This window comes from Vitis vinifera, chromosome 15 (genome assembly GCF_030704535.1).
Source record: "Vitis vinifera cultivar Pinot Noir 40024 chromosome 15, ASM3070453v1".
Classification (NCBI taxonomy): Eukaryota; Viridiplantae; Streptophyta; class Magnoliopsida; order Vitales; family Vitaceae; genus Vitis; species Vitis vinifera.
The window spans coordinates 22,732,652-22,992,441 of NC_081819.1; the positions used below are offsets into that span (position 1 = coordinate 22,732,652).

The 259,790-nt window shown below is 33.8% G+C and overlaps 31 protein-coding genes, 2 long non-coding RNA genes, 2 other non-coding genes and 2 pseudogenes across 46 annotated transcripts; 16 read left to right on the top strand and 21 right to left on the bottom strand.

Moving 5' to 3' along the window:
* The first annotated feature begins 13,470 nt into the window (after positions 1–13,470).
* LOC100267106 (probable disease resistance protein At1g58390) lies at positions 13,471–16,535 on the top strand. The gene is made up of 2 exons (XM_010663479.3): positions 13,471–15,163; positions 15,548–16,535. Exons 1-2 carry the CDS (start codon positions 13,595–13,597, stop codon positions 16,403–16,405), a joined length of 2,427 nt encoding a protein of 808 aa, XP_010661781.1. The 5' UTR covers positions 13,471–13,594; the 3' UTR covers positions 16,406–16,535.
* A 1,273-nt stretch (positions 16,536–17,808) lies between these two features.
* Positions 17,809–20,592, bottom strand: LOC104881947 (putative disease resistance protein At1g50180). The gene has a single exon (XM_010663690.2). It carries the CDS (start codon positions 20,590–20,592, stop codon positions 17,809–17,811), a length of 2,784 nt encoding a protein of 927 aa, XP_010661992.2.
* A 15,035-nt stretch (positions 20,593–35,627) lies between these two features.
* LOC100260161 (F-box/kelch-repeat protein SKIP4-like) lies at positions 35,628–37,207 on the top strand (annotated as a pseudogene).
* A 3,266-nt stretch (positions 37,208–40,473) lies between these two features.
* LOC100855277 (putative disease resistance protein At1g50180) lies at positions 40,474–44,446 on the top strand. Its single transcript, XM_019225695.2, has one exon. It carries the CDS (start codon positions 41,365–41,367, stop codon positions 43,423–43,425), a length of 2,061 nt encoding a protein of 686 aa, XP_019081240.1. The 5' UTR covers positions 40,474–41,364; the 3' UTR covers positions 43,426–44,446.
* A 4,429-nt stretch (positions 44,447–48,875) lies between these two features.
* LOC100265369 (putative disease resistance protein At1g50180) lies at positions 48,876–51,884 on the top strand. The gene has a single exon (XM_010663477.3). It carries the CDS (start codon positions 48,914–48,916, stop codon positions 51,725–51,727), a length of 2,814 nt encoding a protein of 937 aa, XP_010661779.3. The 5' UTR covers positions 48,876–48,913; the 3' UTR covers positions 51,728–51,884.
* A 3,572-nt stretch (positions 51,885–55,456) lies between these two features.
* Positions 55,457–58,579, top strand: LOC132255213 (putative disease resistance protein At1g50180). Its single transcript, XM_059743199.1, has 2 exons — positions 55,457–57,185; positions 57,570–58,579. Exons 1-2 carry the CDS (start codon positions 55,599–55,601, stop codon positions 58,431–58,433), a joined length of 2,451 nt encoding a protein of 816 aa, XP_059599182.1. The 5' UTR covers positions 55,457–55,598; the 3' UTR covers positions 58,434–58,579.
* Positions 58,580–69,978: 11,399 nt separating this feature from the next.
* Positions 69,979–70,811, bottom strand: LOC109124085 (uncharacterized). Its single transcript, XR_002031988.2, has 2 exons — positions 70,738–70,811; positions 69,979–70,447 (listed from the first exon to the last, which is right to left on the bottom strand). It is a non-coding gene; the product is annotated as an uncharacterized LOC109124085 (long non-coding RNA).
* A 2,261-nt stretch (positions 70,812–73,072) lies between these two features.
* LOC100258459 (disease resistance protein RPP13) lies at positions 73,073–75,835 on the top strand. The gene has a single exon (XM_002273940.3). The coding sequence runs from the start codon at positions 73,073–73,075 to the stop codon at positions 75,833–75,835; it is 2,763 nt and encodes a 920-aa protein (XP_002273976.1).
* Positions 75,836–78,612: 2,777 nt separating this feature from the next.
* LOC100261854 (uncharacterized) lies at positions 78,613–81,465 on the bottom strand. Of its 2 annotated transcripts, XM_010663475.3 has the most exons (3): positions 81,120–81,465; positions 80,471–80,542; positions 78,613–79,092 (listed from the first exon to the last, which is right to left on the bottom strand). In XM_010663475.3, the coding sequence occupies exons 1-3, from the start codon at positions 81,358–81,360 to the stop codon at positions 78,893–78,895; spliced, it is 513 nt and encodes a 170-aa protein (XP_010661777.1). In that variant the 5' UTR covers positions 81,361–81,465; the 3' UTR covers positions 78,613–78,892. The 2 variants fall into 2 exon arrangements, with proteins under 2 accessions (XP_010661777.1, XP_002272897.1); XM_002272861.5 differs by lacking the exon at positions 80,471–80,542 and having other exon boundaries at positions 81,120–81,462.
* A 1,964-nt stretch (positions 81,466–83,429) lies between these two features.
* Positions 83,430–91,273, top strand: LOC104881913 (serine/threonine-protein kinase VIK). 2 transcript variants are annotated; one of them, XM_010663471.3, is made up of 12 exons: positions 83,430–83,919; positions 85,339–85,575; positions 86,168–86,242; positions 87,381–87,461; positions 87,651–87,745; positions 88,177–88,297; positions 88,379–88,458; positions 89,262–89,324; positions 89,459–89,571; positions 89,652–89,737; positions 90,310–90,428; positions 90,930–91,273. In XM_010663471.3, exons 1-12 carry the CDS (start codon positions 83,884–83,886, stop codon positions 91,060–91,062), a joined length of 1,239 nt encoding a protein of 412 aa, XP_010661773.1. In that variant the 5' UTR covers positions 83,430–83,883; the 3' UTR covers positions 91,063–91,273. The 2 variants fall into 2 exon arrangements, with proteins under 2 accessions (XP_010661773.1, XP_010661775.1); XM_010663473.3 differs by lacking the exon at positions 85,339–85,575.
* Positions 91,274–95,944: 4,671 nt separating this feature from the next.
* On the top strand, positions 95,945–101,730 carry LOC104881914 (serine/threonine-protein kinase VIK). Its single transcript, XM_059743061.1, has 12 exons — positions 95,945–96,163; positions 96,307–96,342; positions 96,744–96,818; positions 97,803–97,883; positions 98,077–98,171; positions 98,541–98,661; positions 98,747–98,826; positions 99,615–99,677; positions 99,852–99,964; positions 100,045–100,130; positions 100,331–100,449; positions 101,401–101,730. The coding sequence occupies exons 1-12, from the start codon at positions 95,945–95,947 to the stop codon at positions 101,531–101,533; spliced, it is 1,221 nt and encodes a 406-aa protein (XP_059599044.1). The 3' UTR covers positions 101,534–101,730.
* A 744-nt stretch (positions 101,731–102,474) lies between these two features.
* On the top strand, positions 102,475–102,548 carry TRNAV-CAC (transfer RNA valine (anticodon CAC)). The gene has a single exon. It is a non-coding gene; the product is annotated as a tRNA-Val (tRNA).
* Positions 102,537–105,174, top strand: LOC100246468 (riboflavin biosynthesis protein PYRD, chloroplastic). The gene is made up of 3 exons (XM_002273843.4): positions 102,537–103,132; positions 103,762–104,060; positions 104,327–105,174. The coding sequence occupies exons 1-3, from the start codon at positions 102,743–102,745 to the stop codon at positions 104,934–104,936; spliced, it is 1,299 nt and encodes a 432-aa protein (XP_002273879.2). The 5' UTR covers positions 102,537–102,742; the 3' UTR covers positions 104,937–105,174.
* A 683-nt stretch (positions 105,175–105,857) lies between these two features.
* Positions 105,858–108,436, bottom strand: LOC100251611 (voltage-dependent chloride channel 1, chloroplastic). Its single transcript, XM_002273808.5, has 4 exons — positions 107,611–108,436; positions 107,003–107,170; positions 106,329–106,535; positions 105,858–106,240 (listed from the first exon to the last, which is right to left on the bottom strand). The coding sequence occupies exons 1-4, from the start codon at positions 108,295–108,297 to the stop codon at positions 106,043–106,045; spliced, it is 1,260 nt and encodes a 419-aa protein (XP_002273844.1). The 5' UTR covers positions 108,298–108,436; the 3' UTR covers positions 105,858–106,042.
* A 1,135-nt stretch (positions 108,437–109,571) lies between these two features.
* On the bottom strand, positions 109,572–111,747 carry LOC100267043 (uncharacterized). Its single transcript, XM_002272679.3, has 2 exons — positions 111,571–111,747; positions 109,572–109,905 (listed from the first exon to the last, which is right to left on the bottom strand). The coding sequence occupies exons 1-2, from the start codon at positions 111,730–111,732 to the stop codon at positions 109,825–109,827; spliced, it is 243 nt and encodes an 80-aa protein (XP_002272715.1). The 5' UTR covers positions 111,733–111,747; the 3' UTR covers positions 109,572–109,824.
* Positions 111,748–113,042: 1,295 nt separating this feature from the next.
* Positions 113,043–117,204, top strand: LOC100244723 (uncharacterized). Its single transcript, XM_002272600.4, has 3 exons — positions 113,043–113,391; positions 114,514–114,568; positions 116,542–117,204. The coding sequence occupies exons 1-3, from the start codon at positions 113,188–113,190 to the stop codon at positions 116,910–116,912; spliced, it is 630 nt and encodes a 209-aa protein (XP_002272636.1). The 5' UTR covers positions 113,043–113,187; the 3' UTR covers positions 116,913–117,204.
* A 381-nt stretch (positions 117,205–117,585) lies between these two features.
* On the top strand, positions 117,586–117,657 carry TRNAC-GCA (transfer RNA cysteine (anticodon GCA)). The gene has a single exon. It is a non-coding gene; the product is annotated as a tRNA-Cys (tRNA).
* Positions 117,658–118,265: 608 nt separating this feature from the next.
* On the bottom strand, positions 118,266–125,815 carry LOC100249852 (serine/threonine-protein kinase BSK3). Of its 4 annotated transcripts, none has more exons than XM_010663470.3 (11): positions 124,811–125,815; positions 124,201–124,326; positions 123,893–124,113; positions 123,147–123,282; positions 122,372–122,505; positions 122,175–122,280; positions 121,420–121,505; positions 120,580–120,768; positions 120,209–120,361; positions 119,520–119,633; positions 118,266–119,074 (listed from the first exon to the last, which is right to left on the bottom strand). In XM_010663470.3, exons 2-11 carry the CDS (start codon positions 124,280–124,282, stop codon positions 118,820–118,822), a joined length of 1,476 nt encoding a protein of 491 aa, XP_010661772.1. In that variant the 5' UTR covers positions 124,283–124,326; positions 124,811–125,815; the 3' UTR covers positions 118,266–118,819. The 4 variants fall into 4 exon arrangements, with proteins under 4 accessions (XP_010661772.1, XP_059598983.1, XP_010661771.1 ...); XM_059743000.1 differs by having other exon boundaries at positions 123,893–124,119; positions 124,201–124,372; positions 124,811–125,773; XM_010663469.3 differs by having other exon boundaries at positions 123,893–124,119; positions 124,811–125,772.
* Positions 125,816–127,174: 1,359 nt separating this feature from the next.
* Positions 127,175–133,311, top strand: LOC100255002 (large ribosomal subunit protein bL21c). Its single transcript, XM_002272259.3, has 5 exons — positions 127,175–127,555; positions 127,888–127,968; positions 132,465–132,566; positions 132,657–132,731; positions 132,949–133,311. The coding sequence occupies exons 1-5, from the start codon at positions 127,256–127,258 to the stop codon at positions 133,018–133,020; spliced, it is 630 nt and encodes a 209-aa protein (XP_002272295.1). The 5' UTR covers positions 127,175–127,255; the 3' UTR covers positions 133,021–133,311.
* Positions 133,312–141,434: 8,123 nt separating this feature from the next.
* Positions 141,435–143,089, top strand: LOC100260277 (uncharacterized). Its single transcript, XR_787800.2, has 3 exons — positions 141,435–141,646; positions 141,822–141,883; positions 142,763–143,089. It is a non-coding gene; the product is annotated as an uncharacterized LOC100260277 (long non-coding RNA).
* Positions 143,090–149,999: 6,910 nt separating this feature from the next.
* On the top strand, positions 150,000–156,671 carry LOC100265498 (AT-hook motif nuclear-localized protein 9). 5 transcript variants are annotated; one of them, XM_002272106.5, is made up of 6 exons: positions 150,016–150,452; positions 151,112–151,713; positions 153,371–153,438; positions 154,126–154,257; positions 155,267–155,428; positions 156,142–156,671. In XM_002272106.5, exons 2-6 carry the CDS (start codon positions 151,272–151,274, stop codon positions 156,373–156,375), a joined length of 1,038 nt encoding a protein of 345 aa, XP_002272142.1. In that variant the 5' UTR covers positions 150,016–150,452; positions 151,112–151,271; the 3' UTR covers positions 156,376–156,671. The 5 variants fall into 5 exon arrangements, with proteins under 5 accessions (XP_059598958.1, XP_002272142.1, XP_010661769.1 ...); XM_010663467.3 differs by having other exon boundaries at positions 150,017–150,452; positions 150,873–151,713; XM_010663466.3 differs by having other exon boundaries at positions 150,038–150,524; positions 150,873–151,713.
* A 1,074-nt stretch (positions 156,672–157,745) lies between these two features.
* Positions 157,746–161,438, bottom strand: LOC100260254 (uncharacterized). The gene is made up of 2 exons (XM_002271916.4): positions 160,633–161,438; positions 157,746–158,341 (listed from the first exon to the last, which is right to left on the bottom strand). The coding sequence occupies exons 1-2, from the start codon at positions 161,191–161,193 to the stop codon at positions 157,856–157,858; spliced, it is 1,047 nt and encodes a 348-aa protein (XP_002271952.2). The 5' UTR covers positions 161,194–161,438; the 3' UTR covers positions 157,746–157,855.
* Positions 161,439–162,639: 1,201 nt separating this feature from the next.
* Positions 162,640–172,024, bottom strand: LOC100243164 (putative ripening-related protein 1). Its single transcript, XM_003633929.4, has 2 exons — positions 170,519–172,024; positions 162,640–163,135 (listed from the first exon to the last, which is right to left on the bottom strand). The coding sequence occupies exons 1-2, from the start codon at positions 171,077–171,079 to the stop codon at positions 162,650–162,652; spliced, it is 1,047 nt and encodes a 348-aa protein (XP_003633977.2). The 5' UTR covers positions 171,080–172,024; the 3' UTR covers positions 162,640–162,649.
* An 856-nt stretch (positions 172,025–172,880) lies between these two features.
* On the bottom strand, positions 172,881–173,421 carry LOC100248286 (putative ripening-related protein 2; the record flags this gene model as incomplete). The annotated part of the gene is made up of 1 exon (XM_002273509.3): positions 172,881–173,421. A coding segment is annotated over one exon (450 nt), but the record flags the coding sequence as incomplete, so codon positions are not given.
* Positions 173,422–174,818: 1,397 nt separating this feature from the next.
* Positions 174,819–177,571, bottom strand: LOC100253410 (uncharacterized). The gene is made up of 2 exons (XM_002273472.4): positions 176,803–177,571; positions 174,819–175,436 (listed from the first exon to the last, which is right to left on the bottom strand). Exons 1-2 carry the CDS (start codon positions 177,361–177,363, stop codon positions 174,951–174,953), a joined length of 1,047 nt encoding a protein of 348 aa, XP_002273508.2. The 5' UTR covers positions 177,364–177,571; the 3' UTR covers positions 174,819–174,950.
* Positions 177,572–184,124: 6,553 nt separating this feature from the next.
* LOC100248312 (pentatricopeptide repeat-containing protein At5g16860) lies at positions 184,125–188,303 on the bottom strand. Of its 3 annotated transcripts, none has more exons than XM_010663463.3 (2): positions 185,427–188,303; positions 184,125–185,343 (listed from the first exon to the last, which is right to left on the bottom strand). In XM_010663463.3, exon 1 carries the CDS (start codon positions 188,280–188,282, stop codon positions 185,667–185,669), a length of 2,616 nt encoding a protein of 871 aa, XP_010661765.2. In that variant the 5' UTR covers positions 188,283–188,303; the 3' UTR covers positions 184,125–185,343; positions 185,427–185,666. The 3 variants fall into 3 exon arrangements, with proteins under 3 accessions (XP_010661765.2, XP_010661762.2, XP_010661763.2); XM_010663460.3 differs by having other exon boundaries at positions 184,175–184,929; positions 185,024–188,303; XM_010663461.3 differs by having other exon boundaries at positions 184,175–184,540; positions 184,658–188,303.
* Positions 188,304–189,254: 951 nt separating this feature from the next.
* Positions 189,255–194,077, bottom strand: LOC100253432 (multiple C2 domain and transmembrane region protein 5). Its single transcript, XM_002271554.5, has 2 exons — positions 193,758–194,077; positions 189,255–192,517 (listed from the first exon to the last, which is right to left on the bottom strand). Exon 2 carries the CDS (start codon positions 192,461–192,463, stop codon positions 189,407–189,409), a length of 3,057 nt encoding a protein of 1,018 aa, XP_002271590.1. The 5' UTR covers positions 192,464–192,517; positions 193,758–194,077; the 3' UTR covers positions 189,255–189,406.
* A 6,430-nt stretch (positions 194,078–200,507) lies between these two features.
* On the top strand, positions 200,508–201,917 carry LOC100258572 (actin-depolymerizing factor 10-like). The gene is made up of 3 exons (XM_002271459.3): positions 200,508–200,798; positions 201,078–201,343; positions 201,433–201,917. Exons 1-3 carry the CDS (start codon positions 200,796–200,798, stop codon positions 201,581–201,583), a joined length of 420 nt encoding a protein of 139 aa, XP_002271495.1. The 5' UTR covers positions 200,508–200,795; the 3' UTR covers positions 201,584–201,917.
* Positions 201,918–202,160: 243 nt separating this feature from the next.
* Positions 202,161–204,595, bottom strand: LOC100258547 (uncharacterized). The gene is made up of 6 exons (XM_019225634.2): positions 204,219–204,595; positions 203,506–204,056; positions 203,245–203,437; positions 203,098–203,162; positions 202,791–203,001; positions 202,161–202,714 (listed from the first exon to the last, which is right to left on the bottom strand). Exons 1-6 carry the CDS (start codon positions 204,390–204,392, stop codon positions 202,358–202,360), a joined length of 1,551 nt encoding a protein of 516 aa, XP_019081179.1. The 5' UTR covers positions 204,393–204,595; the 3' UTR covers positions 202,161–202,357.
* A 1,513-nt stretch (positions 204,596–206,108) lies between these two features.
* LOC100241442 (uncharacterized) lies at positions 206,109–208,804 on the bottom strand. Its single transcript, XM_002273375.5, has 6 exons — positions 208,169–208,804; positions 207,453–208,003; positions 207,191–207,383; positions 207,047–207,111; positions 206,753–206,963; positions 206,109–206,677 (listed from the first exon to the last, which is right to left on the bottom strand). Exons 1-6 carry the CDS (start codon positions 208,343–208,345, stop codon positions 206,297–206,299), a joined length of 1,578 nt encoding a protein of 525 aa, XP_002273411.2. The 5' UTR covers positions 208,346–208,804; the 3' UTR covers positions 206,109–206,296.
* A 1,487-nt stretch (positions 208,805–210,291) lies between these two features.
* On the bottom strand, positions 210,292–212,876 carry LOC100251698 (uncharacterized). The gene is made up of 6 exons (XM_010663458.3): positions 212,355–212,876; positions 211,709–212,256; positions 211,445–211,637; positions 211,296–211,360; positions 210,898–211,108; positions 210,292–210,823 (listed from the first exon to the last, which is right to left on the bottom strand). Exons 1-6 carry the CDS (start codon positions 212,523–212,525, stop codon positions 210,464–210,466), a joined length of 1,548 nt encoding a protein of 515 aa, XP_010661760.1. The 5' UTR covers positions 212,526–212,876; the 3' UTR covers positions 210,292–210,463.
* Positions 212,877–214,957: 2,081 nt separating this feature from the next.
* On the bottom strand, positions 214,958–221,601 carry LOC100263719 (uncharacterized). Its single transcript, XM_010663455.3, has 6 exons — positions 221,062–221,601; positions 219,769–220,271; positions 217,822–218,014; positions 217,189–217,253; positions 216,880–217,090; positions 214,958–215,520 (listed from the first exon to the last, which is right to left on the bottom strand). The coding sequence occupies exons 1-6, from the start codon at positions 221,338–221,340 to the stop codon at positions 215,158–215,160; spliced, it is 1,614 nt and encodes a 537-aa protein (XP_010661757.1). The 5' UTR covers positions 221,341–221,601; the 3' UTR covers positions 214,958–215,157.
* A 2,343-nt stretch (positions 221,602–223,944) lies between these two features.
* On the bottom strand, positions 223,945–224,948 carry LOC132255192 (uncharacterized; annotated as a pseudogene).
* Positions 224,949–242,832: 17,884 nt separating this feature from the next.
* Positions 242,833–244,847, bottom strand: LOC100249927 (uncharacterized). The gene is made up of 5 exons (XM_019225639.2): positions 244,350–244,847; positions 243,841–244,033; positions 243,691–243,755; positions 243,384–243,594; positions 242,833–243,303 (listed from the first exon to the last, which is right to left on the bottom strand). Exons 1-5 carry the CDS (start codon positions 244,646–244,648, stop codon positions 242,941–242,943), a joined length of 1,131 nt encoding a protein of 376 aa, XP_019081184.1. The 5' UTR covers positions 244,649–244,847; the 3' UTR covers positions 242,833–242,940.
* A 2,972-nt stretch (positions 244,848–247,819) lies between these two features.
* LOC100255071 (uncharacterized) lies at positions 247,820–250,065 on the bottom strand. The gene is made up of 6 exons (XM_002273158.5): positions 249,821–250,065; positions 249,115–249,653; positions 248,853–249,045; positions 248,709–248,773; positions 248,416–248,626; positions 247,820–248,343 (listed from the first exon to the last, which is right to left on the bottom strand). The coding sequence occupies exons 1-6, from the start codon at positions 249,995–249,997 to the stop codon at positions 247,963–247,965; spliced, it is 1,566 nt and encodes a 521-aa protein (XP_002273194.2). The 5' UTR covers positions 249,998–250,065; the 3' UTR covers positions 247,820–247,962.
* A 1,941-nt stretch (positions 250,066–252,006) lies between these two features.
* LOC100260165 (uncharacterized) lies at positions 252,007–255,505 on the bottom strand. Its single transcript, XM_059743062.1, has 5 exons — positions 255,260–255,505; positions 254,988–255,022; positions 252,880–252,963; positions 252,586–252,796; positions 252,007–252,412 (listed from the first exon to the last, which is right to left on the bottom strand). The coding sequence occupies exons 1-5, from the start codon at positions 255,503–255,505 to the stop codon at positions 252,050–252,052; spliced, it is 939 nt and encodes a 312-aa protein (XP_059599045.1). The 3' UTR covers positions 252,007–252,049.
* A 1,721-nt stretch (positions 255,506–257,226) lies between these two features.
* Positions 257,227–258,246, bottom strand: LOC109121505 (uncharacterized). Its single transcript, XM_019225573.1, has 4 exons — positions 258,041–258,246; positions 257,883–257,969; positions 257,589–257,799; positions 257,227–257,415 (listed from the first exon to the last, which is right to left on the bottom strand). Exons 1-4 carry the CDS (start codon positions 258,244–258,246, stop codon positions 257,227–257,229), a joined length of 693 nt encoding a protein of 230 aa, XP_019081118.1.
* Between the last annotated feature and the right edge of the window lie 1,544 nt (positions 258,247–259,790).

The window sequence follows — 259,790 nt, forward strand, 5'->3', positions numbered from 1 at the left end:
CCACGAAGACGCAGCCTCTCGTGGCACGATCTGCTACCTTCCACCAAGCACCGCACCAAAGATGAGGATTGTAGACTCCAGCAATGGTGGATTTCTTCAACCGAGCCTCTTTTTAAAGGCTTTTGAAAAATTGAAAGGGTCACGGACTCACAGGTTTGTCAAATCTTCACGGGTTTTTTTTTTTATTTTCATAGGTTTCGTAGGTTTTCTTTTGCAGAGGAATCTCTGATTTCTCTGAAAAATCAAGATTTGTTGTGGGGCTTTTTGCAGAGAATCCATTGAATTTTTTCCCCGAGTTGCCCGAGTTAACTCGGAATATCGGTCGACTCGCCCGAGTCCAACCTATTCAGGCCGAGTCTAGGTATCTGGTATCGGACTCGTCGCGGTCCACTTCGAGGCGGATACGACTCGGCCGAGTCGTCCCGGACTCGGCCGATTTTTTGAACGCTGGTTTCGCTCTTCATGGAACTTCTTGGTGGGCATAGGCTCATAAGGTTCCATCCTCTTTAAAGTTCCAGATTTTCCGGATCTCATAAGAGGACAACAATAACCTCTTTCAGCAGAGGAACGCAACATTCAAACCCATAAGCTTTGCCCCATTAAGGTTCCTTGCCCAAGCAACGAACTCATGCAAGCAACTTCACAGAAATGAGTTATTGTAAGGACCCACGCGACAGCAAGTACAAACGAACCACTCGCATATATTACCAAGTCTCCCCTGAAATTCTTCAACATCCTATGCACTTCGCATTCGGAGCATACCCAGTGGAGTTGAACGAAGTGAGCTCACAGTTCCTCATCAAAACCAGGTTCAAAAGCCTCATTGTTAACGCGGAACCTCATTGTATACCTTCAGCTTCTGGCGCTTTTCCAAACAGCCATGCGTGTTTACTTCGATCACGCTGATGCTTAGAAAGAGTCATCCCCTTGTAGACGTACTAAAAAAAAACTCCATTGGTGCGCACTGTCAAATGCTTCGAGCATTGAGATATATGTATACAAATCCGACATGAGGAAAATACCGCCACCATCCATGCATATACTAGAAGCAAACAACAGCATCATCGGTGGTCATACATTGACACTTGGCTGTCGAATCTGAAGGAAAGTCTGAATATGAAGCATGTTTTCCCCAAATGAGCTTTTCAAGCTCCTCATACCGTGAAGAAGAATTTTTGGAAGGTGGTGAGGGAGTGTCCATGTGCATGAGACTAGGAGGACTGGTTGGCTGGGCGTGATGGATGGCTATGCATGCGTCGTGGGTATAGGGATTGTGATGGATGGTGGTGAAGTCCAGTAGATAAGAATAATGAAGGGATGGCATGGGGGAGGCGCAGACTGCCGACAGTGAGTGCTATGACATAAGATAGGTTGACTGTGGAGACCAAAGCACTATGGTAAGCAAACTTACAGAGAGGGAAGTGGGTTTATGGGTATGGTTAGGTTTAGAGAGAGAAAATGGATATGAAGGTTGATGAGAGAAAACGAATATGTGAAGGTGGTGATGAAGGATAATGAGATGACAGTGGCTATATGTGGGGTCCCTTGTACTTAGGAAAGGGATGAAATGAATCGAAGATGAGTTATATGGGGTGATGGGTATGGAGAATAGGTCCTGTGAAGGTAATGGAATGGTTTGGCTTGTTGCAGAGCTTGGTTATGGCCTTGAGGATTATCACCAGCTAACTTCAGGTCATCGACATCAGTTACAGGTTGAGAGGGAAAACAGTCAACTGACAATGGCTAATGGGTCCCCTCTGGTACCTGAAAATTCTCATTATCTAGAACATGAGTGGCAACCTTTGCAGGTCCTTCTTGAACTTCTTGCATTTCCAATACCTGAGCAGTTGCGTCTCCACAACTCCCAAATGAGTGTCTCCATTTGTAGCAAGAACCTCAAAAACACCATTGTCAATAGTTAAGACGCTAACATCGCAGATTCCACCACCAAGGTAAAAAACAAGGATGTTCTTCTCACCACCCTTCTTGTCCAAACCGTATGCAATAGCTGCAGACGAGAACATAATCACCACTTTCTGTTCACTTTTGTAGCTGATGGAGAACATTAGACGCCACGCATTCATGCATAGATAGCTTGACGAGTTCTTCCCACTGCACTAGCAAAGAAAACAAAGCTCCATGGCCAAAGACAAAATCACTACATCTGGGGGGAATCACTACCAATATATCTTAGGGTCCACACGGCCTGCTCGCGAACATCATCACTTGGAGAACCAGGAAGTTTCGCAAACATCGAAACTGCCCCATGATCGATTGCCATTTTGAAATGCATAATAGAAAACAGAAATCTTTGCTCGCATCTCGCTCCAAACAGTCTAAAACAAACTAACCCCTTCCACTGAGGGTTCTTTGCCTCAAGTCACCTTCTTCATCTTTACACCCACATGGCGTACACGTGACTTTCCTCAATCCTGTTCATACTCTCTTCTTTTCTTTAGTAAGCTTATTCTTCAAACTTTTAGAGTCTTCTCAAAAACACCCAGTCCGGACAGTCAGACTTAAACAAAATACCCGCACTAAAAGAAATAGAAAACAGAGGATAGAGAATGAAGAAGGAAAATAGAGCAAGAATGGATGGATTAAGGAATTACTAAGCAACATCTCGTTTCATGAATGATGAACGAGTGGCTAGCTGGTGAGATGAGTTAAAAATCCACAATATAATCATCAGAACATCCAAACCAAACTCAATGAGGATCCAATCATTTTCAGAAGAAAAGAAAATCAAGCACAGGAGAGAGATGAAGCAGAGCATCAAACATGAATAAGCATATTCAATCAAAACAAACCCCGTGGCCCTTGACGTCCACGGCAAACAATAAACAGCATTCAGAGATCAACAAAGGGTGAAGCAAAACATTAAGAAACAGGAACATACCAAGCTCAAAATGGCCTTACCTGGAAGTCCACAGCACGGCTTTCCTCTGCTTTTCTTTCAAAAATGACAGTGAATCCTTCCCCTCTCAATCTCTCCCCTCTCCAGAAAAACCACCTTCTCCCCTATGCAGCTGGCAGCCTCCCAAAATCAACCAAACAAAAGCTTCCCCACCTCCTCTCTACTCTCTCTAAAAAAATCTCCATTTTCCTCCCTCACAGCCCCCTGTGAACAGCTTGCCCTCCAAGCTTTACTTTCTGCCCCCCTCTCTGAAAAGCACCTTCCCCCCTCAGATACGCTCCTCCTCCAACAGAAAAAGGCACCTCTCTCTCTTGCAGCTCCCCCCTCTATTACCCTAAAATCCCAACAAAAGCTCTCACCGTCCTCTCCTCCAAAAATCCTCTCTAACCAACCTCGCAAAAGCAACCTCCGACCCCTCACCCTCTCTGGCTGGCCTGCTACTCCTCAACAGAAACGTACCCCTCCTTCTGCAGCTCCCTTCCAGGTGTCAATCCTTGATTGCTCCTCCAACTCCACTATTGTGATTCTCTAGCAGCTAGTCAAAATGTGACACGTGGCTGTCCCCAGATGGTGACACCTGGCTAAAAGCAAGCTGCAGAAAATGAGCCCCAAATGGGGGTCTACAATATGTTATAAAATTAATTAATTTTATTTACTAAATTTAATTTATAAATAATATATTAAATTTAATATAAGATAAATAATATTTATATATTGTTTTTTTTCTTTCACTTTGGAATTAAAAAATAAAAAACTATTATCAATTTTATATGAAAATTGAGTTTAAAAAAATTGTTATTAATTTATTAAATAAAAAAAAAAAACAAAAACGTCAAAAACGATTTAGAAAAAAAACACTTTAAAAATCTATTTTTCTATTTCATATTATACTTATACAATAATACAATTATTAAAAATATATAATATAAAATTAATTAATTTTATTTACTAAATTTAATTTATAAATAGCATACTAAATTTAATATAAGATAAATAATATTTATCTATTTTTTTCACTTTGAAATAAAAAAAATAAAAAATTACTATCAATTTTATAATGAGTTTAAAAAACAAATATGTTATTAATTTATTAAATAATTATTTACAAAATAAATAATTTTATTTTGTTTAATTTTTAAATTAATTTTATTATATAAATTTTAATATTAAAAATATTAATCTTTAAGTTAAAATTTTATAGTAAAATGAATAAAATATAAAAAAATAAGTTAAATAATTTTATAATATATATTTTTAATAATTGTATTATTGTATAAGTATAATATGGAATAGAAAAATGGATTTTTTAAGTTTTTTTTTAAAAATTGTTAATGATGTTTTTTTTTTTTTACTTAATAAATTAATAACAATTTTTTTAAACTCAATTTTCACATAAAATTGATAATAGCTTTTTTTAATTCCAAAGTAAAAGAAAAAACAATATATAAATATTATTTATCTTATATTAAATTCATTATATTATTTATAAATTAAAATTAGTAAATAAATTTAATTAATTTTATAATATATATTTATAATAATTATATTATTATATAAATAGAATAAAGAATGAAAAAAAAAAAAGTTAAAGGTTCTGTTTTTTGTTTTTTTTTTTTTAAGTGGGAATTTCTCACTTTTGGTTTTTTGTGGTGGGGGGAGGGTGACTTTTATGTGGAAATAATTTTTTTTTTTGGGAGAATTATGTTTGGGGGTAGATGGACCCCAAATTAACAAAAGGTTCATGTAATTTTTCAAATTGAGCCCAAGACCCAATGAAAGTATGGAAATTGAATTGAAGGATATTATCCTTCAATATTTCCAAAAATACTATTTGTTGATTTTGAAAAAAAAAAAATATTTTTGAAAAATAGTTTTATTTAATTTAATATTTTTTTATTTAATTTAATATTTTAAAAAAATACTTTTATGTAATTTAATATTTTTTTAAATAAATTTATTTAATTTAATATTTAAAAATTTTTTAATTTAATATTTTTGAAAAAAAAATAATTTAATATTTTTGAAAAAAAATTAATTTAATATTTTTGAAAAAAAATTATTTAATTTAATATTTTTGAAAACTACTTTTATTTAATTTAGTATTTTTGAAAAAAAAAATTATTAAAAAAAAATTATTTAACTTAATTTTTTAAAATATTTTATATGTGTTCTTAAATGGTATATTTCTCCGTTATTATTTCATATCCTTCAACTCAATTTGAAGAGTTATATGGACCTTTTGTTAATTTGGGGCTCATCTACTTCAAAAAGATAATTCTCTTTTTTTTTATATAAAAATAAGAATTAATTTTTTTTTTTTTTTTTTGGTGAAAATCGTCTTTTAAGAGATAATTTTTCATTTAGATATTTTTTTAAAAAAAAAATTTAAAGTGAGAATTTATTTTTTGTATTTTTTTTTTAAAATCGTCTCTGACGATTTCTTACTTAATTATCATATTGCTTTATATTTTTTGAAATCGAAGAGATGATTTCTCACTTTTTACCACGGTAATTTAGGAATTATTTTAAAAAGCTGTCTTAGTATTATCAAAAATCCTTTGGACAGGTGAATGGAAATACAGTAGATATCTGGCCCGATAGGCAGCCGTACTCTCCCATTATCACATCAGCCCACTGCCACTGAGAACGACACCCCCCTATCACCATAGATGCCATTGATTTTTCTTGTCTTCATTCTCTAAATGTTTTATTATTCACACAAGTTGGAGGATCTCTAGTTTCTTTCATGAAATTTAAGTAGTCTCTGTATGGGTGGATGGATATAGAGTAGATATCTGCCCCTATAGGCAGCCGTACTCTCCCATTATCACATCAGCCCACTGCCACTGAGAACGACACCCCACCCACCACCATAGATGCCATTGATTTTTGCTGTCTTCATTCTCTAAATGTTTTATTATTCACAAAAGTTGGAGGATCTCTAGTTTCTTTCATGAAATTTATGCCATTGATTTTTGCTGTCTTCATTCTCTAAATGTTTTATTATTCACACAAGTTGGAGGATCTCTAGTTTCTTTCATAAAATTTAAGTAGTCTCTGTATGGGTGGATGGAAATAGAGTAGATATCTGCCCCTATAGGCAGCCGTACTCTCCCATTATCACATCAGCCCACTGCCACTAAGTACAAGTACGAAAAATAATTAATAAAAAATCATTTCGAGATGATTTCTAAAAATAGACAATATATATATATATGAAATTCTCACTTAAAAATAATAAAATAAATTAAGTAGAAAATAGTCTGACAAAAAAAACAACAACAACAAAAATAAGAAATTCTTACTAAAATTAAATAAAAAATAATTAAGAAATAGTCTCTTTAAGATATGACAACAAAAATGAGAAATTCTCACCTCAAAAAAAAAAAAAACCATTTAAAATCCATTTTTTAATTCTTTATTCTATTTATCCAATAATAAAATTATTATAAATATATATTATAAAATTAATTAATTTTATTTACTAAATTTAATATATAAATAATATACTAAATTTAATATAAGATAAATAATCTATTATTTCTTTCTCTTGAACTAAAAAAAAAACTATTATTAATTTATGTGAAAATGAGTTAAACAAAATTGTTATTAATTTATTAAACAATTATTTAGTATATTATTTATATATTAAATTTAGTAAATAAGATTAATTAATTAATTTTATAATATATATTTATAATAATTATATTATTCTATAAATAGAATAAAGAGTGAAAAAAGTGGATTTTTTAATGTTTTAATTTTGTTTTTGTTTTTTTTTTTTTAAGTGAGAATTTCTCACTTTTGTGCTGCCCACTTGGATATTTTTATAATTTCTCATTTTTGTATGGAAATCTCTCTCAGACGATTTCTTACTTGGGTTTTTATTATTTTTTAAAGTGAGAATTCTCATATATATATTTTGTGGAAATCGTCTCTTTAAGAGATGATTTCTCACTTGATTTTATTTTATTATTATTATTTTAAAAATCGTCTCTTCAATAAATGATTTCTCACTTCTTAAATTTTTTATTTTTTATTTTTTAAAAAATCGTCTCTTGAAGAGATGATTTATTTCATATGTGAAAATCGTCTATTTTAAGGACGATTTCTCATTTCTTAAATTTTTTTGAAATTGTCTCTTTAAGAAAAATAGAACTTTAGAAATCATGTATTGGAAAGATAATTTTTTTATAATTTTTAAAAAAGTTTATAAAACGTATTTTAAAAAGATTATTTTTCACTTACAATTTATTTTCTCTTTTCTACTTGAACAAAACTACGAATAGATTTGAGAATTGTTTTTTAAAACTGTCGTACTCATGTCAAAAATCCCTGACACCCCACCCACCACCATAGATGCCATTGATTTTTCCTGTCTTCGTTCTATCTGTGAATGGGACTTCTTATCTTCAAGGGAGAATTATTGGATGGGGTTCTGTCTTCATTCTCTCTTTGAATGGGGCTTCATATCTTCAAGGGAGAATTATTGGATAGGGTTGGCTAGTGATCATTGCTGGGAAGGATAATTCTTGAGTTTAAATACTAAAATTATCCTTCAATTTAATTTTTTTTAAATTCGAAGTATTTAAAGAATTTCACTTAATTTGTCAATACATTTATAATATATGAACTCCATATTTATAATAATAATTTAAATTTAAATTTTAAATCAAAATTTTGGGTTTAACCCTTATAATTATTATATATGATGATAGTATAATTTATTATTTTAAAAAATATTTTCAAAATATCATTTATTGGGTGTGTGTGCGCTTTTTAATTTTTTTATTTGTATTCTAATTTTTAATTTTATTAAGAAAAAAAAAAGTGTCATAATTATACAATAAAAATGATGATTTTTTCATATATATATAAATAATTTTAAATTGATAAATTATGTTTTTTTATTAAATTTGAGAAAGATAAAATATTTAATTTTTTATTTGGATTATCTAAAAAGAATAAGAAAATGATGGAGAATGTTTAATATTATTTTTTATTTTTTATAATAAAATACTTTTAAAAAATTAAATTATTATTATTATTTTTCATATTGTTTTTTTTTTCCTTAATTTTCATATATAATTTTTTTTTCTCAATGCATCAAATGGATGATGTTAATACATTTGATATGTTAAATATTAATGAGGTAGAAAAAGTGATCTTCAAGATTATTACTTCTATTATAAAATATAGATATAACAAAAATATGTTATAATTACAATATAAATACATTTATAGTACAAGAAAACCTAATTGAGAAAATTTTGAAATTTTTTATAAAAGTGATCATACCATATTTCATAACATACATATATTATAAATCATTTATAAAACCAAATGAAATACTAATTTGAATTCATGAGACTTGTAATTTTATTTTTATATATAAAAATTAGTAAATAATTTCAACACATCAAATGAATATTGTTAATATACTGATACGATGTGTTAATACCGATATGATATGAATAAGTATTTTTAGAATTATTATTTTTATAATGAAATATAAGTATGACATAAATACATTATACTTACAATACAAATACATTATCATTACAATATATTACAACATAATTTAATTTTTTTTTTTAATTTTTAGGTGCTATATTATCAAATGAATATTTATATATTATTTAATTAATGAGTGCTCGTAAAAAATAATTATTCATTCTCTTATGATAACAAAGTTTTTAATTGTATGTTCTATAGATAAAATAATATAATAATTTTAGAATATGGTTTTTATTTACGAGATATTGGAAATTATTTTTTTTTACTAAGTTCTTTAAAAAAAATCAAATTTTATTTTAAAAAAAGAGAAAAAATAGTAATTTTTTACACGGTCTCTTCATTATTCAAAAGTGAATGATTTTGTGCCCAATATGGGTATGATACTCTTATCCCTCTTTCTTTTAGACATGAAAATTTTCATAAGTCAAAAAAAAGAGATTCAAATAAGAAATATTCAAAACAGAAAGAAGAACCATATTATAAGAAATCTAAACATAAGAAACATTCAAATAAAAAATATCAAAAACATCCCTCTAAAAATAAAGATAAAAGATGATATCAAATGTTTCAAATGTAGCAAAAAGAGGCATATAGCTCCCAATTGCAAAGTCAAAGAAATCACTTTTTAGTGTGTAATATATAACAAATAAAACAAAATGTATTTAATTCTAAAAAAATTTATAATATTAAATAAAAATAATATAATATTTTTAAAAATTATAAAATAATTTAAATTAAATAATTGAATTTTCTTTTATTTTCAATATATTCACATTTAAATATTATATATATTTTATTTAATAAGATTTAAAATATTAATACTTTTATGCTTATGATTTAATTTGATAATATTAAAAATATAAAATAATATTATTGATTTTTAATTTATTTATATATATTTTAAATTTCTTATAATTAATTTTAATTTTAATAATATATAAATTATATATTTATAATATTATCAATTCAATTAATTCAAAAACATATCTCATCACTAAACCATAAATCAATAATTTTTTCCATTCATGATCGTTTTAATAATGAAAACATTCATTTTTCCTTCTAGATTTCCATTGTTTCTTTCTCTTTTAATAATCGCATTGACTAGACCCTCATTTACTTTTTATATTATATTATATATCTATGAAACGTTTTTTTCTACCATCCTTCACTTTCTAATTTTCTATTATTACTATTTATTTATTTTGCTTTCTCTTCATCCAAGAAAACTCCATCCGTCCACATGAAATTGTTGGGAAAAAAAAGAACAAGGAGACCCATCCTTACTTTTTAGTTTTATTAACTTCTTCTGATTTTTCTTTCATTCGTTCACTTGCCGTGAGAAGGAAGGTAACTTTAAAGGACAATAATTTTCTTCAAAGGACAATAATTCATTAGGTGAACCCACATCACACAAAAAAAAATGAATGTCACATATAGGGTAGGCATCATTTATTTGCGTCTTCACCTAGGTCTTATTTTTTTATTTTTTTTATTATTCCTTTGAAGGACAATAATTCATTTGGTGAGCCCACATCTCACAGAGAAAACGAATGCCACAAGTAGGGTTGCTATCATTTATTTGTGTCTTCACTTAGGTCTTTTTTTTATTTTTTTATTTTTTTTTATACATGCCTAATTTTATTTTATTTTTCACTTTATGATTTTTTTCTCATTAATTTGTATTTTTATTTAAAAATTTACATTCAACTATATAAATGAAAATCAATGTCTCTATGTAGCATTTTCTTTAATAAAATAATACAAATGAAATACTAATTTGAATTCATGAAACTTGTAATTTTATTTTTATATATAAAAATTAGTAAATAATTTCAACACATCAAATGAATATTGTTAATATACTGATACGATGTGTTAATACCGATAGGGTATGAATAAGTATTTTCAGAATTATTACTTTTGTAATGAAATATAAGTACGACATAAATACATTATACTTACAATACAAATACACTATCGTTATAATATATTACAACATAATTTAATTTTTTTTTAATTTTTTACGTGTTATATTATCCAATGAATAGTTGTGTGTAATTCAATTGAATAGTTATATATTATTTAATTAATGAGTGCTCGTAAAAAATAATTATTCATTCTATTATGATAACAAAGTTTTTAATTGTATGTTCTATATATAAAATGATATAATAATTTTAGAATATGATTTTTATTTATGAGATATTAGAAATTACCTTTTTTTTACAAAGTTCTTTAAAAAAAATCAATTTTTATTTTAAAAAAAGAGAAAAAATAGTAATTTTTTAAACACTCTCTTCATTATTCAAAAGTGAATAGCAATTTTTTGGGCCTTGAGAAATGTACTGTTAATTACTTGTACTTATCATATGTGGATCCTACATCACTGACAATCTCAAATTTTTTAATAGATAATATAAAAAACATATTTAAGGATAAAATTATCCTCCAAAAATTCTTGCAATGAGTGACCCTTTAATTATCACATCCAACCCACCCTATCCCGTAATTCTCCCTATCTTCAGATACATTTTCCAGCAATCGGAAACCACTATGTTAAGATTGCATTAACAAGTTTTCTTTCCGAAGAGTAGCTCAAAAATGGCAGAAAGCACTGTTACCTTCTTTTTAGTTAGAGAAGTTGAGCAACTTGGTTTTACAGGAAGCTTCCATATTTGGGCAAGTAGAAGGCCATATAAAATTGCCTCGCAACGAGTTGGAGTGGATGCGCCTCTTCTTGGGCAAATAAACTTTAAATCAACCGCGACTTATTTTTAATTAATCTAAAAATTTTTAAAAATAATTTAAAATTAAAATAATAAAAAGTTTAATATAAAAATTTTTATGGATAAATATTGATCATAATGACTGTTATTTTTTTTTATAGATCCTTTTTTTTTTTTTTTTTTTTGGTTTTCTTATTAAACAAAAAGACTCCAAAATCAACAAGATTTAATGTTTAGATTAATAGTTCACAAATCTATTAATTTTAAAAGATACTCTTAAGAAATAATACAATTACTAGTAGAAATTTATAGAGTAAAATTGGTGCAAAGTAACTCTAAAAATTTATTTCTAACTAAAACTAATTTTTATTTTTAATAACAAGTGAATTAAATTAAATTAATATGCTATAAATTAAATTTTAAATTTTTTACAAAATCAAAATTAAGAAACAACTCATCTAAAGTTTTTATTTTTCTATTTTTTAAAAGGCATTTCTAAAACAACTTCCCAATACTCTTATTTTAAAAATATTAAAAAATATTTTTTATTTTTTAACTTAAAACCAAATTTTAAAACTAAGAATTAGAAAATCGAACGGACACAAAGCTTCAGCAGCATCAAATGATCAAATAGATGCTTAATACTTTCAAAAAATAAAATAAAATTTGTTGGGAATGGTTGAAGAGCGAGCTAAAGGCTTCTTTGGTAGCTCTTTTTAAGAATAACTTTATATTTGATAATTTTTTTTATTGAAAATAATATTTTTTTTATCATTTATTTTAAAAATAAGTTATTTTTATAACAAAGTTAAAGAGGTGAGTTTTAGAACAAAATTTGAACTATTTTTTAGATTTTTTTGTAAAGCATTCTAAAAACTAATTTAAATTATATAGTATTTTCACGAAAAACAAATAAAAAAATTATTGTTTATTTAAAATTTTAAGTAAAATTTATTCTTAAAATAATTAAAAACTATTCCTAAGAATAGTTTTTAATAAGTGTTTTCAAAATGTTGTTGACTTTGGTTGATTCAATTGATAAGTTTCGGTGTGGGTGTCACGTGATAAGGCTGATGCCAAGGGCCGATAGCAAGATGGCGCACGTGTTGATGGGCATCTGACACGTGGCTACAGCATCCTTCGTGCATGGCACACTTTGATTATATATATATATACAAAAAATTTTAAAGTAATTATAATACTTCATTGCAACTACAAATTAAATATTTCATCAGAACCATTACCCAATGTATTTATTGATTAAAGGCACATGATCAAAATTAATACCTAAATGAATTAATAAATTTTCTTCTTATAATAATAATAATAATAATAATAATAATAATAATAAAAGGGATGCAATTTTGATCAATCCATTGCTAGGCTTACTCTTCATGTTGAAGTCTTCTCCATAAAAAAAGAATTTAATAAGATCTAAAATTTTTAAAAATATTTAAATATTTAATTCTTCTTATTTAATATAAAAATATACTAAATTTTAAATAATGTTTATTAAACTTGAATTTCCTTTATATTTTCCATTCTTCTATGATTAAAGGTACATAAACTCTCTTGCACTTGTATTTTTCTTCATAACCAATATGGAGAAAAAAAAAGAATTATTTTATTGATAAAAGAGCTTTCTTTTCGGACTTTATTTTTTTTATCTTTTCTATTGATATTCATTCCCTAAGAGTTTGAACTGACCATTACTTGAAATAGGTTAAACATACTACCATATGCAAGATTTTGTTATACCGTTCAAGATTATTTTTTATTATCTACATCAATTATCTTCTCTCAAAATATTTCTTATTCTAATTCTTAATTTATATTTTAAGTAATGTTTTGCCTCTGATTTGTCATACTTTAATTTTTCATACAACTATATCATAAAACAATATTATTCCCTGATTTTTTTTAAAATTTTATTTAAGGTTTTTTTTTTTCTATATTTTTCCTTAGCATCAAATGATTGAATAATTCAAATTGAGTTGATTAGTTAATTTAGAATAACGATGAAAACATGCTATTTTATTTTCAATCATAGAATAGGATAGGGACCTATGCATCTTTACTTTCCATTGCCAGTTGGATCTTGGTCAAAAGCAAATCTTACCATGGGAAATTGTCCAAGGAAAGGCTAAAGGTTGAAACCCACCTTTACTTTTTATCTTTGAATTTTCTTGGCTCCCATTCATCCCTAAGGGAATCTTATCCTCAGACATGACATGACCCCACTAAAAGAACAAATAGAGTCTAATGGGCAATAATCTTCCCTCCTTTAGCTTTTGAATAAAAATCGTTTCTGGAAGACTATATTTGTGGGGTTGGATGAAATATTTAAAGGAATTGTTGGAACCCAATCACACACCCGGAACCGGAAGGAAGAAACCAGTCTCATTGTCACTGAGGAGAAATTGTGAAGAAAATGGCAGATACGGTTTCCATCTTTGTGGAGAAGTTGAGCAACTTGGTTTTACAAGAAGCCTTTCTGTTTGGACAAGTAGAAGAGCAGGTGAAGTTGCTGCGGGACGAGCTGAAATGGATGCGCCTCTTCTTGAAAGATGCGGATTCACAATCCTTGTGCAACGAAAAAATCAAGCTGTGGGTGGAGCAGATTAGGAACGTGACCCATGATGCTGAAGATGTCATCGATGAGTTTATCCTTGACATGGATCGCCGGCAGCTGAGACTCAACACCCTCAAGTTCCTCAAGTGCCTACCTACTTGCGTAGGATTTGCCGACAAGTTACCTTTCATCCACGAGCTCGACGGTCGTGTGAAAGAGATCAATATCAGGATTGAGAGGATTATGGCTAATAGATCCAAGTATGGCCTTGAAGCTCTAATGGCTTCCAACTCATCCAGTACTACTGATCAGGTTGTGGCGTACAAGGAGAAGTGGGCCCAAGTTGTCGAAGGGAGCGATGTAGTGGGGATTGAAGATGGCACCGAGGTGGTGACGCAGATGCTGACGAAGGGAGAGATGCGGAGAGCGGTAGTGTCCATCGTGGGGATGGGCGGCCTAGGCAAGACAACTCTTGCCAAGAAAGTTTATAATCATAGTGGTGTTAAGCGGCACTTTGATTGTATAGCTTGGGTTTGTGTCTCTCAAGAATTCAAGCCAAGGGAGCTTCTACTCAGCATCATCAGTTCTGTCATGTCCCTCAGCAATGAAGAAAAGAAAGAAATGAGAGAGGTCGAGCTAGGTGGGAAGCTTCGTGAATGCCTCAACGACAAGAAGTACCTGGTAGTCATGGATGATGTATGGAGTATTGAAGCTTGGAGTAGCTTGTGCTCCTATCTTCCTGAGTCTAGGAATGGCAGCAAAGTGCTGATGACCACCCGAAATAAAGAAATTGCTGCACAAGCCAATGGGCATGAAGTTGTTGGGCACACCGATTCGCAGGCTCTGGTCTATGAACTCCCGATTATGGATGATGATGAGAGTTGGGAGCTCTTTCTCAAGAAGACTTTTGGAGCGAGAGATAATACACATGTTCCTTCATCTAAAACATTGGAGGAATTGGGAAGGAAAATTGTGGCAAAATGTAATGGTTTGCCCCTTGCGATTGTGGTGTTAGGAGGCTTATTGTCGACGAAAGAGAGGACAGAACCATCATGGGAGAGAGTGCTTGAAAGTATAGATTGGCATCTGAATCGAGGCCCGGAGTCATGTTTTGGAATTCTGGCCTTAAGTTACAATGACTTGCCTTATTACTTGAAGTCATGTTTTCTTTACTGTGGTATTTTCCCAGAAGACTCTGAAATCAAGGCTAGTAAGTTGATTCACTTATGGATTGCTGAAGGTTTTGTTCAAAGAAGAGGCATAGAAAAGTTGGAAGACATTGCTGAAGATTATTTGTATGAACTGATCCACAGAAGCATGGTTCAGGTGGCTCGAAAGAAGGCAAATGGAAGAGTGATGTCTTGTCGCATACATGATCTCCTTCGGGACCTTGCTATTTCAGAGGCCAGAGATGCAAAACTTTTTGAGGTACATGAAAACATTGATTTCACCTTTCCTAATAGCATTCGTCGGTTAAGCATTCATCAACATCTCATCAAGAACAACATTTCTCAGCATTTGCATAATTCACTCAGATCTTTAATTTTCTTTACTGACCCTATTGAGAGAAAGGATTGGAGATCTATACAAAAGCACGTTAAATTGCTTGGTGTGTTGGATCTAGGGAGGATAGAGGAGGATTATATCCTCCCAAAGGAGATAGGAGAACTCATCCACTTGAAATTCTTATGCATAAAGGGATATTTTAATAGAGTAACGCTTCCATCATCCATTAAGAGACTTGTTAATCTGCAAAATCTCAATTTAGGATACAATGATTCCTACATACCTTGTACAATTTGGAAATTGCAGGAATTGAGACATCTAAATTGTTGTTATGGCGAGATGTCAAGTCAATTCAAATTAAATAAGTGCATGAATGGTTATTTGGGTGTGGAGCAACTCACCAATCTTCAAACATTAGCATTACCGGTAGGAAGTTGGTTGGAGGGGGATGGTTTAGGAAAACTTACCCAACTTAGGAAACTACGTTTAGTTGGACCGTTGGCTCCGTATTTGAAGAAGGGGTTTTTTGATTCTATTGCTGAATTGACAACTCTTCGGACCTTGTTTTTGGGGAATTGGCAGGTTGATAAGAAAAAGACATTATTAAATCGGGTTGGATTGAAGTGGCAGGAGAATGTTGTTGAAGAGAAAACATTGTTACCAGGACTCATGTCTTTCTCACGCCACACCTATCTCTATAAAGTGCACCTATATGGAAAGGTGGACAAGTTACCAGAGCAAACTGAATTCTACCCTCCCAACCTCCTCAAACTCACTTTGAGCAAATGTGAGCTAGAGGATGACCCAATGTTGATTCTAGAGAAGCTCCCAACCTTGAGAATTCTTGGATTATTGCGTGGCTCATATGTTGGAAAGAAAATGGTTTGTTCCTGTGGAGGATTTCTTCAACTCGAAAGCCTAGAACTGAATGGTTTAAATGAATTAGAAGAATTGACAGTTGAGGAAGGAGCAATGTGTAATCTGAGGACCCTACAGATTTTGTCTTGTGATAAAATGAAAAAATTTCCTCATGGATTGTTGCAGATGAAAAAACTTGAGAAATTGGGGCTGATCAGAACCAGCGGCAAATTAATTGAAGAGGTCCAGCAAACAGAGGGAGAGGAGTGGGATAGAATTCGTCTCATCACCTTCATAGACAAGTGAGATTAAGTTTTTTTTTGCTATGTATTCCAGCTTGTTTCTTTTTCTCATGTTCATTTCATTAGTTTGTTATGGAATAATCTTATGAATATTGAAAAGTAGCTTCTCAGGAAGTTAATCATTTTTATTTGTACATGTATTATTTGTTTTCTTTGTTAATCATCATTCACTCTTTATTTCAGTTGTCGAACAGCTAGGATCATTTTATTCCATTGACAAATCTAACATCAGATACTTCCAAAGGCCCCATGCCTAACCACAACATGATGGGAGGCCAAGAAGTTGTTTAATTAATCCCTCTATTTTCCCTATAATTGACAAGCAATTAACCTTGAAATTGGAAAATGAAACATAATTGCATGGAGAAAATGAAATATAATTTTAGTGGGAAATCCTTTTCCACTCAAAAGTTGAAGGCTGAATTGAATGGAGAAACTGGAACATAACTTTTTTGAAATATATCATAAGCTGTTAAGCTAGTTAAGAAGCTTTTACCCTTTTCATGTATAGTAAAATCTAGATGAATGAATCTAACTTGGAAGTTGGATCTGTGTACTACACTAATAATCTCACTAAATGTATAAGATAATAATGTTTTTAGATATCCTTAAGGGTTAAGAAAAATAAATTAATAATTGATAATAAAAACATAATACTCTATAAGTTGATAAATATTTATTTATCAATAAATTAATAAATTATTCATTAATAACTCCACTACCATAATAATTTTTCTTAGTCCCACGAATATTATTTTTTATGGGAGTTTTATTATAATAAACGAAAATTCTATAGTCCCACATGATAGAAAATAGTTTCATTGTATTTTAGCTAGCAATGAAATGAATCCCTTTCATTTTTTTCATGCAAAAATTTGTTAATTACTTATAAAATTATTAGTTTTAGCTTCTCTAGTGGAGGGATTAGTTATTTATATATTATACAATATTGAAGCATAGTTGTGATAGATATTTGGAATGAAAAAAACAAAAAAAGATAATTGGACTTTAATAGGCAATAAGCATTCTTGCCATTAATTAGAGGATGAGTGATTGTGATGAATGCTAAAATCATGGATATTTCGCATTATTTTTATTTTTTAGGATAAAGCATATAAGAGATCAATACCTATAAATTAAATATATGTTAGATAAACTTTATATAAAAAAAAAATCATACAAATTAAAAAGGAAAGCCAATATCAAAATACTGGGATGAGATATTAGTCTATATAAGTTGTTGTGCTCCTATATTTATTTGGAGGGGATCGTATTTATTTCACATGTTTACCTCAATTTAATGTTACATGTAAAACCCCTGCAGATCGGCATTTTCATAAAAATTTCAGGGAAAAAAAAAATCAGATACATACAAATATTATCATGAACTTGTACACGAGGAGAGAATCAGTGAAAGCCAATGTCATCAAGGAGGATGATGCTGGTGTTATCCGAAATTGGGTGTGTCTGGGAGGTGATAAGACGGATCCTATTCCAATCTTCTCCTTGTGTCTGGAAAACCTCTTTCAACAATTCATTGGAGCAATGGAGGAGGTTCAGTTCCTGCAGGTTTCTTAGCCCTAACAGCCCATCAGGAAACTTCTTCATTTTCCAGAACCACTCCATCTGTAAAGTCCTCAGCTTAGGCATTGCCCCTTCCTCTACAGTGAGGTCCTCCAGATTGGACAGATGCTCCATATGCAGGAACTCAAGTTGGTGGAATCTTCCCTCCGAGCAATTCATTTTCTTTCCTACATACGAGTTCCAGAGTAATTTGAGAATCCTCAAGTTTGGGAGCTCCCCTAGAATCGACATTGGATCTTGTTCCAACTCAGTCTCCCACAGCTTGAGTTGCAGGAGGTTTGGAGGGTAGAACCCAGTATCTACTGGTAATTTCTCGAGCCTTCCTCCTAAAACCAATTTTTGGAGACGGGTGTGGTGTGAGAAAGACATGAAACCAGAGACTATTGTTTTCCTTTTAGAAGAAAAGTTTATGAGCTTCAGGTTTTCTAGTGCTGTCAATTGGGCTATAGATTTGAAAAACCCCTCCTTCAAATAAGGAGTCAAGCCTCCCATTATCTTGAGCTGCCTGAGCTGGGTCAGTTGCCCTAAGCCATCACCCTCCAACCATTCGCCCCCTTGTAAAGCTAATGTTTGAAGGTTAGTCAATTGATGGACACCCAAATCACCATTAATGAAGAACCTCTCTGTAAATGACTTCCTTGAAACTATCCCACCAGGACAATTTAAATGTCTCAATTGATGTAGTTTCCAGATTTTGCAAGGAAGACATAGAAGATTGCCGTCTAAGTCGAGAGTCTGCAAATTAACGAGCCTAACAATGGGTGTTGGAAGCCTTATTCTATTCCCAGCCCCCCTTAAACACATATATTTCAAGTTTATGAGTTCTCCTACTTTTCTTGGGAGCGTGTAAATATTCTGATACTGGCACACTCCTAAATCCAACACCTGAAGTAATTTGATGTGTTCTTGCAAATATGTCCAACTGTTTTCTTGCAAGGGTTCAGACAAAAAAATCAATGACCGGAGGCGTGAGTTATGCAAATGCTGAGATATATTTTTCTTAATAAGACTCTGTTGAATGCTAAGCCGATGAGAGCTAATAGGATATCTAACATCAATGTTTTCATGTACCTCAAAAAGTTTGGCGTCTTTGGCCTCTGAAATGGCGAGGTCTCGAAGGAAATCATGCATGCGGCAAGATTTCACTCTTCCATCTAGCCTGTCCCTCTTATCCACTTGAATCATGTTTCTTTGGATGAGCTCGTATAAGTAGTTCTCGGCCAGGTCTTCCAGTGTTTCTGCTCCCCTAGTTTGTACGAATCCTTCAGCAATCCACAGCCGGATCAATTCACTTGATTTGACTATTGAGTTTTCTGGGAAAATACCGCAATACAGAAAGCACGACTTTAAGTAATTGGGCAAGTCATTATAACTTAAAGCGAGAATTCCCAAACATGAGTTGGGACCTTGACTCAAATGCCAATCTTTGCTATGAAGTACCTTTTGCCATGAGAATTGGGTCTTCTCTTTCATTGATAGAAGGCCTCCCAACATCACAGTAGCAAGGGGTAGGCCTTTGCATTTTGCTACAATCTCCTTCCCTAATTTCTCCAACCCTTGAGGCCAAACCAAGGTGCTGCTTCCCATCTTCCTGAGAAAAAGCTCCTCACTCTCCATTTCATTCAAAGGATGGAGTTCATGGAGATGTGAATTGGCATGCAAAGCAACTTCTTTGTTTCGTGCTGTAATTAGCACTCTACTTCCATATCCCTCTATTGGGAGATAAACATTTAAACCCTTCCAAACTTGTGTGCACCAAATATCATCCATGACTATCAAATACTTTTTGGTGCTCAGGAAATTACGAAGTTCGATCCCCACCGCGGCTTCACTATCTAATTCTGTCATGATTCTTTTATCATTCGTCACACAATTCAGAATTTCGAATAAAAGATCTCGGGTTCTATACTCTTGAGAAACATAAACCCAAGCATCACAATCAAAATGCTGTTTCACATCATTGTAGACTTTCTTAGCTAGAGTCGTCTTGCCAAGGCCACCCATGCCCACTATAGACACCACTACTCTCCGCGTTTCTGTTGTCTCTCCAGCCTCAACAAGCAATTCCTTTACAGATTTCACATCTGTTTCGAACCCCACCACATCAATTTCTTCAACAACGGGGAGCGTTTTCTCCTTACATGGCACTTCATTGGAGGAGCTCCAAGCTTTAGAAGTGCTGGGATTTTCAATGCCGTACCTTTTTTTATTGGCCAAGATCTTCTCGATGGTGATATTGATCTCGGTTATACGATCGTTGAGCTCGTGGATAAATGGTAGCTTGTCAGCGACGCTAACACATGAAGGTAAGAATCTGAGGAACTTGAGTCTATGGAGTCTCTGCTGGCGCTTGTGTTCCACCTTGAACATGAATTCATCGAGGACATCTTCGGCATCATGAGCTGCATCTCTGATCTGATTCACCCAGAGCTTGAGCCGTTTATCGTATCTGCGTCTTGCATCAGTATATTCCAGGAAGAGGCGCATCCACTCCAGCTCGTTACGCAGCAGCCTCACCTGCCCTTCTACCTCTCCAAATAGAGAAGCTTCTTGTGAAGCCAAGTTGCGCAACTTCTCTAGAAAAGAGGCCACACTGCTTTCTGCCATTTTCTTTTGTTTCAACACAATGAGGCTGGGTTTGTTTCAACTTTCAAAACATCTCATCATAAGTCTTTTTTTTTTTTTAATTAAGTGTTGAGATATTATGATATATTCTAGGAAAATAGTTGCTATTGTTTAGGATTGTTTCCTAAATGTTGAGATATTATGATATATTCTAGGAGCTATTGTTTAGGATTGTTTCCTAAACTCACGACATTGTTTAGGAATGTTTTCTAAACTCACGGTTTTCCCTTCATTAGGTTTGCTTGATGTACTATATATTTACATGGATGAATATCAATTAGGGTTAAGCTTTGACCCTTTAATCACACTTTACATGGTATCAGAGCACTGACATACACACACAATAAAACAATGGCCGGCGACGATGAACAACCACCATTGCCGCCACCTAAAAGGGAGATGAATTCACCTTTTTTTCTCGACACAGGAGACCGACCAGGCGACTTCATCACTCCCACTCGCTTACGCGGTGACAATTACGATGATTGGGCTTCCGATATTCAGTTGGCATTGGAGGCACGCCGCAAGTTCGAATTTTTGGAAGGCACTATCACCGGACCACAACCTCCATATACCCAATTTGATTGGAACACCGTCAATGCAATGTTGGTCTCTTGGATTACAAACACAATCGATCCCGAGGTAAAGAGTACCCTATCTAAATTTCGTGATGCAAAACGCTTATGGGAGCATCTTAAGCAACGATATGCTATGGTTAATGGCCCAAGAATTCAACAGTTAAAGACTTCAGTTGCTAAGTGTGAGCAATCGAAATCTATGTCTGTTACAACTTACTATGGCAAATTGAATGTATTATGGGAGGAATTATTTAAGCATGAACCGCTAATTTCTTGCACTTGTTGTTCGTCTTGTACTGCCGCATCATTGCACCAAGCAAGACGTGAACAAGGAAAATTACATGACTTCTTGATGGGACTCAACACTGATCTGTACGCTCAATTACGAACCAATATCCTTTCTCAAGATCCCTTGCCTTCGCTTGATCGAGCGTACCAACTAGTGATACAAGATGAGCATGTGCGGCTCGCCAAGGCAGTCACAGAAGACAAGCCAATAGAGGTCCTTGGCTTTGCTGTCCGTACAGGTGCTGGAAGAGGACGAGGAAAAATGGAGAGGCCTGTGTGTAGCCACTACAAGAAGACGGGGCATGAAACTTCAACTTGCTGGTCCCTCGTTGCTTGTCCTCACTGTCACAAGCATGGCCATGACAAAAATAATTGTTATGAAATAGTGGGTTATCTTGAGGGGTGGTTGGATCAAAACAAGGCTGATGGGGGTGCTGGACGTAGTCGTCAGCAGGCTGGTCGTGGGCGTGGTTCAGCTCGTGCTAACGCGGCAAGTAGCACAATTGGAGCATCCTCTACTAAAAGTTCTACCGATCTACTCTTCACACCCGAACAATGGAAAGCTCTTGCGGGCTTAATTGGTAATGCTCAAGTTCCGGATGACAGGTTGAATGGTAAGTTTGACACGAAGTCATGGATCATTGACACCGGGGCAACTCATCACGTGACCGGTGATTTATCTTGGTTATTTGATACTATAGCGTTGTTTGAGTGTCCGGTTGGCCTTCCTAATGGTGAATCTGTTGTTGCGACCCAATCCGGTTCCGTTCGTTTGTCGAATAACATCACTCTTAAAAACGTTCTTTATGTGTCGAAACTCAATTGCAATTTACTTTCGGTTTCACAATTGACTGATGACTTACATTGTATTGTCCAATTTAACTCTTATATGTGTGCTATACAGGACCACACCAGGGAGCTGATTGGAACGGGAGTTAGGTGAGATGGACTTTACTACTTCGGTGGAGCTGAAGGTGATTCGGTACAACATGTTTCTGTCCACAACGTAGCCTCCACTTTGGAGTTGTGGCACAAAAGGATGGGACATCCTTCAGAGAAAGTAGTGAAGTTACTTCCTCCAGTTAGCAATCTTAAGGGTAGTTTAAACAAAGCGTGTGAAATATGTTTTCGTGCTAAGCATCCTAGAGACAAATTTCCTTTAAGTGACAATAAGGCAACTAGAATTTTTGAGAAAATACATTGTGATTTGTGGGGCTCTTATAAACATGTCTCTTCTTGTGGAGCTCGTTATTTTTTAACTATTGTTGATGATTTCTCAAGAGCTGTGTGGATTTATTTGTTGGTCGATAAAACAGAAGTTTTTCGGATGTTTATGTCTTTTATTGCAATGGTAGATCGACAATTTTTTCAAACAGTGAAAGTTGTTCAAAGTGATAATGGTATGGAATTTAAATGCCTACTTGACTATTTTTCTGCAACTGGCATTTTATTCCAAACTTCTTGTGTGGGAACTCCGCAACAAAATGGGAGGGTTGAGAGAAAACACAAGCATATTTTAAATGTGGGGAGGGCATTACGCTTTCAAGCAAATTTGCCTATTTATTTTTGGGGCGAAAGTGTTCTTGCCGCTGCTCATTTAATAAACCACACTCCCTCTCCTTTGTTACACAATAAAACACCATTTGAAATCCTATTTGGTACCCCTCCTTCATATGCGGCAATTCACACCTTTGGTTGTCTTAGTTTTGCTCATGATCAAAAATCCAAAGGTGACAAATTTGCAAGTAGAAGTAGAAAATGTGTGTTTTTGGGTTACCCGTTTGGAAAGAAGGGGTGGAAGTTGTTTGATTTGGACACCAAGGAATTATTTGTTTCTCGTGATGTCAAGTTTTTTGAGGATGTTTTTTTGTTTGGTAACCCGAGTGCTGTGAATATTATTCCGGACAACATTGTGCCTATGGTAAATGTTGAAATTGATAGTGATTTTGCTGATTTTGTCGATGATGATGCTGATTTACCTAACCCACAAGCCCAAACACAAAATCCCAACCTCATCCAACCTGAACCCCAAGCCCACCAAGATCTTTCACCTGGGCCGGAAGTTGTTCCCACTGTTGGGCTTGATTCACTTGGGCTTGACAATACAAGCAATGGGCAGTCTGCTCCTATGGGAAAGGGAATGAGGGATAAATTTCCTTCGGTTCTATTACGAGATTTTGTTACTCATACGGTGGTTGCTGAAAGTCCATCTCCCGCCACTCCGTCTCCACAGCATCCTTCAGGTACTCCTTATCCCATAGCACATTATATAAATTGTGACAATTTTTCTGTACATTATCGAAAGTTTCTTGCAGCTATTATTTCGAGCAATGATCCTAAGTCATTTAAAGAGGCTATGAAAGATGTCGGTTGGCAAAAGTCAATGCATGAGGAGATTCGGGCTTTGGAGGAAAATGGTACGTGGACTCTTGAACCTCTTCCAAAGGGTAAGCGTGCTTTGGGAAGTCAGTGGGTTTACAGAACCAAGTACTTCTCAAACGGTGATATTGAAAGGCTAAAATCCAGATTAGTAGTTTTGGGGAATCATCAAGAAGCCGGTATTGATTATCATGAGACTTTTTCTCCAGTTGCCAAAATGACTACCGTGCGTGCTTTCTTGGCTATTGCGACTTCGAAAAATTGGGAACTTCATCAGATGGATGTTCACAATGCCTTTTTGCATGGAGATCTTGAGGAGGAAGTGTATATGAAGCTACCCCCAGGATTTGAGAGTTCCGATCCGAACTTGGTTTGCAGGTTACGGAAATCACTTTATGGGTTGAAACAGGCTCCGAGATATTGGTTTGCCAAGTTGGTCACGGCTCTTAAAGGATATGGTTTCTTACAATCCTACTCTGATTATTCTCTTTTTACTTACACTAAGGGCAATGTTCAAATAAATGTGCTAGTGTATGTCGACGATCTTATTATCTTTGGGAATGATTCCGCTGCACTTAAGACCTTTAAAGCCTATCTCAGTGATTGTTTTAAGATGAAAGATCTTGGTGTTTTGAAGTATTTCCTCGGAATCGAGGTGGCCAGGAGTTCGGCTGGTTTGTTCTTGTGTCAACGCAAGTACACACTTGACATTGTATCGGAGGCCGGATTATTGGGAGCCAAGCCGTGTGGCTTCCCGATCGAGCAAAATCACAGATTAGGACTCGCAAATGGGGAGCTCTTGTCGAACCCTGAGTCCTATCGCAGATTAGTAGGTCGACTCATTTATCTGGCAGTGACCCGTCTAGATTTGGCCTACTCAGTTCATATATTATCTAAATTTATGCAGGAGCCTAGAATTGAGCATTGGAAGGCGGCTTTGAGAGTCGTTCGTTATTTGAAAGGTACTCCGGGTCAGGGTATCTTGTTACGTGCAGATAGTGATCTGTCCCTGCAGGGTTGGTGTGATTCTGATTGGGCAGCATGTCCAGTCACTAGGCTCTTTGTCCGGATGGCTTGTGTTTCTTGGGCAATCTCCTATTTCTTGGAAGACAAAGAAGCAACACACAGTTTCCCACTCGTCTGCAGAAGTGGAATACCGAGCTATGGCAGCAATTACTTGTGAGCTCAAATGGTTGAAGGGGTTGCTTCTGAGCTTGGGTGTGCACCACCCAAAGGCAATCAAGCTCTTTTGTGATAGTCAGTCAGCCCTTCATATGGCCAAAAATCCAGTATTTCATGAACGCACCAAACACATTGAGGTTGATTGTCACTTTGTTCGGGATGCGATAACAGATGGTTTGATTGCTCTGTCATATGTTCCTACTGTTACACAATTGGCGGATATTTTTACAAAGGCTCTTGGAAAGAAACAATTTGATTATCTTCTTGCCAAGTTGGGCATTTTTGAACCTCATGCTCCAACTTGAGGGAGGGTGTTGAGATATTATGATATATTCTAGGAAAGTAGTTGCTATTGTTTAGGATTGTTTCCTAAATGTTGAGATATTATGATATATTCTAGGAGCTATTGTTTAGGATTGTTTCCTAAACTCACGGCATTGTTTAGGAATGTTTCCTAAACTCACGGTTTTCCCTTCATTAGGTTTGCTTGATGTACTATATATTTACATGGATGAATATCAGTTAGGGTTAAGCTTTGACCCTTTAATCACACTTTACATTAAGTATTTAAAAAGTTTCTTAGTTTTCAATCCTTTTAAAGCTTAGGATCCCAAAGTGGAAGATAAAAGGGAAAAACCAGAAAAGAATCTCTTTTCTAGGGTTTATACCTCAATGACAAAGAAGTATGTGGCCCAAAGTCGAGTCACAGAGGTTCATGCACATGAAGAGCAAAAGCAGGATGATCACTTTTCAAGGGTTTATAACTTGAGTGACAAAGATAAATATATTTACAAAAGAATAAAAAAATAAAATCAAGTTCATAATTTAGCTTAATAAAAGTTGGTGAAGTCTAATATGGTACGAAATTGAAAAACTTTATGTGATCTCTTTTGATTTAAAGTGTTGGTGCACCTACCATGTGACAATACCAGCTCATACAAAAGAGGATGGAAAACATATTATATTAATCCCTCCAAAATTAAACTGTCTGCAAATTTCGTAGTGTGAGTGTGAGATACTAGATGTGAACCAGGGCCTTTTTATTTTTTAACCAGAAAGTCAAACACATTGTATTGGAAACTTTGATTTTTTTTTATTATTATTAACATTTCCCAATAACCAATTAAAAAGAGGCCAAAATAACACAAACAAATAGAATAAGAATTCCTAGATAGAGGTGCTGAATAATCCAGAGATGATATGGGCTGTAAGTAGAGAGACCTTAAATGAAAAAAAAAATTATGGATGAATTTAATATTATTATTACTAATAAGAAAAAAAAAAGTATATGGACAGGTTGTCACATTAAAAATAAAATACAATCAAAAGAATGAAAATAATAATGATGCAATCAAATTGAATCAAATATGTCTAAGGGCCAAGGCCGTAGCCATAAAAATGGGGAGTTGACAACTCAGAGCCCCAACAAGCTCCTTAATTTGTCTGTTTTCCATGCAATCTGAGAAGAAACTCATCAAAAGTTTGTTACTCCTACACCAAATGCAAGCAAAAATCTTGAGAGCTTCAACACATGATGGTGATTTCGCTTGTTTGCTACCCATATACATGCAGTAACTAATGCAGAGCAAACATGATCTGGTTTTTTGGGAGCCACTATTATTTGAAATAATGATCCAAATGGAGAATTTACATTCAAGCTGTTAAGACTGTAAACAAAAAGAACTTAAATTCTTTTTCAAACTATTAAATTGATAAATTTACCTTTACTGATGTTAAATAACAAGGCTATGGAATCAAAATTTAGAAAAATTGGCGATTAAGACAAAGAATATTAATTTTGGATTGAAAAATTTGTTATTTATTTTAATTTATTCCTTTTAGTCATTTTTCTATGTATCTTTATGAGTTGGCAATTCCAAGTCAAAATTTTCATTATAGTTATTTAATTCAATTACTTCAAATCTTTTCTTGGACTCTGGTCATTTTTAAATTGATCGTGATTGAAGATGGTTAGAGAAAATAGCATATGGTTTTAAGGTGATGACCGAAGATTTCCCATGATAATTTTGAACAAAATTGGATTTGATGTGCATATTTATAATTGATGCCATTTTAACTCTAATTTCTTCTATTTGTTTTTATCAATCATGGACCCTTAATTTCTATGTTTCTCAACAAGCAATCTAATAGTTTCATCCTCTTGATTAAGTATAACAAGCAATCTAATTGTTAATTATTTAATACATGCATCCATCTAGTCAACACTCTGGGTAAAATAGTGTGATATGCTGATGACCCAGTGGAATCGGATGGTTCTAAATGAAGCCCATTCCTTTAACTCATATTTATAAAGAAGCCCACCCCACACAACCAATGAGTCTTGAGCTCACAAGATGTGGATGGTGTTTTTCCTTTCAATGAGTGTTGTTTATAGGTATTTATTCTTTTTAGAATCGATATGAGATTGTCAATATTAATCAATGAAAAATAATTAATAAATCCACCTAAAAGGGTTTGAAACCTTGTACCTGAGTTGGGTAAATGACCTAGGACACCCTTGGGTAGTGACTTTTTAATGTGTAATATAACAAGCAAAACAAAATATATTCAATTCTAAAAAAAATTTATAATATTAAATAAAAAATTATATAATATTTTTTAAAATTATAAAATTAATTTAAATTAAATAATTGAATTTTCTCTCATTGTTAATATATTCACATTTAAGTATTATACATATTTCATTTAATAAAATTTAAAATATTAATACTTTTATATTTATATACGATTTATTTTGATAATATCAAAAATATAAAATAATATTATTGATTTTTAATTTATTTATATATATTTTAAAAAATTTATAATTATTTTAAATTTTAATAATATATAAACTGTATATTTATAATGCTTTCAATTATAGTTTAATCATTAGTTCAATTATAATTCAATCAGTGATGTGTCCAATGGACTGCAAACCAAATAACCATTAGGATCATAAAAACATTGCTTTTAGCTTCTTGATTTTGATTAGATTCTTTTTCTTTTAATAATCACATTGGCTTAGACCCTCATTTACTTTTGTATTTTATCATATATACATATAACGTTTTTTCTACCATTCTTCGCTTTCTATTATTATTTTATAATGAAAAATATAAATAAAAATCAAATATAACTAAATTTAAATGAAACCATTATTTTATTTTAAATGAAAAAAAAAATAATTTTTTCCTCAAATTTTATTTTCCCCACTATGTAAGGTTGAGACCCCACCTTTACTTTTTATTTCCACTTTTCTTGGTTCCTTGTATTCATTTGAAAGAGAATCTTCTTTTTTACCTTTTTGGGAGAATTGTGCTTCACGCCCGACTTGAAAATTGGCTCAAGATCCTTATATCCCTTATATTTGAGCCCAATACCTCATAGATATATTTGAGCTCAAGACCTAATGGATGAGTGAAAATTGAATTGAAAGACATTACCTTTCAAAATTTATTGAAATGCCTTCGGCTGCCAAAAAGCAAAAAGAAAAAAAAAACACAACAAACTTCCCACTTCTCTCTCATTCTTTCTCTTTTTATTCATCTTACTTTTCTTTTACATATTAATTGGTGGGACCATATAATATAAATTAATTCATAGCTAGGGAGGTGTTATTATTTCCATCAATTATTTTTTTTCCTAAAAACCATACCTAATAAATTGAATATTGGAAACCAATGGTTAAAAATAATTATTACTACATTTTTTAAATAAGTATTTTTTAAATACCTTAAAAAATATTATTATTCTTTTTTTATCATATATATATATATATAAGCTATTTTTTATATAAATATCTTTAAAGTTATAGACAATTATTTGAATATTTTCTTTATTTTATAGACAATACATAGACATTGTCTTAATATATTATTTTGTAACATGACCATCTTTTAACTAATGGTGATAATTAATTTTTAATTGAATAATGTATTATAATTTAATAATTTTAAAAAAATATTAAAATACCATTTTAAATTTGAAATAGATGTGGACTTGACATGGTTTAAATTATTAAAACACCATGTCATCAAGTCAAGCAAATGTATTATATTAAGAGATATGCATGTAATTATATCATAATTTTTCCTTCTTTTTTTTCCTCATACATGATATCTTTTGTATAAAGTTTTGTAGATGAAAAATGACAAAATATTTTATTATGTAAAAAGGTATAAAAACACATTAAAATTGAAAAAAAAATATAATGGAACATAACTTAGATGAAAATCACCTTAAATAGGGATATAATAGAAAACATGAAAATATGAGAAAAACCAAGTTTAGAAGAAATTTAAGATAAAGAATCAAAGAAAATAAATTAAAAGTAATAATATAAAAATCATAGAATCTTCAAAACTATAATTACAAAAAAAATATATTTTAAATTAACTCAATAATTTAAATTAATGATTTTTGTTTAAATTACAAATGTTAGAAAGATAATTTTTAATTCTATTTAAATATGATTTTTTTAATCTTTGCTGACATTATGTTTATAAGGATAAAATAGTATAAATATATATTTCATTCGGTTTAGTTGTAATAAACACTTTAAATATGATTAATTTTAATTTTATTTACTACATTTTAATATTGATAATTTTTCCTAAACAATTATTATATGTTGTTTATATTATCTTAAGCCATTTGAAACAATGATACTAATGTGTTATTGTGGACCCCGCATTTCGGCTCATGCGTTTCCCACTCGAATGGCGAGCTCGATTTTATTTCGAAAAATTGATTTTTATTTGATTAAGAAAATTGACTTGGAGTCGCCACTTATTTTTGTTTTATTTTTAAAAGGGTAAACAAAATAAGAAAGAAAAACCCTAAGTGTGACTCCTTACTTTGGAAAAGGTGGTCTGTGAAAAACTGGATCGGGTTCGGGGGTCAGGTTACTCATCGGGAAGGTACGGTAAAGACCGTAGCACCCCTCTAAGTCCCTAAAGTCGGGTCTCTACTAATACAATGAAACTGACGTGGCAATCAACGAGAAAGTCAATGGATATTCACCTAAATCATGCACAATATGAGAACCAAAGCACGCAATAGAGATTGACTAGAAAGAGAGTGGATGCGTACCTCGGCCACGAGCCACAATGCACTATCAAGAAAAGGGATTAGCACACAATTGATGAATACAAAATATAGCTCATACATATCGAAGTGCAAAATGAAGATCAGACAAAATACATCAAGTGCAACAGTTGACAATCAATAGGGATCAAATATAGGGCCCTCACCAAAGCCCAATTTATTGTTCATGGACTAGTCTCACAAATTCCGTGTTTCGGGATCATGAAGAATTCATCATTGCTTATGTAAAATCAAGAAAATCATAAGATTATTTAGGAGCTGAAATGAAATTAAAACTATTTGAGTGAAAACTGGATTCTTGGAATTTGTTTGAAAATCGGGGGTCTTGGGAATTAAATTTAAGAGTTGGAATTTTGGGGATTAAATTAGAAAGGAATTAGAATTTCGGAAATTGAAAATTAAGTTTGGAAATTGGAATTTTAAAGAAATGTTTAAAATAGAATTTTAGAATGAATAAATAAACTATTAGTAATAATTAATGTGAATATGAGAATTTTTCGGGATTAGGAATTTAATTTGGAAATCATAAGTTTTAAAGAATTGATTTTAAATGGAGTTTTAAAATAAATGAATAAAATTCTAATGATTAAATAAATTAATGGGAGTACGAGAATTTTCGGGATTAAGAATTTAATTCGGAAATCAGAAGTTTTAAAGAATTGATTTAAAATGGAATTTTGAAATAAATGAATGAAATATTAGTGATTAAATAAATTAATGTGAGTATGGGAAATTTTGGAATTAGAAATTAAAACCGGAAGTCGGAAATTTAGATGAATTGTTTAAAATTGAATTTTAGAATAAACAAATGAAATAATAATAATAATGAAAATAATAAGGATTAAATAAATAAATGTGGAAATTAGAATTCCGGAAATTAGAAATTGAATTTAGAAATCGGGATTTTGAAGAATTACTTAATGATGGAATTTTAAATAAATAAATAAAATAATGATGATTTAAATAAATTGATGTGAGAATTAAAATTTCGGAAATTGGAATTTAAATTTAGAAATCGGAATTTTGAAAGATTATTTAAAGGTTGAATTTTAAAGATAAGCAAATAAATAAATAAATAAGATAATGATGATTAAATAAATTGATGTGAGGATTAAAATTTCAAAAATTGGAATTAAAATTTATTGAGGAATTAATGTTTTTAGGGAGATAAATCATGCAAATTGGAAACAAAAGGGCTAATTTGAGGTGGGTATGGGCTTGGCATGGGCATGGACTAACTTAAAATGAGAGAGCAAAGCAAAGGGCCTTTCATCAACACATACGGGCCTGGGCTCCAACTTAAGCCCACATCTCCAACTGGGCCAACTTAAGATGGGTGAGCAAAACAACTTGGAGCTTTTTATCTTCACATACGGGCTGGGCTCCAACTTAAGCCCACATCTCCAACTGGGCCAATTTAAGATGGGTGAGAAAATCAACTTGGAGCTTTTTATCTTCACATACGGGTTGGGCTCCAACTTAAGCCCACAACCTTGAAGGCATAGTCTTTGCTTCTCTTCAATATAAGGCCATGTTTGGGTGATGAGCGGGTGGATGATGAGTAGGGGGAAACTTAGAGAGAGGAAAGTGGGTAGATAATGGAGGTTAGTGAGGAGTTGGTATGCATGAAGAGCATGTGGTGTAGAGAGAGAAAAAGTGGTGGGATGAAGTGGGTATGCATGGGATAAATGAAGTATGGTGGGCATGAGCATGAAAGATGAGAGGATGAGGGCTTGAAAGTGGGTACACACATGGAACCTTAGGCACGTAGGAATCAAGCAAAAAACGAAAAATGGATAAGTAGGCATAAGGGGTGGTGGTGATATGCATTGAGTGGTGGCATTAAGGAAAATGGGTACCCGGTGTAGCTTAGGGAGAGAAAGGTGGTAGGGAAAGAATATGAAGGTATAGAGAGAGAAGTGGGTAGGGAGGTTAGGTGGTTCGGTTTGCATGGTTCCCATGCATGTGAGTGGATGATTTGGAAAAGCTTTTGATAGCCACGTATGGTGCAAGAGATGGGCTATGGGTTGGTAGGTGTGATCATGGGTGTGGTGGTGGTGTAGAGAGGGAAGCTATAGTAATGAGATGGAAATATGAGAAAATGGATATGAAGAGGTAGGCATGCAGAGATGGGAAATAGGTATGAAAGAAAGGTATGGGTTATGGAGAGAGAAAAGGTGGTGAATCATGAAATGGGTTTTATGAGTGTATGGGATGAGAAAATGGGTATATATAGTTGCTGCATCATCCTCATCCTGAAGCAATAGATCCAACTCAAGCCACAGTGACTCACGCCATACAGTGAAGTCATCCTCAATGCATTGATCATCATCCCCAAGACCCATTGAGATAATGCGCTTTTCACCCTCAGAGACTGCTGAAATGTTTGTCTCAGAATCAACAACTGGATAATCATCATGTTGTTCCCATGCATCCATCACAACATTCAAGTCCATCTGATAGCCATTACCCAAAAGCAGAACGTGAAACATTGGGAGATCACAACATTACAAGTCCATTGGTGAGAATGTATTATCTATGACTCCTTGCTCCCATGAACAGAGATGAGAAAATAATATGCTCCAGAAACAGATACGGGAACAGGGGAAGATGGAGAAACAGAGCACAAAAGAAAATAAATAAATAAAGTAAAACTCAGAGACTTTACTTCATGGGTTTTTAGTAAGTCCCCTGTTTAGGTGAGAAAAACCACCCCAAATGCAGCTACGGGCATCATCATAATATAAGCAAACCATACCTAAATCAACAATGGCAAATAGGAATGCAAGACTTCACCTCAAACAAGCTACTAGTGGCCTTTAATATCCACCCCAAACAACATGGTGCTTAGAAGTATAATAACAATCTAAAGAAAAACAATGAATCACAAGGAATGAGAGGAAAACAGTATACATACCTGGACTCCTTAAACCAAAAGAACCGAGCTTCGACCCTCTCAATGAATTTTTCTCCCTCTCTGTAACCGCTGGCCTCCCCCCCTCTTTTTCCTCTTCTTTTCTCCTGTTTGCGTCTTCCTCAACAAGTCACTACTTGCTTCCTACCACACGTCCCATCTAGTCGCTACCCACCATCCCCTCCAGCCGCCTGAGAGCAGCCCACTTGAAAGCCGTCCGAAAAACAGCAAAGAAATAATAAAAGAAAAGCCCCCCAGCTCCTCGGGGGGGTCTACAGTTATCCATTTTATATTAATTTGATTTCACACAAAATGTACTACCTAAATATTGTGGTTAATTTTCCTTTATATGAGATAAAACTACTCAAACGAAATATGCAATTACAAATTTTGGATGATGAAATTTAAGATTTCAAATTAAAACAATTTTTAAGTGAAAGAATGTGTAGGGAAAAGTGTCCAATCCTTAGGTGACAAGGAAAAAAATGGTTCAGAATTGATTGAAATCTTACATAAAGGGTAGTCTTGTATACCTCTTGTACAATTAGTATATTTGTCTTATACATTTAGGACATTTGCTTTGTACAGTGAGTGTAACACCTTTTTACAGTAGTGCAAATTTCATATACAATTCGTAAATGACAAGGAAAATAAAGCAGTGATTCAAAATTGATTAAAATCTTTCATAAATGGTAGTCTTGTACATTTTTGTACACTTAGTACATTTCTCTTGTACAATTAGTATAACACCATCATACAATGATGTTATATATTCCTCTTAAGTTATGTGTTAATGTAGGTATATTAACTATATTTCTAATGGTTTGGATGAGAAAATGGTGGATGAATTAAGGTTAAAATTTTTTTCCCAAACATTATTATTGGGAAAGTATCAAAATTTCTATATAAGAGTTAAATAAAGTGCATGATATGAATATGCAATTCATGGGTGACAAAGAGAATGAAGAAGTGATTCAAAATTGATTAAAATCTTTCACAAATGATAGTCTTGTACATTTTTGTATACTTAATACATTTCCCTTGTACAATTAGTATAATGTCATTGTATAATGACACAATATATCCCTCCTAAGGAATGTGTCCATGTACGTGAATGGATTAGGGTTAAATTTTTTTCCTTAAACATCATTATTGGGGAAAGTATTAAAATTTATATGCAGGAGTTAAATAAAGTACATGATATGGATATGTAATCTATGGGTGACAAAGAAAATAAAGGAGTAGTTCGATTGAAATTTTTTACAAATGGTAATCTTTTACACTTCTTGTATACTTAGTATATTTCCCTTGTATAAATTCACTAATTGTACAATGGTACAATTTTCAGATCCTGGTAGTGAATGTGTGCCTATATGTGTATTACACATGATTCCAATAGTTTGATTAAGAAAAGGGCGGAAAACTTAAATTTGATTTTTTTTGTGAACATACTATACTTTTGTGAAAAAAATATATAATTGACCGGTTCCTTTTATTTAATTGTTAATATATTATATTTTATATTTTATTATTAAATAGGTTCTGAGTTTTCAGCGGAGATCTGGCTACCGGAATTCAAATTTTTTTTTCTTTGGTGTTTTTTTAGGGAAAATCTCAAGAACATCTTCGGTGTTAATGTTTTTAATGGTTGGTTTCTGGGAAAATTTTACAAATGCTGATGATAAAAAATTGGTTATTCCAACTTATTATAATCAGTTTCTGGGGAAAATTTTGAAAATGCTGATGAGATGGAGACTCAGATATTTCAGCTTCTAGTGTTGGTTCTGGAAAAATGTCAATGCAGTAGCTTGCATTTTTTTGTTCAATATTGCCTGCAGAAGCCAGTTGCTATGTAATCTTTGTTGAAATTAAATCATTTCATTGGAAAGCCCTTTCATTGTCATGTCTGGTTAATAGGAAGCTATTTTCAGATCTGAATAAGAAACATGGAAGAAGCAGTTATTTCCTTATGTGCCTATGACTATTGACAAATGGCATTTCCCGGTACATAATTTTTGGGTATTGTTGAGGGGGTTGTTATAATCTTGCTTGTTTTCCTCTGTTTTAAAAGCACAAGATTCACAATGCCAGAAAATAAATAAATGAATAAAAGAAAGAAGAAACTTCATGCTTCTTCGGACATGTATTTCAAGTCAGTTTTCTGTCCTTGGAGTCAGTCCCCCAAACTAAATAGAAAAACAGTGAATGTGCAGAAAATCCTTTGTAAACAAGTTTGGCTACTGTTTGCTGGGAATTTTTACTTAAAGGCCCTGCCTTCCAGAAGGATAAAAATGTATCTTGTTTTATGTTTAAGAAAATGAAACCACCAAAAACAGCAAATTTTCCCAAATATTCATGCTGTTCCATAACTTTTCCGGAAATGGATCCAGGAATGTGTTTTAAAAGCATTATTTCCTGAGTACAGTTTCAAACATGCTATTAAATTCTTGGTATCCACATTTTAATTAGTCATTGTAAGCTGTCACCAAAAATTAACCTGTAAGGGGAGAGATATGGTATGAAATTGTCTGCTTCTACTAGAATAAAGAACATGATGTTCTGTTTTTCTTGAATCAAGAAAAGAAAATGTTCCTGGGATGAAATTATTTGATAATTCCTGCAGTTCTGCAAATTGTTGAATTCTTTTGTGTATTTTGTAGGAAAATCAATGCAATGGAACTTCTGGAAAGTGGGTTAGAGGGTATCAGTCGAATAGAACTAGCTCAATCACCACTGATATGTGGGCTTCCAGATGACATTGCTCTTATTTGCTTGGCAAGGGTTCCTCGGAAGTACCATACACTCCTCAAATGTGTTTCGAGGAGATGGAGAGACTTGGTGAGCAGTGAAGAGTGGCATGCTTATCGTCAAAAGCATAAACTGGATGAACCCTGGATTTATGCCTTGTGCAGAGACAAGTTCAAGCGGGTTTGCTGTTATGTGTTGGATCCCTACTCAACAAGAAGGTCTTGGAAGCTCATTGAAGGCTTTCCACCTCGCAGCTTGAAGAGAAAAGGAATGTCGTTTGAAGTGCTGGGAAAGAAGGTTTACCTGTTGGGTGGCTGTGGTTGGCTTGAAGATGCTACTGATGAAGTTTACTCCTATGATGCTTCCACAAACCGGTGGAGTGAAGCAGCTCCACTGTCAACTGCAAGGTAACCCCGTTCACAAATATTCTGTTCTGTGATATCTTCACTGTTAACATTGACAATTCATAATTCAAATCTTTTCTAAGATGAAACTTCACTTGCCAACAGTAAGCTTTAATATAACAGAATACAGTTATACTTTCTTATAAAAGGAAAGATGTTTTCCTTCTCGTGGATATGCAATTTTAAGAAATTGATTACTTGTTAGAAGTTCCTTGTAGTGATTTGGTAGTCATCTGATTGACTCAATGCATTCAGATGCTATTTTGCTTGTGAAGTTCTAAATGGAAAGATCTACGCCATTGGAGGGTTAGGCTCAAAATCAAATGATCCACATTCTTGGGATACTTATAACCCACATACAAACAGTTGGAAATCTCACTCGGACCCTAACATTGTGCCTGACATTGAAGATACCATAGTTCTGGATGAGAAGATTTATATCCGCTGCGGCACTTCTGCTTTGACTTCTCATGTGTATGTAGTTGTTTACAATCCATCCCATGGCACATGGCAGCATGCTGATGCTGACATGGTGTTAGGATGGCAGGGTCCAGCTGTTGTTGTAGATGGGATTCTTTGTGTTGGACCAGAGGTTGGGAACTAGGCTGATGATGTGGCAGAAAGAGAGTACGAAGTGGGTGGCAGTCGGCAGGCTGTCACCTCTTCTTACATGTCCACCTTGTCGGCTTGTTGCAATCGGGAAGAGCATTTTTGTCATAGGGAAGGGGCTTAGCACTGTGGTTTTCGACATTGGCAATGCGGGGAATATGGGAGGGGTAATGGTGAGTTCTTCTATTCCCAAATTAACTTCTGATGATGATGTAATTAGCTGTAAGATTTTAGCTATTTGAATTGTGTTCTAATCTTAGGCAGCTCAAGTGATTTCCAATTGATTTAATCTGTTGAAATGTATGTAATTTTGTAAAAACTCATATTGCTATGCACTTGATGCAAATTATGCAATGATGTCAAATTCCATATCATTTTACATACTACCCAAAATAAGCCTGTTTTGTTTTTTCTTTTCATGTCTTCTTTCACAGTGAACTTGGGTTTCAATTTTGTATTAAACATTATTGTTTTGTGGTGCCACATAAGTATATAGGTACTTATACGTGTGCTTACAATTTTCTATATGTGTATATGCTGCATATGTATTATTTGTCTAGGTTTGTACGTGTGCGTGACAATGAGAAATTATCCAGAGTATAATAGTGGGGAAAAAAACTGAGAAAAAAACATTTAAAAATGAAAACAAAAACAATCATAAAAAAACCTACATGAAACCTATCTTGGTGAACCATGGATGGACAAGTTTTGTTTAGGTTTACAAGAGTGTTGAGAGAACTTAAAGAAGTGGAAGATGAGGTGTACTTAACATTTGAGTGAAGTTACGATATTTAGGTTTAAATGGGGTATATACTTGTATTTTTTTAGTTTTATTTATGATCTTGTAATAATTTTTTGAAGGGTGAATTTGTTGTTAAAATGAAATGGAACCAGTAATTTTTGGATTTTAGTAACATATTCCTTACATAGCTTTGTTTGATTCTTGGAAAATTTGGAAAAAAATATGAAGGAAACAAAATAAAGAGGAATAATAAAAGGAAAGAGAAATGGAAGGAAAATAAAAAAATATAGTTGAAGTTAATAAATTATTTTTATATATTACTTTAAACTCATTTAATTTGGTTTTTTTTCTTTTATGTGAAGATTAAATATTCTAAAAATATATCAATTTTTAATTAATTTGTTGTTTTTTTTATTTTTGTAAAGATTAAATATTCTAAAAATATATCAATTTTTAATTAATTTGAATTATATTTGATTTTCTTTTATCTTTTATATATTGAAATCAAATATGAGAAAAATCATTTTCCTTTTAACTCTTTTTGTTCCTCAGTACTTTTGGGAACTAAACATAGCATAAATGATAACACTCTAGTTGTCAAATAGAAATCTCTTTTTGCATTCTTGTTAATGTGTATTAAAGAAAAATCTTCAACAGAAATTGAGTAACTGAAATAGATATTAATTCCACCCACTTGAAGATGGTCACTACACTGGTAGTAATCTTCTGGGGGTCAAGTCTTTGAAGGAGAACGAGCACCTTTACTTTCAAGTTTAGCACAAATTTCGAGAACATACAATTTAAAAAGGCGTATCTTCAATTAAGTTTGTTTTAAAATGGGAAAATTTCAATTTTGACTCAAATTTCCTGAAAATTTATTGGATTGGTAGTGAGAGATCTTCAATCAGTTTGTTTTCAGAGAAAATGTTGAAAGAGCATTCCTCCAGTTTTTTCAGAGGGAAAGCTGAAGCGTGAGAAGAAAAAAAGAATCAAGAACTCAGTAGAGTTAAAACGGTTATTCTGATTCTTCAACTTAGGCACTTTTGTCTTTCTAAAAATCCATTCAATATTCCGCCCTTTCCACCAACTCAATTACCTTACAGATGCTTCTGATATAATTTGTCCAAGGCAAATTAACTGGGTAAAGAAATGAACTGGGAAAAGAATTAGGGAAATCCATTGCTTGGCATGAAAGAACAGAAAAAGGAAAATGCCAACATGGATAGGATAGGGCATGTTGGGAAACATGCATATTTTAGACCAAGGGATCATTTCATTCATTGATTCTATTCATTCACATTGACTCAATTACTTCAAATATTTCCAACCTATATGAATAAATACATTTCTTGATTTACCCAACCTGGAAAAAGTTAGGCTATATAAGAATTTTTTGGCTGATGATTTGGTATGATTAGACCTGTATCTGATTCTGTTGAATACGGTATTGAGAATGGAATTAGTATGAAGCTGGGAATGAAGTTTGGTGTTAGAATAAAGAAATGGACAGGAACTTGTGCCTCGTCTCAAAAGAAAGGGATCTCCATTGTTGGTCATCAAAGGAAAGAATTGGGAAAGGAAGAAGGCTTCCCACTCCTTCATTCTTAAGGAGGAGAATCCTGGGCTGTGGAGTCCAAACAAATCATCTTCCTTCTCTTTGGAGCACAAGGGCTTCCTTTGCCTCTTGTTTGCACCCAGAGAGAGAAGGGTTGTGAAAAAAGAAATGGCAGAAAGCAGTGTTACGTTCTTCCTGGAGAAATTGAGCAAGTTGGTTGTATAAGAAGCTTCTCTATTGGGAGAAGTAGAAGGCCAGGTGAAGCTGCTGCAAAATGAGCTGAAATGGATGCGCCTCTTCCTGAAGGGTGCGGATTCAAAATGCATGTACGATGAAAGAATCAAGCTGTGGGTGGAGCCGATCAGAGAGGTAGCCCATGATGCTGAAGATCTCATCGATGAGTTCATCTTCAACATGGAATATTATTTGTGTCATGTCTCCCAGTGAAAAAGAAAAAAAAAAGAAATGAAAGAGATTGGAGAGGCTAAGCTTGGTAGGAAGCTTTGTGAATTCCTGAAGCACAAGAAGTGCTTGGTAGTTATGGATGATACATGGAGCAGCTTGCTCAATGATGAAATTGCTCTGCATGCCACCAATTCACAAGCATTTATCCATAACCTTGGTTTTATGGATAAGGATGAGAGTTGGCAGCTCTTTCTCAAGAAAACATTTGGAGGGAGAAGTACAACTTCGACAACTTCGACTTTTTGAGGTACATGAAAACATTGATTTCACATTTCGTCTTTCTTTGGCTTATCATTCATCAACATCTTACTATTCACAACTTCGATCTTTGGTTTTATGTTGAGAACTTTTACCAAAAACAAAAAAAAAGTTAGGAATCTTTGCAAGAGCATATTAAATTACTTATGTTTTGGACCTAAGTGAAACATATAATTGTTATATGCTCCCAGGGGGAATAGGAGAACTCATCCACCGAGATTCTTGTGCATGAAGGGATGTCACAAAGTAGTGCTTTCATCATCCACATATAAAGATTGGTTAGGGCATGTTTGGAAATGGTATTAAAAATAGTTTTTGTTCGTTAGAATATAAAATAAAAAAATATGTTAAACAATCAAAAATTATTTTTTGTTTTCTGTTTTTAAAAATAAAAAAATAGTATTTTCAAAAAACATCTTTTAATTATTGTTATTTTTTTGTTTGTATTTGTTTTTTGAAGATTATTTTAAAAAATAGGTATATAAATATGTAAAATAATTAAAAATAAAACATTAAATATACAAATTATTTTTAAAAATATTAAAAATATTTTAGGTATCAAATAATAATTTTCAAAAACTATTCTAAAAAATTATTTTTTAGAATCATTTTTGAAAATAGTTACTAGGCTCTTAGCCTGCAAAGTCCTAGAGGTGTGTTCCTAATCTAGTTTATTCAATTTGCAAATTGAAGCAATTGTGATATCTAAATTGTCATTATGGCAAGGTTTGAAGCCAATCCAAAATAAGTAACTCGCCATAGATGCCTTTTTTTCTTCCCTATATTTATTCCCACTATATGAATTTTTAAACCTTTTTGCTTTTGCTTTTTTCGTAAAGGAATGAAATCATTATTTTATTCATAAAATGATAAAAGTAAACAGTTCACACTAATCTAAAAATGACCAGTATATCCCATTACTCACCTTTATATCTTCTTTTAAGAAGATTTATTCATCCCTAGGAGGGTCCTCCTTTATATTATTTTACTTTTATATATACTTTTTTTTTATAATCTTTATTTACCAATCTTGGACCAACGGTTCAGATCCACTTTTATCATCATCATTTTTTAATTATTAAAAAAACATTTAAACGTGACAACATTTATTTTCTATTTCTTTGGAAATCACGAGAGTATAAGTTTATATTACTTTGATAAGGAGGAATCCATGTCACTTTGTCAAAGAAAACTTTGTCTGTCCACATGAGAGCAATTATCGGAAAAGGGTCTAATAAATTTTAAAATTAATTTTAAAAATAATTTTAAACTCAAACACTTATCCTATTAATATAAAAAATTCATGATTAAAAATGGATTACCATTTTTGTATTCTAAGATTATGTTTTTCGAAATTTATTATTAAGTAAATACATTTGAATTCAAACAAGACTTGAAAAGCCCGCTGTCTCCATTCTCTCTTTGAATGGGACTTCTTAACTTCAAATACATTTTCCAGCAATCGGGAACCCGCCGTGTTAAGATTGCATTAACAAGTTTTCTTTCTGAAGAGTAGCTCAAAAATGGCAGAAGGCACTGTTACCTTCTTTGCGGAGAAGTTGAGCAACTTGATTTTACAGGAAGCTTCTGTATTTGGGCAAGTAGAAGGTCAGATAAAGCTGCTGCGCAACGAGCTCGAGTGGATGCGCCTCTTCCTGAAGGATGCGGATTCAAAGCGCATATACGACGAAAGAATCAAGCTGTGGGTGAATCAGATTAGAAACGCAACCCATGATGCTGAAGATGTCATCGACGAATTCATCCTCAACATGGATCATCGCCAGCGAAGACTCAACACCCTCAAGTTCCTCAAGTGCCTACCTGCTTGCGTAGGATTCGCCGACAAGTTACCCTTCATCCACGAGCTTGACAGTCGTGTGAAAGATATAAATGTGATGATTGGAGCGATTATGGCTAATAGATCCAAGTATGGTCTTGGAGATCTAGTGGCTTCCAGCTCATCCACGACTGATCAGGTTGCGGCGCACAAGGAGAAGCGGCCCCCAGTTGTTGAAGAGAGCGATGTAGTGGGGATCGAAGATGGCATCGAAGAGGTGAAGCAGATGCTGATGAAGGAAGAGACGCGGAGATCAGTGGTGTCCATCGTGGGGATGGGCGGCCTAGGCAAGACAACTTTCGCCAAGAAAGTTTATAATCAAAGGGATGTCCAACAACACTTTGATTGTAAAGCTTGGGTTTATGTGTCTCAAGAGTTCAGAGCAAGAGAAATTTTGCTCGATATTGCCAATCATTTTATGTCTCTCAGTGAAAAAGAAAAAGAGATGAGAGAGAGTGAGCTTGGCGAGAAGCTTTGTGAATACCTGAAGGAGAAGAAGTACTTGATAGTCATGGATGATGTATGGAGCAGTGAAGTTTGGAGTCGCTTGCGCTCACATCTTCCTGAGGCCAAGGATGGGAGCAAAGTTTTGATCACTACTCGTAATAAAGAAATCGCTCTGCAGGCCACTTCACAAGCATTTATCTATGAACTTCGTCTCATGAATGATGATGAGAGTTGGCAGCTTTTTCTCAAAAAAACTTTTCAAGGAACAAGCACACCTCATACTCTAAGTAGGGAGTTAGAGGAACCGGGAAAGAAAATTGTGGCAAAATGCAAAGGTTTGCCTCTTGCGGTTGTGGTCTTAGGAGGCTTACTGTCCACAAAAGAGAAGACAAAACCATCATGGGAGAAAGTGCTTGCAAGTATTGAGTGGTATCTGGATCAAGGCCCTGAATCGTGCATGGGAATTCTTGCTTTAAGTTACAATGACTTGCCCTATTACTTGAAGTCTTGTTTTCTTTATTGTGGGATTTTTCCAGAGGATTCTGAGATTAAGGCAAGTAAGTTGATCCGTTTGTGGCTGGCTGAAGGCTTTATACAGAGAAGGGGAAAAGAAACACTGGAAGACATAGCCGAAGACTACATGCACGAGTTGATCCATAGAAGTTTGATTCAAGTGGCTAAACGAAGGGTAGATGGAGAAGTGGAGTCTTGTCGCATGCATGATCTCCTTCGAGACCTTGCTGTTTTAGAGGCCAAGGATGCAAATTTTTTTGAGGTACATGAAAACATTGATTTCACATTCCCTATTAGTGTTCGTCGGCTTGTCATTCATCAAAATCTCATGAAGAAGAACATTTCTCAATGCTTGCATAATTCACAACTCAGATCTTTGGTTTCATTTAGTGAAACTAAAGGAAAAAAAAGTTGGAGATATTTACAAGAGCATATTAAATTACTTACTGTTTTGGAGCTAGGAAATACAAATATGCTTCCAAGGGATATAGGAGAATTCATTCACTTGAAATGCTTGTGCATAAATGGATATGGTAGAGTAACGCTTCCATCGTCCATTTGTAGACTGGTTAATCTGCAGAGTCTTGACTTAGGAGATCAGTATGGCAGTATACCATATTCAATTTGGAAATTGCAGCAATTGAGACATCTAAATTGTTGGAATTGCAAGATTTCTGGCCAATCCAAAACAAGCAAGTGTGTGAATGGTTATTTGGGTGTGGAACAACTCACTAACCTTCAAACATTAGCCTTAACGGGGGGAGTTGGTTGGAGGGAGATGGCCTAGGAAAATTAACCCAACTTAGGAAATTGCGATTAGGTGGGTTGTTTACTCCCTATCTGAAGAAGGGGTTTTTTGAGTCCATTACTAAATTAACTGCTCTTCAAACCTTGGCTTTGAGCATTGAAAAGTATTCAAAGAAAAGATTGTTAAATCATCTTGGATTAGAGTGGCAGAAGAATGTCATTGAGGAGAAAACATTATTCCCAGGACTTGAGCCTTTCTCATGCCACGCCTATCTTTATGAACTATGTTTGGTAGGGAAGTTGGAAAAATTACCGGAGCAATTTGAATTTTACCCTCCAAACCTCCTTCAACTCGATTTGTGGAAATGTGAGTTAAGAGATGATCCAATGATGATTCTAGAGAAGTTGCCATCATTGAGAATGCTTGGATTATATTTTGATGCTTATGTTGGAATAAAAATGATATGTTCTTCTGGAGGGTTCCTTCAACTTGAAAGATTATCATTGGTCGAATTAAAGAAATTGGAGGAACTGACAGTAGGGGAAGGAGCAATGAGTAGTCTGAAAACCCTACAAATTTTGAATTGTAATGAAATGAAAAAGCTTCCTCATGGATTGTTACAATTGACAAATCTTGAGAAACTATCATTGCTAGGGTCATGCCACGAATCAATTGAAGAGATTGAAAAGGCCGGGGGAGAAGATTGGAATAAGCTTCGTAAAATCATGTGCTAAAGCTTATTTTAAGCTTAAAGAAGCTTAGACATGTCAATTACCATATTCCTAAAAGGCCGGGGGGCAACTTCAGCTGTGTCTACAAAGAAGGCCTTCCTTGGTTTCATGTTTTGGAATTTGCCACCCACATTCTCACAAGTACCGGAGAGATGAAGGCCATGTGTCGTGGTTGCTCGTTCTCAAGTATGTTTGTTTTTAATTTCTTTTTTGTTCCTACTTTGCAGTAGTTTTCAAATTTGTATATTTTTCTTGTTTTTAATTTTTGAAGTGATGAAATTTCATAAGTTTGTCTTGAAATGAAATGATTTATGGATATTGAATCTCAATTTCCTTTTTATTTGTTTTCATTTAATCATGCATTATTTTTGTCTTTGGCCAGAATTCTCTTTTAATGTATAGGAGGATAAGTCGTACAACAAATTTCTAAACCTATGGATTATAAAAGCGCCACACCTATTCTTTTTGTTTTTTTCAAAATTTTTATTTTTTATTTATAATTCAACCAAGGAATAAAAAATTAAATACTATAATAACAATAAATATTATTTTTATACTAAATTCAATAAGAATTAAAAAGAAAAAAAAATTATTTATATTTCTTTATTGTTGGGTTTATTTTTGTATTCGTGTTTTCAAGAACCCATTGAAATGAGTTATTCCTAAGCACGAGTTGGGCCCATGTGCGGATTGAAATATGGTTATGCTTTTGCTTGGACCTGGGCCACTAATTTTAAGCCCAATTGTGTTCAGCCCAACACAGTTAACCACAATTCTTGTTTGGGTTGAGTGGTTTCAGCGGATGTGATGTTATGTAATGCAAATTGCCATATTATATAAAATAAAAAATATTTATTTGACGTATTATTTAATAACAATACGTTCTAAAATTTTTTGGTTTTGCTTCATAGACATTCTAATAAAGTAATGTTCATTTTTTTTTCCTTTATTTCCTATGATATATAGCTTTTAGAAAATTTAATTTCCTTGCCATGAATCTCTCTACATTGATATACATATATATACACACAATTTTTTTATATTATAATTTGTAAATAAATTCAATTTTTTTAAATATTATGCTAGAATTATTATATAAATTTTCATTATTTTGTAAGCAATCCTAATCAAACAATTAAATACGATAAAAAAAAAATCAAAATATTAAACTTTCATCAAATGGTAGAAGAAGAATCTTATATAAATTCCACTTAGGCAATCCATTTAATTAAATATAACTAAAGAAAAAAAATTTTAATTGGAATTTAAATTTGGTAATTTCCACTAGGGTATGGTCACTTCCTTTCATCGTTTTGTACAAAATCGGAATTGATGTGGTTGCATATAATTTTCCTGATATTTTTGCATTAATTTCTTGGGTTTGTTTCTACAAATTAATCATCGATCCTTGATTTATATACTTCTAAATAAATAATCTAATAATGTTATTCTTATCAAATTAATAATTCAATAAATCCATTAATCTCTAACTTACGTGGACATCAATTGTAGGTTTTATTTATTCATTTTCTTCATTTTTTTTCTGAGAATGATCTAGTCTTTATTTTATTAATTTTCAAAAAAGATCAAAGTAATTCCGGTAAAAGAATTTTTAGTCTTTAGCAATCTTATGAATAACAAAAATGTTGTATTAGTAAACACCAACTTCCTCGAACAAATCAAAAAGAAAAATTGTGAGGTAGGTGACACTAGAAGTAACATGGAATGCTATCTTGAGCTCCATATAAATATTCTTATCTTACGCACATTTAATATATTAATTATACATGAAAAAAATAAAAAAAATAAAAAAAAACTTGAAAAAAAAGAAAGAAATAAAAATTGTATTCATTGACATGTTGGTGCTGGCCTTTAGGGAGAAACCAAAAGAACAAATTTGATGTGGATGGCATTGTGACAATTGACGTGGTCTATCATTTTTTCAAGAGGTCATATGTAAAACTTATTTAGGTTAAAAACAAAAACTACAAATTATTTTAGTTTTCAAGTCAAATCTTTTCTTTTTATTACAATAAATTAAAATTATAAATTATGAAAAATTAATACATCATTGAAATTTTTTTCAGCAAGGTCATAATCTAGTTCACAGCTAAATTTGAATTAAGATTTTTAAAATAAAGAGGTCACAAATGAATTCCATGTAAATAATCCAAACATGCATATACTAATTATATGAAAATAGAATAATAAAAATGTTGAGGTAGGTGACACGAAGAAGTGTGCAATCTATATCGTGAACTCCATGTAAATAATTGCATACATACATATCTAATATATATTAGTAATTGAATGTTAAAATAAATAAAATTAATGAATAAAATAAAACTTAATTTTTTTTAAAAAAAACCTTTAAAAGTTGTATTCATTGACAAGTTGTGGATGGTGATCATCTTATAGGATAAATAAAAAAGATAAGGACAAATTTGAGGTAGGTGACATAGTGACAATTGGCCTGATTTATCATTTCTAGGTTAAAAAATGACCTCAATTTCTACTTAGACAAGGAGAACATGACTCAGATTTATTTAAGTCAAGCTCACTTGATTACAAAAACACAAAAATGATAAAAAATAAATAAATAAATAAAATAAACAAAGAAAAAGATGTCTTAACAAATTTGTATGTACATTAAATTACATGCGTTTTAGTCTACTGTCTACATACAACCATACCATAACCTTTGTTTAACTTATATGTACATTAAATAAATATTGCAATACAATAACTAGAAATAAATTCGTGCATTTTGGTCTACCGTTTACCTATCACCATACTTGAACCTAATTGTGGGAGGCTTACGTTCGTCCAAGGATACGGACAATGAGCCATCTAGCTTAAAGACCAAACATTTCTCAATGAGCCATCTCATTAACCAGAACATTTCTCAATGCCTACACAATTCACAACTCAGATCTTTGGTTTTAGGTAGTCAAACTTTGAAAAAAATAAAATGGGGATCTTTACGAGTGCATATTAAATCACTTTGTTTTTCAAACTAAAAGACTATTCCCAAGGATAGTTGTGCTTTTCAAAATTTTGTTGACTTTGATTGATTCAATTGATAAGTTTCGGTGTGGGTGTCACGTGATAAAACACATGGCTACAACAACCTTTGTGCAACACAGTTTGATTATATATATATATATATAACAAATTATAAAGTAATTATAATACTTTGTTGGTACGTGTTTTTCAAAATGTTGTTGACTTTGATTGTGTGGGTGTCGCGTGATAAGGTTGATACCAAAGGTAGATAGGGAGATGGCTCACATGCTTATGAGCATCTGGCACATGGCTTCAGCAACTTTCGTGCATCGTGTGGCACACTTTGATTATATATATATACAACAAATTATAAATTATAAATTATAATACTTTGTTGCAACTACAAATTAAATATTTCACCAAAAACATTACCCAATGTATTTGTCGGGTAAATGCACGTGATCAAAAGTAATATCTAAATGGATAAATAAATTTTCCTTCTGTAATAATAATAATAATAATAATAACAATAACAATAACAATAACAACAATAATAATAATAAGGGGATGCAGTTTTGATTAATCAATTATTAGATTTACTCTTCATGTTGAAGTCTTCTTCTTAAAAAAGTTTAATCAAGTCTAAAATTTTTAAAAATATTTAAATATTTAATCCTTCTTATTTAATATAAAAATAAAATTTTTATATAAAATTTTAAATAATATTTATTACATTTGAATTTTCTTTATGTTTTCCATTCTTCTTCTTCTATCTCTTTATAAAGATACATAAACTCTCTTGCTTTTATATTTTTCTTGATAACCAATCCAGAGAAAATAAAATAAAAAAATATTTTATTGATAGAAGAGCTTTCTTTTTCAGATTTTATTTTCTTTATCTTTTCTATTGATATTCATTACCAAGACTTCGAACTCACCATTACTAGGTTAAACACACTACCATATGCAAGATTTTGTTATACTGATAAAGATTATTTTTTATTATCTACATCAATTATCTTCTCTTAAAATATTTCTTATTCTAATTGTTAATTTACATTTTATGCAATATTTTGACTCTGATTTGTCATACTTTAATTTTTCATTCAACTATACTCTTTCATGTACATAAGACAATATTATTCCTTGATTTTTTTTTCTATTTTAAGAATTTTTTTTTCTATTTTTTTCCTTAACATCAAATGATTGAATAATTCAAATTGAGTTGATTAGTAATTTAGAATAAAGATGAAAACATGCTATTTTATTTTCAATCATAGAATAGGATATGGACCTATGCATCTTTACTTTCATTCGTTAGTTGAATCTTGGGCAAAAGCAAATCTTATTACGTGAAATTGACCAAGGAAAGACTAAAGGTTGAAACCCACCTTTACTTTTTTTTATCTTTGAATTTCCTTGGCTCCCATTCACGAAACTTATCCTCAGACATGAAATGACCCTAGTGTTTGTTTTTTTGATTTTTTATGGAAAATAATTTATTTTCAGATTTTAAGTAATTTATTTTTTTATTTTATTTTATTTAAAATTAAGTAAAAAAACAAACATAACTTAGAGAAAAAATAGAGTCTAATGGGAAATAATTTTCCCTCCTCCTTTACTTATTTTTGAATTGACATATGATGTGATACAGCTTTAGAAAAATCATTTCTGGGAAGACTATATTTGTGGGGTTGGATGAAATATTTAAAGGAATTGTTCGAACCCAATCACACACCCGGAAGGAAGAAACCAAGTCTCATCGTCACTGTGGAGAAATTGTGAAGAAAATGGCAGATACGGTTTCCATCTTTGTGGAGAAGTTGAGCAACTTGGTTTTACAAGAAGCCTTTCTGTTTGGACAAGTAGAAGAGCAGGTGAAGTTGCTGCGGGACGAGCTGAAATGGATGCGCCTCTTCTTGAAAGACGCGGATTCACAATCCTTGTACAACGAAAAAATCAAGCTGTGGGTGGAGCAGATTAGGAACGTGACCCATGATGCTGAAGATGTCATCGACGAGTTTATCCTCGACATGGATCACCGGCAGCTGAGACTCAACACCCTCAAGTTCCTCAAGTGCCTACCTACTTGCGTAGGATTTGCCGACAAGTTACCTTTCATCCACGAGCTCGACGGTCGTGTGAAAGAGATCAATATCAGGATTGAGAGGATTATGGCTAATAGATCCAAGTATGGCCTTGAAGCTCTAATGGCTTCCAGCTCATCCAGTACTACTGATCAGGTTGTGGCGCACAAGGAGAAGTGGGCCCAAGTTGTCGAAGGGAGCGATGTAGTGGGGATTGAAGATGGCACCGAGGTGGTGACGCAGATGCTGATGAAGGGAGAGATGCGGAGAGCGGTAGTGTCCATCGTGGGGATGGGCGGCCTAGGCAAGACAACTCTTGCCAAGAAAGTTTATAATCATAGTGATGTTAAGCAACACTTCGATTGTCATGCCTGGGTCTATGTATCTCAAGAGTTCAAAGCAAGAGAAATCTTGCTTGGGGTTGCCTATTGTGTTATGTCTCTCAGTGATGAAAAGAAGAAAGAAGTAAAAGAGATGGGAGAGGCTGAGCTTGGCAGGAATGTTCGTGAGTATCTGAAAGAGAAGAAGTACTTGGTAGCTATGGATGATGTATGGAGCAGGGAAGTTTGGAGTAGCTTGCGCTCATATCTTCCTGAGGCTAAGGATGGGAGCAAAGTATTGATCACCACCCGCAATGAAGAAATTGCTCTGCATGCCACTTCACAGGAGGAAATTGCCTGGACATCTTTCAATTCAGAAGAAGAAATTGCTCAACATGCCAATTCACAAGCACTTATATATAGACTTCGTATTATGAACGATGATGAGAGTTGGCAGCTCCTTCTCAAGAAAACTTTTGGGAGCAGAAGTACATCAGGTATTCTAACTCCAGAGTTAGAAGTATTGGGAAAAAATATTGTGGCAAAATGCAAAGGTTTGCCCCTTGCCATTGTGGTGGTAGGAGGCCTGCTATCCACAAAAGAGAAGACAAAATCATCGTGGGAGAAAGTGCTTGCAAGTATAGATTGGCATCTAATTCAAGGTCCTGAATCGTGTATGGGAATTCTTGCTTTAAGTTACAATGACTTGCCCTATTACTTGAAGTCTTGTTTTCTTTATTGTGGAATCTTCCCAGAAGACTCAGAAATCAAAACAAGCAAGTTGATTCAGTTATGGTTGGTTGAAGGCTTTATACAAAGGAGGGGAAAAGAACCATTAGAAGACATTGCAGAAGACTATTTATATGAATTGATCCATAGAAGCATGATTCAAGTGGCCGCCAGAAAGATAGATGGAAGAGTGACCTCTTGCCGCATACATGATCTTCTTCGAGACCTTGCCATTTCAGAAGCACGAGATGCAAGACTTTTTGAGGTACATGAAAACATTGATGTTGCATTTCCTATCGGCGTTCGTCGGCTCAGCATTCATCAACATCTCATCAACAACAACATTTCTCAACATTTGCATAATTCACGTCTCAGATCTTTAATTTTCTTTACTGAGCCATTTGAAAGAAAAAGTTGGAAATCTTTAAAAGAGCATATTAAATTACTTACTGTTTTGGACTTAGGAAGTACGGATGATAATTATATAGTCCCGGAGGAAATAGGAGAACTTGTCCATCTGAAATTCCTACACATTAGGGGATTCCAAAGAGTAACACTTCCTTCTTCCATTGATAGACTTGTTAATCTCCGAAGTTTTGACTTAGGCAACAATGATTGCTACATCCCTCATACAATTTGGAAGTTGCAACAATTGAGATATCTAAATTGTTGTTTGGGTGAGATTTCAAGTCAATTCAAATTAAGTAAGTGTGTGAATGGTTATTTGGGTGTGGAGAAACTCACTAACCTTCAAACACTAGATCTGCTTCCAGGAAGTTGGTTAGAAGGAGATGGATTAGGAAAATTGACCCAGCTTAAAGAATTAGATTTAGGGGGATTGTTGAATCCACACCTAAAGAAGGGGTTTTTTGAGTGTATTGCTAACTTAACTGCTCTTCGAACCTTGAATTTGTCGCATTTGAGGGGTTTTGAAAAGAAAACATTGCTGAGCCATATCAGATTAAAGCGGTGGAAGAAAGTTATTGAAGAGAAAACATTGATTCCAGGACTCATGCCTTTCTCACATCACACCTATCTCTACAAGGTGATCTTAGGTGGAAAGTTGGAGTTGTCAGAGGAAATTGGATTCTATCCTCCAAATCTCCTCGAACTCTGTTTATGCTTCTGCGAGCTAAAGAATGATCCAATGTTTATTTTGGAGAAGCTTCCAAAGTTGAAGGTTCTTAGATTATCTGACGGGTCATATGTTGGAAAGAAATTGGTCTGCTCTTCTGGAGGATTCCTTCAACTCCAAAGCTTAGAACTTTATGCTTTATTTCCATTAGAGGAATTAATAGTGGAGGAAGGAGCATTGCCTCATTTGAAGACTCTACAAATTGAGCATTGTTATGGAATGAAAAAGCTTCCTCGTGGATTGTTACAATTGAAAAATCTTGAAAAAGTGGAGCCAAAATTCATGTTTGACAGATTAATTGAAGAATTTGAAGAGACCAAGGGAGAAGATTAGGACAGAATCCACCTCATCACCTCCAAAAGGAAGAGAGATTATGTTTTCCTTTTCCTATTAAGTTTGTTTATTTTTACTTTTGTTTTTGTAATTTATGTCCTTTCATAAGCTTAATTTTTCTTTTTTCCGTTAAGTTTGTTTCTTTTTTATTTTCTTTTGTAATTTATGTGCTCTCATAAGCTTCTCATGAAATCCTTTTTTTTCCTTCTCCTATCAATTATTTTTCCCTCTTTATGAAATTCTAATCAATAAAATGGGATGTTCTACACATGCCTCATTTTTTTTAATCCTAAACTCATTTCTTTTTACTTTTATTGAATGGTCACATATCAAAAGTTCACACAATAATTATAACACTTTTCGTGCCATTGGGTTTTTTCTCTTTTCATCTCTTCCACTTTCCATTAAAAAAAGAATTTTTTTTTGAATTATTTTTTATTTATTTTTTATGTGGGTTCATAGAGCTAGACGCCAGGCGAGGGTCAGCTCTGAAAGTTATGGATTGGGCCTCATTTTTGCAGTGTTTTAAATAGATATAATTTGTATTGAAACATAAATTTAGCTGCCAGCAAGCCATGATGTAGAATTAATTTGAAGCTTTGACGTTTGGGAGTTGGAAGAAAGCAAACGATATGAACTTGTGCTTTGTTTCATTTTGAGGAAAAGGAAGCAACTTCCGATGTCTCCCTAACTGTGGAGACAATCCATCTTCCTTTTCTTTGGTAGACAAAGGCTTTCTTTGCCTCTTGTTCGAGATGCAAAGGTCCCGATTCATGCATAGGAATTCTAGTTTTAAGTTATAATGATTTTACCCTATTATTTGCAATCTTGTTTCCTCTACTGTAGTCTTTTCCCAGAAGACACCAAAATCAGTGCCAAGAAGTTGATCTACTTATGGATTGCAAAGGGTTTCATACAGACGAGGGGAGAAGAAACTTTGGAAGACATTACCTAAGATGACTCGAATGGATTGATTCACAGAAGTACGATTCATGTGGCTAGAAGGAGGTTAGATGGAGTGAGGTCTTGTCACATTCATGATCTTCTTCGAGATCTTGTCATTTCAAAAGTAAAAAATTCAAAGTGATCTAAGGTACACAAATCATTTATCCTATTTTAATTAACACAATCATGGAGGAAATAAGATAAAGATAAGAGATTAACACGTCGATCAACAACGTGATTCTTATGTCACAGAACATACTAACATTAAGAACCTACTAATCCAATGAAGATAAAATGGTTATAATGATGAAACCTCTTAATTTTGATCATATTATAACAAAACCATAAATCATAAGAGACCAATTAAAATAAAAAGGGACAACCTTATCATTCAACAAATAGAAAACATCTCGTTTCAACTTCAACAAGTCTCAATGGTGAGCTTAGCTCTAGACATCCATCGTATGATGCAATAAAATTGATTCATGTTTCATAATCCAAAAATTTATATTTATCGTCTTTAGTTCATGGCCAACTTTCCAAAACATTACTTCTCAATCTCTAAATAATTTATACGTTCAATCTTTGATTAATTTTACCTGTGGTTTTGTAGAAACAATTTTATCATCTTTGTTAAAAAAAAACTTCAAATTACTCACTGTTTTGGACCTAGATGAAGTAAAAAATATTCATACTCTGCCACATGAAATTGGAGAGCGTACCCACTAAAATACTTGTTAATCTACAAACTTTGGACTTGAATCGTTGTAATATTCGATGCCTCCCCTCTACAATATGGAAATTGCACCAATTGAGACATGTACATGGGAGTTGGAGTCGCTTGAGATTAAGCCAATCTATGATGGATTTGTGTGGGTGGCTGACCAACCTCCAAATATTAGCATTTGGGTTGATGATAGTGGTAGGTTGGAGGATATTGCTTAGAAAGATTGGCCCAGCTTACAACACTGAGCATAAGAGGAAGATCCACCTTTTATCTTTTTCTTTTCATTGTAAAAAAAAAAAAAAAAAAATTCTGCATCTTATTTTCTCTGGAAAGTATTCCAATCTTCTGAGAAAAATTCTCAAATCAGAGACTCCTTTATTTTATTAAATACCTAATGATCTTAATCATATAATTACTTCATTGTTTCTTTAATGATATATCTAATTCTAATTCTCAACCTATTGTCTTAAACAAAATTTTAACCCATTTACAAGGTTCTTAATTTCCCATGAAATAATATTAGCTTATACATCATATTCTTGACTTTTCATGTAACAAAATCCTCCCCTGTAAATGTAATAATCAACTTTCAGTTGCCTTTAGTACTAATTAACATTTCTATTTTCTATAACCTTTTTTTTTCCATCCCTAGTCTTCCCTCCGTCTTGAACTTAGATTTTAACATAATGCAATAATTCTCATGGAATAAACTATTAAAGAGACTATTTTTGACAATACCCACTACAGTGTTTCGTTTTCAAAATTTTTAATTCTCTAAAAAAAAAAAAATATATCATAATTGAATAATGGGGTCTACTTTCACTTTTATTAACTTTCCTTGTTTTTGCACTTCTTCATCTAAAGTCATCCTTGACCCCATATTGTAAATAGTTTTTGTTTTTCAAAACATAAAACAATTTTCAAGTGTTTAATAGATTAGTAATAAAAATATTTTTTTTTCAAGATTTATTTAAAATATATTAATTTTTAAAATAAGTTTTAGATATTTTTAGTTATTATTTTTTCATAAAATGTTTAAAATAACAATTGAAAACATGAAAATTATTTTTAAAAACTTTTATATTATATATATAAATATATAGTAACATCATAATAAATAAAGAAAATTGATTTGCATATTTTAGTCCTTTAATAAAATCTGTTTCTAAAAATAATTGAATATTATATGTACAAATGAGAATCGTTTTTTAAATTATTATCAAATAAATCCTATTTTTTCTCTATAATCTTTCTACATTAAATTGTCCAAAAAGACCAAAGGTAAAGACTTTCATTCAAGTTTTACTCTTAGGAAAATTCTAAGATATTGAAGCTATATTTACAAAAGATGTGATTTAAATAATTAAAAGTGTATAATAAAATTTATATGAGATGAAAATATAGACAAATAAATAAGACCATGATATAAAAAAATGAAATCAAAGTACAAATTAATAAAATCGAAAGTGTAAATTATATAATGTTATTTAATTTTTATTTTAATTATTTTATTTAGTTATACATGAAGTTGTTGGGAAAAGACAATCATCAATTTATACATAAAAACACAACTACGTTTAGTATACATGAAGTTGTTGGAAAAGACAACTATGGGCCTGATTGGTATCACGTGGGTTCTACGTGTGCGGGCCATGCACAGCCTTTATTGCACTGCCCATGAGTCTCGAGCTCCGAGCCTCCTGTGCCGAGTGGCCTATTTCATATCACGGGGGTTGTCTTCTATTTCATATCATGGCCTATTTAATAATACCCAAAAACTTTAAGTCTTTGCAGGATCAATAATTGAATAATGGGGGGTCTACCTTATCTTTCCTCCATTATCTTTCTATGTGAAATTGTTCCAAAAAGACAAAAGTTGAGACCCACCTTTACTTTTTAGTTTTTTTACTTACATAAAAACACAACTAAATAAGACCCACGTTTGAAATTTCCTCTTCAAAATAGTTTTTTTAAAACATAAAATAATTTTTCAGTCAAAACGATATGTTTAACAAAAAAAAAATAATTTTAAAATAAATTTATTCTCTTTCACCATCACAGCAGCCCACTACCACTGTGAACCACACCATACATACTTTATCCTTTTCCTTTCTTTATTCTCTCTCAGAATCCGGGAACCAACTGTGTTGAAACGTTATAGCTTTTCTTTCTCATTGGAAGAAGAGGAGTAGCCCAAAAATGGCAGAAAGCAGTGTTACGTTTTTCCTGGAGAAGTTGAGCAACTTGGTTATACAAGAAGCTTCTCTATTTGGAGAAGTAGAAGGCCAGGTGAAGCTGCTGCGCAATGAGCTCAAATGGATGCGCCTCTTCCTGAAAGACGCGGATTCAAATTGCATATACGATGAAAGAATCAAGCTGTGGGTGGAGCAGATCAGAGAGGTAGCCCATGATGCTGAAGATGTCATCGATGAGTTCATCTTCAACATGGATCACCAGAGGCAGAAAAGGCTCAAAAATCTCAAGTTCCTTAAGCGCTTACCTACATGCGTAGGATTCGCGGACAAGTTACCTTTCATCCACGAGCTCGACAGTCGGGTGAAGGAGATCAATGTCATGATAGAGAAGATCATGGTCAATAGATCCAAGTATGGTCTTGAAGCCCTAGTGACTCCCAGCTCGACCAGTACTGATCATGGAGTTTCTCAGCAGGAGCGGCGGACCCCAACTGTTGAAGAGACTGACGTGGTGGAGATCAAAGATGGTATGGAGGTGGTGAAGCAGATGCTGATTAAGGAAGATCGGATGCGGCCGAGAGCAGTGATGTCCATTGTGGGAATGGGCGGCCTAGGCAAGACAACTCTTGCTAAGAAAGTCTACAATCATAATGATGTTAAGCAGCACTTTCATTGCCAAGCTTGGGTTTATGTCTCTCAAGAATTCAAGCCAAGGGAGCTTCTACTCAGCATCATCAGTTCTGTCATGTCCCTCAGCAATGAAGAAAAGAAAGAAATGAGAGAGATGGGAGAGGACGAGCTAGGTGGGAAGCTTCGTGAATGCCTCAACGACAAGAAGTACCTGGTAGCCATGGATGATGTATGGAGTATTGAAGCTTGGAGTAGCTTGCGCTCCTATCTTCCTGAGTCTAGGAATGGTAGCAAAGTGCTGATGACCACCCGAAATAAAGAAATTGCTGCACAAGCCAATCCGCATGAAGTTGTTGGGCACACTGATTCACAGGCTCTTGTCTATGAACTCCGCATTATGGATGGTAATGAGAGTTGGGAGCTCTTTCTCAAGAAGACTTTTGGAGCGAGAGATAGTACACCTGTTTCTTTATCTAAAGCGTTGGAGGAATTGGGAAGGAAAATTGTGGCAAAATGTAAAGGTTTGCCCCTTGCGATTGTGGTGTTAGGAGGCTTATTGTCGACGAAAGAGAAGACAGAACCATCATGGGAGAGAGTGCTTGCAAGTATAGATTGGCATCTAAATCGAGGCCCGGAGTCATGTTTTGGAATTCTGGCCTTAAGTTACAATGACTTGCCTTATTACTTGAAGTCATGTTTTCTTTATTGTGGTATTTTCCCAGAAGACTCTGAAATCAAGGCTAGTAAGTTGATTCACTTATGGATTGCTGAAGGTTTTGTTCAAAGAAGAGGCAAAGAAAAGTTGGAAGACATTGCTGAAGATTTTTTGTATGAACTGATCCACAGAAGCATGGTTCAGGTGGCTCGAAAGAAGGCAAATGGAAGAGTGATGTCTTGTCGCATACATGATCTCCTTCGGGACCTTGCTATTTCAGAGGCCAGAGATGCAAAACTTTTTGAGGTACATGAAAACATTGATTTCACCTTTCCTAATAGCGTTCGTCGGTTAAGCATTCATCAACATCTCGTCAAGAACAACATTTCTCAGCATTTGCATAATTCACTCCTTAGATCTTTAATTTTCTTTACTGACCCTATTGAGAGAAAGGATTGGAGATCTATACAAGAGCACGTTAAATTGCTTAGTGTATTGGATCTAGGGAGTATAGAGGAGAATTATATCCTCCCAAAGGAGATAGGAGAACTTATCCACTTGAAATTCTTATGCATAGAGGGATTTGATAGAGTAACGCTTCCATCATCCATTAAGAGACTTGTTAATCTGCAAAATCTCAATTTAGGATACAATGATTCCTACATACCTTGTACAATTTGGAAATTGCAGGAATTGAGACATCTAAATTGTCGTTATGGCGAAATCTCAAGTCAATTCAAATTAAATGAGTGCATGAGTGGTTATTTGGGTGTGGAGCAACTCACCAATCTTCAAACATTAGCATTACGGGCAGGAAGTTGGTTGGAGGGGGGTGGCTTAGGAAAACTTACCCAACTTAGGCAACTAGATTTAAGGGGATGGTTGACTCCGTATTTGAAGAAAGGGTTTTATGATTCTATTGCTGAATTGACAACTCTTCGGACCTTGGTTTTGAGGGATATGGAGTTTTATAAGACAAAGACATTATTAAATCGAGTTGGATTGAAGTGGCAGGAGAATATTGTTGAAGAGAAAACATTGATACCGGGACTCATGTCTTTCTCACGCCACACCTATCTCTATAAAGTGTTCCTACAAGGAAAGGTGGACAGGTTACCAGAGCAAACTGAATTCTACCCTCCCAACCTCGTCAAACTGACTTTGAGCAGTTGCGAGCTAAAGGATGACCCGATGTTGATTTTAGAGAAGCTCCCAACCTTGAGAATTCTTGAATTAGTTGGGAACTCATATGTTGGAAAGAATATGGTTTGTTCCTTTGGAGGATTTCTTCAACTCGAAAGCCTAGAACTGGATAGTTTAAATGAATTAGAAGAATTGACAGTTGAAGAAGGAGCAATGTGTAATCTGAGGACCCTACAGATTTTGTATTGTCATAAAATGAAAAAACTTCCTCGTGGATTGTTGCAGATGAAAAAGCTTGAGAAATTGGGGCTGAGAACAAGAGGCGAAGAATTAATTGAAGAGGTCCAGCAAACAGAGGGAGAAGAGTGGGATAGAATTCGTCTCATCACCTCCATAAACAAGTGGGATTAAGTTTTTGTTTGCTAGGTATTCCAGCTTGTTTCTTTTTCTCATGTTCATTTCTTTTTGGAATTTATGTACTTTCATTAGTTTGTTATGGAATAATCTTATGAATATTGAAAAGTAGCTTCTTAGGAAGTTAATCATTTTTATTTGTACATGTATTATTTGTTTTCTTTGTTAATCATCATTCACTCTCTATTCCGGTTGTCGAACAGCTAGGATCACTTTATTCCATTGACAAATCTAACATCAGATACTTCCAAAGGCCCCATGCCTAACCACAACATGATGGGAGGCCAAGAAGTTGTTTAATTAATCCCTCTATTTTCCCTACAATTAACAAGCAATTAGCCTTGAAATTGGAAAATGAAACATAATTGTATGGAGAGAATGAAATATAGTTTTAGTGGGAAATCCTTTTCCTCTCAAAAGTTGAAGATTGAATTGAATGGAGAAACTGGAACATAACTTTGTTGAAATATATCATAAGCTCTTAAGTTAGTTAAGAAGCTTTTACCCTTCTCGTAAAATCTTGATGAATGAATGTAATACCCTCATTTAAATAATAAAATCTTTTAAACCTAACTTGGAAGTTGGATCCGTGTACTACACTAATAACCTCACTAAATGTATAAAATAATAATATTTTTAGATATTCTTTTAAGGGTTCAAGAAAACTAAATTAATAATTAATAATAAAAACATAATACTCTATAAATTAAATAAATATTTATTTATCAATAAATTAATAAACTATTCATTAATAACCCACTACCATAATAATTTTTCTTAGTCCCACAAATATTATTTTTTTTATAGGAGTTTTATTATAATAAACTAAAATTCTATAGTCCCATGTGATAGAAAATAGTTTCATTGTATTTTAGCTAGCATAGTATTTTCGGTAGACTTACTCCTTTCTCCTTCAATTTTTCTTTTGAAACTTTCCTTTGTCCCAACAAGGCATAACCCTATTTTTATTTTGACTTAATTTTTCTTTGCTCTCAATTTTTCCATACAAGACTCCTTTAAATCTCAAGAAATTACTAAAAAGAGGAAGACAAATAAGAAAAAAATAGAATTGGAACTGAAAATGATTAAAACTTATAATTGTATGTATTTTTTCATATTATTAGGTAAAAATAATAATTTTCTATATGAAATTTGGAAGCCAATTAATTTGATTTTTTTTAGAAGGAAATTAATTTTTTTTTTAAATGTGAATAAGATATTGTAACATCTTATGGTTCCATGTGAGAACATCTTTGCAAGGATCAGGTATCCATTTCTATGCCAATGTCAAGTTGATTTGAGAGCTTTCATACCTAAAAAAACCTTATCCTACAATTAATATTTCATCAAGTGTATGAATAATCTATAGCCCCATCGAGAGACTTAAACCTTCCGGTGTCAACCCACAAGAACATGGGATTTTTTTTAAAAATATTATTAATATTTTTAAACAAATATTATTAATTTTTTTTTAAAAATATATTGTTAAAAAATAGTTGTTTGAAAAATAAATCCAAAATTAAAGCACTTTTTATCATTTATTTTATTTTTACATTAAACTTATTTTTATAAAGGCAAATTCATTTTTTATAATTTTTTTTTCTTGAATTTGCCTTTTAAAAAAAATAATACACTTTTTGTCTTAAAATTTTTTATATTGAACTTTTCTTTTCTAAAAGCGAATTCCTCTAGAAATCTAAAAGTGTAATAATTTTAAAATTATTTTGATGGTCAATTTAAAAAAAATGATTTTATATATAACGTCATGATTATGATTAATTTGATTTAAAAAAAAATACTATTTAGAATATAAGAACCCGCTTGAAAATGGAAAAAAAAATATGTTTTTTTTTTTTTCAAAAATACGATATTTTGAGAATTTATTTTTAAAAAAAATTATGTTTTAGAATAAATTTGAAATATTTTTAATTATTTTTGCAAAGTGTTTTAAAAAAAGAAACGGGACAAAACATGGCGTCCATGATCAAGATTCATGCACGATGTCAAAATAAATTTATATATGTATATGGCGCAAATGCTGACGGGCATGTGGTAGCCGGCTACAGCAAGTTTCGTGCATCGTGCGCACTCGGGCAGCTGGCAGCTGCAGGATGCGGTGGTGCCCTCATTTCATGACCCAGTCAAATACAAATTAAAAATTACACCATGAACATGAAGTCAAATTCATAACCCTGCACATTCGCACGATGTACAATGATTTTTCTCTTTAAAAAAAACTAATCAAAATATATTATATGTAATTTCTTTGATTGTGTAAAAATATATTATGCAATTTCCTCATGCTCATTGGAGGTAGATGATTAGATTTTATCCAGCTTTTTTAAACACTTTGGTGAGTTTTTTTTTTTTTTTTTTCTAAAATTTGAATCAACCTGGATTTAACGAAAATATGAATATAACATTTTGAATTTAACTAAAATATCAATAGAACCAAATGTTATTAAGTATTTAAATGAGTTTTTATTTATTTAATTATTATTATTTGAATGTTGTTAAATATTAAGTTTTTATTTTTATTAAGTCTTAATGTTTTTAAGTGTTAAATTATTTATTTTTATATATTAACACTATTTATAAAATTAATTGTAATATTTAGTTTTATTTTTATTTAAAAAAAGAAATAACAATTTAACATATTTTCTAACATCCCAAAATATCATAATTTCTTTTAGAAAATTAATAATTAAATAATAATTAAGATTTTTACTTATATTTGATTGCAAAGAAAATGTTATAAAATTTTGAATTTCATAACTATTTTCATGTAGTGTACCTTTGGATTTGTAATTGAAATGTGTTATATAATTGAGATTAGTTTATTGATTATTTTTATTTTTAATTTGGGAAGGAGTACCAAACTCTAGCATTTTTTAAAATTAATTGAAATTATTGATTCCATTATATATTTAGATAATTGTAAATTATATTTTGGAGTTGTAATTAAAAGGAAATTCATTGATATTGATGTAGATAATTTATTTTACCTTTGTCATTCTTAAAAAGTTGAATTTTGAAAAGTTTTAATAAATTTGTTTCTAATCTAAAATTTATTATTTTAACATTTTTTTATTTTTTATTTTTGAATAATGAATCTATAATAATTTAAGAAATTTAATTTTATGGATAATTAAATGAATTATAAGGTAAAAATAGTAATTGCATGTAGTGTGATTTTGGTTTTGGTTTTGGAATTTTATAGATTTATTTTAAATTAATTTCATTGAAATTAAATCATTTTTATATTATTGGTTTCATTTTGAATAACAAATCATGAGAAAATTTTATAAAAAGTTGAAAAAAAAAAAGAAATATAAGATTTTCAATTACAATTAAGTTTTAGGGGAGATTCAAGCTCGATCGAAATAAGCAATCGTCCCCCACATCAAAAACAAAAATGCATTAAATTCAAAACAATTTAAAATCGGATCTCTTGTTGATATGAAGTGTTGGTGCAACTACCCATGTGACAAGGCCACATACCAAGGAGGATGGAAAACATGGTATGATATTTTATGTGTTGGTGACCTGTAAGTCAACCAATTTTGATCTCCCACATGGAAACAAGAAGTATATGAACAGGTTGTCAATTAATGAGTGTGATCATACTTAAAAATAAAATGCAATCAAATAAATAAATTATTTTTATATGTTTTCTAGCACTCATTTCATTTTTTTTTCTCTATCATGTAAGATTAAATTATTTAAAAATGTACAAGTTTGTAATAAATTATTTTTATATTTTTTAAAATTAATTTAAAAAAAGACACATGATAAATATATATATATATATATATATATATGATGGTACACATATCAATACATTGATGCCCGATCATTGAAATATAAATTAAAATACGATCGGTGTTCCATTTCATATATATATATATATAAACGTCAACGCATTAGTATGTGTACCATCATATATATATATAAGACCCAAATTAAAAATTGAATCATTAACATGTCCCAACGAATTTGTTGGGTGAAGGCACATCATAAAAATTGATACCTAAATTATTATATCCACCGAAAACATGACTAGCTAAAAAACAATTCAAATTCATCAAATATATAATTTTTCTTTAATTTGCCATTCATCTTCATGTATAAATTAATCAACTATCATTTAAATTAATGAAGAGGCCACAAATATGGAACCCCTATCTAGGTCACCTAACACATGCACATGACGTGCATTATTAAATGTATATGCTACATTTATTTACAATACTAGTTGGCATTAAAGGAATATGCATTGCACATGGCAACACCATTCAAATAATCCTATTATATTTAATAAGAAAAATACTAACTTGTCCTTTGGAGCATTTATTATTATTATTGTTATTATTATTATTGTTTTTCTTTTCCATGTTTTCTTTCATAGTCAACTTGTGGTTTTTCTATTTTGCAGCCGAGGTTTGGATTTTGGTAAAAATGTTTTGAGTGTATACTGTTTGGATATAAAGAAAAAAAAGCGTTTTTGACACTTTTTTTTTTTTTTTACCTATTACAATGATCTTTGGAAGAATTACGTGTCAAATTATTGTTATTTTAAGTAATTTTCTATTTTTAAATTTATATTTTAAATTTTTATCGAACACTTGCATTATGTTTGATTTTAAGAAAGTAAGGAAATAAATAAACAAAGAAAAAACTTATCAATGAAAATGACTTTTTTACATTTAGTTATTATGAAAAATAAGAAAAAAAATTATATATGATAAAAATCATTTAAATATTTTTACATATTTAATCTTTATATATAATAATTAAGGTAAGTAAAATGAGTCTAAAGCTGTATATAAAAATAATTTTTTGTTTTCACTATTTTATTTTTTCATTTTCTTCTAATTTTCCTTTATTTTCTTTAATTGTATTTTAGCTTTAGAACCATTTTAGAAGTAATTTTGAAAGAGCTTAAAATATTTTCTAATGCATGAAAAATTAGGGATTTGGTAAACTTTTAAAAATTTTTAAAATTACTTAAAATAATTTATAGACAATCCCTTGATGGACAATTTTATTTCACAAGTTATTTTTTACTATATAACACATTACTAAAAGCATTATCAAAATATATTGTTTTAATTTATATCCAAACACTAAGTTATTCTCTTCAAAGACACTTCTAGCACTTTAACAATGCTTTATATTTCACTAAAAGCACTTTAAAAAAGATCATTCAGTATTTAAATATAATTAAAAAAATTCTTTGATAGTGTTTTATGTTTTAATGAATTATGTGCTAAGCTATTTAAAAAAAAAAAAAAATCATAAAAGCCAAACAAAATATTAAAAAATAATTAAATGCAATCGAAATATAATTTGATATATTTTTTTCTTTCATTCTCTCTCCAAAAATTAATGTTAAAAATCTTCAAATATGATCACTTTGTTTTTCTAAATTTCTCTAAATTTTTTCATTAATCAAATAGATTTAAAATCAAATGATACTTTATACATACAGTTTATTAATTTTTTAAAATAATTTGAAACTCAAAAACTAATCTAATTAGTACTAGAAAGTCATTAAATTGATCCAATTAATATCATAAATTTATAAATCAAAATTCATTATGAATGACTTTCTTAGTTTATTCTTTATAGATAATCATATTTTATAATTTTTTTTACTAGACAAATAAACTTTAAATCAATTAAGACTAATGCAAAATATTTTTCATAATTCTAATAATTTTTAAAAATAATTTAAGGCTCAAATAATGAAACAATTAATACTAGAAATTTATGGATAAATATTGATCCATAATGACTCTTATCATTTCTTTTATAGAACCATTTTTGTTTAATTTTTTCATTAAACAAATAGACTCCAAAATCAACAAGATTTAATACTTTGATTTTGTTAACAAATCTATTAATTTTAAAAGATACTTTTAAGAAATAATACAATTACTAATATAGATTCATAGATGGGTTGTTTTTTAAAATAATTTTTTTATTTTGATTTTGGAAAAAATTTAAAATTTCATTTATATTTTAAATTATTTTTTTAAAAAAAATTATTGTTTATTTATATTTTTAAATAAAATTTATTCATTTAAATTTTTAAATAAAAAATATTCTTAAAATAATTAAAAACTATTCAATAGTTTTTAATAAGTCTTTTTTTAAATGTTGTTGACTTTAATTGAATAAGTTTATGTGTGGGTGTCACGTGATAAGGTTGATGTCTAGATCTTAAATAAGGTTTTATATATTAAAAACAAAGGGTAGATAGCGAGATGGCGCACATGCTGATGGGCATGTGGCACGTGACACGTGGCTACTGCAAACTCCATGCATCGTGTAGCACACCTTGATTATATATGTATATATATAATCATATAAAAAATGATTATATACATAAACCCTTCTGTTTTTTGTATTTTTCTTCATAACCAATACAAAAAAAAAATAAAAAAAAATTGTTGATAAAAGAGCTTTCTTTTCCAAACTTTATTTTCTTTATCTTTTCCATTGATATTCATTCTCCTAGAATTTGAACTCATAGTTACGTTGAAATAAGTTAAACACGCTAACATATACAAGATTTTGTTATACCATCAAAGATAATTTCTTATTATCTTCATCAATTATCTTCTTTGAAGATATTTCTTATTTTAATTATTAATTTACATTTTCTAAGCAATGTTTTGACTCTAATTTATCATACTTTAATTTTTTATACAACTATAATTTTCATGCTCATACAACAATATTCTCCCTTGATAAACAACTAATATATAACTTTTTCTTATCTTTGTATATGAGTTATGACATTGTCCCCCTAAAAAGACAACTAAGTCTAATGGGCAATGATTTTCCCTCCTTTGCTTAGCTTGTGAAAGAAAAATCATTTATGGAAGGTAGGTATCCAACATAAATAAATCAGGAAGGTTAGTTGTGGGGTTCGATGAAATCTATAAAGGGAACTGTTGGGTGCCCAATTGCTTCCGAAAAGAAGAAACCAAGTCTTATCGTCATCGCGGAGAAGTTGTGAAGAAAATGGCAAATAAAGTTTCGATCTTTGTGGAGAAGTTGAGCAACTTGGTTTTACCATAAGCTTCTCTGTTTGGACAAGTACAAGGGCAGGTGAAACTACTAATTCTTATCTTACTTTCTTAAACAGTTATTAAAACTCATTTATTGTATCCTTAATTTTTCATGGAACAATATAGACAGGTTCATGAAATTGAGGAATGTGAATAGTTGTTATATTCTTACTCAAACAATTCTCTTATTTGTAAAGCTTTTTCACTTGGGAATCATCCCTGGTTAGAAACTTTAACCCACAAATTGTGGGTTTTGAAAAGTCAACAAAGCAGGTGGGTTTTCAAAAAATATTTCAATTATATGTTTTGTGATAAATCAAATTTTCATGTGTACCCTTTGTTTATATTTTTTGAAAAAATTTTTATGACAAGTAATTCTTATATGAATTTTATAAACTATCAAAGAAGGCTTATTTTTGCATAAAAAGTAAAAGGTTGGTATTGAAAAATCTGCAACAAGGAGTATAATCAATCTTAAAATCAGGTTAGATCTATAATTTAATTTACTTTTGATATTTTTTATATATGATTTCTTTTTCAAAATTTTTCACAAATTTTTTCTATTTAGTTGTAAGATATATTTTAAAAATTGAACTCTTATAAGCTTTTTCTATTGTCATATTATATAAATTTGATTAATATGATTATCAAATGTTAATTGTACTTGGAATAAATATATTGTTATCTTTTTGGTCATGTTATATTACATTATTGTGTTGTTGCATCTTGCATTCTATTAATACGATTATTGAATTCTTATTTTATTTCATTAGAGCTTATTTTAGTTTTGATAATTTAATTTGATTTTGTCTTCAATTTTATTGATAGTTGTGTTGTTATTGGAAGTTCATAAAAAATGGAAACTGAATAATACTTTTAATTATTATAGCATTATTTTTCTATTTATATCAATCACAAGAAAATATATAAATAAAAACAAAATATTAGGGTAGAATTTTTTTTATTTAAGGATACTTTTTAGTAACAATTTCCTATTCCAGTTGCTAACAATTTCAAACACTAGACCAATAATAATTAATTATTTAACTATACATTCCTAACTAATGGCGGAGCTAGGAATTTTTCTTGGGGGCAGGCATTATAATAACCCTAAATGAAGTTTAGAAGAGTTTGGTAACCTTGTTCTTATTTTATATATCCTGTAACTTTAGACTCTAATCATAAATAAATACAATATATTAAATTTTAAAACTTAAAAATCAAAATAAATTTTAGATTTCTTAAAAAAATATTGAGAACATTCAAAGGAATTTTTGAAAGGAGTTAAAAAATAGTAAGAAAATAAAAAATCTCACTAATTAATTTTCAATTGTTTTAATAATATTTTAAGTCATAAGAATCTTAAAATAATTCATTTCTTTCAAATAACTAAATATAAATTTGTTGAAAGTGTTGACATTTTTTGAAAAGTTATATTTATGTTTTTTGTTTTATTCCAAATTTTCTTCCAAAAACCAACTAGAGCAACCTTAAATTCCCTGTGAAATCCATTCCTATTCCTTCTATTTTGAGAACCAAACGAGGCACAATAATCAACCTTGGGAGTGTTTTAACATCATTGTTTTTATTTTCTATAGTTTTGCTCACATCAAATCTTCTCTAAATTTTTGTAAAGTGTGATTAAAGGGTCAAAGCTTAACCTTAATTGATATTCATCCGCGTAAATATATAGTACATCAAGCAAACCTAATTAAGGGAAAACCGTGAGTTTAGGAAACAATCCTAAACAATGCCGTGAGTTTAGGAAACAATCCTAAACAATAGCAACTACTTTCCTAGAATATATCCCTAGAATATATCATAATATCTCAACATAGGAAACAATCCTAAACAATAGCAACTACTTTCCTAGAATATATCCCTAGAATATATCATAATATCTCAACACCCTCCCTCAAGTTGGAGCATGAGGTTCAAAAATGCCCAACTTGGCAAGAAGATAATCAAATTGTTTCTTTCTAAGAGCCTTTGTAAAAATATCCGCCAATTGTGTAACAGTAGGAACATATGACGGAGCAATCAAACCATCTGTTATCGCATCCCGAACAAAGTGACAATCAACCTCAATGTGTTTGGTGCGTTCATGAAATACTGGATTTTTGGCCATATGAAGGGCTGACTAACTATCACAAAAGAGCTTGATTGCCTTTGGGTGGTGCACACCCAAGCTCAGAAGCAACCCCTTCAACCATTTGAGCTCACAAGTAACTGCTGCCATAGCTCGGTATTCCGCTTCTGTAGATGAGCGGGAAACTGTGTGTTGCTTCTTTGTCTTCCAAGAAATAGGAGATTGCCCAAGAAACACAAGCCATCCGGACAAAGAGCGTCTAGTGACTGGACATGCTGCCCAATCAGAATCACACCAACCCTGCAGGGACAGATCACTATCTGCACGTAACAAGATACCCTGACCCGTAGTACCTTTCAAATAACGAACGACTCTCAAAGCCGCCTCCCAATGCTCAATTCTAGGCTCTTGCATAAATTGAGATAATATATGAACCGAGTAGGCCAAATCTAAACGGGTCACTGCCAGATAAATGAGTCGACCTACTAATCTGCGATAGGACTCAGGGTTCGACAAGAGCTCCCCATTTACGAGTCCTAATCTGTGATTTTGCTCGATCGGGAAGCCACACGGCTTGGCTCCCAGTAATCCGGCCTCCAATACAATGTCAAGTGTGTACTTGAGTTGACACAAGAACAAACCAACCGAACTCCTGGCCACCTCGATTCCGAGGAAATACTTCAAAACACCAAGATCTTTCATCTTAAAACAATCACTGAGATAGGCTTTAAAGGTCTTAAGTGCAACGGAATCATTCCCAGAGATAATAAGATCGTCGACATACACTAGCACATTTATTTGAACATTGCCCTTAGTGTAAGTAAAAAGAGAATAATCAGAGTAGGATTGTAAGAAACCATATCCTTTAAGAGCTGTGACCAACTTGGCAAACCAACATCTCGGAGCCTGTTTCAACCCATAAAGTGATTTCCGTAACCTGCAAACCAAGTTCGGATCGGAACGCTCAAATCCTGGGGGTAGCTTCATATACACTTCCTCCTCAAGATCTCCATGCAAAAAGACATTGTGAACATCCATCTAATGAAGTTCCCAATTTTTCGAAGCCGCAATAGCCAAGAAAGCACGCACCGTAGTCATTTTGGCAACTGGAGAAAATGTCTCATGATAATCAATACCGGCTTCTTGATGATTCCCCAAAACTACTAATCTGGATTTGAGCCTTTCAATATCACCGTTTGAGAAGTACTTGGTTCTGTAAACCCACTGACTTCCCAAAGCACGCTTACCCTTTGGAAGAGGTTCAAGAGTCCACGTACCATTTTCCTCCAAAGCCCGAATCTCCTCATGCATTGACTTTTGCCAACTGACATCTTTCATAGCCTCTTTAAATGACTTAGGATCATTGCTCAAAATAATAGCTGCAAGAAACTTTCGATAATGTACATAAAAATTGTCACAATTTATATAATGTGCTATGGGATAAGGAGTACCTGAGGGATGCTGTGGAGACGGAGTGGCGGGAGATGGACTTTCAACAACCACCGTATGAGTAACAAAATCTCGTAATAGAACCGAAGGAAATTTATCCCTCATTCCCTTTCCCATAGGAGCAGACTGCCCATTGCTTGTATTATCAAGCCCAAGTGAATCAAGCCCAACAGTGGGAACAACTTCCGGCCCAGGTGAAAGAGGTGCTGAAGAAGCCTCGGTGTGGGCCGGCCCACCCTCCCTCAAGCCCAGATCTAGATCGGCATCAAAATGGGGCACTTGATCTTGGTGGGCTTGGGGTTCAGGTTGGATGAGGTTGGGATTTTGTGTTTGGGCTTGTGGGTTAGGCAAATCAGCATCATCATCGACAAAATCAGCAAAATCACTATGTTTTCCGGAATAATATTCACAGCACCCGGGTTACCAAACGGAAAAACATCCTAAAAAAACTTGACATCACGAGAAACAAATAATTCCTTAGTGTCCAAATCAAACAACTTCCACCCCTTCTTTCCAAACGGGTAACCCAAAAACACACATTTTCTACTTCTACTTGCAAATTTGTCACCTTTGGATTTTTTATCATGAGCAAAACTAAGACAACCAAAGGTGTGAATTGCCGCATATGAAGGAGGGGTGCCAAATAGGATTTCAAATGGTGTTTTATTGTGTAACAAAGGAGAGGGAGTGCGGTTTATTAAGTGAGCAGCAGCAAGAACACTTTCGCCCCAAAAATAAATAGGCAAATTTGCTTGAAAGCGTAATGCCCTCCCCACATTTAAAATATGTTTGTGTTTTCTCTCAACCCTCCCATTTTGTTGCGGAGTTCCCACACAAGAAGTTTGGAATAAAATGCCAGTTGCAGAAAAATAGTCAAGTAGGCATTTAAATTCCGTACCATTATCACTTTGAACAACTTTCACTATTTGAGAAAATTGTCGATCTACCATTGCAATAAAAGACATAAACATCCGAAAAACTTCTGTTTTATCGACCAACAAATAAATCCACACAGCTCTTGAGAAATCATCAACAATAGTTAAAAAATAACGAGCTCCACAAGAAGAGACATGTTTATAAGAGCCCCACAAATCACAATGTATTTTCTCAAAAATTCTAGTTGCCTTATTGTCACTTAAAGGAAATTTGTCTCTAGGATGCTTAGCACGAAAACATATTTCACAAGCTTTATTTAAACTACCCTTAAGATTGCTAACTGGAGGAAGTAACTTCACTACTTTCTCTGAAGGATGTCCCATCCTGTTGTGCCACAACTCCAAAGTGGATGCTGCGTTGTGGACAGAAACATGTTGTACCGAATCACCTTCAGCTCCACCGAAGTAGTAAAGTCCATCTCGCCTAACTCCCGTTCCAATCAGCTCCCTGGTGTGGTCCTGTATAGCACACATATAAGAGTTAAATTGGACAATACAATGTAAGTCATCAGTCAATTGTGAAACCGAAAGTAAATTGCAATTGAGTTTCGGCACATAAAGAACGTTTTTAAGAGTGATGTTATTCGACAAACGAACGGAACCGGATTGGGTCGCAACAACAGATTCACCATTAGGAAGGCCAACCGGACACTCAAACAACGCTATAATATCAAATAACCAAGATAAATCACCGGTCACGTGATGAGTTGCCCCGGTGTCAATGATCCATGACTTCGTGTCAAACTTACCATTCAACTTGTCATCCGGAACTTGAGCATTACCAATTAAGCCCGCAAGAGCTTTCCATTGTTCGGGTGCCTCCAATGCCAACTGAATATCGGAAGCCCAATCATCGTAATTGTCGCCGCGTAAGCGAGTGGGAGTGATGAAGTCGCCTGGTCGGTCTCCTGTGCCGAGAAAAAAAGGTGAATTCATCTCCCTTTTAGGTGGCGACAATGGTGGTTGTTCATCGCCGCTGGCCATTGTTTTATTGTGTGTGCATGTCAGTGCTCTGATACCATGTAAAGTGTGATTAAAGGGTCAAAGCTTAACCCTAATTGATATTCATCCGCGTAAATATATAGTACATCAAGCAAACCTAATTAAGGGAAAACCGTGAGTTTAGGAAACAATCCTAAACAATAGCAACTACTTTCCTAGAATATATCCCTAGAATATATCATAATATCTCAACATAGGAAACAATCCTAAACAATAGCAACTACTTTCCTAGAATATATCCCTAGAATATATCATAATATCTCAACAATTTTAGAATTCAAAAATATATCAACAACTTCATTTAATACCCTTTTAGGTTGTTAACTATTCCCAATTCTTCTTATTTAATATAAAAATAAAATATGTAAAAATATATACAATTTCAAATCATTTTTAAAAAGTTGATAATTCAATATCTCCAGTGTTCATTTATTTTCTTATTAATAAAAATAAGGTAAAATCATTATTTTATTAATAATTTTTTATACTAAAAACGACTCTTGGATGATATATATGTTCAACTAAAAGTTACTTATTGATATCAATCAATATAATAATTAAAGTGTCACTTTAATTATTATATTGGATTGATATCAATATATTATTTTTAATTTAATAAAAAAATTAAATATTTTAATTTTTTTTATTCAATTAAAAAACAAATACTACCTTAGTCTTTGTTATCTCCATCTATTATCTTCTCTTGAAATGTCTTATTTTAATTCTTAATTTACATTTTAATATTTGGACACTAATTTATTACACTTCAATTTTTTTTATTAAACCACACTCTTTCATATTTCATATTCTTAATTTTTCATGAAAGAGTGTTCTCTCTTCACAGACACTTCACATTCAACTTTTTTTTATATCCTAACAATTTTTTTATATATATTCCACCTTTACTTCTTTTTTTTCTTTTTTCTTTTTTAATTTTTCTTGGTTTTCCCTCGTCATCCCAAAGCAAATCCTTGTCTTCAAACATGACAGTCCTAAAAAGACATCCAAAAGCTAGTGGGCGATCATCTTTTCTCCTTCACTTAATTAGTTTATTTTCTTTTTAAATTTCTTTTGAATTATCACAATGTAATTTTGATTAATATAATACCCAATATTATATTGGTTTGTTTTTTAAAAAAAGATTTTTAAATACTTCAGAGTTTACTTTTATTCAATTTCAAAACTAGAGTATGAGGGTATTTCATGAATCAATTTAATTTAAAATTTAAAATAATTTAAACTAATAAATTTAAAATAAATCAATTTAATAGTTTGAAACAAATATAAATTAATCTTAATGAATAACCTTAATATTTATAATTAAAAATAAATAAATAGATTTAAGCAAATAATTTAAGGTTAATTTATTAAGTCATTAAATATTAAATTTTATCAAATTGCCACTAAGGATCACCTTTATTTTTATTTCTAACTTTTTTCTACTTTTATCTTTTAGCTTTCTCTCCTTCGTCCAAAGCAAACCTTGGAATATCCAAATTGCAATTATCTTTATTTTTTAACAATTTTTTTCTTATTCATCTAAAGTAAACTTTGCCTTTATACAAAAAAATTGTGGTGAAATGATAACTCACTTTTTTGAAAAATATTATCTTCCTCCATGTAATTTAACAATAATTTAGCAGTATTGAAATATTTTTATTACTTTGAAAACTTTAATCATTCTCAATCTTTCTTATTTAGTGAAAGCCTAAGATATTTAAAAATATATAAAATTTTAAATATTTTCTTCTATTTTTTACTAAATATTTTTTATAAACATGTCAACTTTTTTTATTTTGTATTTTTCCTAATAAAAGTGGGATGAAATCATTATTTTATTGATAAAAAACGCCTTATTAATATTAATTTCATCAAAAGTTCAAGCTCACCATTACCTTTTATTTTATTTTTTAAAGTAATAATCATTTAAACACATTACCATGTACAGGATTTTTAACTTGGAGCAAATCTCAAGTTGATCCCTGTCTGAGGAGAGATTTTATTTTCTTCTAGGCACACAGTGCTGCTCCCTTGGCCTGTTGAAACCACCAAAGAAGAGGAGGAAGAAGAAGCGCATCAAAAATGGCGGAGAGCAGTATCTCGTTTTTCGTAGAGAAGCTGTATGACTCGGTTTCACAACAAGCCTCACTCTATGGGGCAGTAGAAGGGCAGGTCAGGCTGCTCCGAAACGAGCTGGAGTGGATCCGCCAGTTCCTAGAATGTGCGGATGCAGAGCGTAGATACGACAAAATGTTCAAGCTGTGGGTGAATCAGATCAGGGATGCAGCCTATGATGCCGAAGATGCCATTGATGAATTCATATTCAAAGTGGAACGCAAACGACTGCAGAGATTCAATAATCTCAAGTTCCTCAACTTGTTACCCGCATGCGTGGTCTTGCCTGACAAGTTACGGCTTGTGAATGAGCTCAATGGGCGTATCAGTGAGACCAATATCACACTTGAGAAGATTTTGATTAATAAACGGAGGTACGGCATGGAAGATCTGAGAGCTTATGAACCTGGGAGCTCTTCCGGTATTGCAACTACTTCTGAACGGTACTCCAATCAAATGGTGGCCAGGAAAGAGAAGAGGATTCCCACTGTTGAAGAAACCAACGTTGTGGGGATGAAAAATGATGTGGAAGCTGTAAAGGGAAAGCTGTTAGAGGGAGCAATGGAAAGAGTAGTGGTGGCCATCTGGGGGATGGGTGGCCTTGGCAAAACTACTCTTGCCAAGAAAGTTTACAACCACAGCGATGTTCAGCACCACTTTAGTTGCCGTGCTTGGGTTTATGTATCTCAAGAGTACAATATTCGGGAGCTTTTGCTCGGGATCGCCAATTGCGTCACGACTCTCGAGGATGAACAAAAACGTAAAAATGAAAATGAGTTGGGAGAAGTGGTTAAAAAATGTCTCCAGGGAAAAAGGTACTTGATAGTACTTGATGATGTATGGAACACCGATGTTTGGCGCGGGTTGAGCTCATATTTTCCCGCAGAATCAAATAAGAGCAGAGTGTTGATCACTACTCGCAGAGAAGATATTGCTGTAGATGCTCATTCAGAGTGCTATAAACTTCAACTTCTGGGTGAAAAAGAAAGCTGGGAGCTGTTTCTCAACAAAGTAGGGAGTGAAGCAGTACTGACATGGCCAGGGTTGGAGGAATTCAAAAAGGAGATTGTAGCAAAATGCAAAGGTTTACCTCTTGCAATTGTGGTTCTTGGAGGACTTCTATCACTGAAAGATCTGACACCAGAATCATGGCGGAAAGTGCTTAAAACCATGGATTGGCATCTAAGTCAAGGTCCCGACTCCTGTTTGGGAATTCTTGCACTGAGCTATAACGACTTACCCACTTACTTGAAGCCCTGCTTTCTTTACTGTGGGGTTTTTCCGGAGGACTCAGAAATCAAAGCAAGTAAGTTGATTCGCTTGTGGGTTGCTGAAGGATTTGTACAAAAAAGGGGAAAAGAAACCCTGGAAGACATTGCAGAAGACTACCTATACGAGTTGATCCAGAGAAGCATGATTCAGGTGGCTGATACGAGAGACGATGGAAGGGTGAAGTCTTGCCGTATACACGACCTGCTTCGAGACCTTGCCATTTCAGAAGCTAAAGAAGAAAAACTTTTTGAGGTAGATGAAAACATTGATGTGGACGTGCCTCCTACTAGTGTTCGTCGACTGATCGGTAATATTGATCAGACCAACTCTCCACATTTGAAAAATTCTAATATCCGATCTTTGATCCTCAATAGATCCATTGATGGAGGAGATGAGGTATGTTTACATAAATGCCCCAAATTGCTTCGGGTCCTGCACGTGGACTCGCTTTACAAACTACCAGGAAAAATAGGAGAACTCATCCACCTAAAATATTTATGCTTAAGCGGAATTAAGTGGGGAATATTCCTTCCACCATCAATCGGTGGGCTTGTTAATTTACAAACCCTTGATTCAGGAGCGGAGTTCATCTGCATACCCCATACAATTTGGAAATTGAAGCAAATGAGACATCTAAATTGTTGGGGAGGTAGGATCTCATCAAGGCAGTCAATGAGAGAGAGGTGGGTGGAAGGCCATTTGGGTGTCCATCAAATGACCAACCTTCAGACATTATATTTAGAGGGTGGCGATTGGTTGAAGGATAACAACTTGGGAAAACTGGCCCACCACCTAAAGCAATTGAAGCTAGACCTTTATTCTCACCCAAAGTTGAAGGAGGGGTCGTTCCGATCAATAGCCCAATTAACTGGGCTTCAAAAGCTGAAGTTGCTTACTGATAAATTTATAGAAAGCGAGGGATTGTCAACATCAACACCAATTCTATTCCCAGGTCTGGAGTCTTTCTCACACCACAAGTGCCTCTACAAACTGCGTCTAGTGGGACCCATCCGAAAACTACGCGTGGAAACAACACTCTATCCTCCGAATCTCATGCAACTCAAACTGTTTCGTACTAGAATGGAGGAAGATCCAATGCCAATACTAGGGAGGCTGCCAAACTTGAGGATTCTCACATTATTACGAGATTCTTATAAGGGTACGGGAATGAATTGTCCTCATGGAGGGTTCCTTCGACTTGAATTCCTACAAATGCGCTTGTTGGACAATCTAGAAGACTTGTCAGTGGAGGAAGGAGCAATGCCTAATCTGAAGACATTGAAAATTGAGTATTGTGACCAAATGAGGAAGTTCCCAGATGGATTATTGCAGCTGAAAAAGCTCCAAAGACTAAACCTCTATCCGGTATCCCAAGAATTGATGAGTGGGGTTTTAGAGACACAAGGAGAAGATTGGAAAAGGATCCGTCGTATAATCACCTCCCAGGTACCTCCCTGATAGCCTTCTATAAGATATTAATTTGGTTTTAGATGCAATTATGGTTAATTTAGAGCTTCAAATTCTATATAATCAGGTGAAAGTCGTTTTATGTTGTATATTTCAATATGCTCGATTGATTCACCATGTGAAAATGACCAAATTAGTCCTTTTATTTTATTTTATTTTTATCATTTCACCTTTAATATTTGCGTTTTCTCTTCTTTTTCTACTTTCATGTTATTATTATTATTATTATTAATGAAATAATATTACTAATACATTAATATCAAAATTAATTTATTATTGTTATTGCATATGTCACACTATTGCTTGATAAATATAATTTAATTGTTTTGCCCTGAGTTTGCATGAAAGGTGTATTAGACTTGTAATTAAGGTATTAACAAGACACGTTAAAAGTGATTGTATGCATCATAAAGTACCAAAGACAAATTAAAGGTTTCATAGATATATATATATATATATATATATATGATTTTGACCAAAAAAATAAAAGCCAAAAATTGGCACCCTAAAATATCAACACATTGGAATTCAATATCATCAAAATTTTCAAATAATCTATGATATGGCTAATTAAATTATAAATTTTTTGCTATTTTTCAGAAAAATGGCTGATAATTTCTTTTTATTTTTTTATTGTATTATCAATTTAACTTTTAATTTTAAAAATTTACAAAAAGAAAGTTTCAAATAATTATAACTTTATTTTAAAATTGTTATTATAATGACCACTTTAAATTTTTGTAAAATATTTTGAAAAGATATAATTGTCATGAAATTGCTCACAACTAAAATATCTAAAACAAACTAATAAAATAAAATAAAATAAAATATTTTTAATATTTTATAAAATATAAATTTTAAATAAAAATTAATTTCATAAAAGAAATTATAAATGCAACTTTTAGCAATTTATATAATTTGAATAAACTAATAAGAAAAAAAAATTAAACAAATTTTTTAAAAAAGAATTTTAAAATAAAAAAGATTTGATATCAAATTTTATTTTAAAAGTTTGAAGGATTTAATTTTATATTTAAAATATTTTTTTTAAAAAAAATTGTTTCCAAAAGATTAATAATTTCATTAGGAGGTTTTAATTGTTTTCAAATAAAAAATATAAATTACCGGAAAGAAATTGAAGATAATTTTAATAGAAAGTTTAGTAAATATAGACTAATTAACAAGAACTTTCTTAATTTTAATTTAAAGTTATATATATATATATTATAATATTTCTAAGATATTTTTTAATATAGATATTGTTTTGTAAAACTAAAAATATTTTATAAATATGATGTGATTTAAATATTGAAATATAGTATGTTTTTAAATAATAAAATTTTATCCTTACATTAGTATTCATTATTCATTATTTGAAGGAAGGTTATATTTTTTTGAATGATAATACAATAATAATAATAATATATTAAATAACAAAAATAATCATGAAATAATAATATTATTACTGTTATTAAAAATAGCAGTATTAATGTGTTACAATAATATTAGATATGACAATATTAAAATAAATATTTATATTTAATAATATAATATTAGTGATTAGAATAATAATTATAATAAGAAAATAATAAAATGAGTAAGCTGAAGGAAGAAAAAAGAGAGAGACGGAAATAAAATGACTTCCCATTGATTCTAAAAATTTTAAATCCTTTACCACATTTTTAAGGTATAATTCTTATTCTTCCTTTCTTGAAATTTTGTGAGTTGTTGGAGGATTTTACTATGTATACAATTTGTTAGAAAGAGAAACTAGATTATCTATGAAATTTTGTGAGTTGTTGGAGGATTTTACTATGTATCATATTTGATCAATTAAGAGTTTAAGATTATGTTTAGTTATTAGAAAATACCAAAAAAGAATAATAATAATAATAATAATCCCATATGTGATTCTTAGAAAATTCGAGGAAAAATATAAATTAAAGAAAAAAAATGACAAATAAAAATAGAAGTAAAGAAAACGAGAGATTAGATTTAAAATTAAAAATTATTTTTATATATTTTTTAAAACTCATTTCACTTTTTTTTTTCTCTTTCATATAAGATTAAATTATTTAAAAAAAATACAAGTTTTTAATATATTTTAATTTTCTTTTCTATTTTTCATGATAAACCAAATACAAGAAAATCATTATCCTTAGCATTCTTTTTTTTTCCTTTATTTACTAATTTCCTAGAACCAAACATAGTATAAGGAAAATGATATTATATTTGAATGTCATAAAAAAAAATGGGCAGAAAATACTAAGAAAAAAAGGAGGAAAAAAAGTTTAAGAAAATTGCATTCTTCCACAATTTAATTTTTTTCCCACAATTTTTCTATGGACAGCTATATTAGTTGTTACAAAGAGCACATGATTCAAATTTGTGGCTGAATTAAGATCATTTAAATAAAAAGATGTAAAATAAGCTAATTTAAACAAAAATTATGCACTTAAATATAACATTAAATAAAAAGATTTGTGCATTAAACAATAAGAATTGGATTAAACTAAAAAGAAACCGGAGGATGCAAGAAATAGATATAGTATAAGAATTGATTGACTCTGCTTTCTATAATTGGATAAAAGTAGGAGATCGATGGAGCATGAGACTTTAATTAAGTGTAGGGAGGAGGATCAAAGGGAGTCATCACTGGGTGGCACTTCCAAGCTTGGAAGTGGTGTAAACTATACAAGGCTTTGGTTTACCTATCAAACAATATGAGTAGCAGCAACAAGCAATAACAGATGTAGAAAGAAAAATCAGAACACACAAGCAATAGACCATCTTTCTCTACTCATTATATTCAATGCATCAACAAATACTTCTAAAAAATATCAACACATTTTCACGTTACGTTACACAATATTATGCCACAACAAAGGCTTCCAGTTCTAGGACAGGAGACATAATTTTGGTTCAAAATTTCGTTGGAGACCTAGATTCATGGTACAAATTGAAGTAGTCAATCATGCAATACACTATGGGGGTCTTCTTCGAGTGAACCAAATAACAAAATTAATGCAAATGTGAAACTAAACTAGGTCAGCTAGTCCTTCTCCTTTTGAAGGCAGGATGCATAATTCCATTGTACGAATCAAGTTTGTCAACCATTGACATACATTCATTCAATCTTTTCAAGAGGACTAGAATGGTAGAGACGTTACTCGAAATATTTTGTTTGAGCAACTGTATTTTCTCTGAAGTCTCATGATCTCCTTGAGCTAGCAAAACCCTGCTCTGTCCTGCATTTGCAAAGCACAAAAAGGATCAATCCTTCACCAACAAGTGAAATAAATAATAAACACAGAATAACTTAGAGCTGAGAGGAGCCTTGAGTGTGAACTTCACAAGGTTTTTTGTTTAATCAGATTAAACATTAAAGAAGAAATGAAATACCATACAGATAAAGAGCTGTTCAACAGTATTTTGAGAGTATTTCTCTTGCTTCATGAAAAGAAAAAGGCTAAAAGATCATGCTGTGTCAAGTTAAATCGTTGGGAGCAAAAAAATCACATGTGAGGGAAGAAAACAAGCATTCATTTTTCCCTGCTAGGTGGGAAAAACTTTTCAGCCATAACAAAGTGATTGCTCCCGCCTGATTAAATGTTGCCAAATAAACAAGCCCTGATGGATCAAAATCACAAAGTTTGCTTGCTCTTCGTTCTACCACCATAGTCCTCACCACCACCCCACTACTACCATATGATCAAACCACCAACACTATCACACAAACCACCTCAACCACTAACTGCAGAAGCATCGCCACCAACACCAACAATCATAAGCAATATCCCACAACCATAAATATCAGATTATTCACTAAAGTTATGTTTGGTTCCTAGAAAATATGAGGGAAAATACAAGGGAAAGAAAATAAATAGAAAAAGTGAAAAAAAAAGAAAAAAAAATTCAAAATCAATAAATTATTTTATATGCTACTTCAAACTCATTTCACTTATTTTTTTTATGAATAAAAAGCAATATATTAAAAGAAAAAAGGCAACATGCCCCAAAGTATACAAGTAGTATACAAGAGAGAGAAAAAAATAAATAAATAAATAAAATAAAATTAAAATAAAAAATAAAAATTTTAACTTTTCTATATAAAGATTAAATAATTTTAAAATGGATAAGTGTTTAATTAATTAAAAATTTTACTTATATTTTATTCTTATTTGATATTGTCCATAGTACAACCAAGCATGAGAAAACTATTTTTCTTAACATTTTTTTCTTTCTTTAAGGTTATGTTTCATTCCCAAAAAATACTAGGAAAAGAAAAAAAAATGTTAAGAAAAATAATCTTCTCATGTTTGATTTCACTATAAAAAATATATATAAAAAATCAAATATAATTATAATTAATTTAAAATTTATATATTTTTAAATTATTTAATTTTACTATGATAAAGAGAAATAAGTAAAATGAGTATGAAAAAATGTATAAAAATAATTTATTAAATTTAAACTTATTTTTTATTTTTCTTAAATTTTTCTTTCCTTTTAATTTTTTCTCTCTATTTTTTCCCTTCTATTTTTCCTCTCTATTTTCTTTTCTTTGCATTTTCCCTCAAATTTACGGAACCAAACATATCATAAAAGAGCACCACTACCACTCACCATCACCACCACATCCACTATTGTCCCCATTTCCTCTACCCCTGCAGGCTCCACAAATGCACCCACCGGAAACTGCAATTGCCACTCCATCACCAATACATTATTGCCATGGTACAATTAATCATGAGAAATTTTTCTTTAACATTTTTTTATTTCCACAGTACTCTCTGGAACCAAGCATAGGCTAAGTTTTAAAATTCAATATCAATAACAAAGCAATTTAAAGCTCTATTGGACAGCAAAGAAAAATTAGAAATATTATTCTGAAAATTATGTTTCTTTTTTATTTCCTGGAAGCGGAAACTCACTTTACCTAAACCAATTTGTTTTTCTCAGGACCCAAGTAACAACAAATCTAATTCCAAGACATTCCGATAGCACAACAAGAAAGTGAAATGAAATAAAATAGAGCCAAAGAAAAGAAAGATCTTTTGCTCTCCAAACCCACCTCAACTAACCCAAACGCTTGTATTAGCCTCAATTAAACGTATATTTCTGTTTTCCTGATCTCTCAAACAGTGAAAATCTCGGGTTCAAGCATTCACTTTTTATTTTTCTTTTTACCATATTTTCTCAGCAACCAAACAGGAAAAGAAAAACAGAGAAAAAAAGAAAAAGGGGTGGGGGAACCAAAAACCTCGAAACTGACCTGGGTTAGGTTCTCCGGAGGCTTCGGGTTCGGATCCGGACACGAATTCGAGAAACGGAGGTCGCTGAGAAGATAAAATCGAAGTGAATGTGGCCTTGAGCTGATCTGGGAGAGTTGTACGGTAATGGCGGACCTTCTGAGCCATTTCCTTCACATCAGCCTCCAACTCCTCTAGTTCTTCCGCGTCGGATCCTTCCATTGGGTCCCCGGAGCTCCGGAATTGAGGATCTTTCAGAGCCATCCGTGGATCCTACTGGTCTATGCGAGAATCGGTGTAGTGTGGTGTTTCTAGGGTTTTGAAATTTGAAAAGGGTGGGGGCAATTGTGTACTTCGCACCGTGCTCATATACAGTTGCCTCCTCCACTATGGGTATTTTGATATTTTTACCTTTTTGCACTTTTTTTTTTCTTTTAATTTATTGGAGAGAGCATGATTTAAAAAAAAAAATTTATTATTTTCCTTACAAATTATACAATGGGTGTATAAATATAGTTTATAAATTTAATTTTTAGAATAATTAGGCGATATGCCATATTTTTTAAATAATATTATTAATGTTTTTAAATGTATCCCTCCACTCTCTTTATTTTTTAGTTGTTTTATTTTTTTCAATTTTATTTTACTTTTCATAATATAGGGTAAATTGCATGTTTCATTGTAATTTTGAAAAATACTGTTCATTCTAAAAGTGTTTTTTAAATAAATTAGACATTTGATAAAATTTTAAAAATGTTTTTAAAAATTACTTTTGATAATAATTCTTTAAAAAAACAAAAAAAAACCATTTTTACTAAAAATACTTTGAAAAAATAAATACTACAAATCAAGCATATTCTATATATATATATATATACTTATCACCTTTTTTAAATTGAAAATATTATAATATTTTTTTTATATCAATTTTCAGTTTTTTTTTTATTTTTAAATTATGCTCTTATATATTTCATTTTTTAACATTTTCTAATATTGTTTTAAGTTTATTTTTAAATTCATTTATCATTTTGATTTTTGCTTTAAAATAATTGTTTTTCAATTTTTTTTGTAATATCTTGAGAATCATACTATTATGTATTGTTTAAGCATTTTGATAAATTACTTAATTTGTTCATAATTTGTTTTTAGAATATTTTTCTTTTATTTTTAAAAATTTGTATATTTCACTTGATATAATTTTTAAGTTTTTATCTGTTGACTCTAAATTTTAAAATCTGGAAGATAGAATAACAGATGAAAAATGGTTTGGGTAATTAAGCACTACATTTTCGATATTTCCTCAACTTAATTTTAATTATTATAAAATAATAATATATAATAAAAAAATTAATTTAAAGAACAAATTTAAAGATCACATAAGATTTTTTATATTCATACTAAATAAAATATTTTTATTTATTTTATAAATCTTAGATAAAATAAAAATATGTCTCTTGTATTATTTTAAAATTTTCAATTTTCATTAGAAAACAAAAGTGATTTGAGCCTTTTATTTGATAAAAAAAATTAACTTTTTATTTATATAAAATAAAAACTTTGATAAAAAATTTAAATTTCCATTTATATAATATATATATATATATATATATATATATCTTATAATAACAAAATAGTACATTTGCTTAGGTGGGCACTTTAAATTATATATGTTTATATATCATTATTATTATTATTATCGTCACCATTATATATGAAATTATAGTAACATAATTTTATGGATTGAAAGAATGAGTTTACCTTATATTCTTGAAAATTATTTTTTTTAAATATGAAATTTTCATATATTAAAAAAATTTTAATACCTAAATTTTTTTAAAATTATTATTTTTTAGGCAAGTTTTTAAGAATTATTGTATTTTGCATACAAACTATTTTTTTTTTTTCAAAAAATAGAGACTAGGAATTAAATTTTGTTTGAAAACCCAAATATCAAAAACAGTTTTCTCAATAAATGCACTCAAGTATTTCTTAGCATACTATATGAAAAAAAAAAAAAAAACTTAAAAACACCTTAAGATTATTTTAAAAAGCAACCCGTTTTCACAACCAATTTTTAATATAAAAAATTACTAAGTATATTCTCTAAATATAAAAATTGTGTGATAAACTTATTAAATTGAGTAATTAATAATGAATGTTTAAAATTATAATTTCATATTTACTTTTTTAAAATTTCATTATCCCTATAAAATAATTTCAATTAAAAGATTTTTTTTATTATTATTACAAGTTTATATGATAGGATAATAACAAAAAAAATTCAGAATTCTTAAATTGAAAGTAAATAATAAAACCTAAATTGCAAATACAATATACCTAAAACGACTTCGTATCACTGTCCTCATGGCACGACCTTCCTTCTCGACAAATCTGAATCCCGCCAATAGAAAAAAGGGCCCTAACCTTCCGTTTGGTTGCTGAGAAAACCTTGAGGCAAATAAACGAAAGTTTCTATTCAGCAAAGCCTTGAACGATCAAAAACGGAGAAAAACCCAGGAAATGGAAAATCCCAATTCCCTTTTCCTGTCGCTTTCCACAGTTTTCCCGACAAGCAATCAGCACTTTGATCAATTCAGGCGACAAAAACTAAGTTGTTATCATATTCAATCCAAGAAAAAGACACTCCATATTCTAGATTTCTCCATCACATTTGAATTATTCCTCCTTAACCATCACTTGCATCGATTATAAGCTTCAATTCCACAGAGTGCAGTTTCAATTCTCTGATATCAGTACTATTGGCTTTGTGAAAGTTCTCACTCTTCCATGGATGATTGCAGATGTTCTTCACCGCCTTCCAAGGTAATCACTTACTTCCCTTTTTTTTCTCGCAATTCTATAATCTGAAGTTTGAATTATTGTGTCAATTTGGCTGTTTGTTTCCATTGAAACAGGAAATGCTTTTGATGCTACTAATTTTTATTAACAAATTTTGCCAAGTATGGACATGGCAGTTATGAAGATTGTAAGATTAGTTTGGAAGAAGAATATAGTTATTAGTTCAAATAGAAATATAGTCTCAAAGTGAGGATGCAAGCACAAGGAATTACCTCATGTTTGGTTCCACGGAAATAAGATCAGGAAAAGAGAGAAAATGTTTATCTTAGTAATAGTATTTAGTAGCAAATTTTACCACCAATCTTCACTTGTTTGTCTGTGTTTTTTAAAATTAGAGGATAAAAATTGTTAATTTGTTAGTGAATATAGATATAGAGTTGTTCAAAATAGAAATTAATTTGGATGCAATCAAAATCACCATTTGTTTTCATACCAAGCAAAATGGGAGAAGGGAGAACTCCAAAACAAAGAAGTAACTAAAGGCTAATTGCATTCTTTATAATAGAAAACTAGGTGACAAGGGGCCTGAAATTGAGACTCCAACTATGTGAAAATAAATAACAATATATTAGAAAATAAAAAGTGAGGAAGGAATTGTCTTTTAAGTTCTCTCCCTATCCGAAGTAGGATATCACGATCACCCTCCTCCCCTATGCAAACAAGACTTCTTCGTTGTGTCTCATGAGATTACAAGTCACTGGACTAGACAAACACACAATCACCCTCCTCTCCTATGCAAACACAATGTCCTCGTCGTGTCTTATGGGAATGTGGATTGTAGGATTGGATAAACACCCTTTGTTGTCTAGGTCCCGAGACAAACACGACATCCATGTTGTGTCCCATGGGTTTACGGGTCAAAAGACTAGGTAGACACTCCTTGAGGAATCAGACAGAGTTAGGGATTGGCTCTGATACAGTTTTGTAGTCACTTTAAAATATATTTATACAATTAAGAGGAACTCATTACATATATTAATTTCACTTTTCAACAGAGGATGCAAGCATGAGGGATTAACACTACATGTTTGTTTCTATTCAAAACAAATTGGCAAATTTTACCATAAAACTTCACTTAATGGTACTGTATTTCTTAAGATTTCATAATTGTTGACTTATTAGTGAATACAGATGTGGTGTTATTCAAAATAGAAATAAGATCTCATCTTTCACAGAGAACCTGAGAAATTGACTTGTTCCATTTGTTTTGATGGAATGTAAAGCCAGAAAAGAGATCGAATGCTTCCTTACTAACAGTTTTTTGTAGAAAATTTTATGAACATATGTGAGAATGATTATTCTGTTATTTTTAAGATGAATTTATAAAAATTTGAGTGAATATGGTGTTATTCAAAGTAGAAACGAAGTTCCACTTTTCAACAGATGAAGCAACCGCAAACCATGGACTCAGAAGGACCGTATCGGCTTCTCCACTGCTCTAGTAAGTGTGATAAGGCAGGTGTGATACAAGAGTTGGAGAAAGGAGTAGAAGCCAACCTGGCTGACTATGATAAAAGAACAGCACTCCATTTAGCAGCCTGTGAAGGCTGTGAAGAAATTGTTGTCTTACTTCTTGAGAAAGGAGCTGATGCAAACCCCATTGATCGTTGGGGTCGCACTGTAAGTTTTGTTTATACGATTTTATCCTTGATATTTATTCCATTGGCATTCTGAGGTGTTGAACAAGTATTTTGTAGCAGAAACTTCTGCCACCAGTCTGACATGATGTTGGATCTGCATATATTTGTCAATAATTGCATCAGGGTTGTGCTAAAATTGCTGGTGGTGGCAATCACATGGCAAGGCAATCCAGAAATCTCCGAGGAACTTTACTACTTTAATTTTGTTTTGCTTTGTTTTTTTTCTGCTCACAATTAATCATTGTGCTGAGTTGGTCCCTTCCATGCATCACTAGCTACTATATCCTAATCACTGACGATATCATATTATACATAGCGTCAGCACTTCCTTGTCCACTTCCTTGTCACTTGAGGTGCTATTCAAATAATTTCATAAGGGCCAAGTATCTCCCAATTATTTTTGCAATGTTATCTTTCACTCCAATATGCCTATGCAGATTGTTGCAGATTATTCCTGTTAGCCTTGCTGTTATGCAATCACCTTAAATGATGTTCTTGTTGGAATTATTATGTTCTTTTCCCTGTAGAACATAATTGAATGTAACCCACATATTGATATGATTGTTTTGCAGCCACTTTCAGATGCTCATAGCTTTGGTCATGAGAAGATATGTGAGATACTGGAGGCTCAGGGTGGAATAGATCCGGTATATACATTTTTAACGTGTAATAATGTGAAGTTTTTACTAACGCTAAGTAAGGAAACAGTTGCTTTCTTTTATATACATGATTTGCTTTGGTCTTGATACTTTCAAATAACTAATGTGTGCTTGTACATGACACTTATCAATCATATTTGTTGCTAATCATGAATAATTGGTTATGAAACCATGTAAATATAAATTATTCCTAAATGATAAATAAAAAAATTCACAGAGTCGTCAACTACACAAATACTACTGCTGCCAAGTTAAAAGTCTTTATCTTACTAAAAAAAGAATTTGATGACAGATGGATGTGGGGAGGGCTTTTGTATTTGTGTTGGATATTCCTTTTTGCTTCTTTGACGGATTGAATTGACCTTTACATCGAAAATGTGGGTGGCTAAACCACAACCTTCATATCCCTTAGTTTTTAAGAAGTTAAAGGTCATAGATAAGAAACATAAGCATATTTACTGTTATCGGTTTCATGTCACAGTGTCAATGAATACAATATTCTACTAGGTTGCTGATTTGGATGCTTTTTTAGTCAGCCCCTCTTAAATAATTCTTCCAAAGTAAAATTTCAGTAAGTTTAAGGTTTTCATGTCCTATGTACCATATAAAACACTCATGTGTCTGGGGCCTCCTTTTACTATATGCAACGAGTTAGCTTTTTAATTATTTAAGTTGTCTACTGATCTGTGCCTTTTGGCTTCAGATAACATTTACAAAGAAGTAATGAAAAACTAATTGCTTGGTAGCAGCTCAAATTCCTTAAACTAGAAAATCAAGGAAAGAGGGTGTGAAAAGTATTGGAGAACTCCAACTACGTGAAAATAGATCATAATATTTTGAAAATTAAAAGGTGATGAAGGAATTGTCAATTAGGTTATCATTTTGTGCATATCACACATTCACTCCTTGAGCCTCTAAAGCTTCCAGACATTTTTCTTCAGGGTTCTTTTATGCAAGCCCCTATGTTTAAGTTTCGCAATTTCTCTGCATCTGAGTGATGTCACACACTGATTCTGACACTGTTCTTGTTTATATGCTTTGTTATGGTGTGTCTTGCATATTATCTGATTAGTTATTTTAAATTCATCTAAATTAACTCTGTACTTTTTGTCCTCCTCCTGTTCAGGTGGGGCTTGACTCTAAGATTCCATGCTATGAAATTGATTATGCTGAGGTGGACATGGATGAAGCAACTCTTATTGGAGAAGTAATTTCTCTTTATTTCATTTTCTTCAGACAAATATTTACAGTCAGGACAGCTTACACCCATTTTAGACTACTAATTTTAGGCAAAACAAGCTCCTTTGAAATATTTAACCCTTTCTACCTTTAACCTCTCTATTTATTCTATTATTATATACTTGGTCTGCACTAAAAATATGTAGCATGGAAGCAGGGAGCATATGGTGAAGTTTATTTAGTGAGGTGGCGTGAAACAGAAGTTGCTGCAAATATAATTTATTCCTCCATTTCATCAGATCCAAGGGTGAAGTGAGTTTCTCCATCTTATGATGTGACTTGCTATTGATTTATGAAGCCCGTTGACACTTGCTTCTCATATTAAAGAGCGGGTTGGTGTTACTAACTTTGTAGTCTTCGTAGTGTCAACAGATGGAAAGACAATCTAATACTAGGAAAATGACATGCATGCATTCAACTAGAAAAACTACAATACAATTAGTTTTGATGTTAACTCTGTTGTTTTACATGGCAATTTGTATACAAATAAAGTATCATATAGACTTCTAGTTGTAATACTGCATAGCATTCATCTATTCCAAGATCATCAAGCAAGACTGACAATGCTAGCTACTTTCACCTTTTCATTTACCATGTTTTGAAATCATCACCAGATTCAAGCCTATGGAAAACCTTTCTTAATTATGTTATATTTTGTACCCCTAACTTTGATTGTTTTACAGGAATACCTTTTTGAGGGAACTAGGTTTATGGCAGAAGCTGTGCCACCCTAATATAGTGCAGTTCCTTGGTTTTACAAAGCACTCTGATCGCCTTATTTTCGTCACTGAGTATCTTCGAAATGTGAGATTTTCATAATTGGTTTTGAGTTTTTCTTTTTTTGTATTTCCACTCTCTGAGCTTTCCATTGACTTAAATGGTTAGGGAAGTTTGTATGATATTTTGAGCAAGAAAGGAAGACTTGATCCACCTGTAGTTGTGGCCTATGCTTTAGATATTGCAAGGTACATTTTCTGGGTTTTCTTTCCTGAAGGTTGTGTGTACCAATTCTAGTTTTGATACAGGCTGTAGTTTCTTCTGGAAGCATTCTAATGAGACATGCTCTTTCCCTATGAAGTAGTGTCATTCAATTTAACATTGCTTGTTTTCCTTTATAATAAACATAAATCTAGGTGTGCTTTGGGTTTTCCATGCTGTTCTCTCATCTTCGATTGATCTGTCATCTGAATAAGCATAATCTTAAACGGGATTTACATACGAGGCATTTGAATGTAGATCCCCATGCATTGTGACTCATTCACAACACAGACTGAGGTGCTTGTCTCATTTTGTGCTCTCTGGAATACTATCCTGGCTTCTCATGACACGGATATTAATTTGGATTGTTTTAACTTACTGTTGATGGGATCCTTGATAGTATTTTCTTTTAATATTTGTTTGCTTTTTATTTTATTTTAGTTTAATTTTAACAGATACATATTAGATCTTGAATTTCCTATTTTGAAATAAATATGGATTGTTAGTGAATATGATTAAACATCTCCTACATTGATTCTGAACTATGCATTTGTTCAGATAATATCGTGAGCATCTTCCACTAATGCTGGCTTCTTTAACTTTTCCTTTCCTTGTTTCCCCTTGCAAAAAAACCTTTAATTTGCTACTGAACTTACAAGCAACTATAATAATTTTACTTCAGAGCTATTTATTGTATTTGAAGTTATTCCTACTCAATTAACATGTATCCCTCTAGTGCCTCATTCACTTGTAACTCCTCTGATGAACTTATTCTTTGCAAACTCTGCAGAGGGATGAATCATCTTCACCAGCTTAAACCACATTCTATAATTCACCGGGATTTGACTCCAAGGTATTGCAACTTGAATTTTGTGTTAAAAGTCTATTTTGAGGGCATTAAAATGGTGGGTTTGGTCAGAAATCCAACTATCTTCCAATACAATACCAGAGAAAGAATGTCTCACAGTCCTTTCATCTCTCTCACAGAAATGTGTTACAAGATGAAGCAGGGCACCTTAAGGTTACAGTCTCCAGTCTATGCAAAATTGCTCAGGAAAAAGATGCAGTTGGTTACAAAATGACTGGAGGAACAGGTTCATGTAAGATTTTCCATCTTACTGAAAGTCAAACATTTTTTTGAATTTGAAAAAATTCTCAGACAATTTTATGACATTTTCAGATCGTTACATGGCACCTGAGGTTTATCGCCGAGAATCATATGGGAAGAGTATTGATGTCTTCTCCTTTGCTGTAATAGTACATGAGGTAAAACTAAATGAAAAAAATAAGGGGTTGTAGTAACTGTTATTTAAAACAGTTTTCTTATTCAAAAAACATATTTGGTAAAATTTTGATTGAAAATAATTTTTTGATAATTTGTTTTAACCTTTTTTGAAACAAATTTAAAAAATTTTCAAGTGTTTTTTTTATTATAAGAAACAATTGAAAAATGGAGAATACTTTAAAGGTTTTTGTATTTTATATAAATACATGCATGGTACTTTCACAAAAAATGACTCGAGAAAACTACTTTTCATATTTAAATTTCCAAATAGAATTTTGTTCCTGAAAATAATTAAAAAATATTTTTAAGAACTATTATCAAAAAATGTTTTCTTTAAGAATTGTTTAGAAAACGTTATCAAACAAAACCCTAATTTTCTTTTTGGGTTTAGAATTGAACTGAAACTTTTGAGATTTGCAGATAAATTTTTTCACCAACTCATCATGAAATGCGCATTTTCTGTAGTGACCATCTTGAATTGTTTAGAAAGTTTTCATTGTGAGATAAGTTTGATTATCAGTATCTCAAAAATGGTTATGGGTGTTGCCTACAGATGTTCCATGGGAAAACATCAAAGAGAGCAGAAAACCCAGAGTATGTTGCAGACAAGCAAGCATATGAAGATTCCCGGCCTCCTCTCTCCTCATATGTATACCCTAGACCCATCAAGACGTAAGTAACTGAATTTTCATTAGCTACTTTCCTCAACTATGATAGGTTAAAAATGCACAAAAATTAGCCACAATGTTGTATAGGTGAGTAACCCATGTACTGGAATATAGGACTGTTTGGAAATTGTTCTTGAAAATAGTTTTCTATTCTAAAGAATAGAAAACGGTTTTTTAACTTAGAAAATGGGTTTGTCAAAAAACAATTTTGTGTGAATTTGTTAAGAAAATAAGTCATTTTTTAGAACAAATTTAAATTGTTTTCAGTTGTTTTTTATAAAACATTTTAAACAATTGGGAGAATACTTGGGAACTTTTTTATTGTAAAGGTGTTCAGTACCTTAAATGGATAAAAAGGTGAAAAATTTTGTTTTTGAAAATAATTATGAACTGTTTTTGAAAACAGTAGTCAAAAACTGTTTTCTTAGAACTGTCTTCCAAAGTATTGTCAAACATGCCCTGATTCTTCTTTCATGTAAGAGTAACCGTGATTTATGTGATTTAGGCTTCTCAGAAACTGCTGGCACAAGAATCCAGAAGTGCGGCCTACATTTGAAGCCATAATTTTGGAGCTAGAGGAAATACAAGTGAGTATGCTAGATAAGAAAGCAGCTTGCCATGATTGTGATATCTTATGAGAAAGATTCAGCTTGCTCTGGCTTTAGTACGAATCGTTTCCTTTCAGTTGAGTTTGTTTTCCCTTTATGGAATGTATTTTCCTTTTTCATTCTGGTTTGTTAAAAATGGATTTCCCCTACTCTTATATGTATATATACTTAAAGATCAATCACATGAATACCATGTAAATGGTTATGTATTCTTCATAATGGTTACACTATTATATCTCTACGAGCCTGCTTGGCGTCTCTTGAAACCGAACATAGCACAAATGAAGATGTATGACATCAAATTAGTAGTTATGCTAGCTAAGACAGAAACCTTGGGTGCCAGCTATAAACTTCATGTGCTAGGTATGAAAGTTGTATTGTAACTTCAAAGGTCAGATGACTCCTCTCAACTTGGTACGAGTCATAGGACTAAGTAGTGGTGCTACACTTGGATGAGCTAGTGATGATTTTGTCATTGTCCCTATGCAAATATGTAGCTTAAGCCTTTGTGTGTGCAAAAAATAATGATATTTCAAAAAAAATAATTACAATCTTCTATGATATTCTTTAAACTACATACTATAAAGTGTTGGAAAATCACAAATCATACAGAATGATAATAGAATCTGATCAACTGAATAATATATATGTCAGAATCTCATATTAAATCTATAGGATAATAATATCAGAAGACATACCTGAATCTATTGAAAACATGTTCTTGGGTTTTGTCTTTCACATCTGAAACGAGCATTGCAACCTTAAAATCACTAACTGATGGAATATGAATAATTAACAATTTTTCTATCTCTTCTCATTTAGACTAGAATCATAACCCTATTATACCTCTTATTATTTTTTATTTTATTTATTGACCCATCATTAATAAATAAAATAAAATTGGTCTCTACACATTGCAAAGCCCATACAGTCCATATATATAGAGATACTTTGAAGGTCCATTATTAACTTAATTGATCATATTTAATTATGCCCAAAAATAAGATCGTTTAATGTACAATGTGTTAATATGTAGGCCGATAATTACCAAAATATCCAACATATAATTCTCTAATAGGGGTAGGGGTATAGTTTGGTTTTAATTCAAAGCTAGCAATGATGTGTTCTTAAATCAAGATGCAATCAAGACTTGATATTGACTCTGTTATGTAGAGTTTGATTTGCAACTTGAGATAAGGAAGGTAGGGTGAAAATGGTGAAGTGTTGTATAAGGTAGATGGTTGATGTTATGTATGTTGAAGTGAAAAATATTGAAAATTTACTTAATTTGAACATGACTCTTTTAATAATCGCTTAAGAATAACTTGACATGAACACAATACATTCATTATAAATAACATAATACAAACATGTTTAGTAAATAGATTTTAATTATGTATAAATTAATATGAATAACCCATTAACAAAATTTTAACTCTTTAGGCTTGCTAATTAACCTCATTAACACAAGTATAACTTTCTCTTTTAATGTGAAAGTTCATTTGTGATTGATTCCAATAATTCCATAGAAACTCAATCATCAAATAATGATATTGGATGAATGTGGAAAAAACAACATACACAATCTCCTAGAAAACTCTATAATTATATATATAAAAAAATCATAAGTCACATATTGTAAATCAAATTCATTATATATGAAAATAAACTATATTTTTTCATTTGATATAGATGCACTTACTTTTAAGGGTCTTATACCTATCAATACCTATACTGTTTTTTCACATCCTTATTGTGATACCTAGTTCTCCTTAATGGGTCACCTTAACATCATTTGAGACAAGTAGATTGATGCACTATCATGACTTTTTGACAAAAAAGACTCAAAAAGTCTCTCTAGTAGTAATCTTGAAAGGTTTTGAGAGATTAAAAGACAAGGGTAGAACAATGACTATTTCATAAAATTTGGATAATTTTATTCACATCCTTTAAGATTTAATGTAAATACATTAAGTCATTTTCAGGTAGCACCTTTACAAATGTATTTCCTACATAAATTTATTTTTTTTAAACTAATTTTTTTTTTTAGAGAATTGTTAAATAAATTTACTTAAAATCTTTTAACCTAAAATTTGTTTAAAAACAAATTTTATAAATGGAATAAATTTTTAGGGGTGTTAATAGACAAAATTTGAAACCAAAACTGATTAGGTGTATTTATGTCAAACTTTATGAGATTTAAGTGAAATTAATCCTTAAAAAATTGTGTATTCCGTTACCTAAGTCTTAAATCTAGGTACTTATAGAAAAACCCTAGGAGACTTAGTTGGTGCACATATGGGAAGGAATTTTTCATAAAAAGGTAAATTTAGATTTTAAAAACTCGGTTTTATATATATATATAAGAAAAAAAATAAAGTAAATCAATTCTCGAACCATGTCAAGGCATTAATTGTGCTTGTAGGAGCGTTCATGCACTAAAGGGATATTTGAACATTTCATGGTGGACATTTGAAAGTTTTATTCGATGTTTGAACTCTCTTGCAAGATGTTTGAGTAGTCTTTCATAACATTTATAATTTTCATATTTTTGCTTTGTTTTTCAATTTTTTTATTATTATTTTCACTTCTAAATCACTATTGTTTTGTCTTACCTATACACATACCTATCTTATCCATAATTGATATTTGAGTAACTTTAATTAAATCATGATTAGTAAGATCCAAGAAAGTAAGGCCGTCAACCCAATTCATAATTGTAACAAAATTATTAACCTATTCTAAACCACCAACATTTAAATTTATAAAATATTATTTCTAATTTTTTTTTTAAATTTTAGTTTTTTTTCTATATTTCAATTCAATTATTTAATTTTTAATTAATATGTTATATACGATAGAATATGAAGTAAACTTTTAATTCTACACTTGTTCATAGTTTTATTTAATTTTCAATCATAAACTATTTTCTAATTTTTATGATTTTTGTAATACATAAATAATTTATAACTACAAAAATAACATTCATGATTAAAAATAAAAGTTCTAAACTTTTACAATTCTTAAATTTGTAAAATTAACAAATTTATAAAGTTAAAACCATAAATGCATGTGCCATGGAAAAATATTCCTAAAACCAACATTCTCTATTTGTGTTTATTATATCAAGTACCAAATGAAAGTCTGAAATTCCGTTGTCCAAATATATGATGAAATTAAGCTACAAGCATATGGGATAAGGTAAAAATTAATATCATCAAATATTAAAAAATGATACCATATGATAAAATAATAATAGATTGGTATAAGATATAAAAGGACACGTAACAGAAAATAATGAAAACAGAGGAGTCGGATGAACATGTAACATTTCCTAGCACCTAAGGCCAACAAAAATACTGATGTTATTTGTGAAGTATTTTGACATTTTCAAAAATGGTTATACAAAAAGAGTTTTTTAAAACATTTTTAAAAATTTGTTAGCTGATGTATTTTAAAATAAAAGTTGATGTAGAAACCTAAAATATTTTTAATATATTTTTTATGTTGTTAAATATATTTTAAAAACAACTTTTATATATTATATATTATTTTTAATTATTTTTTATATTTATATAATTATTTTTTAAAATATCTTTTATTCTTAAAAATTAAGTAAAAACAATGTAAGATAACTAAAACTATCTTATTTTTTTATTTTTAAGAACAAAAAATTATTTCCACGTAACGCGTACACTATCTGTACCTTTCAATTATTTTGGAAAAAGAACATTTTTATTTTGAAACGACGTCGTACCATTTATGTTGGCAAATTCCGTTATTGTCCCTGGCCTACAGTCTTCAATCGACAAATCAGAAATCCCGCCAAAAATAAATAAAAAGAACCCCTAACCGTCCGTTTCGTTGCTCAGAAAACCGAGGAAAACAGAAGAAAAATTCGATTCAGCTAGGGATGAAAAAAACACAGAAAGTGGAAAATTACAGCTCTCCTTTCCTTTCACTATCCACAGTTTTCTCGACAGCCAATCAGACCTTTGACAATTTAGGCGAACAAAACAAAGTTCCAGTTTATCATATTCAATCGCGAAAAAGACATATAACATCGTAGATATCTCCTCCGCATTTGGATTGTTCCACATTAACTGTCACCGTGCATCGGTTATAAGCTTCAATGTCTCATCTACGCTGTTTTTTCCCTCCAAACAACAGAGGGCGGTTTCAATTCTCTGATCTCAGCATTGTTGACTTTACGATAGTTCTCACCCTTCCATGGATGATTGCAGATCTTCTTCACCGCCTCCCAAGGTAATCTCTCATTTTTTTGGCAATGGTATAACCTGGAAGTTTGAATTATTGTGTTAGTTTCGCTGTTTGTTTCTATGGAAAACAAAATAAAAAAGAGTGCAAATGCTCCTGATGCTACTAGTGTTTAGTAACAAATTTTACCAAGTGTCGAAATGACAGTTATGTGGATTTAAGATTTGTTGGAAAGAGCCGATATGGAATGTAGTGGTTAGTCAAAAGAAAATATAATTTCATTTTTCAACAGAGAAAGCAAGAGGGATTAGCTCTGCATGTTTGTTTCTATGGAAAGCAAATCATCAAATTTTACCATAAAATTTCACTTGATAGGACTTTATTTCTGAAGATATCATTGTAAAAATTGTTAATTTTTTAGTGAATACAGATACAGTGTTGTCCAAGATAGATATAAGAACTCACCTTTCTCAGAGGACCTGCAATTGACTTGGTCCATTTGTTTTGATGGAATGCAAAGCCAGAAAACTGATAAAATGCTTCCTTACTAACAGTTCTTTGTTGCAAATTCTATGAACATCTGTCAGCATGATAGTTCTGTAGTTTTTAAGATGAATTTAAAAAAAATTGGGTATGGTGTTGTTCAAAGTAGAAATGAAGTTCCACTTTTCAACAGAGGATGCAACCACAAACCATGGATTCAGAAGGACCATATCAGCTTCTCCACTGCTCTAGTAAGGGTGACAAAGAAGGTGTAATACAAGAATTGGAGAAAGGAGTTGATGCCAATCTAGCTGACTATGATAAAAGAACAGCACTCCATTTAGCAGCCTGTGAAGGCTGCGAAGAAATTGTTGTTCTCCTTCTTGAGAAAGGAGCTGATGTGAACTCCATCGATCGCTGGGGACGCACTGTAAGTTTTGTTTATAGTATTTGATCTTTGTGATTCATTCAATTGGCATTCTGGAGTGTTGAACAAGTATTTTGTGGCAGAAACTTCTGCCACATGTCTGACATAATGTTGGATTTGCATATAACTGTCCACAATTGCATCAGGGTTCTGCTAAAATTGCTGGTGATGGCAATAACATGGCAAGGCAATCTAGAAAATCTCCTAGGAACTAAACTACTTTGATTTTGTTTTGCTTCATTTTTTTCTTCTTGCAATTAATCACTGTGCTGATTTGGTCTCTTCCATGTCTCACAAGCTACTACATCCTAATCACTGACAATATCATATTATTTATAGTCTCAGCACTTCCTTTGTCACTTGAGGGGCTGTTTGAATAATTTCAAAAGCGCCGAGTATCTCCCATTTATTTCCACAGCTTTAGGTTTCACTCCATTATGCCTACGTAGATTGTTGCAGATTATTCCTGTTAGCCTGGCTGTTGTGCAATCAACTTAAAGGATATTCTTGTTGGAAGCATTATGTTCTTCTCCCTGTAGAATATAACTGATGTGAGCCACCTGTGATATGATTATTTTGGCAGCCACTTTCAGATGCTCGCAGCTTTGGTCATGAGAAGATATGCAAGATACTGGAGGCGCAGGGTGGAACAGATCCGGTATATACCCTTTTAATGTGTAAATAATTGGAAGCTTTTACTTAAGCTATGTAAGGAAACATGTTTTTTCTTTTATATAAGTAATTTGCTTTGATCTTGATACTTTCAAATGACAAATGTGTGCTTGTTCATGACACTTACCCATCATGTTTGTGCAGATTCCTCAACCACACAAATACTACTGTTGCTTTAAAAATCTTTATCCAACCAAAAATAAGAATTAGATGACAGATGTGATGTGGGGGAGGTTTTTGTTTCTGTACTGGGTTTTCTTTTTTCCTTCTTTAATGGATCAAATTGTCCTTTACAACAAAGATGCAGGTGGCTACATAATAACCTTCATATCCTTTAGTTTTTAAGAAGTGAAAGATCACAGATAAGATTCACAAGTGTATTTACTGTTATCAGTTTCATGTCAGAGTGTTAACAAATACAATATTCTACTAGGTTGTTTATTTGGATGCTCCCTTTTCTGGTCAGCCCCTCTTAATAATGCTTGAAAAGTTAAAAATTTAGTAAGGTAGTTTAAGGTTTTCATGTCTTACAAACATACAAAACACACATATCTGAGGCCTCTTTTCACTATATGCAACGGGTTAGTTTTTTGCATTCTTTAAAATGTTTATGGATCTGTGCCTTTTGGTTTCAGATAACAGTTACAAAGAAGTAACGAAAAACTAAATGCATGGTAGCAGCTCATATTCCTTAAATAGAAAATCATAGAAAGAGGGTGTGACAAGTATTTGAGAACTCTGACTACGTGAAAATAGATAATAGTTTAAACTTGAAAAGTGAAGAAATAATTGTCAATTAGTTAAATCATTTTATGTGCATATCACACACTGATTCCTTAAGCGTCTAAAGCTTCCAGACATTTTTCTTAAGGGTTCTTTTATGGAAGCCCCTGCATTAAGTTTCACAATTTCTCTGCATAGATATTCCATCTTGAGATTAGCTTTGTTCTTCTATCCTCTTGTTGTTCAGGTGGGGCTTGATTCCCAGACTCCATGCTACGAAATTGATCACACCGAGGTGGACATGGATGAAGCAACTCTTATCGGAGAAGTACTTTCTCTTTATTTCAATTTCTTCAGACAAATATTTACAGTGTGGACACCTTACACCCATTTTAGATTGCCACCTTTAGGCAAAGGGAGTTCCTTTAAAATATTTAACCCTTTCTACATTTAACCTCTCTACTTATTTTATTATTATATATATTCTTGTACTGCACTAAAAATATGTAGCATGGCAGCAGGGAGCATATGGTGAAGTTTATTTAGTGAAGTGGCGTGGAACAGAAGTTGCTGCAAAGACAATCCGTTCCTCCATTGCATCGGATCCAAGGGTGAAGTGAGTTTCTTCATCTTAAGATGGTTAATGGGAATTGTTTTATTGACTTGCTATTGATTTATTAAGCTCATTGATGCTTGCTTCTCCCATTAAAGAGGGGGTTGATATTACTAACTTTGTAGTCTTCCTAGTATCAACAAATGGAAAAACAATCCAATACTAGGAAAATGACATACATGTATTCAACTAGAAAAACTACAATATAATTAGTTTTGATGTTAACTGTTGTTTTACATGGCAAGTTGTAATAATGCTATCTACTTTCAGCTTTTATCTACAATGTTCTGAAATCATCACCAAATTCAAGCCTATGAAAAATCTTTCTTAATTATGTTATATTTTGTCCCCCTAACTTTGATTGTTTTACAGGAATACCTTTTTGAGGGAACTAGGTTTATGGCAGAAACTGCGCCACCCTAATATAGTACAGTTCCTTGGTGTTCTAAAGCACTCTGAGCGCCTTATTTTCCTCACTGAGTATCTTCGAAATGTGAGATTTTCATAATAGGTTTTCATTTTTCTTTTTTTTTTTTGGATTTCCACTCTCTGATCTTTCCATTGATTGAAATGGTTAGGGAAGTTTGTATGATATTTTGAGAAAGAAAGGAAGACTTGATCCACCAGTAGCTGTTGCCTATGCTTTAGATATTGCAAGGTAAATTTTCTTGGTTTTTTTTTTTTTTTTCCTGTAGGTTTTAAGTAGCAATTCTAATTTTAGTAGAACGTGACTTTGGTTTCTCTTGTGATTATTCTAATGAGACGTGCTTTTTCTCTGTAAAGCAGTACAATGTCATTCAATTTAATATTGTTCTTTGGCCCTTGTAACAAATATAATGATCTAAGTGTTATTTAGGGTTTGTCTTGCTGTTCTGTATCTTCAAATGATATGCCATCTAAATAAGGATAGATCAAAATGGAATTTACATATAGGTCCCCCTCATATAGACTCGCACACAGCACAACAAACTAAGGTGCTTATCCTATCATGTGCTTTCTGGAGTACTGTTTTGGCTTCTCATGACAAGGATGTACATTTGGATTGTTTTAACTTACTATCAGTGGGATCCTTCGTGATTTTTTGTTCATTTTTTCTTTTAAATTTTACCAGATCAGTAGCTGCTCTTGAATTTCATGTCTTTAAATAAATACAAGTTTACTTAGTAAATATAACTAAACATTTTCTACATTGGATCATAATTATGTCAAATTATTATGCAATTATTCTGGCAATACTGTAAGCATTTGCCACTAATACAAACTTCTGTAACTTTCCTTTTCTTGTTCCCCTTCCCAAAAAACTTTGATTGGTCACTGAACTTACAAGCAACTATGGTAATTTAACTTTGCAGCCCTTTATTGCATTTGTATTCAATTATGTAACCCACTTTTGCCTCACTCACTTCTAACTCCTTTGATGAACTCATTCTTTGCAAAACTCTGCAGAGGGATGAATTATCTTCACCAGCATAAACCACATGCTATAATTCACCGGGATTTAACTCCAAGGTATTGCAACTTGAACTTTTCTGTTGAAGTTCATTTTGAGAGTATTAGACTGTTGGGTGTGGTCATAAGTCAAAAACCATATGATTTCCAGTCGACTCTTCATCTGTAGTCTGCTCCCCACCTCCCAATGGCAAAGAAAGAATGTCTCACAGTCGTTTCGTTTGGTTCTCACAGAAATGTGTTACAAGATGAAGCAGGACGCCTTAAGGTTACAGACTTCGGTTTAAGCAAAATTGCTCAGGAAAAAGATGCAGTTGGTTACAAAATGACTGGAGGAACAGGTTCATGTAAGATTTTCCATCTTACTGAAAGTCAAACATTTTTTAGTATTTGAAAAAATTCTCAGACAATTTTGTGACATTTTCAGATCGTTACATGGCACCTGAGGTTTATCGCCGAGAATCATATGGGAAGAGTATTGATGTCTTCTCCTTTGCACTAATAGTACATGAGGTACAATTAAATGATTTTTTTTTCATTTTTTAAATTTGGGTTTCAGACCCAATTTTTTTGAGATCCATAAATAGTTTTGGCATTGACTCATCATGGAATGCTCATTTATTACAGTAACCATCTGAATTTCTTAGAAAGTTTTCATGGTAGAACAAGTCTAATTATTAATGTCTCAAAAATGGCTGTGGTTTTTCTTATAGATGTTCCAAGGGGGGCCATCAAATAGAGCAGAGAACGCAGAATATGTTGCAGATAAGCGAGCATATGAAGACTCACGGCCACCTCTCTCCTCATTTGTATACCCCGAACCTATCAAGACGTGAGTAACTGAATTTTCATCAGCTATATTCCTCAACTAGGATGGGCTAAACAATTCACAAAAATAAAAACAAGTGTTGTAGATGGTAACGTCCTATTTTCAGTGATCTTTTCTTTATTTCAAGGACAAAAATCCGCTGGGTAGGACTATCAATGAAGGGTTCTTGTAACTAATCCAAAGTAGTTAACACTTCAAAAATTGTGACTTCCAACATAACGGCACTTAGACACCATATCCGCAACCTTTTTCATAGTTCTCATTAGAAGCCACACCCAAATCAATACATTCATATATGGTGATTGTCACTAAGGAGGAATTTCCCCATGTCACCACAATCATTCACTCAATGACCTTAAGCTGAAAGAAACCCTTATTAGGTCTCTTATGGAATTGTCTAGAATCCTGTTGGGAGAAAATATACTTCTCTGCTGGATTTTATTGATAATTTGAACTGTGGTTTTTAGTTGTTCTTATCTTTGGCATCGTTTTGTTTGTCTAGGTGGCTCCTCTTGTACTCTCTGTGTAGGTGCATCCCTTTTTTTGATAGACCCTTTTTAGTATATCTTTTTGATTTCCCACTTAAAAAAAAAAAAAAACATAAAATACATTTCGGAGTTAGTTGTTTCCAAAACAGGTTTTTGAAAATTATTATAAAATTAGGATGTTTCTCATAACATATTTTAATTATTTTCAGTTGTTTTCTTGGACGGTTTCAAAAAATAATTATTCAAAGAGAATAATTAAAAATAAAATATAGAAGTTATTTTAAAAAAAATTTAAAAACACAAAAATAAATTGAAAACATTTCAAGTTACTAAACAGATTATTGTTCTAGAAAGCATCAAAAAACTCTTTTTGGAAACTGTTTTAAAAAACGTTCAAGACAAACCCCTTTGGTTCTTTTGTTGACGCTTTTCATGTAAGAGTAATTCCCCATTTTTCCTGATTTAGGCTTCTCAGAAACTGCTGGCACAAGAATCCAGAATCGCGACCTACATTTGAAGCCATAATTCTGGAGCTAGAGAAGATCCAAGAGAGTATGATAAGTAAGAAAACAGCCTGCTGTGATTGTGCTATCTTATGAGATGAGCTTCAACATGTTGTTGTGGCTTTAATAACAACTTTTTCCTTTTACTCATAGATTGTTTTCCCCTCTATGGATTGTATCTTTCTTTCCCCATTTTGGTTTGTTAGAATGGATTCCCCTACCCTTAATATATACATACTGAAAGAAGATCAATCACATTGATCTTGTATACATAAACCTCATGCTGAAATTGTAAACGGACTTATATTCTTCTTCATAGTAGTTATCTTTCATCATTGCCTGTACAACCTTGTAAGTAACTCATAGCTGGTATCAATCTTCAGGTACTAAATGAATGTTTTAAGTTTTAACCCATGATGGAAATATCGATGATGATGATGATGAAATTTTTTATTAAGGTAAAAATATATTGATGTTGACATCACAGAATGGATCTGAATAATTAGACATCAATATTTTTATTTCTTTTCACAACTTATCATGAATAAGAAGTTATTTCAGTTTCTCCCTATCAGATTGGAAATTCTATATGATATTTGTAAAGAAAGTTAAATATTGATGAAAAGTTCACTCACTCTTTCAAAGTGGGCACCCTAATTGTAGATACCTTAAATAGAAAGATCAGAACATGTCATGAATATTTTCATTGTTCTCACATCTTGAGCCATATATGATGCATAACCATCACCTTCAAGGGGGATTATATTGTAATTTACAAACTCCAAAAAATAATAATTGGGGCTGCATGAAAACTCTTCTTTAAAAACAGGTTTGGATAATGTGTTTTGATAAACTTTTGACAGAGAATATTTTTTAAAAAATTAATAGTTTTTAAAAAATAAACTTGGTATGTTTTTAGAGTGTTATAAGGAGATAAAAATTAAAATTGTATTTCATATTTAAGTTTTTAAAAATTCTGAACCGGTGAAGAAATTATTTTATGATAGATAAAAAATAAGAAATCAATCGAACAATATGTCTGGGTGGTGTAGTTGGTTATCACGCTAGTCTCACACACTAGAGGTCCCCGGTTCGAACCCGGGCTCAGACATTTGCATTTTTATTTTATTATTGCCACAGTCTTCCATTTCTGTTGGGAGTCTCCCAGGGTCAGAGTATCAACGACACTCAGTGCCACAATCTCATTTCCATTTCTGCTAGGAGTCTCCCAGATTCTCAATATCAACAACACTCACCCAGATTTTTAACATTTTCTCATCTGGATGTTCATCAATTAGTCAAACAATGCAGATTCAGCCACACCCACTTCCAAACTATAGTCTTAGGTCACCAATTTTCTCACCTTCGACCCATTTTCTCATACCTTTCTCATCATCATTCCAACCTACTAAACTTGTCTCTATTCCAAATTTCCCATCTGGGTCTTGCGGCTCACTCAAAAGGATGTCTAAGTCACAAACTGGTTTGAGAAGCTATGGTGGTTTGGTTAGTGTCAGATGTGAGGCTTTACAGGGAAAAGAGGATGATGGGTTCTATATGAGGAGGTGTGTGGAGCTGGCAAGGAAGGCTATTGGCTGTACAAGTCCTAATCCCATGGTTGGGTGTGTCATTGTGAAAGATGGAAAGGTTGTTGGCGAAGGGTTTCACCCAAAAGCTGGGCAGCCTCATGGTGAGGTAAACCCCAAAATCTCTCTCTTTTTTCCTTAAGCTCTGATTGGTTGTTGAGAATATGCAGGAAAATGAAAAAGATAGAATTTTGAATGTTCGATTTTTCACTTTTTGGGACCTGAAGTAATCTGATATAATATTTCTGGGTTAAATTTCAATTGTCTTTAAATGATTATAAGCATTTTGTTTGCGTCTCATTTAAAATAGTACTATTGCTCAGAAAATTAAACCTGTTTCTGGTTCTTTTATGTTCGATTTTTCACTTTTTGGGACCTGAAGTAATCTGATATAATATTTCTGGGTTAAATTTCAATCGTCTTTAAATGATTATAAACATTTTGTTTGCATCTCACTTGAAATAGTACTATTGCTGAGAAAATTAAACCTGTTTCTGGTTCTTAAAAGATGTAACTTCAGTATTCTAACCAATAATGTGTTAGCCTCATTGTGACTTTGGATTGCAAGCGTATGTATTGATGTAGTTTTTTATCATATTGATGTTGGATGTGGATTTTGAACTATTGGGTTTTTTTTTAAGAAACATGGTTAGAGGAAAATACAGATTTGATTGAAGGTTTCTGTTATGAATGTACAACAGCTGATGAGTTATTTAAGTCAGGGGGTTCAATTTGCAGGTTTTTGCTTTGAGGGATGCCGGGGATTTGGCCGAGAATGCAACTGCATATGTGAGCTTGGAACCATGCAATCATTATGGGCGAACACCACCCTGCACTGAAGCACTAATTAAAGCCAAGGTGAAAAAGGTTGTAATTGGGATGGTCGATCCAAATCCTATTGTGGCTTCAAAGGGGGTGGATAGATTGAGAGATGCAGGAATTGAAGTCACTGTGGCTGTGGAGGAAGAACTATGCAAGAAGCTTAATGAAGCCTATATACATCAAATGCTGACAGGGAAGCCCTTTGTCACGCTGAGGTAAACTTATGCTTGTAATTTGAAGAAGAAAGTAAGCCATATATAGTGAGTTGGATAGAGTTCTTTCCATTGACACTATTTTGGTTTTCTCGATTTTTTTGATTGATTTGCTCAAACAATTCATTCCTGGATGTTGCCTTCAATGTTATTTTAAAATGTGGATTTGGATCTTGGCTCTTTTCCGAATACCTGCACATTATCAATCTGTGCTCAAGTAAATATGAATATGAAACAATTCTTCTTAGCATCCTCTCATTGTTCTGCAGATATTCTCTCTCAATCAATGGCCACATTTTGGATCAGCTTGGAGAAGGAGTTGAGGAGGCCGGTGGATACTACTCGCAATTGGTACAGGAATATGATGCAATAATTCTTTCTCCAACAACTGTAACTGAGAAGTTTTCTTTTCCTGCCTCCCAAGAACCTGGAGCCAATCAACCTCTTCATATTTTGATAGCAAAAAGTCCCATCTCACCGAACCAAATCCCCATTCCCCACACAGAAGCAACTTCTAAGGTGATAATCTTTGCTGACAATGAGACTGCTGTAGAGCCAGAAATGGTTCAAAAGGGAATTGAAACAGTGGTTTTGGATCAGATAAATTTGAATGCAGTCCTAGAATATTGTAAACGTCAAGGATTATGCAGCATTTTGCTGGATTTAAGGGGAAATTTTGGCTATTTTGAAGACCTTCTCAAACAGTCTCTTGAAGAGAATTTGCTGCAAAAGGTTGTGGTGGAAGTATTGCCATTTTGGAGCACAAATGAAGAAGAGGGACTACCCTTGGCTTTGAAGAATCTGAGGAAAGGAATTAGATTAAAGAATATAACTTCTAGGAACTCAAATGACAGTGTTGTGCTGGAGGGATATCCCTGAGGCAAATTAGACACATGGTGAGCAAGTGCCAAACTATTGCAATCTTCTCTGGAAACCCAGTTGCTGCACTGCACATGGAGAACACTGAGTTGATTGAATGGTCGTGAGTTTTTCCTTCCTTCCTCTGCTTGGGAAGAAATGGAAGTGTTAACATTTTCTCTGTTTTCCCCTCTTGTAGATGTATTATCATGAATCGAATTTTTCTTAATAAAAAAATTCTAAGAAGCATCCTCCCAAACACCTCATGGCAGAATTAAGTATTGGCATTATAATTTATGCATTGAAAACCATGAAGAATGACTTAAAATCATACATTGCCCACTTGTTGCTTGGCATGTTAAATATTTTAAGGTTGAAGGTTTGAAGGTAGCCTTGATCTGGTTGAGTATTGAGTAGTTCTGATGGAGAAAAATGATTCATTTAGCTGTTTGGGTTGTGTTGAGTTGAATACGGTGCCGGTGGGAATTGACATATAGAAAGTACTTGACATATAGAAAGTACATTTTTTGATACCTATTAAAAAAACATCATCAATTAGATGGTGCTATACACATGTTTTCAAATCTCATTCTTTGTACTCTAGTTTCATTTGTGTGTACCTTTGTATCTTGGTTTCAGTGCTATACACATGTTTTCAAATCTCATTCTTTGTACTCTAGTTTCATTTGTGTGTACCTTTGTATCTTGGTTTCGTTTGTTTTTACCCTCGATCTATGACCTATATCTTACTATACATATTCAATAGTCTGAATTTTTTGTTCTGTAGGGTACCGTTATAGCATCTTTACATTTGCCTGCAATTTGGTGATTTTCTCATTGATGGGCAAAGCATCAACTCAACAAATTTACATGCTCTGTGATTCTCATTGATGGATCTGCATTAACTCAAATGGTTTAATAAAGTTTCAAGATGAATTCTAGTTTCTGTAAAGGTGTAATCTTGTATTATATTGAGCAACAAAATTTTAGCATATATACACATACATGCACCACAAAATGGGTTCCACAAGAGTGAACCAGTTGAGCTTTACAAATCTGTGTGAGGTGGTTTTGATAACAGGAGGCGTAGATGACTCCCAGCTCTTAAAGACTGGGAGAGAATTTCTTCAACCCAGTTTTCTGTCCACTTCAGAACTGGGCCTGCCATTAGGTGAGTGCTCATCTGCGTGGTTCTTTCTTTTTGCAATGAGTTGTGCTTGAATCAACTTCTCACTGGCAATTGCTTCTTGAATGTTGTTATGAACTAGTTTGCAGAGCTCGTCCAGTGCAAGCATTGGAAATGGTTCTTCAATGAGAACACCCACCTGCAAAAGCTCTAGGGAGATTAGAGGAAGCTAGAAAGTATGAATGAGTGAATAGCAGAGAGTCCACAGGGGAGAGAAAGAAAGAGACTTCTTCAATGCAGAAGAGAGAAGCAGCACTGATGAAAGTAGCAGGAACCACAATCCAGTTGCAGTCCTCCCAGAGGATGATGGGGAGAGTGAGATGCCAGAGGACCAGAAACCTTGAGGTCAGGCGGGTATATGAGAGAGGGATAGGAATGCCCATGAGCTGCTCACAAACACCAATACCCTCATGGAAACAAGATAACTTTGACTCCTGCATCATAATGTAGAAGTTATGTTAACATTAGTGATCTTTTTATTCCATGTAGTCCCTATATTTGGTGTGTATTTATGTAGTGAAAGACTCAATCATGTGTAATGTAATGACCACTCCCTATATTTAGGGTTTGGGTTATTACATGTGTAATGCAATAACCTGGTTTCCCTTGTGGTGTCTCCCCCTAATCGATGTAGAAATCACACACAACACATGGCTTTAAAACACTTCATACGACACTGTCGTCATCTATCTCATGAGATTGTAGGGCAAACAATACAATGCCCCTGTTACAAATATTGTCATTGACCCTCAAGGTCCAGACTCATCTTTATATATAGTGTTAGGAACTTCTCTTCTTACTGGGATGTTACATATAAGTGTACAATGTGAGAATGCTCTCTGGCACTTTGATGCATTAACAGAAAATTGAGTGAAGTTGACTAATCCAAGAGGGAAGTTACCAACACATGTCGCTTGGCATCGTCCAGGTTTAGCAGCTGGAGGCTTTGAGAAATGAACTCAATGATGCAGCGGGGTCGATGCTTTGAACTCAGAACTACTGCTAGATCATCCACCTCAAGCAAATTCTGAAGGTCTTGTCTTATATCTGAGCCATAGATTACATGACACTGCATTTGAGAAAGTTTATAGCACTATCATTTTATCTCACATTTGAGCTCAATCCAACCAAATCATAGTAGATGATAAGAAAATGGGTGTGTCTGTAGCATGACTGATTCCAAAGAGGAATATTTCCAACCTTCAAGCCAAAGGGTCATCAATTTTTAGTGGAGAATGAAGGTCACTTTGATAATATACTTTTGAAAATAATTATCAAAAAATGATTTTGAAGAATAATTTTTGAAAACCATTCTCAAGTGTTTTCAAAAGCAAAATCCTTTTCGATTTATACCTAATGTGCACTTCTTGGTATTTCTATTCAAATGCTGATTCGCTCAATTCAATCTAGATTCTAGGGTCTTCACTTACTTCCCAACAAAAAACCACACTATATGGATTGCTATAAAATTTGCACAACACGTGTTTGATAAAATGAAGCATCACCAACCTTGAGAGCAACAGGAAATGCCATGATATACTGCAAGAGCGCCTTCTTCAGCAATGCATCGCCCGAGCTCTCAACCCCCGCTACCACTTGCCTGGCAAAGTCATTAGTCCCTGCAATGATCTTAGTCCAAGCCTTCCTGCCTTCTTCAAACCTCGAATAGGACGCCTCGGTCCTGAAAACCAGCAAAAGAGCCAAGGCAGGCGCTGTCAACTGGTAGGGCAGTGATGAGGCCCTCAATAAGGGGAAGAACTCCGGTAACCAGTGAAAGGTAACTGCTGAATTGTAACTAGCAACGATCACTGCCACTGAAGTGAAGGCGATCACCGGAGGAATCAATGATAGAATTACCCGCGAAGAAAAGCTGGATAACAGGTGCCTGACATGGCGCCTAGAACTTCTATGCTCCACCCAAGTTTCATGGTTGTATAAAGACCTTTTCTGCTGCATTCCACGTTCTTTTATGGCATCAGCCCAGTCGGGAACTGTCCGGAGAATTGAGATTAGGGTTAGGTTTTGGGTGGAGGAGGGAGGGGGTGGTGAGTCCGCTGAGCGTGAAGAGAAGACTCTGAAGGAGAGTTTGGTAGGTTTGGAGGGCAAGGGTAGGAAGTGAAAATTCGGGATTGTTTTGAGAGAAGAATAGGGTGCTAAGTTTGTGGGTAGTTGAATTGAGTGGGTGGGTTTTCTCATTTGTGGGAATTAGGGTTAGGGTTTTCAGAGGAAGAAGAGAATCAAGAGATGGAGAGGACATGTTAGGGTTCGAAAGGAGTGAGACTGAAGTTAAAGAGAAGTGGATTAGCAGTTAGAAACGGTTGTTTGTGAATGAGGTTTTTACACATATTCATATGCATTTGGATAAAATATTAGTCGGCACTATTTTCACATCTGCTGTTACCATTTGTTGTCACAGCCCCCCATCTCTGCCATTGATCTTATAGACAAACTGATTAAATGGGTCCCATCTACTGTTGGTCAAGGTGCTGTGACCATCACATGCAACACTCAACATATATACTGAGAGGTAGTTGAGAGAAGTTACTCTTCCTCCACAAGAAATACCCTATCAATTCTTACTGAAATCTCCACCATAAAATTTAAGCCGTCTGATGAGGATACAAACATAAGACCCGAAAAACGTCAAAACATACATATATGATATATAACCTAAATAACGATATATTTTGGGCACCTGCCAAGCACCTTGTGACACTATACTGATCAAGTAAATATAAAGAAAACAACTCCCTCAAAACATTTAAAATCCTAAGAGGAGGACAAACGGGAGACTATTTGATGAAACCCACCTTCTTGATTAAATCTAACATGAATAGGTTAAAAAAAAAGAAGGAAAAATCGCAAAAGAAGGTGCCATTCCCTGTATTTTCGCAGGAAAATTTGTAGTATTTTTCTTCGAGACAATACTTAGAAGAAGCTTCCTTTGATGAGATTTGTCCTTGCTTTTTCCATTTGAGTAAATCCTGCGCAAGGGTTCTAGAGAACTTGAAATCTCATGGCTAAAAGTCATCTCTTCTGTACTTGATATCAATGTGCAGAGCCATCAACTAATGGATTTGAAAACCCTTTTCTTGATTCAGAAATGGGCTAATGAGAATAAAAAGTCAGCTTCTTTAGAGAGGCAACCAACAGAACCTGTCATTTCCCTCACAATGGCCACTGAGACCAAAAAAACAACCAAAGAAATTATATGCAGACTCAATTGATGACCTCCAAGCCAGTAGTAGCTATAGTGTAATCAGAGAGCATGCTTCCTTCATGGATTCACAAAGAGCATTCCGGCAGAGCACAATGCTTTGCATATACATGCTTTCTACCCTGAGCACATTGAGGGTTTTAAATACCGGAGCCAACCCAAGAAGTTACATCTTATGCAAAATAACCAGCAAAACACATTTGCCTCATAAAAAGAAGTCCTAAATGCTTTGTTATGAAGGGATAAAGAACCATAATGCAAAATATATATATACATTTCACAAGTAGTAAGTACATCATTCATTTAACTTCTAATGTTCTCATCAAAGTGAGAAACTGAGCAAGAAGTCAACAAAGTAATCCCCTGAAAAGAACATAGTTTCACACTGCAAATATCCGAACTCAGCCAGATTATAAAAACCTTAATTGAAAGCACTCTGCCTATACAAAGGCTGTTCGTTCAAAAGATATGGATATTACTTCGCACTGTTGGAGCCCAGCTTCCTGTCACTTTCCTGGGGAGTCCTTTTCTGACCCAAAGATGAACTCTTTTACAGAACGCTCTGCTGAATGAATAGCATTCTTAATCTGTGATTGCAAGTCAATGCCATCAGAACTCAATAAGGCATATCAAAATAATTGGTAATCATTAATGGTAAAACAACAAATATTTACAACAACCAATAACTAAAAAGTGCAGTGGTGCAAGTTGTATACTAAAATGTAGATCTCCATAGGTTTTCAAGAAGCTTCTACATGTTAGCAAGTCTGCTATATAACATGAAACTGCTCATACAGATGTTTCACAAAGCTGACTCCTTGCTCATACTCTTCCTGAAAAATGAGCACATATGTAACAGGAGAGAACTTCATGGGAGTTGACATTCCAATATTACTAAGCTTATAAGCTGGATTTCTAGATCATCCAATTAATACTCATGTGACTGCTAGAAGAACACACAAGATATGATTCCTGAGAGGAGATAAAAGGCTATTTCTCAAGGTCCAAATCAGTGTTATGTAAGAATATCATGTCTTATACTATGTCATCATTTTCAAATTTTCTCATTCAAGAAAACCGGATACTGCTTTTTATTAAAAATAACTTAGGTTGACATTACAAGTCATTCTTCCTGGAAGCTAAAATCTAACACTATCATTTTCTGGGGGTTCCAGAAAATCTTGTGCTTGTGAATTGAACTCTATATAAGATTGGGTCCTAAAAAGCCCTAGCAAACACTGCACAATGATCTGAAAAGGTCTCATAAGTTATAAGTTTTGCTTCCAGGTGAGTAGGCTTGTAAATGAAAACTTGCAGACCATATTATTCTGGGAATAAATAGATTGAACTTGAGCTAAGATTTCAATCAAATTAAGGTTGGGTAAAAATTATAAGCTTTGGTTATTACCATATTCTTAAAATAGGACTTTATTTTTGTGCATCAGGGAAGAGTGCAAGATGGTCAATTTTGTAGTGGAAGGGGGCCATGGTGATTTTTTCCCCCAAAAAATAACAGTATGATTTCAGGAGAGAATTCGAAAACAATATCCCAGAATCCCAACAAACCATGTAAAATATGATATCTGTCATTTGTTCATAATTTTCATAATTTTCAATGATCCATCAAACCTGAGAATCACATCTTCCCATAGTAAAAGAAACCAATAGCACTTCATTCACAACTCCTACTAATCCAATACTCTCAGAGAAATCTTGACAAAGATTGAGAAGTGTAAGTCACCAGCAGAAACGGGGAAAAAGAAGAAAAAAGAATAAGAAGAGGATCAACATGGCTTAAAGGAGAGAGATGGAGAGAAGATCCAATTGGGAAAACAATCATATCAAGTAAACCCGGAAACTAGAAAGTGCATATCAATCGAAATCGAAGAAGAACAAATTCAAACTCATCTTCCCAAACAATGAAAACCTAGCAACTCATCCACACAATACAAAAGCAATCAAACAACTAATTAGCAATATTCCACAAACCCAACATAAAAAAGCCCCCATATTTGCAAAGAATTATCAGATATTGGAGCAACCCCATCAAAAAATAATATCAGCAAAGAATCTGTACATCACAGAAGTAAATCAGTGGCTTTCAAACGTAAAGAGACACGACAAATCAGGGAAAGCCCATATCAGAAACTTCAAACAAATTGCGAAATGCCCCATTTCTACCCCAATTCCACCTAATAATCCCCAGAAAAAATAGGAAAATTTTGAAAATACATAAAAATATGTAAACTTACAGGGTCAAGAGCATTGGGTTCGGCACCGTAATCAGCAGTAAGGAGAAAATATGAAGCAGTGGCAGTAGCCACCATTGTTGTTCTCCTCACAAGCTTGTCCGTTCTTGGATTCATCAGGATACTCTTCTGCTTACTGCTCTCTGGGAGATGGGAGTAGAACATTTTGGGAAGCTGTTAGCATCCTCGTACGGCGCGTATCAAAACGCTGCGTTTTGGTAAATATTGAAACGGTGGAACCTTTTCAGGGATGCTTCGGAAACGGAGAAAGTTATAACGTTTTAAAATTAAAAATTGTCTAAAAATAGTTTTAATTTTTATTTTAAAAACAAAAATACAAAATAGAAATTGATGTAAAATTGTCACCTCATTTCTTGCTTTATTTTACATGAAGATTAAAAATAAAATAATTTTAAAAAAGTTTCACAAGATATCTTATTATATTAATTTGAGAAGTATCAAATAAATTAATCAAATTTTCATTTTTAAAATGGCTCTCAATTTTTGTCATGTTTTATACTTTACTTCACATATTCAAAACTCAACACTTTATTCTTCTGATTTATTAAAATGCAACACTTTACCTATAAACTTATTAAAAAGTTAATAAATAATTTATTAAGTAAAAAAATAATGTTAAAATGTAAAGAAAAATAATTGAAATGCATAAAAAACATTTATTACCCAAGTTCAAAGTCATTATATTTTACAATTTCATATGAAAATCACGAATAATCATATAAATATTTCTCTAAAATAAAAATATAAAAATCAAAAATGACAACTATTATATTTAAAGGCATTTAAAAATTTTCATTTTAAGATTATTAATTCAAAGTTGATTTTCCCCCATTTTATGCTAGTGTTTCAACTAAAGTGATCAATCTCTTTTGTAATTTTATCGAAGGGTTTGTAATTGAGGGCAAAATATTTGATATTTAAAAGGTAAAATATCGGGTTTTGAATATAAGGTAGCAAAATGTAAATATGTTAAAGGGGGGTAAAATGTATTTACCCTTTTTTAAAATTTGAGGAAGAAAAAAAATTAACAATTTATTTGAATATGCTTCAGAAAAACATGATTAATAATGGTTTAAAACAATTTTTAACAACTTATTTTAAAATAGGTCGTGTTTTTAAATAATTTTGAAATATATATTTTTAAAATAGTTAAAGGAATAATTAAAAAAATAAAAATAGTTTGAGAACTTTTACATAAATCTAGTTTTACATTTGAATTCTATTCCTAAAAGTAATTCAAAATTGCTTTTAAAAACTATTTTCAAAAATTGTTTTTAAAAATGGTTTTTGAAAACGGTAATAAGATTTAATTATCTTTTAAATATTTTCTGAATTTTTGTATTTATTTGAGAAGATGTAATCCTAATTATAAAATAAGTAAATATTTTATTTCCCCTTTTTTTTTTTTAACTTCCAAGGTGTCAATTTATTACTTGAAAATAATTAACCAAACAGAGGATTAGCTTCCTTCTATATAATATGTTTTCCATATCAACCTCCGACTTGTAACCAAACACCTCCTTTCCCTGTCTTCCTCCTCTGTACCCGCAAGCCACAACTGTAACTCCCCAAACCCACTTCCACAGTCCAGACCCAGGAATGGAAGAACCAAACCCAGCTCAAACCAACCCAACCCCACCTCCAAACGCTCCCCAAAACCTCCCTCCTCCACCTCCTCAGCCTCCTACTTCTCTCCCTCAAAAGACCAAGAAGAGGTCACTCGACAGTAATGTCAGCATCCAAAACTCTAAGTACTTCAAGACGAGAGCTGTTGTTAAAGATCTTCGTCCTCATTTCATTGAGGTATACTGTTCAAACGCCATTTAACTTTAGCTATAATTCATTCAAAGCTTGTGCTAGTTTTGAGGTTTTCTAGGTTTCATGTATGGGGATGTAGGGTTCAGACCCATTAATAAACAAGCATTACTGTTCATGATTTGTACTGGTTTTGAAGAATTTGTTGATTTCATTTCTGGGTTTGTGTATGGTGGGCATTTTTAGAAAATTAACTAGGTTTTGAGATCAAATTAATCATTTTTCAGTATTGTTTTTGTAAAGGTGTTGGAGTTAGGTGACATGGGTTTGGAAGTATTAGGGTTTATATGGAGTTTAAGATCTTGTTGACTGGATCCTAAAAGGGGGAAAATTTGTGAGGCTTGTAGTGCTTGACATAATCTTCCTTGATAGAATTAATTATCTCAGAATTTACTTTACAATGTTCAACATTGAGTAGTGTTTTTGCAGTTCTCATTTCGTTCCAGTCAATTGCTTTATCAGTTTTAAGGGACTGAGTTCTGATGGAAATGACAATTGCGAATATTACTGCCTATTGCCTTGGTGGAAAATGGAAATGAAATTGGTAAAGAAATGTAACAATGCTGTTGTGCAAGATTGAATTTCATTTTTATATGGCAAACTTTGTTATTGAAGAATTTGCATCAAAGCTCAAAAGCTGATCTCTGGTCAATTGCTGCAAAGCGGCATATCTAAAAAAAAATAAAGAAGTCATGTTCCTTGCTTTGAGAGAAGATTTAAATTGTTATCAACAGAGTGTCTGTAGCCTTGTGCTGCAACCATGATGATCAAGGAATTTTTCTATGACCATTTACAGATGTACTCTCTCCAGACATCAAAAGGACTTTAAATCTTGAGCAAAGCCTAGAATCTTAAAGGTCATCATCTCTGTTTCGGCTGAAGGTTCTCTATGTTGAGATCGGTTTTAGTCTCATGGCATCATTTTCAAGATTGTCATATTGTAATGACCAATAAAAAAACAAAATCAATGGTGCATTTTGTTCATGTTTACTAATAACAGATGTGTTTTTTACATTCTCACTATATTAGTGCATTGAATTTTTTCATTGCTTGATATATTATGTAGTTTATGTTGTTGCATGAAGGTTCTAAAATTTGCTTGTTGTGAAGGTTCTCCGTTCCCCTGACTTTCGGAATTGCAAGGCAGCCAATGAAATTCGAGAACGTAAGCTCTCTGAGATGCATCTTTTGTCTTTCACATGTTTAAATGAGTAAATATACCATATATCCTCATTGCAAATATTCTTTCTATGTTGGTATGCTTCAGTGTTCATCTTACTCAAATGTCAATTCTTTGTGGAAACTCTGAAGCGGGTGTTGTACAGTTCTCTTTATGACTTTAGATTAAGGTTATTATCTTTCTAAAAGTGGCACTCCTATTGTATTGTGTTTTTGCCATTTGGGAACAATGAGATGTATCTAGCCCTGGCATCATTTTGGGCCAAACCTACTAAAATTCATTGTGGTGCCGCCATGTTGGGCATCTCATCTTGTAACACTGATTGGCATGTCAAATCACTTTGTGTATAGATTATGAGTAGAAATTCTCAGTTCATATGAAAAATTAGAGGCACCTCAGAGCCTTATCTTTTAACTTTTCCAGAAAAAAAACCCTGCAAGGTTAGATATCGTGTGTCTCTTCTTGTTTTTTTTTCTTTCCATTTTGGCTTGCTTGGGGGGTTATGTAGGATGATGGGGTTGGTTTGGTTTTTTTTTAACATGTCAGATTCTTACTAATCTCATAATTTCTGCAATGCAACCTCATTTATCTTGCTCAAATTTACTTTCTTACTGCTAAAGGTATGAACAAACCCATTCTCAATCTTTTTTTTTAGCTGATTCATGTAACTAAACAAAAGTAGATGGGATCTCTGATACTCGGACTCTTCAACTTCACCCAATGTACCTGTGTCAGCATAACATGAGAAGGGTATGGGTGTGGGGTCCTTGTTAGATACTTCTATTTTGCTTTGGATATTCACTATTTTGATTTTTTTTTATTTTTTAAAAATAAAGAGAAAAGAAAATGAATTTTTGTCATCAAGGATTTGTTATTTTTTGAGTCTAATTGACTTCTAATTGATTTGTTCCTTTATAATATCATATCCAAGTATCATTCTAGATAATTTTTCAGCAGAATCCTTGTATCCTAAACTTTGAGTTGTGAAGGATCATACACTTAGACTTGCACTGAAAATCAACACCCATACTTGAATCCATGTGACATAGGATGGGATTAGCCTCATTGAGCTGAATATGAATGTTCTGTAGTGAAGTTTTTCTCTTGCAGAATTTCACAACATTTGCTTCTCGGGAACTTAAATATGTTTTGATGTTTATTTCATTTGCTAGATTCAGCTCACGTAGTTTCTTTTTCTTTTTCTTTTTTTCATCTTCTTTTTTTGATAAAGTTTATTTTCAATTCAAATGGTTTTCTTGATTACTTGGTTTCTTGTCTTTCACAGACCATGTGAAGCCTATTCTTCAAGATCTCAATTCATAATGGTGTATAAAAATGAAGATTTATTCATTTTGGCTTGCTTGATGATCCTAGATTCAAATTTGACTTGGCTGACCAATTTGTTCAAGAACCTTTACAAGCTTGGGACCTGGCTTGCCCAAAAGCTGTGAACCTAATCCTTCTCCTCTGTGAAGCTAGAGTGCAAAAAGCAATCATGAGCTTCACAGAGTAGAAGGATTAGGTTCACAGCTTTTGGGCAAGCCAGGTCCCAAGCTTGTAAAGGTTCTTGAACAAATTGGTCAGCCAAGTCAAATTTGAATCTAGGATCATCAGGATCTTGATTACCTCATTTACAAACAGTTACAGTTTTCCTACAACTGCTCTTTGCATGATAATTATACTGAAAGTCATGTCAAAAGGAGCCATTAATCTAATACATGGCTTCAGGCCATCCAAAAGGGTATGAAAGCTCTTATCAAGAGCTTCTTGACTTCTCTGATACTAATCCAAACAGGACCATAAAACAACAATATCCAGCTCCATGCTTATTGGCCTTTGTTGTTGTGCCAATGACTTGGAGCCAGATCAAAGAATTGATAGAACCTAGTCTGTGATATCACTGCTCTTTTCCTTTGGTTGCTGAAGCCATATATGCCCATTCAACTTTCAATTTGCAGAGCTGAAGGTTCTGATGGATCTATACAAACAGATGACAGCAGAAACAGTCTCCATAGGGAAGTGTAAAAATGTGCCAGAAGCTCAGCCAACATTAAGTGAAAACAAGGATGGACAAAAGCCCCATGAGCGACACCAAGATGTTAAGCAGGCAGAGCAGTCAGTACCAGACTGCGCATTTGCAAAACCATCTGAAGATATGCCTTTTCCAACAGCAAATCTCTCTGAGAAGCAACGACCTGAAGATGGCTGGGCTCAGGGAACATATGTTGTAGGAGGATCGGCTTTCGGCTGGAATTTCATCACATTCCCTGGCAGCAAACCTGCTTACTATGGTGTTACAAAAGAGACTTTTCGAGCTGCTGCAAAGTAACTCCTCTTTCTTCCCTCAGCACTGTGGCCTGACCAAAAGTGAATTCACATTCTGCTAATTCTCCCTCTCCGTCCCTCCCCACCAGCCTGATTGAAGATGATGATAATGCAGCTGGCTTTCATAGAGACCATTTACTTTAGACTCATTTCTATTAGTCTGATATTTATCTTGCTTGAAAAAAGAGTTGAACGAAATGGGGGATTGAAATGTGTACATGCCTTTGGATGACAATACATGGTATTCCTGTTGTAGTATTTTAAGAGTGTTGAAAAATGGATCTTGCTTTTTGTTTTATGCTTCTGTAAAAGCTATAAAATCCTGTACTCTGTTATATGGTAATAGGAAGTTGAAGCACTCTCGAACCATATCAGATGGCAGGATACATTATGAAAACTGAATCATCATCAGGTTTGAAGAAAAGGGTTACTGGGAATGTTCTTGAATAACACCAAAGAGGAAAAAAAAGGACAGGAAAGGATTTGGTTTAGTTAAGAATCAATGGGTTGTTTTTGAATGTCTCATTTGTTTTACCATGATTAAACGTATATGATCATTAGATCACCTTGATCTCTTGAAGTTGGAAGGTAATTGGCAGCATCTTTGCCAATCTTCATATCACATAGTTTAGAAACAAGAGGTAATATTTTAAATCTTCACTTGTTTAAACCATCAAGGGTCCATAGCTCAGTGGTAGAGCATTTGACTGCAGATCAAGAGGTCACCGGTTCGAACCCGGTTGGGCCCTTTCTTATTTGTGACGTCTTCTATATTTTTGGGTCATTTTTGTTTTTTGAAAAAGAGTGCTCACTAGTTTTTTTGTTTCCCTACATGGCTTATGTGATTCTATATGAATTTCAATGAAAAGGATTTGACATAATTTTTCTCTTTCCCTGGTTTTAGGTTTGAATTTCATGGAAAAATGGACCTAGGGTAAAATATCCATGATATTTTTATCAAAATATCTCTAATTTAGAGGTAATATTGAAAGAGAAGATATCCTTCCTAACAAATGTCACATAAATTTTTTTATTTATAATAAACTGAGAAAAAAAAAATCAAAGTATTTATAGCGTCTTGTAAGTTGTAACTTCATTTTGAGGCATTAATGTCAAGTGTCAACATACAATCTTTTATTTTTTTCAAAATTCCTATATCATACTTTCTTTTTAAATTTTCATCATTATCAATATTTCCCCTAAATATCATCATTGCTTGTCCATGACAATGTATAAACATGTCTCACAACCAATATGATAATGCATGACCATTGATCACATCCCATTTCTGTTTTTGTTGAAATATAACCTCTTAAGAGACAGAAGTTGAACGAGAGTCCTGAATGATCTGCTAAAATTTCTGGAAATCACCAACTATTATAACAGCAAGCTATTATAGCAAGAGTAGGAGAGAAGAAGAGGATGAATCAGTATTTGATGTCTGCAACACTCAATTTCACATCACCAAAAAACAAACCAGGCAATAGTTTCTGTACACAAATTACAAGCTTGTGAACAAATTCTTGCCTCCCCCGTTCCATCTGTTGTCTCACTATTCTTCAATTGAGGTGGCTGAAAAATCCTTCGTATCGTTTTCATGCACAGTTGATCAAACCCAAGAAAATGGAAAAACAAATTTTCAGAAAGACACCCTATATGCCCAGAGAAAAAATGGCCGAAACCTGCAACCATCCAAATCTTGTTTTCCTAAGAATTCTTCATACCTGTGACACCCTTGACCTCATGGTTGAATAAGAATTTGGAGTGTCGTTTTTGACTGTTATGGAAATGAATGAAGCTTTGGTCGATCTGCCCAGAAGTTGAAACCTTGAATCCATGCCATGCAGTTGTCTCCCCAGGAGCGATACAAATGAGAAAAATGAGGGAAATTTACAGACGTGCACAAGCTTTTCACTTTTGTCCAGAAGGGGTGTTCCTCTGGGCTTCAAGAGTGGTACCGTCCTTGAGGGCAGCTTGTGCTTCATTTTCCATTCCAAGTCCCGTAAGGGCAGCAGCTTGCAGATATGACGCGATGTGCCATACTGGGGAAATGACTTGGGCTTGCATTGCATCGTTGAGAGCTTCTTGAGGCATGTCACTCATGAGATAACACAAGCTACGGCGTGCACAAACCGTTGGAGAAACCATGGTTCCAACATCAATGAACTGCAAATCAGAGAAGAAACCATCAGCACAATTCTAAATGCTACTTGTAGCCAAACTAGGGAGAGAGGCAAGAACTAATTCACACTTCCACTTAGAAAAGAACCGTAAGGAAATAATGACACAAAGTATGGTTTCAAGGTTTCAATGGGATTCCAAACCAAATAACAAGTTAATTTTGTTGACATAATTTTATCATGTAAATGCCTATATCCTTCTATGAGCGTCCATCCATATAAGATAGCTACTGTTGCAAACTAAAATCATCGGGGTCATTTCTCAAAATGAAAACAAAATGCAATGCCAGCAATTGTAAACCAATCCCCACCCGAAAATAGGAAAATACAGAAAGGAAAGAAGAAAATATAGAGAAAAAAAGATAACTGCAAATTGCATGTAGAAGTGAACAATAAAAAGGGTGGCAAACATGGCATAGACAGAAACTAACCTGTGTATAACAGTCAATGGCAGCTCTGAAATCCTTTTGCCGGAAAGCAGCATCACCTTTTTTCTTAGAATTTAATGTCTCCTGCATTTGATCAGTCCACATTTGGAACGAAAGCTGCAGTGTTGCAAAGCAATGTGTAAGTAGAAGTAGAAAGGAAAATGTGTAGGTAAGATCCTGTTTGTAGCTGCTTCCAGATATAACTATATGCCACACTACTATTTGTAACTGCATACAGGTCATCCAGGAAAAAAAAAATGAATGTAATGTAAACATTAAATCATAAACATTCTATAAAGTATGCAATCCGGAACCATCACTCAAGCGGTTGCCATCATTAAAGCTCAGGGAAGAGACTCTCAGAGCCACATTCCAGCTTACACAACATAGAAAATTTAGGAAGGAAAAAAGTAGCAGAAGAACACCAACAAACTACTACAAGGTTTAACAGCTAAACCCATGAATTCCCAGAGACGAAGGAAAATTCTAATTGAAGTTGTAGATGAAGTTTGAAAGACAGAGTCATTGCCAGGAAAATACTGTAAATAAGGAACAGGATCTACAAATAATTTTTCTTTTTTGCATTTTGCATTTTTTGATGAACAACTATGACTAAATGATGCAACAAGACTAACCATGAAACAACAGTGAGACCTACTAAGTAAATTTTTCATAATGTAATGTATCCTAACCTCATTTGTCATTCCTTCGTCATCTTTGTACCCAACACTCTCTAGGATCTCATGTATGGCAGTCAAGTCCATTCTTGAGCAAGCTTCACCAAGTGGGGATAGGGGAGAGAATGAAGCACTGTGCGGAATCCCCATTAATACATGGGAAGGAACCTGCTTAGGTGGAAAAGATCAAATTCACAAAAAAAAATTTTAAAAAAAAAGCAATAAATACACACAATATAAATTGAAGCCTTTGATTTTGAGAAAGGGAGAGCCATTAACATGCATTCATACATACATATAAGATTCAGAAACAGTTTAGTCATGCTTCCCAAGTTTCCACTTGAAAATGCAATGCCATCTAACTAGAGAAACAAAAGAAAACTGACCTCGGTTTCCTTCTGAAGAGGAGTCAAAGCAGCCACCAATGACTTCGGATTTGGCCGTTCTCGAGGTTCATATTGTAAACATCGGGAAGCTAACCGTACTAACTCAGTTCCATCATCATTAGTAAACTGTCCTTCCAAGCAGGAATCTGTCAGCATCTGCAGATTCCTGTCTCGTATCAGATCAAGGGCCTGATTCAAATTATTCAAGCATTAGATGTAAATCATAAATAAAAAGGTCAACTCTATAACCCCAAAAGAAACATTGAAGCACAAAATAACATTTGCACTAGTCGTGTATATTGAGGGAAGATATCAATTGCGAAAAATAGGCCCTAATTAGAAACTTTGTGACAAAAAATTGCAAATGCTATGCTAATTTTGCAACAAGTGCTATTGGAAGTTCTAATGAGTCAAGATGTTGTTCGTTACAATTATCATGGATAAGGGAATTTTGGGATTTATCAAAGAAAATACTGGTCTTCTATGTTATTTTGGTAACCATAGCTCTGTTTCCATATTACACCACCATCTTGTATTTTCAGTGTGAAAACAATTACCATAATAAGTAGAAGGCCTCCCACAAAATTATAAGACAAAATTCCAGCCACTAAAAGAATTTTCAATTTATGCTATTTGCATCCACCAATTAAATTTATACAACTCATTGAAGAAAGAGAGATCAAAAGAATTCCAACATTTTAATTATGCATCATCAAGTTCAAATCAACAAGGCTTTTTGCCTAACTACACCTTGATTCCAATCCAACTCAAGCAATCCGACTGCAGAACAGATAAAGTATGCTTCATAAGAATGCCACTAGGCAAGAAACAAGTACTTACATGGCTGGGAGGGATATGCTTTCCACTGAGCAGGTCAAGCAAAAGAGTGCCGAAGCTATATATTACACTTTCTGGTGTTACTCTTCCTATAGAACAAAAACAAGCATATGAAGCAAAAATTAGTTAGATTACAAAATACCATATATTATTCCTATATTATATCTGATACAGACTCTACATCAAATCATAATAAATGATGTGAAATAATTATGAGGCACAGAGTCAACATTATTACATTACATCATTCAGAAGAATATGAACAACCAAAGGTTTTTCAGGTATAATTGAAATACAACAAATAAGTAAACATTAACAGAATCCTGCAACCCTGGGACTTCATAAGCAATCTACACCCTAAGGAGTACAGTTGGCAGGGACAGCTATCAAAAGCTTTTGCATCACAATGATAAAATCCCAAACAGTACTAAAAAATAAAGCATCAATTCTTTGGAATTTATTTTTATGCCTGAAAAAAAAAATTCTTTTATTCTGGTAGTTAAAAATCAAATCATCAGGTAAGGCAGTTAAGAGGGAGATGAATCAAACAAGCAACATCAATAATGAAAGTCCATGAGCTTTTCCAAAATCCTTCCACAGCTGAAGACCCAAGACAAACGATTTGAGGAAACCATCAGAGCTAAATCCAAAAACCTCTCACTTTTCCCTCAAATTGAATTGCAAGATATATACATAGGAACCTTAAAACAAATACTTTTTGACATAAAATTAAAATTATTTCAATAAGAGGTACATACCAGTTCTCAAATACTCAGGAGGAGTAAACGCCAGATTCGTACTATAACTTTTTCCATCCCTACTATTTTTCATCAGGCCAAAGCAAGAGAGTCTAGGATTACCATCCTGCAAAATTCTAGTACATAAATAGAGGAATGCATATAGAATCTAACAAGCAAAAAGGATTCCAAATTTAAGGGAATGAAAAAATATTTACCTCATCGAACAAAATTCTATAAGCATTAAGGTCATGGTAAAGGGCACGCCCTCTGCCTGTACAATATTCTAAAGCTTGGGCAAGATGTAGAACCACCCTTAACCGCATTGCCCATTTCATAGGTTGAGTTTCCCCTGATTCAAGGAAGTATTATAAGTATCCCATATAATAGCAGGATACAAACTCATTAATAGATATATCCTGCTAAATATATCAATGCAAACTCGACTGCTAAAAAAAGAAACCACCCACCCAAACCCCCTCCTCACATATACACACACCCCCCTCTTCCCCCGCCCTCATGAACACAAGTAATCTATAAAGCACATCAGCACCCCTCTCTCAAGAACCTAATACGGAGCCCATATTAACACTTATTTTGAAAATGTCAACATGGATTCCCTTAATGAAACTACAACAGCACGATATAATATGGAAACATTTCAAAAGTTGTTCAAAAAAAAGAAAAAGAAAAAGAAAAAGGATACTGGTGCAGTGGTTCATGGAAAAGGCATGTCTGCAATGTAGTCTTCTAACTAAATGCCATCGACAAACCAACAGTAACTTACTAGGACAGATTCCATTCACATCCAGTTCTAAGTGCAGACATTTAATAGGCTGGCTGCCCAAGAATGGATGGATGATAGATTAGCATAAAAAACAAGAGCATTTTAGATACATCAGGAACAAGTGCAAAGGTTAAAAAACATCTTCTAACACATGCTAAAGAACCATTGAGAGCTTTACAACAGTTATTCCTGTACCAAAAACTTACAATGGAAAAGGTGTTTTGCAAGTGTTTCATTGGGCATATATTCCGCCACCAGCAACCTTTCATTATCCTCACAACAACAACCAAGCAAATTTGCCAATCTATGGTTGCGGAGCTGACCAACTGCTCTTGCTTCTTCCTAAGGTTGCAAAGGAAAAACTGTCAAAGTTCAGTCATAAGGTTTGGAACTTTTGTGAAGAAGGACAGCGAAAATTAGGATGGACCTTTATGCAAAATATGGATGAATATAATGAAGTTGGTTGATTGAAGGCATAGAAAGAACAAACACACAATAATTCAACAGTCTTTTATTGAATGCGAAGAGGACAAAAAATAAATGCCACAATAATTCAACAGTCTTTTATTGAACGCCAAGAGGACAAAAATAAATGCATTGTGTGATATTAGGATATATTTCATAGTTGAACATTGAGAAACTATGCAGAAAGGATATATTTCAGATACAAGCAGACAAAGAACATGATGTTTGAAACCAAAATTAAAAGCTTTGGATGTATGTATGGTTGCAGTAAAGAGGTAGGGAGTAGTTGAGGGAGTTGAATGGATCTTGAATGCAAAAGGCAGATGACAATTATGCAGTCAGTCAATTAGATATGTGGTGAACCAACAAGACCAAGATCCAGCCAACCAATTTAAGAACTCCTGAAATGAAGAAGAGAAACAAAAAGGAAGAGGGGAGGGGGGTTGGGTTTGGCATGAGGGTTATTGGAAAGAAGGAATTCCTTTACCGAGAATTGTCGGGCATCAGGCCAAGCCACTCTGTTAAAGCGCTTGACAGCAATTCTCCTCTGGTTCTCTAGCTTCCCTTTATACACAACGTTCGGAGCCTTTTCTCCATGCTCAGACACGATGTTCTCTACGGCAAAACCAGATGTGGCATTCTTAAGCTGCTCGAATGTGTATTCACAGAATACAGGCAAGTAATCAACCTCGCTCTTCTCCCCATTATCTGCATCTAACATAACAGTCCATCAAGCACAACCTTCTCCTCATTCTTAGAAAAAACAAGAACGACACCTGAAATTGTTCAACTCACCAACATCAGGAGCCTCAAGAACCGACCCCTTGAATTGTGAATCCCAGCAACATGGTGCGAGTTTTGAGCACTGACACCCCATGTCAAATCGGAGATCAGAACCTAAATGAAAAAATCTCCTCAAGGCTGCACATAGCAAAACAACTCCATCATCGGTTACAGATTCATCCTTCTGTGCTTCACAGACATTCAGTTTTGATTTCAAATTGCATTACAATCTTCTAAACTGGTTAGAAAAGCTCACAGCTAGTTAGAAATTAAATTTAATTTCCATTCAATTTACTCACCATAATGCCTAGAACTAAATTGAACAGTTCTGTTAATTAAAACCCTAATTAACTCAGAAACTCGATCAGGACTCCATCTTCCAACTAATGGAAAATTTGTTTTCAAGTAAATAACATTTGAATGGAATCATCATATTAGCAAAATTCACTCATGACATCAAAACTCCCATTTTTCTATTAATTAACAAAATAGCAAGTTATGTTATTATCAGACTCAAATCTTAGTTAATATATTTTGATTAAATCAGAAATAAGAAATCAAAATTCTACTACTTTTGGGGGATGTAATCATGATTCTACTGCATTTCAATGGAAAGAGTTACCTTTTGGAACGATTCTCCACTCCTGGGCCAACTGAGTGATGCTGAAACTACAAAAACCGGACCAAACCAGATTCCAAAAACAACTACCCAGAAATTCACCCAAACTCACCTCACTTTTCGCATCAATATTCCCAAGAAAAAAAAAACGCAAAACCCTAATCGAGGACACTTGAGCCAATAAGAAAAAGAATAACCTTTCAATCAAACCAATATTCCTCGATAAAGATTATTCAAGATCCACATTTCCGCTCCAAAAATCAAGAAAAATCAGATTGACAACTCTAAACCCAGTTCTCGATTCCACCAAAACACACCCTTTCTCGCATCACAACCTTAAAAACCAAAAATAAACAAAACCCACCATATGCTTCAATCAAATCGAGTAAAAACTATGAATTAACAAAAAAAAACCACGTTTCTTGGGAAACCCAATTGAGTAATGGAGATCCTCATCGAGGCAAATGAACTGAGAGAGAATAATTATGAAGAACAGAGGGAGACCAGTTCAGGGTGAGCAGATCTGCGGAACAATTATCACCGACATGTCACGATTGTGGTTTGAAAATTTGGATATTATATTAATGGAAAAAAAATAATAGTAGTAGTTGCGAGAGTGATAATTGAGGAATATTAATTAATTAAGTGGTTTATTTGGGGTTTATTAAAGAATTGGAGGCACCGCCAATGGGAATGGGGAATGGGGAGAAGGGGGGTTTTGTGGGTTGGAGAGAATGAGAAAGAAGCAATAAATTGAGAAAAAGAGAGAGAAGACTTTTTCATCATTCTGGTCTGCCCCCACACCCTCGCCTGTAATCATTTGAAATTTTGCTTCCTTTAATTATGATTTTCTTTTGGGTGTTTACCCAACGGCGCCGAATTGATTCTCTGCTTTCTGTAAGTACCAACCCATTTGGACAAGTGTATTTCTTCCTGATTGAATCGCTTGATTCAAAGAATCAACCGTTTTAAATTCAAAGCCCCGTTTCGACTGAGGGAAAAAGGGTGAACATAAAATGTGGGGAAAAAGGGCGGTTAACTTTAATGATGAGAAGATTTTTCCTTTTCTCGGCCTAATTTTTCAAATAAATCCCATAAATAGATTGAAAATAAAAATATAAGACAAAATAATAATAAATAAAATAGATCTAAAGTTAACAATTATTTTTCTTTTCTTATATATATATATATATATATATAATTAAATAATTTTAAAATATATATATTTGGATTTTGTTTTAATTTAAATATATATGGTTCAATCTAACTTCAATTCTAGAAGTTTAATTTTACAAACCATCCATTAGATTTGATGTAAATATACTTATTTAAAATTTTGAAAGTATCGACAATATAAATATTTTATACATATATATTTAACAATTTTTAAAAATAAAAAATTTTATTATCTAAAAAGTAAATATCATAAATAAAATATATTCACAAAAGATACTAACCCATGCAATTTGAAATAAGATATAATTTAATATATTTATTCTAAACTTAAATGATTTGAGTGAAATTAATCATTTATCTATTTATACATATAATTAGAAGTAATAGTTGTTTCAATTGAATTCGAACCTAAATCAAAATTTTTGAATAGGGTTAAGCAATAAATTTATGATAGATATTCCCACAATTTAAACCTTGTTTCAATATTTTTTTTATATTGTTATAAAGGATTGAAAGCAATGATATTTTCTCTTCTTATCTTAAGACTGCATTTGTAATCCTTATTTCCGTTAAGATTAAGTGAATGAAAGAACATTCATATGTAGTTTACTAAATCTTCATTATACAAATCCAAAATAAATTTGGGAAAATTTTTTTAAAAATTTCATACTAAAAATTGTCAATACCAATTAGTGTACATTTCATGGAATAGATTTATTCATATTTGATTATAGAATAATGGGCATTTGGTAATTGTTTTCAAATATTTAATTTCTATAATAAAAAATACGTCTGACAATAAAAAAGTAGTAAATAATTTTTTATTTAAAAAAAAAGAAAGAATATTCAAAAAATATTTTTTTGAATTTTTTTACTGTTGTTTCAAAAAATAATTATAAGTATGAAAAATAATTGAAAAAAAATTATTATATAAAATTTATTTTTAAAAATATGAAAAATAATTTAAAAACATTTCGGATTATAAATATTAGTTGTATGAAATATTATAAAATAGTTTTTAAAATTTATTTATTTTGGAGAACAGGTCTTAGTGAAACAAAATAATTTTTTTATATATAACTTATGATAAAAAAAAAAACTAGGGAAAAAAATATATATAATAAAAATTAAATTAGAAAATGTAAACTCATATGATATGTTAAAAAATAATAAAAGAAAAAAAAAAGCAAGATAGGATAAGCCTGAAAACGAAGCCAACAACATGGAATTGAAGTAGAGAGGAGAGGGCTCTGAGGCCAAAGCAAACAAGGAATGGCTTCCGCAACACTTGCCTTCTTCTCCTCTTCTCTCACACCCACTGCAACACTCTCCCTCAAGCACAAATCCTCAGCACCAAAAAAGACTCTTTCTTTCTCCAATTTTGGCTTTCTTTCTCCTCACAGTCTTACTCTCTCTTCAAGACGGCCGCCTTCTCCCCTTCCCAAATCATCCGAATTCGAACCGTCAGTCATCGAAGTGGAGTCTAGTGAACCTAATTCCGAAGCTCTCCAAGTGGTCGAAGAGCCGCCGCCCGAACTGCCTAAGCGCGAGGAGATTTTTGCTGTGGTTATGGTGAGGACGTAGGAAATGCGCCTTTTCCTGCGCATCTCGGACTGTTTTGTTGGTAATGTGTGTTTCGGGGGGAATTTTGTATTACAAAGAAGTTTTAACTAATGGGTGTGTTTTTGGGTGATAATTGTTGTTACCCAGATGATAATTTTGGTGATTGTGCGTGGTTCTGGGTGACTTTTGGTTCCCAGATGGACAAATGTATGAATGTTCATTTTTTGGGACAATTCTGCTTATTTTTGGAGTTAATTTTGGTTACCCAGATGACTTTCTTTTTCTTTTTTAATGTATCAACAGTATTATGATCTGAATTGTTGTGTTCTCGCCTTGTTTAGATTGGGTCTCGCCAATACATTGTTTTCCCTGGTCGGTATATCTATACTCAGAGGCTCAAAGGTGCTGATGTCAATGATAAGGTAAGGATTTAACATCAGTTTTTCTGATGTTCTGAAGTTTTCTCAGGCCTTCGAAATAGAACACCTGTTTTAATCCTTGATTTTGTGTTTTTTCAGTGTTGTGGTTGCAGATATAGCTTTTGTATTCATGTTTAAATCTATAACAAAAGATTAAGTTTAGTAATAATATTTTCTGGGAATCTTGCTCTTCAACTGTTTGATTTTTGTTCATATGGCTTTTGGCAAATGTTATAGGATTTGCTTAACTTCAGGGCAGTCGGAATAGATAATTAGAATATCTGAATGAAGTATGCTGCTAAAGTATAATGAAAATCAATAAATTTAGACACTTTTGGATCCGGGTAGATTTCCGGCACGAATTGGTATGTGTCACTTGTTTGGCAAATATATGGCTCAAACTCTTCCTGGCATCCTTTTGAGGAGGATGTTACTAGAAGCAAACGATGCTACATGTGCTTTGATGGAATATATTTTCTGCCAGAATTATCAAGATGGAGGTTTACTTATTAGTTTTATTATTAATGAACTGGGTGGTCGGTATTCATAAGTTTCCAAGTAAGAGAATTAGATTTTAGGAAGTGGTTCTACTGGAAGTAATTATGGTGGCTACTATTCCCTCTGACATAGTGAGTTATGTTCTCTTACCATTCCCTCTACTGTAGAAAGTTATTATTGGTATTTCTGTAGCAATGAGGATTTGTTATCGGTGCTTCCTTCCTCCCCTCTAATAGTCCTTTCAAGTGCCTCTTGTACTATTTTATTTTTTTTTAAATTTTTTCTTAGTTAATGGTAATCATTAGCTTGATTCAAGAGTCATGACTAATCACTATACAATTTACAGTCTATAAATGGGTTCATAATCATTCTTGAGTTTGTGAATCTTAAATTAAGAATTTGGAGCCTAACTATTTGTTTGAAGGCATGAATGCTTACATCTCTCCCTCAAACACTTCTTCATTTCTCTTAGTTCCTCTGCAATTATGTCACTGTTTTTCTCCTTTACACAAAATCTACATACTGAACTGTCAACATCCTTGTTTTTTGTATTCCTTCTCACCTTTAGTTCTTAAACCAATGCAAAGACAATCTTAACCTAATTCCATACTGTGGCATTAGATTTTAAAAGATCCTACAACAGTTCTAATATAAGAGAGAGTTCTCTTTTTTTAAAACTTATATGTTTTTTAAGCAATTTTACTTTCATGGTACTTATAAAAAAAAGAGAGGCAATTTTACCTTCACGGTAACAACTATAAAGTTCTTATTAAAATTTTAGACCTTCTTGAATGATGATGTGATCACCAAAATGATGGCATTTCTTAAATGTATGTAAGAGTCCTGCTGGAAGTCTCTTAGTTAAAGGCTAGGGATCTTTTGGTTTTTGCCAAATTTTGGCCTTGATGTCCTGATTCCTCATCACAGTAAAAAGAAGCTTGAGATAAGTTCAGCAGTCCAAGTTTTGGTTGATTCTTCTCAAAGTTATCATCCAACTAGCAACTTGATGCTCACAAAACAAGAATCATACATGATACAGTGTTTGAGCAAATAAGGGCCAAAATGATAACAGCACTAAACCCAAGAACTCAAAGTTAAGGATGATAATATTATTGATCAAGCAAGGATAAATAATAGTATGGATCAAACCAATGATGGTAGATGAGGTGGAGAGCAATTTGTGGGCCTTGGTTGTCTTGCCATTTGAAATTTTTTGGGTGCTGCACTAGTTTTTAAAGTAGTTGGTGGTAGGTTATCTTGGAAGCCTTAATGAAAGGAGCTAGGGGAGGTTTTGGAGGCTAAGCCCTTTGTGTTTGATTGGGGTGCATATGGAAAGAACGCAATAATAGATGTTTTTGGGGGCGAGGAAGGTTTGTAATTGTTGGCGAAAATCTTTATTTTTTGGTTTTTTCTAAATTTTTTTTCTTGGTGCAGTGTTTCCCCAACCTCATCGATGCTTTCTTTGTAGATTTTATTGATTTCTAAAGGGAATAAGTTTTATGCTTGTGTTGTTCTTGTTGTTAAGCCTTTGATTCACCTTGTACACTTACCTGTGAACATGGCTGCAAACCATTGTTTATTTGGCATTTTTTAGATACATTCTTCTTATTTGCTTATCGAAAACATATGCTAAACCATTAGAAACCACCCAGAACTCTAATTCTACTCCTAAAAAATCATTTTTATCAAATTTCTCTTGTACACCAGTCCCCTTGTCGCTTCTCTTATGGGAAAGAATGAATGTTTCCCTAAAAAATTGTTGTCACTAGATGCTATCCTGTACTTCATCAAACATGTCACCCTTGAGACAATACCCCAATGCTAAAATGCAACCCAAGTTGGGAGCTTGGGGGACTAAAATGGATTTGGTGCATCTCAATTGTTGAGTTTGGCTTTCCCACCAAAGTGCTCTTTGGTATTGGTTTGAGGGTTTTAGTTTGGTGGGTAAAACTGGAGGCCGGTTGAAGTGGGATGACAAGCATCAAACCCGTATCGGCTGGAATGAAGGTATAAGGCATATCAACCCTGACTCGGATCTTTGACAGTTCACCCAAATTCTGAGCATCACTCAGCCCAGACAATTGTCCTAGTGCAAACACTGAGCATCCAAGTTCTAACTATAGGGTCTAAGACACCAGCTTTGAGGCCTTCTGATTCCAAGCTCTCTAGTCAGAAATGAGAAATCAGAGCATGGGGATAATCCTTACATGCATCTGATCAAAAGGCAATTGGTAAATGACTTAAGTCTTCCAAGAACCGCAGCAGCAACTAGTCCAGACGCTCTTTAATGGTTTCTACAAATTAAGTGAAATATCTACCAAAATCAAGGAATTGGTTGAGCCTCTCTAACCAGATGCAACTAACTCTGGACATTTGTGGTTAATAGGCTGGTCATATCCCTTGCCATGAACAATAAATTGTGTGTGATCTCTTCCCTGTGGAAGTCTCTCAAAATTTTCTCAAGGTTTCCTTTATGGTCCATGGTTTCTGAGCCTGACACCTCATGGGTGCCATTTTTTGACCGGGAAGATCATCGGTTGGACTAGGAGCTAAACTACTTGGATCACCTAGAGGAAGTTGCTTTAGTAGTAAACCTTTAGATCTTTAACCGTTGAGAAGGGTATTGGTAGACATTGAGAGTTCAACAAATGTCTGTTTTATGGTGGATTTTGAGATAAGGGGATAGAAAAGAAACATTTGACTTCAAGCAAGTGGGGAGAGTTTGCATGTAGTGATGCACATAATTCCTTTCATCTTTTTGGACACCCCATTTCCTTATAATTTCATCATGGGCAGAGCTTGGATTTGCCACATGCCAGCGGTCCTGTATCCTGAGGGTGTAATGGGGATTGTAGGGGACTAGGTCGCTACAAGGTGTTACAGAGTTAGTATTTGAGCTCCTAAGAAGAGGGCTGAAGTAGAACGACCACCTGTTTTTAGAGCTCAAATAGCTATTACAGCAAGATTCTGGCACGAAAGAGGTAAAGGGGTGCCTAGGGAGTCACCAACAATAATGGAGCTTGAGCTAGTGTGGATTGGGGCTGATGAATCAGAAACTGTTGTCTAAGTTGGCTTGGTTTGTTATTAGGGCATCAAGAAGAAGAAGATTTGATGCAATTCTCTTCCACCTTTGCATGATAACAGTGATCTCTCTGCATTGAGGCATGCCAGGGATAGACTACTATGGATCATCATGCATGTGGATCCCAACCATCTCCTGGTGCATTAGAAGCAAAGGACGTTCTGAGGGACATTGGATGGTTAACTAGCGCCAGGTTGAGAGGCTATTGCAAGCAGGGTTCATTAAGAACTGCAGTTTTCTCATTTGCCGTCGAATATGGTGTTTATGCTTAAGAAGTTTGGCAAGTTTGTTATGTAAGCTGTGGCCTATGCTTTCATCATGTTACCTTTGTCCTGAACTGATTTACTCATGTGAATGCCAAAATGCATGCTAAATGTCATTCCATGGTTCCATTTTAATTGTGATTATACATGAATCTAGATAGATGTTCTTACCATATTCATCCCAAATCCTCCACAGTGCCTTTCTTTTCCCTTTTCCTTATATGTCCATGTTGCTCATAGAATCTATCAGAGGTGGTTTTCTTATGATAATTCTTCTCTGTTTATGCCCAATGATTGATTCAAAATGTTGATATAATTGGTGATAAGTATAAAATATGTAGGGTGTAATGTAGATTGTGCTAATCACACTCAGGTTATCAGTCAGTCCAAGACTCCACCTAGGCATTTTGATCATCATGGCTAACATAGCAATGTTGCAAGCCAGTCCTGCTAGCTGATTTTGTCTAATGAGATATTGCTTTATTAACAAGAGCCCTCTATGGTACTATATAGTCAATGTGACCATTCTTACAATATTCAAGAATGCTAGTTCTTCGATTCACAGAACTGGAAAAGTTACTTCTTATTTACTCTGATTTTTACATAATTTATTACTCTGTTTCTCAGTTTCTGTGTTTGAAATTGTTTTTGTGCAGATTATCCTGAACAGGGTGTTGCTTGTCGGCACCAAAACAAGTACTTACATTGGAAAACCAGTGGTTCCAAATGCTGCTGTGCATGCTGTAGTTGAAGAGCAGGTGGTTCACTGACTTGAGATTCTTTTGACTTGATTTTCTGTTCATTCTTATACATTGACCTGGGTCATCACCCATAATCTTTCCTTTCAGGGATTAAATCCTAAAGTCATGGTCTTCAAGTACAAGAAGAAAAAGAACTATCGCAGAAACATCGGTCATCGACAGGTATTACAATTTTGCTTCAGATTGGCCATTACATTTAGAATTGATTGCATGAGTACAATAGTGGCGATTCTATCAAAAACCATGCTAGTGAATATAAGTAATATGCGCTTAGAAACAAGCATAAGCTCATAGTTGTTAAAGGTGTGCCTAAAGCCTTTTAAAACTATGCATGTGCTTTATGATTGTCTCACTATCTTATGGTGATTTAACTAAACAGCCAAACACACGGATAAGGATTACGGGCATCACGGGCTATCAAGACTCCCCAGCTGTTACCCTTGATTCATAGGACTTCCAAACAGTAACACCACACTGGTTGTAGCGAAATTTCTTCCCTCTTGTTTCTTCTCCATGCAGTTTGTTGAAAATTTTGTATGCAATTTCCTTAACTTTAGCCTTGTGGGATTATTTTGGCATAATTATTTGGGGGCAGAGGATTGATTTTGTGCTGTTTTCACATGTGGGGGGTTGGAGGGTGTGAGCAGCAAGAACCCTAGATACCATCCAACACTAATGCTGGTGTAATTTAAAATTTGTATGAATTATTTGATTTCTATGTTTTACACAACTTTCATTACAATTTTTGGTGTGTTGGATGCATCTTCATAGTGTTTAAATGACTTGTGGTGTCAATTTCATTCCTGCGGTAATGAGAAGATGGAGGCATGGTGACTTCCCAACATGTGTTAGTGTGCCAATTCACTGCCTTTATTTTTTAAAAAATAAATAAATAAAGTGAAGTGTTGTTTTGCATATCGTAATAAAATTTTATGTTCATTAAAAAATTAATTAATAATAAATAAAAATCTATAACATTGATTTGGTACGATATTGAAGTTTTTATGTGATGAAAGATCTACTGAAGGGATAATTGTGTTTTGGATCTAATTGGTTTCAAAAATTAAAATTTGACCTATAAAAATTACATAATTGATGAGAATGATATAAAATATGAAGAGATTAATATACCCTTTAAAATTATTTTAAGTATTTTTTTATCACATGACAAATTTTTTTATCTTAATTTTTTTTAATAATTATTCTGAAAATTTATTATTTTTAGAAAACTATTTTTTTTAAAAAAAAAATACATTCTAAAAATATATCATCTAAAAAAAAATTATTTTGACATATTTTTTGTTATTTTTTACATACATAATTATATATATATATATATATATATATACCAAGATTTTTTATTTTTAAATAATAATAATAATAATAATAATAATTTATTTTTATTTTTTGGGAGAATGGTGTATTTTTTTCCAAATCATTAAATTAAATTAAATTTTATTGAGATTTACAAAATAAATAAAATTTAAATTAATATTTTTTTACTCTTTTTTTCGTAGTCAATATAGGTCATTTTTGGAAAGATAAAAAATTCATATCATTCTTTTCAATTTTCACTTTTTCTAAATAGAAAAAATAACATATCAGTTTTTCTTTATTTTTTAATACTTAATAGAAATAAAATACTACAAAAAGAAATAACCTAATATTTAACACTATTAAACATTAAAGTTCTATTTAGAATTAAATAAAAAAAACAAACACCACATAAATATTTTAACTTTTTCTATTCAGTAAAGATTTATAATAAATTATAAAAAAGTAAAAAAAACAAACAACCTAAAGTTTAAAAGTAAATTACTTTCAACAAAAAACTAAGGTGATGTTTGTTTTTTTTACTTAATTCTAAATATAATTTTAATGTTTAATAGTGTTAAATATTAGATTGATTTTTTTTTTTGTAGTATTTTATTTCTATTAAGTATTAAAAAGTAAAGAAAAACTAATATGTTATTTTTTCTATTTAGAAAAAGCTATAGGTGGTTGTAGACCCCCTTTGGTAGAGAAAACCCGGAGGGAGTTTGTTTTTCTTTCTTTTCTTCTTGAATTTTTAGGATATTGTTAGAAGGAGTAGGGGACCCCTAGCTGAGGTTGGAGGCCATCTGCTTGAGACGTGCAGCAGCAGAGAGAGTGGTTGCAAGCCCATGCTTGCTGATGTGATGAACAGGAAAGGGAAGGTTGGCTTGCTGAGGAAGACACGAACAGGAGGCTAGATAAAGGAAAAGAAAAAGGGGAGAGAAGAGGGGGGGTTTTTGGGTTTTTTCTGGGAGAAAGGAGGAAAACAGAGGAGGTCTCTAGAGAGAAACACGAAAGTTAAGAGAGGTTTTTTTTTCTTTTGAGAGCTGGAGGAACGAGTTTTGCTGAGGGATAAGGGGATCCTCTAGCCAGACGAGAAGTGTGAAGGAATTCTCAGGTAAGTTTGCTGTATACCTCTCTTTATCTTCATTATCATGGTTCTTTCATTTTCTTCTCTGGCTACTTGGGGTTCCGATTGTTTCATTTGGTCAGAGATAACAATAGTCCTGCATAGGTTTTGTCAATCTCTGTTTCGTTTATATACCCTTTGATCGTTCTATCTGCTTGTTTGGACATGCTTGCTCTGTTAGTGTCTCATCCCCTTGGGCTTCATTTGAAGTTATCACGTACATGGATTGCATGAATTGATTTAATTTTCTCTTTCATCCCACCAGTTTGAGCCCATAGATTGACCTTGGGTTGAGACTACATTAGCTCTCTATCTTTCATGATTATCATTCTCTTCTATTTTTCTTTCTTTCTTTTCTTTCACTATTTGTTGTTGCTCCAAGAGATGCTCTGTTTCTTCGTAACTGTTCCACCAATACCTTGCGTGAGGTGAAATTTATGAAAGAGCAAAGACGAGTAAGCTTGTGTTAAAGGAAGCTCATAGATGCCAACGAAAGGACGAGATGTGGTATGATGACTGGTTTTATTACCACATGGTTTTTTTTTAGAGAGAGAACCGGCATGAAAGCCAAGAAGAAAGGAGGAAGAAGCTGCTGGAGAGGGAGAGATGTTTGCTTGGAGGAGAAGTCTCTTTCCTGGGGGAGGGTCTCAGAGGAGTTGCAGGCTGGTTCCTAGAGGAGAAAATCAGAGATGTCTGAAAAGAGTCTGAGCATTATCTTCACTGGAGGATTCAGCAATGCCTTGGCTGCCGCGCATGAAGACATTGGTGAAGTCAAGAGTATTGACGTTTTGTTAGACGGTATTCACAGCGGCAGTGCTGGAGTTTTCAGGGGGGTTGCTGCTGGGAATCCATGTAACAATATATATCACTTGGGCTGTATTGTTCTTTGGTTGGTTCAGCGCAATTCATGCCTTGTTTTTCATCAGGGGTTGTCTCCGTAAGTTTCTGGCAATGTTCATGGTCGGCAAGGTTCAAATGATGGGTCAGCAACCACTGATCTACAGCTTTATGATCCATGACACGAAGATCCTTGCCAAGCACACCGGAATTTGCATGGTCCAGCCGCGGTCTAGCTGCGGGTGCGGCACTAGCAGGCTGTGTATATATGATGGCCATGCGCACACGCATGATGCTGAGGGAAAGAGTTTGATTAGAGCCATGTCAGGTCATGAAAACTGGGTGCTCTGTGAGGCTATGCCGCCTTTAACTGTGGCTGATTCTGTTCCATTCTTCCAGCTTACCCAATCCATCTCACCACCTTTCCTCTCTCCAATTTTTCATACCCATTGTCATCAAATTCATTCCACCATACCCATATTTTGTTCCCATCATGCAAATACCCCCACCATCCATCGGATTCACTCTCGTCTTATCTCTATCATTTCCCACCTGCATGGAAGTTTTCCACTTGGTCACCTTCATCCCATTACTTTTCCAGTTTACGTACTTCATCACCCATACCATTAACCCTATGCCTGCATCCTTCAACACCTACCTAACCTCATCATGCCCACTGGTTAACCCTCACTCCTACATGACACGGACCACGTTCAGAAGTGGAAATTAACTTCATACCCATGCTTATACTCACCATCATTGGATTAAACCTCTCTACTCATTCCACCAATCCATTACCTGTTTCCGCCCATGCATGGCTGTCCAAAACTCCTCAGATTCATCCACTCACGCTCATAAGAATATGCGAATCTGATCATCTCTCTCACACCCATACTCAATACACCTTTCATATCCATTTCTATTATCACCATTCTCTCTCTACACCACCACCCTACCCGTGACCACACTTACCAACCCATAGCTCGTCTTTTGCATCATATATGGCTGCCTAAAAGCTCCTTCAAATCATCCACTCACATGCCTGGGCACCATGCAAACCAAACCACCTAACCTCCTTATCCGTTCCCCTATCTAAGCCTCCCCATTCATCCCACCACCTTTTCTCTCTCCTCATATCACTAACCCATCACCTGCATCTTTTTCCATCACTCAAACCCATTTCCTTCCATTCATTACATCTATGTTCATCCCCTTCCATCTTTAATCCCATGCATGCATGGTCACCCCATACCACCAATCCGCGCCACATGCATACATGACCCATCAATCCCATTCAATTCTCACCATCCTTCTAACCTCCGTACCCACCTCCACGCCCACTCCTCTCTCTAACTCACCACTCTTTTTACTCATGTCATGCTCAAGCACACTGGTATTTCTATTATGCCTATGCCTACCATGTATCCACCATGCCAATACCTTCCAAGCCTTCCCTGCATCGGGTTCATTAGCAAGCCTGTCATCCTCTCATCGTCCCGTTCATCCAGTCGAGCCGTGCGGTGTCCACACCCTCGCCAGAAAATTTTCCTCATACCGGTAACAGCCTGGCACCAGGCCACCGCCTCACCATTTCACGCGTCTATGCCCGAACCTGAGTAGTGCGGCATCACGCGAGCTCCAGTCATCTGTTTCCTCCTCAATCCACTTCGCCAGCTGAATTTTCATCACCTTCGCTTCAATCCTCATCATAGAATCTCATTCGTTGTCACGTTGAAGCGTTGGATGAATCACGAAAGCCCGCGCCTCTCCAGATTGATCGTCTCTCCATCGCTGAGATCCACACCGACGCCGCTGTCTGTAGGTGCAGCCCTCCCCATCTCCAGCTGCAAAGGCCTTTCGGTGGGAGGATGCAGCAGCAGCCTATGCATATGCGCCCCTAAGTTCAATCCTCCTTAGCAATCCCCTTAGAAGCGCCCTTCTTAGGCCCGTGTTTGAGGTCAGCAGCAGTCGGCTTTTTAGCCCTTACCAAGCAAGCCATGGTTGCCCACCAATATGCTGCCATATAGTCCATTTCAGTAGTCATTGCCTCACTCAGGTGGCCCAGCAGTCACCTTTAGGCATCGGTCAAGGTCCATTACCTCAGTATGGGCCATGTTGAGCCTCTAAATGCGGCACTAGTTGTACCCAAGCCCACTAGCATGATTCTATTTCACGTGGCCTTCTTTCTTGACCCATCCTCAAAGCCCACATACTCTAAAAATTGATTTTCAGAAACCTAATTTCCATAACTCTATAATCTTATCCTTAGAATTTTCAAGTCCAAAATTTCCCCCTTCAAATAAGTTTTTTCAAAATTCTACCTTTCATATCTATTTATTTACTCTTTATTATTATTAATTTCGTCATTATTATCATTATTCCTTGTTTCGTTATTTATTTCTTTTGAAAATTCCAATCGTTACTTAAAAATTCCACTTCCCATTTTTCGATTCGAGTAAATATCATCGTTATTTAATTATTAATACTATTCTAATATTTACTTATTTATTTCTTTTTAAAAATAAAATCTCATGTGTTCAAGACTAATTCTAATTCTTCAAAAATCCTAGGTCCAAACTTAATTTTCAATCCCAAAATTTATGCTATTCTATTTCACCCATTTAAATATTATGATTGTTAATTATTATTATTATTTCGTATGTATAGATTTATCATCTTTTAAAAATCCTATTCATTAAAATCTAATTCCAATTCTTCGAAAATCCCACGCCTTGACTTAATTTTTTAATAATTCGTTTAATTCATATTTTCATAAATCGAATCTTTATCCCGTATTTATTAGTCATTCAAAGTCTAATCCATCAAGAAAATCCCATGCTTTAATTTAATCTTTCGATAATCCGTTTAAATCTTATTTTTATCAATCAAGATTATTATCCTATATTCATCTATTTATTTAAAACCTAGTTCTTCAAAAATCTCGTCTTAATTCAATTTTTCAATCCTAAAAATTCTACAATTCGTCCAAATTTTATCCTCATCAATTAGAATCATTATTCCGCATCTATTCAAAGTCAAATCTTCTGAAAACCCCATGTCTTAATTCAATTTTCAATCTCAGAAATTTCATCATTCATCTAAAATGTTATTTTGGTTAATTAGGATTCTTGCTCCATATCTATTTATTTATATAAGGTCCAATTCTTCAAAAATCCAATTTCTGAATCAAAACTTCAAATCCTAAAAATTCTACTATCCATCATTATTCGCCTAAATATTTATTCTCGTCAATTAGTATTATAATCCCATACTTGCCTATTTATTCAAAGTCATATCCTTTAAAAATCCAACGCCCTAATTCAAATTCTCAATTAAAAAGAATTCCACTAATCTTCTCTTTTATTATTCATTCAAACATTATTTTTGTTAATTAGTATCATCATTCCACATTTATTTATTCATTTATTTCAATCATTAAAATTCAATTATTCAAAATCGGATTTCCAAATTTAACCTTTAGACTAAAAAAATTCCACCATTCACTTTTATTCATTTAAATATCATCTTTGTTATCGTTATCATAAGTTCCACGTTTACTTATTTCTTTCTTCTAAAAATTCCAATAATTAGAGTTCAATTATTCAGAGGTCCGACTTTCAAACCTAATTCTCAAAATCCCACTATTCACTATTCATCCGTCCAAATATCGTTTTGATTAATTAGTAACATTACTCCATACTTACCCATTTATTTCTCTTAAAAATCTCAATCATTAAAGTCTAATTCTGCAAAATTCCAATTTCTAAATTTAGCTATTTGAAATTCCAATTGTCCTATCTCCAAACTTAATTTTCAGTTTCCCATGCTCCAATTCCCGTATTTATCCCGCTACTTACTATTATCATTATCACTATCGTCTTATTCATTATTTCTATAAATCCTACCTTCGAATGATTTCCAAGACCTCCAATTTTTATACATCAACTTTCATAATTTCTACGTCTCAAATAACTTACGATTCTGATCCCTTTCAAAATTTAACTCCCATAATCCCAATTTTTGTAACTTAGTTTTTCTTAAAAATCCCGAACTTTCAAATAATTATTCAAAATCCCCATTTTCTTTCAAAATTAATTTCTAAAAGTTCTCATTCTCACATCTAATTCCTAAGAATCCAAATTTCAAATAATCTCTAAGATTCTGATTCTCAATTGAATTTCAAAAAACCTAATTTTCCTTCGAACAATTTTAGTCCCTGTTTAGTGATGCATATGATATGTTTTGTGCTCTATATGGTGTACTAACCCTCTCTATTGATAGCGCATGGTGACTTGTTGCCCAGGTATGTACCCATTTTCCCTCTAATCGTCGTCTATGCATGTCTCGATTTTTTTTTACGTGTGCATGATCACTCGGAGTATTCATTGATTTCCTCATCAATTGCCATGATTGCTTTATTTTATTAGTAGAGACCCGTTTTTAGGGACTTAGAAGGGTGCTACGGTTTTTTACCGTACCTTCCTGATAAGTAACCTGACCCCCGAACCCGATCCGGTTTTTCACAGACCACCTTTTCCACCTTTTCCAAAATAAGGAGTCACACTTAGGTTTTTCTTTCTTATTTTGTTTACCCTTTAAAAATAAAACAAAAATAAGTGGCGACTCCAAGTCATTTTCATAATCAATATAAATCAATTTTTCAAATTAAAAATCGAGCTCGCCACCGAGTGGGAAACGCATGAGCCGAAATGCGGGGTCCACAGTGGTGTTTGTTTTTTTTTGTTTTTGCTGAAAGCAATTTATTTTCAGAATTTAGGTTGTTTGTTTTTCTATTTTTTTATGACTTATTATAAACTTTTTACTAAATAGAAAAAACTAAAATATAGAAAAAGCCAAAATATGTAGCTTTTTTCTAGATAGAAAAAATAATATATTGATTTTTTTTTTACTTTTTAATACCTGAAAGCAATTTAATTTTAGAATTTAAGTTGTTTTTTTTTCTACTTTTTCATGACTTATTATAAACTTTTTACTAAATAGAAAAAACTAAAATATGTAGTTTTTTATAAATAGAAAAAATAACATATTGATTTTTTTTACTTTTTAATACTTAATAGAAATAAAATACCACAAAAATAAATAGCCTAATATTTAAGGTTTTATTTAGAATTAAGTAAAAAAACAAACACCGCCTTAATGAAAATAAAATACTATAAAAACAAATAATCTAATATTTAACACTATTAAGCATTAAGATTCTATTTAGAATTAAGTAAAAAAACAAACACCACCATTTTGGTTTTTTCTATTTAATAAAAATTTTATAATAAGTCATGAAAAAGTAGAAAAACAAATAATTTAAATTCTAAAAACAAATTATTTTTAATAAAAACCAAAAAAATAAACACCTTCTATAAAAGCAAATACCCGCTTCTTTCCTCATCCTCATTTTGGATGACAAATATTTTTCAGAGACGGATATCAAGAAATGCTTGAATTGAAATTGAAATTGGTAAAGAATACGTTGTAAAGGATGATTTTGTTATTTTGGGGATGACATGGGAAAATGCTCAGCCATAATCACGTGCCACGTGGTAAATTCATTTGCCGAGAAGACAAGTTGGGGCAGATACTAGAATAAACAAAACTTAAAGGCCCAAAAGAAAAAGGGCCAAAGTTTCAAACCTTTCTAGGGTTAGGGTTTGAGCCTTCCGACCCTTTCGAAGAAGAGACCCAAGAGGCAAATCAGTAGATTTGGTGGGAATAAAGTGAGAGAAAATGTCGAAGAAGAATAATTTAGCTCGCAGAAAAAAGCAGTATGAATTCGACCTTCGAAGTAAAGCTCCATTCCTCTGTAGTTTCACATTTTTGGTTTTTTGGATTTTTTGATGGAAAGCAGTTATTTCTTTTTGCTTATTAAGAGCTGAAATTTATTTCAAAATCTGAAAAAAGTGCTTGGGAATTTGTAACAAAACGATGCACTTACTATTGTTTTTTGACTTTTTGCTTAGGAGAGAAACAAGAGAAAGAAAAGAAGACGATGAAGCTTTCGGCGAAGAAGAATAAGATGAAAGTAATTCTCTCTCTGAAGTCTCTTGGATAATTTATTGCCCATTTCATTTTTTATTTTTTATTTTGGTTTTCAGAAGAAGTTGCCTTATTTTTGTAAATTTCTGTGTTCAAGTTATGGAAAATTCTTGGGCTTTGTTTGGTTGATGAGAAAATGTAGGAAAAGGAAAGAAAATAAGTGGTCAAATCATAGGTTTTTCCTCTTCATCATTCCGGATCTAATAAAGGTTGCACCTGATTGAGTCTAGTAGTATCTAAATGAAGCCTGGTTGGAAACTGATCTTGAAAACAGTTTTCTGTTCTATAGAACAGAGAACTTCTCTAGCTAGAAAGACAGGTTTGATATATATATATATATATATATATATATATATATATATATATATATTATTAAAAACAGTTTTTAAGAAATTGTTCTGAAAACATATTGTTTTCTATAATAGATTTAAGGTGTTTTCAAATGTTTTTTGTACAGTGTTCTACAAAACAAGTGGAAATATAGAGAATATTTTAAGAGTTTTTGCATTGTACATAAATGCACAATATCTTAATGGAAAATAAGTTGAGAAAACTATTTTTCATATCTAAGTTCTCAAATAGAATTTTGTTCCTAGAAACAATTGAGAACTGTTTTTGAAGACATTGCCAAACAAGTCCCAAATATTTCTATTACAAATAGATGGTTAGAGACTAAATTATACTGTGTTATTAAATTGTTTGGCAATAATTATCAATTTGGTTTGAATGTGAAGATTATTTTGTGTGATAAGATTAATGCCAAAGGAAGCACTTGGGTAGACAAATTTGTAAATTGTTATCTTTCAAATTTGGTTGGTTGTTGTGAGTGCTGAAAATTTTCCCCTGGGCCATTTTATGTGCTAAGGTTGATACTAGGAGCAAGAAAAAGAAGGGTGCAGGTGGTTTTCAAGTTGGGAAGAGAAAGGTGAAGACCAAATTGACTGCCTTGGCAAAAGCTAAAGCTGCTCAGGCCATGGAGATTGAGAAATAAGGTTCAAATAGAATGTGAAGGTGGTTGTGCTAAAAAGTTAGGTGAAATCGCTTTGTAGTGGATATGCATGTTTTTTCAATTTATGGGTTTTTAATTTAGAAGGGAGATGGGAGAGTTTATCTTTCCTGTTTCCACAATCATATTTTTGTTTGCTTTTATGAAAAAAAATTTCGATATTATATGGAAATTGTGGATTGTTTATGTCTCCTGTTCTTTTGCTTTCTATGTATCTGGTCCTGTTTTGATTAGTGTCATGCATTTAGTCCTAAGCAGTTCAACAGCAGGATTTTAGTGGACAAATAAGATTGATAACGACAGTCATTTTGAATCTAGTTTAGACTCCAGAGTGCCCATGTTCAGCCATGTAGGTGCAAAACATCATTCAGTGTAAAAGAAATTAAAATATTATGAACCGAAAATTTTTGGCCAATGGATGGTTACCCAAGCTCAACTCTTAATGCCCACACTAGTTAGGTACCTTTCAGAAATGTTAAACTCAGCAAGTGGTGCTGTGGGAGTGGAGGGGGCATGCACTATGTCTGCTTCCAAGACTGGATCTCATGGAGCTAGAATTAGATAAGGGTCAACTCTCATTTTGCCAATTGCTGTATTGATCTAGGAATGACACTGAATGTAGGTGGCATGGCTCTTAACTTTTGAAGATGTAAAATCCCCACAAGAATAAAAGGGGTAAGCTTTTAGAGTGTATGATTGGGAGGAAGGGTTCAACTTAAGGACATTAAATGAACATTTGAGGCAAAGTAGGTGACTGGGGAATTCCTTGCTGCAGAAATCTCCTGGAAAGGGATTTCCTTACTCCCTAATCCTAAATAAGACACTGTAGATTTGTTGTAATGTTTTAAAAGAGCAAATTTTTGCTTTTGGAGCATTGCTATTTTGAAAAATATTTTGGTTGGAAAGACTTCAAAATCTTGGTGGAATAGCAGCACAAAATTGGAATTAACTCTTTGATTTTGATAGATCTCATCTCCAATGCCCAGAGTTGGTAGTCAGGCAGTTTGAGTTATTCTAAGCTGTGCAAGTCCATCAAGAAGTTCTATACCAGTAGGAGGAAGTATGCCTTTGTTTCTAGCTTATGCTAGAGCCATCAAGGGAAAAAGTTATAAAGTTGAAACTTTTGAAATCAAGCAAGTCACTTTATACTGCATGGTCAGGGAATCTGATTCAGCAGACCTAAATTTTTCTTATGGTGCCTTGGCATGAGGTGTAGGCACAAGTAACAGATTTATCTCCTTTTATCGATTAGTTTTTATCACCCTTAAATGTGTTAAACTATTGTTTATGGTTTTGTATGAATCATCTAAAGTAGGACATGATAGTTTAGAAGAGAATTCTGTCTTTGTTGCATTTTTCAGGCTATTATCTCTTCATATTATTTTGCAAAGCAGTGCTTTATAATTAATAGTTAAATATCTTCATTCTCTTTGAATAAGTTTGTAGGCATGCATGTCTGATATAGTAGTACCAACAGAAATTGTCACAGGTTTTGAGTGAGAATGAGAATTTCTCTTCTACCTAGTCTAAATATAGCTCAGAGCTTAATAAAACGTGGGGGATTATATCAAGGTTGAAGCAGGTATAGCATACGGTTTGAATCTTTTCTAGCAGCTGGGGGAGATTTTATGTAACAATCCCAACTATTTTTTTCTTTTGGAAGATCAAGTGTCATGGATGTTAAGGATTTTGAGGAACTAGGACAAATCAGACTAGCAGGGAGAAAGCCTGAGAAAACCTGGTGAGACAATTCAAGATGGTTATAAAGTGCAGGATAACACTGGAGAAAGGCTGGAAACAAGGGATCTTCAAAGAAAATTGGTTGGTGGTTGAACCCAATATAGGAAGCTTTCTGGTGATTATAATTATTTATGGAGTTTTTGCAACTCATGTGTGGCTTTGCTGAACACTGACCTTCTAGTTTTGAATTCTGTTTACCTGCTTGGTTAGGGTTTTATCATGGGCCTGTTGAGTGGGCTGAGGCCTGTATCTCACTTAGGCTCTTTAATATGACGATTAATAGGAAAAATCTATGGTAATGATTGGGTACCGGAACAAACTCCTCTTAATCCTGACTATTTGGGTCTATGTGATCACAAATAAATCAATGGGACTAAGAGCTGAAACAATGAAAGTACCAAGTAATGAAACACTAGGTATTAAGCGATGAGCTTGAGGTGGGACTGGGTTGAACACGACACCTCCTGATTAGTGGTACCAATTAGTGATCATATTAAGACCCTTAATAAAACTATTTAAGAAGACAAACAAAGTCTCATGCATATTAAATTAATTTGCTTGTTAGAGAAAAGGTTAAATTAATCAGTTCCTTGGGAACTAGAACAAGTCACTTTTGGGATTAGGCCCCAGATGTAAAGTGAAGCTTCAGAGTCAAAACAACACTCTGGTTTAATTAAAAAAAACAAAGTTGAACCTAAAACTACCCAATTAGTCTTCAACAGATACATACAGGAGAAGGGTTTTGTTCCACCAACCAACATAATCTTTGCTTTTCAACTCCTGCGTCATTTTCTCTTTCACATATTACGTTTTCTCCCACTTGTATTGAATGGAAAGTGACTCCTTTTCTAGACTTCAAATTCTTATTATGAGTGGGGGTTTATCTCGACGATCGAATAAAATTTAAATAGTTGGTAATAGTTAAAGCCCATTTGCACAATGTTTTTTCCTTTATTTAGAATTTCTTTTGAAAAATGGGTTATTTTCAAGTTTTTATGAAATATTCTTAACAATAATTGAAAATATAAAAAATATTTTTAAATTTTTTGGGTTAGTATAGTTTATAATATCTTCATAGCAAATAAGCCAAGAAGAATACTTCATAGACAAGATTTTCTTTCTAAAAGTAATTAAAAAACTGGTATCAAATTTTTAAATATGCCGAACAAGTTGCTGGTTTGTTCTGGATCATATTTGACTAGGGTTCATTTGTTACTGGAATTTCTAAGAGAAAAAGAACAAGCACAACCAATCCTAATCATTTTTCTTGAATTCTTCCTATTGTTATTTTTATTATTAGATTTTGATTGGTAGTGTTTTTAAAAAGGTAATTTTATCCTAAAAAGTTTTTTTTTTCTTTTTTAAATTAGGTATTTAATAAAATTTAAAAACCATTTTTAAAAAAATTAAAATCTTGTTTATAGTGTTTTTCTTCCAAAAGTAGTCTCCACTAAAATTGCTTACACCATGACCTTAAATTTTTTTTTGAAAATAATTTTTAGAAACTTATTAAAGAAACCTTCAACTTGAATTTGTCAGAACTTGATTTTAAAATTTGATAATGCTAAACTTTACTTCACTCCTGCATAGATATAATATCTGGGAACAAAAAAAAATCATTACTCCTTTGAACAGATTTAAAAATTGTTCGTTTTCAAATGGAAATGGATTAAAAGGAGGGCAGGAATCCATTAATAGCTTGTTGGTGCAGGATGGTCAAAGATTGGTACCCCAGTGTCCTCATATGGTGACCTAATCAATCAACTGCCCATATGTCTATTTCCCTCACTGTAGGTTCACTCTTTTCAATCAATTTTAAATTATAAAAACAATTTTTATTATTCCCATTTATCCCTCCATTTAAGGGCAAAGAATGAGTATTTGATATATTTTCGGCTCATTTAGATTTAATTTTTAATTTTTTTAAATTTAAATTCAGGGTTGGGATTAGTTTTTCCGGGTATTCATCTCATATATTTAATATTTGTATTAAATATTCAATTGTTGAAAATATGAAAAATTAATCCTTCTGATGAAAATTTTTTAATTTAAAATTTAAAATTTGAAATTTTGAAATACTTTGAATGGAAGGGAGTGATGAGGGAAATGGGTGGTGAGTGGTTGGCAGTGAGAGAGAGTGGTGTAAGCAAAGGAGGCAGGTTGGGTGGTGATGGCAGAGAGAGTGGGTCCAGTGTCTAAAAATATCAAGTCAACATCTCCACATGCATGTACTTGATGGTAGAATTGACACTTTGTTCCATGACCCATGACCCATGCCTTCAGCCTTCCTATTCTCAATTATTTTTCCCTTTTTTTAATTTTATTTTATTTTTGTTTGGTGCTGCTTTTTCCAATCAATCATCCATTCCAATGATCTTAAGATCCTCTTAGAGTTTGGAGTTAAAAATGTTTTTACATAGATTTGGAAAAATGATTGACATCTTCAACTTTTCAGTTTAAAAACCGAGAACACTAAAGAATGCGTTTTGTAACGTTTTTATTTGAATTATTTCTAACAAAAACATTTTTAAAGAATAATTTATTAAGTGTTTTTTAAAAATATATTATAAGTTATTTTTTAATTTTTTAAAAACATATTTCTAAATTTTGCTAAACATAATTTTTTTTTATAAAAACACTATAAAATGGACTCGGATATAAATTTTAAAAATATGTTTACAGTATTTTTCATAATATATTATATGTCAAAAAATTGATTTAAAGTATGTTTAATAATATTTTTTATTTGAAATGCTTTAATAAAGATTTCTTAAAAAAAAATTATAAATAGTTTTAAAAATAATTTTTGAATGTTTTGTCAAATGAACATTAAATTCGTTCAATACCTAATGTTTTTATAAGAAAGTGTTTTATGAAAGTACTTTTAATATTTTTCAAAGTCATTCTCAACCTCACAAAAAAAATAAAATAAAAAATCATATAATGCCATAAGATCCAATTGTACATGTACTATTTTATGATGCGATATATTATTTGGGGTACTATTTCTTGATCCATTATATTATTTGGTCGTAATATCTATATTAAATCATTTTGTACCCTAAGTTGACCCAAATAATTGATTTTTTTTAAAGCATTAATAGAAATTATATTTTTTAAAATGCATATATATGTCCACGTGTATGTATAACAAGTTTTTTCTTCATCATTTTCTTTGTTGTGAATGTAATTTTATTTTAAAAAAAATTCTTAAAAACTTATCAATAAAAAATTGATTTTTAACTACGAAAAACATTGTCAAACATAATTCTATTCATTTTAGGAAAAATTTTATAATCTTAATATTATTTATAAGAGTCCGTTTGATAATAATTTTAGGAAACGCTATTAATATTTATAACACTTGAAATTTTTTATCATTCTAAAATCACTCTCAAATACAGTCTAAATATGTTTAGTATTGATTTTAAAAAATATTTTTGATATTTCTAATATTTGAAAAAAAAATTTCAAATATTAAAAAAAGTTAAAACACTTTTTAAAATCACTATCGAATGCATCATAAATTTATGGCTTTCAGTTATGTATTTGCTTTTAATTAAAATGAAAGATAAAATGAGCTATTGGGTTATGAAGTTCATTTTTTTTAATATTTATATTAGATAAACAAAGTTTCGAATTATTAAAATTTATACAAATAGAAAACAAAAATTGTAATAATGATTGAGGGGTTTTAGAGAAAAAAATTATTTAAAAACTTAGGAATATTGACTTATAGAGTATAGTCCAAAGTTGTTGAAATTAGGAACTATATGATCCAATGTCTCACTTTAGAAAACAAAATAATAATAATAATAATAATAATAATAATAATAATAATAATAATACTATAGAATATATGGAATGATCCCAAATACAATAATCTGAAATCAATCATCCCCTGGAAATTTTTATTAATTTCATTTGACCATCGAGTGGGCATTCTTTCAATATCAAACATTATTTTAACAAAGGATCTCAACACAAATAAATAAAATAAATAAATCAATCAATAAAAATAAAAAAGTAAATTCCTCTTTCATGGGGAAAGTTGCATGTCCCCACTTTTCAGAGTCAACTGTCTACCTTCTTCATCCCACCAAACATACTCCTCACAATTCTATTTATTATTATTATTATTATTATTATAGAGAGATCCAGAAATATTTTTTTATTTAATTACTTTTTAAAAAATATATTTAAATAAACTCTTAAATAAAATTTATTTACATAATAATATGATTCAAATCAATTAACTTCAAAAATTTAAATAATAATAATAATAATAACAGAAAAATTTAGGTCATGTTTGGACTCTAAAAGTTTTTTTAAAATTTTTATATAAAATAATTTTTTAATTTAGAAAAATGTTTGATAAATTTTTTACAGATATTAATTTTCTTATTTTTTTCACAACTTTTGTTCTAAGAAATAATTGAGAATAATACTAATTTTGAAAACATAAAAAAATAATTACAGCCTTCACAGAGGGGGTTTTTTTTTTTTTTTTTGTAAAATATGTGTTAAGAGGGTGAAACGTGAACGTACTGAGTCTTGTCTTATTAAATTAAATGGGTGACCTTCCGGGTGAGATTATCGCAGCTCTTTTTAGATATTTTTGACTGAACTTGGTCACGTGAAAAACTCCAATTTTTTTACCGTCTCAGGATCCGAACCCACTTTGTCTCGCTCCACATGCTCCTCACGCGACTCCCATGCACGTGGTAGCCCCCGGCTATGCTTCCATATCGGTAAAATTGTAGGCAATAATATTTAGTCATCCAAAGTTTATTTAACAAACTCATGAAGTTTTCCATTTTTTAATTTTTTTTTATCATTTTCATTCTAATTAATTAAGGTTATTTAATTTATTTAATTAAAAGTAGTAAAATTATTATTAAAATTATTATAATATTTTAAAATAAGTGTTTGCTAAATAAAATTTCTAAAAGCAATTTTCAAAAAATAATTTAAAAAAGAAAAATTCTTTTCATATTTATTTTATCTTTGATGAGAGGATAATGAAATTATTCATATTTTTAATATAAATTTAATAAAAATGTTTTGAAAATTATACGTAACCAATAATATCTATCTGAATAAACCGTTTTGTTTGAGATAAGGAATATTTTATAGTTTTGATAGAAAATATTTAATTATCTCATTTATTTGATAGATAATCTTTAAATATATGAAACAAAATTTGAGACTTCAAAGAGAGAAAAAGTGGGGAGGACTCTTCCATTTTGTTGAACGCGCCAAGAACTGAAAGTGGGGAAGGGACGTTGAAATAGTCACAACATTAAATTTATCGCAACAAAAAAATCAGGTCTATCCATAAGTGCTTTTTTCTGTTCAATTTTGTTTGTTTCTCAATCTCTTTCTCTCTCCTCTCTCACCCCCTCAACACAAGAAGGGCTGAAGCCTAAGCAAAAGAAAAGTATCATCAATACTCATTCAGATTGATAGATAGATAGATATATAGATATATAGATAGATGGATGGGTAGATATCTAGAGAGAGAAAGAGAGGTAGCTCTAGAGAGAGAAAGAGAGAAAAAGGGGGATTGTAATTCAGATAAGGACCTGTAGCTGTAAGAGCTGTAGTTCACCAATGGCATCTTCTGTACATTTTCTCTGCTGCACATGAGTCAGAATTAACGGCTCTGATCATTCACACCCTCTTCCACCTATAACCCCACATACCCTTTTGTTCTTGGAGGGAGGGTTTTTGTTGTTGCTGCTGCTTCTGGTGTGGTGGTGCAAGTGGTGTTCTTTGTGGTGGTGGTGGTGAATGGCATTGATTTGAGGTCTGTTTCTTTGTTTTTCCATCTGGGTTTTTTTTGGAAGATGCTTGGTGTTTAAGGGTTGGAAATGGGTTGGTGAGTATGTGTTCATCTGTTCATGATTTTTACGCTTGTTTTCTGACTTCAAGTTGAAGACTTTTTTTGGTTTCTAGGGTTTGGTGAGCTGTAAATTAGCTTGAGCCCTAAGCTTTTTCTTTGAATTCTGGGTCTTGAATTCGTACTTTTTTTTTCTTTGGCTGTTTACTTGAGAGTAAAATATCTGGGTCTTGCCTTTTTGATTCTTTTGCTTTTGTTTATTTAATTATTTATCCTTTTTTTCTTTTTTTGCTTTGATCTCTACTTGTTTTCGTTTTTCTTTTGAAGAAGTTTTGGAATCTTGATTTTGTGACTTCTTTACTTTCCTTTTCCCTTTTTCGTTCGTAGATTTGGTGAAGATTTATCACTAGTTTTGAGGTTTCATTATCCAGCTGCTAGAAGCTTTCTTGTTTTGAGTTCAAGCACATTTGATGCTTTTCCACCAAAAGGCAATTTTTGAACACAGTTTTTATAATGTGAACTCTGATGGAGTAGAATCAAGTGGGCACTCTCTAAGAACTTTTCATTGTTGAGAGTAATATCTTCATACAATTTCTCAATTTCAAGTACCTTTGGAAAAAATCCAGTGTTCAGATACTTGCTGCTGGGTTTGGAGTTACAGAGAACAACAAGAGTAGAGTGGGGGAGTCTAGATTTTGCTCAAGGAATTGGTGTTATTGAGTGAATTGAGGGCTTGGGTCAGAGTTTCAAAGAGAGATTTAAGCATAATTTATTCCAAGTAAATGCATGGATCGAAGAGATGCTATGGCGATGCCTGGGTCAGGTTCTTATTATATGCAAAGAGGAATGGCTGGGTCCGGGTCCGGGTCTGGGCCGCAGCCTGGATTACATGGATCACCGGGAATTCGCTCATTATCTAATCCAAGCATGCCATTTCAGCCCAATATTGGAGGTGGTGGCTCTATGGGATCAACATTACCCGTGGAGCCTTCGTCTGTAATCTCCACTCATGGTGTTAATGTGGGTGCACCATCCACATTGTTGCCACCAAGTGAGCCTGTGAAGAGAAAAAGGGGAAGACCCCGAAAATATGGACCTGATGGGACTGTGTCATTGGCATTGTCTCCCTCATCCGCCACTTCTCCTGGGACACTAACCGCATCTACCCAGAAGCGGGGTAGAGGGCGGCCACCAGGAACTGGGAGGAAGCAGCAGCTAGCTTCTCTTGGTGAGATTTCTTGTTGAATTTTTGTATTTTCTTTTTAAGTTTTTGTACCTCTATACTATTAACTATAATTATTGGGTGACTTTTTTCAGCACTATTAACAGCTTAGCAGAGATGTATCCATACCATTTATTATTTTGATATATTGGAAGAAATTATTTGGTTTGTATTGTGTACTTGTTCCATAACAAAAGGGCAACAAGGAGGCCATCTCAACTGGGCTCTAAGAACTCAGTCTTGTCAGCGAAGAGAATGAATTAAAAGTCAAAAGTAATTCAATAGAATAAACAAAACTCAAATGGTTAGGGAGTACAGCTTAGTATGCATAATTAATGTCTGCCACATTTTTCTCAAAGAATTATTACCCTTATGATGATATGATATCAGTGTATCAAGATTCGTTAATTTTCATTTCATGGTGTTAGAGGGCATATGGGTTACGCCGACGCAGGTTAATAATATCTATCTATATTTAGTTACACCAACCAAAATGAGCTAGATGCCTATGAACTTAGGGGAAAAGCTGGAAAGAATTTAGGAAAAGAAAGTGAGAAGTTATGCATGAAATGATCATACAGAATGGTGTCTCTTCTAGCTGCCAGCTGGGTGGATGTTAGCTCAAACAAACGAAAAACTGTACTGCAGTTCATTTCATTAACGTTCATTACTTTATTCAGCAGTGCTGAATCTCTTGTATCATAATTTTGCCTGCTTTATTAGAAATTATTGAAGTATATGTGGTGCTAATAAAGGCATCAAAGCCTCTGTTGAGTGGTGACAAATGGGAATGTCAGAGGTTTGATTGAGGAAATTGAACAATGAGTTGGGTGATGCACTCAGTTTCTTAACCCAGGGGGTTTTCTCTGGGAGTAGAGGCTAGAACTGGGCTGATGAATGCACTAGTTGAATCAAGACACAGTTCCTCAGACCTGCATTTGCCTGCTTTCCTGATGCACTTTGCATAGGGCTATGATGCTCATCCCTTTTGGCCTTTTGTCTCGGGAAACTCATGGTCCACCAATACCTACTGGACCTCCACCAATGTAACCTGCAACATTACTCAAAGCCCCATTAATGTCCAATATGATGCCAAAGCAGCTAAGCCTCTTAAGATATTGTAAAATCCATTTCACTTCATTCCAATCCTGTTCATGGGATTTCCAAACGCCTGCCATCACACTGACTGCATATAAGATACATGGCCTACTACAAACCATGTTTATATGGGACAGTCAAACGCATTTGCAGATGGCATGCAAGATATTCACTCCATTCCATCTTTGTGTCTAGTGCAAGTGTGACTGTAATTTGAAATGAACTGATAACATTGTATTTTCCAGCCTTTCAATTATGCTGAATCAGTCCTTTGGTCTGGACTCTGAATACTTATCTATCGCAATAAGAACATTATCATATTGTAAATTACTATCTATGCTATTTGCTTGATAAGGTGTGTTTTCATCCCCACTTCCAATTTTATATGCCAGTAATCTCTATTATCTTTATGCTTGTGGTTTCTCAAGGTCATCTTCTAGAATTCTTAAGCTATTTCCATGGCTGGTCCCTAATGTCATGTAGTTTAAATGCATATTATTTCTGTTTCTGTAATTGTTCTCTCTGGTATGTAAATGATGTTACAAATGGTTAATTGTTTTGCTAGGTGAGTGGCTGTCTGGTTCGGCTGGGATGGGTTTTACTCCACATGTCATCACCGTTGCAGTAGGAGAAGTATGCTATATTTTCTGTCAATCTATATCTGTGTCTCCATTCTATAAGTCAAGTATATGTGGAAATGAAAAATTTTCACTAAGGAGGAGTACTGTGTCGTTTTGTTGTGATGGCAAGAAATGGTGCTCTAGGGCAGAGAAAACTGGATATTATTTGCATGTTTTGTTCCATTGGTAGTGTGCCAAAACATTTTTCAAGTTACGTCTGCTTGAACAGAGAAGATAGTTTCAGAAGAACTAATCTAAAGCATAATAAATAACATTGATGATAAGTAAATTGGAAAGGAAAGAAGGAAGATAAAAAGTAAGGATCTCAACTTGGCCTTATTCATTCTTGTTTGATTTATGAACCCAAAAGCGATCTTCACTTGAACCCGGACAATGTAGGATGATGTCCATGAAAAGTAAAAAATGAAAGGAGAGACGAAAAGGAAAAATATAAATGATGATTGTGCTGGACAAAGACAAGCCCTGCTATGGTTCTTATTATATGATTTCTTTTTGGTAGTGTTATAGAAGAGGCGTTTACGTGTCATATTTACTTTATTTTTTTGGGTTAAAAACTGCTGGTATTCCCCTTTGGACCCATTTTCTGAAGCATAGTTTTGTAGTGGTGGTATTATATCTTCATGTTCTTTTATTTTCTGAGGAACTTCTTTTCTCTTGAAATTGTTTATCTTTCCTGCAGGATGTTGCAACGAAAATTATGTCATTTTCACAGCAGGGGCCAAGAGCTATATGCATCTTATCAGCAAATGGAGCTGTATCCACTGTGACCCTTCGTCAGCCTTCAACCTCTGGTGGCACCGTCACATATGAGGTTTAAGCATGATCTTTATCTACACGTTTGATAGTTGCTGACTTGCTGTACCTATGAAGAGCATTGGAAAATCCTTCCCTTTTTAATTGCAATCTAATATCAAGAACAATACTTAGGTTTGCAAAGCTTATGCTTTGAGGTCAAGGTCAATGAAAATGCTCAAAACCCCCCGAAGCTTAGGACTTAGAGGATGTCTTATGCCCGAGGCATGTCTTCTTCTCAGGCTTTAACTGGTATAGTTGCCAGAGGCAAATTCCCTGGCACTAACCGAGATAGTATTCTCCAATCTCCAGTCTCCATTCTCCTCATCATGGAACTGGGATTTATAGTCATGTTTGGTTTTATAAAATTCTATTAATTTCAACATGCATATAATATTTTAGGTTATTATGATTCTGCTGTCCCTTGGGTGCCCTATTGTATTTTTTTTCATTCCTTGGAGTTTTTTAATGGTGGTTGAGGGATTTTGCCAATGGTGGTCCCTATTGTGTCTCTTTTAAAACAATAATATTTTAGTTGTGTCCAACATAACCTGCATGAATAGATTGTGCCAATTTGAAGCAAAATGGCCCCTAGTATCACATTTATTTCAAAACTGCCCTGCTCAAGGTTGTTTACAGCTTTGCCTGTAGAGCTGTTTGTAAGAATAGAAATTGACTTCCTTTCTGATATTTGTGCTTGAATTCTGTGGTATGAAGTGATGACTGGACAAAATACCCTATTTAAGCAACCCTAGTGCCTTTCTCTCCCCTCCCCCCCCCCCTCCCTCCCTCCCTCCCTCCCTCACTCACACATGCACACTCCTCTTGTCCTTGAGAAGCTCCTCTCCTCTTTCTCTCTCTCACTCACTCACACGCACGCACACACACACAAGATGCACATGTGCATGCATGATTCATGCACCTCATGCCTGAAAAGCTAACTCTTTTTTTTTTTTTTTTGAAATATTCTCTTACCTTTTGTCCCAGAAAGGCTAATCCTTTTTTATTGTGCATTTTGTCTTCTCCAGGGACGTTTTGAGATACTATGTCTGTCAGGCTCTTATTTGCTAACTGATAATGGTGGCTCCCGCAACCGAACTGGTGGTCTAAGTGTCTCCCTTGCTAGTCCTGATGGTCGTGTCATTGGTGGTGGAGTTGGAGGAATGCTTACAGCAGCAAGTCCTGTTCAGGTAATCTTTTGATTGCTTATGCTGTTGTATCTTCCACATTCATGATTCTTGTGCCTTCACATTGCCATTTCACTTGTTTTGCTAGTGTGACCATTTTCCACGTTCCCTGCTGTTTTCTCATTTCTCTACACCCAAAAACTTAGGCTGCTGAGGAACACATAACTATTTTTGCCATATTTTTGCTAAACTAGTCCCTCATTATTTTTTTCTGTCAATCTGTAGAAGTCTGTAGAAGTAGCTAGTGGTGAAGCCAAAAAGACAAAGCGTTAAGAAATATTGAATAATGTTAAATTGTTTATTCTCCTAGTCTTAGGCTGTCAATATGGAAACAAATTTTGCTCAAAGTCTGGATCATGCCAGCACCATATTTTTGGACTGTGACCTTGCCACAGGCCCTGGCCCTGGTTTGAAACACCCTAGGTGCAGATGCCCTGGCAATCCTATCCCGATTCCCTCCCTTTTTTGTCCTTAAAACAAACCTCCCTAGACAGCCCCAGGTTTTACCTTCCCAATTTCAATATCTTTCCATTCCCTTGATTCTTCTACTTCTCCTACTTCAGGATTCCCTTTGGAATGGCCCAAGGATTCCAAAGGGCCCTGGTGTACACCCTTAGCTGTGAGGCTTATAATTTTTTCACAACCAAACACCGTGGTTTCAAAAATCATTGAATTATTCCTTTTTGAGACTCAAAGCAAATGATGAATGACTCCAGGTGATAGTTGGGAGCTTCATATGGGGCAATTCAAAGACAAAGAACAAGATGGGGGAAAGTGTGGAAGGTGCTGGGGATTCAGAACGTCAGACAGTTGATCATCCAATCACTACTCCCACTACTGTTCCAGCCAGTCAAAATCTTACTCCAGCCTCATCGATGGGTGTGTGGCCAGGTTCACGGCAGTTGGATATGCGAAATTCTCCTGTTGACATTGATTTGATGCGTGGCTGAGAAGTTCCATTGATATATACATGGGCAGTGTATATATTTTGCTGTTTCTAAGCCACTTGACTCTAATTTTCTTCAGTCCCAACCCAAAAAAGCCAGATGATTCTCGGTTTCTTACTCCATTCACCCACATTAGTGGGGTTGTACTGATATTTTTGTAGCTTAATGGAAATTTAGTTTGATTTTGGTGTTCTTGGTCTGTACCATTCTATATCCTATATCATTGATCTTTAGTCCAAAACAGTAATATAGAGATCAAAGGTATATATTTCTTTAGAGGTGCAGCCATATTTATCTGTTGGACTTGTAGTATCTGTTATTCTGACAGCATTGTCTCTCTACTACTGTTCTTCAATCTCTCCACTAATGTTGAAATGCTGAATGCAAATTAGGATTAAGTGATAGGTTATATATCGGGTTTTGCTCTTGGAAAATGCTAATTCTGCACTCAAAGCTATTAAAGGTCTGCTGCTTCGATTATCTATTTGTCAATCATGCCATGGCTCCAAGGAGGGGTATTTGCCTCTTGCTAAGAAACGTGTATATATGGATTGGGTTTGTTGCCATCTTTGGTTGATTTAAAAGTGAGAATATTGATGGGTTTGAATAATGAATTGTGTTCTTAGGGGTTTTTTGTGGACTATGTGAAGGACCAACTTGTAGTCTTTTGTCTGATAAAGTTGTCCCTATCAGGTTAACATGTGCACACACTCAAAGGTCTAACTTGGTGCGGCCATTTGTTTCACATGTGAGGAGCACCCTTCAGAGTTAGTCTTTCCCTGATATTTTCTCTGCTACATTTTCAAGCCTCTGTTCGAACTCTAGCAAATCTGTAAATCAATAACCCTTCATCAGATTGTATGGATTTCTAAGGGTTTAGAATTGGGCATCAGATCATCATCATTTTCCTGTGAACTGCCTGAGTCTAGACCCCTCTATGATGTTCGGTTGTGATTGGTAGTGAAACAAGCTTTGGAAAACTTCTCAACAAATACGAAACAGAGTGGTGGAAACATCTCACCATATACAAAGACAGTGGTAATGATCATTATGTTGTCTTCTATGTGGTGTGAATTCAACTATTCCTGAATTCAGAGATGGGTATTCTTTGGTCTCTCAAGGGTCAGATATGATCCCCTGAAATATGACTCCAGGCTCGGGTGAGGGAGGGCACCAGCAGGTCGTTCCCACAATGTCCTACAATGTATACAAATTAGTGGCAGTAGGAGAGATTCGAACTTGAGACCTCTAGTTAACCATAACTCTGATAACTCTGATATCGTGTTAATCTGACTCTGTCAAAATCTTAAACTACTAGGATATGAACCCACAATCTAGAATTTAGATTTTCCCAACATTCCAAATGAACAAAATTAACAAGGTAAATCGAAGTTTTAAGGCTACATTCCACCATACTTATACATGACACAGTAAAACAGAAGCAAGACAAACCATAGTTTGAAACAAAACTGCCTGCCTGAAATTAAGCATCAGACCAAGTTATATCTAGCTCTCCCCAATCAGCAAGAGGCACACCCAAGGCTTCCCACACAGCCTTTGAGGCGTCGACAATGTTATTAGGACAGGGAGGTTGATAGTCATGGTCTTCATCACATCCCATAGTAGAGTCACACTCATCAACAACCATGGCCACCATACTTCTACCCCTAGCACTTATGGTGATGTTGTTTAAGCACCTGCTCCCTTTGTTGTACCATCCAGTTGATAGTGCCACAACTGGGGTATCATCAGAATGATACTTTCTGTCACATTCAGATGGAGCCCCGCCATCTCCGCCCTTCTCAAAGCTGTTAAGAGTGAGCACTGCCTTGGTATGGCTAGACACTGCTGGTGAGCACTTGTATGTAGTGTAAAGCTTGCCTTGGACACAACAATCAGAGTCATTCTCTTGGTTGCATCCTCCAGGAGGTGGTTTCTTACCCCTAATATTGCCACTTGGCCGACATGCCTGAGCGGCAACATCCATGTATTCTGTAAAAAGGAGGATGGCTAGTAGGAGTAGAGATGCTTTCAAGCCAAAACTCTCCATTCCTCCCCTTCTCTCTGTTTCTTTCTGCTTCTATCTGCCTCTCCCTCCACTTAGGTCAATGCGGAGGAAAGCTTCAAGTCAGTATATTATATATATAGCAACATGTAGCATCTGTAAACAACTTAGTGGTATATTATATATATAGCAACATGTAGTATCTGTAAACAACTTAGTGGTATGGTTCCATGTACCTAATGCACATGGTTTTGGTAGGAAAGAACAACAAAAGGCATCACAGCCTTTGAAAGAACCTAACCTTTTCTGCAGAAAGTGAGGAACTCCTGTTATCAAAATGACTGCCACGGCAAATGGAGGAAAATTTAAATTACTAATCCTTATAATTCTTCTTCTTACAGTCTTGTGGCAGGATGCTAAATTAATCTATACACAATAGAACATACTAGACGGGAAGTTGTTATATCTTATATGCCCATCACTTTCCTTGTTGAAGCAGATAACTTTGAAGCCTCCAATGTACCATTTACTTTTAATAGTCATCCTACCACATCACTTTCTTGTCCACTTGTTGTAACCACCTGGTTTCTGTTCCAGGAAATTGAATTCGATTGTCAATGACAAGCCCTTCGTCCAAATTTTGATCGACACATGAACAAAAATGGCAGACTGCTAGTCTTTAGACTGGAGGTTTGATCTGCATAACTATCCAGAAGGAACATCTTTGAATTGATCTTTCTCTGATTCTGAATACTTTGCCTTTCAAAGTTTGATTAATCTATGACACAAGCAAACTGAAACTGCTATACTTCACTGGGATTTCTATAAAAGAATTTCACTAGGATTTGATACATTCTTAACAGTATAAATCACCAGATCTTCAGATGAAATAAATTCTAGTGAAATTCTTTTATAGAAGTTGCTATTCTTTCTTCCATTGAATTGAGGACATGGGTAATGTAGAAGATTGCTGAGTTATCAGTGTTTTTGCAATGATCATCTGATCACATTTCCATCCTTATAGTCAGTTATCGATAGGATATTAAGGCCAGTATTTATGATATTTGATAGCTTGCAGATTCAACATCTTGGAGCTTCATTCAGCCACAAAGATCTTTAGCCAGAATTCAGTATATTTAGTACTTGTATTCTGTAAGAAATTCAAGACAACATTCAACATGCTAGGCAATAACAAGCAACCATTTTAAAACATAACTAACTGCTTGGAGGTAGATGTCGAACCAGTTGTGGTGGGGCCTGCTCAAGGCTTCCACACAGATTTTGAGTATTGTTAGCACATGGAGGCTGTTAATCATGGTGATTGTCACATCCAATAGTTGAATCATACTCATCAACCACCATGTCGACCAAACTTCTCCTGTTAGCATTTCAGTCATTTATCCAGGAGGCTTCTTACCCCTAATCTTTCCACTTGGGTGACAAGACTGAGCTTCGACATCCAAACAATGTGCAAATAGGAGAATGGCTAGTGAGATAAAAGATGCTTTTGAGCCAAAAGTCTTCATTCTATTTCTCTCTGTGCCTCTTTCTCTTTGTAGTTTGTTGAATGCTTGATGGAAATAAGGTTTCTAGTCGGTGTACTCGACTTGCAAAGCTACCAGGTACGTATGTTCTCTACATCGCATACCATTATGGTTCCCAGGAGGGGCATTCCAACGACGTGGGAAAAAGATTGAGCTATTTTGCTATTGAGTATTTGTAGGAAACACTAGTAGTTGGAATCAGAAAATTTGAAAATACCTTACTGTTTCAGCTGGCCATGGTGAGTACCCTCTTGTTAGCTTGCTTAATTTATTACCAACCAGTTGGCTGTTGGGATGATGAATTAGGCTCACAATGACAAGAAGCCCTACCATGTTCCTCTGGAAGATGAATAAAAGACAAAGCATTAGTCTTTCTTAAAACCATTTTTTGCTCTATTTAGCATTGTTATTGAAGTTGGTGTCTGCAATAGAGTGTAATAGTTGTCTTTTCTGCATTGTAAACTTCACTTCAGACTGGGTGTTTCATTGGCTTATCTACGTGACTTTCTCCTGATTCAACATCTTCATGCCGTGTTCGTCCATAAAGGATTTTAACTAGATAGATGTTTCAATAGATGAAGTATTATCTATCACAATATATTAAATATGAAGATTACATTCTGCCACTCACAGGATAGATAATAAGAAATAAAAATAGCAGCAGCTACACAAACCACACTCGCAAACAGAAACAACTGCATGAAATTAAGCATCTGTCCAAGTTATATCTAGCCCTCCCCATTGGTCATGAGGCACCCCCAAGGCTTTCCACACAGCTCTTGAGGCATCAATAATGTTGTTAGTACAGGGAGGCTGATAATCGTGGTCACTGTCACATCCCATAGTTGAGTCACACTCATCCACTACCATGGCCACTACACTTCTCCCATTAGCACTTATAGTGATGTTGTTTAAGCACCTGCTCCCTTTGTTGTACCATCCAGTTGACAGTGCTACAACCGGCGTGTCATCAGAGTGGTACTGGTTGTCACATTCAGATGGAGCACCACCATCTTCATCTTTCTGAAAGCCATTAAGAGTTAGATATGCCTTGGTATGACTAGATACGGTTGGAGAACACTTGTATGTCGTGTAAAGCTTTCCTTCTTTACAGCAATCGGAGTCATTGCCTTGGTTGCATTCCCCAGGAGGGGGTTTCTTACCCCTAATCTTGCCACTTGGGTGACAAGCCTGGCCTTCCACAATCAAACAATCTGTGAAAAGGAGAATGGCCATTAGGAGCAAAGATGCCTTTAAGCCAAAAATCTTCATTCTCTCTGTCTCTCTCTGTTTCTCTCTCTGTGCAATTGTATTAAATGCTTGATGCAAATCAAGGTGTCTACTAGGGTATATATAGCAATGCCTGATCAAATCAGCAACATTCTGTCTAGTTTACAAAACTACCCAGCTCATGTATTATCCATATATCATAATGTTATAGCTCCAAGGAGAGCAATTCTGATAATGCAGGAAAAACTGCCTAGTTGTTACGCTACTCTTGGCAGGAAACAACAGTTGAAGGCATCGTGATGTTTGGAAGTATCCTGACCTTTCAGTTGGCAATGAGGATAAGCCTCTATCAACGTACCTTCCATGCCAGATGGAGTAAAATTTTAAAATACTGATCTTAATTATGCATTCATGTGTACAGATTTGGCCTAAGATCATTATCTAGATCGGTTAAGTGTAAGAATAACTTATTATGCCAGACCTTGCTTGTACTTTTTTCTATCTTAGAAGGCATTCAATTTACATTCAACCTATCAAGAAAAACAAAGAAGGCCTCCAACACGTCTGCTGGCCTGTCAAGAAAGACCAAGGAAGGCCTGCAACTTGTCTTCTGCTTTTAATAGTCATCACATCACATCACATCACCCCCCTTGCTAGCTTGCTTAATTTATAACAAACCAGTTCGATGCTTTTGTGGACAGAGTTATATCCATAATGACAGGAAGCTTCCAAACAGAGTACTCGTCTTAGATAGTCGGGCATATTTAGTATATATGCATTGTTGTCTCTTCTGCATTGATGTTTGATCTGCACAACTTTTCTATAGGACATTGGATATGATCTTTCCCTGATTCTAGATACCAGTTACAAGCTTTAGATTCAAATTTATGCATACTCTGTTACTCACAAGCCTATAACTGAAACCACATGCTTCACTGGAACTCTGATCATCTGCAGGTTGATAACTTAGATTGTTAGTCATATAACTTTTAAGTTCTCATGTTTGTCCTCAAGCATGCCCACATCCACTCAGCTTAATATTTTTAAGAAGCCTTTTGAAACTGTGGATTTCAAGATCAAACTCGAATCATTCCTAGACACTTTCCTGGTTTATTCTATTCACTGATAAAATAACAATTCATTTACCTCTTTGAGTCTTATGGGCACACCTCTTACAGTGAAGTTCTCAAGTCCTAAGGGCTTGTATTGTGTGTGATACCCCAGTTGTAGTTAATTGAGTTATGACTTCTTTAAAAAAGGGTTTATGACCAATATTCACTTTCATACTGGTTAGGCTGTGATAGATTATAGATTTGGCGTCCCAGTTTCTCATTCACTCACAAAGGATTTTAATAGAGAAATCTGATAGATTTAGTATTATCTAATAGAATGTAGGAACGGTCAAGACTATGCTTGATCATACACAGAATGCATGGTAGGAAATAGGAACAAAGGCAGTAACACAGAAAACATCTGAAACATAAATAACTGCATGAAATTAGGCATCGGTCCAAGTGATATCTAGCCCTCCCCATTGATCTTGAGGCACCCCCAAGGCTTTCCACACAGCTCTTGAGGCATCAACAATGTTGTTGGCACATGGAGGCTGATAATCATGGTCGCTATCACATCCCATGGTTGAGTCACACTCATCAACTACCATGGCCACCACACTCCTCCCATTAGCAGTTATAGTGATGTTGTTTAAGCACCTGCTACCTTTGTTATACCATCCAGTTGACAGTGCCACAACCGGGGTGTCATCAGAGTGGTAATGGTTGTCACATTCAGATGGAGCACCACCATCTTCATCTTTTTCAAAGCCGTTAAGAGTGAGATATGCCTTGGAATGACTAGATACTGTTGGAGAACACTTGTATGTTGTGTAAAGCTTGCCTTCTTTACAGCAATCGGAGTCATTGCCTTGGTTGCATTCTCCAGGAGGGGGCTTCTTACCCCTGATCTTGCCACTTGGGTGACAAACCTGGCCTTCCACATTCAAACAATCTGTGAAAACGAGAATGGCTATTAAGAGCAAAGATGCTTTTAAGCCAAAAGTCTTCATTCTTTCTGTTTCTCTCTGCCTCTCTCTGTGCAATTATGTTCAATGCTTGATGCAAATCAAGTTCCCAAGTGGATATATATATAGAAATTGCCTAAATCAAATGACCAAGAAGGGGCATTTGATTTTCAAAACTACCTTGTGTAAATAATTGTTATCTGTGTATTGCAGTGGTATGGTTCCAAGAAGGGGCATTCTGATAATCTACATAAAATATAGAGCTAGTGTGCGACTGGTTTGCTATGAAAGAAAACAATTGAAGGCATCACTATATTTGGAAATACCCAATGTTTCAGCTGGCAATGATGCGTATCTTCTATCAACTTAAGTGCCACACTGAATGGACTAAAGTTTAAAATACTAGTCCTTATTATACATTCCTTTTTACAGACTTGTGGGCAGCTTGAGATCATAATCTAGAATAATTAAATGTAATGGTAAGATAATTTGAAGTCACTTTTACATTTATCTGTTGCTTTCCTTGTCTGAAACAAAATTGGGAACCTGTTTCCTAGAGGACCTCCATTGTGTCTTCAGCCAATAAAGAAAACAAAAAGGGCCTCCAACATATCAGCTGCTTTTAATGGTCATAACATCACATCACCCTCTTCTTAGATTGCTTAATTTATAACCCAGTTGGTTGGAATTTTTAGGAAATGGAGTTAAGATCCATTATTGACAAGAACCCCTTCCATCTTCCCCCTTTAACAGGAACAAGAAAACAAAGTATTGGTCTTGGATAAAAAATTCTCTTGGCTTTATCTATCATCAGTGTAACGATCTATGCACAATCGTCTTTTCTGCACTAATAATTTTAGTTTGGCATTGGAGTTTGATTTGAACAGCTGTGTATAGTAGTATTGGATGTGATCTTCCCCCCTGAATCTAAATATTAGATGAAAAAAATTGAGATTCAAATTTGTGCATAATCTGACTTCAAAGCCTGCAACTGAAACCACATACTTCTTGGAATTCCTATTAAAGAATACTTCATTACTCTATGATGAATCTGCAATTGTGGCAATTTGTACAGTTAGTTGTGTAAATTTCAGTCCTTAATCTTCATATTCATGAAACTGGAAGCTCCGAAACTGGTCCTGGATCATGCTCACATCTATTCAGATTAACTCTGAAAAAACCTTTCTATAGGACATTGGATATGATCTTTCCCTGATTCTAGATACCAGTTACAAGCTTTAGATTCAAATTTATGCATACTCTGTTACTCACATGCCTATAACTGAAACCACATGCTTCACTGGAACTCTGATCATCTGCAGGTTGGTAACTTAGATTGTTAGTCATATAACTTTTAAGTTCTCATGTTTGTCCTCAAGCATGCCCACATCCACTCAGCTTAATATTTTTAAGAAGCCTTTTGAAACTGTGGATTTCAAGATCAAACTCGAACCATTCCTAGACACTTTCCTGGTGTATTCTATTCACTGATAAAATAACAATTCATTTACCTCTTTAAGTCTTATGGGCACACCTCTTACAGTGAAGTTCTCAAGTCCTAAGGGCTTGTATTGTGTGTGATACCCCAATTGTAGTTAATTGAGTTATGACTTCTTCAAAAAAGGGTTTATGACCAATATTCACTTTCTGTTGAAATTTGGCATTCAAAGTTAGGGTTTTAATTTAGGAAAGTATTTTAGGAATAAAAAAGAGAGATCATTTAGGATGATTCAGTTTCCTAATTTTAGGAGAGAATCAAGCTAGATTGATATTTTCTTATTCAGTCATTTGTGTATATATATGTGTATGGTGTGTACCTAAAAGATCAATAAAGGAATTCAGAAATTCTTCATAGTATCAAAGCCAGTTTTCTGAAACCCTAATCCCTTCTGGCCACCTCTTATTCAGGCCATCATTCATTCCGGCCAAATCTCTCTGGTCATCTCTCAATCCGACCATCTCTCTCTCTGGCCATCTCTCATTCCGGTCATCAGTCCCTGTTCTCAGAGCCAAGGGAGAAAACGTTTTCCGGACGGTCGAATCGTCGTCAGAAAAAATTCACCGCCAGCAACTTTTCCGGCGACTGTTTTTTTCTACACCGCAAGGAGCGTCTGGAGGAGATCTCCAATTTTTCCCAAACCACCGGAGCCAGAAAACCATCCACGCGCCGTCCACGCGCGTTTTTCCGGCCGGCGACTGCATCTCACGTGCTGGCGCGTGAGGGTGCGTGAGCCACTTTCCGGCGATGCGCTTCCTCCTCCAGGCTCGCCTGACGCCGACCAGCCACCCTTCTTACCTGTTTTTGCCATCCGAGCTCTGCACGTGCCTCTTTTGGGGTTCTTTTGCCTCTGCGGGCCCTCCGATCAGTTTTTCCGGTGTCCTCTGGCTATTTTTTCTCAACTCCAATCCCTGCACGTGCCTTGGGAAGTGTTCTTCTACCTTTCCGGTCCACGACAAAATACGGAATGGCATCATCATAAGTATCCAGCGTCACGTCACCAGAATCAGGGGGCAGATCTGAAATTCCAAACCTTCGTGGCAGTGATTCCTCTCCTATTCTCATCACAGGACACGAATTAAATGGCCATAACTATTTACAGTGGTCACAATCTGTGTTGCTGTTCATTTGCGGGAAAGGAAAGGATGAGTACCTCACTGGAGAAGCAGCCATGCCAGAAACTACAGAACCGGGTTTCAGGAAGTGGAAGATTGAAAACAGCATGATCATGTCATGGCTTATCAATTCCATGAACAATGACATAGGTGAAAATTTCTTGCTGTTTGGGACTGCAAAGGACATATGGGATGCAACGAAAGAAACTTACTCAAGTTCTGAAAATATTTCAGAACTTTTTCAGGTTGAATCAGCCCTACATGACTTCCGCCAAGGAGAGCAGACAGTTACTTAGTATTACAACACACTCACAAGGTATTGGCAGCACCTTGACTTATTCGAGACTCACTCATGGAAATGTTCTGATGATGCAGCAACATACAGGAAAATTGTGGAACAAAAGAGACTGTTCAAGTTTTTCCTAGGACTAAACAGGGAATTGGATGATGTTAGAGGCCGAATCATGGGCATTAAACCCCTTCCAAGTCTCAGGGAGGCTTTTTCAGAGGTTAGGCGTGAAGAAAGTAGAAAGAAAGTGATGATGGGATCCAAAGAGCAACCTGCCCCAACATTGGATGCCTCTGCCCTTGCTGCTCGGTCATTTAATAGTAGTGGTGGAGATCATCAGAAACGGGATAGGCCTTGGTGTGATTATTGTAAGAAACCAGGCCATTATAAGGAGACTTGCTGGAAGCTTCATGTCAAACCGGCTGATTGGAAACCAAAGCCACGGGTTGACAGAGATGGCAGAGCACACGTGGCTACCAACTCTGAGAGCACATCTGTTCCCTAGCCGAGTCCATTCAACAAAGAGCAGATGGAGATGCTACAGAAACTATTAAGCCAAGTTGGCAGTGGCAGTACTACCGGTGTAGCCTTCACTGCTAATCGAGGAGGAATGAAGCCATGGATAGTGGACACAGGTGCTTCTGATCACATGACAGGAGATGCTGCCATTCTTCAAAATTACAAGCCAAGTAATGGTCATTCATCCGTCCATATTGCTGATGGTTTAAAGTCAAAAATTGTCGGGACAGGTTCTATAAAACTTACTAAAGACTTATATCTTGACTATGTCCTCCATGTTCCAAACTTGGATTGTAATCTTTTGTCCATTAGCAAATTGGCCTGTGATCTCCAATGTGTTACTAAATTCTATCCAAACTCGTGTGTTTTTCAGGACTTGAAATCGGGGAAGATGATTGGCAGTGCTGAACTGTGTTCCGGACTCTACCTTCTCTCATGTGGCCAATTCTCAAACCAAGTCTCTCAAGCAAGTTGCGTACAGTCTCAGAGTATGTTAGAGTCCTTCAATTCTGTGTCAAATTCTAAGGTCAATAAAGATAGTGAGATTATAATGTTACACTATCGCCTTGGTCATCCTAGCTTTGTTTACCTTGCAAAATTGTTTCCCAAATTATTTATCAATAAAAATCCAGCATCTTATCATTGTGAAATTTTTCAGTTTGCAAAGCATACTCGAACAGTATATCCTCAAATCCTATACAAACCTTCGACTGTTTTCTCTCTAGTACATAGTGATGTGTGGGGTCCCTCCCGGATAAAAAATATTTCTGGCACTCGATGGTTTGTGACATTCGTTGATGATCATACACGGGTAACATGGGTTTTCCTTATGAAAGAAAAGTTAGAGGTCGAGCACATTTTTCAAACCTTCAATCTTATGGTTCAAAATCAATTCAATTCCAAAATTCAAGTCCTCAAGTCAGATAATGCAAAGGAATACTTTACTAGTAGTCTCAGTACTTATCTTCAAAATCACGGCATTATCCACATAAGTTCTTGCGTTGACACCCCACAACAAAATGGGGTGGCTGAACGCAAGAATAGACATCTCTTGGAGGTTGCCCGGTGCCTTATGTTTTCCTCTAATGTTCCAAACTATTTCTGGGGGGAAGCTATTCTCACAGCTATCTATTTGATTAACCGTATGCCATCCAGAGTGCTTACCTTTCAATCCCCACGTCAACTTTTCTTAAAACAATTTCCTCACACCCGTGCAGCCTCTTCTGATTTACCACTCAAAGTATTTGGTTGCACGGCATTCGTTCATGTGTATCCTCAAAATCGTAGCAAATTTGCTCATCGAGCAAATAAGTGCATTTTCCTAGGGTATTCTCCAACCCAAAAAGGGTACAAATGCTATTCTCCAACCAACAAAAGATTTTACACCACCATGGACGTCTTTTTCTTTGAACATGTCTTCTTCTATCCCAAATCTCATGTTCAGGGGGAGAGCATGAATGAACATCAAGTTTGGGAGTCTCTTCTTGAGGGTATACCTTCTTTTCACTCAGAGTCACCAAATCCTTCCCAATTCGCGCCCACTGAGTTGTCCACACCCATGCCGTCATCAGTCCAGCCAATCCAGCACACAAATGTTCCTTCTCCCGTGACCATCCAGTCTCCCATGCCTATTCAACCTATAGCCCCACAACTTGCTAATGAGAACTTACAAGTTTACATCAGGAGGAGGAAAAGACAGGAATTAGAGCACGGATCACAGTCAACATGTGGCCAATATATTGACTCCAATTCAAGTCTTCCTGAAGAGAACATAGGTGAGGATAGGGCTGGAGAGGTGTTAATTCCCAACATTGATGATTCTACTCTGCCGATTGCATTGAGGAAGGGTGTTAGGAGATGTACAGATCATCCAATTGGGAATTATGTTACGTATGAAGGGCTATCACCATCTTACAGAGCATTTGCTACTTCTCTTGATGATACTCAGGTTCCCAACACAATACAAGAGGCATTAAAAATTTCAGAATGGAAGAAGGCAGTACAAGATGAGATTAATGCACTTGAGAAGAATGGGACGTGGACTATCACAGATTTGCCGGTTGGGAAGAGGCCCGTGGGGTGCAAGTGGATTTTCACCATAAAATACAAAGCAGATGGATCAGTCGAGAGATTCAAGGCTCGTTTAGTAGCTAGAGGGTTTACACAATCCTATGGGATAGACTATCAGGAGACTTTTGCTCCTGTTGCAAAACTAAACACTATAAGGATTCTTCTCTCATTGGCTGTCAATCAAGATTGGTGCTTGCAACAACTGGACATAAAAAATGCGTTTCTGAATGGTGACTTAGAAGAGGAAGTCTACATGGAAATACCACCTAGTTTTGAAGAAAGTATGGCAAAGAATTAGGTTTGCAAACTCCAAAAATCCTTGTACGGCCTTAAACAATCTCCCCGAGCCTGGTTTGATAGATTCACAAAAGCAGTCCTGAAGCTGGGCTACAAGCAAGGTCAGGCTGATCATACTCTATTTGTCAAGAAGTCTCATGCCGGGAAAATGGCCATATTGATAGTCTATGTCGATGATATTATTCTATCCGGGAATGATATGGAGGAATTACAGAATTTGAAGAAGTATTTGTCAGAAGAGTTTGAAGTTAAAGACCTTGGAAATTTGAAATATTTCCTTGGTATGGAAGTGGCTAGATCAAGGAAGGGAATTGTAGTCTCTCAAAGAAAATACATACTCGATCTTCTTAAGGAGACCGGTATGCTTGGATGCAAATCAATTGATACTCCTATGGATAGTCAGAAGAAACTTGGTATCAAGAAAGAAAGTACACCGGTAGACAGGGGGAGATATCAGCGGCTTGTCGGGCGCTTGATTTATCTCTCACACACTCGGCCAGATATTGGATTTGCAGTGAGTGCTGTAAGTCAATTCATGCACAGCCCCACTGAGGAACACATGGAAGCAGTCTACAGGATTCTTAGATATTTAAAAATGACACCAGGGAAAGGTCTATTCTTCAGAAAGACAGAAAACTGTGACACTGAAGTATACTCAGATGCGGATTGGGCAGGAAACATCATTGACAGGCGGTCCACTTCTGGATATTGTTCTTTTGTCTGGGGAAATCTTGTTACCTGGAGGAGTAAGAATCAATCAGTTGTAGCCAGAAGTAGTGCAGAAGCTGAGTACAGAGCTCTTGCACAGGGAATCTGTGAAGGGATTTGGATAAAAAGGGTTCTTAGTGAACTGGGACAAACGAGTTCATCTCCAATTCTGATGATGTGTGATAATCAGGTAGCTATAAGCATAGCAAAGAACCCCGTGCATCATGACAGGACCAAGCATGTTGAGATTGACAGACACTTCATCACAGAGAAGGTGACTAGTGAGACGGTTAAATTGAACTATGTTCCTACCAAGCACCAAACCGCAGACATCCTCACCAAAGCTTTACCTAGGCCTAACTTCGAAGACTTAACTTGCAAGCTGGGATTATATGATATATATTCTCCAGCTTGAGGGGGAGTGTTGAAATTTGGCATTCAAAGTTAGGGTTTTAATTTAGGAAAGTATTTTAGGAATAAAAAAGAGAGATCATTTAGGATGATTCAGTTTCCTAATTTTAGGAGAGAATCAAGCTAGATTGATATTTTCTTATTCAGTCATTTGTGTATATATATGTGTATGGTGTGTACCTAAAAGATCAATAAAGGAATTCAGAAATTCTTCACTTTCATACTGGTTAGGCTGTGATCGATTATAGATTTGACGTCCCAGTTTCTCATTCACTCACAAAGGATTTTAATAGAGAAATCTGATAGATTTAGTATTATCTAATAGAATGTAGGAACGGTCAAGACTATGCTTGATCATACACAGAATACATGGTAGGAAATAGGAACAAAGGCAGTAACACAGAAAACATCTGAACATAAATAACTGCATGAAATTAGGCATCGGTCCAAGTGATATCTAGCCCTCCCCATTGATCTTGAGGCACCCCCAAGGCTTTCCACACAGCTCTTGAGGCATCAACAATGTTGTTGGCACATGGAGGCTGATAATCATGGTCGCTATCACATCCCATGGTTGAGTCACACTCATCAACTACCATGGCCACCACACTCCTCCCATTAGCAGTTATAGTGATGTTGTTTAAGCACCTGCTACCTTTGTTATACCATCCAGTTGACAGTGCCACAACCGGGGTGTCATCAGAGTGGTAATGGTTGTCACATTCAGATGGAGCACCACCATCTTCATCTTTTTCAAAGCCATTAAGAGTGAGATATGCCTTGGAATGACTAGATACTGTTGGAGAACACTTGTATGTTGTGTAAAGCTTGCCTTCTTTACAGCAATCAGAGTCATTGCCTTGGTTGCATTCTCCAGGAGGGGGCTTCTTACCCCTGATCTTGCCACTTGGGTGACAAACCTGGCCTTCCACATTCAAACAATCTGTGAAAACGAGAATGGCTGTTAAGAGCAAAGATGCTTTTAAGCCAAAAGTCTTCATTCTTTCTGTTTCTCTCTGCCTCTCTCTGTGCAATTGTGTTCAATGCTTGATGCAAATCAAGTTCCCAAGTGGATATATATATAGAAATAGCCTAAATCAAATGACCAAGAAGGGGCTTTGATTTACAAAACTACCTTGTGTGAATAACTATTATCTGTGTATTGCAGTGGTATGGTTCCAAGAAAGGGCATTCTGATAATCTACATAAAATATAGAGCTAGTGTGTGACTGGTTTTGCTATGAAAGAAAACAATTGAAGGCATCACTATATTTGGAAATACCCAATGTTCCAGCTGGCAATGATGCGTATCTTCTATCAACTTAAGTGCCATACTGAATGGACTAAAGTTTAAAATACTAGTCCTTATTATACATTCCTTTTTACAGACTTGTGGGCAGCTTGAGATCATAATCTAGAATAATTAAATGTAATGGTAAGATAATTTGAAGTCACTTTTACATTTATCTGTTGCTTTCCTTGTCTGAAACAAAATTGGGAACCTGTTTCCTAGAGGACCTCCATTGTGTCTTCAGCCAATAAAGAAAACAAAAAAGGCCTCCAACATATCAGCTGCTTTTAATGGTCATAACATCACATCACCCTCTTCTTAGATTGCTTAATTTATAACCCAGTTGGTTGGAATTTTTGGGAAATGGAGTTGAGATCCATTATTGACAAGAACCCCTTCCATCTTCCCCCTTTAACAGGAACAAGAAAACAAAGTATTGGTCTTGGATAAAAAATTCTCTTGGCTTTATCTATCATCAGCGTAATGATCTATGCACAATCGTCTTTTCTGCACTAATAATTTTAGTTTGGCATTGGAGTTTGATTTGAACAGCTGTGTATAGTAGTATTGGATGTGATCTTCCCCCCTGAATCTAAATATTAGATGAAAAAAATTGAGATTCAAATTTGTGCATAATCTGACTTCAAAGCCTGCAACTGAAACCACATACTTCTTGGAATTCCTATTAAAGAATACTTCATTACTCTATGATGAATATGCAATTGTGGCAATTTGTACAGTTAGTTGTGTAAATTTCAGTCCTTAATCTTCATATTCATGAAACTGGAAGCTCCGAAACTGGTCCTGGATCATGCTCACATCTATTCAGATTAACTCTGAAAAAACCTTTGAACAAGTGAATTTCAAGAGTTGAGCTGACAATTTTGTTTGTATTTTTCATGCAGTGGTGAAATATCAGTATATTTGTCTGTTTGAGTCTCATTGCAATCCTCTATGAAGGAAACTCTTATGGCCTAGTGATTGGCAGTATGTTTATACCATAGTCGTATAATGAATAAAGTGTGATGATTTCTTGGCTTCTTCTCATCTAGAATATGCTATTCTTTATTTCTATGACTTGATGAAACTGTTGTCACAGAGCAGCAGAGATGCTAAGCTATTGGTTGCTTTTCTTTTTTCTGTTTTCCCTTTTTGAGTGATCATCACCAATAAATCCACATCACCTTCGTTGTAATCTAGTTATATAGTCCCTCAGATTAATTATTTGAGCTACCTGTGTTTGACCATCATAACTATAATCGAGAAAATTCTTCCAGAACATATAAGAAAATTGTGAGTTGCCCCCATCAAATGAAAACCTCACAATGTCACAGCTTTATTTGGTAACTCTTTTCAGTGATCTCTACTGTGTCTTAGGTTTGTTTCAGACCAGGAAGATCTTATAGCCAATGTTGATCTTTGTATTGGTTAGGCAGTAATAGGTTGCAGATTTAACTAGATAAGTTCAATAGATTTAGTATTATCTGATGCAATGTAGGAAGTATCGAGACTACATTCAACCATACACAGAATAAATACTAAGAAATAGAACAACAGCAGCAAGACAGACTAACACTCTGAAACATAGATGACTGCATGAAATTAAGCCTCGGTCCAAGTGATATCTAGCCCTCCCCATTGGTCATGAGGCACATCCAAGGCTTTCCACACAGCTCTTGAGGCATTAACAATGTTGTTAACACAGGGAGGCTGATAATCATGGTCACCATCACATCCCATGGTTGAGTCACACTCATCAACTACCATGGCAACCACACTTCTCCCATTAGCAGTTATAGTGATGTTGTTTAGGCACCTGCTCCCCTTGTTGTACCACCCAGTTGACAGTGCCACAACCGGCGTGTCATCAAAGTGGAACTGGCTGTCACATTCAGATGGAGCAGCGCCATCTTCATTGTTCTCAAAGCCATTAAGAGTGAGCAATGCCTTGATATGGCTAGAGACTGGTGGAGAGCACTTGTATGTTGTGTAAAGCTTGCCTTCTTTACAGCAATCAGAACGTACTACTGGTTTTGCTAGGAAAGACGACAATTGAAGGCATCGTTACATTTGGAATTACCTCAATGTTTCAGCCGGCAACAATGTGTACCCTCTATCAACATAGTTGACACGCTGAATGGACTAAAAGTTTAAAATACTAATCCTGATTATGCATACTTTTTACAGACTTGTGAGTGGCTTGGAATCATAATCTAGAATAATTAACTATAATGGTAATAAAATATGGAAGATGCTTTTACATGTACCTGTCGCTTCCTTGTCTGAAAAAAAAATGGGGAAGCTGGTATCCCAGAGGACCTTCATTGTGCCTTCAGCCAATAAATAAAACAAAGAAGGCCTCCAACAGATCAGCTGCTGTTAACGGTCATAACATCACATCACCCTCTTGTTGGATTGCTTAATTTATATCCCTGTTGGTTAGCTGTTTTGGACAATGGGGTTAGATCCACTATTGACAAGAACCCCTTCCAACTCCCCCCTTAATAAGAAACAAAAGAACAGAGGATTGGTCTTGGATTAAGAAAAGAAAAAAGAATTGTTGGCTTTATTTAACATTAATATAACATATCTATGTATAGTTGTCTTTTCTGCATCGATTGTTTCACTTTGGACTTGGACTGTGATCTGCACAACTGTATAGAGGGATGTTAGATGTGGCCTTCATCTGAATCCAAATATGCATAATCTGTGACTCAAAAGCTTACAACTGAAACCACATACTTTGAGCTCCTGTGAGAAAATATTTCATTAGACTATAATGGATCTGCAGTTTTAGTGATTTATATCTCTAATGGTATAATCATGAGTTCCTAATACTCTTTTATCATTTAAACTGATGGTTCCAATTCATGGTCCTTAATCATGCTCACATCTGTTCAGCTTTAATACTTCTAAGAAACCTTTCAGAATGCGGATTTCAGGAATCGGACTGACAACTTTCTTTGTTTTTTTCAGGCAGTGGTAGAATAATCAAGTATATGATATGAGTATGCTGATATTATGAGTTGGGACTTCTTTAGAATTCAGAATGATAAAAATGAAATAAAATTTGGGGATTTCTTGGTCTCTTTTCATCTAGAATAAGTTGTTCTTCCCTTCAATGAATTGTTGAAAATTGTTGTCGAAATTCTAAGCTATTGTTTGTATATTTCCTTTCATTTTTTCTTTCTTGATCATCATCATCATCAGTGTCATTGCAGTCAAGGTAGTACAGTCCAACGGATTAATTATTTGATCTAATTGTTAATTAGCTAATTATGTTATACCATCGTAATGGTAACTCTTTTAAGGGATCCTACTGTGTCTAGGGTATGTTTTCCTTGGTTTCAGGTACTGTGAAACTGGGCCAATATTGATTTTTATATTGGTTAGGCAATGCCAGATTGCAGACAATCTTGGTGCCTCATTCATCTAGAAAGGATTTCAACTAGATAAATTCAATAGATTTTTACTATTATCTGACACGATGGAGGGAGTATGAAGACTACATTCAACCTTACATAAGATACATACTAAGAAATAGAACAACAATACTCTTAAACACAGATGACTGCACGAAATTAAGCGTTGGTCCAAGTGATATCAAGCCCTCCCCATTGGTCACGAGGCACCCCCAAGGCTTTCCACACAGCTCTTGAGGCATCAACAATGTTGTTGGCACATGGAGGCTGATAATCATGGTCGCTATCACATCCCATGGTTGAGTCACACTCATCGACTACCATAGCCACCACACTCCTCCCATTAGCAGTAATAGTGATGTTGTTTAAGCACCTGCTCCCTTTGTTATACCATCCAGTTGACAGTGCCACAACCGGTGTGTCATCAGAGTGGTACTGATTGTCACATTCAGACGGAGCACCACCATCTTCATCTTTCTCAAAGCCATTAAGAGTAAGATATGCCTTGGTATGACTAGATAACGTTGGAGAACACTTGTATGTTGTGTAAAGCTTTCCTTCTTTACAGCAATCAGAGTCATTGCCTTGGTTGCATTCTCCAGGAGGGGGTTTCTTACCCCTAATCTTGCCACTTGGGTGACAAACCTGGCCTTCAACATTCAAAAAATCTATAAAAAAGAGAATGGCCATTAGGAACAAAGATGCTTTTAAGCCAAAAGTCTTCATTCTCTCTGTCTCTCTCTCTCTCTGCAATTTTGTTGAATGCTTGATGCAAATCAAGTTTTCAAGTAGGTATATATAGGGAAAAGATTGAGTCTGGACCACATTTCAGCTGCATAACTGCTACGCTGAATAGTGAAAAAGTCCAAAATACTACTCCAAATTATGCATTCCATTTCACGGAATTGTGAGTGGGCATAACATCATAATCTAAAGAGTTCAATGTAATGGTAATATATCATGCAGGAGTTTTTGACATGGCCCTGTCTCTTTCCTTGGTCGATACAAAATGGGGAATCTGGTATCCTAGAGGATCTCCAATCTACAAAGTATCTTCTACCCATCACAAGAAAATAAAAAAGGCCTCCAACATATCTGTTCTTTTAGTAGTCATCATTATTAACACACCATCTTCTTAGATTTCTTAGTTTATAGCTGATCAGTTCCAATGGGACTAGGTCCAAAACGACAAGAAGCCATTCCAAGTTTTCTATTAAAAAATGAACAAGGGAGCAGAGTTCTTCACTTTATTTGGCATTACTATAACATGTCTATGCATAGTTGTCTTTTCTGCATATAGTTTGATCTGCGTACCTTCCTAGGAACATAGATTCTGATCTTTCCCTGAGGCTTGAGATTCAACTTTATGCACAATCCGAGGCTCAAAAACCTAAAACTGAAGCAACATACTTCCTAGTATTCCCATGAAATACTTAATTTTACCATGTTGCATTGTTGTCTGGTGATTTATACACTCATTTCTCCAAGATCCTTGATCATGCTCATATCCGTTCAAGAAACCTTTTGAAATGTGGATTTCAAGAGTCAGAACAGATAACTTCTTTTTTGTTTCTCATGCAGGGCTAGAAATATCAGTATAATTGCCTGTTTTGAGTCTCATAGCACATCTCTGAACGAAACTCTCATGGCCTAGCAACTTGTGTTATGCTTGTACCATCATAGTTAGGAGTCATGACTTCTCCAAAACTCAGAATGATAAAAATATGGGGATTTCTCGGTTTCTTCTCATCTAGAATTAGGATGTTCTTTCTTCTTGTAATTTATGAAATTAGTGCCCTAGAAATGCTAAGTCATCGGCTGTTTTTCTTAAGGATCATCAGTAAATTCTTCAAATTGTAAAACCAGGAAGATCTTATAGAAGGTAGTGCTACAAGTCCAATGTAGGAAACTTTAAAAGACTACATGCAACCACACTCAAAACACACTAAGCAACAAAAACAACAGCAGCAAGACAGACAACGAGCTGAAAGGTAACAGCATGAAATTAGGCGTCAGACCAAGTTATATCCATCCCTCCCCATTTGTCATCAGGCACACCCAAGGCTTTCCACACAGCTCTCGAGGCATCAACAATGTTGTTATCACATGGGGGCTGATAATCATGGTCTGTATCACACCCCATAGTAGAGTCACACTCATCAACCACCATGGCCACCACGCTCCTCCCATTAGCAGTTATGGTGATGTTGTTTAAGCACCTGCTCCCTTTGTTGTACCAACCAGTTGACAGTGCCACAATAGGAATGTCATTAGAGTGGTAGTGGTTGTCACATTCAGATGGGGCACCTCCATCTTGGTCCTTATCAAAGCCATTGAGAGTGAGGAATCCCTTGGTATGGCTAGATACTTGTGGAGAGCACTTGTATGTTGTGTAAAACTTGCCTTCTTTACAGCATTCAGAGTCATTGCCGTCGTTGCATTCTCCAGGAGGAGGTTTCTTCCCCCTAATCTTGCCGCTTGGCTTACAGTTCTGGCCTTGAACATGCAAACAATCTGTGAATAAGAGAATAGCTAGTAGGAGCAAGGATGCTTTTAGGCCAAAAGTCATCATTCTCTCTCTCTCTCTCTGCAGCTGTGTTGAGTGCTTGTTCCAAACTAGGGTTTCAAGTGGGTATATATAGAAGTGGTATGGTCCCAAGGAGGGGCATTCTGACAATGTAAGAAAAATAGAGTTATTCTACTATTAGATTGGAGCCCACAACATATACTCTAATATATTATTTGGGTTTGGAAATCAACTTTTATAACATTGGGTAATAATTCACTCTTTCTCATGTAAATTTTATTCGATTTGAGTTTAATGAACCTTCAAATTTTAAAACACGTCCACATAAATAAGAAAATCCATTACATATATATATATAATATTAGGACCATCTTCCTCAAACTATATCATAATCTCCCTTATCCAAACTCATGAGATAATGCATTCCTTTTGGGGACTTGGAAGTGCACATGGGATCATAGTCTAGAATAATTAAATTTAATGGTAATATAATATGCAGGAGGTTTTACACATGATCCTGTGGCTGTCCTTGTTTGATACATAATCGGGAAGCTGGTATCCTAGTGGACCTCCAAGGCATCTTCAATCCATCAGAGAAAACAAAGAAATCCTCCAACTATCTCATGCTGCAGTGGTCTTTGCTACACATCATACGCTTGTTAGCTTTCTTAATTTACATCTAATCACTTGGCTGTTTTAGGCAGTGGAATTAGATTCCAATGACAACAACCCTTCCAACTTCCCCTTAAACACGAACAAAAGAACAAGAGAATTGGTATATGACAACATTTGTCGGTTTTATTTGGAATTTTATAACATATTCATTCATAGTTGTCTTTTTACGTGTCATAGTTATGAGTTGGAGTTTTTGTTTATATCGTAGTCATAGTTACGAGTTGGAGTTTTTGTTTATATCATACTTATTTACAGTTAATAAAAATCTATTACATATATAGTATGAAAAACTTTTTTGATCGATGTGAGATATCACGATTAGTTTTATGTAGGTCAAATGCGTAAATATCCCTTGCAAGTCTTTATAGAATACTTCTACATCAAGACTAGGCATCAACCTTCCATGGAATTACAATCAGACTAGCACATTTCTTGTGAGATCTTCTGTGGTTCAAAGCTATTTATAAGAAAATGATTATTATATTTATATTATCAACGTATTTCTAATTTCTTTTAGACTTCATACTCATAAAACCTAGGAGCACCAAGTTATGGTGCTCAATATGCTTACACTTTCTCAAATTATTGCTTCCAAGGAAACCTTTCAAAACAATGGAGGTAGGAATAATGGGAATTTAAATCCACATCATAACTAGACAACTTTGCTTCTATCTTTCATATATTGCTTGTTAGAATTAGAAAATGTTAAGGTATTGTAGTGATACCTCTCGAAATCTAAATTTGGACTATTGAATATTTATGATGAGATTTAAATTGTTAATCAAGAGTATAAATAAATTAGATAATGTACAAAAGTACAAGCAAATGAAATTAGGGTGTAAATAATAAGATTTAAAAGTATTTATGTGACATCATCATTGATGGTATTCAATACTTACAAAAAAAAAATATATATATATATATCATTTAGTATGACAAACACCATCATTGATGGTATTCAATACTTGCCAAAAAAAACACAATTTATTACTACGGTAGATGATAGATGAGTCATTGGAGTCTTAGGACACCTATAACAAGAAAATTAGTGGTATAGAAGACTGCTAAAATTCTTCCTTCTTTGTTATTATCATCATCACATCAATCACCCTCACCATCAATGTGATCTGGTTGTATGGTGCAGTGAATAAGTTATTTGAGCTAATTGTAGGCTCAATGCTGATAACCCCGCAAATGCTTGGATAAAATCGAAGAGACTGTCACAAGGTTACAGCTTGATTTTTTATGTTTTCCATGGGCCTCTACAGTTTCTTAGCTGTGTTTTCTGGGTTGTTTCATACTCTTCTATATTATATATGTTAATAGATAAGAATGCTCTAACTTTAAAAAACATATTTTTAACCATTTGTTTTTTTAAAAACAGATTCTTTTTAGAATAAATTTAAGATATATTTAATTATTTTCTACAACATCCCGACCATAATCGAAAACATAGAGAATACTTTAAAAAAATTTATACTTCATATAATTATATATAAGTATATATTACTTTTATAAAGAATAAATTATTATTTTTTAAATAGAATTTTGTTCCGGAACATAATTGAAAATTGTTTCTTAAAAATGATTTTTAAGAACTATTCTCAAAAATTTGTGTTTGAAAATGTTGTTGCTACTGAGTTTTCTAGGTTCGAACACAAATATACCAAATTATTTGATTACCAAACACTCTTCACTGCACCATTACATTAGGTCCATGCTGTGATCAAACAAGGCTACACCATTTCCTTCAAATGGTCTCCCTTTCAAGTCTCATGGTCCTCTCAAGTTCAAGACCAAACCCAAGTCACGTTGCAGCTGTCCTAGATTACATAGGACAAATACTTCCCTTCAGAGTGAACCAAAGACACCCACAAGGATACACCAAGATAAAAATCTATATTGACCAAACCCAAGTCATGTTGCAGCTGTCCTAGATTCCATAGGACAAATACTTGCCTTCAAAGTGAACCAAATACACCCAATAAGGATACACCAAGATATAGGACTTTTCTCAATAGTACAGCAATTTAAAAAAGTTATGCTTAAATTACTGTACTGGCAGAAGTTATTACAAATATAGGGTAGTTTTTGCCACATAGGAGAGAGGAGAGAGGAAAGAGGAGAGAGGAGAGAGGAGAGAGGGTGAGAGAAGAGAGGAAAAAGGAGAGAGGAGAGAGGGTGAGAGAGAGGAGATAGGAGAGAGGAGAGAAGAGAGAGGGTGACTGTAAAAAAAAAGCAAACTCATCTCTTGAAGAGACGAGTTCCATGAAAGAAGAGAGGAAAGAGGAGAGAGGAGAGAGGGTGAGAGAGAGGAGACAGGAGAGAGGAGAGAGAAGAGAGGGTATGTAAAAAAAAGCAAACTCGTCTCTTGAAGAGACGAGTTCCATGAAAAAAAATATATATATAATTTTAAAAAAAATATATATATAATTTTAAAAAAATTCTAAACAATTATTCAAGGGAACTCGTCTCTTCAAGAGACGAGTTCCATGTAAAAAAATATATATTTTTTAAAAAATATATTTTTTAATTTAAAAAATCCCAAATTTAAAAAAAAAAAAAAATTTCCAAAAAGGGAACTCGTCTCTTGAAGAGACGAGTTCCATGTAAAAAAAATATATTTTTTATTTTAAAAAATCCCAAATTTAAAAAAAAAAAAAAAAAATTCCAAAGGGAACTCGTCTCTTGAAGAGACGAGTTCCATGTAAAAAAAAATATATATTTTAAAAAATATATTTTTTATTTTAAAAAATCCCAAATTAAAAAAAAAAAAAAAAATTCCAAAGGGAACTCGTCTCTTGAAGAGACGAGTTCCATGTAAAAAAAAATATTTTTTTTAAAAAATATATTTTTTATTTTAAAAAATCCTAAATTAAAAAAAAATAAAAATCCAAAGGGAACTCGTCTCTTGAAGAGACGAGTTCCATGTAAAAAAAAAAATATTTTTTTAAAAATATATATATTAAAAAAAAAATCCCAAATTAAAAAAAAAAAAAAAAACACACAATTCCAAAGGGAACTCGTCTCTTCAAGAGACGAGTTCCATGTAAAAAAAAAATATTTTTTATTTTAAAAAATCCCAAATTTAAAAAAAAAAAAAAATCCCAAAGGAAACTCGTCTCTTGAAGAGACGAGTTCCATGTAAAAAAAATATATTTTTTTAAATATATATATATTAAAAAAAAAATTCCCAAATTAAAAAAAAAAAAAAAAAACACACAATTCCAAAGACGAGTTCCATGTAAAAAAAAATATATTTTTTAAAAAATATATTTTTTATTTTAAAAAATCCCAAATTTAATAAAAAAAAAATAAATTCCAAAGGGAACTCGTCTCTTGAAGAGACGAGTTCCATGTAAAAAAAAATATATTTTTTTAAAAATATATATATTAAAAAAAAATCCCAAATTAAAAAAAAAAAAAAACACAATTCCAAAGGGAACTCGTCTCTTGAAGAGACGAGTTCCATGTAAAAAAAAAAATATTTTTTAAAAAATATATTTTTTATTTTAAAAAATCCCAAATTAAAAAAAAAAAAAAAATTCCAAAGGGAACTCGTCTCTTCAAGAGACGAGTTCCATGTAAAAAAAAAAATTATTTTTTTAAAAATATATATATATTAAAAAAAGAAATCCCAAATTAAAAAAAAAAAAAAAAATTAATTCCAAAGGGAACTCGTCTCTTCAAGAGACGAGTTCCCATGTAAAAAAAAATATTTTTTTAAATATATATATATATTTAAAAAAAAAAAAAAAAAAAAAACAATTCCTCAAAATTCCTAACAGACGAGTTCTCATCTAAAAAAAAATATTTTTTTTTAAATATAAAATTTCAAGAGACGAGTTCCTTTAGGAAAAAAAATATATTTTTTAAAAAATATATTTTTTATTTTAAAAAATGCCAAATTTAAAAAAAAAAAAAAAATTTCCAAAGGGAACTCGTCTCTTGAAGAGACGAGTTCCATGTAAAAAAAAATATATTTTTTAAAAAATATATTTTTTATTTTAAAAAATCCCAAATTTAAAAAAAAAAAAAAAAATTGCAAAGGGAACTCGTCTCTTCAAGAGACGAGTTCCCTTTGGATTTTTTTTTTAATTTGGGATTTTTTAAAATAAAAAATATATTTTTTAAAAAAAATATTTTTTTTTACATGGAACTCGTCTCTTCAAGAGACGAGTTCCCTTTGGAATTTTATTTTATTTTTTTTTAAAATTTGGGATTTTTTAAAATAAAAAATATATTTTTTAAAAAATATTTTTTTTTTACATGGAACTCGTCTCTTCAAGAGATGAGTTCCCTTTGGAATTTTTTTTTTTTTTTTAATTTGGGATTTTTTAAAATAAAAATATATTTTTTAAAATATATATTTTTTTTCCAAAAGGAACTCGTCTCTTGAAATTTTATATTTAAAAAAAAAATATTTTTTTTTAGATGAGAACTCGTCTGTTAGGAATTTTGAGGAATTGTTTTTTTTTTTGAGTTCCCTTTGGAATTAATTTTTTTTTTTTTTTTAATTTGGGATTTTTTTTAATATATATATATTTTTAAAAAAATAATTTTTTTTTACATGGAACTCGTCTCTTCAAGAGACGAGTTCCCTTTGGATTTTTTTTTTTTTTTTAATTCGGGATTTTTTAAAATAAAAAATATATTTTTAAAAAAATATATTTTTTTTTACATGGAACTCGTCTCTTGAAGAGACGAGTTCCCTTTGGAATTGTGTTTTTTTTTTTTTTTTTTTTTAATTTGGGATTTTTTTTTTAATATATATATTTTTTAAAAAAAATATTTTTTTTTACATGGAACTCGTCTCTTCAAGAGACGAGTTCCTTTGGAATTTATTTTTGTTTTTTTTAAATTTGGGATTTTTTTAAAAAAAATATATATTTTTTAAAAAATATATTTATTTTTACATGGAACTCGTCTCTTCACTTTGGAATTGTGTGTTTTTTTTTAATTTGGGATTTTAATATATATATTTTTTAAAAAATATATTTTTTTTTACATGGAACTCGTCTCTTGAAGAGACGAGTTCCCTTTGGATTTTTTTTTTTTAATTTGGGATTTTTTAAAATAAAAATTATATTTTTTAAAAAATATTTTTTTTTTTACATGGAACTCGTCTCTTCAAGAGACGAGACGAGTTTGCTTTTTTTTTACAGTCACCCTCTCTCCTCTCTCCTCTCTCCTCTTTCCTCTCTTCTCTCTCTCACCCTCTCTCCTCTCTCCTCTCTCCTCTCTCCTCTCTCCTCTCTTCTCTCACCCTCTCTCCTCTCTCCTCTCTCCTCTTTCCTCTCTCCTCTCTCCTATGTGGCAAAAACTACCCTATATTTGTAATAACTTCTGCCAGTACAGTAATTTAAGCATAACTTTTTTAAATTGCTGTACTATTGAGAAAAGTCCCCAAGATATATATATATACATGACTCCCTTTGTTATAAGTTGTAATTAGATAATGATATAGAATTCCAAATGACAAAAACATTGTTTTCTATCGAAACCAACGAAGGACACCCAACAAAGATACACCAACAGAAAGCCTATGTTGTTGTGATATAATCAACATTATTATATGTTATTACTTTATTCGAATTAATTTCCTGTCTTGTATCTTTGATCATGCATACCTTGTTTGATCACTAATACAATGTACAAATTATGTAATTTTTGCGAAGGAAAAGACTAGAAGAGTGTTCTAATATGAGCATTAAGGATATAATGTTTTTTTAGTAGTATCAAACAAAAATAAAGTACCATAGAGATACACACAAGAATACCACACATATAAAAGGAAAATTATTGAAAAGTGTTTCTCATTTATCGTTTATGTAAATTATTTTATTTTTATTTTATTTTTATATTCTTAACGTTCATTGACACAACAAAGACCAAGCCAACTTCAAATTGTATCAAAATCAACAAATCAAAGTTTTACATTTCGTATGTAGCCATCCATCCACATCTACAAGGTTTTTAGGAATGTAGTTTTTGTAGCGAAAGTTGATTGTTTTATTCTTCCGAATGTTCTATGATTGTGAGTTCTCACTTCTCCATGTATTCCCAAAATAAATAAATAAATAAATAAAATAAAGGAATCAACTTTTAAATCCTTCTACTATCAACCCCAATAAAGTTACCATGCCAATTAAGTGACATGTCTCTAATCAAATAGCCAATCAAAGAAAAAAGTCTTCCCAATAGGAATGACCTCACATTTCCCCATCCAGACACTTCCTCAAAATAGAGGAGAATCCACCTAACTTAACATATAATGGCTGCTCTTTATTAGAATCACCCAAAAACAAGGTATCATTTTCCACCCTGTTTTCTCTAACACCTACCTTGGAATTCAAGATGAGACCTCCCCTCTACTACCCTTTGAATAAAGCAGCTCAACACTTCCATTATAAGAATGAAGAGATATGGAGAAAGCAGATCCCCTTTTTCAAACCTCTAGGACTTTGAAAGAAACCCAAGGGAGATCCATTGATCAACATGAGAAACAAGCCATAGAGATGCAAAATTTTATCCACCCAATCTGTTTCTGCACAAAACCAATCAAACTCAAAACTGAAGACAAAAAACCCTAGCTCACATGATCATAAGTCTTCTCGATGTCTAGCTTGTACACTACTACAAGTTACCTCAAGTCGATAATTACCTCATTAGTAATAAGAACAGCATCCAAAATTTGTCTTCCAGAACTGCCAAAACATCTTCACAAAAAAGATCTCTCTAAACTATCTCTACTGCTCCCAACTGTTTAAGGATCTCCCTCTCAATGCTTGGATGACTACTCAGCTTCTTCACATCAAATGATCAAAGAATAAGACAAGAAAAGAAGATGAGGTAGCAGATTTGCTCAAGTGCTTTTCTTCCCATTTCTTTCTTCTTGTTACAACTTTTTAAATGTTGAAGCTCCGTCTTGCTAGCCTAGTGGAAAGCTAAGGTATAAGACTCAAGAGTGCTGTGAAGAAGGTAAGCTATATACCACTTATAATTATTAACCAAAAGTGTAAAGATGTACATAGGCAGTGATGACAATGAACAATTTTGAGGCTGGCAGGGATGGTGGCATGCCATCTGAACAAGAAAGACTCTGATAACACACCAGTTGTGGCACTGTCAACAGGATGGTTCAACAAACAGCATAGGTGATTTGAAAACATTACCATCTATGGGAATGGAGGGAGCATGAAAGCCATGGCAGTCATGAGTGCGATCAACCATGGCGTGTGATGCTGACCATGACTACCAGCCCCCATGACCTAATGTCCTTGATGCCTCTAAAGCTGTTTGTAAGGCCTTGGGAGTGCCGCAAAGAGTGTGGTTTCTCATTATTTTGACCTTGAAATTGAAAGGTCATATAAATTCACAATGTTTTGGATGTCAAAACAAGAGAAATATAACAGTAATCTTTTCTTTCTTACCTCTTCCCATTATTTTCTCACCATCCAAATAAGCTTCCAATGACCAATGAGCAACCCATCTAAAAGAATAATTAATGTATTAGCTGTGGTGAAAGCCTCTGCTCAGTCTTCAGTTATACTGGCCAATTGAGATCAATTTTGACGATATCTTGAATTATTTGGCTGCTTTATGAGTTTCTTTTTGCCTTGTATAACTTGCTCTCCCAGTGCAAAGCATCCAACTTGATCATTAGTTAGCGATCACCAGTAGCCTCTGCAGGAGCAAGATCCATTCTTGAAATGATGGAAGCGGCTCGAGTCTCTGACTATGATTTCATGTTCAATGATTATAGAGATATATGTAAAGGCACTATGGCAATCACCACATGCACGAAGGTTCTTGGTGATGCGAATAGGAGCCCCTGGAGCTGTTGTTAGAATACCATAAGCAAGAGCCAACTTCTCACTGTGTTCAGAAAGAAGATCACCTTTCTCCTCATCATCCACATCATGGAGAGCAAACCTATTGTCGGGAACATAGCCGAGGGCTTTGATGCGTTGCATAAGATCTCTAAGGAGATCATAGATTTGTTGAGACATTGGATGAGACCAGTCTCCTGCAAAAAATGTTGCAGTGCCCTTCCTCCCTTGGACCCAACTGCAACCTGGTCTCTTCTTGATCCCTGTATTTTTCATCAAATATCTGATCCTAGCCACATCTTTCCAACACCTGGCATTGGCATAAATGTTTGAGAGTAGGGTATAGGACCCATCATTCCCCGACTCCAACTCTAATAACTGGTTTGCGGCATATTCCCCAAGTTCAACATTTGCATAGACCCTGCAAGCACTAAGCAATGCTACCCACACTGCTGGGGTTGGTTTCATAGGCATGCCTCTTATGAGTTCCATAGCTTCATCCAAACGACCAGCACGACTCAAGAGATCAACCATGCAGGCATAGTGTTCTGCTCCAGGAACCACTCCAAAGTCCTTGTTCATGCCATTAAAGTAATTGATCCCCTGATCAACCATCCCAGAATGGCTGCAAGCATAGAGCACAACTACAAAGGTCACACCATCAGGCACCAGACCCACTTTCTGCATCTCATAAAAAATCTGCAGAGCTTCTTCTCCACGCCCATGCATGCCATAGCCTGTCATTAGGGATGTCCAGGAAACACCATTCCTCTGGTGCATGTTGTCAAAAACAACCCGAGCTGCATCAACATCTCCAGATTTGGAATACATGTCTATAAGGCAATTAGCCACAAATAACATCGCAGACTCAAAACGGTTACGTAATACATAAGCATGAATTTGTCTACCAAATCTTAGTGCACCCAAACGAGCACACGCCATCAGAGCACAAGATATAGTAAAAGCATTTGGCATTACAAAGTTATCAGGTTGGAGCATCTGGGAGAAAAGTTCTAAGGCTTCGTTAGCTTCCCCATGCTGGGCATTTCCACCAATCAAGACTGTCCAAGTCACCACACTCCTATCTTTTGGTGGTATCAAATCAAACATTGCTCGTGCAGCTTTAGGGCTTTTGCACTTGGAATACATATCAATAAGAGCATTAATCACCATCAGATCATCCCCTGGATCATTCTCATCTAGGTTCAGAATCCATTTGATGGCATGACAATGAGTTTCCTTCCCATGAAGTAGTGTTCCTGCCAAAGCACAACCTGATAGAAGGGACACAAGGGTAACAACATTAGGCTCTGATCCACAAAGTCGCATTTGCCGAAACACGTCCAGGGCTTCGAAACCAAGACCCCTCTGAGCATACCCGGCAATCACAGCACTCCAAGTCACTACATTGAGCTCAATCTTCTCCTCCCGAATCTTCTCAAACAAACCCAGGGCATCATCAAATCTACCAATCTGAGAATACCCAGTAACCATAGCATTCCAAGAAACCACATCCTTAACCTTCATTCGCTCAAAAACCTTGTTTGCCTCCTCCATCATGCCACACTTTGCATACATATCAACCACAGCATTACCCACGAACACATCCTCAAACAATCCACTCCGAAGAGCATAACCATGAACCTGCTTGCCCCGCGACCACGCACCCACTGAAGCACAAGCAGGGAGTACATTAACAAGGCTAACAGCATCCGGGCGGATTCCAAGATCCTCGGTCATTCTCTCAAACATCTTCATCGCCCTAATTGAATCACCACCCTGCATATAAGCTGCCACAATCGAATTCCACGAAACCAAATCTCCAACTCCCCTCTCCCGCATTTCATCAAACACCTGTCTCGCATTCTCCCAAGCCCCACACCGCCCGTACATCGATACCAACCCATTACCCACAAACACATTCCACTCAAACCCACTAGCAAACACCACCGCATGCACCGAAGCCCCACATCGAAACGACGGAATCTCCCCACAAGCCTTGAGGACAAAAGGGAAGGTATAATGATCCGGCCTCCACCCCAGCCTCTGCATCCGCCGGTAAAGTTGGAGGACATCTTCGAGAAAACCCAGATGCACACTTCGTCTAATCAGCTGATTCCACCAGAAAACAGTATGTGAAGATGGGTGGAGGCGCCGGAGGACTGACAAGGCTTTGGCGGGGGAGTTGAAGGTGAGGTACATGGAGATGATGTGGGTGGGGTCATGGGGTAGGCCTTGGACGAGGAGTTGTTGGTGGATGAGCTCGGCGGACGCTAGGGATTTGCATTGGTGGAAGAGGGTGGAGGTGAGATCAGTGGTTGATGACGCAGTGGAGAAGAAGAAGGTGGTGAGGAAGAGAAGTGGAGGCTTTGGCTTTAGGCGTGGCAACGATATTAGCATCGTAGCCGTGGCCGTGGTGGCGGCAGACTTTAAACTACCAATTAAACCGGTTTGCATCCGAGCCTAACGGCTCTCTTCATCTTTATTTTTTATTTTTTATATTTCATATATATATATATATATATATATATATTTTAAATTAAGAATATGTAGGGTTGGATTTTGAGCATTCAAATTGAATTGATTTCATAGGTTTTTATATGTTAAGAATCAAATTAATTATTTAAAAAAAAAAAAAAACTGATTGGCTTGGTTATGTTTAATGACAATAATTGATGATTATTTTGTTTAAGGTTTTTTTGGGTTACTTTTTCTGAAATGAAAAAGTTTGGATATTGTGAATCATAAAACCAAAAAATATTAAGGTTATGTTTGATTTTTAAAAAATTTGAGGAAAAGACTAGAAAAATAAAATAAAGAGAAAAATGAGAAGAGAAAAAATAAAAAATAAATTTAAATTAATAAATTATTTTTAATATTTTATAAAACTCATTTCACTTATTTTTTTTCATTATATAAAAATTAATAATTTAAAAATATATAAAATTTTAACTAATTTTAATTATATTTAATTTAATTTCATATTTTCTATAATAAAAATATAAAACAAAATATTAGAAAATTAATTTTCTTTTCTTTTATAACACTTTTTGGAACCAGTTGCAACCTAAATGATATTATTAAAATCCATGTCAAATCATATTGGTAATCTAATTTACGAATTATACTAAATAGTCCCATTATAGAAAAACTTTATGAAGTTACGGTTTGAGATTTTCTAAATCTGAAAAATGTGTACTAAATTAATAATATAATGAACAAATATTTTATACTATAGGTATATATAACTCTTACTTTGATTTCTTAATTTGTAGTGTAATTGATTTTTTGAAAAAATGATTTAAAAAAGGAAATTGGCAATTTTTTGTTTGAAAGACGGGGGCAGTGATAACAAGTTCTTGAACATCCACAGCAGATGCTGTCTGGAACCTGGAGAATGAAGCATCATACATCTGATTTGCAGCATGCTTGCCTAGCTGAAGACCAAATTTATGTATAATAAAGAGTTCTCAGAAGAATGTCATGTATGTCCACTTCCCATGACCAAAACATACTAAATCACAAGCACAAGAGGTAAATACCAAAAGAAACTTTGCCAAAAAGAAACCAGCAATCTGTATCTACAACATGCTGTCTGTCTTGGCTGGCAGACGACGGAAGAAATTGATCGGTGCTGAAGGCAACCTGCCCCGGAATCTGGGATGCCTCATGTGATAAAACCCAGCCACCAAAGCCAGCACCTGGAAGGGGGTGATGTACAGAACAAGGGCAACAAGAAGACAGAACACCAGAAATATGGTTGTGGCCCGGGGATCTCGCCAGCTTAGCAGAGCCTGGAACCGTTCTCCTTGGGTTGCAACATCGCCCACTACAGTCTGAATCCTTCCAGCCACACTCCTCAGCCGGTCATACCTCATTCGGACCAACTCTGAGCCCCGGGAGGTTGGAAATGAATCAAACTCCTCATCAAGCTCATCAGGGTGGACATTGTCAGCATAAGATATTTTTGTGTTCATGTGAGGAGGGTATCTGGGGCGGCCCCGGTAGTTCCAAAGCCCTATCATAAACATGTAGAGAAACACTGTTGGCAAGATCAGCTCTGGAAAGCATACCAACATCACAAACAGAACATGTACCAGCCCTGTTGTGATGGGGTTTTTCCATGTGCAGACTTCCCCGAACCATTTTCCAACTGCAATTAATCCTGAGAAAACTGACATTAGCCGGAAAAAATTGGCCTTGCTGCGTCTCATGCTCCAGAGATGGGAGTCCATATCAGACATGTATTCGATTACTTCCTTCCGAAGAGGGGGTTCTGACCGGCTAAGCCTGGCTGCCACTATGTTGACAGCCTGGTGGCGCAGCATGTCCTGCTGCATTACAGTGAACGGCTTTATATAGTGCATTTTTGGCAAAAGGGGGCGTGAGTATATCAGCATTGTGTTCATCAAGGATGTGCATGAAAACCGTATTGCCAGATGCAGCTCACCCATCTTTTTGACACCATTGGGGTGAAGGACCAGAAGCGGGTAAGTGTGAGTATAAACACGACCGGTTTCAAGAGTAGAAATTCGAATGCGAACCTTCCCAATTTTCAGGTCTCTGTTACCGTTTGAACCCCCAACATGGCAGTTATCAAAAACCCCAATTGTGATAACTGTGGCTGGATCATAAACCTCCCAAGTGTACTGCTCGTTGTATTTTGGGCTCAAGCTGTTCATTATGGTTCGAGTCCGAACCCATTTCTGACCATACTTTGCTACACAGTATGTGTCTGATGTACCCTTTTGATCCCTTGTTTTCATCGGATGGAGCCCATCAGCATTTAGAATACCCAGCTCCAAGACACCAATTGAGGGGGTCCGGAGCCAGAGCTGCTTTAGTGAGGGTCGGAGATCACTGCTGTAGTGTGTTGACTCGTCATGCACATGGTAACCTCCCTCAAGGAAAAGACAGAGCCGGAGTCTACTAGCAAACTTATCTTTCTTATCTTTCTTACTCTGATCCACATCCATGACGTATGCCTTTTCAAGGTGATACCATCGAGAACGATCGATTCGATCATCATGTCGAACCTCAGCACGTTTTTCAATGGCGCTCAATGGTATAATGGTCCTCCCAATTGTCTCGTCTTTGTTTGGACCCACACGATCTTCCACTGAAAGCATCAGGTGATCTTCAAAGGGTTCAGCAACAACAAATATCAAATCTTCATTCCAGAGTGGGTTCAGAGTTCGAGCTTGAGTTGGCTTTGTCTTTAAAATCTGATTACCAATTTGAGCCTTCACGTATACATCTGGGAAACGAGTCTTTTCAGTGGTAACCAAGTCTTGCGCCTCAACTATAGTAACTCGGACATACCAAAGTCTTGGTGAATGGTAAACTTTAGATCGTATATATGAGGAGCCAGCTGCAGAGCTATCATGATGGGAAGCTGCATCTGAATGCCATGCATCAGGAAAAGCCTCATCAGCTTGTGTGCCATACCATACTGCAAGCATCAGTTCTCCATTATTTTTCTCTCCCTTACTGTTTGCAATCCTATACCATTCTGGGGCCAATGGACTATCTGGCGGGACCCGAGTGGGAACATCACTGAGATCAAATCGAACAAACCCAACAATATCATCTTTTAACATATCCTTATCCTTGACCACAACTTCCAGAACAGATGACTGCATCCTGTCCCCAGCAAAAGCAAACACTTCATTCCATTCAGGGTTTTTGTTTTTCTCAAAGTGTTTTGTAATTCCCTTGTAGTTCCCAACTCTTACTTCAACAAATGGGTCAAGGCTCCCGGTAACATCCTTGGTAGGAAGATCACGGGCTTTCACAACTCGTACAAAAAGGTAATGCATTTGCTCAACAAGATCATAGGTGCTGGCTGGCTTGTCTGCACGTATAACTCGCCCCCCAACAATCTGTCCCCCTCCAAGGATAGGGCTTGTCTCTTTAAGTTGATAATCCAATGGTTGAGAAGCCGAACCTGAGAACATGCGAACAATTCTTGAACCCTGCGGTTCGGCTCTCATCTGATCAGCCCCAAATCTTCCTGGCTCTTGTGACATGGCTGCAGGGTGTTGTTGTTGTGGGACATTTGTGTTTGGAAGGTGATGAAATGTGTGCCTTGCCTCGGCTTTGTCATTAGAGAATGCGCCCTGGACCATGTTCTGGACAATGTTCTGAACTTGTTGGACAGGCCCTTGAGCTTGGGTTCTGTGCGAATCTGTAAGCACAGAGGATTCCATTGCTGGAAGTGGATTTGAGGATCTTATGGAAGGGTCATCAGTAAGAAAGACTTTAAGACCAAGTTCTCCTTTTACACGCGACAAAATGCCTCGTTTCTCCAAAGGGTAGTGCAAAACAGCAGCATCAGAATAGGGGACGAATGATGTCCCAGTGAGCCGAACCTTCCCAAGGAAGGATTTAGAATTGGTGGTCTTTACAAGGTTATAGACCCAGGCTTCAAGATTGAGATTAGATAGGTTGTTTGGATCAGAAATGTTGAAGTAGAAGCTTTCATTCCAAACTGGATTGAGATCCTTCTCTTTGGTAGTGGTACGAAATTTCTGGTTATCGAAGTGGAGCTCCACAAAGGCACTGGCTGAGCCCTGCCCATCTTTAGGCATGAGGTTGTGAGCACTCACAACCTCCACTCCTAGCTTCAAATTTGACATGGTGTTCTTTTATGTAATCCTCCAAGACTTAGTGAACAAAAACAAGGTATTGTCCTGAAGGAAGGAACAAAGAATTTAGCAACAGTGGCTTTCTAATAGACAAATAAATGCAATGTCGCAGGAAAAACTGAAGAATCAACGAATGCCCAGTCAATTTTACATTCTCCTCATCCTACTATCACAGACAGCATCTCCAAATCTAGGACATTAATGAACCTTCACAAAGTAATATTCAACAGTGATTAACATCACTATAATTCAGAAGATATAAACAAAGACTCCGGAAACTAAATTCACTCTATAATCTTAGAAAAACAAATGGGTGTTGTGAACTGGTGGAGACACCAATTTCCTCCAGAATCAACCCTTAAATGACTCTTAAGAGTTAAAACTTCCTATATATGGAATCAAGCTCATAACATAGAAAAGAATCCAAAAGTAATGAAAGAAACCATTGATTAATTTCCATAGATTCCTACACAAAGGGAAAGAGAGAATCTAAAAAAGTTCAGATTGAACAAGAGGTAGATTCTGAATAAAAGCCACAAAGCTTTTAGGATATTCTTGAGAAAATTATGGATAAAAAAGGGGGAAAAAAAAAAAGGCGCTTGATTTTCTCAGCAGCAAAACAGGCATCTAATTCCTCTTGTCATCAACTTCACAGATGAAAAACTAGGACAAAGATATGGCTCTGTTTTCCAGGGGCAAAAAAAGGTATTTTCTTACAGCTTCCAAAATACTAATAATAATAATAATAATATTATTATTATTATTATTAAAAAAAAAAAAAATCTCTTTACATCAAACCGCTCGAGAAAAATTGTTTCTACAAATATTTTTCCCTGAATAATTAGAGAAGTCAGCTTTCTAATCCGATTCTCAAAATTCTCGGGAAAAAACAAAACCAGAAAAATCCTTTTTTTTTTTTTTTTCTGCAAAACAGAGTCATCTAGAAAACAAAATTCCGCAGATTTTTCACAACGTTCAACAGATATCCGCACCCAAAAAAAAAACAAAAAATTTAAAATAAAAATAAAAACAACAACAACAAACAATCCTGCCAAACGCCACGAAAGCGCCTCACTTTTCCCTTCGCCTACCAGAAAACGCAGGAAAACAAAAAGAAAACCTGGAAACTCGTCTCATTCAACCCAATTCAACCCCAACCTGCCGGAAAATCCCAAGTTTCCTCTCTTTTCCCACGCTTTTCCAGCAACCAAACAACAGATATCCACACAAACAAAAAGAAACAACAAAATGACAATCAGAAAAACCAACAAAGATACAAACCAACCTTCTCTTCAGCTTCAAAGTTTGCCGATTCGCTTCGCAAGCTGCCGACACAAGCTCACACCTCTTGATCCTCGAGCTGATCAACGAGCAATCCTCCTCTAGAGCTCTCACCTTTAAAGAAGAGAAAGCGACCGCTTCAGAGAGAAAAGAAGAAGAAGAAGCTGAGAAACCCTAGAAATAGCTTCTGCGATGCTTCGGAGAAGAGAGAAGATAGAGAGAGAGTCGTCGAAAACGAGTAGAGAAAGCGAGAGGAGGTCACCGCAAGTATCCGTTTCCGCTTGTTTTTTCTTCCTCTTCTGCCAAACAGAACCTAAGGACTGAAAGGCGTTTTAAACCTGTTGTATTCCTCTTAAAACGACGTCGTCCATCTTTTCCCTACTCGCGGTTGTTTGGTCAGTCCCATTACTCGCGCTGGCCGCTTTTTGAATATTCGGATATTTTCTTCCTCTTTGCTTTCCACAATTAACGATTAAAAATATCGCTGTCCACCAAAATATCAAGACTTTGTAAAAAAAATATTAATAAAATGAAAATTAAAATATGATTAATAAATATAAAATTTAAAATATAATTTTGACAAATAATAAAATAATTAATAATACATATATTAAAATTAATTATTAAATTCATTAGAAGAAGTAATTTATATGGATTATTGATAAATTAGTTTTTAAAATAAAGATATTTTTATAGAAAACTATTAGTTTTAAGTGTAAAATAATGTAATATACACAAAATTAATAAATAAAAAAGATAAAGTGGTTGCATCGCAATCACATTTCACACCCCACTATATTTATTTATAAAAAAATGACTTGAAGAAAAGTCTAGTTTGGTACCAACTTTAGATTTTTTTTAAAGTCAATGAGACCAATTTGATTTAATCAATAACCCATTTTTTTATTTTCTTTAATTCATATTTATTTTTAATGATTTCTCATTATATCTTATAAAAACACCTGAAAAGTATCTCGAAATTATTTTAAAAATAATATATTTTTAGAATAAATTTTCAAATAAACTATTCTATGTAATAAGCGTTTTTGACATCGGTTGCCAAACAAACAAACCCTTCACTACCAGAATTTTAAGAATTTATGTCCACCTGCAACTGCAAGTACAATTTTCAATTCCTAATTATCTTACTTTCACTTCTCCTAACGTTCACACGATAAAATAATTTTATTTTCAATTTCTATAATTCGAGGAAGGCCCTGAGTGTGGTCGCTCACACACTTTATCATCATCTTATAACATCATAGGCCCTGTGTTAAATCATCTCCAGGTGGCTAATAATTAAAACATCAAAAGACGAACCGGTCCCACCGGGGATGAGTGATAAGTTCCAACGATCCGACGGTCCTGGTTCGGAACATCATGCACAAGGTGGGGCCGTCCATACCGTAGTCTCCGTCCTAACACTACACAGTATAATATTCTGGTAAGAAAAGGCTGGCCGGGATGGGACAAGAGTTAGGATATGGATAGTAAAATGGCGGATTTCGCCCTGACCTTTTGGGAAAAATACATCCGGGAGGTGGGATAGGGGTCGAAAGTGGAAAAGTGGGGTAAAGCATTATGATTATCTGAAAGCGCCATGCAATGGGTAGGAACCACGTAGGATGTTGCCACGTGTGGGGCACCTATTGGCTGTTGACGTGTGTGGCCTTGAACTTTTGGAGATTATCTTAACTCGGATTTGACTAGACTTTCATCACTCGTGACTCACCCACCACGGTTACAAATAAAACAAAGATTAATAACTTTTTTCCCAAGTTTTATCCACTTACTTAATAATTAAGGCTTCATTAAATAATATAAAAATAAATACAAGTGGCATTAAAAATGAAATATAAACCGCTTATATCTTTTTCAAATTTTATTATAAAATAATTAAAAATCCAAAAATGGGGATCTCACAAAATAATAATAATAATAATAATGGTAAAGGTTGGTTTATGACATGGTTATTTTTGTAACAATATTTCTAAATCTAATAATTATATGGTTGATAAATTTATTAGTGCCCACAACAAATTATTATTATTTTTTACAAGTTTTATCTATTTAAAAAATATAGATTCTAAATTTTTTTTTTTGTAAAATATTACTTTAAAATTAATTCTTAATACTTTAAAATAAATCTATAATTTTTCGTATTATAGTCATGATTCACGTTCAATATATTAATGAAAAAATAAAATATTATTTTAAACAAGAAAGTGGATTCCCAAAGGAAAGAAGACAAAAAGTTTTGATGTCACATTCGAATTCCCAAATTATTTTGAAAGCAACAATGAGAGAGTTTTTAAAGAAAGATTCGTTGGAAATGCTTTTCACGGGGTTATTGCCTTTACTTTCCTTCTCCTGCACATTAAAGTGGTGATTTATTTGGCCGTTACGTCCCTCGCCTTACATATTAAGGTGGTTATCCATTCATTAATGGTCCTACAATGGTTTCATTGATATCGAAAGCACACCACAAATAAGGTGATGTTAAGGGTACGTCTTTGGGTCGTATGTATTAATTCAGTATTTTAGTATTTTATTTTATTAATTTAAAACCCCTTCAGAATCAAATTACTGTACTGATTTGGTATTTTACCAAATTTCCAATCTCGATAATTTAAATTATGTAATAAAATTTAAATCTATATATGATGATATAAATATATGATATTATAATAAAAAAAAAAAATAAGATCAGAGTAGAAAAGAATGACAACGAAATACAAGTAAGATACAAAAGGATGTGGTCAAATTATATTTGTGACCCATTGTGATTGATCTTGGTTTTTAGTAGGTGCTGATTTAGGATTCTAGAAGATTTAACAAACTTTTATGATGATGGTGATGGATATAGAATATTTAGATGGTTGGTATTAAGATAGGGTTTGCCATGTTAGTAAGTGGTACGTTTCACTACCATATAAAAATGGTTTCATAGATTATGAGTTTTCACATGTGCACCTTAGTTTTACTTAAAACTTATTTGTTTTATACTCCACGTCTTATTATTTTTACTTTATATATAGTTTCATCATCTTATATTTTCATCTCATCATTTTATATCGTAATTTTTTTTAAAATTTAGGTTGTGTTTGTTTTTTTACTTAATTCTAAATAGAACTTTAATGCTTAATATGTTAAATATTAGGTTGTTTGTTTTTATAGTATTTTATTTCTGTAAAGTATTAAAAAGTAAAGAAAACTACTATGTTATTTTTTCTATTTAAAAAAAGTTATATATTTTGGTTTTTTCTATTTAGTAAAAAGTTTATAATTAGTCATGAAAAAGTAGAAAAACAAACAACCTAAATTCTGAAAACAAATTACTTTCAGTAAAAAAAAAAAAAAAAAAAAAACATCACCTTAGTCTTATTCGTTTGTATTCTTATTTAATAGTTCAGATTTCAGTATAAACTTATGAGCTACATTGAAAGTTTGATATTGTACTAATTGGTACTTTTCGATATGATACTAAAAAAAATATCATCAATTTAGAGGTGTCACGTGTACATATGATTCCACCATGTTCTCATTGATTTGTCCTTTATACACAATTTTGTAGTTTCATACCCTCATTTTATTTTCTGAATTTTGGTCTCGGTGTTTTGTACTATAGTCTTATTTCTTTATAATTGATTCAATTTAATTATACCTTAATATCATTTATTTGCACATTCTTTCAATGATGTAATACTAAATTTGTATCATACATCTTTTCATTAAAATAAATACAAGTATAAAATCTTTCTCCCTTTTTTTCTGGGAACATAAAATATTAAATAGCTAATTTAATTAAATATTAACATCCAACTCATTATGAATGAATTATTAATCTATATATTTAAGAATTTAAATTTTTAAATGTATAAAACTTCCAAAATAATAATTAATTATAGGCACTAATAATTTTACCAATTAGAATGATTTAATTTTTCGAAATTATTAAATACTATAGAGAGAAAAAGAACGCAATGATTTAGAAATGGGAATCCTAAAGGTTAGTCATGCCAGTATAGGGAAAAAACAATTTGTAATCAAATGTTAAAAGAGTACATCTAGCAGCTTTAATAGTTTCTTTATACGTGCCCCTTTGTCAACCATACAATCATTTCCTTTAGAAATATCGTTCACCAAATGATCATCATCCCAAACCAACCTTTTGCCTCTTTTTATTTTTCACTTTCTTTTTTTTTTTTAAGATCCCAATTAGGTAAGACATTGCTATCTCATGGCAAGGATGTAAAAAATTAGTTCAAAAATTTAAAATTAAATTAAGTCGGTAAAAATAAATTAGACTCGAGAGCTTGTAGTTGTGAATCCTCCAAATCTCCGACATTAAAAGATCACCCCATAAGTTGAAACTCCTTATTTGGTCGATTAAGATCCCGAACCCTATTTGAAAGTACATGTTTTGGGGCAAATAAATGGAATAAGTCAAATAATCTATTATGTTTGAAAAGTTTTTACTTATAATTTTAATTTTATTTAAAATTAATGAGATATTTAATATAATTAAAGTCACATAATTTGTTAGCTTAAAGTTTTATAATAAATATAATCTAAATATCTATTATACTTAAGATTTAAATATATTTTTTAATATATTTTGAACTCGTCTTAGAATATCGGAGTAAAAATATTTGACTTTAGGCACTGTGTGTTATAGATTTTTCATCTAAAAGATTATTTTTATATTATAAAAACCTTTTAAGGCTCTTCATTATAAAATTATTTATTTTTAATATAATTTTTTAAGTTAGCAAAATTTATAATTTATATCTGGATACGTATAATAACACTATTGAAATTCTTTATATAATTTCATAAATATCAAAATTAGGTAGAATATTTTAGTACTATTAAAAAAAATAAATAAATACATCCTTTTCTTGGTTTAATTTTTTAATTCAATTTTTATGATTTTTTTTAAAAATTTGTAGAGGCCGGTCATGGTCGTCACTTTGTTTATAAAATTAACGTCAATATAGGTTGTGTAAGGTGATGTGTATTCCCTTTAATTTATACTATTTCTACATTATTTTTTAATCAATCAATAATTAAATTAAAAATAATCATCCAATTATTTGATCTCACTTGTCACACCCTCATCTTCTTCAATTTAAAAAAATTTAAGCTCACCCATACCTATTTTTTAGCATTATCATAAAATTTTTTTATTTGTTTCTAAAAAGCTGGGCTTTTGGCAGATCATTCTGGCACGGGTCCTGGTTGATCTTGATTTTCTGGCTTCCCAAACAGGTCATTGATGTGAAAAATATTTAAAAAACCCTTGTCTTCTTTGCTGAGAACAAAAAGGCAAAGCACATGGCTGGGAAAAAAAACTAGGGATGGTCAATTTCCTTGGACAGATATGCTAGGATTCATTTTCTAGGATACTTTCCTGGAAAGGCCTGAGAAAAAAGTGATTACAAAATCAAGAGAATAATTTCCCCAAAATAAAAAATAAAGAAAAAAAATATGGGCAAGAAGAGAAGATATCGAATATTTAAACACTTTTTTATTTGGATATTAGTTTGTATAAAATTATAAAAAAAAAAAAGTCTTTAATAAGAAAATATCATTCACAAAAATGCTAAAAATTAAGAGCTCTTTATCACTTTACAGGTGTCAGGCATTTCCCTATGGGGATTGTTTATTCACATGTGGTGATGAGTGGTTCACGTGGGTTCGAACCATGACTAAACCTACATGAGAGAGAAGTTGGGAGGTGGTTGGGTCCCATGAATCAAAGGAATTGCCGATGCACCACAAAAGGCTGATCCAAAATGAATCCCATCAAAGTGTGGAATATTTTTTCCTTGAAGCCAAACATTGGTCTTCTCCACCTAAAATTTTTAGGCAAAAGTTTGGATTTGACTTGCCATCTTCCAACTCAAAGTAATTTTGGATTTTCACACCAATCACGAAACATAAATGAATCGAAAAAGTGAAACAGACTCTACCTAAATTAAATATATTTATTAACATAACTTAATATCCTAATTTAAAGTTAAAAATCATTTTAAATAATTAAAATAAATATAAATTAAGTTATTAAACACTTTATAATATAAAAGTATTTGTACTATATTCATATGCCCACATATTTCATTTTTCTTTTTATATGGTGGGTGGGTGTCGTTGTTTTATTTTATAAATAATATTATTATTTTATACCTTATTCTAATTTTTTAATATATTGATATTATGGTCTTATATAATCATATTTTACTAAACATTTAATCACGTGTTTGGTACAATATGGAAGTAATACCATAAAATATTTAAAATAGTTTTTAGATTTGACATTTGATCAATTCATAGATTGTAATTTCGTATGACATTATTATTCTCCAATAGTCAATATTTATATCCAACTTAAATTGATTGGGATTAAGTGTGACAATTACATCTCCCGTCGCCTTCATGTCATATTAAGGTTATACAACACATCTTAATCTAAGCCCTTTAAGTGAGGATATTATGATCGAGAAAGTGTAACCAATACGCTTGGCCTAAGAAGAAAAACTTTCATGTGGAAGGGTTGGATTGAGTTGGGCTGAAAGAAGCCCAACCCAAATCAAAGAGGCCCATCCATCACCATACCCACAAACCACAAACGGCTTCCGAACTATAGGGAAAGACTAGGGTTAGGAGAAGACCAAAAGAAGAGAAAAACATGGTCAAAAAGGCCATAAATATTACAAAACCCCGCAAAAAATTCAATGGCCAAATCCTAAGGCCAAAACTCCTAAAAAGTGGAAACCAAAACGTGGCAACAAGAAAGTGTAGTGGTGGACGTGATCAGCCTTGGATAAATGCAAGAAGTGAATGCCAACCCCTTATTTTCACCCCCACAAATGTCTCTCCTCCCTTTAACCTTTTCTTATTCTCTTCCTCCTCCATAACCCACTTCCCATATGCCCTCCAAAACTTAGGGATCTCTCTCTTTCTTCTTCTTTCAGACTTTGTGGGGTTTTTCTTTTTGGATCATTTTACAGAAGGGTCATCTCTCAGTGGAGGACACAACATGGTATGCTCTCACACATCTTATTAAGTTTCCTTCACTTTGTGTTGATGGATGATACTAATGAAAAACAATCACCCAAAAACATTGAAGAAACATTGCAAAGACCAAAAAGAAGATCAAATGGTAGTGAAATAATGTACATAATTGAAAGTTACACAATTCCAATCGTTGCATGTTAGATAGCATGATTTGAATTGTGAACCTAAATCTTAATTAGGAAAAGTGATTGTTGGGTGATTTACCAATGCTCTATTTTACGTAGCTTATGTTTTATCCTGGTAGGCGAATTCGGCATCTGGGATGGCAGTGCATGATGAGTGCAAGCTCAAGTTCTTGGAACTAAAAGCAAAGAGAAATCATCGGTTCATTGTCTTCAAGATCGATGAAAGGATTCAACAAGTGATGGTAGAGAAGTTGGGAAGCCCTGACGAGACCTATGAGGACTTCACCAACAGCTTGCCTGCCGATGAGTGTCGCTATGCTGTCTTTGATTTCGACTTCACAACAGATGAGAACTGCCAGAAGAGCAAGATTTTCTTCATTGCATGGTGGGTTATCTCCAATGTCAATGTCTAATCCACTGTATGATCTTTAATTCTCAACCCGAAAAAAAGGCCTAATCATTTTGTGACTGTAGGTCCCCAGATACATCAAGGGTGAGGAGTAAGATGCTGTATGCAAGCTCCAAGGACAGATTCAAGAGAGAGCTTGATGGGATCCAAGTTGAGTTGCAGGCAACAGATCCTAGCGAAATGAGCATGGATATCATAAAAGGCCGAGCTCTTTAGACCCTTGAGGCATTGCTGTTTGGCGTCTCCAGTCTTGAGCCTTTTTCTATTTTTAGATTTCTTGACTTGTGTGGATTGAATATGAACCATTATTAGGGTGTAATACCATTCATTCTTCTGTTACATTGAGGCTTAAATTGTCGGGTTTTAACGTGGTTGATCCTCATACCAAAGGACTTTTGCAAGAAGTTGCTGCTCCATCCATTTTTCTCTGAATCTTTGTATTCCGAATTGCGCTTTTGTATTTAGAACTTTTGAAGTAAATACTGCTACTGTTGCATTCAGTTTCTGTTCAGTTTTAGCTGTTTAATACTTCTTGTTGATTTCATTTGTATTCGGGTTGTCCTCGATTCTTACTCTGAAACCCAAGCCAATGGTTTCCTCTGTTTGTTTGGGAAGAATTTAAATTCTTGGGAAAATGGGGTATTGGGGCTGTTCTATAAGGTATTTTTGCCGAGTCTCTCTGGAGAATGATTTTCCAACTGTTTTCATGTACCAAACAGAAGCTGAAGTGAACCCCATGAATTACTCAATTGGTATATGGATGGAGAAGAAGACCTATATGCATAATTAACAGTTCAGTTCAGATGATCATCAGAGGGGAGAATTACATCAAAGATATCTTAATCTGTCTATCAATTAACAATGCCTATGCATGAGAAAATTTAGCTGTTTGGTTCTTAAGAATAAGAAAGACAGGAAAAGGACACAAAGGGAACTCTTTCCTAATCCTCATCATTTACAGAATTTGGTCATTTTGCCTTGAGATTATTTTCAAAGATCTCCTCCAACAGTTCCACTTTCTTCCCATGTCTCCACTTGCTTCATCACATGGTCTTTCTTCTCAAGCACATCTTTGAGTTCTGCAGGATCATAGGGAGGGGGCATGGTACATGGACCCGTATCCGAAGGACTCCTCACCATGCTTTGGATCTTATAATCCTTCTCCAACCCTTTCACAGGGCAAACCATCGTCTCTGGGCAGAACTCCACAGCCCCTGGAGGCACAGATGGCTTGAATTTAAGCAGCTTTGCATACATGGACAACAGATGGAACATGTAGTCATACACAAATTTCATCTTCAGCTTCTCTTGGACGAAGCTGCTCCCCGCCTTCGCTATCTCCTGTGCCTGTTGGGTGGCATCAAGGTTAGAAAATAGAGCAAGATTACAAGTTTTTCTGACAGAGAAATCAATCTTTCATCACCTTCTCTGTATGGTTATTGCACCATTCAGTGGCAAATTTGATGGATTTGCACATGTCCTTGAGTTTTAAAGGCCAGTAATGGACCATAGGCTGTAAACTTCTTGTGAAGAAATCATAGTAGTGAGGGTTTGCAAGCAGGGTCACAGAATCACAAGCTAGAATGTATTTTTCACTGACTGACCATGTAACTCCCTCTGTGTAAATCTTGTATCTGGATCAGTTGGGCCAAAGTGAAAACAGGGGTCATGAGAAAACACAAAAGGAAAAAAAAAAAACCCGAAAAGTTTCTCCAAATTCAATCACTCACCTATGAGTGCATTGGCTTGCTAAATCTGAACTGTTGAAGCCACTATGAATCTCTTGACGCCAGTCCTGCAAATCTTGAAGCTATCAGCAACATTCATGTATTTGATCTATTACTGAAAATATTGGGAGAGTCATGAAGATTTGTTACTATGTCATAAATCCGAGCATTCCAGTCTTGTTCACTGGTTTTATTGCATTTGGAAAGCTCATGTCTGGCCAGACCCAGATTGATGTTGCCTTTCCAATAAGCATAGGGTTCTCTGTCTATCCACTCGGTTCTGTTGTTGCCCTCTTTCAGGTCCTTTTTCAAGGTATTCCATTGTTTTATGTGGATCTCTGGCCTGCACAACCAAATATGAGATGGCCTGATCTTTAAAAAAACATCACAAGAGAATCGTAGAAGGCTTACCAACCCCAAAATGACCAGTCCGGGAACACAATATCATATGTTTCATCATCTCCACAGTAATGAAACAATGGGGGTGGAGTAGTGGCATTTGGCCCTTGGAAGTATCGTGTCTTCATCGCCAGTTTGTCCCCGCATGAAAACATCAAATCGAAGTCCGGCAGCTTCCCAGGATACATCCTCAGCAACTGCAGAATGCCCCATATGGTGAACACATCTCTAGTTTGATAGACCCCCTTGTACTTCTCCATATAAACTTTGCCATCCACCACCACAACCCTGATATATGCTGCAGGTTTTGCTCTTTCCACCATGTCCCTCGTGATCCCCGTCTCCCTCCACGGCCTCAGATCTTCATATATCCACCGGAAGTATTCTGGGCAGGTCTCAGTGGACGGTTCACTGGGCTCAAATGTCGCCAGTGGAGTGACTGGGCAGGTCTGTGCCATGTTTCCCTCACTGCAATTCAGTGAATACTCAATTTTTTTATTACAAGGCTTTATTGAACTGCTATGACTCCAAACTTTCCTAAAGGAATCTCCTGTAAAAACAGACTGGAAAAACAGTACTTAGAATCAGAAAAACTGAAAATATTTCCATGAACTTTGCATGAAAAAACATATGTATTTAACAAACATATAAACATAAGAACAAGAAGGAGAAAACATCATGGGTCGAACGGAGAAAGAAATATGCAGATGACAGGAGCAGCTTACAACATTGCTCCACCGGGTGGAAATGAAAGCTCCAATGAAGAGGATGATGGAGAAGAGAGAAACAGTCATGGTAGCACCTTTTATGAAGGGAGAAGCCAAACCTGCTCCATGAAATTCATTATGAGCATTCTCTCCCATATGGGAAAATTTCTCATTACCAACAACCTCCCCCATTGCCTTCTCCTGATCCAAGATGACTCTCGTTTCACTTCAATCAAAAAACCAAGAAACCCCCTATTGCTACATGTATTAATGGGGAAAAACCATGATAATAAGAAGAGGAAAAAAACCCAGAAGAAGAAGAAGAAGAAGAAGAAGAAGAAGAAGAAAAAGAAAGTGAATTTTGGCGTTCACCTCAAGGCTCTTGGCTATAGAAAATTCAAGGCTTTTGGCTATAGAAAATTGGAGAAAGCTTTACGTACTTCTTAATTCAAGTTACCTTTGGTTTGGTTTTCTATGCAGTTGTTTCATCAATTCAATGCTTAGAATTTGATATGATCTAAATAAATCCAATCTCTCTTTTCAAGAAGTTAAGCTATACCATTGAATTGAATAAAAAAACCAAAGAAAATAAAAAAAAATTCATGGCTACTAGTTTCCCATGTGCCAAACAGAGCTGAAATGAATCCCATGAATTAGTCAATTGGCATATAGATGGAGAAGAAGATCTATTCATGTATAACAATTGAGTTGTAATCAGAAATTTTTTCTTCCTAGCAATCACTTTCCCTAGAATTCATTTTTAAAAGTTGGGAATGTTCATCGGTAAAAATCAGTAACTACATCAAAGATCCGCAGAGGGTGAAATTACATCAAAGATCTGTTTATCTATATATCAGTAAACATTAATGCATATGAATGAGAAAACTTTGGGTTGGACAGGTGAAAGACTAATTCGTACTAAACTTGTCTCTGAATATGTCCAATTCATGCCAAATCCAACCCTAAGTCGGGTTTAGAATTCTCAACTTGCGCCAACCCTCATATCTCCAGGTTGATAATTTTGTAATCTAGGTTCGACACAAACTCGTTCACACCTTGCCCATGTCAACTTAGGCTGGTAAGTTTGAGCTCTTGAATACATTTTGAAATTGCCTAATCTTCAAAAAACCATCACAAGAGATTACCAACCCCAAAGTGACCAGTCCCGGAAGATAATATCAAATGTTTCATCATCTCCACAGTAATGAAACAATGCTGGTGGAGCAGTGGCATTAGGTCCTTGGTAGTCATGTGTCTTGAACACCGGTTTTTAGCCCCGCATTCAAATATCAAATCCAAGTCCGGCAGCTTCCCAGGATACATCCTCAGCAGCTGCAGAATGCACCATATGGTGAGCACATGTCTAGTTTGAAACACCCACTCGTACTTCTCCATAAAGACCTTGCCATCCACCACCACAACCCTAATATGTGCCGGGTTTCCGCTCTTTCCACCATTTCCCTCGTGATCCACCCTCTCCATCCACGACATCAAATCCTCATAGATCTACCGGAAGTTGCTGCTCCTTCCATTTTTCCCTGAACCTTGGCTTCCAAATTGTGGCTTTGTATTCAGAACTTTTGAAGTAAATAATTCTACTGTTGCATTCAGTTTCTGTTCAATTTGATTGTTAATACTTGTTCTTTTTACTTGTTTCCTGTTTATCTCAATTCTTACTCTGAAACTCAAGCCAGTGGTTCCCCTGTTTGTTTGGGCCCAAATTTAAAATCTTGGGAAAATTGAGTAATGGGGCTGTTCTATAAGGTATTAAGCCCAGTTGCTTAGAAGGGGGGGTTGGGTTGGGGGGTGAGGGAATTAACCCAAAATGTTTCCTTTGAGTTTGATATCTGAATGAACAGTTCCCCCAAACAGAAGTTAAAGTGAATCCCATGAATTACACAATTGGTATATGGAAGAAAACTAAATTTAGATGATCAGCAGAGTATACAATTACATCCAAGAGATCTTGATCCATTTATCGATCAACAATGCTTATGCATGAGAAAATTTACATGTTTGGTTCCTGAGAATAAGAAGTAACATGAAAAGGACACAAAGGGAACTCTTTTCTCATCTACATTATATACAAAATTTAGTCATTTTGCCTTAAGAATATTTGCAATGGTCTCTTCTCCAACACTTCCACTTTCTTCCCATGTCTCCACTTGCTTCATCACATGGTCTTTCTTCTCAAGCACATCTTTGAGTTCTGCTGAATTAAAGGGAGGAGGCATGATGCATGGACCTGTATCCGAAGGACTCTTCACCATGCTTTGGAGCTTATAATCCTTCTCCAACCCTTCAACAGCGCAAGCCATCATCTCTGGGCAGAACTCCACAGCCATTGGAGGCACAGTTGGCTTGTATTTAAGCAGCTTTGCGTACATGGACAACAGATGGAACATGTAGTCATACACAAATTTCATCTTTATCTCCTCTTGGACGAAGCCGCTCCCCGCCTTTCCTATCTTCTGTGCCTGCTGGGTGGCATCGAGGTTAGAAAATAGAGCAAGATGGAAAATTTTCTAATAGAGAAATCGATCTTTCATCACCTTCTCTGTATGGTTGTTGCACCAGTCAGTGGCAAACTTGATGGATTTGCACATGTCCTTGTGTTTTATAGGCCAGTAATGGACCAGAGGCTGTAAACTTCTTGTGAAGAACTCATAGTATTGAGGCTTGACAAGCAGGGTCACAGAATCACAAGCTAGAATGTATTTTTCACTAACTGACCATCCAATTCCCTCAGTATAAATCTTGTATCTGGATCAGTTGAGGGGTCATGGGAAAAAACACAAAAGAAAGGAAAAAAAATCCTTAAAGTTTCTCCAAATTCAATTACTCACCTATGAGTGCATTGGCTTGCTAAATCTGAAGTTTTGAATCCACTTTGAACCTCTCGACCCCAGTCCTGCAAATCTGAAGCTATCAGCACGATTTATGTAGTACTGTAACTGAAAAGATTTGGCTGAGTCATGAAGGTTTGTTACCATTATATAAAGACGAGCATTCCAGTCTTGTTCATCGGTGTTTCTACATTTGAAAAGCTCTTTTCTGACCACACCCATCTTGACATTTCCTTTCCAATAAGCGTAGGGTTCTCTATCTATCCACTTGGTTCTGTAGTTGCCCTCTTTCAGGTCCTTTTTAAAGCCATTCCATGGTTTTATGTTGGTCTCTGGCCTGCACAACCAAATGTGAAATTGCATAATCTTCCAAAGAACCATCACAAGAGAATGGTAGAAGTCTTACCAACCCCAAAATGACCAGTCCGGGAAGACAATATCATACGTTTCATCATCTCCACAGTAATGAAACAATGGTGGTGGAACAGTGGCATCAGGCCCTTGGTATAAATGTGTCTTGATCATCGGTCTGTCGCGGCATTCAAACATCAAATCGAAGTCCGGAAGCTTCTCCGGATACATCCTCAGCAGCTGCAGAATGCCCCATATGGTGAACTCATCTCTATTGTGGTTCACCCTCTTGTACTTTTCCATATAAACCTTGCCATCAACCACCACAATCCTGATACTTGCAGCAGGTCTTGCTTTTTCCACCATGGCTCTCGTGATCCCCGTGTCCATCCATGGCCTCAGATCTTCGTAGATCCACCGAAAGTATTCTGGGCAGGTCTCACTGGGCGGTTCACTGGGCTCAAATGCCACCGGTCCAGTAACCGGGCAGGTCTGTGACACGTTTCCCTCTCTGCAATTCAGAGAATACTCAAATTTCTGACTATGGGGCTTTGTTGGACTAGTATAATTCAAAGTTTTCTTCAAAAAATCTCCTGTGAGAATAGACTGGAAGAACAAAAATTAGAATCAGAAAAAAGGAAAATATTTTCAAGAACTTTGCATTAAAAAACATATGTATATAATAAAACATATAAACTTAAAAACAAGAAGAAAGAAACATCATGCATGGTGGACGGAGAAAGAAATATGCAGATGACAGGATCAACTTACAACATTAATCCATCGGGTGGAAACGAGAGCTCCAATGAAGATCAGGATGATGGTGAAGAGAGAAACCGTCACGGTAGCACCTTTCTTGAAGGGACCAGCCAAACCAGCTCCATAATTTTGATTAGGAGCCGTCTCTCCCGTATGGGACAACTTCCTATTACGAACAACCTTCCCCATTGCCTTCTCCTGATCCAAGATGACCCTCTTTCCACTTCACTTTGAAAATGTTCAGAATAAATCTTCAATGATAGCTCTAATTGCTATATGGGTGCATTTTATTAGGTAAATACAATGACAAAAACAAGAGGAAGAAGCCCAGAAGAAGAAGAAAAAGAAAGTGAATTTTGGCGTTCACCTCAAGGCTTTTTGGCTATTGAAAATTGGAGATAGCTTGACGTACTCCTTAATATAAGATGCCTTTATTTTGGTTTTCTATGCAGTTGTTTCATCAATTCAACGCTTAGAATTTGCTTTCATTTGAGTAAATCCAGTCTCTCTTTTCAAGAAATTAAGCTAGAATAAAGAAACCAAAGAAAATAAAATTTTTCATGGCAAGTGCTTGTTTCTCATGTGCCAAACAGAGTCGAAGTGAATCCCACGACACTACAACAAATTTCACATTTTCCTACTTTAATTTAAGGCAAAAATAAAAAAATTTGCAACAAATTTTATTTTTATGGAAAAAATGATTTTCTTAGACATGAAACTTGCACCCATGGCAAAATATTATATTTAATCACATCATATATTCATGACAAATAATTTTTCATAAGATTTTAATATGAATTTTGTATTGATGTCAAAAAGCAACATTTAATCACAACCATGATTTATGGCAAATAGCTTCTTATACAATTTTCCTATAAAATTTTTGTTAATTTAAATTTGTGTAAGCCTATTAGAAATTTGTTTGGGCTAGTTGAACTAGGGATGATGTTGTCCTTCAACATTTTTTACAAATATTTTTTCATAAGATTTTGATATGAATTTTGTATTCATGGCAAAAAATAAGATGTAATCATAACGATGATTTGTTTTCTTATAAAATTTTTGTTAATTTAAATTTGTGTAAGCCCGTTAGAAATTTGTCTAATCTGATTGAACTATAGATGATTTTGCCTATAAATCTATTTTTTTTTAATAACATATATATTTATGACAAATAATTTTTCATAAGATTTTGACATGAGTTTTGTATTCATAGCAAAAAATAAAATGTAACGATGACAAGGATTTATGACAAATAATTTCTTATATAATTTTCCTATAAAATTTTTGTTAATTTAAATTTGTGTATACTAATTAGAAATTTGTTTGAGGTACTTGAATTAGGGACGATTTTGCCATCGACCTTTTTTTAATATATATTTTTTAATTATAAAACTTCAGCAACGACATCTAATTAAAATAATAGCTACATTTTTTTAATGATATCATTAAAAAAAATGGAGCTATTATTTCAAAATCTTGTGAAAAAATATTTGTCTCCGTGAGTATAACCTTCCTCTCTAAAAAAATCTTTTTTTTTCCCCATAAAAATAAGATTTATTGCAATTTTTTTTTTTTTACATAAAAATTTATATGTCTTTAGTTTGGTTTTCTATGCAGTTGTTTCATCAATTCAACGCATCCAGTCTCTCTTTTCAAGAAAGTAAGCTAGAATAAAAAAACCAAAGAAAAAAAAATAAAAATTCATGGCAAGTACTTGTTTCCCATGTGCCAAACAGAGTTGAAGTGAATCCCATGAATTACTCAATTGGTACATAGATGGAAAAGATAATTTATTCATGTATAAAAGTTGAGTTATAATTGTTAGGACGTCATTTGTTTGTTTGGCCCTGATCAGCCGTACCACCGGGACTAGCCGGAATGGGCCGGACCAGAGTGGCCTCCCCAGGATTCGACTTGGGGAGGCCACTCTGGTCCGGCCCATTCCGGCTAGTCCCGGTGGTACGGCTGATCAGAGCCAAACAAACAAATGACGTCCCAACAATAATCATAAATTTTCTCTTCCTAGCAATCACTTTCTCAGGAGTTTATTGATAGAAGTTGGGATGTTCATAGAAGCAGTGAAAGAGGAAACATCAGTAAACTGAATTTAGATGATATGCAGAGGGTGAAAATATATGAAAGATTTGTTAATCCGTCTATCAGTTAACATTAATGCCTACGAATGAGAAAATTGAGTCCTGGTAAAAGTTCAAACTATTATTCTCTGTTTGTTTCCTAAGAAAAAAATAACAAGAGACAGGCACAAGGGAGCTCTTTTCTCATGCCATCATTTACAAAATTTGGTCATTTTGCCTTCAGATTTTTCAATGAACCCTCCTCCAACATCTCCACTTGCTTCATTACATGGTCTTTCCTCTCAAGCATATCTCTGAGTTCTGCGGGATCATATGGAGGAGGCATGACGCATGGACCCGTATCAGAAGGACTCTTCACCATGCTTTGGATCTTGTACTTCTTCTGTAACCCTTTCACAGGGCAAACCATCGTCTCTGGGCAGACCTCCACAGCCCCTGGAGGCACAGTTGGCTTGTATTTAAACAGCTTTGCATAAGCCGACAACAGATGGAACATGTAATCATACACAAATTTCATCCTTAGCTCCTCTTGGACGAAGCTGCTCCCTGCATTCCTTATCTCGTGTGCCTGTCAGGTGGCTTCAAGGTTAGAAATCAGAGCAAGATGTTGAGTTGTTCTCTTAAAAAATCTTTGTTTGTCACCTTTTGTGTATGGTTATTACACCATTCAGTGGCAAATTTGATGGATTTGCACATGTCCTTGAGTTTTATAGGCCAGTAATGGACCAGAGGCTGTAAACTTCTTGTGAAGAAATCATAGTATTGAGGCTTGACAAGCAGGGTCACAGAATCACAAGCTAGAATGTATTTTTCACTAACTGACCATGCAGCTCCCTCCGCATAAATCTTGTATCTGGATCAGTTGAGCCAAAGTAAAAAAAAGGGCCATGAAAAGAGAGAAAAAAAAGAAAAGGAAAGGAGACTTGGTAAATGATCCAATTTAAGGTTAACACCTTGTCCACTCCAACCCAGCGTTAGAAGATTGGGCACGGGTTGGGTGGGTTAGATGCACCCAAGTTGCAGCCCTATTGGTTACTCACTTATGAGTGCATTGGGTCGATAAATCTGCACTCTTGAATCCATTTTGCATCTCTTGGAGCCAGTCCTGCAAATTTTCTAGCTATGATCAGCACTTATTTTATGCGGTACTATTACTGAGAAAATTGGGAAAGTGATTAAGATGCGTAACCATGTTATAAATTCGAGCATTCCAATCTTGTTCATTGGTCTTACTGCATTTGGAAAGCTCATGTCTGGTTACGCCCATTTTGAAGTTGCCTTTCCAATAAGCATAGGGCTCTCTATCCACCCACTTGGTTTTGTTGTTGCCTTCTCTCAGGTCCTTTCTCAAGGTGCTCCATGGCTTTATGCGGATCTCTGGCCTGCATAACCAAATGTGAAATTGCCTAATCTTCAGAAAACCATCGCAAGAGATCAATGTTAGAAGGCTTACCATCCCCAAAATGACCAATCCGGGAAGACGATATCAAGTGTTTCATCATCTCCACAGTAATGAAACAATGGAGGTGCAGTGGCATTAAGCCCTTGGTAGTCATGTTTCTTGATCACCGGTTTGTCGCCACATTCGAACATCAAATCGAAGTCCGGCAGCTTCCCAGGATACATCCTCAGCACCTGCAGAATGCCCCATATGGTGAACACATCTCTAGTCTGAAACACCCACTTGTACTTCTCCGTATAGACCTTGCCATCCACCACAACAACCCTAATATGTGCTGGGGTTTTCGCTCTTTCCACCATGTCCCTCGTTATTCCCGTCTCCGTCCACGGCTTCAAATCTTCGTAGATCCACCGGAAGTATTCTGGGCAGGTCCCGGTGGAGAGGTTGCTTGGCTCAAATGTTGTCAGAAGAGTAACTGGGCAGGTCTTTGTCATATTTCCCTCACTGCAATTCATTGAGTACTCAAATCTTTTATAATGGGGCTTCGTTGAACTCCTATAATTCCAAGCTGTCCTAAAGGAATCTCCTGTAACAATAGACTGAAAAAACAGCTCTTAGCCTAATTTTGTATGGTGTAATGAAGGAGGCATGCATTATGGGATAATGGAGAGAAATGCAGGGGGAAATGGCAACTTACAACACCGCTCCACCGGGTCGAAAGGAAGGTGCCGATGAGGAGAATGATGAAGAAGACAGAAACATTCATGGTGTAACTTTTCTTGAAGAGACCAGGCAACCCAGCTCCATGAAATGCATGGACATTGTCTCCCATATGAGGCAACTTCTCATTACCAACAGCCTCCTTCATTGCCTTCTTCTTATCCAAGATGACCACCCTTCTCCTACTTCAATGTCGAGACAAGAAAAAGAGAAATCACCATTTATCTTCCATGATAGCCTCCATGGCCATAGAAGAAGAAAAAGCCCAGAAGGAGGAGGAGGAGAAGACAAAAACAGTGTGAATTATGGGGTTTCCCTTAAGGTTTTTGACCTGGAAAATTTGCATAAAAGAGGGTGCATTTTTTCATCAATTCAATGCATGGAATTTTCCTTGATTTAAATCCTGGAGTGGGGTTTTTCATCAATTCAATACAACATTTGAAAAGGCCCGCTGGTTCCTGTTTTGACAGTTAAGCAGCTAGACCATCCTGTTTTGAATTGAATTAAAACTAAAATATTTTTTTTTAAAAAAAAGCCAAAATAAGAAAATAAATTGAAATTTAAGAGGATAATAAGATTAAAGAAGGCTTAATTTAAACAAAAATATATGGACGGCAACGGCTGCACTAATATTCAATGCTTAGATGTCACTTCTAACAATAGGTTATGGGGGTTGTTAATTCCATTTATTTCGAAACAAAATCAACTTCACTCCCCCTTTTTAAAGACATCTTTGATTTAATCCCTTATTAATTTTTTTTTTTTTTTTTTTTTTGCATTAAGATTGATAAATGAATATTTCTAATTGTATGTAAATTTATTTAAAAAATAATTTAAAAATAGATTAACTAGTTATTGAATGACTATTTTTCATAATCGTGCTAAAAAATAAATATCAATAGAAAAATGTCACATCAAATTTACTTTTATTTGTTCTCTAATCTCATATATGTCTGATTTTAAAATTCAAATTTTATCATTCATTTAAACGATCATAGGATTATATCTTAGTTATGATATCGAATTGATACTATAATATTTTTCTTCAAATTAAACTTGTTTACCCAAAATGTGAAAGGTATTCTTGTGTAGAGGAAAGAAGCAAACATGAAAAACATGGAAATGTGAGGATGAGAGAAGAAAAAGGGAAGAGCCACATTATCAGCATGAACTAGGTTTGAATTTTTCATGAACAAGAAAAGAAATCATGAGTGGGTTTGAGCTTAGATGGAGGAAAGGAGATTGAAAGCAATGAAAAATGTGAAGATTGAAACGTTAAAGGAATAACTTGTTCTTCCATCAAGGAAAATGGTTTATTATTTTCTCAATGATTTATATTCGTATATTAAAACATTTTATTTTAGCGAGAAGAAAAATAATTTCATGTTTATTTAGAGAACATTAATTCATGATATGAATAAATAATGGTTACACATTAACCCAACAACATCAATATTAAATAGGCTCTGACTATTTAAGAAATATTTAGAACAACAGACAATTATTACATAATTTATTAATTTTTCATCTCATTAAAAAAAAAAAATTTCTGTAATATTTTCATAAAATTTAACTACCGACATTTCATGAATTTCTGGTGTCTTCTTCCAACCATTCAAGAATGTCTGCACTTATTTCAGGTATTAATGGATTAGTAATGCTTCATTAATTGGCATCAACCATGCCCACAGGTTGATTATGACTGTATTCCACTGCAAGATTTATGATGTCTGCGCCTCTTTCTAGTACCAAACCTTCAATGAAGAAATTGCAGTAATGAGAGGGTTTGTGAGCAAGATAATTAAGTCAACATGCTAAAATGAATTTCTCATCTTGATCCGAATTTAGAATTTTTTTATTAAAAACTAAAAAAGCATGTTTATAATTTTTATATATATATAAAAATCAGGTTTTTGAAAATTATTTCTGTAAATGAGTTGTTTTTTTAGAACAAATTTAAGGTATTTTAATTGTTTTTTTTTTTTTTTAATGGAAGACTTGAGTAACAATTGAAAATATAAAAGTACTTAAAAAAAATTGTATTGAGTAACAATTGAAAATATAAAAGTACTTAAAAAAAATTGTATTGTACATTAGTGCATATCACATTTACCAAGAATAAGTAAAAAAAAAACCATTTTTTATATTTGACACAATTTTATTTTTGAAATAATTAAAAATTATGCTCAAAATTTATTGTTGGCAAATGCTTAGGCTTGTTGGGGAACAATTTTAAAAACAATTTTCAAAAATTGGTATATGGTATTTTCTAAAAAAAAAAAAATCTATTATCAATTTATTTTGTGTTTTTAAATATTTTTTAAAAATAACTTCTATTTATAATATTTTATTTTCAATCATTTTTTATATTTATATAATATTTTTTTTAAATATTTAAGAAAATAAATGAAAACAATTAAATTATATTATCAGAACATACCATATTTTGAGAATAAATTATCAAAATTTTACGAACATGTTTTCGAGTTTAAAATTGCTACTCTTTCTTTAGCCTAACAACAACAACAACAATTCACATAGAGAAAATTAGAGATATTAAAGTTATATGACTCATAAAAGTGAGATAAATTCAAAGATTTATTGTTAATAAGAGAATTAACAAAACCTATAAATGAGTAAGCTTTGACATGCATACCCTCATTATCTTTGTTTGGCTGGTGTGAATATGTGATTAATCCCCCTTCTTCACAACCAAAATAATGGAAAATGTATACTTAGACAACATGATTTACAAAAATTGGCCTTCCCCCATTCAGAATTTAGGGGGAGATGTCTTTATTAAGATTTCCACTTGCTTCCAACTTCTCCACTTTACGGGTCACTTTGTCTTTCCTCTTGAGAAAAGCTTTAAGAGCTTTGGGATCATAGGGAGGAGGCATGGTGCATGGGCTTGTGGTTGCAGGGCCTTTTACTGAGCTTTCATTCTTATAAATCTTCTCTAAGTCTCCCCCAGTGTTGGCCATTGTCTCTGGCACAATTTCAATGGCTCCTGGAGGTACTGTTGGCTTATATTTGAAGAGCTTGGCATATTCAGATAAGAGATGAAACATGTAATCATACACATAATTCATCTTGAGCTCCTCTAGAACAAAGTTGCTTGCAGCCTTACCTATCTTTTGTGCCTGCAAGATGATTAGAATGTGGTTAGAAAACAAAGAATTAGCAATTTGTATGAGAAGTGCCATCTTACTAACATAAAAACAAAAATTAGATCAATTTCGTAAGTTTTTCTTCCTATGATTGATCCGGGTTTTAGTTATTAATTGACTTGACAGTTTAAACGGGTAGATAATAAATAGGGAAAATGTTTTGTGAAGATGATTAGTTAAAATTTCGGCCTCTAAAAAACCTAAGCTATGATACTATATTAAGCTATTAACTTATCCAAAAGTTAAACTTAGGTGGTGTTTGTTTTTTTACTTAATTCTAAATAAAATTTAAAATTAAATAGTACTTAATAGTGTCAAGTATTAAGTTGTCGTTTTTGTAGAATTTTATTTATATTAAACGTTAAAAAAGTAAAGAAAAAATTAAATATTTTAACATTTTCTATTCAACAAAAAATTTATAATAAGTTATGAAAACGTAAAAATACAAATAACCTAAAGCCTAAAAACAAACACCCTCTTAATTAAATATTGGATTGATAATGTAATGGGTTAAACAACATCCTTTTTTTTTTTTAATAAGTAAACACACAGAGAAAAAATATATTAGAAAAAATGGTACCTTAAGGTTGGGTCCAAAGCATACAGAAGTATATAAGAGGCGTCCAAAAGTAAGAACAAAAAGAAGATGGGATACAAAAAATCACTAGTCCTCAACTAAAACCCAACCAATAAAAAAAAAATGATTAAAGGAAAAGGCCATTCATCTACAATCGACTTAGTCCAAAATCAAATATTACAAACAAAAGAAATTTTCAATCTATAAATTAAAAACTCCTCATTTTCACATTGCTTTAACTATTATTCACATTGCTTTGAAAACTAGACTTTGATCTTATATTAAACTTTTAATTGATTCAAAAGCTTCAACTATTACATAATGAACTAACAATATAATATAAAGTTGATTAAACCAAAGGCGTAACCCTAATTACTAAAAACTTCTCTACATTAACCATTATTTGTTGGGTATCGTGTTATTGATGGTGACAAATTGATGCATTTTTTGTTACTACTAATTAAAAAAAAAAAACTATAGCAATCAACTTCTTTTTATATAAATATTATTCGCTTAAGTCTATCAGTCTCGTATCTTTGAAATGAGTCTATACGATTATGAAAAAATCTTTATATATATAAATTGAGGAATTTATTCTCCTAATTGATGTGGGTTATCATAAAACCTTAGAATAATTATAAAATGTTGTGTCCAAATAATTAATTTTAATAATGAAGTCGCTCTTTAATTTATGTAGTCGCCCCCATCAAAGGCCTCAACTCCTTAGGTATAGAAAGATATATAAATTAATTTACCTTTTGTGGATGCTTGTTGCCCCAATCCACAGCATACTTAACAGATCTGCAGATATCATTCTGTTGTATGGGCCAGTAGTGGATTGTTGGCTGCAAGCTTCTGGTGAAGAAATCATAGTAACGAGACCTTGGAACCAGGCTCATAGAATCACAGGCCAGAATATATTTTTCACTAACTGACCAAGCAATTCCTTCCATATAAATCTTGTACCTACATTACTTTAATCGAACCAATAAGGAAAAAAAAAAAAATGGCCCACAGAAGAAAAGGAAATGAGGATGAAATTCAAAATTAATTTGATTACTCACTTATGAGTGCATTGGCTTGCCAAATTCGAATCTTTAAACCCTTCGTGAGACTCCCGTCCCCAATCCTAAAAACACATAAAAGTTAATACCAAATATTCATAAAGTTGGTACCATATGAAATTTTTAATCTTACCATTTAAAGGTATGATAAAGTTTGGTTTATTGAACATGAAAAATCGAATCATAGTATAAAATAATGAAATCAAGGTACAAAACAATGAAATGTGACATATGAAATAATACGATTAAAATGTACGCATGACTTCATATGTAAATGAGGTGGGCCAGGCCAAATAGAACCCCCGTCTTTTTCCGATGTATAATTCTTTCTCCATCTTTGTATTGTTTCCTATCCTAAATTAGGTGGGTCGAGGACCACAAATGGTCACAATGTGGATAAGTATCCAATGTAGCGCTGACCCCCATTCCCTATATTATAATTCATATTTAATATTTAATTTCTAATTCTCTATCCATTAGATGAGGATTCAGCCCGAATAATTTTTTATGCTATTCCTATTTATGATTGATGTCACCTTCTCAATATAATAATAAAAAAATAAAAATCCCAAACCATTATCAAATCCTAATTAGAATATGAAAAATAATAGTCGTAGAATAACAAGTTATTACCATGTCATATACGCGAGCATTCCAATCATGGTTGTTTGAGGGTCTACATTTGAAAAGTGCCTGTCTATTTCCACTAGTTCTGATGTTGCCTTTCCAATAAGCATAGGGTTCTCTATCCATCCACTTGGTTCTGTTGTTGCCTTCTTCTAGTTCCTTTCTCAAGGAATTCCATGGTTTTATGTTTATCTCTGGCCTGCATGTCCATAATGGAATTGACCCATATATATTACAAAATAAGAGTAGGGAAAAGTCATAAAATTTCTCTCAAATTTGATTACCAAAAAAATTATAAAAAAGAAGTTTAAATCACGAGAAAAGTCTTTTTAGTATCATTATGTCATTTTTTTATGAATTTTTCTTGATTTTTAAGTCTATTTGACAGTAATTATAGCAAGCGTTTTAGTTTAGATGTTTGATAAAATTTAAGTAATATTTTTAAAAAATTTAAAAATTATTTATAATATTAAAATATTACTTATAATACTTTCTATGTATATATTTTAGATTGGTGTGATAAAAAAAAATTTCAAATATTAGAAAAGTTGAAAATGTTTCCTAATTGTCAAACATTATTTTTTAAAAACACTTCCATGCTTAAAACACTTTAAATAGAAACACTCTAGAACCAAACAAAGGATAGAGAATAAAGAACCAAACAGAGGATTGAGAAGTTTAGGTGAAACCGAACCCGAAGTGAACAAAGCACGTGCGGGGCTACCACCTACTCCTTTAAATACATAAAACTCCAGGGACTATCATAATTTTAAGAAACTACTATGAGGGTAGAATTGTAATTCAGTCTTCCTCTAATTTGTCGTTAATCTATTTTTTAATATTAATTATTCTGATGTAAGTTTACTTTACTAATAATTTTGTATCTATCTATCTATCTACTAGAATCAAACCAGTATATTTTATTTTTTATAACTAACCTTTTTGTATATTTATACAACCAATAAAATACCAAATATTTAAAATTAAAATTTAAGAATATTTCCATAATGTCTGTTTTATGATCAAATCAATTTTAAGTCTAATTTTTATTTAAAAATTTAAAATTAACATTTTTGTGTTTTATAGGCCTTACCCATATAAATCAAATGCTAAAAAACAGATTTTTTTTATAAAAATAAAATAAAAAATAAAAAAATGAAAATAATGAACATGTTTAAGAAAATCCATGCCAAAGTGTTGAAAATAATAACATTTTGATACATTTGAAAAATAATCCAATTTAATAAATGTCCTTTAAAATAAATTTTCTAATAGAAGAAATTAATGTCTACTTAGAATTAAAAATAGTTGATGTGGATAAATGGAAAGGTAATAAAATTGTTAACAAAATTTTGCTTTCTCAAAAATATTAAAAAAAAAAAAGTTAATTAAAAATCTATGTATTTTCAAATTCTTTTATTTTCAATAAACAAATGAAATAAATTTGAAGTAGATAGATTTAATTTTTTTTTTTTATCTATTTTCTCTGTCTTTTATTTTTCCTCAAATTTTCAGATACCCAAATATATATCTAAAGGATTAACAAAAGTTTGGCAATTAAATCATTGAAACTAATTTTTCATTAAATTTATATATTTTCCTTTTAAAAACTATAAAATATATTACTAAATCTATCCTTTATTTATATCTAAAAGCTAACAAATAAAAAATTATTTGTAAAAATATCCTATTTTTATAAAATTCAAAAAATCCTAACCCACACCTAAAAGTCAAAGACGCTAAACGAATAACATATGTTGTAACATGCTGACACACAAATTGCAACAAGGAATGATAGAGACACAACACCACACCCACACGCAAAAAACACAAAAAACAGAAACAAAAAAACAAAAACCCACAAACACCCACATTCTAACATCTGAAAAAACAAAACAAATTGTGAACCATAAAGAGAAAAGAAAGAAAAGCGTAGAGTTGAGAAGGCATTACCAACCCCAAAAGGACCAATCCGGGAAGACAATATCCAAGGTGTCATCACTTGCGCAGTAGTGAAACAAAGGCGGCACCTTCTTCTTCCCTTTTCGTCCTCCATAGTCAGTTGCCTTGATCCTCGGCCGGTCTCCACACTCAAACATCAGTTCCAAGTCCGGCACCTTCCCCGGATACAACTTCAGAAGCTGCAGAATCCCCCATATGGTGAACACGTCCCTTGTCTGAAAAGCCCCCTTGTATTTCTCCATGTAAACCTTTCCGTCCAATATCACTAGCCTGAAGAATGCTGGGTCCTTCGCTGCTTCCATCATCTCTTGGGTGATTCCGGTCTCCGCCCATGGCCGGAGATCCTCGTAGATCCACCGGAAGTAGTCCGGGCATGCATTACCGGAGAGTGGGTGCTGTTTGGTTGAGCATGTTGTGTTTTCCTTGGTGCAGTTTTCTTCGGTTGTTTGGAAGGTGCTAAAGGCTTTCTCTAGAGAGGTTCCTGAGAAAAGGGACTGGAAAAAGAATGGACAAGGTTCTTTAGTCTGTCATTGGTCGGATGAAAAGAATCTCCAAATTATCTTTCCTCCTTCAATCTTGCATTAACAAAATAACCTCAAATTATTTAGTCTGACGGGGCAAGATGGTAAAAGACCCCAAGCATGCCCCTATGCCCTCCACCTCCAACATGATGTGCTTCTATAACCAATACAATTCATGTCATCCTATTGTCAATATTTTATTTTTATTATTATTATTATTTGACTCTCTCTCAATGCTAATTTGGAGCCCATGAGAAAAAAAGGTTTTACAAAAATATTATCAAACCAAATCATGGAACAGTGTTTGGTACGTGGCAGTCATCCAATTAAAAACATGTACCTAACAAATACGCTAGTCAAACCCCAGGATTCTAGGCCTCCAAACAAAACTTTTCCTCCCAACCCATTGTTCTTGAAATATATATATCTAAAAAAAACCATAAAGAAGTATTCTTTGATTTAGTTGTGCACGAAAATTTTCTCGTCTCTATTAAAAGAAAATTAAAAGGAAAATCGATTGGGTTTTTTTTTTTTTTTTTTTCTCATGCATCCATGGATTTTTCTTCTCTCTCTCTTTCCTAGGCAATTTCAAAAAACCAAGCATGCCCGATTAAATTAATCTACCAAACGTAGCCGAACCAACTACTAACTTAATCCATATTACAATAATCAGTAAACAAAAAGAAAAAAGAAAAGAAAAAAAAAAATCTTGCAATATTGCAGAGAAGACGATGAAGAGAAGAGAAAATCAAGAAAGACTCACAACATCAAACCAGCGAATGAAGAAGAAGGCACCGATGAAGAGAAGAACAAAGAAGAGAGGAACAGTAGTTGAAGCCCCCCTCTTGAACTGCCTCCCGACACTCTCTGGAAGATCACTCAACAGTTTGCTTCCATGCGACCAAAACCCATGTTCAACTCCTCCTTCATCAACACTTTCTTCCTGTTCTCCTCCTCCTCCTCCTCCTCCTCCTCCTCCTTCTTCTTCTTTCTGCAATTCCTCATGGGCCACAGCCTCATAGTCAGCCTTTGATGCCGCCATGCTTAGCCTCAGATATACCAAGATTTAGTTTTAAAAACAAGAAGAAGAAAAGTTCTTTATTGATGGGCGTTCACCCTGTGGCTGTGTATGCGTGGTGCATATTGAAAACAAAGACTGATGAATGGGGAGAAGGACGAAGAAGAAAGCTAAGTTGAAAGGCCCAAAAGGAGATATCTTGGTGTTTACCATTAAAGCTCTGATTGACTTTTCTAAGAGCATGAGCCCTTATTTAAAGCTCTTTTTCTTTTTAATTAACCCTTTGGTTTCACATGAAAACGACCAAAGAATAATACAATACTAGGTAAGACAAGATGATCATAAATATCTATACATGCTCGTATAATAACAGAATGATTTATTTTCGATCGTAATTAAAAGCATAAATTAAACTTAAAATCATGATTTTAAAAGCTTAATTAATAACGTCATTGATCGAACAATATAATTAAGGTACAAAATTCCGATATAAAACCCTTTTTTATGGTGTATGTAACTTGGATTACTGGGAGTAATGTATATAGGAGATTTTAATTATCATTATTATTTGGTTAGGTGGGTTCCAAATACGAAGTTACGTGTCCTAAATGATGAAAAAGACTGATGGTTGAGGGTATGGTTTTTGACTCTTCGGCACAACCTACTCATTGTTTGATATTAATTTATAAATATTTGTTTAATCAAGGAAATAATAAAGATTAATTACTTGTATAAGTAATGTAGAAATTAATCGGTCGTGCCATCACGTTCAGTTGATTTGATTCTTTTTAGATCATAGTTTATTTGAATTGTTAATCTTTAATTAATGCACTGGAACCCGCTCTGCATTAAAATATGTCACCTCTTGATTTTTCTATCAATTTTGGAGGCGACGGCTTGAACTGTTCGCTGGAAAGGACTAAAAATTCTAAAAATGTGAAACCAACCTTTGCGCCCGACGTTACCGAAAATATTATCATATGATCATATTGCAAATAAATATGGGTCAAAATATTATATAATAAAAAAAATTATTTTTAATTAGGTCAAATTCTTATTTCACACGTCAAAAAAATATTACTTGATTATTTGGACCTAATAACACGTAATTATTAATTATTTTTGTTAGGCCTCGTTTGGTAAATAGCCATAATAAGAGAGAGGTGTGTTAGGGATGGCGTGGCAGCGAATTTGTGGAGGAATCAAAAGTGGGGTAGGATCGTACCAGATGGAAGTTTGGGGCTTAGAATTCTGTGTTCGAAGCGAGAGGATGTGGTTAGTGACTTGACAGGATGAAGATGTAACACATCCACTAGGATTGACTTTGATTTTGGGTCTGTTCTTGCGTCCTATACGGTCTATACTAAGCTTCCTTCGTGGAAAAAATTCACCTCTTTCTTTCTATAAATTATATTTAAAATAAAATAAATTTGAAGAAATATATATAAAAATAATTTATTGATTTTATTTTATTTTTCATTTTTTGGTAGCCAAATATAGTTTAAGGGTCTGTTTGAAAAATACATTATTTATTAATTGATGGAAAAAAAATTGTAACTAATATTGTACAATTGAATTTTATGTTTGAAATTATACTTTTGAAAATACTTATTGAAGAAAAGGATATTTTTTATATTTTTAGAAAATTTAATTCAATGAGAATTTATTCCTTGTATCATGTTTGAAGAGAAGAAAGAGACAGTCGTGTGAAATTTTTAGCTAATATATTAGTATTAATAGTCATGTTGTTGGTATGGAAAATGAGGCATTAAAGAATGGGAACCAAAGCATTGCTTGATAAAAAAATCAAAAGAGAAGAATAAAATTTGTGCTTAACAAAAAAATTAGAATCAGAACATGCTTTGAATAATATCTAATTTGATTTCACATTCATGAAGAATAAAGTGAATGTTATGAAAAGAATTATCATTCAAGCACAAAAGCATTATATTCTTGTTCATGTGTTGAAAAAAAAAAACATGGAATCGACTATATTGATGAAGACAAGACTCTAACGGACTTTAAATTATTTATTTATGAATTGGGTTTTATTACATTAATTAGATGTGTCACATGTAAAACTCAAACACCGTTACATTGTACTCAACTGTCATTTATTTGTATTAAATATGAATTTATAATATTTTGTATTTTGGTCTTATTTATTTATACCTTAGATTTATCTATCTTTATCCTTATTTAACAGGTTCAAATTTTATAATGCACTTTTAATGGTTCAAGTTTTAAAAAATTTATAAAAAAAAAATCTAAGGTATCGAATCAGCATCTATAAAATTTTATTTTGTGCTTTCAACGATTCAGATTCAAGCAATTGCTTTGTGATTAACTATTTCACGAGCTCAATAAAAAGCATTCAAAGTTATGTGAATAGTTTTCCTTAAAAGTGAAAATAGAGCATATACCTTGTGCCTAACTTTGTCATCAATTTGTTGACATTTTTAGAACTATATACGTCACTTTGAAAATTTATTTCAAATCAATGATTTCATTAATTTTATTTCAAAATCAGGAAAAATGGGATTTACATCACTCTTTGAAATGATCCATTGGTTGACCCAATATATTGAAGACAAATTGCAGGATGAAAAATTCATATTCAATCGTCATACAAAGAAGAGAAGGCTTTATAGCTGCTTATTTTGATTCTCCCAATACGCATCCCCCCACATCTCCACTTGCCTTGTTAAATTCTCCTTTTTGTTCAGGAAAGCCCTGAGGGCCTCAGGACTATAGGGTGGAGGCATGGAACATGGGGCTGAATCACTAGGACACTTCACCATGGATTCCATTACAAACTTCTGCAACACTGCGTCTGCACTGCAATCCATTGTTTCCAAGCAGAGCTCGACAGCTCCTGGCGGTACTGCTGGCTTGAACTTCAAGAGCTTTGAGTACTCATTCAACAGATGAAACATGTAGTCATACACAAAATCCATCTTTGGTGAATGAAGTTGCTTCCTGCCTTACCAATTTCCTGGGCCTAAGTACACAATTTCACAAAATTTCGTTTCCAAGTTCAGCTCTTAGAAAAAGGGAAAAAAAAAAAATTAACATCAACAAATTATTTTAATTCATTTCACCTCTTTTTCTAACTTTTTTTTGTGTCTTTCAAAGCAAACATAACCTAAGATTTCACGGGTTACCTTTTCAGGGTGAGTGTTACCCCATTCAACAGCAAATTTAAGATCTCTACACTTGTTTCTAGGCCTAATGGGCCAGTAGTGCGGCAATGGCACCATGCTCCTAGTGAAGAAATCATGGTGATAAGGTTTTATCAGAAGTGTCATCGAGTCGCATGCTAGGACGTATTTTTCACTCACAGACCATCCCCATCCTTCTACATAGATCTTGTACCTTCATGTGAATATCGCCCACGAGAAAATTTCAAAATTTTCTCAAGAAAAAAGCATAAAAGAAATGAGAGAAAATTGAAGTACCTGTGGGTGCATTGATCTGCTAGATTAGAGTTCTTGAACCCTCCTTGGATTCTTTTTCCCAGTTCTGAAAAAATATAATAATGTTATGTGCTTGTGTCCATGGCCTATTAGCCTAGATTAGATATGACTCTAACCATGGCCTATTAGCCTAGATGTGACAATTGAAATCGACATAGTATTAAAATTAAGTCTTATGTAAATAAAGCATTATTGATATTTTCTTTCGCCCCTTTCTCTGTTGGATCCATCTGAAGTACTCAGGACATTCCTCTGCTGATAATTTCCCGGTTACACTAGTCATCGGATGATTGGCTGGGCATGCTTGTGCCATGTTCCCTATGGTGCAATTTACTAGGATCTTAGGGAAAATCCTTGGATTTTTTGTGTTTGGAGCCGAATTCTGATATGAAAAACTAGTCATCATAGGCTGGAAAACCAACTCATCACCAACATGATATCGGAAATTCTATTCGATATTAGGGTTTATCATTTTAATAAATAAAAAAAATTGCATGTTATGATCAAGCATGATATGATTGATTATTAGAGTTCAATTAAGAACAAGACATGATGGGAAGAAAACAAAAAAATGTGCAAAGAAATAGGAGAAGCAAAGGACAAGAGGACCAAGAAAGACTTACAAGGTGAGTCCAATAGAGTAAGACAAGGATAATGATAGATAATATAACAAAGAAATGGAAAACATTTGATGAAGTTCCCCTCACCCCCCTGTTAAATCTCGCTTCACTAGCCATTGATCTTACCCACGATGGAGAAGATGATACACAAGAATTTAGAGGAGAACACGAGTATAAAAAATATATTAAAAGTTAAAATAAACAAAAGTAAATAAAAATAAAAATATACAACTAATCATATTAATTAATTTTGGTTTTTCTATAGTAAATTATTTTATTGATTTCCTTTTTCTCTCTAGGATGTTTTGCTTTCTTAATCTTCTTGCTTTTATTTTTATTAGTTGTCATAATGAGAAGATCTTGCAGACCCACTATTTGAGTTTTACTTTTAATAAATTTTAATATTTTTTATTAAGAATTGTTCATTTCAACATATTGAAGGAACAATTCTTGATAATAAAAATTTTAAAAAGAAAAGTTATTTTACAAAAAGAAAAAAAAAAAAAAAATTGTGGAGGATGTAAAATGTAAATTATTTGGAAAGAGGATACAGATGAAATAGATATTTCAAAATAAAAAGGTGGATAAATATTTAAAGTAATATATCTAAATCATATTGGACAATGATTTATTTTCTCGATGAATTTGAATATACCAAATAAAAGAAATATCAAATATAGATAACTAATATAAAAAAATAAAAAAATATACTAAAGTATTTATGTATTGAAAAATTGGAAAATGTATCATACTGAAATATCATGAAGGGTGGTCAAAGTTGGATTTGATTTGATTTTTAATTCTACTTCTAATCAAACCAAATCAATGGATTAAGAAAATATAATTAATCAAAATAAAAAAAATTGGTATGAATTAATTGGCAAATTAGTTTGGCCCCTAACATTTTTTTTTTCTAATATCGAGCTTTCTAATTTTCCATTTAAATAATTTTGAATGTTCAATAAATATAGCTTTTTAAGCTCTAAATCATAAACTTTTTAAAATTTATCCTTTAAATCGTTTCAAAGTTTTACATTTAATTTTCCTTCTTCATCCTAAGTTTTCTTTTTTCTTTTTTCTTTTTCTACTTTTCATATATTCAAGTGAAATTAATCAAGATTATTCGATACCATATTGTAAAATTCTATTTGATACAAAATAAAAAATAAAAAAATTGTCTATGTCATCCAAAGAGATAGAAGATTTAGGTCATTGTAGACCCTAAAATTTGTCCCGATTTTTATTTTTACATTAATTTTAAACCTAATTTTGTCCTCAGATTTTAAATCCCGATTAAATGTAATATTTTTTGTCCACTCATCCTTTAATTCTTAGTTTTTATTATTATTTTGTATATTATATCATTTTATTTTATTATTATTATTATATTTATTTTATTTTCTCTCTCCTCTCTCTTTCTTTTTCTCCTTCACCTACCTACCCCACACACACTCTCTCTGCTCCCATACCCCTAATCCCACTCCCATACCCCTAGCTAGTTTTTTTTTCTTTATTTTATTATTCTTCTTCCCTCCAATTTATTTTTTTTTTCTTCCGTGGATTCTTCTTCAATTTTTTTTTTTTTTTTGGGAATTTATGTAACCATACACCAAGGGGCAAAATTTTACCTTTTGGAAACTTTACTTTTTTACTTTTCAAATTTAGTGGATTTTGTGGAAAATAAACAACCTTTCATACACTGTAATAGTGATGTTGAGATCCTTCCAAAAATACCCTCCTATAGTTTGACATCTCTTTTAGTTGAATAAGTTGTTTGTTGTCCACTTAAGCCAATGACATGGCGCAGTTACATGTCATCGGCTAGCTAGACACTCCACATGGATTGATGTTTTAAAAAATATTTACCCCTAAATGTCTTTTTCTTTCTTCAACCAAACCCTAACACCAAAAACTCATGTTCTTTCTTGTTCGTTCACAAGCACAACCCATCACAAGGCGAAATGATCCATAAAAAATCTGGTAGGTTCTCAAATCGCGATAACCCATCAACCCCAAACGAACCTCCAAAATTGATCTCTTATTTTGTTTCTCCTCTATCACCATAAGGAAGACGACATCTTCATTTTCTCACCAAACATCAATCTGAAAACAAAAGTCCAAGTGTGAACCCCTTAACAAAGGCCAGGTAGACAAAAAAACCCGTTTCTTTCTTCTTATTTCAGGAGTGACAATTATTTTTCTCCTGGTTGTACTTCCTATTTTGCTTTTACATTGAAAAAGGAGAAAGAAAGCAATTGAGAGAACGAGATAACGAAGAATAAAAATATTGTAGTTGCATTTAAATTTTAAAGCAAGGGTTTTTCCAGGTGATATATATATGTTATTAAATTTTGTAATAACTTTATATTTTGATTTGTCATTTTGATTCTTTGAGATTTGAATAATGTCATAGTTATGTGATTTGTGTAATTTTGTGATTTAAACTTGATTACATTGCATATTTCTACATGTTCAATGTCCATTAATATTGTATCTAAATTTAAATTTAAATTTATTTAGGGTTTATTCGAAATGAAATATGGCTTAAAATTTGATAAATGATGGGAAAATGAGATGGTGGTAAGCTATATTGATTTTGTTTTATTTTCTGAATTGTTGTGTTTGTGTTGTATGTGGTTGTTGGGAAGAATACGGAAAAGAGAAGAAAAATATGACTATTGCATGTGAAGGGAATACAATTTTTAGGAATGTTCAAACAATTTGTTGTTTAATGTTGTTTATATGGGATTCGAGATGTTTTGTTGTTTAATGTTGTTTATATGGGATTCCAAAATGAGTAATTTGAGTGATTTTTTATAGTTGTTAATTGGTGAATTTAATGCATGGGAAAAGAATTCATGTTTAGTCATGAGTAGATGAGTATAAATTTTAAAAATGATTGGGATTAAAGTTTGAATAAATTTCTTAATAAAAGTTTTGAATTTGTAATGAATAAGGGTTAAATTGAAGAAGAAAATAAAACAAATTTAGTAAAGCGGGCATGAATTTATGTGGGAATTAGGGAAAATAGTAGTGAAGCCTTAGGTTCAAAATTGATGGTCACAACCACAAATATGAAATTTGTTTTGTTTATGTGTGTAGTGGTCATAGTAAGGGTCTACCCTTGGATGAAGGGGTTGGCCGTAATTCAGTTAATGATATTTGGATGAAATTATTGTTTTCGTAAGAGGTTGCAGTAAGTGAATTAAAGGATAACCCATTTGTTTGGAGATAGGCCCTTAGTTGTAAACATTGTTGTGGTTTAATCTGGACAGTGGGCAAAATAAAGGCTGACCTATTTGTTTGGAGGTCGACCCTTGGTTGTAAACATTGTTGTGGTTCAATCTGGGTAGTGGGCAAAATAAAAGTTGACCCGTGTTTTTGGAGGTCGGCCGTTGATTGTAAACATTGTTGTGGTTTAATCTGGGCAGTGGGAAAAATAAGGGTCGACCCATTGTTTGAGGGGGTGGCCCAAAGAGAGTGACATTAGCACAATTTGGCTTGAAGAGTTACCAAAACAATGGTTAGCCCATGAATTGAGAGGTTCACTCCCTAACTTATATAACATAGCAAATTACTACGAAGTAAAATAGAATAATTGCATTGCTTAATGTTAAGTATACACTATGCATGTCTATATTTACACCATTAATTGTAGACTATGAAATGTAAATGAAGCTCGTTTGTAAAGTTTCAAAGATAAACGATGTATTAATATATAATGGTCATAGGTGTGATAATTAGTTTTGTTATAAGTAAGTTGGTTTATGCAGTGTTATTAAGAAATTAGTTAATTGTTTCAGCTTGACTAAAGGTTCATGCTTCTAAATAGGGGTTGCACATGATTGAGTAGCATTTAAATGGATCAAAGTAATACAATTTATTGTTATCTGCACATTGGAGGAGAGCTAGTAAGGGATGAACATGACAATGTGGAATATATGGGTGGGAGACGAGAGGGTCTAAGTTTAGAATGATCAATGACATATAATGATTTTGTTTCAAGGATTTGTGGGAAAATGAACATCAATATAGTGGGACCAACATTTTCATATACTCTCCCGTTTGATTTATATGCACTTTGTTAACCCAAGGGTTCTCCTAATCGGGTTTTGATGATAACAAACCATGGTTAAGTAACTAATTGGTTTAATGTTTAAGAATCTCAAGTATAAACTCGAAAATTCATTAAAGGACCAAATGGATACAAGATCGAGACGCTTGGAAGACTTGAGATCATAGGAAATGAATGTAAGATGATAGCATGAGTGCACTTAGGATGTTCATACCTTTTTATACATCTTAGAAAACTCGGTTTATTCTTTAAAACTTGATTTTCTTTAAAACCCGAGTTTTATCAAACATACCTTAGGCAAATTGATTCAAAAGTGGCATATTAACTCACCTAAAGACCTTGCCTAAGTATTGGAAAAGAAAGAAATAAAAAAGGATAGGTTTTCGGGGCCAAAAGGCTCAACCGGTTGAGGCTAAGGCCAACCGGTCAACCGGTTGAGTAACCGGTCGACCGGCTGAGGTCGTCCGATTGAGGACCGGTCGAGGAAGGTTAAAAACCTTATCTCTCTCCCAGTAGCCTTTTCTTCCCGGTCGAGGTCCGGTCGAGGCAACGGTAACCTGTCATACATTAAATGCTCCAACAGCTAGTGAATCGGTTGACCCCTAGCTCGACCGGACGAGGTTGTCTTTTGCTGTTTTTGAATGCAATTGTTCTCTTAGTCATAAATGAAGTGGAGCTCTCAATTTATAGGTTTCTAAGCTCGGGAGTCAAAAACAGCAAAAGGCAACCTCGTCCGGTCGAGGTCTGGTCGAGACAACGGTAACCTGTCATACATTAAATGCTCCAACAGCCAGTGAACCGGTCGACCCCTAGCTCGACTGGACGAGGTTGCCTTTTGCTGTTTTTGACTCCCGAGCTTAGAAACCTATAAATTGAGAGCTCCACTTCATTTATGACTAAGAGAACAATTGCATTCAAAGCCTACCTATCTGTTCTTGATCAAAAAGCTCTCATTTCTTTCTTAGTGCATTAAAACCATCACTTGCATATTCTTAGTGCACTCTTGTAAATCATCCTAGCTTTCTCTTGTACTTGAGTCATCCTTAAACTAGGTTGAGAGTTTCATCTTTGTGTAAACTGAGTGTGAAAGCCTTCAAGTGGTTCAAATCTTGAAGAGATTGTGTAAGAGCCCATTGGAGCCGGAATCCAAGTGTAAGAAGATTGAAAGCTTGATTGAAGCTCAAGATTAGTGGAACCCTCACTCGGTTAGGAGATTGAGGAGAGTGGACGTAGGTAAGGAAGTTCCGAACCACTATAAACCCGAGTTTGAGTTCTCTAACTTTATCTCTTTCCTTTATTTATTTTGTGCATATATTATTCTGTGGAAAAAGATTTTGAAAAACTCAATTCACCCCCCCTTTTGGGTATTTTCCTTAATTATTCATAGCCTTTGTTTTATCACACTTCAACCATTGAAAAATGATGAAGACTTGAGAAACATGTTTCAATTTAGTGATCGATGTGCATGTGTATATATATGTTTAGCATCAACAGTTGAAGACGATGAAATGATTGAGAATGGAGGACAAAGGTAAGTTATATCAAAAAAATATATAATCTTAAATGATTCCATGTATTTATTTATTTTGCAATATTTATGTTTATTCATTAGATGTTATAATGCAGCTTGAACGAAACAAACGTATGGTCTAACTCATCGGTCCCATATTCAACAAGAGATGTTGATATTAGAATGCAATCACGAGGATTTCATCAAAGATGTGCTGAATCACATATTGGTCCACTAGAGTCAAGTCGTTTTGAGAGTGCAATATTGGGTAGTGGGCATACCTTCTCAATTGGAAATGAATTTCAGGATGCAATATATCTCATGTCAGTAGAAGGCCATTTTAGATATAAGTTTAAGAGAAATTGTCTTAAGCATATGACTGCAATATGTGTTGTTGAAGGATGTCATTGGAAAGTAACTGCTCATGTTGTTGGGAGAACAAAAATAGTTCAAGTGTATACATTTAGAAATGAACATAACCACTCTTTAGAAGATGTGTCAATTTTCGAACCAGCAATTCGTTGTAATTGAGCCACAACTATGATTGATGATGTTATTCATTCAAATTCAGATTACTTACCCTGTCAAATATGTAAAGACTTTCGTCAACAATACGGAATGCAATTGAATTATTGTCAAGCATGGAACTTGAAAGAGAAGGCTAAAGAACGAATTCATGGTGTGCCGCAATGTTCATATAAGTTGTTACCTTGGTTGTGTACAAGGCTTATTGAAACAAATCCAGGGACGATTGTTGAATATAGATGTTCGGATGATGGTCATTTTATGCAATTGTTTGTAGCCCTTTCAGTGTCAATACATGGGTTTCAAATGGGATGTTGGCCTATTATATCAATAGATTCATCCCACATGAGTGGGCCATACAAGGGTGCTTTATTTTCAGCTTCTTCCTATGATGCTGACAATGGCATGTTTCCACTTGCTTATGACTTATTTAGCTCTAAGAATTACGAGGATTGGCTTTGGTTCTTAGAGAAATTAAAGATGGTCATAGGTGAAAGAGATGTTATAATAATATTTGATAGGCACCAAGGGATTATTCATAGTGTTTCAGAGGTATTTGGTAGTGAAAACCATGCACATTGCTATCGTCACATTAAAGAAAACTTCAGTAGCTTTCTAACAAAGCTGAACACTAAAGGGAGGAAAGTAAAGGAAAATGCTTTGCAAATGCTTGATTCTATCGCCTATGCTAGGTTAGATTGTGATTATGAGGTTGCAATGGATACTTTAAGGACATTTAATCATGATTTGGCGAAGTGGGTTAAAGAAAATAACCCTCAACATTGGGCAATCTCTAAATTTAAGAAGATGCGTTGGGATAAGATGACAAGTAATTTGGCCGAGTCTTTCAATTCTTGGTTAAGACATGAACAACACCATAACATTTGTGTTTTCTTCATCGAGCATATGGATAAGTTAGGATCTCTTTTAGTCGAGCATAAAAATGGACTTGTAAAATGGAATGGGTGTATTGGTCCTAAAATAGAAGAAAAGATTGCATTGAACATTGGAAAAAGTGAAAATTATATCACTTATTTACACTTGGGTAGTTCGATGAAAGAATCCAATGGAAAAGCATTCCTGGAAGTGGACTTAATGGAGCGAACTTGCACATGTAAAGCATGGCAAATGTTTGGAATCCAATGTGATCATGCTTGTGTAGTTATACGGTGAATGGGGTTTGATGTATCTGATTATGTTGATGACTGGTATAAGTACAATTTGCAAGAGAAGATATACTCTGGAAGCATGCGTACTTTGGTAACGTATGACATGCCAATGATTGATAAAGATGGAACCGTTCGTGATGCCTTGGGTCATACTTATCCCTTTCTTAATCCTCCAACCACAAAGCGACCTCTTGGAAGACCTAGGAAATGTCGAATCGAGTCTTAATTCATGTAAAAAAAAACGGTTCATTGTTCTCGTTGTAATTAGCCTGGGCATAATCGTGCGACATGTAACAACCCATTGCTGTAAGTTTTTTTTTATTAAACTTCATAATGTAAGATCGACTTTATATTTGTATGAAATAGTTTGGTAATCTTCGTTGTTGTTTCCTTGATTATAAGCAATGAGTAATTTATTGGATTTGAAGTGTTTGGTGTACATATATTGTGATTGTATGTTGTTCTTCAATATTATGGGATATGTTACATGATAATGTAATTGTAATAGCAAAATATGTACCTTGGTCATGATTGTTCAAAGATGGCATTAAAGTGACATAGATTCACATGGCGTCCTTAGCAAAAAAAAAAAAAGATTGTTAACTAGTGGGCATAATCGTGGTCAACCTTTACATGTAGGGGTTATCGCTTTTTGGCTGATGACCCTTAAGCATATTATTTAGTTTTGTGTGAAATGGGCAGTAGCCAAAATAAGGTTGTGCCTGTTAGATCATAGGCAACCCTATCGTTTTTCTTCTTTAAAATTGGTTTCGTGTTATGTGAGGTGTCTGTAAAAGGGAGGTTAAACCATTAACACCATGGGAAGGCATTCGAACATTAGTTTAATATGTTATGTGCAGAAGACAATCTAGGGGTGCACCTTCCATTTGAAAGGCATGCCTATGTGTTAATGATATTATATAACTATGCTACATGCAGAAGGCAAAACAGGGGTGCACCCTTGGTTGCATAAGTATGCCCATGGGTATGATAACTTTATTTGGAAATTCTATATGAAGTATGCAAAGTAGGGGCACACCCTTGATTTTAGGGGCATGCCTATTGCTAAAACCATTATATTGGTAGGCTATGTGCAGTAGTCAACCTAAGAGCAAAACCTTGATGGAAGACGCATGAATGTGGGTGAAAAACTTCTTTTTGTTAAGCTACTTGTAGTAGGAAAAAGAAAGACATGACTCTCTGTCAGAGGCATGCCTTTAGGATGACTAAAGTTGAGGTGTGGGTTGGGCAGTAAGGCAAATGGAGGCATACTGATAGCTTGAAAGGTTGGCCCTTGATGTTCATATAAAATAAACGCTGGAAATGATTCCTTGTTGATTCAAAATCATAGATTTTTTCTAAATATTTATCATTTAAAAAAAAATTAATTGTTCAATTTTTAATTTATTTTTTATTTCAAATTTATATTATCATTTTATTTTATATTACTTTATTTTTTTAACTACTTTTTTTATTTAGCTCATTAGTAATTTTTTTTATTTATCCGTTTACTTTTATTTAATTTCAAAATTTTGTATTTTTAAATATTACAAAAATAGTTATACTCAGAATTTGCTACAATATAAAAAAAATGATGAAGTCCTAATATTTTATAACTTAAAATTAATTTGATTAGATAAATGATTAATAATTTTAATTATTTAAATAAATTAATGTTAATAGAAAAATTGTCACCACATGTTTGTAATAAATTTTTAGAAATCATATCTCAAATCAAATATTTGATATAAATCAATTTAGTTTTTATTTAAAATGTAATAAAATATGTTTTAATAAAAGTATTTTTTTAATTTTAAAATAAATCACTTAAATATATTAAATGAATTTATGTTAATTTTTTGATAAAAATTATCTTTAATCATACTTATATCAATTACATTTAAAAAGCATCTTTAATATATACACATAGATATATATATATATATATATTACAAATTTTGCGAAGGATGTACAAATGTATCGACAGAACATGGAAATCACCTACATAATGCCTTTTCATTAGTTAAAATGATCAATGGAAAGATGAAGGTATTTTTTCTTATTTATCATAAACCTTACCGGAATATCAATGAAGCTCTCCCCTACTAAGCATTGAAGTTGTTCCCGTGTCACGCCATAGCCACCATATGCACAAAGCATCTCACTATTAATCACATGAAACATAAGACGTGAGTAATTTTTTTTGTTTTTCTAGACAAATCCATAATCATAGTCTTTTAAGAACAATACTTGCTAAACGTGTGATTTGGGACTAACCTAGGATCTTATGACTCGTCAAACACATAGTCGACAACATGTGTCTCTTCCTCCGTCAACCTTTTGTATTTTGATACACATAATTGTACAAAAGGTGACTTGCACGCAGCTGCTCGTTGCCTATGACGACGTACTTTAATTTTTATTCTTCGTGGTCATATTTCTTTTGAGGCTTGTGGTGCTACATCCGTATTGTTGTCCATGCAAGATTGCACTAACACCAACATATTGTGTGGCCCAGGGTGAAGGGGATCCTTGTTTGCAAAGAACACACCATCTTTTACGTTGTGTCTTTTTGACACCCTTTCATTTGTACATCCAAGGTCATCTTCAGAAGATCTTCTTTGACCACCAGAATTAACAGGTGAATGATGTGGATTATTTGTATAAAATGGTGCACCACTTTCATTAACATGTTCATGATAATTTGACGATTGGCCTTCATCTGTGCGATAGTGTGAAGAGGTGAAACGAGTCCTCAACACTTTCACGTCACAGTTGTATGATGCAATAAGACTATTAAGATGACTTTGTGCATTGGTGATTTGACGTTGTGTTGCCTCCATGCGAGCATAAATAACCTAAGTCAAACATAATAAAGGAACATTAAATGACATATATTTAAAATAAGCCTTAATATAAGTTACTATTCATAGTCATTAGGTATGAAGGATTGCATCAAAGTCTTCATTCTCATCTGGGTCAACTAGGTCATCAACTGTAGGAGCCTTATTTTTTTCTGTTTCATCTTGCTCCGCCGATGTGCTAACCAACTATCATTGCAAAACATGTAAATTGTCATCCCAATAATCTAATTACAATGGTAATCAACTATCTTAATATAACTAAAAGCTAATTATACCTCAACTTTGCCAAATCCTCCAAGCATTTCCAACTCCAACTTGATGCGTTGCTTGACCAAAAAATCATTCCATGCAGCAATGCGAGGAGTGGTAAGTTCCACATACATGGCTGGAAAATTATATATTGAAAAGTGGAATATAAGACATAATTAGTGGTAACATCATGGTCAACATAGTGTATAACCATTATTAAATATCTAATACATGAACATATACTTATAAATAAGACAAAAAGTTACTTGTAGAAACATCAAACACCCTTTAATCCAAACACTTTCCTTCCTCCTATGTTCATGTATAGCTTGAATAAAAAATTCTAAGACATTCTCCCCAATTTATGTTCCCAAGTAACTGCTCTCGGGGTGTATACCATAATGAGTGTCTATCTTCCAAACGAGATGTGGGTGCCAATAAGGTTGCACAAACGAAAATCAAGAAGACCCGCTTAAATTCCTCCATATCATCGATGTCAACCATCATTGACTCTATATCTTGCAAACTCGGCATTTGACTAGCCTTAACACTTCCCTTCTCAACAATTAACTTTCTTCCACTATGTGGAATGCCCATCGTCATCCCAACATCATGACATGTCAAAGAGACCTTCTTATCCCCAAATAACTCGAGTTGGGAATAAACAATGTTTGTGTTTTTTATCAACCAAAAACATAAATCTAAATTAACCTCCTTACAACCTAATTGCAATAGCCCACCAAAACCAAGTTCTCTTATTACATCCTTCTTCACTTCTGAGAGCAAATGGATTCCAGAGAGGAATCTACGACCAGAACAACGACACCGTATGTTCATATTATCACTGCATTAAACAACCATAATTCATTAATAAATTAATCAAATGTTAAAGACATGTGAACGTGAATATAGTGTTCCTATATACATTCATCATAATTATTACACAAATATAACATATATTAACAAAGAAATGAGAAACATTTTGTTACATCATGTAAATGAAAATCATTGAGATCGGTTTCCCCTAGCCTTTCAATAATATGGTTATCAATAAGGGTGAAATTGTTATATATAGGGTCACCCACTATGATACCCACTGCCCAAAAAAAAAAAAGACAATGTGCATTTTAGTGGGTCAACCAATTAAACAAATGGTATGCCTCAAAGTTACATACTCATCTAATCAAATCAATATAGTTTAAGGAATAGTGGGATTTGATTCACTAATGAGAAAATATATGGTAAAAAGAATCCCAAATATTTTAAATTAGTATTATCTTCATCTATTTAAAAATAATTTGAAATACATGCACTGAGTTATCCAATTATTCCAAAAAATGTAATTTTATTTGTCTTGTTATTCAAATCAATTGACAACTACACTTCTCCATTTAATGTTTCCTTATTATTTTAGATTTTTTTTTGTTATTTTATTATTTTAGGTTTTTTTTCCTCTAGAAACAAACACCTTATAAGATTCTTATTTTAGTTTTCTAAAAGTTTAGGAAATATTGTCAAACAAATCATATTTAATCATAATTACCAATTCAAAAAGTAATAAGATTGTTTATTAAATAATAAATAATAAACTTCATAATATATAATTATTTTAATATTATAACAAATTTATTATTGAAAAACTCTAATAACAAATTTTATTCATTATTATATTAAACAATTATTAATATTATATAATAAATAGAAATTTATTATTGGTTTATTTATTATCAAGAATATGAATCTATTTTTAACTTATTAATACTATAATAAATTCTGTTTTTTTTTTTCAAATTCTTACTTTATAATGTTTCTAGAGAAAAAAAAAATTCCCCAATGATAAAATAATAAAGTAATAATAATAATAATAAAATGTCTAAAAAGAATATAAATATTTATACGAAGGATTCTAATTGTCAATGGATTAGGATGACATGACAAGTAAAGGGCTATTTTTGGGAATAATTAAATCATAAATTAAAAAGTGCATGCATTTTAAATTACTTTTAAATAAATGAAGATAATATTGGAATTTTCTTTGTCAACCAATCAGTTTTGAGAAAAAAAGTTCTTGTAACAAATAAGCTCCAGAATTGAGGAGGTTAGTTTTTGTGTATATATATATATATATATATATAACAGTTCATGTAAATTTTGATTTTTTTGTAAATTAAAATATAACATTTTTTTACATTGATAAATAAAAGCCATATTGTTTTAAATGTTCAAAAAATTTCTACATTTGTATTAAAAATATGTGGTAACAAAATTTTCTATTAACATTAATTTATTTAAATAATTAATATTATTAATAATTTATCTTATCAAATTAATTTTAATTTATAAAATATTACTGATAAAAACTGAAATTTTGATTTAACCAAAATAAAGATGGATAATTAATAATTATTTATAATTAATAATTAATAATTTTGATTTATAATATTGTTCTTATGATTTGTTTCCTTTTTATTTCTCTACTAGATCTAAAAAACGAAACGGCCACCCGAGTATGGCATCAAGAAGCCCTTTTGCTGAATTTCCTCTCCAAGCGAGCATCATGCCCTATTTTCCTCTACCACTCTCAATCCTCGCAGGTACTAATCTAATCATGTTATTAATATTTCTTTTCAACCCCTGTTTGCTTCCCAAGAAAATCCATTCCCCATTCGATTTCCAGGAAAATTCATCCTCGTTTGATTTCCGAGAGAAATCCATGCAAACTCCCAAGGAAAAAAAAAAAAAAATGCTTTTATTTTTGTTGTTCCCTGTGTTTTCTGGATCTGTTCTAGGGTTCTATTTGCTTTTGTGTCATTGGATTTAAATTTTACAAACCCTAAATCCACGATTTTTGAGCCAGACTGAAAACCACAACTTTTGCCCGCAAATTCTGGATCTGTGTGCGAGCTAGACTGGTAAGTGGAGTACGGGTAATGAGGATACCTTTGCCAACCACTGAACCACACCTAAACTTCAAATACACTATTTCTTTAATTAATCAACTTTTCCTTTTATTTCCATCAAAGCCTTTTTTTAAGACTTACAACTTAAAGCCTAGAATTTTATTTTTATTTTTTGACAGTTACAAACTTACAACCTCACTAGTTTCAGTGAGATTTCCCGTATTTATTTATTTTTTCTGAAAAATGGGTAAAAATACCCATTAATACCGAAATCTCGGCGATATTTTTAAAAAATTACCTAATTTTTTGTCAAAGATCTCAACAAGCAACAATAACAACCCAAATTAACTCATAAATCCATTACATTCGTACCCGGGAAAGCTCCTCTCAGCTCGGACCACCTCTCTCTGTTTTCATTGCAAGCTCTCCTCACGAATTGTGGTTGTGAAAGAAAGTGAAAAAATATGGGTTTTTGGAGTTAGGGTTTGGTTCAAGAGAGAAAAAGGGATTTGGGGGGTTTGGTTCAAAGAGAGAATAAGGGATTTGGGGGGTTTGGTTCAAAGAGAGAAAAAGGGTTTTAGGGTTTTGATTCAACACAGAAGAAAGGATTTCGGGTAAATCTCACTATTATATTTTAATAAATTTTTTTTTTTTAAATATTGCCACGTGGAGTGTCTACATGTCATATGAGTCATGTCATTGGCTTAAGTGAAACATGGCTTTTGAGCAATTAATTATGTCAAAGTGCATGAGGGTATTATTGGAAGGGCCCTCAATATCAATATTACAGTGTATGAAAGGTGGTTTATTTTCCACAAAATCCATTGAATTTGAAAAGTAAAAAGTAAAGTTTCAAAAAGGCAAAATTTTGCCCCTTGGTGTATGGTTACATAAATTCCCCCCCTTTTTTTTGCTCTCCCCCCAAAAGACCATAGTGGTCGGCTACCCCTTTCTCTCATCTCTTCCCATTTTGCCCCTTTGCCATTTTTTTCCTCTCTCCCCCAACTGCCGCCCCCCCCCCCTCTCCCCCCGGGTTTTCTCCATCCTCTGCCTTCCCCCTCCATTCACTCCCATAGTGCCCGGCGACCCCATCTCCCCACTTCATTTCTCATCTATTTCCCCATTTTTTCACTACATAGACGACCACAGCAGGCTCCCCCATTTTTATTTTCCCATTCTTTTTTTTTATTTTTTATTTTTTATTTTGACTACCCAAACATCACAGCCAGTCGAAACCCTCATTCACATCTCTTTTTCCTTTTTCTATTTCTCTCCTAGGGGACTCATAGGGAATCGACATATTCTTCTTTCTCGTTCTTCTTCAACTTTTTTTTCCAACCCTTTCTCCATCCAAAAACACCCAGCAGTTGGCTCCCTATTTCCCTTCCATTTTTATTTTTTATTTTATTTTATTTTATTTGTGTTTCCTAAAAAGCCATCCACTGTTGTTGGCAAGATCTTCAGCCGGTCGCCGCCGACAAGCCCTAGACGGCCGACGACCTCCTCTCTTTTTCTCTCATTCTCTCACTTCCTCGTATCACTCATTTTCCATTATTATTATTATTATTATTATTATTATTATTATTATTATTATTACTACTACTATTTTTCTTTATTTTCCTTGATTTGGTTTTAATAGCAATTGTAGTTTATGAAATTTGAATTATTGGATTAATATGTAACTTGGGTTAATTTATTATTGATGGATTAATTTGAAATTTGTTAATTTGGTTTTGTGGTTATATTAAATTTGATGATTAATTTGGGATATTTGGATTACATCAATTACATATTATTTAATTGGAGTTGGGCCTATTGTTGATTGATTATTTGTTTGGGTTTATTAGATTGAACTTGAAATACTATTTCTTTTGGCCATGTGTATTATTAATGTGTGCTTGTTAATTTACTATTTGTTTGGGCTTGAGATATTATTATTTTTGGTCATGTGTCTTATTAATGTGGGCTTGTTAATTGATGTGAATTTTGGGCCCACAATGTGGGTGAAATTTGTTGGATGAATTGAATATTTGATATGAGCTTTGTCCAATTGAATTATTTAATTTGAACATGGGGTAATTATGGTGTATATTAAATTATGTTTAGATTATGGAAATATTAAATTTAGGCATAATGGGATTTATCTTAATTTATCGTGTTTTGGGATTGATTAATTGGGCTTATATTTTGGCTATTAATTTGGAAATTTTATATTAGGGTCTATGATATATGAGATATTTTTATTAGGTTATATTTGTTAATTTGGGTCCATTTATAATTGGTGAAATTTATTAGACTAATTTGAAGTTTGAATTTGGGTTTGAATAACTATTTTGGACTCTACATGTTTTTGAATATTTACATTTGTGTTATTCTTGTCTTTTGCATGGGTCCATTCTACAATCTTGTCGGCTGAGTACGAATTGATGACACATAGAGTTTGTTGTAAGTTTATTTTGGTACATATTTTATTTTCCACTTTTATTTGATTTAATTCTTAATCGTCTTTGTAAATATTCATTCGTATATATTTATTGAGTGTGTATAGAATTGAACATCGAATAAACTATAAATTTTGTTGAATTAAGAGGAAGAATTCAATAAATATATTTTAATAAAATAATAATTTTAAAATATTCTTTTTAATAAAAGAAAGTTTTTTTTATTTATAAAAATTCAGAAAAATGCATTTAGAAAAATCCAAAAGAATAGTTTTTTATAGAATTTGAAAATTTGTTTTTAATAAAATTGTCCAAAAATTTATTCGTTTAATAAAAATTGTCTAAAAAAAATTGTTTTGTAAATAAAGTCATCCAAAAAAAATTATTTTTTAATAAAATTGTCGAACAAAATATTTTTTTGAATTCTTTTTCCTTAATTAAAATGGGATTAAAAATGTTTTTTAGAAATAGAATATTTAAATATTTATTTTTTTTAATTAAAATTTCTTTTGCAAATAAAGTTATGTCGTTTTAAATAATTTGTAAAAATCACTTTTTAAAATGAAAATGACTCAAAATACTTTTGTAAATAAAATTGTAAAAATTCATTATTTTTTGAAAAAAAAAAAAGCAAGTAAAATAATTTTTGTTGCCCAATTAAAATTTTGTAATAATTTCTTTTATACAATAAGTACAAATAAATTTTTTTAAAAAAAAATTAAATACAAATGAAATTGAATCAAATCATTAATTGAAAATAAATTGAAACTTTTTTTTGTAAATAAATAAATCAAAAGCATTAATTCAAAATCCTTTGAAATTTTTTTAAAACTATTTTTTTTAATATTTTTTTTGGGTTCAATAACTCATTTTGCATAATTCTTCGTCATTTATTTTGTGTATTCTTGTAATTAGATTTCATCATTATTTTTATGTATATTGATTTTCACTATGACTTGTATATACTCATTTGCATTATTATTTTTCTTGGTATCCATAATTAATTAATTAATTGTCACAATTTCCTCAATTAGTTTAGTAAAGACCGTATGTATATGGGTTTAGAGGGGTGTTACAGCTCACCACTGTATCTTCCCGATAAGTAACCTGACCCCCAAACCCAAACTGACCTGTTTTTTTTCCTTGAGGAGTCACACTTAGGGTTTTTCTTTCTTATTTTGTTTTTCCCTTTAAAAATAAAACAAAAATAAGTGGTGACTCCAAGTCTTTTTTCTAAAAATCAAATTTTCACCAAATAAATAAAAAAATGAGTTTTGCCATCGAGTGGGAATACATCGAGCAAAATGCGGGGTCCACAATCATATTTGGTAATGATTTTTTAAAATTGTTTTCTAATATCTTATTGAACAAATGTCTCTTTGAGAACCTAATATTATTTTAACCTATTTTCTATATCTTTAAATATGTTTTAAAAATAATTTTTATATATAATACTTTATTTTTAATTATTTTTATATTTGTATAATTGAAAATAACTAAAAGATATTCCCTAAAATATCATGTTCCAATTTCTTAAGAATAAAAAATTATTTCTATTTTTTTATTATCAAATGTATTTTTTTTTCCCAAAAAAAATAAAAAACTATTTTTGAAAACCATTGACAAATAGGCCTCAATAACCCTTTTCATGCAAGTATTTTCAAGGTAATAGTGTATTCATTTTGTCAATAAGTTACTTGAGATGCTTTATAAACTCCTCAAATGCGATCAAATTTTGGTCTAGTGAAAATTACCAATTATAATCTACAAGTTAGAACCATCCAGGAGAGGCCTTCTATTGCTTCTTATTCTGCTTATCCCAATATTCATTCTCCCACAGCTCCACTTGCCTTGTTGCATTGGCTTTTCTCTCAATAAAATCATGGAACCCTGGAGGATCATATGGAGGAGGCAAGCTGCAAGGAGTGGTATCAGTAGGAATCTTCTCTAGGGATTCCTCCATGAACTTCCTCCATGCACCTTCTGCAGGGCATGCCATTGTTTCTGCACAAACCTCCACTGCTCCTGGTGGTATGGTTGGCTTGAACTTCAAGAGTTTTGCGTACTCGTTCAATAGATGGAACATGTAATCATACACATAATCCATCTTCAGATCCTCCTGAATGAACTTGCTCGTCGTCTCCCCCATTGTCTGTGCCTGCAAGTCCATGAAACTCAATAGTCCATGTTTTGACAAAACGCAATGTATAAATACTATTATTTGAAAATAATAGATACCTTATCGGTGTGATTGTTGCCCCATTCCACAGCAAACCTAAGATCCCTACACTTGTTGTTGTCCCTAATAGGCCAATAATGTTGCAATGGCACCAACCCCCTTATGAAGAAATCATAGTAACGGGGCCTTGTGAGTAAGGTCATGGAGTCACAAGCTAGAATGTACTTCTCACTCACAGACCACGCCCATCCCTCTATATAAATCTTGTATCTTCATGCCAATAGCCCAAAGACAAAACCGTAGAGAACTTATCAGCATAAATATTACAACAAACTACGAATTGGGACACAGGATTTGAGGGTTTACATGTGGGTGCATTGGTCCTCTAAGTTAGATTGCCTGTACCCTATTTTAGATTGTTGGTCCCAGTCCTGAAACAAGTAGAAAATGTATTAGGCTGGAATGAATTGAGGTAGAAGAAGGGGTGAGGCATAGGATGAGGGAATAGGAATGTACCTGAAGGTATAGGCGAGTGTTCCAGTCGGCTTTGTCGGAGACATTGCATTTGAGAAGATCACCCCTTGTTGGAGCCACATGGGGGTTTCCTCTCCAGTATGCCAAGGGGACCCTGTCCTTCCATTTGGTTCTTCTGTTGCCTTCTTTTATGTCCTTTAACACATTTCTCCACGGCTTTATATTGGTCTCAGCCCTATAAGAGCAAAGTTTAACCTCTATCAATTTTCACGTTAAGGGGAAAACCCCCCAAGGGGAGGCCAATTTGCCCAACTGAAATGTGGGTTGTGGGGTGTTGGATATGCTAATGAAGGAAACACAGAAAGTCAGGATGAAAGTGAGGAAGGACCCCCCTAGCAGGTCCAAAAGACCCAGATTATGAGGTGGGGAAAAACAGAGACCAAAATGAAGAAACCCATTTCAATTTTCAAGGCCCAACTAGACATGCAAGGTGGGATATAGAGAAATGAACATGCAAACAATGGGAAAAAAATGAGGAAGAAGGCACTTACCATCCCCAGAAAGACCAGTCTGGAAACACAATGTCCAAGCTCCAATCATCTCCACAGTACCGGAACAATGGCGGTGGGGCAGCGCTCGGGCCCCGGAAGTCTCTCATTCGAACAACGGGCCGATCATCACAATCAAACATGAGCTCCAAGTCAGGCAGCCTTCCAGGGTACCATCTCAAGAGCTGCAAAATGCCCCACAAGGTGAACATATCTCTGGTCTGGATGGACTTTCTGAACTTCTCAACATGTCCCTGGTGATTTCGGTCTGCTTTCAGGGCAGTAGATCTTGATGGATCCATCGGAAGTAGTCAGGGCAGGTCATGTTGGTTGATGAATGGTCAGGATTTGTGGGGTTGTGTTTGGTGGGGTAGTTTCCAGGGCAGGCTTTGGTGAGGTTGCCTGCACTGCAGTTGAGTGGGTACTCTAATCTGATTGGTGCTTTCGTGAATGAGAGTAATGACTTCTGGGAGGGATCACCTGGAAATGTAGACTGCCAAACAAATTTTTTATTTTTGTAGTTAGTGATCAAAAGCTTGGATGTATTTTAATATGATGCACTATTGTGGTGTACGTTCAGGCCATGTTAGACAAAACGAGAGGGTAAATCCGAAATGTCAATGTTCTAATATTTTATTCTCATTCTTAAACACCAAAAAATAAAAATAAATAAAGAATTATGCAACAATTAACCTTGTTGTAAATTTAAAAAAAAAAAGTTTCCAAAAATAATTTTGTCTTATACTTTCTTTTCTCAATTTCTTTAGATTATCTTTGCTTTTTTTGAAAATTTTGAGTAAAAGAAAATAAATAAGAAAAAAAAACCTATAAAGTTCTTTCTCTTTGGTTACCATGAAAAAAATTTAAAAATAAATAAATAAATTTATCAAAAATACACTTTCTCTCCACTTTTCAACATTTTTTCACTCTTCAACTTTTTCTACATTTTTTTTTAAAGAAAAAAAAATCATGGTATCAAAAGTAAGAAAATGATTTTCTTTATATATTTTTTTCCTGTTTTTTTAGCACTTTTCAAGAAAGAAAAGTAATCTAAATCATGCTTGATTTCAAAAAAAAAATATTAATAATTGATTTACTATACAAAATATAAAAGAAAATAAAATATTATTAAAATTAGTTAAAAAGTTATACATATTCAAATTATTTAATTTTGTAACAAAAGAGGAAAAATAATTGAAATAAATTTGAAGAAATATGCAAAAATAATTTATTTTAAAAAGATTTATATTTTCAAGTTTTTATCAATCTATAATTTATAAATAAAATTTTAATGCGTATTTAACATTAATATCTTTTGGAAAATAAAAACTCTAAATGAAAAATTAAAATGTGAATCACCCAATGGTGATATGCAATGTCACAAAAGCTTACCAAAAAAGTTCTAATATTTTTATTAAAAATTAGTTTTAGAAAATAATATATAAATAAATGTAATAAATAAGAGTATAGTTTTATTTAACAAAAAAATATATATTAATGTAAATTAAAATTTTATGTCTCATTTGTAATAATTCTAAAAAATTTATTATTTTTTTATTTATATATTTTATAATTTTTTTAATATAAAATTAAAGGAATAGAAAATAAATTAAAAGTGACTTATCAATATCAACCATGAACTTGTTATCAATATATTTAATTTGGTTAGGTTGATCGATATCAACAAATTACTTTTAATTGAATAGAAAATGTTAAATATTTTGATTTTTTTTTTTTGTCAAAAAATAAATATAACATTTAGAAAGGGAATTAAAGAGAAAGAAAATAGGGACACAAATAAAGAACATTTGAAAGGAAATGAACTCCATATTAGTTATAAATATAAAAATAATAAAGTAAACATAAAAAAAAGTTGTTCATTAATTTAGCTTATTTAATATTAAAATGTTGTAAGTTTATTCAAAATGATTCAATTAAAGAGTCTATAAAGTGATTTTAAATCTATAGAAGTTTAGTAAATTAAGTAAATTAAAAATATGTTTTTGATGCATAAACCATATTAATTAATATATAAAAACTTTTATATTTTAAAAATGATAATTAAACCAATCATTATATCAATTAAAATAAATAAATAACTAGTTGGTTTTAATAGTTCATTATTTTTGTTACATCACTTGTGTCATTAATTTTAATTTTTATATCTATGTCACTTCATAATAATGTTGTTTTATGGTGACATGAAACATTACTCAACCATAACCTAGAGTTGTTCATAACATTGGGAGCCTTGAGCTTAAGATCTAAAGTGGCTAATGTCATACATAGCTTTGAGTTGTTCATAGCATCTAAAGCCATGAGCTCACAACTCAGAGTCTTTCATGCCAACCATAGCATAGAGCTATTCATTGCATCTAGGCCCTGAGACTATAAGTCATAGTCGTTCATGTCATCCACAACTCTCAGTTGTTTATAGCATTTAGAGCCCTAAGCTCACGACACAAAATCATTCATGTCAACCACAACCCAACATTGCTCACAGAATTTAGAGCCCTGAGCTCATAACCATGAGTATCCTATGTTATCCATAGCCCCTAACTTTTCATAGCAACTAGAGCCTTGAGCTCACAATCGAGAGTCGTTCATATCAACAATAACCCTCAGTTGTTCATACTATCTACAGCGCTGAGCTCATGACCTGTAGTCTTCGATGTCATTGACAACTCTAAGTTGTTCATAGCAATAAGAGCCCTAAGCTCACGACCCAAAGTCGTTCATTTGAACCATAGCCTAAATCTATTCATAGCATCTAGAGCTTTGAGCTAACGACCTAGAGTACCTCGTGTCTTCTATAACCTTGAGTTATTAATAGCATATAGAGCCTAAGCTCACGACTCGAAGTCGTTCATGTCAACCATAACCCAGAGCTGCTCATAACATTTAGAGCACTGAGCTCAAGACCTAAAGTGGCTAATGTCATCCATAGCCCTAAGTTGTTCATAGCATTTATAGCCATGAGCTCACAACTCGGAGCCTTTTATGCCAACCATAGCTTAGAGTTGTTCATTGCATGTAGGGACCTGAGACCACGAGTCATAGTTGTTTATGTCATCCAAAACTCTGAGTTGTTTATAGCATCTAAAGCTTTGAGCTCACGACACAGAGTCATTCATGTCAACTACAACCCAACATTGTTCATAGCATTTGGAGCCTTGAGCTCACAACCAAGAGTATTCCATGTTATCCATAGCCCTTAACTATTCATAGCAACTAGAGCCTTGAGCTCGTAATCGAGAGTCGTTTATGTCAACAATAACCCTGAGTTGTTCGTAACATCTACAAGGTATCAAGTCCAATTGCTTAGAGGGGGGGAGGAATTAACCCAAAATGTTTCCTTTGAGTTTGATGTCTGAATGACCAGCTCCCCCAAACAGAAGTTAAAGTGAATCCCATGAATTACACAATTGGTATATGGAAGAAAACTAAATTTAGATGATTAGCAGAGTATACAATTACATCCAAGAGATCTTGATCTATTTATTAGTCAACAATGCTTATGCATGAGAAAATTTACATGTTTGGTTCCTAAGAATAAGTAACATGAAAAGGACACAAAGAGAACTCTTTTCTCATCTACATTATATACAAAATTTAGTCATTTTGCCTTCAGAATATTTGCAATGGTCTCTTCTCCAACACTTCCACTTTCTTCCCATGTCTCCACTTGCTTCATCACATGGTCTTTCTTCTCAAGCACATCTTTGAGTTCTGCTGAACTAAAGGGAGGAGGCATGATGCATGGACCTGTATCCGAAGGACTCTTCACCATGCTTTGGAGCTTATAATCCTTCTCCAACCCTTCAACAGCGCAAGCCATCATCTCTGGGCAGAACTCCACAGCCATTGGAGGCACAGTTGGCTTGTATTTAAGCAGCTTTGCGTACATGGACAACAGATGGAACATGTAGTCATACACAAATTTCATCTTTATCTCCTCTTGGACGAAGCTGCTCCCCGCCTTTCCTATCTTCTGTGCCTGCTGGGTGGTATCAAGGTTAGAAAATAGAGCAAGATGGAAAATTTTCTAATAGAGAAATCGATCTTTCACCTTCTCTGTATGGTTGTTGCACCAGTCAGTGGCAAACTTGATGGATTTGCACATGTCCTTGTGTTTTATAGGCCAGTAATGGACCAGAGGCTGTAAACTTCTTGTGAAGAACTCATAGTATTGAGGCTTGACAAGCAGGGTCACAGAATCACAAGCTAGAATGTATTTTTCACTAACTGACCATGCAATTCCCTCGGTATAAATCTTGTATCTGGATCAGTTGAGGGGTCATGGGAAAAAACACAAAAGAAAGGAAAAAAATCCTTAAAGTTTCTCCAAATTCAATTACTCACCTATGAGTGCATTGGCTTGCTAAATCTGAAGTTTTGAATCCACTTTGAACCTCTCGACCCCAGTCCTGCAAATCTGAAGCTATCAGCACGATTTATGTAGTACTGTAACTGAAAAGATTTGGCCGAGTCATGAAGGTTTGTTACCATTATATAAAGACGAGCATTCCAGTCTTGTTCATCGGTGTTTCTACATTTGAAAAGCTCTTTTCTGACCACACCCATCTTGACATTTCCTTTCCAATAAGCGTAGGGTTCTCTATCTATCCACTTGGTTCTGTAGTTGCCCTCCTTCAGGTCCTTTTTAAAGCCATTCCATGGTTTTATGTTGGTCTCTGGCCTGCACAACCAAATGTGAAATTGCATAATCTTCCAAAGAACCATCACAAGAGAATGGTAGAAGTCTTACCAACCCCAAAATGACCAGTCCGGGAAGACAATATCATACGTTTCATCATCTCCACAGTAATGAAACAATGGTGGTGGAACAGTGGCATCAGGTCCTTGGTATAAATGTGTCCTTATCATCGGTCTGTCGCGGCATTCAAACATCAAATCGAAGTCCGGAAGCTTCCCCGGATACATCCTCAGCAGCTGCAGAATGCCCCATATGGTGAACTCATCTCTATTGCGGTTCACCCTCTTGTACTTTTCCACATAAACCTTGCCATCAACCACCACAATCCTGATACTTGCAGCAGGCCTTGCTTTTTCCACCATGGCTCTCGTGATCCCCGTGTCCATCCATGGCCTCAGATCTTCGTAGATCCACCGAAAGTATTCTGGGCAGGTCTCACTGGGCGGTTCACCGGGCTCAAATGCCACCGGTCCAGTAACCGGGCAGGTCTGTGACATGTTTCCCTCTCTGCAATTCAGAGAATACTCAAATTTCTGACTATGGAGCTTTGTTGGACTAGTATTCTTCAAAAAATCTCCTGTGAGAATAGACTGGAAGAACAAAAATTAGAATCAGAAAAAAGGAAAATATTTTCAAGAACTTTCCATTAAAAAACATATGTATATAATAAAACATATAAACATAAAAACAAGAAGAAAGAAACATCATGCATGGGGTGGGTGGAGAAAGAATTATGCAGATGACAGGATCAACTTACAACATTAATGCATCGGGTGGAAACGAGAGCTCCAATGAAGATCAGGATGATGGTGAAGAGAGAAACCGTCACGGTAGCACCTTTCTTGAAGGGACCAGCCAAACCAGCTCCATAATTTTGATTAGGAGCCGTCTCTCCCGTATGGGACAACTTCCTATTACGAACAACCTTCCCCATTGCCTTCTCCTGATCCAAGATGACCCTCTTTCCACTTCAATTTGAAAATGTTCAGAATTAATCCTCAATGATAGCTCTAATATTTTAAAAGCTTAATTAAGAACGTCATTGATCGAACAATATAATTAAGGTACAAAATTCCGATATAAAACTTTTTTTTATGGTGTATGTAACGTGGATACAAAGAAATACGTTTGTGCTTCTTGGACTACTGGGAATTATGTATATAGGAGGTCTTAATTATCATTATAATTTGGTTAGGTGGGTTCCAAATACGAAGTTACGCGTCCTAAATGATGAAAAAGACTGATGGTTGAGGGTATGGTTTTTGACTCTTCAACACAACCTGCTCATTATTTCATATTAGTTTATCAATATTTGTTAGGTCTCGTTTGGTAAATAACCATAATAAGAGAGAGGTGTGTTAGGGATGGCGTGGCAGCGAATTTGTAGAGGAATCAAAAGTTTGGGGCTTAGAATTCTGTGTTCGAAGCGAGAGGGTGTGGTTGGTGACTTGACCGGATGAAGATGTAAGTCGTGTAACACATCCACTAGTATTGACTTCGATTTTGGGTCTGTTCTTGCGTCCCATACAGGCTAGAGTAAGCTTCCTTCGTGGAAATATTCATCTCTTTCTTTCTATAAATTATATTTAAGAAAAAACAAATTGAATAGTAAAATCACATGGACAATATTCTTTCAAATTCCAAGAAGATTATGAGACAATTTTTTGTATTACTCTGAGGCCATATTTGGTTTTCGAAAAATATCAAGAAAAAAAAATGGTTTTCATATATTTAATTGTATCATAGAAAATATAAAAAAAATCAAATATAATTAAAATTAGTTAAAAATTTATATATTTTAAAAGTGAAATAAATTTGAAAAAATATATATAAAAATAATTTATTGACTTTAAATATGTTTTTTTTATTTTCTGGTAACCTAATATAGTTTAAGGGTCTATTTGAAAAATGCATTATTTATTAATTGATGGAAACAAAAGTGTAACTAATATTGTACAATTGAATTTTATGTTTGTAATTATATTTTTGAAAATACTTATTGAAGAAAAGGATATTTTTTATATTTTTAGAAAATTTAATTCAATAAGAATTTATTCCTTGTATCATGTTTACAGAGAAGAAAAAGATGGTCATGTGAAATTTTTAGCTAATGTATTAGTATTAATAGTCATGTTGTTGGTATGGAAAATAAGGCATTAAAGAATGAGAACCAAGCATTGCTTGATAAAAAAAATCCAATGGAAAAAAGAAGAATAAAATTTGTGATTAACAAAAAAATTAGAATCAGCACATGCTTTGAATAATATCGAATAAAGTGAATGTTACGAAAAGAATTATCATTCAAGCACAAAGGCATTATATTCTTGTTTACGTGTTGAAAAAAAAAACATGGAATTGACTATATTGATGAAGACAAGACTCTAATGGATTTTAAATTATTTATTTATCAATTGGGTTTTGTTACATTGATTAGATGTGTCACGTGTAAAACTCAAATCCTGTTACATTGTACTCGATTATCATTTATTTGTATCAAATATGAAATTATAATATTTTGTATTTTGGTCTTATTTATTTGTATCTTAGATTTATCTATTTATATCCTTATTTAACGGGTTCAAATTTTATAATGCACTTTTAAAAAATTTATAAGAAAAAAATCTAAGATATTGAATCGGTATCTATAAAACTTTATTTTGTGCTTTCAACGATTCAGATTCAAGCAATTATTTTGTGATTAACTATTTCACGAACTCAATAAAAAGCATTCAAAGTCATGTGAATTGTTTTCCTTAAAAGCGTACCATATTCTTTGTGCCTAACTTTGTTATCAATTGGTTAACATCTTTAGGACTATATACGTCACTTTGAAATTTTATTTCAAATCAATGATTTCATTAATTTTATTTCAAAATCAGGAAAAATGGGATTTACATCACTCTTTGAATTGGTTGACCCAATATATTGAAGACAAATTGCAGGATGAAAAATTCATATTCAATCAGCATACAAAGAAGAGAAGGCTTTATAGCTGCTTATTTTGATTCTCCCAATACGCATGCCCCCACATCTCCACTTGCCTTGTTAAATTCTCCTTTTTGTTCAAGAAAGCCCTGAAGGACTCAGGACTATAGTGTGGAGGCATGGAACATGGGGCTGAATCAGTAGGAGAATTCACCGTGGATTCCATTACAAACTTCTGCAACACCGCGTCTGCACTGCAATCCATTGTTTCCAAGCAGAGCTCGACCGCTCCTGGTGGTACTGCTGGCTTGAACTTCAAGAGCTTTGAGTACTCATTCAACAGATGAAACATGTAGTCATACACAAAATCCATTTTTAGATCCTCGTGAATGAAGTTGCTTCCTGCCTTACCAATTTCCTGGGCCTAAGTACACAATTTCACAAAATTTTGTTTCCAAGTTCAACTCTTACAAAAAAAAAAAAAAAAAAATTCACATCAACAAATTATTTTTAATTCATGTCACTTCTTTTCCTAACTTTTTTTTTTTTTTTTTGGTGTTTTTCAAAGCAAACATAACCTAAGATTTCATGGGTTACCTTTTCAGGGTGAGTGTTACCCCATTCAACAGCAAATTTAAGATCTCTACACTTGTTTCTAGGCCTAATGGGCCAGTAGTGCTGCAATGGCACCATGCTTCTAGTGAAGAAATCATGGTGATAAGGTTTTGTCAGAAGTGTCATGGAGTCGCATGCTAGGACGTATTTTTCACTCACAGACCATCCCCATCCTTCTACATAGATCTTGTACCTTCATGTGAATATAGCCCACAAGAAAATTTCAAAATTTTCTCAAGAAAAAAGCATAAAAGAAATGAGAGAAAATTGAAGTACCTGTGGGTGCATTGATCTGCTAGATTAGAGTTCTGGTAACCTGTTCTGGATTCTTTTTCCCAGACTTGTTCACAAGTTCTTTCTCTTTGGTTACCATGAAAAAATTTAAAAATAAATAAATAAATTTATCAAAAATACACTTTCTCTCCACTTTTCAACATTTTTTCACTCTTCAACCTTTTCTACATTTTTTTAAAGAAAAAAAAATCATGGTATCAAAAGTAAGAAAATGATTTTCTTTATATTTTTTTTTTCCTTTTTTTTTTTTTAGCACTTTTCAAGAAAGAAAAGTAATCTAAATCATGCTTGATTTCAGAAAAATAATAATTAATAATTGATTTACTATACAAAATATAAAAGAAAATAAAATATTATTAAAATTAGTTAAAAAGTTATACATATTCAAATTATTTAATTTTTTAACAAAAGAGGAAAAATAATTGAAATAAATTTAAAGAAATATGCAAAAATAATTTATTTTAAAAAGATTTATATTTTCAAGTTTTTATCAATCTATAATTTATAAATAAAATTTTAATGCATATTTAACATTAATATCTTTTGGAAAATAAAATCTCTAAATGAAAAATTAAAATGTGAATCACCCAATGGTGATATGCAATGTCATAAAAGCTTACCAAAATGTTCTAATATTTTTATTAAAAATTAGTTTTAGAAAATAATATATAAATAAATGTAATAAATAAGAGTATAATTTTATTTAAGAAAAAAAAATATGTTAATGTAAATTAAAATTTTATGTCTCATTTGTAATAATTCTAAAAACTTTATTATTTTTTTATTTATATATTTTATTATTTTATTCTTTTTTTTAATATATAAATTAAAGAAATAGAAAATAAATTAAAAGTGACTTATCGATATCAACCATGAACTTGTTATCAATAGATTTAATTTGGTTAGGTTGATCGATATCAACAAGTTACTTTTAATTGAATAAAAAATGTTAAATATTTTGATTTTTTTATTCCGTCAAAAAATAAATATAACATTTAGAAAGGGAAGTAAAGAGAAAGAAAATGGGGACACAAATAAAGAACATTTGAAAGGAAATGAACTCCATATTAGTTATAAATATAAAAATAATAAAGTAAACATAAAAAGGTTGTTCATTAATTTAGCTTATTTAATATTAAAATGTTGTAAGTTTATTCAAAATGATTCAATTAAAGAGTCTATAAAGTGATTTTAAATCTATAGAAGTTTAGTAAATTAAGTAAATTAAAAATATGTTTTTGATGTATAAACCATATTAATTAATTTATAAAAACTTTTATATTTTAAAAATGATAATTAAACCAATCATTATATCAATTAAAAAAAATACAATAACTCGGTTTTAATAGTTCATTATTTTTGTTACATCACTTGTGTCATTAATTTTAATTTTTATATCTATGTCACTTCATAATAATATTGTTTTATAGTGACATGAAACATTACTCAACCATAACCTAGAGTTGTTCATAGCATTGAGAGCCTTGAGCTTAAGATCTAGAGTGGCTAATGTCATCCATAGCTCTAAGTTGTTCATAGCATCTAAAGTCATGAGCTAACAACTCAAAGTCTGTCATGCCAACCACAACCTAGACCTATTCATTGCATCTAGGGCCCTGAGACTACAAGTCATAGTTGTGCATGTCATCCATAACTTTGAGTTGTTTATAGCATCTAAAGCCCTAAGCTCACGACACAAAATCAGTCATGTCAACCACAACCCAACATTGTTCACAAAATTTAGAGCCCTTATAAGCTCATAACCATGAGTATCCCATGTTATCCATAGCCCCTAACTGTTCATAGCAACTAGAGCCTTGAGCTCAAAATCGAGAGTCGTTCATGTCAACAATAACCCTCAGTTGTTCATACTATCTACAACGCTGAGCTCATGACCTGTAGTCTTCGATGTCATTGAAAACTCTAAGTTGTTCATAGCAATAAGAGCCCTAAGCTCACGACTCGAAGTCGTTCATTTGAACCATAGCCTAAATCTGTTCATAGCATCTAGAGCCTTGAGCTAACGACCTAGAGTATCTCGTGTCTTCCATAACCTTGAGCTATTAATAGCATATAGAGTCTGAGCTCACGACTTGAAGTCGTTCATGTCAACTATAATCCAGAGCTGCTCATAACATTTAGAGCATTGAGCTCAAGACCTAAAGTGGCTAATGTCATCCATAGCCCTGAGTTGTTCATAGCATCTATAACCATGAGCTCACAACTCGGAGCCTTTTATGGCAACTGTCAGCCCCTTAGACCCTTAACTTAACCATGGAGGAATAGGCATCATGGGTAGGCCTTGCACCCATGAAAGCCTAAGATGAAAGCAGGGAAATCTTAGAGGTTTGGTGGTTCAAACTCCAGGAGCCATGTGAGGAGGCCGCGGGCAAGCCAGACGCCCACCGCGCGTGCACCAAGGGCGAGTCAGACGCGTACCGCGCGCGCACTGTGGGCGAGTTAGACGCGCACCGCGCACGCACCACGGGCGAACCAGACGCGCATCGCCCACGCACACGGGTGAGCCAGATGCGCACCACGAGTAGGCCAGACACGCACCGCGAGCGAGCCAGACATGCACCGCGTGCGCACCAGATGGGCATCGCATGTGCACCTGACTTAGGTGGTGCAGATGAAGGCTGACTTGGAATTTTAATTTATAATTAAAATTATATTCCATTATGCATCCTCAAACATATTGATGTCTCCTCAAGAAACAATGAAAATGGCTCGTATTGCTCTTTAAGGGGGGGGGGGGGGGGTAGGTGACTCAAAGGAGGGAGCCACCAAGAGAAGCCTTGACCGCACCATGGCACGGCCTTAGCGTGCCAAAGACACACGACGCGACTTGAGCACGCACACATGGGCTCCACGACATGTGTGTTGTGCACCCCGCGGCCGCAACGGCACGGGGCTTGGTGTGGCCTATCCCCTCCCCGCGCAAGCACAAGGGTGCCTAAGCCTTGTGCGGTGAGCTAGCTGATGAAACCATGGGCACAATGCCATGGTCTAATGGCTCCAATAGCTGACTCGCACCGAGATGCCTACGCACAGCACAGGGGCGCAATGCCCTGTGCACCAAGAAGGATTAGCCATGGGCGCAATGCCATGGTTCGTTGCTGATAAGCTTGGAAGCAAGCAACAAGCCCAAGCCATGGGCACCTAGACATGGCACGGGCTCATTCATCAGGGTGAGGAAGGCACACTGATGCACCAAACGCTTGGTCAGATGGGTGCTACACGCTGCCTAGCTCAGAGGGACTTGATCAAAGACATGCTGATGGGCACCCAATCACAAGAGGCGCCTTGAGGGGGAGGGGTCTGCTTGTTAGGGGGACTCACCAGCAGCTTGGCGAGCAAGACCTGAAGGAGATGGCAGTGCAGCTAGCAAGTGGCAGCTAGCTCAGACAAACCAGTGACCAAGTCAAGCCGTCATTGACCTATAGTTGGCTGAAGGATGATGGCTGGTGCAAGTGTGTGGCATGTGCAGGCCACTATCTGGGGTGGTGGGTGGTTATGTAGGGCAGTTGAGAGCAGTTCTGGCCAGTTGCATGACCACCTAGTTGGCTCCAAGATTTGAATTGAGGGAATTCAAATTTGTAACTGCAGAGTGAGTCATTTAAATAGGGCTCCTACAGCCTTAAAACAAAGGGAGAGAGTTTGGGGAAAAGGGTTCCTTCTCGTATGCCTTGGGTGAGTGCATTGTACTCTGGTTCAAGAAGCAATTTTGTTTTATAAGAGTGATTAATACAAGTTGGGAAAGGATTCCCGTAACCTTGTGTGTCCCTGTTGCTTGTTTATTTCTGTATTCTACTTTGTTCTTCTAAACGCTAGGAAGGGAAGGTTGGCTAAGGAAGGGTCCTTAGCACCACACACTCGTGAAAAATTAAGTGAGATAACCAGGGGTGTGACAGCAACCATAGCTTAGAGTTGTTCATTGCATCTAGAGACCTAAGACCACGAGCCATAGTCGTTCATGTCATCCAAAACTCTGAGTTGTTTATAGTATCTAGAGTCTTGAGCTCACGACATAGAGTTATTCATGTCAATCACAACCCAACATTGTTCATAGCATTTGGAGCCTTAAGCTCACAACCAAGAGTATTCCATGTTATCTATAGCCCTTAACTGTTCATAGCAACTAGAGCCTTGAGCTCGTAATCGACAGTCGTTTATGTCAACAATAACTCTAAGTTATTCATTGCATCTACAAGGTATTAAGTCCAGTTGCTTAGAAGGGGGGGTTGGGTTGGGGGGTGGGGGAATTAACCCAAAATGTTTCCTTTGAGTTTGATGTCTGAATGACCAGCTCCTGCAAATCTAAAGCTTCTACAACACCGCATCTGCACTACAATCCATTGTTTCCAAGCAGAGCTCGACCGCTCCTGGCAGTACTGCTGGCTTGAACTTCAAGAGCTTTGAGTACTCATTCAACAGATGAAACATGTAGTCATACACAAAATCCATTTTTAGTTCCTCGTGAATGAAGTTGCTTCCTGCCTTACCAATTTCCTGGGCCTAAGTACACAATTTCACAAAATTTTGTTTCCAAGTTCAACTCTTACAAAAAAAAAAAAAAAAAAATTCACATCAACAAATTATTTTTAATTCATGTCACTTCTTTTCCTAACTTTTTTTTTTTTTTTTTGGTGTTTTTCAAAGCAAACATAACCTAAGATTTCATGGGTTACCTTTTCAGGGTGAGTGTTACCCCATTCAACAGCAAATTTAAGATCTCTACACTTGTTTCTAGGCCTAATGGGCCAGTAGTGCAGCAATGGCACCATGCTTCTAGTGAAGAAATCATGGGGATAAGGTTTTATCAGAAGTGTCATGGAGTCGCATGCTAGGACATATTTTTCACTCACAGACCATCCCCATCCTTCTACATAGATCTTGTACCTTCATGTGAATATAGCCCACAAGAAAATTTCAAAATTTTCTCAAGAAAAAAGCATAAAAGAAATGAGAGAAAATTGAAGTACCTGTGGGTGCACTTATATGCTAGATTAGAGTTCTTGAACCCTCCATTGGATTCTTTTTCCCAGTTCTGGTCACCTGTTAGGGTATAGCTTTAGAAGCTGCAAAATCCCCCACATTGTGAACAAGTCTCTTGTTTCTTGTTTGAAAAGACTTCCTGTACTGCTCCACATAGGCTTTTCCATTCACTATCACTAATCTAAAATCTGCATCCCCTTCGGCACTTTCCACTGCAAATCTTGATATTCCCGTACTCTTCCATGGCCTCAAATCTTCATGGATCCATCTGAAGTACTCAGGACATGCCTCTACTGATAATTTCCCGGTTACACTAGTCGTCGGATGATTGGCTGGGCATGCCTGTGCCATGCTCCCTATGGTGCAATTTACTAGGATCTTAGGGAAAATCCTTGGTTTTTTTGTGTTTGGAGCCGAATTCTGATATGAAAAACTAGTCATCATAGGCTGGAAAACCAACTCATCACCAAGAAATATAGATACAATTAGTCAAAGTCGTAATTGAGTTAATTGGTAATTCAACATGATATCGGAAATTCTATTCGATATTAGGATTTATCATTTTAATAAATAAAAAAATTGCATGATATGATTGATTATTAGAGTTCAAATTAAGAACAAGACATGATGGGAAGAAAACAAAAAAATGTGCAAAGAAATAGGAGAAGCAAAGGACAAGAGGATCAAGAAAGACTTACAAGGTGAGTCCAATAGAGTAAGACAAGGATAATGATAGATAATATAACAAAGAAATGGAAAACATTTGATGAAGTTCCTCTCAACCCCCTGTTCCCTTGATGTTACCCACATGGAGAAGATGATACACAAGAATTTAGAGGAGAACACAAGTATAAAAAATATATTAAAAGTTAAAATAAACAAAAGTAAATAAAAATAAAAATAAAAATGTACAACTAATCATATTAATTAATTTTGATTTTTCTATAATAAATTATTTTATTGATTTCCTTTTTCTCTTTAGGATGCTTTGCTTTCTTAATCTTCTTGCTTTTATTTTTATTAGTTGTCATAATGAAAAGATCTTGCAGACCCACTATTTGAGTTTTACTTTTAATAAATTTTAATATTTTTTATTAGGAATTGTTCATTTCAACATAATGAAGGAACAATTCTTAAAAATAAAAATTTTAAAAAGAAAAGTTATTTTACAAAAAAAAAATTAAAAATTAAAAATTGTGGAGGATGTAAAATGTAAATTACTTTGAAAGAGGATATAGATGAAATAGATATTTTAAAATAAAAAGGTGGATAAATATTTAAAGTAATATATCTAAATCATATTGGACAATGATTTATTTTCACGATGAATTTGAATATACCAGATAAAAAAATAACTAATATAAATAAATAAATAAATATACCATTTCTAGAATGAAGAATGTATTTATGTATTGAAAAATTGGAAATTTTGGAAAATGCACATACCGAAATATCATGAAGGGTGGTCAAAGTTGGATTTGATTTTATTTGTAATTCTACTTCTAATCAAACCAAATCAATGGATTAAGAAAATATAATTAATCAAAATCAAACAAATTGGTATGAATTAATTGGTAAATTAGTTTGGCCCCTAACTTTTTTTTTTTTCTAATATCCATCTTTTTAATTTTCCATTTAAATAATTTCGAAAGTTCAATAAATATACCTTTTTAAGCTCTAAATCATAAACTTTTTTAAAATTTATCCTTTAAATCGTTTCAAAGTTTTACATTTAATTTCCTTCTTTAATGGAGATTATTCGATACCATATTGTAAAATTCTATTTGATACAAAAAAAAAAAAAAAAAAAAAAAGGAGATAGAAGATTTAGGTCGCATTTGGTAATTATTTTTTAAAATTTTTTTCTAATATCTTATTGAACAAATGTCTATTTG

Bases quoted from the DNA above. Each gene is read 5' to 3' on its own strand.
- LOC100249927 (XM_019225639.2), bottom strand. From the start codon at position 244,648: ATGGATCCATCAAGATCTACTGCCCTGAAAGCAGACCGAAATCACCAG. The intron at 244,034-244,349 runs GTAAGTGCCTTC...TTGCTCTTATAG, and splicing joins GACTGGTCTTTCTGGGGATG to GGCTGAGACCAATATAAAGC. The intron at 243,595-243,690 runs GTAAACCCTCAA...ATTGGCATGAAG, and splicing joins GAGGACCAATGCACCCACAT to ATACAAGATTTATATAGAGG.
- LOC100253432 (XM_002271554.5), bottom strand. From the start codon at position 192,463: ATGTCAAATTTGAAGCTAGGAGTGGAGGTTGTGAGTGCTCACAACCTC.
- LOC100243164 (XM_003633929.4), bottom strand. From the start codon at position 171,079: ATGAAGACTTTTGGCTTAAAAGCATCTTTGCTCTTAACAGCCATTCTC. The intron at 163,136-170,518 runs GCCTAATTTCAT...GTGGAAGGCCAG, and splicing joins TAGATATCACTTGGACCGAT to GTTTGTCACCCAAGTGGCAA.
- LOC104881913 (XM_010663471.3), top strand. From the start codon at position 83,884: ATGGATGATTGCAGATGTTCTTCACCGCCTTCCAAG. The intron at 89,572-89,651 runs GTAAGATTTTCC...TGACATTTTCAG, and splicing joins GACTGGAGGAACAGGTTCAT to ATCGTTACATGGCACCTGAG. The intron at 89,738-90,309 runs GTAAAACTAAAT...TGTTGCCTACAG, and splicing joins TTGCTGTAATAGTACATGAG to ATGTTCCATGGGAAAACATC.
- LOC100263719 (XM_010663455.3), bottom strand. From the start codon at position 221,340: ATGGCGGCATCAAAGGCTGACTATGAGGCTGTGGCCCATGAGGAATTG. The intron at 220,272-221,061 runs GTGAGTCTTTCT...TTCTTTTTCCAG, and splicing joins TCATTCGCTGGTTTGATGTT to TCCCTTTTCTCAGGAACCTC. The intron at 217,091-217,188 runs GTGAGTAATCAA...AAAGTAATGTAG, and splicing joins GCAAGCCAATGCACTCATAA to GTACAAGATTTATATGGAAG.
- LOC100251698 (XM_010663458.3), bottom strand. From the start codon at position 212,525: ATGAAGGAGGCTGTTGGTAATGAGAAGTTGCCTCATATGGGAGACAAT. The intron at 211,638-211,708 runs GTAAGCCTTCTA...TTGGTTATGCAG, and splicing joins GATTGGTCATTTTGGGGATG to GCCAGAGATCCGCATAAAGC. The intron at 210,824-210,897 runs GTGACAAACAAA...GCCACCTGACAG, and splicing joins GTAATAACCATACACAAAAG to GCACACGAGATAAGGAATGC.
- LOC132255213 (XM_059743199.1), top strand. From the start codon at position 55,599: ATGGCAGAAAGCAGTGTTACGTTTTTCCTGGAGAAGTTGAGCAACTTG. The intron at 57,186-57,569 runs GTACATGAAAAC...TGGAAATTGCAG, and splicing joins GAGATGCAAAACTTTTTGAG to GAATTGAGACATCTAAATTG.
- LOC104881947 (XM_010663690.2), bottom strand. From the start codon at position 20,592: ATGGCAGAAAGCAGTGTGGCCTCTTTTCTAGAGAAGTTGCGCAACTTG.
- LOC100261854 (XM_010663475.3), bottom strand. From the start codon at position 81,360: ATGGCTCTGAAAGATCCTCAATTCCGGAGCTCCGGGGACCCAATGGAA. The intron at 80,543-81,119 runs GTCAGTTTCGAG...TGGCAATTGCAG, and splicing joins CTCCGGAGAACCTAACCCAG to TTTCCGGTGGGTGCATTTGT. The intron at 79,093-80,470 runs GTGAGTGGTAGT...TTGCAAATGCAG, and splicing joins TAGTGGATGTGGTGGTGATG to GACAGAGCAGGGTTTTGCTA.
- LOC100265498 (XM_059742975.1), top strand. From the start codon at position 151,272: ATGGATCGAAGAGATGCTATGGCGATGCCTGGGTCAGGTTCTTATTAT. The intron at 151,714-153,370 runs GTGAGATTTCTT...TTGTTTTGCTAG, and splicing joins GCAGCAGCTAGCTTCTCTTG to GTGAGTGGCTGTCTGGTTCG. The intron at 153,439-154,125 runs GTATGCTATATT...TCTTTCCTGCAG, and splicing joins TCACCGTTGCAGTAGGAGAA to GATGTTGCAACGAAAATTAT.
- LOC100267106 (XM_010663479.3), top strand. From the start codon at position 13,595: ATGGCAGATACGGTTTCCATCTTTGTGGAGAAGTTGAGCAACTTGGTT. The intron at 15,164-15,547 runs GTACATGAAAAC...TGGAAATTGCAG, and splicing joins GAGATGCAAAACTTTTTGAG to GAATTGAGACATCTAAATTG.
- LOC100258459 (XM_002273940.3), top strand. From the start codon at position 73,073: ATGGCGGAGAGCAGTATCTCGTTTTTCGTAGAGAAGCTGTATGACTCG.
- LOC100267043 (XM_002272679.3), bottom strand. From the start codon at position 111,732: ATGTTCTACTCCCATCTCCCAGAGAGCAGTAAGCAGAAGAGTATCCTG. The intron at 109,906-111,570 runs GTAAGTTTACAT...TTGCAATCACAG, and splicing joins AACCCAATGCTCTTGACCCT to ATTAAGAATGCTATTCATTC.
- LOC100241442 (XM_002273375.5), bottom strand. From the start codon at position 208,345: ATGGGGAAGGTTGTTCGTAATAGGAAGTTGTCCCATACGGGAGAGACG. The intron at 208,004-208,168 runs GTAAGTTGATCC...TTGTTCTTCCAG, and splicing joins CCACCCGATGGATTAATGTT to TCTATTCTCACAGGAGATTT. The intron at 207,384-207,452 runs GTAAGACTTCTA...TTGGTTGTGCAG, and splicing joins GACTGGTCATTTTGGGGTTG to GCCAGAGACCAACATAAAAC.
- LOC100249852 (XM_059743000.1), bottom strand. From the start codon at position 124,282: ATGGGGTGTCAGTGCTCAAAACTCGCACCATGTTGCTGGGATTCACAA. The intron at 122,506-123,146 runs GTAAGTTTTTGG...TCCTTGAATCAG, and splicing joins TGCAAAACACCTTTTCCATT to GGGAAACTCAACCTATGAAA. The intron at 119,634-120,208 runs GTTAGGATACAT...GCAACACTGCAG, and splicing joins ACGAAGGAATGACAAATGAG to CTTTCGTTCCAAATGTGGAC.
- LOC100258547 (XM_019225634.2), bottom strand. From the start codon at position 204,392: ATGGGGGAGGTTGTTGGTAATGAGAAATTTTCCCATATGGGAGAGAAT. The intron at 203,438-203,505 runs GTAAGCCTTCTA...TTGGTTGTGCAG, and splicing joins GACTGGTCATTTTGGGGTTG to GCCAGAGATCCACATAAAAC. The intron at 202,715-202,790 runs GTGATGAAAGAT...GCCACCCAACAG, and splicing joins GCAATAACCATACAGAGAAG to GCACAGGAGATAGCGAAGGC.
- LOC100255002 (XM_002272259.3), top strand. From the start codon at position 127,256: ATGGCTTCCGCAACACTTGCCTTCTTCTCCTCTTCTCTCACACCCACT. The intron at 127,556-127,887 runs GTGAGGACGTAG...CGCCTTGTTTAG, and splicing joins AGATTTTTGCTGTGGTTATG to ATTGGGTCTCGCCAATACAT. The intron at 132,567-132,656 runs GTGGTTCACTGA...CTTTCCTTTCAG, and splicing joins ATGCTGTAGTTGAAGAGCAG to GGATTAAATCCTAAAGTCAT.
- LOC104881914 (XM_059743061.1), top strand. From the start codon at position 95,945: ATGGATTCAGAAGGACCATATCAGCTTCTCCACTGCTCTAGTAAGGGT. The intron at 96,164-96,306 runs GTAAGTTTTGTT...CAATTGCATCAG, and splicing joins TCGATCGCTGGGGACGCACT to GGTTCTGCTAAAATTGCTGG. The intron at 96,819-97,802 runs GTATATACCCTT...CTTGTTGTTCAG, and splicing joins CGCAGGGTGGAACAGATCCG to GTGGGGCTTGATTCCCAGAC.
- LOC100246468 (XM_002273843.4), top strand. From the start codon at position 102,743: ATGCAGATTCAGCCACACCCACTTCCAAACTATAGTCTTAGGTCACCA. The intron at 103,133-103,761 runs GTAAACCCCAAA...TTCAATTTGCAG, and splicing joins CTGGGCAGCCTCATGGTGAG to GTTTTTGCTTTGAGGGATGC. The intron at 104,061-104,326 runs GTAAACTTATGC...ATTGTTCTGCAG, and splicing joins AAGCCCTTTGTCACGCTGAG to ATATTCTCTCTCAATCAATG.
- LOC100253410 (XM_002273472.4), bottom strand. From the start codon at position 177,363: ATGATGACTTTTGGCCTAAAAGCATCCTTGCTCCTACTAGCTATTCTC. The intron at 175,437-176,802 runs GCCTAATTTCAT...GTTGAAGGCCAG, and splicing joins TGGATATAACTTGGTCTGAC to GTTTGTCACCCAAGTGGCAA.
- LOC100260165 (XM_059743062.1), bottom strand. From the start codon at position 255,505: ATGCGATGCCCATCTGGTGCGCACGCGGTGCATGTCTGGCTCGCTCGC. The intron at 255,023-255,259 runs GTTTGAACCACC...TGTTATGAGCAG, and splicing joins CTCCTCACATGGCTCCTGGA to CTCTGGATTATAGTTGACAT. The intron at 252,797-252,879 runs GTACTTCAATTT...ATTCACATGAAG, and splicing joins GCAGATCAATGCACCCACAG to GTACAAGATCTATGTAGAAG.
- LOC100855277 (XM_019225695.2), top strand. From the start codon at position 41,365: ATGGCAGAAGGCACTGTTACCTTCTTTGCGGAGAAGTTGAGCAACTTG.
- LOC100265369 (XM_010663477.3), top strand. From the start codon at position 48,914: ATGGCAGATACGGTTTCCATCTTTGTGGAGAAGTTGAGCAACTTGGTT.
- LOC100251611 (XM_002273808.5), bottom strand. From the start codon at position 108,297: ATGAGAAAACCCACCCACTCAATTCAACTACCCACAAACTTAGCACCC. The intron at 106,536-107,002 runs GTAACTTCCCTC...ATTATGATGCAG, and splicing joins ATGCCAAGCGACATGTGTTG to GAGTCAAAGTTATCTTGTTT. The intron at 106,241-106,328 runs GTCTCTTTCTTT...GAGCTTTTGCAG, and splicing joins CTCTCTTCTGCATTGAAGAA to GTGGGTGTTCTCATTGAAGA.
- LOC100248312 (XM_010663463.3), bottom strand. From the start codon at position 188,282: ATGCAAACCGGTTTAATTGGTAGTTTAAAGTCTGCCGCCACCACGGCC.
- LOC100244723 (XM_002272600.4), top strand. From the start codon at position 113,188: ATGGAAGAACCAAACCCAGCTCAAACCAACCCAACCCCACCTCCAAAC. The intron at 113,392-114,513 runs GTATACTGTTCA...CTTGTTGTGAAG, and splicing joins TTCGTCCTCATTTCATTGAG to GTTCTCCGTTCCCCTGACTT. The intron at 114,569-116,541 runs GTAAGCTCTCTG...TTCAATTTGCAG, and splicing joins AGCCAATGAAATTCGAGAAC to AGCTGAAGGTTCTGATGGAT.
- LOC100260254 (XM_002271916.4), bottom strand. From the start codon at position 161,193: ATGAAGATTTTTGGCTTAAAGGCATCTTTGCTCCTAATGGCCATTCTC. The intron at 158,342-160,632 runs GCTTAATTTCAT...GTTGCCGCTCAG, and splicing joins TAGATATAACTTGGACAGAT to GCATGTCGGCCAAGTGGCAA.
- LOC100258572 (XM_002271459.3), top strand. The intron at 201,344-201,432 runs GTGGGTTATCTC...TTGTGACTGTAG, and splicing joins AAGATTTTCTTCATTGCATG to GTCCCCAGATACATCAAGGG.
- LOC100255071 (XM_002273158.5), bottom strand. From the start codon at position 249,997: ATGGGGAAGGTTGTTCGTAATAGGAAGTTGTCCCATACGGGAGAGACG. The intron at 249,654-249,820 runs GTAAGTTGATCC...TTGTTCTTCCAG, and splicing joins CCACCCGATGCATTAATGTT to TCTATTCTCACAGGAGATTT. The intron at 249,046-249,114 runs GTAAGACTTCTA...TTGGTTGTGCAG, and splicing joins GACTGGTCATTTTGGGGTTG to GCCAGAGACCAACATAAAAC.
- LOC109121505 (XM_019225573.1), bottom strand. From the start codon at position 258,246: ATGGCACAGGCATGCCCAGCCAATCATCCGACGACTAGTGTAACCGGG. The intron at 257,970-258,040 runs GTACAGGAAGTC...CAGCTTCTAAAG, and splicing joins GGAAAAGCCTATGTGGAGCA to CTATACCCTAACAGGTGACC. The intron at 257,416-257,588 runs GTAACCCATGAA...TTGTGTACTTAG, and splicing joins GTAACACTCACCCTGAAAAG to GCCCAGGAAATTGGTAAGGC.